The following is a 244,698-nucleotide window of genomic DNA, read 5'->3' on the forward strand; positions in this document are numbered from 1 at the left end:
CGCTGGGCCAATTGTGCACCCCGCCCTATGGCACTCCCAATCACGGGCCGGTTGTGATACAGCCTGGAATCGAACCACGGTCTGTAGTGACGCCTCTAGCACTGAGATGCAGCGCCTTAGACCGCTGCACCTCCTCGGGAGCCCAACATACACATGCATGGACATGTTCAAATACACACACACACACACTCATTCACACATATAACTGAGCATTCCTCTACTGCAGGTATGACAACAGGTGCAGACACCTCCGCCCAGATCAGGTAGAGGAGAAGCTGGATCAGAAGGTCCCCCATGTGATCAGGTTCAGACTGGAGTCTGGAGTAGAACCCTTTAACGACCTGGTCTTCGGATGGAATCGTCATGAGGTGGCCCAGGTAAATCGGCTGATACATAAATAAACACAAGCTGTACCTGCAAGCAGTGTGCAATTTCTATTGATTTATTCCGACGCCCCTGCAACAAGTAACCTCAGATTTGCAAGTGCTTTTCTTATTTCAAAACACATATAATTGAAACTCCACCTCCCATCCCAGGTTGAAGGAGACTCGTATTAATCTGACGGGTTCCCCACCTGGCAAATGTAGTAGATGGATAGATAACATGTATATCTACCCATTCCTCTCCTCAAAGGGATATTCAATGTCTGCTTTTCATTAAAAAAAATACCCATCTACCAATAGGTGCCCTTCTTTGCAAGGCATTGGATAACCTCCCTGGTCTTTGTGGTTGAATCTGTGTTTTGAAATTCACTAAAATACAGGTAATTGTATGTGTGGGGTACAGCGATGAGGTAGTCATTCAAAAATCATGTTAAACACTATTATTGTACACAGAGTGAGTCCATGCAACTTAATATGTGACTTGTTAAGTTTTACTCCTGAACTTATTTAGGCTTTCCATAACAAAGGGGTTGAATACTTTTTGACTGAAGACATTTCAGCTTCTCATTTATTTATTTTTTGTAAAAAAAAATCGAAAAACATAAGTCCAACTTTGACATTATGGGGTATTGTGTGTAGACCAGTGACAAAAAAATATCAATTTAATTTTAAATTCAGGCTGTAACAACAAAATGTGGAAAAAGTCAGTACTTTGTGCCCCTGCTGTAGGTTGAAGGAGACCCTGTAGTGATGAAAGCAGATGGTTTCCCCACCTATCACCTGGCTAACGTAGTAGACGACCACTTGATGAAGGTCAGCCACGTCCTGAGAGGATCAGAGTGGCTCATCTCTACCTCCAAACACCTGCTGCTGTACAGGTACACACACACCGGTGTGATTCCCACTAAGCACACCCATACAAAATTGTAGAATAATAATATTCGTAATAATAATAATAATACATTTTATTCACTCCTTTCAAGATACCCAAGGACACATACAGAGCAAAATAGAATAACATAGCAATTATGAGCATGACAATACCAGAAGCAATGTACTAAAAGCAATGTACAAAACGGTAGGTTGCTTTGTGTTATGTTATTGTTATTTCAGGTTTATGGGCTGGAAGACCCTGGTTATATTATTGTTATTTCAGGGTTATGGGCTGGAAGCCCCTGGTTATGTTATTGTTATTCCAGGGCTCTGGGCCAGAAGCCCCTGGTCATGTTATTGTTATTCCAGGGCTCTGGGCTGGAAGCCCCTGGTTATGTTATTGTTATTCCAGGGCTCTGGGCTGGAAGCCCTGGTTATGTTATTTTATTGTTATTCCAGGGCTGTGGGCTGGAAGCCCTGGTTATGTTATGTTATTGTTATTCCAGGGCTCTGGGCTGGAAGCCCTGGTTATGTTATTTTATTGTTATTCCAGGGCTCTGGGCTGGAAGCCCTGGTTATGTTATTTTATTGTTATTCCAGGGCTGTGGGCTGGAAGCCCTGGTTATGTTATTTTATTGTTATTCCAGGGCTGTGGGCTGGAAGCCCTGGTTATGTTATGTTATTGTTATTCCAGGGCTCTGGGCTGGAAGCCCTGGTTATGTTATTTTATTGTTATTCCAGGGCTGTGGGCTGGAAGCCCTGGTTATGTTATGTTATTGTTATTCCAGGGCTCTGGGCTGGAAGCCCCTGGTTATGTTATTGTTATTCCAGGGCTCTGGGCCGGAAGCCCCCGGTTATGTTATATTATTGTTATTCCAGGGCTCTGGGCCGGAAGCCCCTGGTTATGTTATTGTTATTCCAGGGCTCTGGGCCGGAAGCCCCTGGTTATGTTATTGTTATTCCAGGGCTCTGGGCCGGAAGCCCCTGGTTATGTTATTGTTATTCCAGGGCTCTGGGCTGGAAGCCCCTGGTTATGTTATTTTATTGTTATTCCAGGGCTCTGGGCTGGAAGCCCTGGTTATGTTATTTTATTGTTATTCCAGGGCTGTGGGCTGGAAGCCCTGGTTATGTTATGTTATTGTTATTCCAGGGCTCTGGGCTGGAAGCCCTGGTTATGTTATTTTATTGTTATTCCAGGGCTGTGGGCTGGAAGCCCTGGTTATGTTATGTTATTGTTATTCCAGGGCTCTGGGCTGGAAGCCCTGGTTATGTTATTTATTGTTATTCCAGGGCTCTGGGCTGGAAGCCCTGGTTATGTTATGTTATTGTTATTCCAGGGCTCTGGGCTGGAAGCCCCTGGTTATGTTATTGTTATTCCAGGGCTCTGGGCCGGAAGCCCCTGGTTATGTTAGGTTGTTATTCCAGGGCTCTAGGCTGGAAGCCCCTGGTTATGTTATGTTAGTTCCAGGGCTCTGGGCTGGAAGCCCCGGTGGTTATGTTATTCCAGGGCTCTGGGCTGGAAGCCCCTTGTTATGTTATGTTGTTGTTATTCCAGGGCTGTGGGCTGGAAGCCCCTGGTTATGTTATGTTATTGTTATTCCAGGGCTCTGGGCTGGAAGCCCCTGGTTATGTTATGTTATTGTTATTCCAGGGCTCTGGGCTGGAAGCCCCTGGTTATGTTATGTTATTGTTATTCCAGGGCTCTGGGCTGGAAGCCCCTGGTTATGTTATTGTTATTCCAGGGCTCTGGGCTGGAAGCCCCTGGTTATGTTATGTTATTGTTATTCCAGGGCTCTGGGCTGGAAGCCCCCGGTGTTCGGACACCTTCCTCTCCTCCTCAACAGAGATGGCAGTAAGCTCTCCAAGAGACAAGGAGATATCTACATACAGAGTTTCCAGAGGAGTGGAGCCCTACCTGAAGCACTACTGGATATCACCACACACTGTGGATCTGGCTTTAACAGTAAGAGAGGGAGAGAGACAGAGGCAGGGGGATATCTTTATACCGAGAAGTAGTGCACTATACAGGGAATAGGAGTCAGAAGTAGTGCACTATACAGGGAATAGGAGTCAGAAATAGTGCACTATTAAAGGGAATAGGAGTCAGAAGTAGTGCACTATACAGGGAATAGGAGTCAGAAATAGTGCACTATTAAAGGGAATAGGAGTCAGAAGTAGTGCACTATAAAGGGAATAGGAGTCAGAAGTAGTGCACTATAAAGGGAATAGGGGTCAGAAATAGTGGTAGGGTGCCATTTGAGACGTAGACTAAATGCATTTCCCCTGTCATCCTGCAGGTAACCGTGTGGGTCGTAAGATGGAGGAACTGATCGCTGAGTTTAACCCGTCTAAGATCACCACCCACTCTGCTCTGCTGGACCTGGACAAACTGGCTGAGTTTAACAAGTACACTACCTGTCTGTCTCTATGTATCCATCTCTCCCTCCCTCCACAAGTACACTACCTGTCTGTCTCTATGTATCCATCTCTCCCTTCCTCCACAAGTACTCTACCTGTCTGTCTCTCTCTATGTATCCATCTCTCCCTCCCTCCACAAGTGCACTACCTGTCTGTCTCTATGTATCCATCTCTCCCTTCCTCCACAAGTACTCTACCTGTCTGTCTGTCTCTATGTATCCATCTCTCCCTCCCTCCACAAGTACACTACCTGTCTGTCTGTCTCTATGTATCCATCTCTCTCTCCCTCCCTCCACAAGTTCTTTAGGCTGGCTGCTAATCTCAAGGTTGAGTATAGTTCAAGGGTAGAAGCCATAGTAGGTTTGTCCCTGTTGCTCTGTGGTTCTTAACTCAGCCACCAGGTAGTGTAGTCTGAGTACCAGTCTCTTTAGCTAACATTCCACTCCTTGTCATTGCCATAGAGACTGGCCTCTGGTAATCTCAACGTTCAATATGCAGCTGGTTTACGGCAGAGTTGCTCGTTGGTTGTTCGAAATAACACTAATATTTTCCATGACTAGCAACTTTTCACGTTGTCAACACACTGGTTTTATCTGGTTGAACCAAACAAAATGGTTGCTTAGCAACCGGATAGCAACACTTTCAGTGGAGAGAAAACAGTGATAGTTCCAATAGTTGTATAATCGTTGTGATTGGAGGATAGCTGTGAGGGGTCATCGAATCAGGATCAACTCCTCAGTTCTCCTAAAGCTCATTAATGATAGAATGTTCAGATTTGAAGATGGCAGAACGTCCGGTCTCTTTGGCACATGGTGTGGAATGTTAACTAAGAGACTGTTACCCAGGTGGTGCTGTTGCACTGTGTATTTCTGCCTATATATTATGTCTGCTGACCTGCCCCATTCAGTCATGATAAATGACTCCAATAATCACCTAATCATGATCTTCAGTTTAGAATGCAGTTTGATTAATCAGATGGAGAAAAGGTGTGACACCAATCAGGCCCCAGACTACTGAGCGGCATCGCCCACCTCCGGTTCTAGCACATAATGGTCTAGGAGCAGCTTTCTCAATTCTTCTCCTACCACCCTTATCTTAACAACCCAACTCACTCTAGACCAGTCCTTAGTAATCTCAGTAATCCACTCTGTGTTCTCCCAGGATCCACCTGCAGCAGCGTATCGATGACGCGGTGCAACGTGATTGGCTGGTGAGGGATCTGCAGGGGCGGATCCAGGAAGTGTACGGAACACAGGTCCAGGATCAGGATGTTCTGCAACCAGATTACATCACACGGGTTCTACACCTGCGCAAGGTAACTATGACCTCATCACATGGGTTCTACACCTACACAAGGTAACTATGACCTCATCACAGGGGTTCTACACCTGCGCAAGGTGACTATGACCTCATCACAGGGGTTCTACACCTGCGCAAGGTAACTATGACCTCATCACACACGTTCTACACCTGCGCACGGTAACTATGACCTCATCACACGGGTTCTACACCTGCGCACGGTAACTATGACCTCATCACAGGGGTTCTACACCTGCGCAAGGTGACTATGACCTCATCACAGGGGTTCTACACCTGCGCAAGGTAACTATGACCTCATCACACACGTTCTACACCTGCGCACGGTAACTATGACCTCATCACACGGGTTCTACACCTGCGCACGGTAACTATGACCTCATCACACGGGTTCTACACCTGCGCAAGGTAACTATGACCTCATCACACACGTTCTACACCTGCGCAAGGTAACTATGACCTCATCACACAGGTTCTACACCTGCGCACGGTAACTATGACCTCATCACACGGGTTCTACACCTGCGCAAGGTAACTATGACCTCATCACACAGGTTCTACACCTGGTCCAAGGTAACTATGGACGTAACCAAGGTAACAGGGCATCAGCTGTTGTGTCGGTCTTCACACCAGCTGAAAAACCATCACTTCATCCCTCTGGCGTTCCGACATTCCCAGTTTGAGAATATCACAGCCCAGTGCAGAATGTGGAGCCTGTCTGTCTGGAGGTCACCATCTCTCTCTCTTTCTGTCTCTCTCTCTCTTTCCGTCTCACTCACTCACATATCTCCACTCTGTCTGAGCTGGTAGCTCCAGAGTATTCCTACCTGTGGGTTCCACACTCCTTCTCTGTCTAATTCTTTCTCTCTCCTTTTCTCTCTCTCAGGGTCATATCTCCTCTGTGTCTGACCTGGTGTCCTCAGAGTATTCCTACCTTTGGGTTCGACCTTCTTTCTCTGACCAACAGATGGCAGCACTCAGCTCAGAGACACAACACATCGCTACTCTGGTCATACGGTATGTACCATAACTACTATAGACTAACAGGACTACTCTGGTCATACGGTATGTACCATAACTACTATAGACTAACAGGACTACTCTGGTCATACGGTATGTACCATAACTACTATAGACTGACAGGACTACTCTGGTCATACGGTATGTACCATAACTACTATAGACTAACAGGACTACTCTGGTCATACGGTATGTACCATAACTACTATAGACTAACAGGACTACTCTGGTCATACGGTATGTACCATAACTACTATAGACTAACAGGACTACTCTGGTTCATACCATAACTACTATAGACTAACAGGACTACTCTGGTCATACCATAACAACTATAGACTAACAGGACTACTCTGGTCATACGGTATGTACCATAACTACTATAGACTAACAGGACTACTCTGGTTTATACCATAACAACTATAGACTAACAGGACTACTCTGGTCATACGGTATGTACCATAACTACTATAGACTGACAGGACTACTCTGGTCATACCATAACAACTATAGACTAACAGGACTACTCTGGTCATACCATAACTACTATAGACTAACAGGACTACTCTGGTTCATACCATAACTACTATAGACTAACAGGACTACTCTGGTTCATACCATAACTACTATAGACTAACAGGACTACTCTGGTTCATACCATAACTACTTTAGACTAACAGGACTACTCTGGTTCATACCATAACTACTATAGACTAACAGGACTACTCTGGTTCATACCATAACTACTATAGACTAACAGGACTACTCTGGTTCATACCATAACTACTATAGACTAACAGGACTACTCTGGTTCATACCATAACAACTATAGACTAACAGGACTACTCTGGTTCATACCATAACTACTTTAGACTAACAGGACTACTCTGGTTCATACCATAACTACTATAGACTAACAGGACTACTCTGGTTCATACCATAACTACTATAGACTAACAGGACTACTCTGGTCATACCATAACTACTATAGACTAACAGGACTACTCTGGTTCATACCATAACTACTATAGACTAACAGGACTACTCTGGTCATACCATAACTACTATAGACTAACAGGACTACTCTGGTTCATACCATAACTACTTTAGACTAACAGGACTACTCTGGTTCATACCATAACTACTTTAGACTAACAGGACTACTCTGGTTCATACCATAACTACTTTAGACTAACAGGACTACTCTGGTTCATACCATAACTACTATAGACTAACAGGACTACTCTGGTTCATACTGTATCTATCAGAACTAACTGTTAACTAAAACTACTCCTATTTCCCTTTCAATGTAGTCAAGTTTGTTTGTCAGAAGTTAACTGACAGTGTCCTTTTTAATGAACTAAAGCGTTTCTGAAAATGACATGACTGTCAGTTATGTGTCTTTCATGTTTTAATGATAACCAAAATGTACTAGCGTGTACTATTAACATGTCTTGGTGTTAATGGCCTGTCCCATGTCTGTCTCTGTGTAGGTTGATGGAAGGTCTGAAAGGAGGTGAGGAACTGACAGTAGACCAGCTCAGTGTAGAACTGAAGACTCTGGCTAAGAAAACCAGCAACACTAAATACAGAGATGTTATGAAGATTATACGACTGGCCCTCAGCGGACTACAGGTAGGAGAGAGACTGGCCCTCAGACTACAGGTAGGAGTGTGACTGGCCCTCAGACTACAGGTAGGAGAGAGACTGACCCTCAGACTACAGGTAGGAGAGAGACTGACCCTCAGCGGACTACAGGTAGAAGAGAAACTGGCCCTCAGCGGGCTACAGGTAGGAGAGAGACTGGCCCTCAGCGGAGTACAGGTAGGAGAGAGACTGGCCCTCAGCGGACTACAGGTAGGAGAGAGACTGGCCCTCAGCGGACTACAGGTAGGAGAGAGACTGGCCCTCAGCGGACTACAGGTAGGAGAGAGACTGGCCCTCAGCGGACTACAGGTAGGAGAGAGACTGGCCCTCAGCGGACTACAGGTAGGAGAGAGACTGGCCCTCAGCGGACTACAGGTAGGAGAGAGACTGGCCCTCAGCGGACTACAGGTAGGAGAGAGACTGGCCCTCAGCGGACTACAGGTAGGAGAGAGACTGGCCCTCAGCGGACTACAGGTAGGAGAGAGACTGGCCCTCAGCGGACTACAGGTAGGAGAGAGACTGGCCCTCAGCGGACTACAGGTAGGAGAGAGACTGGCCCTCAGCGGACTACAGGTAGGAGAGAGACTGGCCCTCAGCGGACTACAGGTAGGAGAGAGACTGGCCCTCAGACTACAGGTAGGAGAGAGACTGGCCCACAGACTACAGGTAGGAGAGAGACTGGCCCTCAGACTACAGGTAGGAGTGAGACTGGCCCACAGACTACAGGTATGAGAGAGACTGGCCCTCAGACTACAGGTAGGAGAGAGACTGGCCCACAGACTACAGGTAGGAGAGAGACTGGCCCACAGACTACAGGTAGGAGAGAGACTGGCCCACAGACTACAGGTAGGAGAGAGACTGGCCCACAGACTACAGGTAGGAGAGAGACTGGCCCACAGACTACAGGTAGGAGTGAGACTGGCCCACAGACTACAGGTAGGAGAGAGACTGGCCCACAGACTACAGGTAGGAGAGAGACTGGCCCACAGACTACAGGTAGGAGAGAGACTGGCCCACAGACTACAGGTAGAAGAGAGACTGGCCCACAGACTACAGGTAGGAGAGAGACTGGCCCACAGACTACAGGTTGGAGAGAGACTGGCCCACAGACTACAGGTAGGAGAGAGACTGGCCCACAGACTACAGGTAGGAGAGAGACTGGCCCTCAGAGTACAGGTAGGAGAAAGACTGGCCCACAGACTACAGGTAGGAGAGAGACTGGCCCACAGACTACAGGTAGGAGAGAGACTGGCCCACAGACTACAGGTAGGAGAGAGACTGGCCCTCAGAGTACAGGTAGGAGAGAGACTGGCCCACAGACTACAGGTAGGAGAGAGACTGGCCCTCAGAGTACAGGTAGGAGAGAGACTGGCCCACAGAGTACAGGTAGGAGAGAGACTGGCCCACAGAGTACAGGTAGGAGAGAGACTGGCCCACAGAGTACAGGTAGGAGAGAGACTGGCCCACAGAGTACAGGTAGGAGAGAGACTGGCCCACAGACTACAGGTAGGAGAGAGACTGGCCCACAGACTACAGGTAGGAGAGAGGGAGGCAGAACGGAGAGTGACGGCGGAAAAAAAAGCACCACAATGACAGTGTGAAGAAAAAAAAAAGAGAAGTTGTTTGATTTCTGTCCTGTCAAATGATTGCAACATGATTGTCACAGCTCTTGAAAAAGGATGTTTCTTCTTCCTCATCCATCCATCTCTGTCTGTCTGTCTCTGTCTCTGTTTCTGTCTCTGTCTCTGCAGCAAGGCCCCAGTGTAGCAGAGATGATGGTATCATTGGGACCCAGTGAGATCACACATCGCTTCAACAGAGTTCTACAGCAGCTCTCACGGCAGCACTGAACATTGTGGCTGCATAGCACCCTATTCCCTATATAGTGCACTACTTTTGTCCAGGGCCCTATAGTGCAAAAGCAGTGCATTATTATACGGATGAGTCACAAAGGGCACCCTATTCCCTCTCGCAGCAACACCTGAAGACTAGGTTGTAATAATTTGTTACCAATCGAGAGAGAAAACAGACTGAAACCGGGAGGGACTACTTGAACTTGTCCAATAAGAAACGTTAATTTTCATATTCCGCCGCAAAAACGTTTTGCTATGTTGTGCCATAATGAATATGACCCTGGTTCATTATTCTAACTGGTTACCTGATTCTAACACAGCAACACTGAGAACTGGTTACCTGATTCTAACAATATTCCTGGACTGTATATGATCTCAATCACACTTGACTTGTAATGGACATTCAGTCAAGTTGAACTGGAAATGTTTGCAATAAAACAGTTTCTACTAATTATCTATGCTCTATGTCTTCAGTGGGAACTCTAAATGTATTCAACATTACATTGATTATGGTTGATTGTCCATTTTGGGGCGGCAGGTAGCCTAGTGGTTAGAGCGGTTGATTGTCCAGTAACCGAAAGGTTGCTAGATCAAATCCCTGAGCTGACAAAGTCAAAATATGTCGTTCTGCCCCTGAACAAGGCAGTTAACCCACTGTTCCCCGTTTGGCCGTTATTGTAAATAGGAATTTGTTCTTAACTGACTTGCCTAGTTAAATAAAGGTTAAAAATAAATTTAGAAAAAGATGGAATGAAAGTTATGTCTGGTATATGGTCAGTTGGTTTGCTCTCTGATGTCATGTTGCTGTGTTTTCATTTTATAAAGCATTTTTACAAAAAGTCTCACTGTACCTAACCTGTTTACCACACCCGGTCTCCGGGATGGTTCACTCTGGAAACTCCTTTTGGTCTCTACTGAGTTAGGTACATCAGCTTTTAGTTTTCTTGCACCTTATTTGTGGAACAATCTTCAAAATGTTTTAAATCTGTTTGTTCTGGTGTCTCTAGGTCCATTCTGAAAGCTGATTGGGGACATTATTACTGATGAATGTCTTTGTTCTGGTGTCTCTAGGTCCATTCAGAAAGCTGATTGGGGACATTATTACTGATGAATGTGTTTGTTCTGGTGTCTCTAGGTCCATTCTGAAAGCTGATTGGGGACATTATTACTGATGAATGTGTTTGTTCTGGTGTCTCTAGGTCCATTCTGAAAGCTGATTGGGGACATTATTACTGATGAATGTGTTTGTTCTGGTGTCTCTAGGTCCATTCTGAAAGCTGATTGGGGACATTATTACTGATGAATGTGTTTGTTCTGGTGTCTCTAGGTCCATTCTGAAAGCTGATTGAGGACATTATTACTGATGAATGTGTTTGTTCTGGTGTCTCTAGGTCCATTCTGAAAGCTGATTGGGGACATTATTACTGATGAATGTGTTTGTTCTGGTGTCTCTAGGTGCATTCTGAAAGCTGATTGAGGACATTATTACTGATGAATGTGTTTGTTCTGGTGTCTCTAGGTCCATTCTGAAAGCTGATTGGGGACATTATTACTGATGAATGTGTTTGTTCTGGTGTCTCTAGGTCCATTCTGAAAGCTGATTGGGGACATTATTACTGATGAATGTGTTTGTTCTGGTGTCTCTAGGTCCATTCTGAAAGCTGATTGGGGACATTATTACTGATGAATGTGTTTGTTCTGGTGTCTCTAGGTCCATTCTGAAAGCTGATTGGGGACATTATTACTGATGAATGTGTTTGTTCTGGTGTCTCTAGGTCCATTCTGAAAGCTGATTGGGGACATTATTACTGATGAATGTGTTTGTTCTGGTGTCTCTAGGTCCATTCAGAAAGCTGATTGGGGACATTATTACTGATGAATGTGTTTGTTCTGGTGTCTCTAGGTCCATTCAGAAAGCTGATTGGGGACATTATTACTGATGAATGTGTTTGTTCTGGTGTCTCTAGGTCCATTCTGAAAGCTGATTGGGGACATTATTACTGATGAATGTGTTTGTTCTGGTGTCTCTAGGTCCATTCTGAAAGCTGATTGGGGACATTATTACTGATGAATGTGTTTGTTCTGGTGTCTCTAGGTCCATTCTGAAAGCTGATTGGGGACATTATTACTGATGAATGTGTTTGTTCTGGTGTCTCTAGGTCCATTCTGAAAGCTGATTGAGGACATTATTACTGATGAATGTGTTTGTTCTGGTGTCTCTAGGTCCATTCTGAAAGCTGATTGGGGACATTATTACTGATGAATGTGTTTGTTCTGGTGTCTCTAGGTGCATTCTGAAAGCTGATTGAGGACATTATTACTGATGAATGTGTTTGTTCTGGTGTCTCTAGGTCCATTCTGAAAGCTGATTGGGGACATTATTACTGATGAATGTGTTTGTTCTGGTGTCTCTAGGTCCATTCTGAAAGCTGATTGGGGACATTATTACTGATGAATGTGTTTGTTCTGGTGTCTCTAGGTCCATTCTGAAAGCTGATTGGGGACATTATTACTGATGAATGTGTTTGTTCTGGTGTCTCTAGGTCCATTCTGAAAGCTGATTGGGGACATTATTACTGATGAATGTGTTTGTTCTGGTGTCTCTAGGTCCATTCTGAAAGCTGATTGGGGACATTATTACTGATGAATGTGTTTGTTCTGGTGTCTCTAGGTCCATTCAGAAAGCTGATTGGGGACATTATTACTGATGAATGTGTTTGTTCTGGTGTCTCTAGGTCCATTCTGAAAGCTGATTGGGGACATTATTACTGATGAATGTGTTTGTTCTGGTGTCTCTAGGTCCATTCTGAAAGCTGATTGGGGACATTATTACTGATGAATGTGTTTGTTCTGGTGTCTCTAGGTCCATTCTGAAAGCTGATTGGGGACATTATTACTGATGAATGTGTTTGTTCTGGTGTCTCTAGGTCCATTCTGAAAGCTGATTGGGGACATTATTACTGATGAATGTGTTTGTTCTGGTGTCTCTAGGTCCATTCAGAAAGCTGATTGGGGACATTATTACTGATGAATGTGTTTGTTCTGGTGTCTCTAGGTCCATTCTGAAAGCTGATTGGGGACATTATTACTGATGAATGTGTTTGTTCTGGTGTCTCTAGGTCCATTCTGAAAGCTGATTGGGGACATTATTACTGATGAATGTGTTTGTTCTGGTGTCTCTAGGTCCATTCTGAAAGCTGATTGGGGACATTATTACTGATGAATGTGTTTGTTCTGGTGTCTCTAGGTCCATTCTGAAAGCTGATTGGGGACATTATTACTGATGAATGTGTTTGTTCTGGTGTCTCTAGGTCCATTCTGAAAGCTGATTGGGGACATTATTACTGATGAATGTGTTTGTTCTGGTGTCTCTAGGTCCATTCAGAAAGCTGATTGGGGACATTATTACTGATGAATGTGTTTGTTCTGGTGTCTCTAGGTCCATTCTGAAAGCTGATTGGGGACATTATTACTGATGAATGTGTTTGTTCTGGTGTCTCTAGGTCCATTCTGAAAGCTGATTGGGGACATTATTACTGATGAATGTGTTTGTTCTGGTGTCTCTAGGTCCATTCTGAAAGCTGATTGGGGACATTATTACTGATGAATGTGTTTGTTCTGGTGTCTCTAGGTCCATTCTGAAAGCTGATTGGGGACATTATTACTGATGAATGTGTTTGTTCTGGTGTCTCTAGGTCCATTCTGAAAGCTGATTGGGGACATTATTACTGATGAATGTGTTTGTTCTGGTGTCTCTAGGTCCATTCTGAAAGCTGATTGGGGACATTATTACTGATGAATGTGTTTGTTCTGGTGTCTCTAGGTCCATTCTGAAAGCTGATTGGGGACATTATTACTGATGAATGTGTTTGTTCTGGTGTCTCTAGGTCCATTCTGAAAGCTGATTGGGGACATTATTACTGATGAATGTGTTTGTTCTGGTGTCTCTAGGTCCATTCTGAAAGCTGATTGGGGACATTATTACTGATGAATGTGTTTGTTCTGGTGTCTCTAGGTCCATTCAGAAAGCTGATTGAGGACATTATTACTGATGAATGTGTTTGTTCTGGTGTCTCTAGGTCCATTCTGAAAGCTGATTGGGGACATTATTACTGATGAATGTGTTTGTTCTGGTGTCTCTAGGTCCATTCTGAAAGCTGATTGGGGACATTATTACTGATGAATGTGTTTGTTCTGGTGTCTCTAGGTCCATTCTGAAAGCTGATTGGGGACATTATTACTGATGAATGTGTTTGTTCTGGTGTCTCTAGGTCCATTCTGAAAGCTGATTGGGGACATTATTACTGATGAATGTGTTTGTTCTGGTGTCTCTAGGTCCATTCTGAAAGCTGATTGGGGACATTATTACTGATGAATGTGTTTGTTCTGGTGTCTCTAGGTCCATTCTGAAAGCTGATTGGGGACATTATTACTGATGAATGTGTTTGTTCTGGTGTCTCTAGGTCCATTCTGAAAGCTGATTGGGGACATTATTACTGATGAATGTGTTTGTTCTGGTGTCTCTAGGTCCATTCTGAAAGCTGATTGGGGACATTATTACTGATGAATGTGTTTGTTCTGGTGTCTCTAGGTCCATTCTGAAAGCTGATTGGGGACATTATTACTGATGAATGTGTTTGTTCTGGTGTCTCTAGGTCCATTCTGAAAGCTGATTGGGGACATTATTACTGATGAATGTGTTTGTTCTGGTGTCTCTAGGTCCATTCTGAAAGCTGATTGAGGACATTATTACTGATGAATGTCTTTGTGTTTTATGACCGTGTTTATTCTTTCTGCTTGCATTTGGTATTGATATTGGTTTTCTGTAATTGATCTAATTCAAGGCTCATCTGTAAAAGAGACATTGCTCTCAGTATGACTCCCTGATAAAATAAAAGTTAAATAAAATAAATACATTTTGTATTATAGCTCAAACTCATAAACCACCGAGGAAAAGTTGTGACATCTTTTCAAAAACCTGCTGTGGAAGAAAATGGTTTCCATTGCATAGCCTAGGGACATGGCTCACCCGCGGAGAAGTTGTAATATAATTGGTCTGCGACTTACATTCCAAATTTCACCCCTTTCGTTTTATAGTCCACTATTTCTAACCACACGGATCTGGTTAAAATGAGTGTACTAGGAGTAGGGTACAATTTGGAACGTCATAACTTCTGACTAAGCACAACCCGAGTCACATGTCGCGGCTGTGGTCTCTTCAGACGAGTTGACAGTTCTTTCCGCCCGTTAACAGGACGGTGTGAAGTTTTGAGAAGACACCGAGTACCGGGGGAAGGCGACTGCAAAAGGCCATGGCGACCGGAGAGAGTGGCGGAGAGAGCCTAGAGTCGTGGTTGAGTAAGTTAAATGACACGGGGAATTCGTTTTTTTTTTCTAAAGAGAGTTTGTTAAATGTATTTCCTTTATAGTCGTGCGATTACATTTTGTCGTTTGACAATAACTTGGTTTCGTGGTTCACAGTTGGAAACGGTGCATCTTGAAGTTGTGCGTCACTGAAAGTCGAACCTTGCAGTGATCTCGCCAGTTTAATAAACAGGCTTTATATCACGTGATTTTCATGAGCGCTTGTAAATATGGCGAGCAATACTTTCAGCTACTAACTAGTTGAAACTGTCTTTCTGCTTTCGTTGTTGTCTCGCTACGTTGAAGTGGCGTTTTACATCTCATGTTTCCTTTGTAGCAAATTCCGCGGAGGGAATTACAGAATAAACAGTTACTAAGTTTGATTGCGAAGGGCAGTTTTATAATGTATTACCAATATGTTCTTTTAAACGCAACAAAATAGCTCTGAAAGAACAGGAAGTATGAGACAGGCTACATCTTGTCAGCCAGTCATGCGCTCATCCAGATGTTTTTTTTAAATCTTCTCCTTCCCTCGACTAACCTACACCCAGTGGTGGAAAAAGTACCCAACTTCTCATACTTGAGTAGTACCTTTATAGTCAAAGTGAAAGTCACCCAGTAAAATCATACATGAGTAAAAGTATTTGGTTTTAAATATAAGTATCAAATGTAAATGCTAAAATATGCTTAAGTATCAAAAGTAAAAGTGTAAATCATTTAAAATTCCTTATATTAAGCAAACCATACGGCACCATTTTTTAATATATTTTTTATTTACGGATAGCCAGGGACACACTCCAACACTCAAGACATAATTTACAAACGGAGCATGTGTTTAGTGAGTCCACCAGATCAGAGCCAGTAGGGATGACCAGGGATGTTCTCTGGTAAAGACCCCAAAAACTAGTAAAATAGTAGTACTTTAAAGTACACCACTGCCTACACCCACGGCACAGTGAGCTTCCGGTTCTAGTTCAATGTTACAACATCATCATTGTAGAATACACACTTGCAGGGACCTTCTTTTGATCAGAAGTGCAAACGTTTGTCTTTCTTCTTCTATATTTGTTTATATTTATATCCCAGGCAAGGTCACAGACCCATCTAATGCAAAGCTAGGCTAATTGATCTCTCTATCTCTCTCCTTTATCTCTCCTTTCTTTCTCTCTCTCACACTCTCAGACAAGGCCACAGACCCATCTAACTCAGAAGACCGGTGGGACTGTATCCAGGGCTTCTATGAACAGGTCAACCAGGAGGCTGATGGGTGAGTAGATACTATGGCTGTGTCCCCCAAATGGCAGCTTATGAACAGGTCAACCAGGGCAACCTATTCTCTATATAGTGAACTACTGATGACCAGGGCAACCTATTCTCTATATAGTACACTACTGATGACCAGGGCAACCTATTCTCTATATAGTACACTACTGATGACCAGGGCAACCTATTCTCTATATAGTACACTACTGATGACCAGGGCAACCTATTCTCTATATAGTACACTACTGATGACCAGGGCAACCTATTCTCTATATAGTACACTACTGATGACCAGGGCAACCTATTCTCTATATAGTGAACTACTGATGACCAGGGCAACCTATTCTCTATATAGTGAACTACTGATGACCAGGGCAACCTATTCTCTATTATAGTACACTACTGATGACCAGGGCAACCTATTCTCTATATAGTACACTACTGATGACCAGGGCAACCTATTCTCTATATATAGGGCACTACTGATGACCAGGGCAACCTATTCTCTATATATAGGGCACTACTGATGACCAGGGCAACCTATTCTCTATATATAGGGCACTACTGATGACCAGGGCAACCTATTCTCTATATATAGGGCACTACTGATGACCAGGGCAACCTATTCTCTATATATAGGGCACTACTGATGACCAGGGCAACCTATTCTCTATTATAGTACACTACTGATGACCAGGGCAACCTATTCTCTATATAGTACACTACTGATGACCAGGGCAACCTATTCTCTATATATAGGGCACTACTGATGGGCTCTGGTCAAAAGTAGACCTAGTGCACTAAGAGAAGGAGCCCAAATAGTACCCTTCCCTGTATAAAGCACTAGGGCCCATAGGTCTCTGGTCCAAAGTAGTGCACTATATAGGGAATAGGGTACCGTGTGGGACGTAACCTTGGACACAGCAGAGGCTAGACAAGATATTTCAAAAGCCAGGCTTTTTACACAGATAAGAAATGTTTTTCCAATACCACAAAGTTGTTATCATATTAGTTTGTCATCTCGATTCCACTATCATTCTGAGGAACCACTTGTTTGTTGTGTGGGACATCACTGAAAACCACTTCTCCCTTTTCTGTAATGTTATCTTCAAAATGAAGTGTTAGACGTCTCCCAGGAGACATAAAGAACCATTTATAGCAGTAGGCCACAGGGATTCTAAATGCCCTCAGATTGTTCTTACCAGATATCTTTTATGTTGTATATAATGCAGTGTTAGATAGTATTAGTTTTGAAAACACTGGAAGTTTATAAATCTACTCTCCTATTCCCAGTCCTCAGGTTGCCACTCGTCTCCTGGCCCACAAGATCCAGTCTCCACAGCAGAGAGAGGCTCTGCAGGCCCTCACAGTAAGACAACACACCATCATATTATTATACTATAGTAATAACTATACAATACTATAGTAAAATCAAAGTTTATTTGTCGCGTGCGCCGAATACAAGTGGTGTAGACCTTACAGTGAAATGCTTACTTACAGGCTCTAACCAATAGTGCAAAAAAGGTGTTAGGTGAACAATAGGTAGGTAAAGAAATAAAACAACAGTAGAAAGACAGGCTATATACAGACACCGGTTAGTCAGGCTGACTGAGGTAGCATGTAGATATGGTTAAAGTGACTATGCATATATGATAAACAGAGAGTAGCAGCAGCGTAAAAGAGGGGTTGAGGGAGGGGGGCACACAATGCAAATAGTCCGGGTAGCCATTTGATTACCTGTTCAGGAGTCTTATGGCTTGGGGGGTAAAAACTGTTGAGAAGCCTGTGTCCCCCAAACGGCAGCTTATGAACAGGTCAACCCCTCTATATAACAGAAGATCCAGTCTCCTCAGCAGAAAGACCCTCTTCCTGGAGATCTACTGTCCTGTAGGTTTTCAGTCCCTCTTCTTGGAGATCTACTGTCCTGTAGGTTTTCAGTCCCTCTTCCTGGAGATCTACTGTCCTGTAGGTTTTCAGTCCAACCCTCTTCCTGGAGATCTACTGTCCTGTGGGTTTTCAGTCCAACCCTCTTCCTGGAGATCTACTGTCCTGTAGGTTTTCAGTCCCTCTTCTTGGAGATCTACTGTCCTGTAGGTTTTCAGTCCAACCCTCTTCCTGGAGATCTACTGTCCTGTGGGTTTTCAGTCCAACCCTCTTCCTGGAGATCTACTGTCCTGTGGGTTTTCAGTCCAACCCTCTTCCTGGAGATCTACTGTCCTGTGGGTTTTCAGTCCAACCCTCTTCCTGGAGATCTACCGTCCTGTGGGATTTCAGTCCAACCCTCTTCCTGGAGATCTACCGTCCTGTAGGTTTTCAGTCCAACCTTCTACCTGGAGATCTACTGTCCTGTAGGTTTTCAGTCCAACCCTCTTCCTGGAGATCTACTGTCCTGTAGGTTTTCAGCCCAACCCTCTTCCTGGAGATCTACTGTCCTGTAGGTTTTCAGTCCAACCCTCTTCCTGGAGATCTACTGTCCTGTAGGTTTTCAGTCCAACCCTAATGTAGCATATCTGATTCAGCTAGTTAAGGTCTTGTTGAGCAGCTAATTAGTAGAATCAGGTGTGTTAAATTAGGGTTGGACTGAAACCCCACAGGATGGTAGATCTCCAGGAAGAGGGTTGGACTGAAAACCTACAGGACAGTAGATCTCCAGGAAGAGGGTTGGACTGAAATCCTACAGGACGGTAGATCTCCAGGAAGAGGGTTGGACAGCCCTGACATAGACTGACCAGGTGAATCCAGCTGAAAGCTATGATCCGTTATTGATGTCACTTGTTAAATCCACTTCATCAGAGTAGGTGAAGGGGAGGAAACAGGTTTTTAGCCTACAATTTCCTATCCCCAGCGGAAATCTAATTAACATTAATCCAACAATCCCCATCAATATCCATCTGTTTAAGTTAGAGATATGTATTTTTTGTTGTTGTTGCATGGGCTGCTTCTCAATCCGCCAGATATCACCCTTCCTCATCTGAGGTGAAAGGTGGCAGAGCTAGAGTGGTGTTTGTCAGACCAGGAGACATCCCACAAATCAGTCTGCTCAGGAAAACGTCAGTAGCGTCTGAATGGTTTGGCCTGAACACCAGTATTATGACCATTCTATTGAAAGATGAGACTCTCACCAAGGCGTTCTGCGTTTTGCTCCAGGACGCCCACAAGACTCACAAGCCTCGTCTGAAGGTCCCCCGGTACCAGTTGAACAAATGAATGGAAGGATATATGGAGATGGTTTAGTGCCTAAAATAAGGGGATAAATACATGTTAAATCATGAAAAATATCCTGATCTTTCTTATATATCTCAGATATAGGACAGACACTTCAGAACTAACTTCCTTTAGATTTTTTGGGGAGACTATCTGTTGTTCCATGGAATTAATCTGTTATTTAATGTGTTTCTATTGGCTAACAGCAGTAATGCCAAATTCAATGTTTCATCATATATATATATATATATAATTATTTTATTTTTTAATTTTGATACCTTAATGGGTCTTAAAATTCCAAATCAGATAGCTAAGTGATCCTTGGTATGACCATCATAAAACGATTCCATGTGTTAGCATGTGGTGACACAGGGCCGTCCTTTGTTACCTACCAAATGCACCCTATTCCCTATATAGTGCACTACTTTTGACCAGAGCCGGCAAAGGGTGACATTTGGGACAAAGGCATTGTTAATGTTTAGGGCTGTGGGGTCATGTGATGCCTGTTGATGGTTAACTAAGGTTGTTGAATCTAAACTGTATTTCCTGTGCTGTGCCTGGGATAAGATCCTAAAGGGATCTGTTTCAGTAGTTTCATTCAGTTCCATTCTCTGGGAGGAAAAAGATTTTCCATTTTGGCTCCTAGACAGTGTAGATACACTTCCTGTAGAACCTATAGAATTCTGACATCACTGTTTCCCACAGGTTCTAGAAGCCTGCATGAACAACTGTGGCAAGAGGTTCCACAGTGAGGCGGCAAAGTTCCGCTTCCTCAATGAACTCATCAAAGTCCTGTCTCCAAAGGTATGAATAACCCCAATGGTTTTGAAAGGAAAGTTTCTGTGGTCATCCCAAATGGCAGCCTATCTTGACTGGGGCCCTGGTCAAAAGTAATGTACTCGAAAGGGAATAGGGTGCCATTTGGGACCTAGAGTCTGTTAGGTTTCTGTGCAACAGAATCAGGAAGGAGTGATTTGTATTAAAGGAGAGTTATATTATTTGTGTCTCCAATGTAATCCAGTCAGTTATTGTATTAAAGGGGTGTTGTGTTAATAGTGTCTTCAGTGTAATCCAGTCAGTTATTGTATTAAAGGGGAGTTGTTAGTGTCTCCAGTGTAATCCAGTCAGTTATTGTATTAAAGGGGAGTTGTGTTATCAGTGTCTCCAGTGTAATCGAGTCAGTTATTGTATTAAAGGGGAGGTGTGTTATCAGTGTCTCCAGTGTAATCCAGTCAGTTATTGTATTAAAGGGGAGTTGTGTTATCAGTGTCTCCAGTGTAATCCAGTCAGTTATTGTATTAAAGGGGAGTTGTGTTATCAGTGTCTCCAGTGTAATCCAGTCAGTTATTGTATTAAAGGGGAGTTGTGTTATCAGTGTCTCCAGTGTAATCCAGTCAGTTATTGTATTAAAGGGGAGTTGTGTTATCAGTGTCTCCAGTGTAATCCAGTCAGTTATTGTATTAAAGGGGAGTTGTGTCTCCAGTGTAATCCAGTCAGTTATTGTATTAAAGGGGAGTTGTGTTATCAGTGTCTCCAGTGTAATCCAGTCAGTTATTGTATTAAAGGGGAGTTGTGTTATCAGTGTCTCCAGTGTAATCCAGTCAGTTATTGTATTAAAGGGGAGTTGTGTTATCAGTGTCTCCAGTGTAATCCAGTCAGTTATTGTATTAAAGGGGAGTTGTGTTATCAGTGTCTCCAGTGTAATCCAGTCATTTATTGTATGTAGGAACATTTAATCTTCATTTAAGGTGTGATAGAGACTGATGAATGATCAAAGGCTTTTTAATGGGGGCTGTCTATCTGAGATAACAGTTGATGAATTCATTCACTCACTCATTCACTCATCTATCCATCCCTCTTGTGCTTCTGCCTCCTCATTGCTTGCTCTTTGTGGTTTAGGCTGGGTTACTGTAGAGCTCTTTGTGGTTTAGGCTGGGTTACTGTAGTTTAGGCTGGGTTACTGTAGTTTAGGCTGGGTTACTGTAGTTTAGGCTGGGTTACTTTAGAGCTCTTTGTGACTGCTGCTGAAGTAAAAAGGGCTTTAGAAAATACATGTGAATGATTGATCTGCAGTTCCTGGGTCAGTGGTGCGGAGGTGAAGCTGAAACTGTGTGTGTGTGTGTGTGGTGTGTGTGTGTGTGTGTGTGTGTGTGTGTGTGTGTGTTTTTGTTAATAGTTCCTGGGTCAGTGGAGTGGTACGGAGGTGAAGCTGAAACTGTGTGTGTGTGTGTTTTAATAGTTCCTGGGTCAGTGGAGTGGTGCGGAGGTGAAGCTGAAACTGTGTGTGTGTGTGTGTGTTTTAATAGTTCCTGGGTCAGTGGAGTGGTGCGGAGGTGAAGCTGAAACTGTGTGTGTGTGTGTGTGTTTTAATAGTTCCTGGGTCAGTGGAGTGGTGCGGAGGTGAAGCTGAAACTGTGTGTGTGTGTGTGTGTTTTAATAGTTCCTGGGTCAGTGGAGTGGTGCGGAGGTGAAGCTGAAACTGTGTGTGTGTGTTTTTTAATAGTTCCTGGGTCAGTGGAGTGGTGCGGAGGTGAAGCTGAAACTGTGTGTGTGTGTGTGTGTGTGTGTGTGTGTGTGTGTGTGTGTGTGTGTGTGTGTGTGTGTGTGTGTGTGTGTGTGTGTGTGTGTGTGTGTTTTTTAATAGTTCCTTGGTCAGTGGAGTGGTGCGGAGGTGAAGCTGAGGGTGACGGAGGTTCTGTACAGCTGGACTTTGTGGCTCAAAGAAGAACCCAAGATTCAGGAGGCCTACCGCATGCTGAAGAAACAAGGTCCGTTACAACACCTCAGAACCTTTGAACCACTGCTCAGAACCGTTATACCTTAGAACTCTAGCACCTTAGAACCAGGAGGCCTATCGCTCAGGAAACAAGGTCTGTTACTGCTCAGAACTGTTATACCTTAGAACTCTAGTACCTTAGAACCAGGAGGTCTATCGCTACCTTAGAACTCTAGCACCTTAGAACTGTTACAGCTTAGTTTCAGGAGGCCCAGCGCATGTTTAAAAAAACCAGGTCCATTATGATACAGAACCGTTACAACCTGTGGGCCCAGGTCAAAGGTCGGGCTCTGTAAAGAGAACCGGGTGGCGTTTGGGGAAACAACCACTCATTGTCTCTCCGTGTCTGTTCTTCAGGCCTTGTGAAGAAGGACCCTAAACTCCCAGACACCATTGTGATGCCTCCTCCCTCACAGAGAGCTGAGGACTCTGTGTTCAACCAGGAGGACAAGGCCAAGGTGTGTGTGTGTGTGTGTGTGTGTGTGTGTGTGTGTGTGTGTGTGTGAGAGAAAGCCTTTTTTAGTTGATCTTCTTGTCTTATCTCTCTTAATGTGTGTGTGTTTACAGTTGTTAGCCACACTCCTGAAGAGCAGTAGTCCTGAAGATCTGCAGACAGCCAACAGACTGATCAAGAACACCATCAAAGAAGTGAGACCGTGTGTGTATGTGTGTGTGCATGTTGGTGATGGTTGACTGCTGTATTATTGTCTGTAGGAGCAGCAGAAAATGGAGCGTGTATCTAGACGTGTCTCTACCCTGGAGGAGGTCGCTAGCAGAACCAGACAGCTGAGAGAGTTACTACGGCAACACTGTCTCACTGGGCCCTCCACACACCACACTGACCACCTGAAGGTATGGGGCTGTTTCTCTCTGTCAACACTGTCTCACTGGGCCCTCCACACACCACACTGACCACCTGAAGGTATGGGGCTGTTTCTCTCTGTCAACACTGTCTCACTGGCCCTCCACACACCACACTGACCACCTGAAGGTATGGGGCTGTTTCTCTCTGTCAACACTGTCTCACTGGGCCCTCCACACACCACACTGACCACCTGAAGGTATGGGGCTGTTTCTCTCTGTCAACACTGTCTCACTGGGCCCTCCACACACCACACTGACCACCTGAAGGTATGGGGCTGTTTCTCTCTGTCAACACTGTCTCACTGGGCCCTCCACACACCACACTGACCACCTGAAGGTATGGGGCTGTTTCTCTCTGTCAACACTGTCTCACTGGGCCCTCCACACACCACACTGACCACCTGAAGGTATGGGGCTGTTTCTCTCTGTCAACACTGTCTCACTGGGCCCTCCACACACCACACTGACCACCTGTGTGTGTGTGTGTGTGTGTGTGTGTGTGTGTACACTAAACAGATACCGTGTGTGTGTGCTGTACACAGACGATACTAACACATGACTGTGTATCATGTCCTTCCTGTAGGCCCTCTACGAGAGCTGTGATAGGCTCAGACCCAACCTTTTCCGATTGGCCAGTGACACTGTCGACGATGACGAAGCTTTAGGTAATTTATCTACGTTGATCATTTAGTCTCTATGTATCCAGATCTACGTTGATCATTTACTCTCTATGTATCCAGATCTACGTTGATCATTTAGTCTCTAGAAAGGCAAGAACCTAGGAGAAACCTAGAGAGGAACCAGGCTCTGGGGGGTGGCCAGTCTTCTGGCTGTAGTGGGTGGAGATTTAATCTGTTCTAGTCCTTCTGTTCACGTCATGTCAAGTACCTCTAAATGTACTATTTTGTTCTTGTCATTTATGTCAGACGCAGTTTCCCAAATCCATAATGAACTATTTATGAGTCTAATCTGTTCCCTCGATTCTACTCTACTATGAACTATTTTTCATAATAAAAGTGAAATGTTTAATGTCCCATAGGCCGGATAGGTGCAGTGAAATGTGTTGTTTTACAGGGTCAGCCATAGTAGTACTGCACCCCTGGAGCAAATTGTGGTTAAGTGCCTTGCTCAAGGGCACATCGAATTGTCACCTTTTTCGACTTGGGTATTCGAACCAGCAGCCTTTCAGTTACTGACCCAATGCTGTAACTGCTAGCTAGGCTACCTGCTGGTTACTGGCCCAATGCTCTAACTGCTAGCTAGGCTACCTGCTGGTTACTGACCCAATGCTCTAACTGCTAGCTAGGCTACCTGCTGGTTACTGACCCAATGCTCTAACTGCTAGCTAGGCTACCTGCTGGTTACTGACCCAATGCTCTAACTGCTAGCTAGGTTATCTGCTGGTTACTGACCCACATGCTCTAACTGCTAGCTAGGTTACCTGCTGGTTACTGACCCAATGCTCTAACTGCTAGCTAGGCTACTGACCCAATGCTCTAGCTGCTAGCTAGGTTACCTGCTGGTTACTGACCCAATGCTCTAACTGCTAACTAGGCTACCTGCTGGTTACTGACCCAATGCTCTAACTGCTAGCTAGGTTACCTGCTGGTTACTGACCCAATGCTCTAACTGCTAGCTAGGTTACTGACCCAATGCTCTAACTGCTAGCTAGGTTACTGACCCAATGCTCTAACTGCTAGCTAGGTTACTGACCCAATGCTCTAACTGCTAGCTAGGCGACCTGCTAGTTACTGACCCAATGCTCTAACTGCTAGCTAGGTTACTGACCCAATGATCTAACTGTTAGCTAGGTTACTGACCCAATGCTCTAGCTGCTAGCTAGGTTACCTGCTGGTTACTGACCCAATGCTCTAACTGCTAACTAGGCTACCTGCTGGTTACTGACCCAATGCTCTAACTGCTAGCTAGGTTACCTGCTGGTTACTGACCCAATGCTCTAACTGCTAGCTAGGTTACCTGCTGGTTACTGACCCACATGCTCTAACTGCTAGCTAGCTTACCTGCTGGTTACTGACCCAATGCTCTAACTGCTAGCTAGGCTACTGACCCAATGCTCTAGCTGCTAGCTAGGTTACCTGCTGGTTACTGACCCAATGCTCTAACTGCTAACTAGGCTACCTGCTGGTTACTGACCCAATGCTCTAACTGCTAGCTAGGTTACCTGCTGGTTACTGACCCAATGCTCTAACTGCTAGCTAGGTTACTGACCCAATGCTCTAACTGCTAGCTAGGTTACTGACCCAATGCTCTAACTGCTAGCTAGGTTACTGACCCAATGCTCTAACTGCTAGCTAGGCGACCTGCTAGTTACTGACCCAATGCTCTAACTGCTAGCTAGGTTACTGACCCAATGCTCTAACTGTTAGCTAGGTTACTGACCCAATGCTCTAACTGTTAGCTAGGTTACTGACCCAATGCTCTAACTGTTAGCTAGGCTACCTGCTGGTTACTGACCCAATGCTCTAACTGCTAGCTAGGCTACCTGCTGGTTACTGACCCAATGCTCTAACTGCTAGCTAGGTTACCTGCTGGTTACTGACCCAATGCTCTAACTGCTAGCTAGGTTACCTGCTGGTTACTGACCCAATGCTCTAACTGCTAGCTAGGTTACCTGCTGGTTACTGACCCAATGCTCTACCTGTTAGCTAGGCTACCTGCTGGTTACTGGCCCAATGCTCTAACTGCTAGCTAGGCTACCTGCTGGTTACTGACCCAATGCTCTAACTGCTAGCTAGGTTATCTGCTGGTTACTGACCCACATGCTCTAACTGCTAGCTAGGTTACCTGCTGGTTACTGACCCAATGCTCTAACTGCTAGCTAGGCTACTGACCCAATGCTCTAGCTGCTAGCTAGGTTACCTGCTGGTTACTGACCCAATGCTCTAACTGCTAACTAGGCTACCTGCTGGTTACTGACCCAATGCTCTAACTGCTAGCTAGGTTAGCTGCTGGTTACTGACCCAATGCTCTAACTGCTAGCTAGGTTACTGACCCAATGCTCTAACTGCTAGCTAGGTTACTGACCCAATGCTCTAACTGCTAGCTAGGTTACTGACCCAATGCTCTAACTGCTAGCTAGGTTACTGACCCAATGCTCTAACTGCTAGCTAGGCGACCTGCTAGTTACTGACCCAATGCTCTAACTGCTAGCTAGGTTACTGACCCAATGCTCTAACTGTTAGCTAGGTTACTGACCCAATGCTCTAACTGTTAGCTAGGCTACCTGCTGGTTACTGACCCAATGCTCTAACTGCTAGCTAGGCTACCTGCTGGTTACTGACCCAATGCTCTAACTGCTAGCTAGGTTACCTGCTGGTTACTGACCCAATGCTCTAACTGCTAGCTAGGTTACCTGCTGGTTACTGACCCAATGCTCTAACTGCTAGCTAGGTTACCTGCTGGTTACTGACCCAATGCTCTACCTGTTAGCTAGGCTACCTGCTGGTTACTGACTCAATGCCCACTGACTGTGAGATCCCTGTGGCTCAGTTGGTAGAGCATGGTGTTTGCAACGCCAGCATGGTGTGTGCAACGCCAGGGTTGTGGGTTCGATTCCCACGGGGGGCCAGTACAAAAAAATAAAAATAATAATAAAAAGTATGAAATGTATGCATTCACTACTGTAAGTCGCTCTGGATAAGAGCCCATGCTCTAACTGCTAGCTAGGTTACTGACCCAATGCTCTAACTGCTAGCTAGGCTACTGACCCAATGCTCTAACTGCTAGCTAGGTTACTGACCCAATGCTCTAACTGTTAGCTAGGCTACCTGATGGTTACTGACCCAATGCTCTAACTGCTAGCTAGGCTACCTGATGGTTACTGACCCAATGCTCTAACTGCTAGCTAGGTTACCTGCTGGTTACTGATCCAATGCTCTAACTGTTAGCTAGGCTACCTGCTAGTTACTGACCCAATGCTCTAACTGCTAGCTAGGCTACCTGATGGTTACTGACCCAATGCTCTAACTGCTAGCTAGGTTACTGACCCAATGCTCTAACTGTTAGCTAGGCTACCTGCTGGTTACTGACCCAATGCTCTAACTGTTAGCAAGGCTACCTGATGGTTACTGACCCAATGCTCTAACTGCTAGCTAGGTTACTGACCCAATGCTCTAACTGCTAGCTAGGCTACTGACCCAATGCTCTAACTGCTAGCTAGGTTACTGACCCAATGCTCTAACTGCTAGCTAGGCTACCTGCTGGTTACTGACCCAATGCTCTAACTGCTAGCTAGGCTACCTGCTGGTTACTGACCCAATGCTCTAACTGCAAGCTAGGTTACCTGCTGCCCAATTTATTGTCTTTCATATTCTGTTCATTCTTGTCTTTCGTGTTGTGTTCCTTTGATTCCAGCTCAGATCCTGCAGGCCAATGATGAGCTGACCCTGGTGGTCAACATGTATAAAGATATGATGGGGGGGAGAGAGAGCAACATGATGAGAGGAGGAGGAGGAGAGGGCTCCATAAACAACGGTACATCTGTCTAGCTCTTCTCTACACCGCTCATACATTGTGGTTTTGTCTGTCAAGGTCTACTAACAGTGTGTGTTGTCTTGTGTTTGTTCCTCCCCCCTCCAAGGTTTTCAACTTGGCAGAGAACCGTGTGTGTGTTCTAGTGTTGTAGTGGTGTTTCAGTCTGAATGTCTCTGTGTTGTCATTTCAGTGGAGTGTTGTCTCTATCCCTAGGACAGAGTACCTTGTGTGTGTTCTGTTCTAGTGTTGTAGTGTGACTTCATAGAGGACGTGTTGTTTCAGTGTGAATCTCAGTAGTTGTATTTTCATATAGTCTCCATCCCCAGGTCCCAGCAGCCCCAGAGAGATAAAGAGTTACCATCTAATAGACCTGTCGGCCCTGGACTCTCCACAGACACATGGACCACCTTCTAAAGACATGTCTTCCTCCGTCTCACCTCCCCACCACGTCTCCTCCTTCCTGTCCTCCTCCCCCTCTACCTCCCAGCCTCGGCTTGGCACCCCTCCTCCCTCTTCCTCCCCTCCCTCCTCTCCTCTCTCCTGTCAACGGCTCAACAGTACTCTCCTATCTCTAATCGATCTGGACGTGACAGGTTCGTACAGGTTCTGTTTCTTTAGAACGTCCCCCCTTTCATGTGGATGTTTCTGCTGTGATGTCTTCATGATCCAGATGTGTTATGAAACAGTATTCACTTCCTGTATCTGGACTGTAATAATGTTTGTGTTGACATGTTCATGATGTGGTTCTGTGTCTAATGTTAACAGGGATACATGTGTTCTTTATTCAGGGCTGGATAAACCAGCATCGTCTCAAAGCCAGAGCAGCACGTACTACCATGAAGTACTCCAGGTACCAGTTACCTCTGTTTGTGCCCTAAATGGCTCCCTATTCCCTACATAGTGCACTACTTTGGACCAGAATGGCTCCCTATTCCCTACATAGTGCACTACTTTGGACCAGGGCCCATAGGGTCACAACAACACCAGATCATATTTACACTGATTTGTTCCTCTTCAACACAGATGCCTATTCTCCACCCCCCTTTATTTCAGATGAGAGGAGGAGAGGAGAACACAGGGAGAGACCATTCCCTGACCACGTGGGTGTGTGGAGGGAGAGACCACCCACTGGTAGCCCGGGGTTGCGGCACTGGCTCGTCAAATGGGACTGACTGGTGAGGGATGGATGGATTGAGAAAGAGAGCGAGAGACAGAGATGCCTTGAGACAGAGATGCCTTGATGACTCAATCTTTTCTTCTTCCTATCAGGGCGTTCCTTCAGAATCGTCCAATTGTGATGTCAGGATCACCATCAAACTCACAGAGTCAGCCAATGACAGAGTCAGGATCTCCAGTGAAATCAGAGAGCTTCAATCTCCCAGAATCCTTAGCAGAGATCCACGTCCCGCTGGAATCCATTAAACCAAGTAAGGTTGTGTCCTAAAATGGCACCCTATTCCCTATAGAGTGCACTGTTTTTAACCAGGGCTAACTGGTAAAAGGGTACCATTTGGAACAGTTTTTGTCTTTTTCTTAAGATCTTTTAACCACAGTAATACACAGAATAGGTGTGTGTCCCAAATTGCATCCTAATTCCTTTATAGTGCACTTCTTTTGACCAGAGCCCTATGGGTGCCCTATATAAGGAGCCATTTTGGATGCACACTAGGAGTTACAGTGTTGTCACTACAGTTATCTGTGGTCATTCATGTTAATGGATACCTCTGGTATTTTCTATTTCAAGTCATCTGTTCTATGTTGGCACGTCTGAGGTGTTCATTTCCTGAATGTCTCCGATAGGTCGATTGGAGCCGATCACAGTGTACGACCAGAATGGCGTCCATGTTTCCCTCCATTTTGCCAAAGACCCGCCCCTGGGACACCCTAACGTTGCTGTGGTTATCGTCTCCACGGTGAACACCTCCGCACTTCCTGTTAAAGACATCCTGTTTCAGGCTGCTGTTCCCAAGGTAACAGACAAACGCCCAAACATGGACAAGACATTTTTATACTCCTACATTCTTTAAGTCCTTCCAATGCTTGAAGGCTTTAACTTTAAACAGTCTCTCTCCTTGTCTAATGAAGCCTTCGTTTCCATAAATGACTGGTTGACTGAATGACTGATTGAATGACTGACTGTCAGGGTTCCCACGGGTCCTTGAATTTGAGGGAATTGGGCCTGGAAAGTCCTTGGAAAGTCCTTGAATTTGATGTTTAAGAAGGTGTGAGAACCCTGGACTGATTGATTGATTCATTGATCTTACTGAATGACTGTCTGGCTGACTGAATGGCTGGCTGAATGACTGGCTGGCTCAATGGCTAGCTGACTGATCTCCCTGTCTGTCCTCCAGACCATGACAGTGAAGCTCCAGCCGTCTTCAGGGAATGACCTCCCCTCCTACAACCCTCTGCTTCCCCCTGCTGCCCTCTCTCAGATACTGCTCCTCTCCAACCCACACAGGGTGAGTCTACTGCTCAACCTGACAAACTGGAAACACAGAGATTGTTTTGTTATCGTCAGACCTGTGACTTGGCCGGCATTCATTCATAGGCGCATCATCAACAAGTGAACTTCACTGTCAACAATGTGGCTTTTAAAGGCAATCTCCCTGACGTTCGTGGCAATCACATTCAGGGTAAAAGCTGTGGATGCTATCTCAAGGGTTTATTGATGGTTTGTGTGTTATCTCCCTCCAGCATCTGTTATCTCCCTCCAGCGTTAGGTGTGTTTGATTGGAATGGTGATGGTTTGTGTGTTATCTCCCTCCAGCGTTAGGTGTGTTTCATTAGAATGGTGATGGTTTGTGTGTTATCCTCCCTCCAGCGTTAGGTGTGTTTGATTAGAATGGTGATGGTTTGTGTGTTATCTCCCTCCCAGCATCAGGTGTGTTTGATGTGATGGTTTGTGTGTTATCCTCCCTTCAGTGTTAGGTGTGTTTGATTAGAATGGTGATGGTTTGTGTGTTATCTCCCTCCCAGCATCAGGTGTGTTTGATGTGATGGTTTGTGTGTTATCCTCCCTTCAGCGTTAGGTGTGTTTCATTAGAATGGTGATGGTTTGTGTATTATCTCCCTCCAGCGTAAGGTGTGTTTGATTAGAATGGTGATGGTTTGTGTGTATCTCCCTCCAGCGTAAGGTACGTCTGCGCTACAAGCTGACCCTGGTCCACGGTGATGGAGAGCAGAGCCTCAGTGAGATGGGAGAGGTGGAGGACTTCCCTGACTGGGTCTCCTGGATGGGCCTCTGATCTGAGAGAACCCTGCATGGAATTCTACAACCTGACCGAGAGAGATAGACATTCTAGAAACTGAGAGAGAGATAGACATTCTAGAAACTGAGAGAGAGAGACATTCTGGTACCTGATAGAGAAAGGTTCTGCGGCAGAATGTGGAACCCTCTGCGATCGCTGCCTTGACCGCTGCCATCCTTGGAGGTTCTTAAAAATAGATATTTATTTAGTATTTGAAGTAGGCTCTGGGAGACCAGTCTAGTGTTAGGTGTGGGTGTGTCCATGTGTGTGTTCTTCTGTTTGTCTGATTGACCCGGCTTTGCCAACTCCATGCCAAATGACCCACCTGGGTTACGTTTCTCCACCTTTTTATACCAAACTAGACCAGGTGAACCAGGTGCCTCTGCTACTGACATGTTGTTCACCTGGCTCCTGTGTGAGCTGCTTGTTGTGTTTTTGTTCAAAGTCTGATTTGATTGATTGATGCCTCAGATACTACACTCTGAAATCTGTGATCAATAAAACAAAGAATGCTGTTCTTATCTGGAAGTCTTCTGTGGTCATTCTTTGAGAAAAGGTAGATTTGAACCTGTAACCTTCTGGTTCCTATCCCAGTTCCTAGTCCACAAGATTAGAACCTGTAACCTTCTGGTTCCTATCCCAGTGCCTAGTCCACAAGATTAGAACCTGTAACCTTCTGGTTCCTATCCCAGTTCCTAGTCCACAAGATTAGAACCTGTAACCTTCTGGTTCCTATCCCAGTGCCTAGTCCACAAGATTAGAACCTGTAACCTGGTCCCTATCCCAGTTCCTAGTCCACAAGATTAGAACCTGTAACCTTCTGGTTCCTATCCCAGTGCCTAGTCCACAAGATTAGAACCTGTAACCTTCTGGTCCCTATCCCAGTTCCTAGTCCACAAGATTAGAACCTGTAACCTTCTGGTCCCTATCCCAGTTCCTAGTCCACAAGATTAGAACATGTAACCTTCTGGTCCCTATCCCAGTTCCTAGTCCATTGCACTAGCAGGGGGGAAAGCACCAGTCGACTCATTTAGAACGTCAGTAGATTAGAAAGGTGATTCGTTCAGGTTGGAAAACAAGTCACAACTGGGATTCAAACTGGCAACCATGTGGGTCACAACCCGTGTGTAATGCCCTCCATCTTACCACCCGTAAGGCCTTTTCTTATTTGACTCTCCCTGTAAACCCTGCACACTGGCCTGTCACTAAGCTCTGTCCACTGAGCTTTTTCATCCAAACAATTCATCCATGACTGTATTTGCCAATGGTCTCTCCTTCCTCCCAACGTGTTGCACTTGTTCATTTCCCTTCACTGATTTGAAAGGAAATGACTTGCCTCCACCAATACAATGCTTTGAGATTGGTGGGAAGTAGTGAACCAGTGTATGAGTGTACACTTAATATTGGTACACACCCCGGGAAGATCTGATCACAGTCAGTTATTTTATCTACATTTACATTTGACTCATTTAGCAGACATATTTATTGTTAAATATTTTATGCAGATATGCAGCAGGGTGGGTCCGTCTGATAAAGTGCCAAATACAGATTTACAAAACAACAACAGATGGGGTGGAAGACCCTGGCTGCGTCCCAAATTACACCCTATTCTCTATGCTCTGTAGTGCACTACTTTTGACCATATATAGGAAATCGGATGCCATTTGGGATGCAATCACTCTCTAACCCAACCCTGGTCTCACAGTGCATTGCTTTAGAGGAAAGTGGCAAACTTGAGCCCAGTGTAAAGGATGGACCATGACCTCAGGGTAAAGGATGGACCATGACCTCAGGGTAAAGGATGGACCATGACCTCAGGGTAAAGGATGGACCATGACCTCAGGGTAAAGGATGGACCATGACCTCAGGGTAAAGGATGGACCATGACCTCAGGGTAAAGGATGGGCTGTGACCTCAGGGTAAAGGATGGGCTGTGACCTCAGGGTAAAGGATGGGCCGTGACCTCAGGGTAAAGGATGGACAATGACCTCAGGGTAAAGGATGGACCATGACCTCAGGGTAAAGGATGGACCATGACCTCAGGGTAAAGGATGGACAATGACCTCAGGGTAAAGGATGGACCATGACCTCAGGGTAAAGGATGGACAGTGACCTCAGGGTAAAGGATGGACCGTGACCTCAGGGTAAAGGATGGGCTGTGACCTCAGGGTAAAGGATGGGCCGTGACCTCAGGGTAAAGGATGGACAGTGACCTCAGGGTAAAGGATGGACAATGACCTCAGGGTAAAGGATGGACAATGACCTCAGGGTAAAGGATGGACCATGAACTCAGGGTAAAGGATGGACCATGACCTCAGGGTAAAGGATGGGCCGTGACCTCAGGGTAAAGGATGGACCGTGACCTCAGGGTAAAGGATGGACCATGACCTCATGGTAAAGGATGGGCTATGACCTCAGGGTAAAGGATGGGCTGTGACCTCAGGGTAAAGGATGGACAGTGACCTCAGGGTAAAGGATGGACCATGACCTCAGGGTAAAGGATGGACAATGACCTCAGGGTAAAGGATGGACAATGACCTCAGGGTAAAGGATGGACAGTGACCTCAGGGTAAAGGATGGGCTGTGACCTCAGGGTAAAGGATGGACAATGACCTCAGGGTAAAGGATGGGCTGTGACCTCAGGGTAAAGGATGGGCTGTGACCTCAGGGTAAAGGATGGGCTGTGACCTCAGGGTAAAGGATGGGCTGTGACCTCAGGGTAAAGGATGGGCTGTGACCTCAGGGTAAAGGATGGACAGTGACCTCAGGGTAAAGGATGGGCTGTGACCTCAGGGTAAAAGATGGGCTGTGACCTCAGGGTAAAGGATGGGCTGTGACCTCAGGGTAAAGGATGGGCTGTGACCTCAGGGTAAAGGATGGGCTGTGACCTCAGGGTAAAGGATGGGCTGTGACCTCAGGGTAAAGGATGGGCTGTGACCTCATGAGGATGGGCTGTGACCTCATGAGGATGGGCTGTGACCTCATGGTAAAGGATGGGCTGTGACCTCAGGGTAAATGATGGGCTGTGACAACAGGGTAATGATGGGCTGTGACCTCAGGGTAAAGGATGGGCTGTGACATCAGGGTAAAGGATGGGCTGTGACCTCAGGGTAAAGGATGGGCTGTGACCTCAGGGTAAAGGATGGGCTGTGACCTCAGGGTAAAGGATGGGCTGTGACCTCAGGGTAAAGGATGGGCTGTGACCTCAGGGTAAAGGATGGGCTGTGACCTCAGGGTAAAGGATGGGCTGTGACCTCAGGGTAAAGGATGGGCTGTGACCTCAGGGTAAAGGATGGGCTGTGACCTCAGGGTAAAGGATGGGCTGTGACCTCAGGGTAAAGGATGGGCTGTGACCTCAGGGTAAAGGATGGGCTGTGACCTCAGGGTAAAGGATGGGCTGTGACCTCAGGGTAAAGGATGGACAATGACCTCAGGGTAAAGGATGGGCTGTGACCTCAGGGTAAAGGATAGGCTGTGACCTCAGGGTAAAGGATGGGCTGTGACCTCAGGGTAAAGGATGGGCTGTGACCTCAGGGTAAAGGATGGGCTGTGACATCAGGGTACATAAGGTTCCTCTCTTTTTGCATTTTCTTTTTCAATTCCGACAAAAATGGAAGAAAAATAGACCAGTTGAATGCAGCTCCAGACGAGTCTTGGGTTACAAATGTCTCTTAGATATGAAATATACATACACCAACACCTGTATGTCCATGTCTGAGTCCCAAATGGCACCCTATTCCTTATGTAGTGCCCTTCTTTTGACCAGAATGGCACCCTATTCTCTATGTAGTGAACTTCTTTTGACCAGGGCCCATTGGGAGACAGCCTATAAGTCCCATCAAGATAGATAGAAGACTATCTATCTATTTTAGTGTGCCCAAAAGCCTGTTTTAACATGGGCAGTAACATTGAGGACTTTCACCATTTTGAAGTAGTCAACTGGGTGGGACTTCCTGTGGGTTAAGGAAGGATCACATAATTCCATCGAGGTCATCAGCCAATGAATTATACTGGTGAGCAAACATTCCATAACTGCAGGTGGCAGTGAATTGCCAACCTTGGCTTTATACCTGTTTAAATAACACACTCCAGGTGGTAGTATGCACCCTTCCAGTTTGTTTACCAACTCATAGAAGTAGTAAAATAAGAAAATGAACTACTTCAAAATGGAGATGGCCACAGTGGTGGTGCCTGTGCGCTCACAGACGCCATAATGGGACAGATACAATGTTGTGATCTCTTAACATCTCTATGATGGTATGAATCAATGTGACCTTTGATCTCTATATTGGGTTATTTTCTTTCTTGATGCTCAGACTGTGGATCCAAATAAAGTATTCAAAGTGTTCCAGTGTGTTCTTGCTCCAGAATCCCCTAGGTACAGATCTAGGATCAGCTTCCCCCTCCCCCAATCCTAACCTTAACCATTAGTGGGGGACAATGTTAAACTGAATCAAGATCAGTTTCTAGGGGCAACTTCACCCTTCTCCATGTTTAATAGTCCAATGGAGTCCGAAAGAGCATTGTTTATTGTTTTGCATGTGCTGGCCGGTGGGTGACTGTGTGTTACAGTGTGTGTTACAGTCTTAATAGTCTGTAGTGCTACAAAAGAGCTGTTAAAAGAAGGTTCCCCCTGGTGGCAGTGGTCCATGTACAAAGGCTATAGGTCATGAAGACTGAACGACTGTATTCCAAATGGCAACCTATTCCCTATGTAGTGCACTACTTTTGACCAGAGCCCTTTGTACAGTATATAGGGAATAGGTTGCCATTTGGGACACAGCCCATGGCCTTGGTTGGGCGAGGCAGACACTGCCTCAGGTGTCAGGGCAAGTGACATCACTTTGTTCCACGGTGGGATAATGTTTACTAGCTAGCAACCTCACACCTGCAACACAAACCTCTGTTTGTCCCACAGTTCAGCCAGGTGCCCTGTTCTGTAATACAGTACTGTTGTACAGTAACCACCCTGTTCTGTTATACAGTACTGTTGTACAGTAACCACCCTGTTCTGTTATACAGTACTGTTGTACAGTAACCACCCTGTTCTGTTATACAGTACTGTTGTACAGTAACCACCCTGTTCTGTTATACAGTACTGTTGTACAGTAACCACCCTGTTCTGTAATACAGTACTGTTGTACAGTAACCACCCTGTTCTGTTATACAGTACTGTTGTACAGTAACCACCCTGTTCTGTAACAGGTAGAGCCTCTGCCAAGGGGTCCAGGTCTTAATGGCCCAGGAGGTAGTGCTCATAGCTTACCCTGTAAACACAGAGAACTGGAGGTGGAAGTGGAGGCGCTGTCATTATGAGTCCTTTCTAGTCCTCCTCTTCCTCCATCTCTGTCCATCCAGACCTTTACTGGGTCTATAGTCCACCTCTTCCTCCATCTCTCCTCCTCTTCCTCCACCTCTCTTCCTCCATCTCTCCTCCTCTTCCTCCATCTCTCCTCCTCTTCCCCCACCTCTCTTCCTCCATCTTTCCTCCTCCATCTCCTCCTCTTCCTACACCTCTCTTCCATCTCTCCACCTCTTCCTCCATCTCTCCTCCTCTTCCTCCATCTCTCCTCCTCTTCCTCCACCTCTCTTCCTCATCTTTCCTCCTCTTTCTCCATCTCTCCTCCATTGGGTCTGATTTAGCTTCTCTCCTCTCTTTTATCTATTCTTCTTTTTTTGATCTCCTCATTTCCAACTAACTTTCCTCTTTCTCATCTCCTTCCTCCTTTTCCTCTCTTTCATTCTCCTCCTTCTTTCTCCTCCTCCTCTTCTTTCTCCCCCTCCTCTCCTTCTTTCTCCTCATCCTCCTCTTCTTTCTCCTCATCCTCCTCTTCTTTCTCCCACTGCTCTCCTTTCTCCTCCTCCTCCTCCTCCTCCTCTTCTTTCTCCCCCTCCTCTCCTTCTTCCTCCCCCTGTTCCTCTCCTTCTTTCTCCTCCTCCTCGTCTTCACCTTCCTCCTCCCGTTTCTCTTCTCCTCTTCCTTCCTCCTCCCTCTCTTCTCCTTCCTCCTGCTCCTTCCCAACATAGTCTCGTTCTCCATTTTGGTTCTCCACATCTCCATTTTCTTTGACATCCTTCTCTCCTCTATCTTCTTCCTCCACCTCTTCAACATGGTCCTCCTCCTCCTCCCCTTCAACATGGTCCTCCTCCTCTTCAACATGGTCCTTCTCCTCCACATGGTCCTCCACCTCCACCTCTTCAACATGGTCCTTCTCCTCCACCTCTTCAACATGGTCCTCCTCCACCTCTTCAACATGGTCCTCCTCCTCTTCAACATGGTTCTCCTCCACCACTTCAACATGGTTCTCCTCCACCTCTTCAACATGGTCCTCCTCCTCTTCAACATGGTTCTCCTCCACCTCTTCAACATGGTCCTCCTCCTCCTCCTCCTCTTCAACATGGTCCTCCTCCTCCTCCCCTTCAACATGGTCCTCCTCCTCCCCTTCAACATGGTCCTCCTCCTTCTCCTCCACATGGTTCTCCTCCTCCTCCTCTTCAACATGGTTCTCCTCCACCTCTTCAACATGGTTCTCCTCCACCTCTTCAACATGGTCCTCCTCCTCTTCAACATGGTCCTCCTCCTCTTCAACATGGTTCTCCTCCACCTCTTCAACATGGTTCTCCTCCACCTCTTCAACATGGTCCTCCTCCTCCCCTTCAACATGGTCCTCCTCCACCTCTTCAACATGGTCCTCCACCTCTTCAACATGGTCCTCCTCCACCTCTTCAACGTGGTCCTCCTCCTCTTCAACATGGTCCTCCTCCACCTCTTCAACATGGTTCTCCTCCACCTCTTCAACATGGTTCTCCTCCACCTCTTCAACATGGTTCTCCTCCACCTCTTCAAAATGGTCCTCCTCCTCTTCAACATGGTCCTCCTCCTCCCCTTCAACATGGTTCTCCTCCACCTCTTCAACATGGTTCTCCTCCACCTCTTCAACATGGTTCTCCTCCACCTCTTCAACATGGTCCTCCTCCTCCCCTTCAACATGGTCCTCCTCCACCTCTTCAACATGGTCCTCCACCTCTTCAACATGGTCCTCCTCCACCTCTTCAACATGGTCCTCCTCCTCTTCAACATGGTCCTCCTCCACCTCTTCAACATGGTTCTCCTCCACCTCTTCAACATGGTTCTCCTCCACCTCTTCAACATGGTTCTCCTCCACCTCTTCAAAATGGTCCTCCTCCTCTTCAACATGGTCCTCCTCCTCCCCTTCAACATGGTTCTCCTCCACCTCTTCAAAATGGTCCTCCTCCTCTTCAACATGGTCCTCCTTTGAATGGTCTTGGTTTCCGTTCTCCTGTCTGACTATGTGGTTGGACCCGTTGGGTTGTTGTATGTGGTTGTGGTTGGGCTCCACATCTTCCAGTGCCAGCTCAAACTGGGAGAATAAAGAGAAGACAGTAGATTGATAGTTACTTATATAGATGGTCATTGATAAAGAGAAGACAGTAGATTGATAGTTAGTTATATAGATGGTCATTGATAAAGAGAAGACAGTAGATTGATAGTTACTTATATAGATGGTCATTGATAAAGAGAAGACAGTAGATTGATAGTTACTTATATAGATGGTCATTGATAAAGAGAAGACAGTAGATTGATAGTTACTTATATAGATGGTCATTGATAAAGAGAAGACAGTAGATTGATAGTTACTTATATAGATGGTCATTGATAAAGAGAAGACAGTAGATTGATAGTTAGTTATATAGATGGTCATTGATAAAGAGAAGACAGTAGATTGATAGTTAGTTATATAGATGGTCATTGATAAAGAGAAGACAGTAGATTGATAGTTACTTATATAGATGGTCATTGATAAAGAGAAGACAGTAGATTGATAGTTAGTTATATAGATGGTCATTGATAAAGAGAAGACAGTAGATTGATAGTTACTTATATAGATGGTCATTGATAAAGAGAAGACAGTAGATTGATAGTTAGTTATATAGATGGTCATTGATAAAGAGAAGACAGTAGATTGATAGTTACTTATATAGATGGTCATTGATAAAGAGAAGACAGTAGATTGATAGTTACTTATATAGATGGTCATTGATAAAGAGAAGACAGTAGATTGATAGTTACTTATATAGATGGTCATTGATAAAGAGAAGACAGTAGATTGATAGTTAGTTATATAGATGGTCATTGATAAAGAGAAGACAGTAGATTGATAGTTAGTTATATAGATGGTCATTGATAAAGAGAAGACAGTAGATTGATAGTTACTTATATAGATGGTCATTGATAAAGAGCACCACCAACTGGTTTTCTACAGTAATAGTTCATTAATAGATCATCCTTTGCGTGCGTGTGTATGTGTGTGTGTGTTACCTGGAAGCGGTCGGTGAGCAGGTGTTTGTCGTAGGGAGGAGAGGGGCTCTGAGGCATGGTGGACTGGTACCAGTCTCTGTTCTCCTCCAACGTGTCCAGCAGGTCCTGGGCATCAGGGTGGACCAGATCACCCCACGTCTCCCACAGAGGGTGGACTATGTAGTCTATGAAACCCACCTGGAGTCAGAGAGAGAAAGGGAGGGAGAGAGGGGGAGAGAAAGGGAGAGAGAGAGGGAGAAAGGGGAAGAGAGGGAGGGCGAGAAAGACAGAAAGAGAAGAAGGGAGAGAGAGCAAGGGGGAGAAAGGGAGAGAAGGAGACAGGGAAAGGGAGAGAAAGGGAGATGAAGAGAGAGAGAGGGAGAGAGGGAGGGAGAGAGAGGGAGAAAGGGAGAGAAGGAGGGAGAGAGAGAGGCACACTAACATATTTTCACCTTGTCTGCTTGAAGATTTGAACTAGTGACCTTTCAGTTATTGGCCCACCACTGTAATTGCCTAACTGCCTAACTGTCGCTCTAATCAGTGCTTTTGAAGAGGAAGAAGGAGATAGCGTGTTTGAAAATGTTATTCTGCGTGTGTGTGTTTGAAAGTGTGTATTCTGTGTGTGTGTGTGTGTGTGTGTTTGAAAGTGTGTATTCTGTGTGTGTGTGTGTGTGTTTGAAAGTGTGTATTCTGTGTGTGTGTGTTTGAAAGTGTGTATTCTGTGTGTGTGTGTGTGTGTGTGTGTGTGTGTGTTTGAAAGTGTGTATTCTGTGTGTGTGTGTGTGTGTGTTTGAAAGTGTGTATTCTGTGTGTGTGTGTGTTTGAAAGTGTGTATTCTGTGTGTGTGTGTGTGTGTGTGTGTGTGTGTGTGTGTGTGTGTGTGTGTGTGTGTGTGTGTGTGTGTGTGTGTGTGTGTTTGAAAGTGTGTATTCTGTGTGTGTGTGTGTTTGAAAGTGTGTATTCTGTGTGTGTGTGTGTGTGTGTTTGAAAGTGTGTATTCTCTGTGTGTGTGTGTGTGTGTGTGTGTGTGTGTGTGTGTGTGTGTTGTGTGTGTGTGTGTGTGTTTGAAAGTGTGTATTCTGTGTGTGTGTGTGTGTGTGTGTGTTTGAAAGTGTGTATTCTGTGTGTGTGTTTGAAAGTGTGTATTCTGTGTGTGTGTGTTTGAAAGTGTGTATTCTGCGTGTGTGTGTGTGTTTGAAAGTGTGTATTCTGTGTGTGTGTGTTTGAAAGTGTGTATTCTGTGTGTGTGTGTGTGTGTTTGAAAGAGTGTATTCTGTGTGTGTGTGTGTGTGTGTGTGTGTGTGTGTGTGTGTGTGTGTGTGTGTGTGTGTGTGTGTGTGTGTGTGTGTGGTGTGTGTGTGTGGTGTGTGTGTGTGTGTGTGTGTGTGTGTGTGTGTGTGTGTGAGAGACCTGGCTCTTCTCCACCGAGGCAGTGTGTTTGTCACACATGGGGCTGATCTCCAAGCCCTTGTCTCTCTCCTTGTCTCCCTGTCTGGAGAACTCTTCCATGATGCGTTCAGTCCACTGGCGATACACACCCAGTGGCTTGGTGGGGTTGCTGAGGTCTGCACAGTGAACCATGTTCCTCAGGACCTACAGAGAGGAAGAGACACCCCCCCCAGTGTTAAACATGTTGACGCTGTTTTAGATAGAGACACTGTCCTGGGTCTGAAGGGATTCAACACACAGCAGCCATGCTGCACTGTCCTGGGTCTGAAGGGATTCAACACAGCAGCCATGCTGCACTGTCCTGGGTCTGAAGGGATTCAACACAGCAGCCATGCTGCACTGTCCTGGGTCTGAAGGGATTCAACACAGCAGCCATGCTGCACTGTCCTGGGTCTGAAGGGATTCAACACACAGCAGCCATGCTGCACTGTCCTGGGTCTGAAGGGATTCAACACAGCAGCCATGCTGCACTGTCCTGGGTCTGAAGGGATTCAACACACAGCAGCCAGATGTCCTGGGTCTGAAGGGATTCAACACAGCAGCCATGCGGCACTGTCCTGGGTCTGAAGGAATTCAACACACAGCAACCATGCTGCACTGTCCTGGGTCTGAAGGGATTCAACACACAGCAGCCATGCTGCACTGTCCTGGGTCTGAAGGGATTCAACACACAGCAACCATTCTGCACTGTCCTGGGTCTAAAGGGATTCAACACACAGCAGCCATGCTGCACTGTCCTGGGTCTGAAGGGATTCAACACACAGCAACCATGCTGCACTGTCCTGGGTCTGAAGGGATTCAACACACAGCAGCAATGCTGCACTGTCCTGGGTCTGAAGGGATTCAACACACAGCAACCATGCTGCACTGTCCTGGGTCTGAAGGGATTCAACACACAGCAACCATGCTGCACTGTCCTGGGTCTGAAGGGATTCAACACACAGCAGCAATGCTGCACTGTCCTGGGTCTGAAGGGATTCAACACACAGCAACCATGCTGCACTGTCCTGGGTCTGAAGGGATTCAACACACAGCAGCCATGCTGCACTGTCCTGGGTCTGAAGGGATTCAACACACAGCAGCCATGCTGCACTGTCCTGGGTCTGAAGGGATTCAACACACAGCAGCCATGCTGCACTGTCCTGGGTCTGAAGGGATTCTGGTGAGGATGAGCATTGTTATTTCAATATAATGCAGTCAGAAGTTTTCCCCTGTATCTTCATGTATTTTCTGTAGGTGTTACCTGTATAGTCATGTATTTTCTGTAGGTGTTACCTGTATAGTCATGTATTTTCTGTAGGTGTTACCTGTATAGTCATGTATTTTCTGTAGGTGTTACCTGTATAGTCATGTATTTTCTGTAGGTGTTACCTGTATAGTCATGTATTTTCTGTAGGTGTTACCTGTATAGTCATGTATTTTCTGTAGGTGTTACCTGTATAGTCATGTATTTTCTGTAGGTGTTACCTGTATAGTCATGTATTTTCTGTAGGTGTTACCTGTATAGTCATGTATTTTCTGTAGGTGTTACCTGTATAGTCATGTATTTTCTGTAGGTGTTACCTGTATAGTCATGTATTTTCTGTAGGTGTTACCTGTATAGTCATGTATTTTCTGTAGGTGTTACCTGTATAGTCATGTATTTTCTGTAGGTGTTACCTGTATAGTCATGTATTTTCTGTAGGTGTTACCTGTATAGTCATGTATTTTCTGTAGGTGTTACCTGTATAGTCATGTATTTTCTGTAGGTGTTACCTGTATAGTCATGTATTTTCTGTAGGTGTTACCTGTATAGTCATGTATTTTCTGTAGGTGTTACCTGTATAGTCATGTATTTTCTGTAGGTGTTACCTGTATAGTCATGTATTTTCTGTAGGTGTTACCTGTATAGTCATGTATTTTCTGTAGGTGTTACCTGTATAGTCATGTATTTTCTGTAGGTGTTACCTGTATCTTCATGTATTTTCTGTAGGTGTTACCTGTATGCGTTCTGTATAGTGGTCCAACAGCAGCACTCCTGAACTGGTCACCTTCTTAGTCTCCACCATGGTCTTCAGATCAGCTAGTAGAGTCATGTGTTTGGACATGTCTGTAGCTAACACCTAGAGAGAGAGAGAGAGAGAGAGGGAGGAGGGAGAGCAGGAGAGAGGGAGGGAGAGGAGGAGAGGGAGAGGTAGGGAGGGAGGGAGGGAGAGGGAGAGAGAGGGAGGAGAGAGGGAGAGAGAGGGAGGGGAGAGGTAGGGAGGGAGGGAGGGAGGGAGGGAGGGAGGGAGGGAGGGAGGGAGGGAGGGAGGGAGGGAGGGAGGGAGGGAGGGAGGGAGGGAGGGAGGGAGGGAGGGAGAGCGGGAGGGAGGGAGGGAGGGAGGGAGGGAGGGAGAGCAGGAGAGAGGGAGGGAGGGAGGGAGGAGGGAGGGAGGGAGGGAGGGAGGGAGGGAGGGAGGGAGGGAGGGAGGGAGGGAGGGAGGGAGGGAGAGAGAGAGAGAGGGAGAGAGAGGAGAGAGGGAGGGAGGGAGGAGGGAGAGCAGGAGAGAGGGAGGGAGAGGTAGGGAGGGAGGGAGAGAGAGAGGAGGGAGAGGAGGAGAGGGAGAGGAGGAGGGAGGGAGAGGAGGAGGGAGGGAGAGAGGGAGGGAGAGGAGGAGAGGGAGAGGAGGAGGGAGGGAGGGAGGGAGAGGAGGAGAGCGAGGCAAGGAGGGGGATAGAGAGATGGAGGTGAGAGAGAAAGAAGGTGTGAGAGGAGAGAAGGGGAGAGAGAGGAGGAAGGGAGAGGAGCGAGAGATGAGACGATGGTGTAAATATAAAGAAACTTTGTTTATTCCATGTGTAACTCTGTGTTGTTGTATGTGTCGAACTGCTTTGCTTTATCTTGGCCAGGTCGCAGTTGTAAATGACAACTTGTTCTCAACTAGCCTACCTGGTTAAATAAAGGTGAAATAAAAATAAAAATGTATAAATAAAAAACTGTTTAGTTGCAAAAATCACAGAAACATTTACCTTTGACCCCTCCCACTCCTGCCCCTCCCACTCTTGTCTCCAAACCCTGCTGTGATTGGATGATGATGGATGCTGCCTGTGATGACAGGTCTCTCACCATATCGATGACCAGCTTGCGGAGGCTCTGGCGCTGTCTTTTGGTCAGGTTCTGGAAGATGTCACAGTTTTCCAGGTGGAGCAGCTTGAAGCCAACAGCCAAGTGATGGTTCTCTAACACTGACTCATCATTGTACATGAGAGCCAGCTCAGAGTCTGGGAGAGAGAGAGGGAGGAGAGAGTGATAGAGAGTGATGGAGAGAGAGGGAGGGAGAGAGAGACAGGGAGTAGAGAGAGAGGGAAGTAGGGAGAGAGAGGGAGGAGAGAGAGAGAGGGAGGGAGAGAGAGAGACAGGGAGTAGAGAGAGAGGGAGGTAGGTAGGGAGAGAGAGAGAGAGGGAGGAGAGAGTGATAGAGAGAGAGAGGGAGGAGAGAGAGAGAGGGAGTAGAGAGAGAGGGAGGTAGGGAGAGAGAGAGAGAGAGAGAGGGAGGAGAGAGTGATAGAGAGAGAGAGGGAGGAGAGAGAGAGAGGGAGGGAGGGAGAGAGACAGGGAGTAGAGAGAGAGGGAGGTAGGGAGAGAGAGAGAGAGAGAGAGAGGGAGGAGAGGGTGATAGAGAGAGAGAGGGAGGAGAGAGAGAGAGGGAGGGAGGGAGAGAGACAGGGAGTAGAGAGAGAGGGAGGTAGGGAGAGAGAGGGAGAGAGAGAGAGAGAGGGAGGGAGGGAGAGAGAGAGACAGGGAGTAGAGAGAGAGAGAGAGAGGGAGGGAGGAGAGAGAGAGATAGAGAGAGGGAGGGAGGAGGAGAGTGATAGAAACAGAGAGTAGAGAGAGATGGTGAGAGAGAGAGAGAGAGAGAGAGAGAGAGAGAGATAGAGAGAGGGAGGGAGGAGAGTGATAGAAACAGAGAGTAGAGAGAGATGGTGAGAGTGTGAGGATGAGCGGTTAGAAGGTCAGGAACATGGGGCATGGAGGAGACAAGAGACAGAGAGGTGTGTGTGTGCGTGCATGGATATGCGTGTGAGTGTGTGCATTTATGCACGCCTGTGTGTATGTGTGTGTGTGTGTGTGTACTGACTGGTGTTGATGAGGAACTGGTTAGACACTCCGGGGTGGTCCACATCATGGATGGCTGCAGCAAACAGAGCTGCTAGGATCTCCAGGTCTGTAAACACAGCCTGATGGAGAGACAGAGAGAGAGAGAGGGGAGGAGAGAGGGGGGGGAGAGACAGAGAGAAAGTTCAGTATTTTACAACTTGATGTTAGATGGTGGCAGGTAACCTAGCTAGCAGTTAGAGCATTGGGTCAGTAGCCTAGCTAGCAGTTAGAGCATTGGGTCTGCTAGCATTGGGTCAGTAACCAGCAGGTAGCCTAGCTAGCAGTTAGAGCATTGGGTCAGTAGCCTAGCTAGCAGTTAGAGCATTGGGTCAGTAACCTAGCTAGCAGTTAGAGCATTGGGTCAGTAACCTAGCTAACAGTTAGAGCATTTGGGTCAGTAACCAGCAGGTAACCTAGCTAGCAGGTAGAGCATTGGGTCAGTAACCTAGCTAGCAGTTAGAGCATTGGGTCAGTAACCAGCAAGTAGCCTAGCTAGCAGTTAGAGCATTGGGTCAGTAGCCTAGCCTACAGTTAGAGCATTGGGTCAGTAACCTAGCTAACAGTTAGAGCATTGGGTCAGTAACCTAGCTAGCAGTTAGAGCATTGGGTCAGTAACCTAGCTAACAGTTAGAGCATTGGGTCAGTAACCTCGCTAGCAGTTAGAGCATTGGGTCAGTAACCAGCAGGTAGCCTAGCTAACAATTAGAGCATTGGGTCAGTAGCCTAGCTAACAGTTAGAGCATTGGGTCAGTAACCTAGCTAGCAGTTAGAGCATTGGGTCAGTAACCAGCAGGTAACCTAGCAAGCAGTTAGAGCATTGGGTCAGTAACCAGCAGGTAACCTAGCTAGCAGTTAGAGCATTGGGTCAGTAACCAGCAGGTAACCTAGCAAGCAGTTAGAGCATTGGGTTAGTAACCAACAGGTAGCCTAGCTAAGCAGTTAGAGCATTGGGCGTCCGCAGGTAGCCAGCGCGGAGCAGGGGTAGCCTAGCTAACAGTTAGAGCATTGGGTCAGTAACCAGCAGGTAGCCTAGCTAACAGTTAGAGCATTGGGTCAGTAGCCTAGCTAACAGTTAGAGCATTGGGTCAGTAACTGAAAGGCAGCTGGTTTGAATACACGAGCTGACAAGGTGAAAGATCTGTCAGTGTGCTCTTGATCAAGGCACTTAACCTTAATTTGCTCCAGGGGCGCCGTACTACCATAGCTGACCCTGTAAAACAAGACATTTCACTGCACCTATCTGGTGTATGGGACAATACAACATATTATCCTCACCCTGAAAGAAGTTTAAAGGCCAGGAGACGCTGATGTACGGTTTGATTCTCTTTAAAGAGCCTCTACAAACTTCAGCTAATGGTGGAAGGGCCACTAGCTAACCACTAATGTGAGTGATGGTATTATGACGTACCACTAGCTAACCACTAATGTGAGTGATGGTATTATGAGGTGCCACTAGCTAACCAATAATGTGAGTGATGGTATTATGAGGGGCCACTAGCTAACCACTAATGTGAGTGATGGTATTATGAGGGGCCACTAGCTAACCACTAATGTGAGTGATGGTATTATGAGGGGCCACTAGCTAACCACTAATGGGAGTGATGGTATTATGAGGGGCCACTAGCTAACCACTAATGTGAGTGATGGTATTATGAGGGGCCACTAGCTCACCACTAATGTGAGTGATGGTATTATGAGGGGCCACTAGCTCACCACTAATGTGAGTGATGGTATTATGAGGGGCCACTAGCTAACCACTAATGTGAGTGATGGTATTATGAGGGGCCACTAGCTCACCACTAATGTGAGTGATGGTATTATGAGGGGCCACTAGCTAACCACTAATGGGAGTGATGGTATTATGAGGGGCCACTAGCTCACCACTAATGTGAGTGATGGTATTATGAGGGGCCACTAGCTAACCACTAATGTGAGTGATGGTATTATGAGGGGCCCACTAGCTCACCACTAATGGGAGTGATGGTATTATGAGGGGCCACTAGCTCACCACTAATGGGAGTGATGGTATTATGAGGGGCCACTAGCTCACCACTAATGTGAGTGATGGTATTATGAGGGGCCACTAGCTCACCACTAATGGGAGTGATGATTTGGCCTTCTTTTAACAGGCATAAAAGTGCCTTCGGAACGTATTCAGACCCCCTTGACTTTTCCACATTTTGTTACGTTACAGCCTTACTCTAAAATGGATAAAAAAAATAATAATCCTCAGCAATATACACACAACACCCCATAACGACAAAGCAAAAACTGGTTCTTAGAAATTTTTGCAAATGTATTAAAAATAGAAACAGAAATACCTTATTTACATAAGTATTCAGTCCCTTTGCTATGATACTTGGAAATTGAGCTCAGGTGCATCCTGTTTCCATTGATCATCCTTGAAATGTTTCTACAACTTGATTGGAGTCCACCTGTGGTAAATTCAATTGATTGGACATGATTTGGAAAGACACACACCTGTCTATGTAAGGTTCCAGTAGACAGTGCATGTCAGAGCAAAGACCAAGTCGTGAGGTCGAAGGAATTGTCCATTGAGCTCCGAGACACGATTGTGTCGATGCACAGATCAGGGGAAGGGTACCAAAAAATGTCTGTAGTATTGAAGGTCCCCAAGAACACAGTGGCCTCCATCATTCTTAAATGGAAGAAGTTTGGAACCACCAAGACTCTTCCTAGTGCTGACCCCCTGGCCAATCTGAAAAATCAGGTGAGAAGGGCCTTGGTCAGGGAAGTGACCAAGAACCCAATGGTCACTGACAGTGCGTCCAGAGTTCCTCTGTGGAGATGGGAGAACCTTCCAGAAGGAAAACCATCTCTGCAGCACTCCACCAATCAGGCCTTTATGGTAAAGTGGCCAGACAGAAGCCACTCCTCAGTAAAAGGGTCATGACATCCCACTTGGAGTTTGCCAAAAGAGAAACAAGATTCTCTGGTCTGATGAAACCAAGATTAAACTCTTTGGCCTGAATGCCAAGCGTCACGTCTTGGGGAAACCTGGCACAATCCCTACGGTGAAGCATGGTGGTGGCAGCATCATGCTGTGGGGATGTTTTTCAGCGGCAGGGACTGGGAGACTAGTCAGGATCAAGGCAAAGATGAACGGAGCAAAGTACAGAGAGATCCTTGATGAAAACTTGCTCCAGAGCGCTCAGGACCTCAGACTGGGGTGAAGGTTCACCTTCCAACAGGACAACAACCTTAAGCACACAGCCAAGATAACGCTGGAGTAGCTACGGGACAAGTCTCTGAATGTCCTTGAGTGGCCCAGCCAGAGACCGGACTTGAACACTATCGAACATCTCTGGAGAGACCTGAAAATAGATGTGCAGCGACGCTCCCCATCCAACCTGACAGATCTTGAGAGGATCTGCAGAGAAGAATGGGAGAAACTCCCCAAATACAGGTGTGCCAAGCTTGTAGCGTCATACCCAAGAAGACTCGATGCTGTAATCGATGCCAAAAGTGCTTCAACAAAGAACTGCGTCCAAAAATGACGCAGAAAAATTAATCCATGCTTTTGTTACTTCTAGGCTGGACTACTGCAATGCTCTACTTTCCGGCTACCCGGATAAAGCACTAAATAAACTTCAGTTAGTGCTAAATACGGCTGCTAGAATCCTGACTAGAACCAAAAAATTTGATCATATTACTCCAGTGTTAGCCTCCCTACACTGGCTTCCTGTTAAGGCAAGGGCTGATTTCAAGGTTTTACTGCTAACCTACAAAGCATTACATGGGCTTGCTCCTACCTATCTTTCCGATTTGGTCCTGCCGTACATACCTACACGTACGCTACGGTCACAAGACGCAGGCCTCCTAATTGTCCCTAGAATTTCTAAGCAAACGGCTGGAGGTAGGGCTTTCTCCTATAGAGCTCCATTTTTATGGAATGGTCTGCCTACCAATGTGAGAGACGCAGACTCAGTCTCAACCTTTAAGTCTTTACTGAAGACTTATCTCTTCAGTAGGTCCTATGATTAAGTATAGTCTGGCCCAGGAGTGTGAAGGTGAACGGAAAGGCTGGAGCAACGAACCGCCCTTGCTGTCTCTGCCTTGCCGGTTCCCCTCTTTCCACTGGGATTCTCTGCCTCTAACCCTTTTACAGAGGCTGAGTCACTGGCCTACTGGTGTTCTTCCATGCCGTCCATGGGAGGGGTGCGTCACTTGAGTGGGTTGAGTCACTGACGTGGTCTTCCTGTCTGGGTTGCCCCCCCCCCCTTGGGTTGTGCCATGGCGGAGATCGTTGTGGGCTATACTCGGCCTTGTCTTAGGACGGTAAGTTGGTGGTTGGAGACATCCCTCTAGTGGTGTGGGGGCTGTGCTTTGGCAAAGTGGGTGGGGTTATATCCTGCCTGTTTGGCCCTGTCCGGGGGTATCATCGGATGGGGCCACAGTGTCTTCTGATCCCTCCTGTCTCAGCCTCCAGTATTTATGCTGCAGTAGTTTATGTGTCGGGGGGCTAGGGTCAGTCTGTTACATCTGGAGTATTTCTCTTGTCTTATCCGGTGTCCTGTGTGTATTTAAATATGCTCTCTCTAATTCTCTCTTTCTCTCTTTCTGTCTTTCTCTCGGAGGACCTGAGCCCTAGGACCATGCCTCAGGACTACCTGGTATGATGACTCCTTGCTGTCCCCAGTCCACCTGGCCGTGCTGCTGCTCCAGTTTCAACTGTTCTGCCTGCGGCTATGGAACCCTGACCTGTTCACCGGACGTGCTTGTTGCACCCTCGACAACTACTATGATTATTATTATTTGACCATGCTGGTCATTTATGAACATTTTAACATTTTGACCATGTTCTGTTATAATATCCACCCTGCACAGCCAGAAGAGGACTGGCCACCCCTCATAGCCTGGTTCCTCTCTAGGTTTCTTCCTAGGTTTTTGGCCTTTCTAGGGAGTTTTTCCTAGGGAGTTTTTCCTAGCCACCGTGCTTCTTTCACATGCTTTGCTTGCTGTTTGGGGTTTTAGGCTGGGTTTCTGTACAGCACTTTGAGAATATCAGCTGATGTACGAAGGGCTATATAAAAATAAATTTGATTTGATTTGATTTGAACTGAGTAAAGGGTCTGAATACTTAATATTTTTTTTTAATAAATTAGCAAAAATGTCTAAAAAACAGGTTTTGCTTTGTCATTATGGGGTATTGTGTGTAGATTGATGTGGAAAAATGTTTTTTTTTTAAAAAGTGAAGGGGTCTGAATACTTTCTGGAGGCGCTGTATATATCACTGTATATATCGCTGTATATATTACTGTATCTATCACTGTATATATCGCTGTATATATTACTGTATCTATCACTGTATATATCGCTGTATATATTACTGTATATATCACTGTATATATTACTGTATATATATATATATATCTCTGTATATATTACTGTATATATATCACTGTCTATATATCACTGTATATATTACTGTATATATTACTGTATATATCATTGTATATATAACTAAATATATATCGCTGTATATATTACTGTATATATATCACTGTATATATTACTATATATATCACTGTATATATTACTGTATATATCACTGTATATATATATATATCACTGTATATATTACTGTATATATCACTGTATATATATCGCTGTATATATTACTGTATATATCGCTGTATATATCACTGTATATATCGCTGTATATATCACTGTATATATCACTACAGGTGGCTCACGTCTAGTGCGGGTGTGGAGAGGAGGACATGTGTGGACTGGCAGACGTCGGCGGCGTGCAGGCTGTTGTGGTAGGCCACGTTGCCATGGTAATGGTCTTCCAGGGTCATCACGTAGGTCACGAAGGTGTCGACGGGGATACGGAACGTCTTGAGGAGATCACGTTCCTACAGGGGGACATGAGGGGTTAATACACACTGACACACACATGCATGAACACACACACACACACACACACACACACACACACACACACACACACTTGCATGAACACACACACACACACACACTTGCATGAACACACACCCACATGCATGAACACACACACACACATACACACACTTGCATGAACACACACACTTGCATGAACACACACACACTTGGTCATTTCTTCAGCCAATCATCTTTATTTAATATTGATTAATTATTGCAATAATGAATCCGTCGACCCCACCAGTCTGGACTGTTGTGCCGAGAACCTAACCTTTACAGACCATGCTGTTCCTTATATACCTCAGACCAAGATTGCGCAGTCATAGCTGGTTCAACCCCCCCCCCCCCCCCCCCATATAGATTGGGGGGCACCATAAGCCCCTTTGGGCTCATCCTGTCTTTATCTGCCCCTGGCGTTATCTTAACCCCCGACCCCGGCCTAATTTCCCAGATGCCAGGATGTCTAAGGACCATTGAGGCCTTTGTTCTACTGCTCTCTATCCCAGCTAAAACACACCATATCTTGTCTATGGAATGCAGGCTCAATCAGACCGGAGACATATGTCTCACCTGCACCACTAATCATAGCCTGGAATGTGGCTGTTTGGTTTATCACCGTGACATCAGTCAATTATCAGCTTCAAGCCATCTCTAGTAAAACCCCTGTCCTCAACACCCAGACTACCTGCAGGGAGCTAGAGAGGACACCCAGACTAGCTGCAGGGAGCTAGAGAGGACACCCAGACTAGCTGCAGGAAGCTAGAGAGGACACTCAGACTAGCTGCAGGAAGCTAGAGAGGACACCCAGACTAGCTGCAGGAAGCTAGAGAGGACACCCAGACTAGCTGCAGGGAGCTAGAGAGGACATCCAGACTAGCTGCAGGGAGCTAGAGTAGACACCCAGACTAGCTGCAGGGAGCTAGAGTGGACACCCAGACTAGCTGCAGGGAGCTAGAGTAGACACCCAGACTAGCTGCAGGAAGCTAGAGTGGACACCCAGACTAGCTGCAGGGAGCTAGAGTGGACACCCAGACTAGCTGCAGGGAGCTAGAGTGGACACCCAGACTAGCTGCAGGGAGCTAGAGAGGACACCCAGACTAGCTGCAGGGAGCTAGAGAGGACACCCAGACTAGCTGCAGGGAGCTAGAGTGGACACCCAGACTAGCTGCAGGGAGCTAGAGTGGACACCATAAAACTCAGCGTTAGCAGGACAGAAATATCTTACTGTTTGTTAAGTAAATAATTCTTACATATCCAACAAATAAGGTGACTACATCATTTTTCTATCACACACACATGTCTGTTTGACTAGCCTTGTGGGGATCAAAATAACCTAACCTCAACCTTAACCCCAAACCTAACCCTGAAACTAAACCTAACCCTGAAACTAAACCTTAACCCTAAACCTAACCCTAAAACTAAACCTAACCCTAACCCTAAAACTAAAACTAAACCTAACCCTGAAACTAAACCTTAACCCTAAACCTAACCCTAAAACTAAACCTAACTCCTAAGCCTAAAATAGCCTTTTTCCTTGTGCGGACCGGCACAATGTCCCCACTTCTCGGAATTTTACTTGTTTCCCTATCTGGTCCCCAGAAGGATAGTAAACCAAAGCACACACACACAGCGTGTCTAACTCCATGTACCTGGAAGATGGCGTACATGATGCAGCTGAGAGGTCTGCTGTTGGAGAACTCTGACACTCTGAAGATGTTGAAACTCCACTTGTCCAGGTCCTCTAGCTCCTACACACACACACACACACACACACACACACACACACACACACACACACACACACACACACACACACACACCACACACACACACACACACACACACACACACACACACACACACACAGGCAGGCAGGCACACACATACACACACGCAGGCAAACACACATACCCACACGCAGACACACACACACACGCAGACACAGACAGACACACCCACACGCAAGCAAGCAGGCACACACAAAGAGAGAGTGTGAAGCCTTGAGTGAGGTAATGAGCTGAGTCTAGTAACCTTGACTGATTGACTGAGAAGGTATTTGTGTATGTACAGTCGTGGCCAAAAGTTTTGAGAATGACACAAATATTAATTTTCACAAAGTCTGCTGCCTCAGTTTGTATGATGGCAATTTGCAAACACTCCAGAATGTTATGAAGAGTGATCAGATGAATTGCAATTAATTGCAAAGTCCCTCTTTGCCATGCAAATGAACTGAATCCCCCAAAAACATTTCCACTAAATTTCAGCCCTGCCACAAAAGGACCAGCTGACATATCAGTGATTCTCTCGTTAACACAGGTGTGAGTATTGATGAGGACAAGGCTGGAGATCACTCTATCATGCTGATTGAGTTCAAATAACAGACTGGAAGCTTCAAAAGGAGGGTGGTGCTTGGAATCATTATTCTTCCTCTGTCAACCATGGTTACCTGCAAGAAAACACGTGCCATCATCATTGCTTTGCACAAAAAGGGCTTCACAGACAAGGATATTGCTGCCAGTAAGATTGCACCTAAATCAACCATTTATCAGATCATCAAGAACTTCAAGGAGAGCAGTTCAATTGTTGTGAAGAAGGCTTCAGGGCGCCCAAGAAAGTCCAGCAAGCGCCAGGACTGTCTCCTAAAGTTGATTCAGCTGCGGGATCGGGGCACCACCAATACAGAGCTTGCTCAGGAATGACAGCAGGCAGGTGTGAGTGTATCTGCATGCACAGTGAGGCGAAGACTTTTGGAGGATGGCCTGGTGTCAAGAAGGGCAGCAAACAATTGACTTCTCTCCATGAAAAACATCAGGGACAGACTGATATTCTGAAAAAGGTTCAGGGATTGGACTGCTGAGGACTGGGGTAAAGTCATTTTCTCTGATGAATCCCCTTTCCGATTGTTTGGGGCATCCGGAAAAAAGCTTGTCCTGAGAAGACAAGGTGAGCGCTACCATCAGTCCTGTGTCATGCCAACAGTAAAGCATCCTGAGACCATTCATGTGTGGGGTTGCTTCTCAGCCAACGAAGTGGGCTCACTCACAATTTTGCCTAAGCACACAGCCATGAATAAAGAATGGTACCAACACATCCTCCGAGAGCAACTTCTCCCAACCATCCAGGAACAGTTTGGTGACGAACAATGCCTTTTCCAGCATGATGGAGCACCTTGCCGTAAGGCAAAAATGATAACTAAGTGGCTCGGGGAACAAAACATCAATATTTTGGGTCCATGGCCATGAAACTCCCCAGACCTTAATCCCATTGAGACCTTGTGGTCAATCCTCAAGAGGCGGGTGGACTAACAAAAACCCACAAATTCTGACAAACTCCAAGCATTGATTATGGAAGAATGGGCTGCCATCAGTCAGGATGTGGCCCAGAAGTTAATTGACAGCATACCAGGGCAGATTGCAGAGGTCTTGAAAAAGAAGGGTCAACACTGCAAATATTGACTCTTTGCATCAACTTCATGTAATTGTCAATAAAAGCCTTTGACATTTATGAAATGCTTGTAATTATACTTCAGTATTCCATAGTAACATCTGACAAAAATATCTAAAGACACGGAAACAGCAAACTTTGTGGAAATGAATATTTGTGTCATTCTCAAAACTTTTGGTCACGACTGTATGTGTGTGTACGTACGTGTTATGGTGTGTGCCTTTGCCTTTGCGTGTGTGTGTGTGTGTGTGTGTGTGTGTGTGTGTGTGTGTGTGTGTGTGTGTGTGTGTGTGTGTGTGTGTGTGCGTGTGTGTGCATGCATGTCTATGCATATGAGCGAGCCTTGCATACTTTACCCTGGCTAGCTGGTCCTCCTGTTCAGTGTTGACTCCAAAGCGTGGGACAGAAGAGGAGGACAGAGTGGAGCTGTGGGACAGATTCCTCACTCCGCTAATCTGACTCATAGACTTCTCCTTTAGACTAGGGGACGGCAGCTCCACCTCGTTGGGCTGGTCTAGGGGTTACAGACACACATAGACTTCTCCTTTAGACTAGGGGACGGCAGCTCCACCTCGTTGGGCTGGTCTAGGGGTTAGAGACACACATAGACTTCTCCTTTAGACTAGGGGACGGCAGCTCCACCTCGTTGGGCTGGTCTAGGGGTTAGAGACACACATAGACTTCTCCTTTAGACTAGGGGACGGCAGCTCCACCTCGTTGGGCTGGTCTAGGGGTTAGAGACACACATAGACTTCTCCTTTAGACTAGGGGACGGCAGCTCCACCTCGTTGGGCTGGTCTAGGGGTTAGAGACACACATAGACTTCTCCTTTAGACTAGGGGACGGCAGCTCCACCTCGTTGGGCTGGTCTAGGGGTTAGAGACACACATAGACTTCTCCTTTAGACTAGGGGACGGCAGCTCCACCTCGTTGGGCTGGTCTAGGGGTTAGAGACACACATAGACTTCTCCTTTAGACTAGGGGACGGCAGCTCCACCTCGTTGGGCTGGTCTAGGGGTTAGAGACACACATAGACTTCTCCTTTAGACTAGGGGACGGCAGCTCCACCTCGTTGGGCTGGTCTAGGGGTTAGAGACACATAGACTTCTCCTTTAGACTAGGGGACGGCAGCTCCACCTCGTTGGGCTGGTCTAGGGGTTAGAGACACACATAGACTTCTCCTTTAGACTAGGGGACGGCAGCTCCACCTCGTTGGGCTGGTCTAGGGGTTAGAGACACACATAGACTTCTCCTTTAGACTAGGGGACGGCAGCTCCACCTCGTTGGGCTGGTCTAGGGGTTAGAGACACACATAGACTTCTCCTTTAGACTAGGGGACGGCAGCTCCACCTCGTTGGGCTGGTCTAGGGGTTAGAGACACACATAGACTTCTCCTTTAGACTAGGGGACGGCAGCTCCACCTCGTTGGGCTGGTCTAGGGGTTAGAGACACACATAGACTTCTCCTTTAGACTAGGGGACGGCAGCTCCACCTCGTTGGGCTGGTCTAGGGGTTAGAGACACACATAGACTTCTCCTTTAGACTAGGGGACGGCAGCTCCACCTCGTTGGGCTGGTCTAGGGGTTAGAGACACACATAGACTTCTCCTTTAGACTAGGGGACGGCAGCTCCACCTCGTTGGGCTGGTCTAGGGGTTAGAGACACACATAGACTTCTCCTTTAGACTAGGGGACGGCAGCTCCACCTCGTTGGGCTGGTCTAGGGGTTAGAGACACACATAGACTTCTCCTTTAGACTAGGGGACGGCAGCTCCACCTCGTTGGGCTGGTCTAGGGGTTAGAGACACACATAGACTTCTCCTTTAGACTAGGGGACGGCAGCTCCACCTCGTTGGGCTGGTCTAGGGGTTAGAGACACACATGTTATACACTCAAACACACACACAAAAACACACAAACACACACACTAGCGCAGGCAGATTGATATACCCAGGACACAGAAATGTACGGGCGGCCAAGTACAGGTAGACAGGTATAGTGATGTAGAACGGTATAGACAGGTATGAACAGATAGACAGGTATGAACAGACAGGTAAATACACAGACAGGTATTAACAGACAGACAGGTATGAACAGACAGGTAAATACACAGACAGGTATGAACAGACAGACAGGTATGAACAGATAGACAGGTATTAAAAGATAGGCAGGTATTAACAGATAGGCAGGTATTAACAGACAGACAGGTATGAACAGACAGGTAAATACACAGACAGGTATGAACAGACATACAGGTATGAACAGACAGGTTAATTCAGGTATGTACAGGTAACTACAGGCATATCCAGGTAGGTGTACTCACCCATGAAGGTGCTGGAGATGTACTCAGACACCTGGTTACCCGAACGACTCATCTCTGATAGGTGAGACAGCTCCCTGTTTAACATCCTCTTAAACTGAGGGAGGGAGGGAGGGAGGGAGGGAGGGAGGGAGGGAGGGAGGGAGGGAGGGAGGGAGGGAGGGAGGGAGGGAGGGAGGGAGGGAGGGAGGGAGGGAGAAAAAAAAGGGGGAGCAGTTTGAGGATGTTTTACTGTATGGTTAGTCAGTTCTACTGCTCATAAGTGTTGAAGCTGAGGTGAGATTATATTGTTGTGTTGTGGTTGTATCATGGTTGTGGTTATATCATGGTTGTGTTGTGGTTATATCATGGTTGTGTTGTGGTTATATCATGGTTGTGTTGTGGTTGTATCATGGTTGTGGTTATATCATGGTTGTGTTGTGGTTGTATCATGGTTGTGTTGTGGTTATATCATGGTTGTGGTTATATCATGGTTGTGTTGTGGTTATATCATGGTTGTGTTGTGGTTATATCATGGTTGTGTTGTGGTTATATCATGGTTGTGGTTATATCATGGTTGTGTTGTGGTTATTTCATGGTTGTGTTGTGGTTGTATAATGGTTGTGTTGTGGTTATTTCATGGTTGTGCTGTGGTTATATCATGGTTCTGTTGTGGTTATATCATGGTTGTGTTGTGGTTATATCATGGTTGTGGTTATATCATGGTAGTACCTTGTTGGAGGCCATATCGCTGACAGAGCGGTGAGTCTGGATGGTCTCGAGCTGGTCCAGACACCAGTCCAGCTCCTCCAGAGTGTCTGTAGCCAGCTGCTCATACTGTTGATCTGATAGAGCTGCTCTGGGGTTGTGGGGCGCTACACCGCCCAGTGGAGACCTCCTGTGGACAAGACAGGGAATTACACCAACCAGTTAGAACTCAAGGGGTTACAATAGCTTGACATTGTCTGGGAGTGAAGTTCAGACTGAGGGAGGCGGGAGAGAGAGAGGGGGGGAGTATTAAACATCGGTGTTGTTCGAGGCCCATTGAAAGGCCCATTGAAAGGCCCACTGAAAGGCCCATTGAAAAATGGTGAGTAAATGTGACCCATAACTATCATTATTGTTATTGGCTAGTCGAGGTAGACAGACAGCCAATTACATCGACGAGCTAAATGTCACATCAGTTATCAGTTACAAACCAGTTACATGCAAAACACACATTTTAATTGGCTAGCTATCTGGGTAAATGAGGTAGGAAACTCTCAATAACCAAATGGAAGCCCTATGGGGTCCTGGCCTAAAGTAGATCACTACATAGCAGCCCTTTGGGGTCCTGGTCTAAAGTAGATCACTATATAGCAGCCCTATGGGGTCCTGCTCTAAAGTAGATCACTACATAGCAGCCCTATGGGGTCCTGGTCTAAAGTAGATCACTATATAGCAGCCCTATGGGGTCCTGGTCTAAAGTAGATCACTACATAGCAGCCCTATGGGGTCCTGGTCTAAAGTAGATCACTACATAGCAGCCCTATGGGGTCCTGGTCTAAAGTAGATCACTACATAGCAGCCCTATGGGGTCCTGGTCTAAAGTAGATCACTACATAGCAGCCCTATGGGGTCCTGGTCTAAAGTAGATCACTACATAGCAGCCCTATGGGGTCCTGCTCTAAAGTAGATCACTATATAGCAGCCCTATGGGGTCCTGGTCTAAAGTAGATCACTATATAGCAGGCCTATGGGGTCCTGGCCTAAGGTAGATCACTATATAGCAGGCCTATGGGGTCCTGGTCTAAAGTAGATCACTATATAGCAGGCCTATGGGGTCCTGGTCTAAAGTAGATCACTATATAGCAGGCCTTTGGGGTCCTGGTCTAAAGTAGATCACTATATAGCAGGCCTATGGGGTCCTGGTCTAAAGTAGATCACTATATAGCAGGCCTATGGGGTCCTGGTCTAAAGTAGATCACTACATAGCAGCCCTATGGGGTCCTGCTCTAAAGTAGATCACTACATAGCAGCCCTATGGGGCCCTGGTCTAAAGTAGATCACTATATAGCAGGCCTATGGGGCCCTGGTCTAAAGTAGATCACTATATAGCAGGCCTATGGGGCCCTGGTCCAAAGTAGTGGACTATATAGCATTTGATTTGGGACGCAGACCAGCTGTTAGATGTTTTGATTGACAGGTGAGCACTGACTTGACGGTAGGCATGGAGACGTTGGCGAGGAGGGTGAAGTTGCTCCGTACCGAGCGCAGGCTGGCCAACACCTGAGCAAAGGGGGTAACAATGAAGTCTTCTCCTGCATGCCTGAAAGGGAGGGAGAGAGAGAGAGAGAGAGAGAGAGAGAGAGAGAGAGACAAAGTGAGAAAGAGAGAGTGTTAGAAACAGAGAGTGTTAGAAACAGAGAGAGAGAGAGAGAGTGTTAGAAACAGAGAGAGCGAGAGTTAGAGACAGAGAGTGTTAGAAACAGAGAGAGCGAGAGAGAGAGTGTTAAAGACAGAGAGAGAGATTAATAAAGACAGAGTGTATTAGGATATGTAGTCATGATAATGTCAATTGGTCAATGGTTTGACTCATACACACACTGACACCCCCCCTTCTCACCCTTCGCTGGCGATAGAATTGCGTGACACTGAGTTTTTGGGGGACATGTCGTAGTCAGAGTCTGACCGGTAGAGGAAGGACTCTCGTCGACCCCCCTGGGGGAAGGATGGGTGCAGGGTCAGGCTGGGACTCTGGGAGCCAAGAGGGGTATGGCCCGGAGACACCCCGTTCTCCAGCTCACTGAGAGGTTGGGGAAGAGAGAGACAGACACTATGATTATTATATTATGACAAACCATTCTCCACCTGGAAACTACTGAAGGGGGGGCGGAGAAAGGGTGACCACATTTAAAATACCCAAAAGCGGGACAACAGGATGATTTTATGGGACAGTGTCGCCAACATAAATACAACAGGACAGTAGATCTCCAGGAAGAGGGTTGGACTGAAAACCTACAGGACAGTAGATCTCCAGGAAGAGGGTTGGGCTGAAAACCTACAGGACAGTAGATCTCCAGGAAGAGGGTTGGACTGAAAACCTACAGGACAGTAGATCTCCAGGAAGAGGGTTGGACTGAAAACCCACAGGACAGTAGATCTCCAGGAAGAGGGACTGAAAACCTACAGGACAGTAGATCTCCAGGAAGAGGGTTGGACTGAAAACCTACAGGACAGTAGATCTCCAGGAAGAGGGACTGAAAACCTACAGGACGGTAGATCTCCAGGAAGAGGGTTGGACTGAAAACCTACAGGACAGTAGATCTCCAGGAAGAGGGACTGAAAACCTACAGGACAGTAGATCTCCAGGAAGAGGGTTGGACTGAAAACCCACAGGACAGTAGATCTCCAGGAAGAGGGTTGGACTGAAAACCTACAGGACAGTAGATCTCCAGGAAGAGGGTTGGACTGAAAACCTACAGGACAGTAGATCTCCAGGAAGAGGGTTGGGCAGCCCTGCTATAGAGCCTTCCTGTGTTATGTGTCAATCAAAGCACATTCTGCCTAGTGGCGCTGTTGAGGTTTGGCCATTGATAATTTTGTTATTGAACGATTCAGCTAACCATCCTAATATCTCATAAGAAATTACTTAAGTGGTGTTTTTGATGTAACAGTAACGTTGTACTATGCTATTATACTTGGTTCTGTTATTGTAGAATACTAATGAATCACCACTTCCAAGACAATGACTCAGCTACCGAGGTAAAATGAGTTTTACATTGGATAGGTTCCCCTCTCTCCACAAGGATTCTCTGCCTCTAACCCTATTACAGGGGCTGAGTCACTAGCTTACTGGTGCTCTTCCATGCCGTCCTTAGGAGGGGTGCATCACTTGAGTGGGTTGAGTCACTGACGTGGTCTTCCTGTCCTGGTTGGCGCCCCCCTCGGGTTCGTGCCCATGAGGGAGATCTTTGTGGGCTATACTCGGCCTTGTCTCAGGATGGTAAGTTGGTGGTTGAAGATATCCCTCTAGTGGTGTGGGGGCTGTGCTTTGGCAAAGTGGGTGGGGTTATATCCTGCCTGGTTGGCCCTGTCCGGGGGTATCATCGAATGGGGCCACAGTGTCTCCTGACCCCTCCTTTCTCAGCCTCCAGTATTTATGCTGCAGTAGTTTATGTGTCGGGGGGCTAGGGTCAGTCTGTTATATCTGGAGTATTTCTCCTGTCTTATCCGGTGTCCTGTGTGAATTTAAGTATGCTCTCTATAATTCTCTCTCTCTTTCTCTCTTTTTCTCTCTTTCTTTCTTTCTTTCTTTCTTTCTTTCTTTCTTTCTTTCTTTCTTTCTTTCTTTCTTTCTTTCTCTCGGAGGACCTAAGCCCTAGGACCATGCCTCAGGACTACCTGGCCTGATGACTCCTTGCTGTCCCCAGTCCACCTGGCCGTGCTGCTGCTCCAGTTTCAACTGTTCTGCCTGCGGCTATGGAACCCTGACCTGTTCACCAGACGTGCTACCTGTCCCAGACCTGCTGTTTTCAACTCTCTACAGACAGCAGGAGCGGTAGAGAACTCTGAATGATCGGCTATGAAAAGCCAATGGACATTTACTCCTGAGGTGCTGACCTGTTGCACCCTCGACAACCACTGTGATTATTATTATTTGACCCTGCTGGTCATCTATGAACATTTGAACATCTTGGCCATGTTCTGTTATAATCTCCACCCGGCACAGCCAGAAGAGGACTGGCCACCCCTCATAGCCTGGTTCCTCTCTAGGTTTCTTCCTAGGTTCTGGCCTTTCTAGGGAGTTTTTCCTAGCCACCGTGCTTCTACACCTGCATTGCTTGCTGTTTGGGGTTTTAGGCTGGGTTTCTGTACAGCACTTTGTGACATCGGCTGATGTAAGAAGGGCTTTATAAATACATTTGATTAATAGTCTGTGGATATTTGGGTTCTCTCTCCTCAATAGCTATTGAACCAAGCACGCCATGACTATGAAGAAGGTATGTTCTGAATTTGGGTTGGATGGAGAACAAATCACACCTTTTAAAATAAAATACCATTTTGGATTTCAATCTTCAATAGCTCTTACACAAAAACACGCCGACTATGATAATGATATATTCTGAACCGGGGGAAGGATGGACAAAATCCACAGCTTTTAGAGACAAAGGGACAAAATCCAGGGACATGTGTGGGAGTGGTAAGGGAAGAGAGAGAGGATGGTTTACAATGCTACTCAGGTCAACAACACTACATGGAAGTATAGTTGTATATCTGGGTGGTGTGTGTGTGTGTGTGTGTGTGTGTGTGTGTGTTACCTGTCTGCGTCTGCAGGTGTGATGGCAATGCGTGGTGGGATGCAGAGGGGCAGGGACGTGGGGCGTGGCATGTTACTCAGGATCTCAGGTGAGCGTGTCCTGTCTCGGGGGCGGAGCCAACACGGAACCTGAATGGACGATAGGATTGATTGATTAACCAGGTAACCAATAGGATAGATTTTATTAAACCAGGTAAGTCTCTTTTGCAATAATAGCCTGACAGGAACCACAATAACAAAAGTCTCTCTTTGATACACTCACATTTGACACAGTGGTTGTGATACAACTAATATAAGTTTGTCTGCACAAAAACGTTCACACCACCATTGTGCCATCTCTCCAAAACACTTGTGTAAATATCTTTGTGCAGAAAACTCTCAGTTGTATCACAAGTAACTGTTGTGTATCGCACTGCTGATGAAATCCAAAGCACATTTCTGCTGTAAAAACATAATATTCTTTCTACTGTTCTACCTGCAAACTGGAGGCCAGCCTCCTGCTCCTCCCCATGCGTAGCTCCGCCCCCAGAGTGGCTCCTGACGTATAGGAGCTGCTGTAGAGCCCTGACTCCGCCTTCTCAGCACAGCCTGACGAATCAGTGTCATTATCCTGGGGAAAGAAAGAGAGAGAGCGGGAAAGAGAAAGAGGATGAGATATTATATATTTTTCACAGGTTTTCACCATATTTGGGTGGCACACATCCAGAAGTCAATTTACTGATGGACAGGAAGCAAAGAGGGTAATCTACTGAATGACAGGAAGCAAAGAGGGTAATCTACTGAATGACAGGAAGCATAGAGGGTAATGTTACTGAATGACAGGAAGCATAGAGGGTAATGTTACTGAATGACAGGAAGCATCGAGGGTAATATTACTGAATGACAGGAAGCATAGAGGGTAATATTACTGAATGACAGGAAGCATAGAGGGTAATGTTACTGAATGACAGGAAGCATAGAGGGTAATGTTACTGAATGACAGGAAGCATTGAGGGTAATATTACTGAATGACAGGAAGCATAGAGGGTAATATTACTGAATGACAGGAAGCATAGAGGGTAATGTTACTGAATGACAGGAAGCATAGAGGGTAATATTACTGAATGACAGGAAGCATAGAGAGTAATATTACTGAATGACAGGAAGCATAGAGGGTAATGTACTGAATGACAGGAAGCATAGAGGGTAATATTACTGAATGACAGGAAGCATAGAGGGTAATATTACTGAATGACAGGAAGCATAGAATGGAATGTTATGTGAATGACAGGAAACAGAGGGTAATATTACTGAATGACAGGAAGCATAGAGGGTAATATTACTGAATGACAGGAAGCATAGAATGGAATGTTATGTGAATGACAGGAAGCATAGAATGGAATGTTATGTGAATGACAGGAAGCATAGAATGGAATGTTATGTGAATGACAGGAAACATAGAATGGAATGTTATGTGAATGACAGGAAACAGAATGGAATGTTATGTGTATCACAGGAAGCATAGAATGGAATGTTATGTGAATGACAGGAAGCATAGAGGGTAATATTATTATGTGAATGACAGGAAACATAGAATGGAATGTTATGTGAATGACAGGAAGCATAGAGGGTAATATTATTATGTGAGCTCACTAAATGGAGATTTAGAGAGGCTGCATGCTGGTCTATGGCACCCCATATCTGTGTGTGTCTGTGTGTGTGTTGTGTATAAGCCCTCTACAGAGAGAGTGTGATCTGCACTGCAGCAGCGTAGCAACAGAACACAGGGGGAATGGAAGGCAGGCTGCTAGTTGCTAGGCAACAGTGTTCCATGTTCTATGCCTAGTCTCTAGTTGTCCAAAGCTCCAGATGTAAAGAGATGCTTCACTGTTGTTATTGTAGAGGCTACACAGAACACACACACACACTGTCTACTACCACAGACTGCAGCCTTGAGGTCAGTGGATGGAAGGGAATCCATCCATTAAGAAGAGAAACTCCTGAGACTGTAGTCCAGGGACACCCCAGTCAATAGATCTCCACGCTGTGTGTTTACCCTACATACGTCTGTGTGTCTGTGTGTGTGTTCCTGTGTCCCTGTGTCCCTGTGTGTGTGTGTGTGTGTGTGTGTGTGTGTGTGTGTGTGTGTGTGTGTGTGTGTGTGTGTGTGTGTGTGTGTGTGTGTGTGTGTGTGTGTGTGCGCTACCTCCTCCTCTCCGGCCAGCGACAGACGCTGCACGCTGCGACTCTTCTTCATAGTGATTGGCTGATTGTTCTTTTTGGCCCCTCCCCCGGTGCGGACGGGACCAGAACCCAAGCAGCACAGCAGCTGGAGAGCCAGGACCAGAGGGGTCTGGGGTTACAGGTCAGGGGTTAGAGGTTAGGGGTCAGACCAGCCAGGGTCAGACCGGGCCACAACCACAGGTCACGCCCCCATCGGACTCAGCAGCCAATCACAACGCGCAACGTCTCAGTCCTCCCCAAGCTCTGATTGGCTGGAATCCTGGTTCCTCTAAAATTCCCAAATGTGTAATCCAGTGAGGTGGTGAGGTTAGTAATCCGCAGTCCGATTGGTTGCTTGGAAACAGCGATGAACCCTCGCCATCCTCCGAATTTGTTCTGGGACCAGCAATCCTGTATCTGATTGGTTCGTTGGATTCGGGTTCTGTAGGTTCTGTGGGATGCAAAGTGAGACACCTGCGGTTCATCTGTGCAACGGAACACCAAAATGTGTAGAATCCCAGCTCTGATTGGTGGAACAGTGCATCCCTGACATGACTGCCACTGTAACCCTGGTTTTGATTGGCCGGTGTATCAGACAACAGGTCAGTGTCCTGGACAAAGAGGAACACTGTAGACAGAGAGCAGAGCATGGCATTGGTAAAAACATCAATATTAAAAACACAGTCTGAATCGCAAATTACACCTTATCCTCCTTTTGACCAGGATGCTAGAGTACTCCTTTTGACCAGGATGCTAGAGTACTCCTTTTGACCAGGATGCTAGAGTACTCCTTTTGACCAGGATGCTAGAGTACTCCTTTTGACCAGGATGCCAGAGTACTCCTTTTGACCAGGATGCTAGAGTACTCCTTTTGACCAGGATGCTAGAGCACTCCTTTTGACCAGGATGCTAGAGTACTCCTTTTGACCAGAATGCTAGGGTACTCCTTTTGACTAGCATGCTTTTGACCAGGATGCTAGAGTACTCATTTTGACCAGGATGCTAGAGTACTCCTTTTGGCCAGGATGCTAGAGTACTCCTTTTGGCCAGGATGCTAGAGTACTCCTTTTGACCAGGATGCTAGAGTACTCATTTTACCAGGATGCTAGAGTACTCATTTTGACCAGGATGCTAGAGTACTCATTCTGACCAGGATGCTAGAGTACTCCTTTTGGCCAGGATGCTAGAGCACTCCTTTTGACCAGGACTCATACTAAACTACTGTAACACTACAGATCACAGGAAGTTGGTGGCACCTTAATTGGGGAGGACGGGCTCGTGGTAATGGCTGGAGCGGAATAAGTAGAATGGTATCAAATACATCAATCACATGGTTTCCATGGTTTCCATGTGTTTGATGCCATTCCATTTGCTCCATTCCAGCCATTATTATGAGCCCTCCTCCCCTCAGCAGCCTCCACTGCTACGGATGCCCTACCTTCAGGCTATGCCCAAACCCTACCCCAACCCCATCCCGAGCACGCCGTTCTACCACCTCTGGTCTTTTGGCCCTCCCATGCCTACGAGAGGGCAACTCCCACTCAGCCCAGTCAAAGCTCCTCTCTGTCCTGGCGCCCCAATAGTGGAACAAGCTTCTCCCTAACGTCAGGGCAGCGGAGTCCCTGGCCATCTTCCAAAAACGTCTGAAACCTCTTCAAGAGTATGTCAAAAAAGACAACTCAGTCTTCTCATCAAAAAAGAAACACACACTCTCTCTCTCTCTCTCTCTCTCTCTCTCTCTCTCTCTCTCTCTCTCTCTCTCTCTCTCACACACGTAAACACAGACACAAGGACATGAATCCAGAGAAGGCAGGCAGGGACATGCCCACACCATCCTGAGGCAGCTAACTACACACAGTACAACATCCCCATGTAGCTCGCCTCCACAATACAGCATCCCCATGTAGCTAGCCTCCACAATACAGCATCACCATGTAGCTAGCTAGCCTCCACAATACATCATCACCATGTAGCTAGCCTCCACAATACAGCATCACCATGTAGCTAGCCTCCACAATACAGCATCACCATGTAGCTAGCCTCCACAATACAGCATCACCATGTAGCTAGCTAGCCTCCACAATACAGCATCACCATGTAGCTAGCTAGCCTCTACAATACAGCATCACCATGTAGCTAGCCTCCACAATACAGCATCACCATGTAGCTAGCTAGCCTCCACAATACAGCATCACCATGTAGCTAGCCTCCACAATACAGCATCACCAAGTTGCGAGCCTCCACAATACAGCATCACCATGTAGATATCCTCCGCAATACTGCATCACCATGTAGCTAGCCTCCACAATACAGCATCACCATGTAGCTAGCTAGCCTCCACAATACAGCATCACCATGTAGCTGGCCTCCACAATACAGCATCACCATGTAGCTAGCTAGTCTCTACAATACAGCATCACCATGTAGCTAGCCTCCACAATACAGCATCACCATATAGCTAGCTAGCCTCCACAATACAGCATCACCATGTAGCTAGCCTCCACAATACAGCATCACCATGTAGCTAGCTAGCCTCTACAATACAGCATCACCATGTAGCTAGCCTCCACAATACAGCATCACCAAGTTGCGAGCCTCCACAATACAGCATCACCATGTAGATATCCTCCGCAATACTGCATCACCATGTAGCTAGCCTCCACAATACAGCATCACCATGTAGCTAGCTAGCCTCCACAATACAGCATCACCATGTAGCTGGCCTCCACAATACAGCATCACCATGTAGCTAGCTAGCCTCCACAATACAGCATCACCATATAGCCAGCCTCCACAATACAGCATCACCATGTAGCTAGCTCGCCTCCACAATACAGCATCACCATGTAGCTAGCTCCACAATACAGCATCACCATGTAGCTAGCTAGCCTCCACAATACAGCATCACCATGTAGCTGGCCTCCACAATACAGCATCACCATGTAGCTAGCTAGCCTCCACAATACAGCATCACCATATAGCCAGCCTCCACAATACAGCATCACCATGTAGCTAGCTCGCCTCCACAATACAGCATCACCATGTTGCTAGCTCGCCTCAACAATACAGCATCACCATGTAGCTAGCCTCCACAATACAGCATCACCATGTAGCTAGCTAGCCTCCACAATACAGCATCACCATGTAGCTAGCCTCCACAATACAGCATCACCATGTAGCTAGCTAGCCTCCACAATACAGCATCACCATGTAGCTAGCTAGCCTCTACAATACAGCATCATCATGTAGCTAGCCTCCACAATACAATATCACCATGTAGCTAGCTAGCCTCCACAATACAGCATCACCATGTAGCTATCCTCCACAATACAGCATCACCATGTAGCTATCCTCCACAATACAGCATCACCATGTAGCTAGCCTCCACGATACAGCATCAGCAGGTAGCTAGCTAGCCTCCATCCATTCTGCTATTATAGTCCCTCCTACACACAACATAGACACAACACACACCACATACACACACACACACACCCGACTGGCACGTTGATTTTACGTGGTCTTCCCTTTTAACGTCACATGTCATTCTACACACGCATTGCTAACGACATCTGTCAGACACACACGCACACGCACACACACTGCAGGGGGAGAAAACACCACTCACCTTGATCGGTTCAAGATCAATGGAGAGATGCGCTCAGCCTCCACTCTCTGTCTCGGTTTCCCTCGTCTCTCTGACGCTTTCTCTCCCTTGCTCTATATCTCTCTGTCTTCCTCTCTCCCTTCCTCTCTCTCTTGCTCTACTCTCTCTCTCTCTCCCTTGCTCTATATCTTTCTGTCTTCCTCTCTCACTCCCTTGCTCTATATCTCTCTGTCCTCCTCTCTCTCCCTTCCTCTCGCTCTCTCTCTCCCTTGCTCTATATCTCTCCCTCTCCCTCTCCCTCTCTCTCTCTCTCTCTCTGCAGAGTCCCAGTGTGCCACAGTGAAGAAAGATAAATGCCTGGCAGACTCATGAATAATACCCGCAGCTCCACCAGCTACCCCCTCCCACTTTCTACAGTGGTCTCCCCCAATACCCCCTCACCCCTTTCTCCCCCTCCCCCTTTCTACAGTGGTCTCCCTCAATACCCCCTCACACTTTTTTCCCCCTCCCACTTTCTACAGTGGTCTCCCCCAATACCCCCTCACCCCTTTCTCCCCCTCCCCCTTTCTACAGTGGTCTCCCCCAATACCCCCTCACCCCCAGCCTCCCCCCTACACAACACAGATTCCCCCCTACACCCCCCTGATGAGACACATCCCTCCCCTATTATAGTGATACACACACACACAGACATGCACACACACTTGAGCTCGATGCAGTACTGCCTGTTGGATGGGGAGAGGAAAAGTTCAACCCAAACCAGCCCCTTCTCACATCCTCTCTCTCACTCTCACTGATACATTCTCTCACACTCACTCTCTCTCACTCACTCTCACCATACACACGCATACATTCTCTCACACTCACTCTCTTTCACTCACACTCTCACTCATTCACTCTCTTTCTCACTCACTCACACTCACTCATTCACTCTCTCTCACTCACTCACACTCATTCACTCTCTCTCAGTCACTCTCACTCTCACATTCTCTCACTCACTCACACTCTCACTTATTCACTCTCTTTCTCACTCACTCATACTCACTCATACATTCTCTCTCACTCACAATCATACATTCTCTCACTCACTCACTCACTCACTCACTCACTCACTCACTCACTCACTCACTCACTCACTCACTCACTCACACTCTCACTCACTCATTCACTCTCTCTCACTCACTCACACTCATTCACTCTCTCTCAGTCACTCTCACTCTCACATTCTCTCTCACTCACTCACACTCTCACTCATTCACTCTCTTTCTCACTCACTCATACATTCTCTCTCACTCACAATCATACATTCTCTCACTGACTCTCTCTCTCTCACTCACTCATACATTCTCTCTCTCTCATTCTCACTCACACACTCACTCTTTCTCACACAGCTTAGTCTCTTTCTCTCTCTTACATACAGAGTGGACATATATACTAAACTGAACGAACAAAAAACTAAATGCTAAATGCAACTTATTTAATTGACTGAGTTACAGTTCATATAAGGAAATCAGTCAATTTATATACATTCAACATGTGTTAGGCCCTAGTCTATAGATTTCACATGACTGGAGGTACAGATATGCATCTGTTGATCACAGATACTTTGAAAAAAATGTAGCGGCATGGACCAGAAAACCAGTCATTATCTGGTGTGACCATCATTTTCCTCCTGCAGTGCAACACACCTCCTTCACATATAGTTGATCAGACTGTTGATTGTGGCCTGTGGAATGTTTTCCCACTCCTCTTCAATGGCTGTGTGAAGCTGTACACGTCGATCCAGAGCATCCCAAACATGGGTGACATGACATGTCAATGGGTGACATGTCTGGTGAGTATGCAGGCCACGGAAGAACGGAAGGACATTTTCAACTTCCAGCAATTGTGTACAGATCCTTGCGACATGGGCCCATGCATAATCATGCTGAAACATGAGGTGATGGCGGCGGATGAATGGCACGACAATGGGCCACAGAATTTCGTCACGGTATCTTTGTGCATTCAAATTGCCATCGATAAGATGCAATTGTGTTCGTTGTCTGTAGCTTATGCCTGCCCATACCATAACCCCACCACCACCATAGGGCACTCTGTTCACAATGTTGACATCAGCAAACCGCTCACCCTCACAACGCCATACACACTGTCTGCCATCTGCCCGGTACAGTTTAAACCGGGATTCATCCGTGAAGAGGATACTTCTCCAGCATACCAGGGGCCATCGAAGGTGAGCATTTGCCCACTAAAGTCGGTTACGACGCCAAACTGCAGTCAGGTCAAGACGACGAGCACGCACATGATCTTACCTTAGGCGGTTTCTGACAGTTTGTGCAGAAATTCTTCAGTGCAAACCCACAATTTCATCAGCTGTCCAGGTGGCTGGTCTCAGACGATCCCGCAAGTGAAGAACCCGGATGTGGTCCTGGGCTGGCGTGGTTACACGTGGTCTGCAGTTGTGAGGCAGGTTGGACATATTGCCAAATTCTCTAAAATAACGTTGGAGGCGGCTCATGGTAGAGAAATTAACATTCACTTTTCTGGCAACAGCTCTGGTGGACATTCCTGCAGTCAGCATGCCAATTGCACACTCTCTTAAAACTTGTGACATCTGTGGCATTGTGTTGTGTGACAAAACTGCACATTTTAGAGGGGCCTTTTATTGTCCCCAGCACAAGGTGCACCTGTGTAATGATCATGCTGTTTAATAAGCTTCTTGATATGCCACATCTGTCAGGTGGATAGATTATCTTGGCAAAGGAGAAATTCTCATTAACAGAGATGTAAACAAATTTGTGCACAAAATGAGAAAAGTAAGCTTTTTTGTGCGTACAAAACATTTCTGGGCTCTTTTATTTCAGCTCATGAAACATGGGACCAACACTTTACATGTTGCATTATATTTTTATTCAGTATGTTGTGGCATACAGCAGGTCAGCCACCAGGGGGAGACTCATCGAGGCCTGGTGACAGACAGAGTATACATCACGAGGCGCTGGCTCCATCTGCTGGACGTGCCAGGTCTCGACGGGCTCTCCAGCCAGGACTAATTGGGGCTGATTGGGAGCTGGTGAGTAATCAAGGGCTGATTGCTCACCAGCTGTGCAAGGCCCATAAAGCTGCCAGAAGGGCAGCACACAGGGAAGAAAGGACTCCTGTATAGTTGGGGAAGAAAGGACTCCTGTATAGTTGGGGAAGAAAGGACTCCTGTATAGTTGGGGAAGAAAGGACTCCTGTATAGTTGGGGAAGAAAGGACTCCCGTATAGTTGGGGAAGAAAGGACTCCCGTATAGTTGGGGAAGAAAGGACTCCCGTATAGTTGGGGAAGGAAGGACTCCCGTATAGTTGGGGAAGAAAGGACTCCCGTATAGTTGGGGAAGAAAGGACTCCCGTATAGTTGGGGAAGAAAGGACTCCCGTATAGTTGGGGAAGAAAGGACTCCCGTATAGTTGGGGAAGAAAGGACTCCCGTATAGTTGGGGAAGAAAGGACTCCCGTATAGTTGGGGAAGAAAGGACTCCCGTATAGTTGGGGAAGAAAGGACTCCCGTATAGTTGGGGAAGAAAGGACTCCCGTATAGTTGGGGAAGAAAGGACTCCCGTATAGTTGGGGAAGAAAGGACTCCTGTATAGTTGGGGAAGAAAGGACTCCTGTATAGTTGGGGAAGAAAGGACTCCTGTATAGTTGGGGAAGAAAGGACTCCTGTATAGTTGGGGAAGAAAGGACTCCTGTATAGTTGGGGAAGAAAGGACTCCTGTATAGTTGGGGAAGAAAGGACTCCTGTATAGTTGGGGAAGAAAGGACTCCTGTATAGTTGGGGAAGAAAGGACTCCTGTATAGTTGGGGATGGTGGCAGAGGTAACAGGAGTGAGTTCAGTTTTTGTGCCCCACAGGATACAGTAAGACCTGGAGCCCAGAAGATGGTATCCCAGAGAGGGTCTCATGGGGGAGACCTATCCTTTTCTTTTGATTTATTATTTAAATAAACACCCTTGAAACCGAGCTGATCCTACTCTGTCCGTGTCTGATCTGTGTAAACGTCTTGACCAAACCCCCTGGTCTGCCACAATATATACACACAAACCTGGTCTGCCACAATATATACACACAAACCTGGTCTGCCACAATATATAGACACAAACCTGGTCTGCCACAATATATAGACACAAACCTGGTCTGCCACAATATATACACACAAACCTGGTCTGCCACAATATATAGACACAAACCTGGTCTGCCACAATATATAGACACAAACCTGGTCTGCCACAATATATAGACACAAACCTGGTCTGCCACAATATATAGACACAAACCTGGTCTGCCACAATATATAGACACAAACCTGGTCTGCCACAATATATACACACAAACCTGGTCTGCCACAATATATACACACAAACCTGGTCTGCCACAATATATACACACAAACCTGGTCTGCCACAATATATAGACACAAACCTGGTCTGCCACAATATATACACACAAACCTGGTCTGCCACAATATATACACACAAACCTGGTCTGGAACCCTCCATTCAGATGTGACTGCTCAGAAGAATGAATGAATGAACAGATCCACTCAGCCCTCTTTGAGGAATGAATGAATGAATGAACAGCTCCACTCAGCTCTCTTTGAGGAATGAATGAATGAATGAACAGATCCACTCAGCTCTCTGAGGATGAATGAATGAACAGCTCCACTCAGCCCTCTTTGAGGAATGAATGAATGAACAGCTCCACTCAGCTCTCTTTGAGGATGAATGAATGAATGAACAGCTCCACTCAGCCCTATTTGAGGAATGAATGAATGAATGAACAGCTCCACTCAGCCCTCTTTGAGGATGAATGAATGAACAGCTCCACTCAGCCCTCTTTGAGGATGAATGAATGAACAGCTCCACTCAGCCCTCTTTGAGGAATGAATGAATGAATGAACAGCTCCACTCAGCTCTCTTTGAGGATGAATGAATGAACAGCTCCACTCAGCCCTCTTTGAGGAATGAATGAATGAACAGCTCCACTCAGCTCTCTTTGAGGAATGAATGAATGAACAGCTCCACTCAGCTCTCTTTGAGGATGAATGAATGAACAGCTCCACTCAGCCCTCTTTCTGACATGGTGCGTTGTGCTTCTGTATGGATGAGGCATGTCAACGTCTGATCTGTGATATTGATCTGGGGTGTACTCAGTTCCTAATCGAAAGCGGGTTTGTAATTTTGACCAATTACTGCACTGTTACCGTGGACATCTGTTCCTACCGGTGATGACACCAGTCTCCCGGACGCCTGTTCCTACCGGTGATGACACCAGTCTCCTGGACGCCTGTTACTACCGGTGATGACACCAGTCTCCTGGACGCCTGTTCCTACCGGTGATGACACCAGTCTCCTGGACGCCTGTTCCTACCGGTGATGACACCGGTCTCCCGGACGCCTGTTCCTACCGGTGATGACACCAGTCTCCTGGACGCCTGTTCCTACCGGTGATGACACCGGTCTCCCGGACGCCTGTTCCTACCGGTGATGACACCAGTCTCCCGGACGCCTGTTCCTACCGGTGATGACACCGGTCTCCTGGACGCCTGTTCCTACCGGTGATGACACCAGTCTCCTGGACATCTGTTCCTACCGGTGATGACACCGGTCTCCCGGACGCCTGTTCCTACCGGTGATGACACCAGTCTCCCGGACGCCTGTTCCTACCGGTGATGACACCGGTCTCCTGGACGCCTGTTCCTACCGGTGATGACACCAGTCTCCTGGACATCTGTTCCTACCGGTGATGACACCAGTCTCCTGGACATCTGTTCCTACCGGTGATGACACCAGTCTCCTGGACGCCTGTTCCTACCGGTGATGACACCGGTCTCCCGGACGCCTGTTCCTACCGGTGATGACACCAGTCTCCTGGACGCCTGTTCCTACCGGTGATGACACCGGTCTCCCGGACGCCTGTTCCTACCGGTGATGACACCAGTCTCCCGGACGCCTGTTCCTACCGGTGATGACACCGGTCTCCTGGACGCCTGTTCCTACCGGTGATGACACCAGTCTCCTGGACGCCTGTTCCTACCGGTGATGACACCAGTCTCCTGGACGCCAGTCTCCCGGACGTCTGTTACTACCGGTGATGACACCAGTCTCCCGGACGTCTGTTCCTACCGGTGATGACACCAGTCTCCCGGACGCCTGTTCCTACCGGTGATGACACCAGTCTCCCGGACGCCTGTTCCTACCGATGATGACACCAGTCTCCCGGACGCCTGTTCCTACCGATGATGACACCAGTCTCCCGGACGCCTGTTCCTACCGGTGATGACACCAGTCTCCTGGACGTCTGTTACTACCGGTGATGACACCGGTCTCCTGTTCCTACCGGTGATGACACCAGTCTCCTGGACGCCTGTTCCTACCGGTGATGACACCAGTCTCCTGGACACCTGTTCCTACCGGTGATGACACCAGTCTCCTGGACGCCTGTTCCTACCGGTGATGACACCAGTCTTCTGGTCATCACTGGACGGACCTGTTACGTAGGTACATTTCTACAGTATATTATCCCTCACTATCTACAGAATAGTTCAACTCCGTTCCCCCCATTCTACTGTACCTGCTGGATGCAGGATTCCTCTGATTTCCTGTAGAAAGTAACTGTCTCCCTCTTTTTTTCTCTTACTTATCAGTGGTCATTTCATGTGTGTTTCCATTGTCAGGTTGTCATATTATCTGGTGTCTTTACCATTGAAAGTGTTTTATTGGCCAGTACAACATGTTTTCATAAATCTATTGGTCAGCCTCAAACACCTGCTTACCAGTAATTGTCGTTGCATAAATCAAACAGGGAACGGATTCTGTCATCTTTCTACTGTAAAGTAGAAAGATGAGTCTGGCTTCTGATACACCGGGAGGGTGATGTCACCACATAGCAGGTATCTGGCAGTATCCAATGGCATTGATGAAACAATACAAAAGACCATTTACGGGGTTATATTTTCACCATGTTCACCGAAAGAGAGAGACAGAGACTGAATAAAAGAACAATGTACAAAGGACGAGGAGAAAGATATTGTTTTTGCAGCTCAACTTTACTAAGCAAGAGACACAACTGTAATAACGAAAGGGGTGGAGTCAACTGACAGACCACACCCGCTCTGTCCCAGCTGCAGCGAGGAGCTCCGATCAGAATTGCACTGGTTTTAACCTGTTTCATCTGGTTTAAAGTGGTTTGACCCATGCGGAGAGACAGAGACAGGCCTGAGAGATGGTTTGGTCCAGAGGGGATGGAGGTGAGATTGGAGGGTTTAAAACCGGGGTTGAGCAGTTCTGAATGAGTTTCTGTTGGGTAGCGGTTCTAAGATCAAGGTAACATTTCAAAAGACTGGTCTGAGTTCTAGGTGACTGGAAGGGGAGGGAGTGGAGAGTGGAACTACACCTATAAAACAAAACAAACAATTATGAATAACAAAATCAAACAGATCACGTGCTATTAAACCGGAAGTGAGGTGGGTAATATAAATATGGGACTATGGGCACTAGCGGTTCTGTGGAGGGGGGGGGGGGGGGGGCAGGGCCCCTGTGACAACAATTTTGGACCCCCTTGTGGACCCCCTAAATGTGGAGTATGAAATCATTTTTACATAACTAATTTTTGCTATCGTTCTTTTTACATCCGTTATTAGACAGTGACAACGCGGAACATGGTCTTTTGCCTGCAATGCAGTGAAGAAAATGATATGACAACAATAACGTCTAATGTAACTGGCCCCTCTAACAGTACAACTGGCCCCAGCTTGGCCCCGCCCCCCAGTTGAAATGGTCTAGAACCGCCACTGACTATGGGTAGAAGAGACAGCAGGGATAAGTGAGGTGGGGGGGTAAATATAAAGATGGGACTATGGGTAGAAGAGACAACAGGGATAAGTGAGGTGGGGGGGTAAATATAAAGATGGGACTATGGGTAGAAGAGACAGCAGGGATAAGAAGTGAGGTGGAGGTGGTAAATATAAACGTGGGGTCATGGAGAAAGGGACTATGGGTAGAAACGGAAGCAGGGTGAAGTTTAGCATTTTCCCCAAATGGTTAACGTCAGGATTGGGGGAGGGGAATCTGATCCTAGACCTGTACCTAGGGGAAACTTCACCCCACATTTTCATAAAGCGTCTCAGAATAGGAGTGCTGATCTAGGATCAGATCCCCTTGTACATGTGATGATGTTCAGATCAGATCCAATAGGAGTGATGATCTAGGATCAGGTCCCCTTGTACATGTGATGTTGTTCAGATCCAAGATCAGCAGTCCTACTCTGAGACTCTTTGTAAATACTGGCCCGATGCAGGTTTTCAATGGGTCAGGCTAATGCTGGCGATACTAGCCCAATTAACGCTAGGGAAGTTAGCATCTTCACAGCATGTTTTCAATAAGACAAGCTAATGTTAGTAAAGAGTATAGCTAGGTCTGAAAAGGTCAAAAGTCTAACGGAAGGGTTCAATTCATGACAGAGTCATTTCTCCTCCTCCGCCTCTCCCTCCTTCTCTGGTTCTTCCTCGTCCTCCTTTTCCTCTTCCTCGTCTTCTTCTTTGTCCTCTTCGTTGTCGGTATTGGCGTTGGGAACCCAGAGTCCTGAGTCAATACACCTCTTCATGTGGCCCTTTGCCTCCTGCGGAACCCCACAACACACACAGGTTAGTTAGAGTTAGAGAGAGAGTTAGTTAGAGTTAGAGACAGGAGACACTCACCACGGGATCCATCTTGCTTATAGCTTCCTGCAGCATTGAGATGTCTTTATCATCAAAACACTTCTTCATTTCCTGTGAAACAGGATGTGACATCACAAGTCAGAGGTCAAAAAAGGAGGCTGAGGTTGGCGACCACTTCCTCTGAATATGTGACCATAGGTTGCTGACTATTATGAAGATGTGTCTGTCTGTCTCTCTGCGTGTCTGCCTGCATGTCTCTCTGCGTGTCTTTCTGCCTGCATGTCTCTCTGCCTGCATGTCTGCCTGCGTGTGTCTCTCTGGGTATGACTGACTGACTGACTGTGTGTGTGTGTCTCACTGTGTGTGTCTCTGCGTGTGTCTGTCTCTCTCTGGGTATGACTGACTGACTGACTGACTGTGTGTGTGTGTTACCTCTGGCAGAGTGTCGTAGACTTCCACAGGGTCCAGTCCACCAGGCCCCAGTCTGTTCTGTCTCTCCTCCTCCTCATACTCCTCCATAGCCTTTAACAATGAGTTTATTATTTTCATTTTGAACCTCACCAATGCCTCATATTTAACTCTATGTACAGTTGAAGTCGGAAGTTTACATACACCTTAACCAAATACATTTAAACTCAGTTTTTCACAATTCCTGACATTTAATCCTAGTAAAAATTCCCTGTCTTAGGTCAGTTAAGATCACCACTTTATTTTAAGAATGTTAAATGTCAGAATAATAGTAGAGAGAATTATTTATTTTAGCTTTTATTTCTTTCATCACATTCCCAGTGGGTCAGAAGTTTACATACACTCAATTAGTATTCGGTAGCATTGCCTTGAATTTGTTTAACTTGGGTCAAACGATTTTGGGTAGCCTTCCACAAGCTTCCCACAATAAGTTGGGTGAATTTTGGCCCATTCCTCCTGACAGAGCTGGTGTAACAGTCAGGTTTGTAGGCCTCCTTGCTCACACACGCCTTTTCAGTTCTGCCCACAAATGTTCTATAGGATTGAGGTCAGGGCTTTGTGATGACCACTCCAATACCTTGACTCTGTTGTCCTTAAGCCATTTTGCCACAACTTTGGAAGTATGCTTGGGGTCATTGTTCATTTGGAAGACCCATTTGCGACCAAGCATTAACTTCCTGACTGATGTCTTGAAATGTTCCTTCAATATATCCACGTAATTTTCCTTCCATGTGATGCCATCTATTTTGTGAAGTGCACCAGTCCCTCCTTGCAGCAAAGCACCCCCACAACATGATGCTGCCACCCCTGTGCTTCACGGTTGGGATGGTGTTCTTCGGCTTGCAAGCCTCCCCCTTTTTCCTCAAACATAACAATGGTCATTATGACTGAACAATTTTTGTTTCATCAGACCAGAGGACATTTCTCCAAAAAGTACAATCTTTGTCACCATGTGCAGTTTCAAACCATAGTCTTGCTTTTTTTAATGGCGGTTTTGGAGCAGTGGCTTCTTCCTTGCTGAGCGGCCTTTCAGGTTATGTTGATATAGGCCTTGTTTTACTGTGGATATAGATACTTTTGTATCCATTTCCCCCAGAATCTTCACAAGGTCCTTTGCTGTTGTTCTGGGATTGAATAGCACTTTTCGCACCAAATCACGTTCATCTCTAGGAGACAGAACGCGTCTCCTTCCTGAGCGGTATGACGGCTGCGTCGTCCCATGGTGTTTATACTTGCGTACTATTATTGTTTGTACAGATGAACGTGGTACCTTCAGGTGTTTGGAATTTGCTCCCAAGGATGAACCAGACTTGTGGAGGTCTACAATTTTTTTTCTGAGGTCTTGGTTGATTTCCCCATGATGTCAAGCAAAGAAGCACTGAGTTTGAAGGTAGGCCTTGAAATACATCCACAAGTACACCTCCAGTTGACTCAAATAATGTCAGAAGCTTCTAAAGCCATGACATAATTTTCCAAGCTGTTTAAAGGCACAGTCAACTTAGTGTATGTAAACTTCTGACCCACTGGAATGGTGATACAGTGAATTATAAGTGAAATAATCCATCTGTAAACAATTGTTGGAAAAATTACTTGTGTCATGCATAAAGTACATGTCCTAACTGACTTGCCAAAACTATAGTTTGTTAACAAGAAATTTGTGGAGTGGTTGAAAAACGAGTTTTAATGACTCCAACCTAAGTGTATGTAAACTTCCGACTTCAACTGTATGTATGCATGTATGCATTTTAGTATTCTGTTCATCAGTCCACAGTTTTGATACAGTCCCAGAAAAATGTGAATGTCAGAATGTTTTTGGATGAAATATCGCTTTGAAATTCTCCCACTTCCATAAAAAATACTTTTAAACACCTGAAGGAAGAAAAAGAAATGGAGGGAAAATGACCTTTTGTATCCTGATCTTAGCCCTGCCTCGAACTCTCTCTTTAAATGACTCCAGCTCATCAGTAAAGGCCTCCTGGTAGGGCTGGTCTGCAGTCTGACAGAGAGACAGAGGTGTGACATACCGATATACGTGTACACAGTACATACACACGTGAAGTTAAAACATCAACCCATAAAGCCGGGATTCAATCAAAGGGGCGTTATCGACAAGAAAACAAGGCTTTTCATTTAAAGGTCATTTCCACTTGAGCCGATATCTGCAGCGTTTCTGTCTGTATGCAATAACGCGCCTCTGATTGAATACTGGCCTTTTCATGAACAAAGGCAACACACACACAAACCTTGATCTTTTGGAAGAACTCTCTGAAGCATCCTCGAGGGTCGATCTTCAGGCTCTTAGCCAACTCTAAGATGAACTGCATCACTATGGTCTGATGGGCTACCTGATCCATCAAACCATGTTTCTACACACACACACACACACACACACACACACACACACACACACACACACACACACACACACACACACACACACGTTAACATACACAAAGACACAGAAAGATGTAAACACACACACACAATATCTGTGAAACACACCCCCCCCTCACCTCCTCCACTTCCAGGTCGATACACATGATAACCAGGAAGTTAGCCGTCTCTTCACACACCAGGTAAGGGTGGTCAGACAGGTACTTCTGACTGTCCTCCCAACGCCGAAGCATCCCTACACACCACACACACAGGTTAGAAAGAGAGGAAGAGAGAAAGAGAGAGGGAGAAGAGTGTAGAATACAGACATTAAATGGTTTAGTTGTGAGGTGTTGAAACTCACCAAAGTGTTTGATCTCTTTCTTGTGTTTATCCACAAAAGTCTGGTGTTTCTCCTCCTTCTGTTCCTCTGTCTCCTCTGTCGCTTCCGGCTTGATGTTCAACATACTCTGGGGGAAGAAGGGATGGAGAGGAGGGGAGAGAGAGAAATATATTTTCAGTGGACAGGACAGTTGACAGTAGAGGAATAACATGTGACATCAATAGTTGTGATGACAGCCCATATCTTCATGATTTATCCTTCAACAAAGTAATGTATTGTCTTCCTATCTCACCTGGCTGAATCCCTCCTTGTTGAGGGAGTGGTGTATCTCTATCTCACCTGGCTGAATCCCTCCTTGTTGAGGGAGTGGTGTAATCTCTATCTCACCTGGCTGAAGCCCTCCTTGTTGAGGGAGTGGTGTAATCTCCATCTCACCTGGCTGAAGCCCTCCTTGTTGAGGGAGTGGTGTAATCTCCATCTCACCTGGCTGAAGCCCTCCTTGTTGAGGGAGTGGTGTAATCTCCATCTCACCTGGCTGAAGCCCTCCTTATTGAGGGAGTGGTGTATCTCTATCTCACCTGGCTGAAGCCCTCCTTGTTGAGGGTGTGGTGTATCTCTATCTCACCTGGCTGAAGCCCTCCTTGTTGAGGGAGTGGTGTATCTCTATCTCACCTGGCTGAAGCCCTCCTTGTTGAGGGTGTGGTGTATCTCTTGCTCACCTGGCTGAAGCCCTCCTTGTTGAGGGAGTGGTGTATCTCTTGCTCACCTGGCTGAAGCCCTCCTTGTTGAGGGAGTGGTGTATCTCTATCTCACCTGGCTGAAGCCCTCCTTGTTGAGGGAGTGGTGTATCTCTATCTCACCTGGCTGAAGCCCTCCTTGTTGAGGGAGTGGTGTATCTAAAATCAAATCTAATTGACTGGTCACATACATTACATTTACATTTTAGTCATTTAGCAGACGCTCTTATCCAGAGCGACTTACAAATTGGTGCATTCACCTATAATATCCAGTGGAACAACCACTTTACAATAGTGCATCTAAATCTTTTAAGGGGGGGGTTAGAAGGATTACTTTATCCTATCCCAGGTATTCCTTGAAGAGGTGGGGTTTCAGGTGTCTCCGGAAGGTGGTGATTGACTCCGCTGTCCTGGCGTCGTGAGGGAGCTTGTTCCACCATTGGGGTGCCAGAGCAGCGAACAGTTTTGACTGGGCTGAGCGGGAACTGGGCTTCCTCAGAGGTAGGGAGGCGAGCAGGCCAGAGGTGGACATACACATATTTAGCAGATGTTATTGCGAGTGTAGCGAAATGCTACAGCCTCAATATCTCACCTTGCTGAATCCCTCTTTGCTGAGCGTGTCAACGTTCCAAGGCATCTTTTTCTCCTCTCTCCGATGTTCCTCCATCTTCTTCTCCCACAAGCGTTGATCCTTTCTGTATTTCTTCTCCTCGGCCTGGGCCTTGCTCAGCGCCGTCTTCCTCTCCTCCTCCTCCTCTCCCTCCTTCTTTCCTTCCTCCTCTAACTCCTTCACTCTGTACTGCACCTCTTCCAGACGTCTCTTACACTCTGCCATGTTCCTCTCCAGCTCCTCTCCTTTCTCCTCGAAGGCCACCTGTTTCTCCACACGCGCCTAGGAGGGTGAGAAGAGGGGCGATGAGAGGAAGGGTGGAGGGTGAGAAGAGGAAGGGTGGAGGGAGAGAAGGGGGTGATGAGAGGGAGGGTGGAGGAGGGAGAAGAAAGGGGTGGGGGATAGTAACATTGTTGTTCTTTAAAATGTTACCTATTCGCTAGCTAACCAAACATCTTACAGAAACAGGACTAATGAAGATCATTTAATGTAGGTAGGCTGTGACTGGCCTCACACTCCAGTACAGTAGGTGGCAGCATATGCAACATAAAAGTTGGATGCAATCCGCCAACCAAATCCCAAAGAAGAAGAAAAATAATAATTATGTTCAAGGCAAGATATTGTACCTAGCACAATTCTGCTGGATTAGTTGATGTAGCTAGCCAAGGTTAAGGTGAATCACAGGCTGTGTGGAGAAACTCTTATTGAGCAAGAGAGACCGACAAGGAGAGAGAGCACGCTAGAGCTGTGGACAAACGTACTGAGCAAGAGAGACAGGAAGAGAGAGATAGAGAGAGACAGACCCGTGGACAAACTCTTATTGAGCAAGAGAGACAGGAAGGAAAGGCAGACACAGAGAGACAGAGCTGTGGACAAACTCCTATTGAGCAACTAGGCTACTACTGTAAAGCCCGAATGTTGAAAGCCTTGCCTAGTTAACACCCTGGACCAGAGCTAAGCCTAGCTAGCTAGCACTTTAGCCAGTTGGATTAACGTTAGTCACGTTAGTTGACCAGCTAACTAGATTAGCCGGTTGAGTACTGATTAAGAACTTAGCTAGTTAGTGTTTGCTGACATAGCTACTGTCGCTAGCTGCCTAACTAGTCACGTACGTGAGCTATTTCTGTATTAGTATTATTTTAGTGAAGACATATCGCCTGTTGTCATAGCTACCTGATGCCTCCATCGGAAGAGGCTCGGGGTGTCGATATTGGGGTGAGTCTCATCCTCGTCATCCGACACTTCGATGTGGTCCCACACACTGTAATCAATAGTCCTAGACGTCATCTTCTAGCTCTCTCTCCTTCTCTTCCGTGGGAAATCCACGCAACAACAGCACACTAAATGGAATGATGTGTAAAGAAAAAATGTCAACTTTGGTCCTGTTGAAAGAGAGAAAATGCGAGGTAAGCTTGCAGAGAACCCGCCGCCCTCTACTCGTTGCCTCAGCTCAGAAGTATTTTCTGGAAAGCTCTGTTGCTTCCGATCTGCGAGGTAGTGTGACGTAGAAATTGTGCGACAGAGATGGGTTTGGAGTCTTCGAGAAGCAGAGGGTCCTGAACTAATAATTCACTGTGAAAGTAAACCTTTATATTTTTAGACTTAGTTCATTTTAATCTCTGTGGAATGTTTCTTTATTTCTAGAGCAAAACGTTAAGGTACATTCTGTTTATAATCACATATGTAATCTATAGCGTCAGCCACAGGAGGGCGCACAAGGAGCAAAAAGCAGATTTGTTGTTGTTGAAATCACATCAAGTTAACACATTTACATTTTAGTCATTTAGCAGACGCTCTTATCCAGAGCGACTTACAGTAGTGAATGCATACATTTCATACGTTTTTTTTTTTTTTTCCTGTGCTGGCCCCCCGTGGGAATCGAACCCACAACCCTGGCGTTGCAAACACCATGCTCTACCAACTGAGCTACAGGGAAGGCAACACCTTCTGAGTACTTCCAAATGGTTCTTTATTGGGAAAATATATACAAAATAAATGCATTAATCTACACACCCATGTGCATACATATATAATAGTGCTTTCTTTGCACACATATCCTGTTATTTGGTACTTTATGATGACTGAGTGAATTAGACAATGCAATGCAAGTTAATAAATACTGAAATTAACATGATCTGCAATTGAAAAGTGTGGTATTTGATTTTGCACCGGTCTTCAAGTGTAACCAGATACACTACATGACCAAAAGTATATGGACACGAACATCTCATTCCAAAATCATGGGCATTAATATGGAGTTGGTCCCCACTTTGCTGCTATAACAGCCTCCAGTCTTCTGGGAAGGCTTTCCACTAGATGTTGGAACATTGCTGCGGGGACTTGCTTCCATTCAGCCACAAGAGCATTAGTTGGACGATTAGGCCTGGCTCGCAGTCAGCGTTCCAATTCATCCCAAAGGTCTTCGATGGAGTTGAGGTTTAGGGCTCTGTGCAGGCCGGTCAACTTCTTCCACACCACAGGAGATTGGTGGCACCTTAATTGGGGAGGACGGGCTCGCGGTAATGGCTGGAGAGTAATCAGTGGAATGGTATAAAATCTGTCAAACACATGGTTTGATGCCATTCCATTCGCTCCGTTCCAGACATTATTATGAGTTGTTCTCCCTCAGCAGCCTCCAATATTCTACAGCGATCTCGACAAACCCTTTCTGTATGGACCTCGCTTTGTGCACAGGGGTATTGTCACGCTGAAACAGGAAAGGGCCTTCCCCCAAACTGTTGCCAAAATGTTGGAAGCACAGAATTATCTAGAATGTCATTGTATGCCGTAGCGTTGAGATTTCCCTTCACTGGAACTAAGGGGCCTAGCCCGAACCATGAAAAACAGCCCCAGACCATTATTCTTCCTCACCAAACTTTACAGTTGGCACTATGCATTGGGGCAGGTAGCGTTTGCCTGGCGTCCGCCAAATCCAGATTCGTCCATCGGACTGCCAGATGGTGAAGAGTGATTCATCACTACAGAGAATGCGCTTCCACTGCTCCAGAGTCCAATGGCGGCGGGCTTTACACTACTTCAGCCGACGCTTGGCATTGTGCATGGTGATCTTAGGCTTGTGTATGGCTGCTCGGCCATGGAAACCCTTTTCATGAAGCTTCCGACAAACAGTTATTGTGCTGACGTTGCTTCCAGAAGCAGTTTGGAACTCGGTAATGGGTGTTGCAACTGAGGATAGGCAATTTTTGCGTGCTACGAGCTTCAGAACTCGGCGGTCCTGTTCTGTGATCTTGTGTGTCCTACCACTTCGCGGCTGAGCCGTTGTTGCTCCTAGATGTTTCCACTTCACAATAACAACACTTACATTTGACCAGGGAAGCTCTAGCAGGGCAGAAATTTGACAAACTGACTTGTTGGAAAGGTGGCATCCTATGACAGTGACACGTTGAAAGTCACTGAGCTCTTCAGTAAGGCCATTCTACCCGCAATGTTTGTCTGTGGAGATTGCATGGCGCTGTGCTCAATTTTATACACCTGTCAGTAACGGGTGTGGCTGAAATAGTCGAATACACTAATATTACATAGGCCTACATACACAGGCAATCCACATAGTGTATCCTACATTCAAATACAAACAAGTGCGCTAACATTGACTGGCTAGCTAGCAACTTCACTAGCAGTAAATGCTAGCTACGTTAGCATAAGCTGCTAGGAGTGCTAGCTAGCAACTTTAATAGCAGTAAATGCTAGCCAGCTAGCTAGTTAGCACAAGCCGCTAGGAGTGCTAGCTAGCAACCTTACTACCAGATGTCTGAGGTAAAATACATTAAAAAGATAGTGTAACTTAACTGCAGTTGTAAATGTTTCTTGTGAAACATTATGACTGATAGCTTTACAGTTAATGTTGTTTTGTAACCTTGTAGGTATTTTACACAGCATTGTGATGTCATATAGCTAGATAGCAAGCTACATTTTTAAGAGAGAACTTTTCAATTGGCATCTCTTCCCCCTGTTTTCAGTCACAGGCGGGGACTGGATTAGGTGTGAGCAGTGCAAGAGGTGGGCTCATGAGTTGTGCTCCAATTTTACTGGGGATAGCTTTATTTCAGACCTATGTCCAAATTAGAATTGTGCGACAGCAGAGCATAAGAGAGTTGCCACATCAATGTTACACTGAATTAATTAGTTAAGCTATTGTTATGAAATGTTAAATTCCAATGTTATTAAATGACATTGCTATTGGGTCCCGAGTGGCGCAGCGGTCTAAGGCACTGCATCTCAGTGCAAGAGGTGTCACTATAGTCCCTGGTTCAAAACCAGGCTACATCACATCTGGCCATGATTAGGAGTCCCATAGGGTGGAGCACAATTGACCCAGTGTTGGCCGGAGTAGGCTGTCAATGTAAATAAGAATTTGTTCTTAAGTGACTTGCCAAGTTAAATTAATAAAATATGTAATATTATATTCAATTAATGTTTTTTTCTGAATTAAAAACCTTTTGCTCTTGAATTTCATTTTAAAGATTGCTGAGATTTAAAATCTTGCACTATTCAAATAGCATTTTGTGCAATTGTACATTTCTAGATAAAACTGACTAAATGGATTTTAACACACTTGTGTGAAACCCTATGCCATAATCTTCTACAGGGGTAACTGGCACCCCCTGGGACAGTTACGGTCAGTTACCCTGGTACTTTAAAAACAGCTCCTTTTCGAAAAACAACATTTCATGAAATAACAAAAAAAAAAAGAAAAAAAAAAAGTGTAAACTGTAGCCATGTATCTCCCTTTATAGTTTATTCTGCCTAAACATGACCTGTTTCCACTTAATAATTTTTTCACCAAATGTTGCTTTTTTTTGTCAGCAATTAGACATTGTTCTTATGGGGGGCTAGATACCTCATAGTACCCTACAGGCTGTGACTTACTTAGAATTAAATATAAACTCGACGAAAAATGAGTTATTAGTGTCTTTAAATTCATTTTTAGAAACTGGAGTTTAGCCAGTCTGTGGCTTCAGGCTCATGCGATGGTGCCTTGAGAACAGGTGTTGTGCCGAATATCACCCCCATCCCTTCTATCTTGGGACTGCAAGGACTGGCACACTTCAGAATCATTTTGGTAGCTCATGTTGACCAGTAGTGTGTGCCACAGAAAGTATTTGACTCTCGACACAAAATTAAGGAATTTAGAAAGGGGGGGGGGGGGGGGGGGGATTTCGGCAGGCAGGAAAATGGCCTTGCTGAAATCTGCCCCCCCCCCCCCCCCTTCTAATTTCCTTAATTCTGTCACTAGAGTCAAATACTTTCTATAGAACAAACGTCACGTCAGGATAGGCAACCGAAATGAATAATGAATGTTTGTGTGTTATATTAAACACAGAGGAGGGAGAAAAATGTTGGCAAGCAATAAACATTTCAGAACAACTAATTGTCAAATAAGACATGGGAGAAATGACGAATTTTGGCAAAGATATGTATTTATAGCCTAATACCTTGAAACAAGTAGCCAAACCGACAACTGCAGACATTACTAGCGCCTCCCCCACGATCAAACCGCCATGAAAAAAATAAAATGAAACGCAGCCTAACGTGATCATTGACAGCTTCCTTCGATGGAAGGAAGATTCCACAATGATTCTTTAGTTGTGGATGTTTCATGTAGCCAGCGTGTAACAACTGCTTTATCCCAAGCATAAAACAATGACATCCGGTCTATAACCTAACAGTTTAACGCCATACCAGCAGCCTTACACATAACAGTGGACTGATTCTACGTTACCGCACTCCCTCTCTTGCTCTTGGTCCTCATCTTTGTAAGTCACCTTGATTTAGACCCTGTGTGCTTTATCAGCTTCTTTATGAAAATATTTAGCGAACTCCATGACAGTAGCTAAAGCAAGGGGCTATTATATATAGCAGCACACACATAGACTACAAATGCATGCTGGGCCGGGCATGCCCTGAACTCCTGAAGTGAGCGCTACTGGAGCAAAATTGGAGAAGATCGACGCTCCAGCCTTTGGGAATCTCACTCCACGATCCAGTCAAATTGGGCACGCTCTGCTCCGTTCCAGCTCCGCTTAAATACTCTGGTTCCTACCAGCTTACTGTGTTGCACTGGTAAATGCTTCACAATGTATTTCTTGTAGGCTATAGCCTGGAAATAATTAAATAATATGGCCTAAATAATTCATTTTCGTTCCTTAGGCTCCTGGCCAATTTAGTGTTTAATATGACATTTAACCTTATTTGAATTTATGTTCGCTCCCGAGTGGCGCAGCGGTCTGCATCTCAGTGCTAAAGGGCACTGCATCTCAGTGCTAGAAGTGTCACTACAGACCTGGTTCAATTCCAGTCTGTATCACAACCGGCCGTGATTGGGAGTCCCATAGGGCGGCGCACAATTGGCCCAGCGTCATCCGGGTTAGGGCTTGGCCGGGGTAGGCCCTCATTATAATTTACGAATTTGTTCTCAACTGACTTTCCTAGTTAACTAAAGGTTACATTTAAAATAAAAATGTTAAGTTCATCGTTTAATATCTATTCAAAAACTTTTCATTCAAAACCATATGGTTATGGTTTGGTTTCAATACTTAAAAACAATTGATTTGATAAATGGAGCTGTGTTTGTTGTTTTTTTCTGTGAGGGAGCAGTAGAAAAGGACGTGGAGAGCCACACCCACTCATCCGAATTTCCAACCATTCACCTCTGTTCACATGCTGTGACCCCTCCTCTACATAAAGGTCCATTCGGTTGTGGTGCACCACGTGTTTGTTCTTGTGTCGTCGTGGCAACATGTTATTCAGCTGTTAGTGGCCCATGCCTGAGTGTTTACAGTAAGAGGAGTAGATGAAACAGGAGACCACCAAGAGAATCACCACCGCAGCCAGCCCTGCAATGATGGGCAGGTAGTCCACTACAGAGCAGGAGAGTAGAAAGAGACGAGAGGCAGATGGGAGAGAGGGGCAGAGGGGAGGAGGAGAGAGAGAGGCAGATGAGGAGGAGAGGGAGAGAGGAGAGGAAGGGAGATACAGTGAATTTGGAATGTATTCAGATCCCTTGACTTTTTCCACATTTTGTTATGTTACAGCCTTATTCTAAAATGGATTAAATAAAAAAAATCCTCATCAATCTACACACAATACCCCATAATGACAAAGCGAGAAAAAAAAATAGATTACATTTATTTGTTATACTTATTAAAAATAAAAATCAGAAACAACTTATTTACATAAGTATTCAGTCCCTTTGCTATGAGACTCGAAATTGAGCTCAGGTGCATCCTGTTTCCATTGATCATCCTTCAGATGTTTCTACAACTTGATTGGAGTCCACCTGTGGTAAATTCAATTGATTGGACATGATTTGGAAAGACACACACCTGTCTATATAAGGTCCCACAGTTGACAGTGCATGTCAGAGCAAAGACCAAGTCATGAGGTCAAAGGAAATGTCCATTGAGCTCTGAGACGGGATTGTGTCGAGGCACAGATCTGGGGAAGGGTACCAAGAAATGTCTGCAGCATTGAAGGTCCTCAAGAGCAGTCATTCTTAAATGGAAGAATTTGAAACCACCAAGACTCTACCTAGAGCTGCCCGCCCGGCCAAACTGAGCAATCAGGGGAGAAGGGCCTTGGTCAGGGAGGTGACCAAGAACCCAATGATCACTCTGAAAACGCTCCAGAGTTCCTCTGTGGAGATGGGAGAACCTTCCAGAAAGACAACCATCTCTGCAACACTCCACCAATCAGGCCTTTATGGTAGAGTGGCCAGACGGAAACCACTCCTCAGTAGAAGTCACATGACAGCCCACTTGGAGTTTGCCAAAAGGCACCTAAAGACTCAGACCAATGCAAAACAAGATTCTCTGGTCTGATGAAACCAAGATTGAACTCTTTGACCTGAATGCCAAGCGTCACGTGTGGAGGAAACCTGGCAGCATCCCTTTTTTTAATATTTTTATTTAACTAGTCATTTAAGAACAAATTCTTATTTACAATGACGGCCTAGGAACAGTGGGTTAACTGCCTTGTTCAGGGGCAGAATGATTTTTACCTTGTCAGCTCGGGGATTTGACCTAGCAAATGTTTTGGTTACTGTCCCAACATTCTAACCACTAGGCTACCGGCCATCCCTGCGGTGAAGCATGGTGGTGGCAGCAGCATCATCATGCTATGGGGATGTTTTTCAGAAGCATGGACTGGGAGACTAGTCAGGATTGAGGGAAAGATGAATGGAGAAAAGTACAGAGAGAACCTGGAGAGACCGGAAAATGGCTGTGTAGCGACACTCCCCATCCAACCTGAGAGAGCTTGATAGGATCTGCAGAGAAGAATGGGAGAAACTCCCCACATGTTTAATATAACCTTTATTTAACTAGGCAAGTCAGTTAAGAGCAAATTCTTATTTACAATGACGACCTACCCCTGCCAAGCCCGAACAACGCTGGGCCAATTGTGCGCCGCCAAATGGGACTCCCAATCACAGCCGGATGTGATACAGCCTGGATTCGAACCAGGGACTGTAGTGACACCTCTTGCACTGAGATGTAGTGCCTTAGACCGCTGCACCACTCGTGAGCCCAAATACAGGTGTGCCAAGCTTGTAGTGTCATACCCAAGAAGACTTCAGGCTGTAAATGTGCTTCAACAAAGTACAGAGTAAAGGTTCTGAATTCTTATGTAAATGGGATAATTAAGTTTAGTATTTTTATACATTTGCAAAAATGTCTAAAAACCTGTTTTTGCTTTGTCATTATGGGGTGTTGTGTGTAGATTGAGGGGGAAAAAACGATTTAATACATTTTAGAATAAGGCTGTAACTTGACAAAATGTGAAAAATGTCAAGGGGTCTGAACATTTTCTCAATGCAACCAACCAATCATCCAATCGTATGAGGGGGCAGGGTTACCATTTGCACTACAGTTAAGTGATAAGGTGTCACCCTCTGTGACGCTCATGGAGAAACATCCAGGACTCATAGTGATCTGATGCTTGTCTGGAAGAGAAGGAGGGGGAGAGAGAGAGAAGGAGATAAAGAGAGATGAGAAACAAGTTGATTAATGAGAGAATATGAAGTGAAAACAACATCAGTCAATGTCCTGAATCGTCTGGTATCCAACTAACAGTTGTACTAAATGTGTGGAGACAGAGAACCAGATGGACTCACAGAGCACGTTGATGTTGAGGCGGTCTGATTCCATTACAGGAGGAGGTTGGGGTCCCTCTGGTCCCAGATCCAACATGGCTGAACACCACAACTGGGCCCCGTCATCATCTCTACTAGGGGTGAAGTCCAGAGTATAGGTCCCATTCTCTGGTGTCTTGATGTTGTCCTTGGATTTCTGTTGTGTGTCTAATTCTGTCTGTTCACCAGTGGTATTGACTTTGTAGAAGGTCACCCTGAGTCTCTCAATAGGAGCGATGTTCTGGACAAGACATTGTAGCTGGTAGTGATGCTTCTCAACCATCGGATCAGGGTACTTCCTATAGCTGATGGAGACGCTGTCTGGAAGCTCTGTGGAGGAATGGAAACACACAAAGTGATTTAACAGTGCAGAGCCATACTAAGAATACATTCAGAAACTCCAGAGAAGATAAGAGAGAGACATCACTCACTATAAACTGTGATGTCCAGCTGTTTCTGACACTGGCCTGCTTCTGTGAAGCATGTTGGGTTGTTATTCCAGTCAGTCACACTGTCATGAAATATTTAAAGTGCATTTAAAATAAATCAATGAAAAATAGAAGCCAGAACTGTCTAAAATACCAGTAAAACCATGAATTAAAGGCTATTGAAGCCTTTTTTAAACGAGTTTTAAAAGTCTCAGCTGTGTCTGCCTCGCTTACCTGTCCACCCTCCAGTGTAGGAACTTCACCTCCTTGTCTGTTAGATCCGTCCCTCCCTGGGTGGCTTCCCAGCCCATTTTTACAGGGGTATCTGAGCTGCAGTTAGAGGAGGCTGGGTCTCCATACTTCACCACCAGCCTGGCAGGACTGATCACCAGGCACTCAGCATCTGGAAGACCAAGGTCAAGTTAAAACTTTATTGTTCTGTTATTGTTGATTTTATTGTTCAAACCAAACAGGACGATATTATTGTCTAATGTTTATCTATCTGTATGTTAATCAACTACATGTTACACTCCATAACCCAGATGTTGCCACACACACACACACACACACCACACACACACAACATGCTACAGTACATCTTCCGTACTAGCAGACCCCATGCTTCTAATGACCTCTAGTTATCACTATGGCAACACAGACAACATCTGGACCCTCCTCTTCCTGCCATTGTGCTCTGTGATGCCACACACACACACACACACACACACACACACACACACACACACACACACACACACACACACACACACACACACACACACACACACATATACACAGAGAACCTGTTAAAGCAACCTCTGCCTAGTATTCACCAATCATACCATGTGAAATGAGTGATTAGCCTACATACACACGCACACACACACACTGACCTACAGCCAGATCCACTCAGAATCTTTGGACTCCAAATTCTATTTCACTCTGCCATAATAAGTACCACGAAACACACAGGCTTTCCAATTTATCAATTTCAGAATACTTCATATTAAATACATAAAGTACTAAAATATTAAAAAACGAAACAGAAAAACACCTAAGCCATTAGGAGTCGATTGCGTCAATCTAATTGATATAGTCATAAAATCCCCATCAAAATACGTCTGAAGCTTTTTTTGTATGGGCTCCGTCTCAATCTGCTGCATCCGCCTTTTGTCGTCATTCTGGATCTGCGGTGGAAAGTGGCAGAGCTACAGCGGAAAGATGAGACTCTCACGAATATCATAGTGTTCTCCGTTTTGCTCTACGACCCCCACAAGCCCCACGGGACTCGTCTGAAGTCGGTACCACCGATGTGCCAACTTCTGTCCGTAGCGTCCGAACCTTCTGGTATACAAACTAATATGACACCACTAAGGAAAGGGGAAACTCTCAGGTAAAAAGAAATACATGGCGGTAGTTTTCGTTTTAAATATTTTTGGGGGATACTTACAGAAATCCTAAAATCAAATTGCTAAATGATCAATGGTATGACCATCTTAAAACAATTCCATATGTTAGCTTAGTAGAATGTAATTTACCAAGCACCTGTATCACAACATTGTACTAGACCAGAAGTCTAATTTACCAAGCACCTGTATCACAACATTGTACTAGACCAGAAGTCTAATTTACCAAGCACCTGTATCACAACATTGTACTAGACCAGAAGTCTAACTTACCAAGCACCTGTTTCACAACATTGTACTAGACCAGAAGTCTAATTTACCAAGCACCTGTATCACAACATTGTACTAGACCAGAAGTCTAATTTACCAAGCACCTGTATCACAACATTGTACTAGACCAGAAGTCTAACTTACCAAGCACCTGTATCACAACATTGTACTAGACCAGAAGTCTAATTTACCAAGCACCTGTATCACAACATTGTACTAGACCAGAAGTCTAATTTACCAAGCACCTGTATCACAACATTGTACTAGACCAGAAGTCTAACTTACCAAGCACCTGTATCACAACATTGTACTAGACCAGAAGTCTAACTTACCAAGCACCTGTATCACAACATTGTACTAGACCAGAAGTCTAACTTACCAAGCACCTGTATCACAACATTGTACTAGACCAGAAGTCTAACTTACCAAGCACCTGTATCACAACATTGTACTAGACCAGAAGTCTAATTTACCAAGCACCTGTATCACAACATTGTACTAGACCAGAAGTCTAACTTACCAAGCACCTGTATCACAACATTGTACTAGAACAGAAGTCAAACTTACCGGTGAAGTCACAATACAGAGACAATAATGAAACAAGTATTACAATCTCCATTTCCCCGTAATAATCCCTGAGCGTCCCTCAGTGAAGGACACTGTATTCTGTTAGGGAGCTGAATCATTTTTACTGGAAACTCCCCAACGATCCGCCCCTTCTCTCTCTCTCTCTCTCTCTCTCCTCTCTCCTCTCTCTCTCTCTCTCTCTCTCTCTCTCTCTCTCTCTCTCTCCTCTCTCTCTCTCTCTCTCTCTCTCTCTCTCTCTCTCTCTCTCTCTCTCTCTCTCTCTCTCTCTCTCTCTCTCTCTCTCTCTCTCTCTCTCTCTCCTGCTTCTCTACGGGCAGTGAGGGGTGAGCCCTCCTCCTCTCTCTCTCTCTCGTGCTTCTCTAAGGGCAGTGAGGGGTGAGCCCTCCTCCTCTCTCTCTCTCTCTCTCTCCTGCTTCTCTAAGGGCAGTGAGGGGTGAGCCCTCCTCCTCCTCTCTCTCTCTCCTGCTTCTCTAAGGGCAGTGAGGGGTGATCCCTCCTCCTCCTCTCTCTCTCTCCTGCTTCTCTAAGGGCAGTGAGGGGTGAGCCCTCCTCCTCCTCTCTCTCTCTCCTGCTTCTCTAAGGGCAGTGAGGGGTGAGCCCTCCTCATCTCTCTCTCTCCTGCTTCTCTAAGGGCAGTGAGGGGGGAGCCCTCCTCCTCTCTCCTGCTTCTCTAAGGGCAGTGAGGGGTGAGCCCTCCTCCTCTCTCTCTCTCCTGCTTCTCTACGGGCAGTGAGGGGTGAGCCCTCCTCCTCCTCTCTCTCTCTCCTGCTTCTCTAAGGGCAGTGAGGGGTGAGCCCTCCTCATCTCTCTCTCTCCTGCTTCTCTAAGGGCAGTGAGGGGTGAGCCCTCCTCCTCCTCTCTCTCCTGCTTCTCTAAGGGCAGTGAGGGGTGAGCCCTCCTCCTCCTCTCTCTCCTGCTTCTCTAAGGGCAGTGAGGGGGGAGAGGACGAGGGGAAGTGTAGTAGGTTCCTGTCGGTGTCACTGGTTTGGAATTTCCCAAAAAGCTCAAGAAAAATGTTGTTCTGTTACTCCTCGTGACCAGAAACATAGTAATAATTCTGTATGACAGTACAGGCTAAAGAGAGGTGAGTGAGAGACAGAGAGAAATTGAGAGGGAGATGGGGGAGAGGGAGATGCCTTTATACCGACTACCCTTGGCCTGGGTACTGACTACCCTTAGTACTGACTACCATTGGCCTTGGTACTGACTACCCTTGGTACTGACTACCATTGGCCTTGGTACTGACTACCCTTGGTACTGACTGGCATTGGCCTTATTACCAAGGGTAGTCAGTACCAAGGCCAATGGCAGTCAGTACCAAGGGTAGTCAGTACTGACTGCCATTGCCCTTGGTACTGACTACCCTTGGTACTGACTACCCTTGGCACTGACTACCATTGGCATTGGTACTGAGTACCATTGGCATTGGCACCGGCTACCCTTGGCACTGACTACCCTTGGTACTGACAACCCTTGGCCTTGGTACTGACTACCCTTGGTACTGACTACCCTTTGCCTTGGTACTGACTACCCTTTGCCTTGGTACTGACTACCCTTTGCCTTGGTACTGACTACCCTTTGCCTAGTACCATTGGCATTGGCACTGACTACCCTTGGTACTGACAACCCTTGGCCTTGGTACTGACTACCCTTTGCCTTGGTACTGACTACCCTTTGCCTTGGTACTGACTACCCTTGGCACTGATTATCCTTGGCCTTGGTACTGACTACCCTTGGTACTGACTACCCTTTTCCTTCGTACTGACAACCCTTGGTACTGACTACTCTTTGCCTTGGTTCTGACTACCCTTGGTACTGACTACCCTTGGCCTTGGTTCTGAGTACCCTTGGTACTGACTACCCTTGGTACTGACTACCCTTTGCCTTGGTACTGACTACCCTTTGCCCTGGTACTGACAACCCTTGGCCTTGGTACTGACTACCCTTGGCATTGGTACTGACTACCCTTTGCCCTGGTACTGACAACCCTTGGCCTTGGTACTGACTACCCTTTGCCCTGGTACTGACAACCCTTGGCCTTGGTACTGACTACCCTTGGCATTGGTACAGAGCACCCATATGGAAAAGTCATATCTGGCCTTATACATATCAAAGAATACTACCGTTGTATCAACAAACAAAAAAGTTTGGGGTCACTTAGAAATGTCCTTGTTTTTAAAGATAATCACACTTTTTGTCCATTGAAATAACATAAAATTGATCAGAAATACAGTGTAGACATTGTTAATGTTGTAAATAGCTGTTAATGTTGTAGCTGGAAACGGCTCATTTTTAATATAATATCTACATAGGCGTTCAGAGACCCATTATCAGCAACCATCACTCCTGTGTTCCAATATCATGTTGTGTTAGCTAATCCAAGTTTATCATTTTAAAAAGGCTAATTGATCATTAGAAAACCTTTTTGCAATTATGTTAGCACAGCTGAAAACTGTTGCGCTAATTAAAGAAGCAATAAAACTGGCCTTCTTTAGACTAGTTGAGTATCTGTAGCATCAGCATTTGTGGGTTTGATTACAGGATCAAAATGGCCTGAAACAAAGAACTTTCTTCTGAAACTCGTCAGTCTATTCTTGTTTTGAGAAATGAAGGCTATTCCATGCGAGAAATTGCCAAGGAACTGAAGATCTCATACAACACTGTGTACTACTCCTTTCACAGAACAGAGCAAACTGGCACTAACCAGAATAGAAAGAGGAGTGGGAGGCCCCGGTGCACAACTGAGCAAGAGGACAAGTACATTAGAGTGTCTAGTTTGAGAAACAGACACCTCACAAGTCCTCAACTGGCAGCTTCATTAAATAGTACCTGCAAAACACCAGTCTCAACATCAACAGTGAAGAGGCGACTCCGTGATGCTGGCCTTCTAGGAAGAGTTGAAAAGAAAAAGCCATATCTCGGACTGGCCAATAAAAATAAAAGATTAAGAAGGGCAAAAGAACACAGACACTGGACAGAGGAACTCAAACTAAGTTTTTGCAAAGTAGTAGATACATTATTGTTATTTATTAAAACTGGATACAATACTCAGATAATAAAAGAGACAAAGATTTAAACAAAAAATCCTTACAATCAGACAATGTAATTTGTATATGAGCAAAGTAAATAGTCAATTGTATTTGATCTGACTCCATAAGATAATAAGGAAATGTAGAATGAAGTATTAAGTCATTGCTGACTAACATCAAGAATGGTCTGAGATCGTGAAATCAAATGCAGGCAATAACATTGTCAAATGAATGAAATCCATTATATATAAGGCAAAATTATAAAGTTACAAGGTAATATTATCAAAGTATTGTAGGCATGGTTATCAATCAAAGCTGCACTATGCGGAAATGGCTTCAGCCCTGGCAACCATCATTACCCACACCTTCTGTCACGCCCTGACCTGAGAGAGTCGTTTTTCTCTGTTTGGTTAGGTCAGGGTGTGACATGTGGTGGGCATTCTATGTGTTGTATGTCTATGTTGTTTTTGTATTTCTTTGTTTTGGGCCTAGTATGGTTCTTAATCAGAGGCAGCTGTCTATCGTTGTCTCTGATTAGGAATCATACTTAGGCAGCCTGTTCCCCACCTGTGTTTGTGGGTTATTGTTATTTTTGTGTTTGTACGGCACAGTGCGTTACGTTTCTTGCTGCGTAGCTGTTTATTGTTTTGGTTTCGGTTTCCTTCAATAAAGATGTGGAATTACCGGCACGCTGTGCCTTGGCTCCTATGTGACAGGGAATTTGAAGATTCAGAACATGACAGAATAACCCACCACAAGAAGGCCAGGCAGCGTGCGCTGACTGGGAGGACGAGCTGGACCGGGGAGAATCAACGACAGAAGCCCGAGAGGCAGCGGCAATTTTTTTTGGGGTGGGGGGGGGGCACACGGGGGGAACACGGGGAGATCGGCGAGGTCGGGTTTGAGACCTGAGCTAACTCCCCGTGCTTACCGTGGGGAGCGAGTGACCGAGCAAGCACCGTATTATGAGGTGATGCGCACTGTGTCGCTGGTGCGCACTCACAGCCCGGTGCGCTCGGTGCAAGCTCCTCACAGTTGCTGTGCTAGAGTTGGCCGTCAGCCAGGAAGAAGTGCGCCGGCTCAGCGTATCTGCTCTCCAGTGCGGCTCTACGGCCCAGGTTATCCTGCGCCTGTTCTACGCATGGTACCAGCGCAGCACAGTTCATCCTGTGCCAGCGTCCCGCCCTTGCTGGGCTACAGTGACCATCCAGCCAGGACGGGGTGTGCCAGCCCTGAGCTCCAGACCTCCGGTGTGCCTCCACGGCCCAGTGTGCCCTGTGCCTGCTCTGCGCACCCAGTCTCCTGTGCGTCTCCCCAGTCTGGTGAGACTGGTTCCAGCTCCCCGTAGGAAGCCTCCAGTGATGATCCATGGTGCGGAACCAGTAGTGATGATCCATGGCACGGAGCCTGCAGCGAAGGTCCCCAGTCCGGAACTTACAAAGACGCCCCCCAGTCCGGAGCCTCCAGCGACGCTCCTCAGCCCGGAGCCTCCAGCGACGCTCCTCAGCCCGGAGCCTCCAGCGACGCTCAGCAGCCCTTGAACCAGATTAAACATCTCTGGAGAGACCTGAAAATAGCTGTGCAGCTACGCTCCCCATCCAACCTGATAGAACTTGACAGGATCTGCAGAGAAGAATGGGAGAAACTCCCCAAATACAGGTGTGCCAAGTTTGTAGCGACATACCCCAAAAGACTCAAGGCTGTAATTGCTGCCATAGGTGCTTTAACAAAGTACTGAGTAAAGGGTCTGAATACTTATGTAAATGGAATATTTTAGTTTTTTATTATTAATGTTTTTGCAAAGAAAATCCCTAAATGATTTAATCCATTTTAGAATACGGCTGTTACGTAACAAAATGTTGAAAAAGTGAAGGCGTCTGAATACTTTCCGAATGCACTGTATATTATTTACTATACGTAAAGACATTCAATTGATCAGCTCAGTTCAGCCTAAATTCAACACACCTGGTCTTCCAGGTGGGTTTAAATCAAAAACATGAAGTGCCTGTGGCCCTCCAGAACCAGGGTTGCCAGTTACACTTTATTTGGATAATCCAGTTGGTCATAATATCAACAAACTATCCATTGATAACAGAAGCTTACTAAATTTACGGTTAAGGTTAGGTTTAGAATAAGGGTTAGGGTTAAGTTTAGGGTTAAGATGAGTGTTAAGGTGAGGGTTAGGGTTAGTAGATAGTTGACATGTTACTGATAGTCTGTAGAGCATCTACAGATGGTGTTACCGGGTTGCCTACCCCTGCCCTATATAGTGCACTGCATTTGACCATATAGGGAATAGGGTGCCATTTGGGATGCACACTTCCAGGAGTTGTCCAGTATAAAGTCTCTGGTAATGTTGATTTCAGTCAGATTCTCAGATGTATATCCCTCCCTCTGTCCTCTCTCTCTCACTCTGCCCTCTCTCCCTCCCCCTGCCCTCTCTCCCTCCCCCTGCCCTCTCTCCCTCCCTCTGCCCTCTCTCCCTCACTCTGCCCTCTCTCCCTCACTCTGCCCTCTCTCCCTCACTCTGCCCTCTCTCCCTCACTCTGCCCTCTCTCCCTCACTCTGCCCTCTCTCCCTCACTCTGCCCTCTCTCCCTCCCCCTGCCCTCTTTCCCTCACTCTGCCCTCTCTCCCTCACTCTGCCGTCTCTCGCTCACTCTCCCCTCTCTCCCTCACTCTGCCCTCTCTCCCTCACTCTGCCCTCTATCCCCCTCTCTCTCCCTCCGTCCAATCGTTCTGTCTCCCTCCCCCAATATTCCACACCACCCCACTCTGCCCTCTCACCCCCAGTCTTTTCTCTCCCTGCCTCACACAGACACACACACACACACACACACAGAGAGAGCAAAGACCGAGAGAGAGAGGGAGCAGAGGTCAGAGAGAGAAGAGGTCAGAGAGAGAAGAGGTCAGAGAGAGAAGAGAGCAGAGACAAAGAGAGATCAGAGACAGAGAGAGAGACAGAGAGCAGATAGACAACAGAGACAGACATCACCAGTCGAGTAACAGAGAAACAGATGGACTCACAGTGCACGGCGAGGTTGAAGGGCTCTGATTCCACTTCAGGAGGAGGTTGGGGTCCCAGTTCTCCTGGGCCCCATCATCACCTCTACTGGGGGACCACAGCAGGGGATATTCCCCACTAATAGGTTCCTTGGTGGTCTGCCTTGGTACATCTGGTGCATATAACAATGTCTTTGTCTTTCTACCGATGGCAGAGGCTTTGTAGAAGGACACATTGAGACTGTTACCTGGAGCGACCTTCTGGATGAGACACTTAAACTCGTACTCTTTCCCCTCAACCATCGGACCTGAGGGGCCTGTCATGGACACACTGTCTGGAAGCTCTGTGGAGGAATAGAAACACACACACACACAAAGTGATTTAACAGTGCAGAGCCATACTAGGAATACATTCAGAAACACCAGTGAAGATAAGAGAGAGAGATGTCACTCATTATAAACTGTGATGTTCAGCTGTTTCTGACACTGGCCTCCCTCTGTGATGCATGTTGGTTTGTTATTCCAGTCAGTCAAATCAAATGAAATATTTAAAGTGGCAATCCTTAGTTGAAACAATAAACAACTTGATTTAAAGTGCATTTCAAATAACAAATAAAGGCAATATCACAGTTTAAGTTCAAACATCAACAAAGTAGCCAGCTGCCACTGTTTGCCACTTTAAAGGCTAAGAAGGTGGGTTTTAAAAGTCTCAGCTGTGTCTGCCTCGCTTACCTGTCCACCCTCCAGTGTAGGAACTTCACCTCCTTGTCTGTTAGATCCGTCCCTCCCTGGGTGGCTTCCCAGCCCATTTGTACAGGGGTATCTGAGCTGCAGTTAGAGGAGGCTGGGTCTCCATACTTCACCACCAGCCTGGCAGGACTGATCACCAGGCACTCAGCATCTGGAAGACCAAGGTCAAGTTAAAACTTTATTGTTCTGTTATTGTTGATTTTATTGTTCAAACCAAACAGGACGATATTATTGTCTGTTTGTCTATCTGAATGTTAATCAACCACATGTTACACTCCATAACTCAGAAATATCCACACACACAAGATGAAGAACATACACACACACACACAGGAAGGGGGAAGATACATTCCTACAGAATTTGAAAGGAGGGAGGGAGGGAGGGGTAGAGGCCAGATCGACTCAGAACGTTTGACTCCAAATGATATTATATTTCGCTCTGTCCTATTAGAGGGTCCCCCGTGGTAGGGAGAAGAAAAACAAAGAGAAAAAAAAGATGTATGAAATGTATGCATTCACTACTGTAAGTCGCTCTGGATAAGAGCGTCTGCTAAATGACTAAAATGTAAAATGTAAATGTATTAAGTACCACGTAACACACAGGCTTTCCAATTCATTCATTTAAAAATACTTCATAGTAAATACATAAAATACTAAAATATAAAAACTGAACAGAAAATAAAATACCTAGGCACATGTATCACAACGTTGTACTAGACCAGAAGTCAAATTTACCGGTGAAGTCACAATACAGAGACAATAATGAAACAAGTATTACAATCTCCATTCCCTGTAATAATCCCTGAGCGTCCCTCAGTGAAGGACACTGTATTCTGTTAGGCGAGCGGCAGACGCTGTTTCTTCTCCGGTGACCGTTGAAAGTGAAAGTATTATTTACTGGAAAACCCTTAATGACCCTTCCTTCTCCTCTTATCTCTCTCACACACACACACACAGTGTTCTATCACTCCCTCTTCTCCTTCTCTAGGGGCAGTGAGAGGATGATGGGGAAAGGATAGAGGGAGGGGTAGGGGAGGAGTTCTGGTTCCAAATAAGGACATGACAGTAGGCTATATTAGTGTGTTTAGGTTTAGGGGTTACAACGGGATTCTGTCTTTTCTTTCTAACAGAAACAGAACTCCCTCTGTAAATCCCATTGTCTCACGTCTGCACTGATCTGTGTGATAACTCGCAGAACACTCATGAGTTATCTACAATAGGCTGTCCTGACGCTCTAAAATATTACCAAGGTGACATCGTCCCTTTCATCCTTAAAATAGTTAATCTTACCAAAAGCTATAATAAACCTGTAGCCAATATTGACTTTTTTTAATGAGCAAGTCTTCTCTACCTAATTCTACATCTAGCTAAGGTGTTTTGTGGTTGTAGAATCAGTATTTATGAAAATCGAAATGTGCACGAAAATGAGCAACCAAGTCAGTGTCTGCTTGCTGCATTCTGGCTGAACTGGTCTTAAATCAATCCATATATGAAACGAAAGGGATGCTAACAACGCCAGTTGTAGCTAGTGTAGTGAAATTCTAGCTAATAGCACGAATACGTTTTCATGATAAGGCAGTTCCTGTTCTGTTGTGATAAGTGCGCTGAGTTCTGCAGCACAGCTGACTGTTTCTAGCTGCGATGTTATCACGTTGGCCAACTGTTACAACGTCACCGGCTGTCACAATCAGATACATGCTGATTGCTTACAACAGTCCCAGAACTTTGGTGCCATACAGAGTGTTGCCAACTAACTTTCAGGGTAAGTTGCTAGAGGCAGGTTGATTTGTTGCCAGAAGTTGCTAAACGACGTTGTGATGTCATTGCGTGATAACGTAAAACTGCGTCATTACGTAGAATACACACTAACATTACTCAAATTGACTCCCATCTCGGCAAAAAATATGATTTGACATTTGTTCAGGTACAGACTCTTTTCTGTACTTCTGGCTGTACAATTTTGATTGACATGTTGATTGATGTTGTAAGTTCTGTTCAAGGTCAAACATTCGGGACCAACTATATTCATTGGGTTTGGCTCATCGAACCCGTTCTACTGCAGTCAGCCAACAATGATTTGCAATTTACTGAAATTGCTGCTGCTGCTGGCTGTACAATTTACTGAAATTGCTGCTGCTGCTGGCTGTACAATTTACTGAAATTGCTGCTGCTGCTGGCTGTACAATTTACTGAAATTGCTAAAAGTTCCAAATACGTTTTTAAAAGTAGCTACATTTGTTGCTAAGTGCTGTTTGAAAAAAAAAGTTGCCAGGGTAATCTGAAAAGTTGCTAAATCTAGCAACAAAATTGCTAAATTGGCATCACTGGCCATACAGCTTTATCAACCAGCTACCGCAATGACCATTCATTCAAACAAGCTAGCTGGAAAGATTGCTCAGCTGATCAAGCAAGGTTTACCATAGTAGCCGTGTTTCTAGTGGTCAGCCTGAGCAGCTTTATTTATTTTTATTTAACCTTTATTTAACTGGGCAAGTCAGTTAAGAACAAATTGTTATTTACAATGAAGGCCAACCCTAGTCAGTTGCACAACTGAACGCATTCAACCGAAATGTGTTTTTCCTATGAATCAGAGAGGTGAGGGGGGCTGCCTTAATCACATCCATGTCATCAGTGCCCGGGGAGTAGGTGCTGTTGGGGGACAAAATGCCTAGCTCAAGGGTAGAACAGTAGATATTTTTCACCTTGCCGGCTCAGGAATTCGAACCAACCACCTTTCCGTTACTGTCCCAACGCTCTTAACAGCTAAGCTACCAGCTAGTCATGTCATTGCTGAGATGCGGTGCGTTTTCTGTGCCCAGGAAATATCACTTTTTATTTAGTATAAAATGCGGATTTCAAAAGGCTTTAAATACAAGATCAGGTGTCTATTACCTTAAAAACGTAAAAATCTGGATCTTGAAAGAGAAATGTTATGCATTTAGAAAAAAAAATGTTTTTTTGGATGTAGGAGTTTTGTATCGCCGGGTGTTATTCATCAACTTCCACGAGAAATATAAGCCTTAAAATAATAGCATATTTAAAGTCTCTCTTCATCATTTTATATTTCTCGTTAAATTTTCTCTCATCAATGACATTTTATTTTCATGATTATTGTATTTATTATTTATTTTAAGATTTTCCGTGTCCCTGATATCACTTTCCTCTCTGTTAGTTTGTTGTTATTCTCCATTTAAGAAAACAACCCCTTCCTACAATGACACCACATTCAGGAAGTGTCATCATTTCTGTGGTGGGAAAACAACGGTGCAACGCCACATACATATAAACACTCCGTTTGATATATTTGTCCATGTTTCATGTTGTTAGTCCCCAAAAGAAAAATCAGCCCCGTCACAGTTAACGATGCCTTGCTCCCAGACAGACTAAACAACTTTTATGCTCGCTTTGAGGACAATACAGTGCCACTAACACGGCCCGCTACCAAAACCTGCGGGCTCTCCTTCACTGCAGCCAACGTGAGTAAAACATTTAAACGTGTTAACTCTCGCAGGGCTGCATGCCCAGACGGCATACCCCGGCCGCGTCCTCAGAGCATGCGCAGACCAGCTGGCTGGTGTGTTTACAGACATATTCAATCAATCCTTATCCCAGTCTGCTGTCCCCACATGCTTCAAGAGGGCCACCATTGTTCCTGTTCCCAAGAAAGCTAAGGTAACTGAGCTAAATGACTACCGCCCTGTAGCACTCACTTCCGTCATCATGAAGTGCTTTGAGAGACTAGTCAAGGACCATATCACCTCCACCCTACCTGACACCCTAGACCCACTCCAATTTGCTGCTCCGCCCATAACCGGAAGGCTCTCCAGAGGGTAGTGAGGTCTGCACAACGCATCACCGGGTGCAAACTACCTGCCCTCCAGGACACCTACACCACCCGATGTCACAGGAAGGCCAAAAAGATCATCAAGGACAGCAACCACCCGAGCCACTGCCTGTTCACCCTGTTAACATCCAGAAGGCGAGGTCAGTACAGGTGCATCAAAGCTGGAACCGAGAGACTGAAAAACAGCTTCTATCTCAAGGCCATCAGACTGTTAAACAGCCATCACTAACACAGAGAGGCTGCTGCCAACATACTGACTCAACTCAAGCCACTTTAATAATGGGAAAATTGATGTAATCAATTTATCACTTGCCACTTTATATTATTTATATTAGATCATGTTTACATAACCTACATTATTAATCTCATATGTATATACTGTACGCCATACCATCTACTGCATCTTGCCATCTTGATGTAATTAGATGTATCACTAGCCACTTTAAACAATGCCACTTTATATAATGTTTTCATAACCTGCATTACTCATCTCATATGTATATACTGTACTCTATACCATCTACTGCATCTTGCCATCCTGATGTAATGTATCACTAGCCACCTTAAACAATGCTGCTTTATATGTTTTCATACCCTACAATACTCATCTCATATGTATATACTGTACTCCATACCATCTACTGCATCTTGCCTATGCCGTTCGGCCATCACTCATTTATATATTTTTATGTACATATTCGTGTTCATACCTTTACACTTGTGTGTACAAGGTAGTTGTTGTGGAATTGGTAGATTACTTGTTAGATATTACTGCATGGTCGGAACTAGAAGCACAAGCATTTCACTACACTTGCATTAACACCTGCTAACCATGTGTATGTGACAAATACATTTGATTTGATTTGACTCATAAACTTCCACCCTGTTATGCAAAATTAACCACATTTTTTCATGTTAAAATATGTTTGATAGAGAAGTTAAAATCCTGTTCAAGTGTCTAATTTGGGCTCCAAATGTCCACCCTAGATTATGCACCTAACAGGTTGGACAATGCACCTAAAAAAAACAAGCTTGACCAATATGTTTTTATAACTCTGGACATGAAACAGCATCATTTTTACTTGAAACCTTTAAGGAGGCTATAAAGAAGGGAGAACTACCTGCCTCTCTGAAGCAAGGGGTTATTACTCTTATACCTAAACCACACAAGGATCTCTTAAATATTGATAATTGGGGTCCAATCACACTCCTAAATAACAACTACAAAATGATAGCCTTAATCTTGGTGAAAAGGTTAAAGTCTTGCTTGAATGATCTGATTGATGAATGTCAATCAGGGTTTATGAAAGGGTGCCATATATCTAATAATCTGAGGCTGGTGTTAGACTTGGTTGAGTATTGTGATCTATTGGATCACTTCCCTGTTTTCTTATTGTTGGATTTTCAGAAAGCATTTGATACCCTTAAGTCGCCAATTTTATCTTAGATTGTTTTAAGCATGTGAAGTTTGGTCATTTTTGTTGTTGATGCTATTAGAGCTCTGAACTCAAAGGAACACGATAAGGTTGTTCAATCTCACCTTTTTTATTTTTGTTAGTATCCCAAATCTTATGCTCATTAGTTCATCAAAGTCAATTTGAAGGCATTACATTCCAGTCCAGAGAGATCAAGATATCCTAACTGGCGGATGTCACAAGCTAGATTACCATTGGATATTGTGAAGCAGTTCTCTAAAATCTCAGGTTTGGTATTACATTTTTCCAAATGTGAGTTGTTTGTTTTGAAAGGAGCTGTCAATCCAGCAGATTGTAACATCTCTGAAAAAGATAATGTAACCTACCTCGGTGTAAAGATCACCAAAAATCTTAAGGCTGTGAATGATCTTAATTTGAATCCTGTAACTGAATCTGTCAACAACAAAAAATTATCCTCATGGTTAGGAAGGTATTTAAGTCTTCAAGGAAGGGTGCTTTTATCCAAAGTTGAGGGGCTATCTCGTGCATCCTATCTTTTTTAATCTATTGACATTCTCAAATCCACTTGCTGTACCTTAGATAGGTTGTTATTGTACAACTTCATATGGAAAAACAAGCCACAAAAGAGATGTTATCACCAACAGGGTTTGTGATGGCGGTCTAAATGTCTTAGATTTCACTCTTTTCAATCAGATATCAAAAGTCAACTGGGTTAAAAGGTACATAACAATAACTTCAGAAGTTCGAAGGGCTTAATTTTTTACTACAATGTCCGTATATTTTGGGTAAACTTCCTGTGAAATTGGCGGGTTTTCACAAGCAGGCTTTAATGTGCTGGGCTTTGCTGTATAAACACAACTTTTCACCTCATAAATGGAACAATGGGTCGATATTACATAGAAACAAGATGTTATTTTACCGTAACTGGTTCTCAAAAAACATTGTCCTTGTCAGCCAATTTGTTAGTATTAATGGGAATCTATTTACGCGGAGAGAATTTATTGAAAGATACAACTTTGAGGTTTCAAGCAAGGAATATGACACTGTTATAAAAGCTATACCTAGTGGGATAAAATCTTTACTTAAGAATAATGCATATTTTGGAATATCTCTTATTGTAAGCGATATCCAGATGAATGGCATAGGTTTACTAGATACGAAATTCAACAATCGTTTATTAACCTCTATGGGCTAGGTGGGACGCTTGCGTCCCACCTACTAACAGCCACTGGCAGCCTGTGGCGCGATTTTCAAAACGTTAAAAATCCTATTACTTCAATTTCTCAAACATATGACTATTTTACAGCTATTTAAAGACAAGACTCTCGTTAATCTAACCACACTGTCCGATTTCAAAAAGGCTTTACAACGAAAGCAAAACATTAGATTATGTCAGCAGAGTACCAAGCCAGAAATAATCAGACACCCATTTTTCAAGCCAGCATATAATGTCACCAAAACCCAGAAGACAGCTAAATGCAGCACTCACCTTTGATGATCTTCATCAGATGACAACCCTAGGACATTATGTTATACAATACATGCATGTTTTGTTCAATCAAGTTCATATTTATATCAAAAACCAGCTTTTTACATTAGCATGTGACGTTCAGAACTAGCATACCCCCCGCAAACTTCCGGGGAATTCGCTAACATTTTACTAAATTACTCACGATAAACGTTCACAAAAAGCATAACAATTATTTTAAGAATTATAGATACAGACCTCCTCTATGCACTCGATATGTCCGATTTTAAAATAGCTTTTTGGTGAAAGCACATTTTGCAATATTCTAAGTACATAGCCCAGGCATCACGGGCTCGCTATTTAGACACCCGGCAAGTTTAGCACTCACCATAATCATATTTACTATTATAAAAGTTTGATTACCTTTTGTTGTCTTCGTCAGAATGCACACCCAGGACTGCTACTTCAATAACAAATGTTGGTTTGGTCCAAAATAATCCATTGTTATATCCGAATAGCGGCGTTTTGTTCGTGCGTTCCAGACACTATCCGAAATAGTAAAGAAGTGTCGCGCGCATGGCGCAATTCGTGACAATAAAATTCTAAATATTCCATTACCGTACTTCGAAGCATGTCAACCGCTGTTTAAAATCAATTTTTACGAAATTTTTCTCGTAGAAAAGCGATAATATTCCGACAGGGAATCTCCTTTTCGGCAAACAGAGGAAAAAATCCCAAAGGCGGGGGCGGTCGGGGTCACGCGCATAAGCCCAGTGTCCCTTGATCGGCCACTTGAGAAAGGCGATAATGTGTTTCAGCCTGGGGCTGGAATGACGACATTCTGTTTTTTCCCGGGCTCTGAGCGCCTATGGACGACGTCGGAAGTGTCACGTTAGAGCAGAGATCCTTAGTAAATGATAGAGATGGAAAAGAAGTTCAAGAAATGGTCAGACAGGCCACTTCCTGTAAAGGAATCTCTCAGGTTTTGACCTGCCATTTGAGTTCTGTTATACTCACAGACACCATTCAAACAGTTTTAGAAAATTTAGGGTGTTTTCTATCCATATGTAATAAGTATATGCATATTCTAGTTACTGGGTAGGAGTGGTAACCAGATTAAATCGGGTATGTTTTTTATCCAGCCGTGTCAATACTGCCCCCTAGCCCTAATTAAGGGATATTTTCTACAGGAAGTCTATTACCTCTGCGATATTTTGTTGGGCTTCATCGTTTGATGTAAACTGGCGCCGTGCTTGGCTCACTCCACACAGATTTATGGTGACCAATAAAGTAAATGAGATCTCCTTTAAGATAATCCATAGATTATATCCGTGTAATAGCTTGATTTCTAAATATATACCTGATGTTACCAGTGAATGCACTTTTTGTGAACTAGAAACTGAATCTATTGAACACTTATTCTGTCATTGTTTATATAGTGAAGTGTTCTGGACTATATCTTGGCAACAAAATGCATACAACCATTGAATTATCTAAGTTTGACATTATTTTACTACACTGAATCCACAATTGAACGTGAGTATGTCATAAATGTCTTTATTTAATTAGGAAAAATGTTCATACACAAATCAACATTTGTGATGTTTCCTTAATTTTTTTAATCTGATCTGGGAAACTATTTAGAATCATTAAAACGTATACAGAACAAAATGTCTAAATAATGTATTCGCTACATGTCTGTATTTGAATTGATACAATGTGGATTTGTATTTTTTTTCTTCTCTTATTTCTTTGTGGAATCCCTCTGGCTGTTCTGTTTCTGTTTTGCATGTTATTGTTTAATAAAAATAAAAATAATAATACAAAATAAAAAACTTCAAGCTGTGTTGTCCCTCCTACCATTTCATTCGCTCTTCCGACTGTCCATCAAGTCCTGGCTGAACCCTACATCACAGCCATTGACAAAGCACATTTTCGATTCCGCTGGTTTGAGTAGTTATGCAGCGTTTAAAACACCTGGGAAAATACAAGGTAAAATCATGACTTCAATGATCTTCTGATCTGAAAGAGACCAGAGTTTCCGAGTTAGAATTCTGAGTTGGATGACCTTTCAAATTTGGAGTTGGCGATTTCCGAGTTCCCAGTTGCGAGCCCGCAGTTGTTTTGAACGCGGCACAAGCGCCGACTTGGGAAACACAGTTTCAGCTTGATCACCAAATTAATTGGGAAATAAATAAAAGCCTCAACAGCTAGCTTCCGATCAATTTTAGTTTCACTGTCTGATCATTAAAAAACGGGCACACTAATTGTTATTTTGACCTTTCCACAAACGTTCTGGCATGTGTTGCTTGATATGAGCACGTTAACACAAACGGTCTGGTGCAGTATGTGTTGCTTGACAAGTTAACACAAATGTATCACAGAATAGGTCATCAGTCCACGTTAGTTAATGGCTAGTGCCTGGCCAGTCATCTAGCTCGCTATATTTCAGTAATGCTGCATGACAGTGTCATAAACCGTATTTTCTACAAGTTATTTAAAATATGATGGATAAAAAAAAACATGACTGTAAAGAATTCATTACAACAACAAAACGATTTAAGAAGCAAACTTTCAATTGAAGGGAAAATTCTTGGCAGGAAGAAACCCTGCCATAACCAGACATAAAATAATACAATATTTGTCACAACAGGTGTAAATATATGGGTCATGACAGTGTTATGACCATATTATGACAAGTTGGGTGTGTTCGCAAATTTATTTTGGCTATCTACTCCTATTTCATAGCACTCTCGTCTGAGTGTGCCAAAGCGCAGAATAACTGATGAATTAACAAACGCTCAACACCCGTTGAATATGACCGGTGTCAGTAAACATTGGCAAAAAAAGTGTAATTAAATTGTTGCTAGCAGCACAGTTACAGTCACTAACGCTTTAAATAACATGAAAACAGTTTATCCAGTTCTGCCAGGGCGAGTAAAATGGTCAGAGTGAGGTGTTCCCTCATTTGTGTCTGGAAGTAGCTAGCAAGCTAGCCAACGTTAGCAAGTTAGCTTGTGTGCTTGACCGCGGTTGTGAGGTCAGAATGCTCGGATCAACCCTATTCCTCTGCCAGTGTGCACTCTGAACGATCTGAGATCGAAACACTCTGAATTTATGAAATTACAATCTGACAATGCTCTGAATTTTGCGAACGGCCCAGAGCGCAGTCTGAGACAACACTGGAGGCAATTAACGAAACACACCCAATTATGTCAACTGTTATGACATATTATGTCATGGTTATGATCAAATGTTTTCATATCATATTTGTAATGTGTACTTGAGTTTTTGTCCTCAAAAAGTGACTACACCTCAGCAATTTATTTAAAAAACACATTACCAGAAAGGTGAAATTTGAACCTTTCCTGGAGCCATACAGCATTACTAGTTATTGTTTAAATAATTACTTTTGATCGAATCCCCGAGCTGACAAAGTAAAAATCTGTCTTCTGCCCCTGAAAAAGGCAGTTAACCCACTGTTCCCCGGTAGGCCGTCATTGTAAATAAGAATTTGTTAATAACTAACTTGCCTAGTTAAATAAAGGTTATATTTAAAACATAAAACAATATGTAGAGTAAATTTTAGATTCCATGTACAGTCGTGGCCAAAAGTTTTGAGAATGACACAAATATTAATTTCCACAAAGTTTGCTGCTTCAGTGTCTTTAGATATTTTTGTCAGATGTTACTATGTAATACTGAAGTATAATTACAAGCATTTCATAAGTGTCAAAGACTTTTATTGACAATTACAAGAAGTTGATGCAAAGAATATTTGCAGTGTTGACCCTTCTTTTTCAAGACCTCTGCAATCCACCCTGGCATGCTGTCAATTAACTTCTGGGCCACATCCTGACTGATGGCAGCCCATTCTTGCATAATCAATGCTTGGAGTTTGTCAGAATTTGTGGGGTTTTGTTTGTCCACCTGCCTCTTGAGGATTGACCACAAGTTCTCAATGGGAATAAGGTCTGGGGAGTTTCATGGCCATGGACCCAAAATATCGATGTTTTGCTCCCCGAGCCACTTAGTTATGACTTTTGCCTTATGGCAAGGTGCTTCATCATGCTGGAAAAGGCATTGTTCGTCACCAAACTGTTCCTGGATGGTTGGGAGAAGTTGCTCTCGGAGGATGTGTTGGTACCACTCTTTATTCATGACTGTGTTCTTAGGCAAAATTGTGAGTGAGCCCACTTCGTTGGCTGAGAAGCAACCCCACATATGAATGGTCTCAGGATGCTTTACTGTTGGCATGACACAGGACTGATGGTAGCGCTCACCTTGTCTTCTCCGGACAAGCTTTTTTGCGGATGCCCCAAACAATCGAAAAGGGGATTCAGAAAAAATGACTTTACCCCAGTCCTCAGCAGTCCAATCTCTGAACCTTTTGCAGAATATCAGTCTGTCCCTGATGTTTTTCCTGGAGAGAAGTGGCTTCTTTGCTGCCCTTCTTGACACCAGGCCATCCTCCAAAAGTCTTTGCCTTACTGTGCGTGCAAATGCACTCACACCTGCCTGCTGCCATTCCTGAGCAAGCTCTGTACTGGTGTCGCCCCGATCCCGCAGCTGAATCAACTTTAGGAGACGTTCCTGGCGCTTGCTGGACTTTCTTTTGCGCCCTGAAGCCTTCTTCACAACAATTGAACCGCTCTCCTTGAGGTTCTTGATGATCCGATAAATGGTTGATTTAGGTGCAATCTTACTGGCAGCAATATCCTTGCCTGTGAAGCCCTTTTTGTGCAAAGCAATGATGACGGCACGTGTTTCCATGCAGGTAACCACGGTTGACAGAGGAAGAACAATGATTCCAAGCACCACCCTCCTTTTGAATCTTCCAGTCTGTTATTCGAACTCAATCAGCATGATAGAGTGATCTCCAGCCTTGTCCTCATCAACACTCACACCTGTATTAAAGAGAGAATCACTGACATGATGTCAGCTGGTCCTTTTGTGGCAGGGCTGAAATGCAGTGGAAATGTTTTTGGGGGATTCAGTCCATTTGCATGGCAAAGAGGGACTTTGCAATTAATTGCAATTCATCTGATCACTCTTCATAACATTCTGGAGTATATGCAAATTGCCATTGTACAAGCTGAGGCAGCAGACTTTGTGAAAGTTAATATTTGTGTCATTCTCAAAACTTTTGGCCACGACTGTAGTTACATTTAACAGGATAACTAATGTCTGGTGTATTACTACACCCTCACAACAGTGATGTACTATACTAGACACGCTAGCTCACCATCATGTCGCTAGCTTCACCATCATGTCGCTAGCTTCACCATCATGTCGCTATCTTCACCATCATGTCGCTAGCTTCACCATCATATCGGTCCCTTGCCCATTTCGCTTCCCTTCATTGAAAATGAATGGTGCTCCATTGTGTCATCTCCCCCAATGTGCTAGATGGTTTCTTATCAGAAGGGTAATACAGACACAGATTCACAGAGTTTCCATCCATCAGAAACAACAGGACTGCTGCTGCTGGGAGTGGAGAGGCAGGATGAGGCATGAAACAGACAAAGTTTAAGCTCTGGTTAAAAGTAGTATGTAGGGAATAGGGAGCCATTTGGTACTGAGTATTGAATAACCTTGGCTTTGGTATTGACCACCCTTGGCTTCGGTACTGAGCACCCTTGGCTTTGGTACTGAGCACCCTTGGCTTTGGCACTGACCACCCTTGGCTTTGGTACTGACCACCCTTGGCTATGTCCAAATCCTCTTGACTGGCTCCTTTTCTCTCTATAGTGCACTACCTTCCACCAGAGCACTATTGGCTAAAAACACATTGTGAATGTGACACAATAGCACCACCTACAGGACAATAAGGGAAACTACATTATTTCAAAAAAAGTTTTTACATGGATATAAAAAAGTGATTATATTTGTCCTGTTGAAAATGGCATATCCCAACTCTCTCTGAGACACCATCTGAGAGTAAGGTCATGGCAATTAGGCTGGGAAAGAGTGGAAAGATGAGACTCTCACAAAAAATATAAATAAATGGAGGTAGTTTTGTGCCAACAAAATAAAGGGGTTAAATATGTGTAAAAAAAAATAATTATATATATATATATATATATATATATATAGCCTTTTAAATAATTTCATTACAAAAATCCTAAAATCAAATTGCTAAATGATCAATGGTATGACCATCTTAAAACAATTCCATATGTTAGCTTAGTAGAATGTAATTTACCAAGCACCTGTATCACAACATTGTACTAGACCAGAAGTCTAACTTACCAAGCACCTGTATCACAACATTGTACTAGACCAGAAGTCTAACTTACCAAGCACCTGTATCACAACATTGTACTAGACCAGAAGTCTAATTTACCAAGCACCTGTATCACAACATTGTACTAGACCAGAAGTCTAACTTACCAAGCACCTGTATCACAACATTGTACTAGACCAGAAGTCTAACTTACCAAGCACCTGTATCACAACATTGTACTATACCAGAAGTCTAACTTACCAAGCACCTGTATCACAACATTGTACTAGACCAGAAGTCTAACTTACCAAGCACCTGTATCACAACATTGTACTAGACCAGAAGTCTAACTTACCAAGCACCTGTATCACAACATTGTACTAGACCAGAAGTCTAACTTACCAAGCACCTGTATCACAACATTGTACTAGACCAGAAGTCTAATTTACCAAGCACCTGTATCACAACATTGTACTAGACCAGAAGTCAAACTTACCGGTGAAGTCACAATACAGAGACAATAATGAAACAAGTATTACAATCTCCATTTCCCCATAATAATCCCTGAGAGTCCCTCAGTGAAGGACACTGTATTCTGTTAGGGAGCTGAATCTTTTTTACTGGAAACTCCCCAACGATCCACCCTCCTTCTCTCTCTCTCTATCTCCCTCCCTCTGCCCTCTCTCCCTCCCTCGTCCCTCTCTCCCTCCCTCTTCTCTCTCTCCCTCCCTTTGCCCTCTCTCCCTCCCTCTGCCCTCTCTCCCTCCCTCTGCCCTCTCTCCTCCTCTACCTTTTTCAATCTCACACACACACACACACACACACACACACACACACACACACACACACACACACACACACACACACACACAGAGAGAGTTTCTATCCATCAGCAACAACAGGACTACTGCTGCTGGGAGTGGAGAGGCAGAGTGAGGCATGAAACAGACAAAGTTAAAGCTCTGGTTAAAAGTAGTATGTAGGGAAAAGTGTGCCATTTGGGACATGATCACCCTTGGCCTTGATACTGACTACTCTTGGTACTGGCTACCCTTGGTACTGACTACCCTTGGTACTGGCTACCCTTGGTACTGACTACCATTAGCCTTGGTACTGACTACCCTTGGTACTGACTACCATTGGTCTTGGCACTGACTCCCCTTGGCACTGACTACCCTTGGTGCTGACTGCCCTTGGTACTGGCTATCCTTGTTACTGACTACCCTTGGTACTGGACTCCCTTGGTACTGAATACCCTTGGTACTGACTACAATTGGCCTTGGTACTGACTACCCTTGGTACTGACTACCATTGGTCCTGGCACTGACTACTCTTGGCACTGACTACCCTTGGTGCTGACTACCCTTGGTGCTGACTACCCTTGGCCTTGGTACTGATAACCCTTGGCCTTGGTTTTGACTACCATTGGCATTGGCACTAACTACCCTTGGTACTGACTACCCTTGGCCTTGGTACTGACTACCCTTGGCCTTGGTACTGACAAGTTAGGAACCAATATACACAGGCAGTTAGGAAAGCAAAGGCTAGCTTTTTCAAACAAAAATGTGCATCCTGTAGCACTAACTCCCAAAAGTTCTGGGACACTGTAAAGTCCATGGAGAATAAGAGCACCTCCTCCCAGCTGCCCACTGCTCTGAGGCTAGGAAACACTGTCACCACCGATAAATCCGCGATAATTGAAAATTTCAATAAGCATTTTTCTATGGCTGGCCATGCTTTCCACCTGGCTACCCCTACCCCTGTCAACAGCCCTGCACCCCTCACTGCAACTTGCCCAAGCCTCCCCCATTTCTCCTTCACCAAAATCCAGATAGTTGATGTTCTGAAAGAGCTGCAAAATCTGGACCCCTACAAATCAGCAGGGCTAGACAATCTGGACCCTCTCTTCCTAAAATTATCCGCCGAAATTGTTGCAACCCCTATTACTAGCTTGTTCAAACTTTATTTCGTATCGTCTGAGATCCCCAAAGATTGGAAAGCTGCTGCGGTCACCCCCCTCTTCAAAGGGGGAGACACTCTAGATCCAAACTGCTACAGACCTATATCTATCCTCCCCTGCCTTTCTAAGGTCTTCGAAAGCTAAGTTAACAAACAGATCACCGACCATTTGGAATACCACCGTACCGTCTCCACTATGCAATCTGGTTTCAGAGCTGGTCATGGGTGCACCTCAGCCATGCTTAAGGTCCTAAACGATATCATAACCGCCATCGATAAGAGACAATACTGTGCAGCTGTATTCATCGTCCTGGCCAAGGCATTCGACTCTGTCAATCACCACATTCTTATCGGCAGACTCAACAGCCTTGGTTTCTCAAATGACTGCCTCGCCTGGTTCACCAACTACTTCTCTGACAGAGTTCAGTGTGTCAAATCGAAGGGCCTGTTGTCCGGACCTCTGTCAGTCTCTATGGGGGTGCCACAGGGTTCAATCCTCGGGCCGACTCTTTTCTCTGTATACGTCAATGATGTCACTCTTGCTGCTGGTGATTCTCTGATCCACCTCTACGCAGATGACACCATTCTGTATACTTCTGGCCCTTCTTTGGACACTGTGTTAACTAACCTCCAGACGAGCTTCAATGCCATACAACTCTCCTACCGTGGCCTCCAACTGCTCTTAAATGCAAGCAAAACTAAATGTATGCTCTTCAACCGATCGCTGCCCACACCTACCCACCCATCCAGCATCACTACTCTGGACGGTTCTGACTTAGAATATGTGGACAACTACAAATACCTAGGTGTCTGGTTAGACTGTAAACTCTCCTTCCAGAGTCACATTAAGTATCTCCAATCCAAAATTAAATATAGAATCGGCTTCCTATTTCGCAACAAAGCATCCTGCACTCATGCTGCCAAACATACCCTAGTAAAACTGACTATCCTACCGATCCTTGACTTCAGCGATGTCACAGTCTATCACAGTGCCTACCGTTTTGTCACCGAAGCCCCATATACTACCCACCACTGCGACCTGTATGCTCTCATTGGCTGGCCCTCGCTTCATATCCGTTGCCAAACCCACTGGCTCCAGGGCATCTATAAGTCGTTGCTAGGTAAAGCCCCGCCTTATCTCAGCTCACTGGTCACCATAGCAGCACCCACCCACAGTACGCGCTCCAGCAGGTATATTTCACTGGTCACCCCCAAAGCCAATTCCTCCTTCAGCCGCCTTTCCTTCCAGTTCTGTGCTGCCAGTGACTGGAACGAACTGCAAAAATCACTGAAGCTGGAGACTCCTTCACTAACTTTAAGCACCAGCTGTCAGAGCAGCTCACAGATCACTGCAACGGTACATAGCCCAGCTGTAAATAGCCCATCCAAGTACCTCATCACCATATTGTTATTTATTTTATTTATTTTTGCTTCTTTGCACCCCAGTACCGCTACTTGCACACTCATCTTCTGCACATCTATCACCCCAGTGTTTAATTTGCCATACTGTAATAATTTCACCACTATGGCCTATTTATTGCCTCAACCCCCTTATCCTACCTCATTTGCACACACTGTATATAGACTTTCTCTATTGCATTATTGAATGTATGTTTGTTTATTCCATGTGTAACTGTGTTGTTGTTTGTGTCTTGGTACTGACTACCCTTGGTACTGACTACTCTTGGTACTGACTACCCTTGGTACTGACTACTCTTGTCCTTGATACTGACTACCCTTGGTACTGACTACCCTTGGTACTGATTACTCTTGGCCTTGGTACTGACTACACATGGTACTGACTACTTCTGGTACTGACTACCCTTGGTACTGACTACTCTTGGCCTTGGTACTGACTACCCTTGGTACTGACTACTCTTGGACTTGGTATTGATTACCCTTGGTACTGACTACACATGGTACCGACTACCCTTGGTACTGACTACACATGGTACTGATTACCCTTGGTACTGACTACACATGGTACTGACTACCCTTGAACTGACTACTCTTGGCCTTGGTACTGACTACACACGGTACTGACTACAATTTTTACTGACTACCCTTGGTACTGACTACTCTTGGTACTGACTACCCTTAGTACTGACTACTCTTGGTACTGACTACTCTTGGCCTTGGTACTGATTACACATGGTACTGACTACCCAGTCCAATATTATATTCCAATTCATATGTTTTTTCTGAATTAAAAACCTTTTGCTCTTGAATTTCATTTTAAAGACTGCTGGGATTTAAAATCTTGCACTATTCAAATAGCATTTAGTGCAATTGTACATAACGGATTGTATATGTGCAGGTGAGTTAAAAATAGGGACTTTACATCAAATCTCCTCATAATGCGGATATTAATGGTGACCTGTGCAACACCATTTCCCCCCCCATAGTTTATTTTTTGTTTGTAAGTATTACTTATTAAATAATTTCTAAATAAAACTGACTAAATGGATTTTAACACACTTGTGTGAAACCCTATGCCATAATCTTCTACAGGGGTAACTGGCCCTTCTACAGGGGTAACAACATTTCATGAAATAACAAAAAAAGTGTAAACTGTAGTCATTTATCTCCCTTTATAGTTTATTCGCCTAAGCATGACCTTTATCCACCATTTTTTCACCAATTGTTGCTTTTTTGTGTCAACAATTAGACATTGTTCTTGGGGGGGGGGGGGGGGGGGGGGCTAGATACCTCCTAGTACCCTACAGGCTGTGACTTACAGCTAGGCGAAATAGACAAAAAAAATAGTTATTAGTGCCTTTAAATTCATTTTTAGAAACAGGAGTTTAGCCAGTCTGTGGCTTCAGGCTCATGCGATGGTGCCTTGAGAACAGGTGTTGTGCCGAAAAATCTCTCCCCTGCCAGAATTCAACCCCCACCTTCAGCGACCGCCCCCGCTTGCGACAAGATGCCCATGTCGCCCGTACCTAAATCCGCTACTGATTTGTATTAGTCTATAAATAATCTCTTTGCCAAAATTCGTCATCTCTCCAATGTCTTATTCGACTAGTAGTTGTTTTGAAATGTTTATTGCTTGCCAACATTTTACTCCCTCCTCTGTGTTTAATATAACACACAAACATAAATTATTAATTTCGGTTGCCTATCCTGACGTGACGTTTGTTCTATAGAAAGTATTTGACTCTGATATGTGCCACATAAAGTATTTGACTCTATCCACAAATTAAGGAAATTAGAAGGGGGGGATAATTCTGGCAGGGGGGAGACTTTCGGCACAACACCAGTGAATATCCTCTCCATACTTGCAGAGCCATTGGCGATGCAAAACAACATTTTGGCTATGGAACGCAGTTCCGTCAAATATACAGGTCAAATAATATTTGACACGTTAAATAAGCTTTTAATTTAAACCCTGTTGCCCAAAGATAACGTTATAAGCAGCCAGCTAGTTTAATGAGGCTCGATCGGACCGGATTATGTGTTGTAAACCTAGACACAGTAAGGATTAGGAACAATATTTTTTTATTTGCGATTTGCTTTCAAAATAAAAGTACCTCTTTGGAAGTGATGCGGAAGGTTACAATTGGTGGAATCATGCCAAATGTAAACTAGATAATGTTAAACAAGGTTGGAATGTGAAGCAATGAAATGGGGTACCAGTCTACTCGGTGACACCCACAGAACACAACTGTGAAGAGTTTAGGCAAATATTAGCGTTGTAGCTCTTATTACCGGACTGTGACTGTGTGAAATCCCCTCCCCAGTCAGCCTGTTGTGGGTATTGACATTTATATTGCACTGTACAGGTTTACCTAATGATTGGGGATCAATGAGATGGGGTATCAGTCTACTCAATACCCAATATATTTCTCCCAACATCCTCCTCAGAGTTATCAGACTCCAAAACATCCACGCAGTATTGTTTTTCCTCAGGAATAGTGTTCAATACACATAGGTTGACAATAAATGTGGCTCAATTCACAGTCGTTTCAGAGTCCCGCAATAAGAGCTACGACACTAATGTTCTCTGGGTGTCACTGAGTAGACTGATACCCCTTGTCATTGATCCACAATCCATAGGTAAGGCTGTACAGTGAAATAAGTATGGCCCCCAATGCAATTCTAAAGTCTAATAGATCCACTAGGATTAAAACAGATTTTTGTCAAATTAACAAATGATTCCAACCTCATTTAGCATGATCTATTCAATTATGGCATAATTCTACTATTTGTATTCATTTGCATCAATGTCAATAACATACCTTTATTTTGAAGGCTAACCGCAAGGTCCACTCTTGTGGCTAATGTTTATTGTGGCTAGCTTCACATAGATGGGTGCGACCAACATTAATCAAATAAAAACTGTCTTATAAATTAGGGTTATTTTAGATGATGACAACTAGCTATATAGTTAGCTTGCTAACTACAGCTACTGAAACAGATTGTCGTTTTGCTATTTTTGGGTGGAAGAACATTGTTTGCATCCATGAGCTAGCTAGCTTTTTTATGACCATCACTGTAGGTGCGCGCGAGACAAGTTTACTAGCGTCATAGCATACCTATCGATTAATCGTTGTGACATATGAAATACGAGTGATGTAATCAATGTGTAATAACTACGTAAAAAAGTTATGAACGCGTTAAATGATCATGTGACGTGAAGTCATATCCAGGTCCTGATTGGTCAACAAGCTTATTTGAAACGTCAAATAGTGTTAATTGACACGTCAAATAGTGTTTATTGACATGTATATTTTTTGGCATGCAAAGACCCAAACGGCGTTTCATATATATGACCACTCCAGGCAGAGTTGTTACAAACACATCTATATGTAGGCCTAAAGCTTTTTAGGCAAAATAGCCCAATCAAAACGGAAAGCTCCTTGAACGTGGGAATATGCCAGGCCTATTGGGCCAAAATCAATTGTATAAATAATAGAAAGAAAATGAACGAAACGTTTAAGATCTCACATTGTTTATAAATACTTTGCTACCATGACACACTTAGTTATCTCCCCACCTCGTTTCCTTTCTTTTAGCATGTGCACATAGTAAGTACACCATCATACTTTTGGGATAAGTGTATTTTCAGATTCCACAATGATTCTTTAGTTGTGGATGTTTCATGTAGCCAGCGTGTAACAACTGCTTTATCCCAAGCATAAAACAATGACATCCGGTCTATAACCTAACAGTTTAACGCCATACCAGCAGCCTTACACATAACAGTGGACTGACTCTACGTTACCGCACTCTCTCTCTTGCTCTTGGTCCTCATCTTTGTAAGTCACCTTGATTTAGACCCTGTGTGCTTTATCAGCTTCTTTATGAAAATATTTAGCGAACTCCATGACAGTAGCTAAAGCAAGGGGCTATTATATATAGCAGCACACACGAGACTACAAATGCATGCTGGGCCGGGCATGCCCTGAGCTGAAGTGAGCGCTACTGGAGCGAAATTGGTGCCGGCGAGATGACCGACGCTCCAGCCTTTGGGAATCTCGCTCCACGATCCAGTCAAATTGGGCACGCTCTGCTCCGTTCCAGCTCCGCTCACGTACTCTGGTCCCTACCAGGCTACTGTGTTGCACTGGTAAATGCTTCACAATGTATTTCTTTGTAGGCTATAGCCTGGAAATAATTGAAATAATATAGCCTAAATAATTAATTTTAGTTCCTTCTCAGGCCCCTGACCAACTTAGTGTTTATATGCTGTTTAATATGACATGTAGCCTATTTGAAATTATGTTCGGTCTAAGGCACTGCATCTCAGTGCTAGAAGCGTCACTACAGATCTGGTTCGAATCCAGGCTGTATCACAACCGGCAGTGATTGGGAGTCCCATAGGGCAGGACACAATTGGCCCAGCGTCATCCGGGTTTGTAGTAAGAATTTGTTCTTAACTGACTTGACTAGTTAAATAAAGGTTACATTTACAATTACAAAAAAACATCCTATGTTCATCTTTTCATGTTTATTCAAATACGTTTCATTCAAATCCATATTGTTTGTTTTTCAATACTTAAAAACAATTGGTAGGTCCAGGTAGTCACATAAATAGATGGGTGTTTGTGAAATTGTGATTTTAATGAATGGAGTGAATTTGGAAAAGTGTTTTTTTCTGTGAGGGAGCAGTAGGAAAGGACAAGGAGAGCCACACCCACTCATCCGAATTTCCAACCGCTCACCTCTGTTCACATGCTCTGACCCCAACCCCTCCTCTACATAAAGGACTGGTCCATTCCGTTGTGGTGCACCACCTGTTTGTTCTTGTGTCGTCGTGGCAACCTGTCTTTCAGCTGGTAGTGGCCCATGCGTGTGTGTTTATAGTAAGAGGAGTAGATGAAACAGGAGAACAAGATGATCACCACCGCAGCTGCAGCCAGCTCTGCAATGATGAGCAGGTAGTTCACTACAGGGCAGGAGAGTAGAAAGAGAGGAGAGAGAGAGGCAGATGGGAGGAGGAGAGAGAGAGGGAGATACAGTGAATTTGGAAAGTATTCAGATCCCTTGATTTTTTCCACATGACGTTATGTTACAGCCTTATTCTAAAATGGATTCAATAAAAAAATCCTCATCAATCTACACACAATACCCCATAATGACAAAGTGAAAACAGTTTTTAAATACTTATTAAAAAATGAACAGCAGAAATACCTTATTTACATAAGTATTTGGACACTGCTATGAGACTCGAATTGAGCTCAGGTGCATCCTGTTTCCATTGATCATGCTTGAGATGTTTCTACAACTTGATTGGAGTCCACCTGTGGTAAATTCAATTGATTGGACATGATTTGGAAAGGCACACACCTGTCTATATAAGGTCCCACAGTTGACAGTGCATGTCAGAGCAAAAACCAAGTCATGAGTTGAAGGATTTGTCCATTGAGCTCCGAGACGTGATTGTGTCGAGGCACAGATCTGGGGAAGGGTACCAAAAAAATGTCTGCAGCATTGAAGGTCCCCAAGAACACAGTGGCCTCCATCATTCTTAAATGGAAGATGTTTGGCGCCACCAAGACTCTTCCTAGTGTCACGATCGTCGTAATGGATGGACCAAGGTGCAGCGGGTATGTGAATGCTCATTTTTATTAAACACGAAACAAAACAAGAAAACGATGAACGGACGACAAACAGTCTTGTAGGCTCACACAGCAATACAAAGAACAATCTCCCACAATCCCCAAAACAAACAAACTCCTAATTATAGGACCTTCAATCAGAGGCAACGATAACCAGCTGCCTCCAATTGAAGGCCCTAATCCCAAATACTAAACATAGAAATAAACACCCTAGAAACAGACATAGAACTGTACAACATAGAACTAAATCAAAAACCACGGAAACATAAATAAAACGCCCCTCTACATAAACACACACTCAAAACCATATAAAACAAATACCCCCTGCCACGTCCTGACCAAACTATAATAACAAATAACCCCTTTACTGGTCAGGACGTGACAACTAGAGCTGGTAGCCCAGCCAAACTGAGCAATCAGGGGAGAAGGGCCTTGGTTGGGGAGGTAACCAAGAACCCGATGGTCACTCTGAAAAAGCTCCAGAATTCCTCTGTTGAGATGGTTGTCCTTCTGGAAGGTTCTCCCATCTCTGCAGCACTCCACCGATCAGGTCCTTTATGGTAGTGGCCAGACGGAAGCCACTCCTCAGTAAAAGAAACATGACAGCCCACTTGGAGTTTGCTAAAAGGCATCTAAAGGACTCTCAGACCATGAGAAACAAGAATCTCTGGTCTGATGAAACCAAGATTGAACTCTTTGACCTGAATGCCAAGCGTCACATCTGGAGGAAACCTGGCCCAATCCCTGCGGGGGAGCATGGTGGCGGCAGCATCATGCTGTGTGGATGTTTTTCAGCGGCAGGGACAGGGAGACTAGTCAGGATCGAGGGAAAGATGAACGGAGCAAAGTACAGAGTGATCCTGGAGAGACCTGAAAATAGCTGTGTAGCGATGCTCCCCATAGAGAGCTTGACAGGATCTGCGGAGAAGAATGGGAGAAACTCCCCAAATTTTACATTTTAAATGTAACCTTTATTTAACTAGGCAAGTCCAGTTAAGAACAAATTCTTATTTACAATGACGACCTACCCCGGCCAAACCCGGACGACGCTGGTCCAATTGTGCACCACCCAAAGGAAATCCAAATCACGGCCGGATATGATACAGCCTGGATTCTGGGTTAAACTTGGAACATTGATATACTCAGAAGAATAGTATCTGAAGAGTGAAGGAGACTGGTTTTTACATCAGATGTTAATGGTTATCTGTCGGAGACAGATGGCTGTGGAATGTGTTGTGGGAGACGGGTGGAGATCATTGGATTAGACATCAAGGGGGTTGAGGTCAGGTCAGTTTCCCTTAAGGGAGAAACAATGGTTTATTATCCTATCACTTCGTCTTCCTGTCAGACCATAATAGATGTTTGGATTGGAGAGAAGGAGGAGTGGCCATATTGGAGTATATACTGTATACTTGTGATGTTGTAAACGTGCGTTGTCTGAATGCAGCTGTATTGACCCTCTGGGCAGAATAAAGTTGGTTGAACTTTCATAATAGTTCGTTGAGTTTTTCACTCTGAGAATTAGAACCTAACAATTCGAACCAGGGACTGCAGTGATACCTCTTGCACTGAGATGCTGTGCCTTGGACCGCTGCACCACTCGGGAGCCCAAATACAGGTGTGCCAATACAGGTGTGCCAAGCTTGTAGCTTGTAGACTTCAAGGCTGTAATCGCTGCCAAAGGTGCTTCAACAAAGTACTGAGTAAAGGTTCTGAATACTTATGTAAATGTGATAAAGTTTTGTATTTATTATAAATTTGCAAAAAATTCTAAAAACCTGTTTTTGCTTTGTCATTATGGGGTATTGTGTGTAGATTGAGGGGGGGAAAACAATTTAATCAATTTTAGAATATGGCTGTAACGTGACACAATTTGGAAAAAGTCAAGGGGTCTGAATACTTTCCAAACGCAACCAACCAATCATTCAATGAACCATCCAACCAATCATCCACCCAACCAATCATCCATCCATCTCACCTGTGACCTCCACGTTAACAGTACAGGTGCTGTTTCCCAGGGGGTTTCTGGCGATGCAGGTGTACTCTCCAGAGTGAGACTTGGCCATGTTGGTGATGGTCACTACGGATCTCTCTTCTGTGGTGTTGGGGGCGGGGGCGGATTGGGGGTGCAACCAATCGTAGGAGGGGGCAGGGTTACCCTTTGCACTACAGTTAAGTGATAAGGTGTCGCCCTCTGTGATGCTCATGGAGAAACATCCAGGACTCATAGTGATCTGAGGCTTGTCTGGGGGGGTATGAGAAACAAGTTGATTAATGAGAGAGAAAGAGAGATGAAACAAGTTGTTTAATGAGAGAATATGAAGTGAAAACAACATCAGTCAATGTCCTGAATCGTCTGGTATCCAACTAACAGTTGTACTAAATGTGTGGAGACAGAGAACCAGATGGACTCACAGAGCACGCTGATGTTGAGGCGGTCTGATTCCATTACAGGAGGAGGTTGGGGTCCCTCTGGTCCCAGATTTAACATGGCTGAACACCACAACTGGGCCCCGTCATCATCTCTACTAGGGGTGAAGTCCAGAGTATAGGCCCCATTCTCTGGTGTCTTGATGTTGTCCTTGGATTTCTGTTGTGTGTCTAATTCTGTCTGTTCACCAGTGGTATTGACTTTGTAGAAGGTCACCCTGAGTCTCTCAATAGGAGCGATGTTCTGGACAAGACATTGTAGCTGGTAGTGATGCTTCTCAACCATCGGATCAGGGTACTTCCTATAGCTGATGGAGACACTGTCTGGAAGCTCTGTGGAGGAATGGAAACACACAAAGTGATTTAACAGTGCAGAGCCATACTAAGAATACATTCAGAAACTCCAGAGAAGATAAGGGAGAGTCACTCACTATAAACTGTGATGTCCAGCTGTTTCTGACACTGGCCTGCTTCTGTGAAGCATGTTGGGTTGTTATTCCAGTCAGTCACACTGTTAAATCAAATGAAATATTTAAAGTGCATTTAAAATAAATCAATGAAAAATAGAAGCCAGAACTGTCTAAAATACCAGTAAAACCATGAATTAAAGGCTATTGAAGCCTTTTTTAAACGAGTTTTAAAAGTCTCAGCTGTGTCTGCCCCTCTTACCTGTCCACACTCCAGTTTAGGAACTTCACCTCCTTGTCTGTTAGACCCGTCCCTCCCTCGGTCGCTTCCCAGCCCAATTGCTTAGGCTGATCGGAGGTGCATTTGGCTGAAGCTGGGTCTCCATACTTCACCACCAGCCTGGCAGGACTGATCACCAGGCACTCGGCATCTGGAAGACCAAGGTCAAGTTAAAACTTTATTGTTCTGTTATTGTTGATTTTATTGTTCAAACCAAACAGGAAAATATTATTGTCTAATGTTTATCTATCTGTATGTTAATCAACTACATGTTACACTCCATAACCCAGAAGTTGCCACACACACACACACCACACACACACACCATGCTACCGTACATCTCCCGTACTAGCAGACCCCATGCTTCTAATGACCTCTAGTTATCACTATGGCAACACAGACAACATCTGGACCCTCCTCTTCCTGCCATTGTGCTCTGTGATGCCAAACACACACACACACACTTACATTTGAGTCATTTAGCAGACGCTCTTATCCAGAGCAACTTACAGTAGTGAATGCATACCCAAATCAATGGTATGACCATCTTAAAACAATTCCATATGTTAGCTTAGTAGAATGTAACTTACCAAGCACCTGTATCACAACATTGTACTAGACCAGAAGTCTAACTTACCAAGCACCTGTATCACAACATTGTACTAGACCAGAAGTCTAACTTACCAAGCACCTGTATCACAACATTGTACTAGACCAGAAGTCTAACTTACCAAGCACCTGTATCACAACATTGTACTAGACCAGAAGTCAAACTTACCGGTGAAGTCACAATACAGAGACAATAATGAAACAAGTATTACAATCTCCATTTCCCCGTAATAATCCCTGAGCGTCCCTCAGTGAAGGACACTGTATTCTGTTAGGGAGCTGAATCATTTTTATTGGAAACTCCCCAACAATCCTCTCTCTCTCTCTCTCTCTCTCTCTCTCTCTCTCTCCTCTCTCTCTCTCTCTCTCTCTCTCTCTCTCTCTCTCTCTCTCCTGCTTCTCTATGGGCAGTGAGGGGTGAGCCCTCCTCCTCTCTCCTGCTTCTCTAAGGGCAGTGAGGGGTGATCCCTCCTCCTCCTCTCTCTCTCTCTCTCCTGCTTCTCTAAGGGCAGTGAGGGGTGATCCCTCCTCCTCCTGCTTCTCTAAGGGCAGTGAGGGGTGATCCCTCCTTCTCCTCTCTCTCTCTCTCCTGCTTCTCTAAGGGCAGTGAGGGGTGAGCCCTCCTCCTCTCTCTCTCTCTCCTGCTTCTCTAAGGGCAGTGAGGGGTGATCCCTCCTCCTCATCTCTCTCTCTCCTGCTTCTCTAAGGGCAGTGAGGGGTGATCCCTCCTCCTCCTGCTTCTCTAAGGGCAGTGAGGGGTGATCCCTCCTCCTCCTCCTCTCTCTCTCTCCTGCTTCTCTAAGGGCAGTGAGGGGTGATCCCTCCTCCTCCTCCTCTCTCTCCTGCTTCTCTACGGGCAGTGAGGGGGGAGCCCTCCTCCTCTCTCTCTCTCTCTCTCTCTCTCTCTCTCTCTCTCTCTCTCTCTCTCTCTCCTGCTTCTCTAAGGGCAGTGAGGGGGGAGCCCTCCTCCTCTCTCTCTCTCTCTCCTGCTTCTCTACGGGCAGTGAGGGGGGAGCCCTCCTCCTCTCTCTCTCTCCTGCTTCTCTAAGGGCAGTGAGGGGGGAGCCCTCCTCCTCTCTCTCTCTCTCTCTCTCTCTCTCTCCTGCTTCTCTAAGGGCAGTGAGGGGTGAGCCCTCCTCCTCTCTCTCTCTCTCTCTCTCTCTCTCTCTCTCTCTCTCCTGCTTCTCTAAGGGCAGTGAGGGGGGAGCCCTCCTCCTCTCTCTCTCTCTCTCCTGCTTCTCTACGGGCAGTGAGGGGGGAGCCCTCCTCCTCTCTCTCTCTCTCTCTCTCTCTCTCTCTCCTGCTTCTCTAAGGGCAGTGAGGGGTGAGCCCTCCTCTCTCTCTCTCTCTCTCCTGCTTCTCTAAGGGCAGTGAGGGGGGAGCCCTCCTCCTCTCTCCTGCTTCTCTAAGGGCAGTGAGGGGGGAGCCCTCCTCCTCTCTCCTGCTTCTCTAAGGGCAGTGAGGGGGGAGCCCTCCTCCTCTCTCTCTCTCCTGCTTCTCTAAGGGCAGTGAGGGGGGAGCCCTCCTCCTCTCTCTCTCTCTCTCCTGCTTCTCTAAGGGCAGTGAGGGGGGAGCCCTCCTCCTCTCTCCTGCTTCTCTAAGGGCAGTGAGGGGGGAGCCCTCCTCCTCTCTCCTGCTTCTCTAAGGGCAGTGAGGGGGGAGCCCTCCTCCTCTCTCTCTCTCCTGCTTCTCTAAGGGCAGTGAGGGGGGAGCCCTCCTCCTCTCTCTCTCTCTCTCTCCTGCTTCTCTAAGGGCAGTGAGTGGTGAGCCCTGCTCCTCTCTCTCTCTCTCTCCTGCTTCTCTACGGGCAGTGAGGGGTGAGCCCTCCTCCTCCTCTCTCTCCTGCTTCTCTAAGGGCAGTGAGGGGGGAGAGGACGAGGGGAAGTGTAGTAGGTTCCTGTCGGTGTCACTGGTTTGGAATTTCCCAAAAAGCTAGAGAAAAACATTGTTCTGTTACTCCTCGTGACCAGAAACATAGTAATAATTCTGTGTGACAGTACAGGCTAAAGAGAGGTGAGTGAGAGACAGAGAGAGAAATGGAGAGGGAGATGGGGGAGAGAGAGGGAGGGAGATGGGCAGCGAGAGAGACCCAAATAAGGACAGTAGTGTATAATGGAGTATTGGAAATAGAGAACTGTCTGATTTATTCTCTGTGCCACCAGGTGTCTCTCACTCTCACCACAAACACACACTGTCTCATCTGGTGAGCCCATTCTATTGAAATGTAGTGGGTACACCCACATTACTTTAGTTTCTGTGTTTTTTTACCATAATTCTAAACTGAGTATACCAAAACCAAGCAGCGTTGCAGTTCTTGACACAAACCGCTGCGTCTGGCTCCTACTACCATACACTGTTCAAAAGCCACTTAAATATATTTGCCCATTCACCCTCTGAATGGCACAAATACACAATCCAAGTCTCAATTGTCTCAAGGCTTAAAAATCCTTCTTTAACCTGTCTCCTCCCCTTCATCTACACTAATTGAAGTGGATTTAACAAGTGACACCAATAAGGGATCATAGATTTCACCTGGTCAGTCAATGTCATGGAAAGAGCAGGTGTTCATAATGTTTTGTACACTCAGTGTATGTGTACAAAAGTATTGGGACAGTGACATATGTTTTGTTGTTTTGGCTCTGTACTTCAGCACTTTGGATTTTAAATGATACATTGACTACGAGGTTACACTGCAAACTGTCAGCTTTAATTTGGTGAACCGTTTAGAAATTACAGCACTTTTTGTACAAAGTCCCCCCATTTTATGGGACCAAAAGTATTGGGACAAATTCACTTATGTGTATTAAAGTAGTAAAAAGTTAAGAATTTGGTCCCATATTATTAGTACCAAATGATCACATAAAGCTTATCACTCTACAAACTTGTTGGATACATTTGCTGTTTGTTTTGGTTGTGTTTCAGATAATGTTGTGCCCAATAGAAGTGGTAAATAATGTGTTGTGACATTTTAGTCTCTTTTATTGTAAATAACAATAGAATATGTTTCTAAAAACTTCTACATTCATATGGATTTTACCATGATTGTGGATAGTCCTGAATTATGAATACTAATGAGTGAGAAAGTTACAGACCCACAAATATCATACCCCCAAGACATGCTAATCTCTCACCATTACAAGACAGGGGAGGTTAGCATTGTATACCATACCCCCAAGACACGCTAATCTCTCACCATTACAATAACAGGGGAGGTTAGCATTGTATATCATACCCCGAGACATGCTAATCTCTCACCAATACAATAACAGGGGAGGTTAGCATTGTTTATCATACCCCCACGACATGCTAACCTCTCACCATTACAAGACAGGGGAGGTTAGCATTATTGGGCGGTATAATATCTGTGCGCCAGAGAGCTAAACAGAACTGAGGAAGTTGATTAGATCTGAACACACACAACATTCCTGAACTACCTCTCTGTAATGTCAGCCCTCCTCCTCCTCCCATACTTATCCCAAATGGCACCCTATTCCTTATATAGTGCACCACGTTAGACCAGTCGCCTTGCACCACATAGGGAATAGGGTGCTGTTTCGGACTTATATTCCAGGAGTTTATAATGTCTCTGTTATTGTTGCATTCAAGTAGTGTTCAGTCAGATTCTCAGATGTACCTCTCCCTCCCTCTGCTCTCTCTATCTCCCTCTGCCCTCTCTCCGTCCCTCTCTCCCTCCCTCCCTCCCTCTGCCCTCCCTCCCTCTGCCTTTTCTCCTCTAACTTTTTCAAGCCCACTCTACCTCTTCCTTCTTTTTCACTCATCCAACTCCACCCTTCTCTGAGTGGTACGTGTTTACTCAGAGGAAGGGAAAGTTTCTTATCAGAAGGGAAATAAACACACACCCACCGAGTTTCTATCCATCAGAAAAAACAGGACAACTGTATATACTCTATTATTTATGTTTTTTGTATGCTATTTTAATATTTGAGAATAAACCAATGATATCAGGCAAAACCCGGCCATGATTACAGCACCTGTGTGTGTGTCTTTTGACACTATATAAACGAGTCACACCGCAGTTTTTGTCATTATACCCTGATGAAGACAGCTTGTCTGTCGAAACGTTGGACATAAATATTTTTGCATCTGAGGTTCCTAGAGTGTGCGGCTCTCCTTTATAGCCAGCACCTCGTCTAAATAGGTGTGCGTTTATTTCACCTCTAGATTGTTTTCTTGTTTACGTCTGTCTCCTACCCTGTTCCCTTTACTCTGCTCCTGTTCTCCAGGACCTAGGGGTTCTGCCCAACACCCAGATCCACCTGACGTCCTCCTTTACCAACCACCCTCCAACTTTTCATTACATCAGCTACTGTTATTGTCAAGTTGTCATTATCTGCTAAGTAAGAGCAGGACAACTATCATACTGGGCACATCATGTGAGCTGCACAGATTAGCTAAAAACACCAGCACTGCAAACACTCAGAACAAAGAGGGCAGCAGCGCCTGGACTTTGCAGTTTCCCTCTTCGAGTCCACTACCTGCTGAAAAACAAGTGACAGGCAGAACCTCCCATCGACACAATACCCACCTCTTCTCTATTCCACACACCAGAATTTTGTATTTCAGTCTGACTGCCATGTGAGTGTACAAACAAGCTGAAAGTAAATTGACACATGTACCAAATAAATATCAATGGTTATGTATTTAAGTCTAAAATATTGCTAGATTGTTTTCACAGCTGCTTCATAAGGTGTTCGTTATTGTAAATTGTAACTATCCCTTGATGGTATTTGTTAGTTCAACATTATTCATTGTATCACAAGACATGCTATATTATATATATATATTCAACCACAAGGGTGTACTAATGAGCTATGGTTTTTTTTATCATAATTGAGGACTAAAATGATTTCAGTGTAGATAAGGGAATGCCTGTTTAAAATGAAAACATGACAGCCAGACAAGCCAGTGTATGAATCAAATGTATTTTCATATGAATGGAGTGGAAATTAGCTCACTTTGTGATCTGTAAGGTAAGTAACAATGTGTGTGTGGAGGGCATTGAAATTATATTGTTTACACTGATGCCTGTTTATTTATAAGAAGCAGAAGATGGTAAATAACATCAATCGCAATGGTTAGCCTATGCAAATTAATAGGAATACATTTAGCCTAATTGGTAATAACATATGACGTGGGGGGAAAATCGGGATCCTAGTCAGGCTTTTGTTTGTCAATTCATGTGTATCAAATCTGTTGGCAATTGTGGGCTAAATCAATGACAAGCAGCTTAAATGTTCAGCCTTCATCATGGTCTGTGATCAAAACAGGCTGGGGTGTTTTCGGTTCCGTTTAGTGAGTGAGAACGCAACTGCACTGAAATGCATAGCCTGATTCAATGGGATTCTCCTGAATAATACATGTTTTTATCTGTTAAACTGCTTGGTCGATGCATAGACCCATACCTATTCTAACTTTTTGGTATTTTGCATTAGGCATAGCTCTACATTGCAGAGCATTTAATAAACCAACCACATTTCCTGTGATGTTTAGGATGCGCAAGACCTTCGATAGGCTAGTAGACTGCGGAAATAATCGTGGAGATTACCATTGTTATAGTCTAGATCGCTTATAAAATCTGGACCGTTGCTTTTCCTATAGCTAAGCAAACAAGTGGTAGCATATGCTTTTTAGACGTCTCTATAACAAGGCCAATATCCTCACATACCCCCTCAATTCGAACCCTGCTTTTAACCATAAAACATCACAGAAATGTATAGACGAAGGATTGCATGGTGACAGTGATTGTGTCTGTTAATCGGGTAAACTGGGAAGTGGGGGGAACGAGGTCAAATCATGACATCAGTAATTTTCAGGTCAGAGAACGCTGCCAGAGATTCCGAGATGGGATGAGCGCGTTTCTTTCATAGTTCCCAGTTGTCCGACTGAAGTCGGAAGTCAGAAATGAAAGGTGTCCAGGTGAGTCCAATGATGCGCTGCTGCGCGTGATGGTGACCGGTGATGAAGCGCAGGTGCGCGTAATGATGGCGACAGGTGTGCATGATGAAGGCAGTCTGGAGCCTCGAGCAGAGAGGGAGAGCGGGAGCAGGCGTGACAGTAGGTGTATATACACATATACAGTATTTGTGTATGTATTTTTTTATATACAGTATGTGTCATCGTATAAAAAAGCTAAATGTTTGCAAAGTAGTAAAAACTAGATTTTTATTTATTGAAACTGGATACAGTACTCAGTCAGATAATAAAAGAGAAAGAAGTAAACAAAAAAGTCCTCACCATAATCAGACAATGTAATTTGGATATGAACAAAGTAAATAGTCAATTGTATTTGATCTGACTCCATAAGATAATAAGGAAATGTAGAATGAAGTAATGAATGGGCATCAAGAATGGTCTGAGATCGTGAAATCAAATGCAAGTAATAACATTGTCAAATTAATGAACTCCATTATATGTATAAGGCAAAATTATAAAGGTACAAGGTAATACGATCAAAGTATTGTCGTCATGGTAATCAATCAAAGCTGCACTATGCAGAAATCACTCAGCAAAAAAATGAAACTTAAGGGGAGCATAGAAATACCGCATGTAGAACAGATCTACCGCTTCTTAGACTTGCTTTCAATGAGAATGACATATCTATAACTCACATTTCTATGTGGATATGGTCAGGTCACCAACTCGCTCCCTCTCTCCAGCACTCGACGTCGCCGGTCTACTAACCATCATAATACCTCCTCATCATTACCCACACCTGCTCCCCATCATTACCCACACCTGCGCCCCATCATTACCCACACATGCTCCCCATCATTACCCACACCTGCGTCCCATCACCTGGACTTCATCATCTTGACTACCTTCCCTTCATGTAGCCCTCGGTAGCTTCAGTCATCAGGCAGTAGAGGTTTGTTTTCATGTTCAGTACTCATCCCCTGTATTGTTCATTTAACTAGCATCATCGTTATCAAACTGTCCTACTGCACCTGACTCCCTGCATATACCTGACAATTATACATTTACATTTTACATTTTAGTCATTTAGCAGACGCTCTTATCCAGAGCGACTTACAGTAGTGAATGCATACATTTCATACATTTGATTTTCATCTCATTCATTTTTTTTTTTGTACTGGCCCCCCGTGGGAATCGAATCCACAACCCTGGCGTTGCAAACACCATGCTCTACCAACTGAGCCACAGGGAAGGCCATAAATCAATAGTTAGCAGAAAGTGGACAGACAGCCACAGTGGGAGGGGGTTGGAAAAGAATCACATGTATTCAGCCAATCAGTGGGTTCAGGAAGTGGTCTTACAGCCAATGAATGAGCTGGAGGAGAAACACCGCCACCATGGCACTTCCAGCAGCCTGACCGGAACATGCTGAGGAGGGAAACAGATGTTTAGGCTGTGATTACACAGGCAGCACAATTATGATCTTTTGCCAATATTTGACATGTTTGATACAGTGCATTCGGAAAATATTCAGACCCCTTCACGTTTCCACATGTTATGTTACAGGCTAATTCTAAAATGGATTACATTTTTTTTTTTTTATCCTCATCAATCTACACACAATACCCCATAATGACAAAGCGAAAACTGGCTTTTAGAAATGCTTGCAATTTTTTTTTTTTTTAAAGCATTCAGACCCTTTGCTAAGAGACTCAAAATTGAGCTCAGGTGCATCCTGTTTCCATTGATCATCCTTCAGATGTTTCTGCAACTTGATTGGAGTCCACCTGTGGTAAATTCAATTCATTGGACATGATTTGGAAAGGCACAAACCTTTCTACATAAGGTCCCACAGTTGATAGTGAATGTCAGAGCAAAAACCAAGCTATGAGGTCGAACGAATTGTCCATAGATCTCCGAGACGTGATTGAACGGAGCAAAGTACAGAGAGATCCTTGATGAAAACCTGCTCCAGGAAGCCACTCCTCAGTAAAAGGCACATGACATCTCGCTTGGAGTTTGCCAAAAGGCACCTAAAGGACTCTCAGACCACGAGAAACAAGATTCTCTGATCTGAAGAAACCAAGATTGAACTCTTTGGCCTGAAAGCCAAGCATCACGTCTGGAGGAAACCTGGCCCAATCCCTGCGGTGAAGCATGATAGTGGCAGCATCATGCTGTGGGAATATTTTTCAGCGGCAGGAACTAGGAGTCTAGTCAGGATCCAGGTAAAGATGAATGGTGCAAAGTACAGCGATATCCTTGATGAAAACCTGCTCCAGAGCACTCGGGACCTCAGACTGGGGTCGAAGGTTCACTTTCCAACAGGACAACGACCCTAAGCACACAGCCAAGACAATGCAGGAGTGGCTTTGGGACAAGTCTCTGAATATCCTTGAGTGGCCCAGCCACAGCCCGGACTTGAACCAGATTAAACATCTCTAGAGAGACCTGAAAATAGCTGTGCAGCTACGCTCCCCATCCAACCTGACAGAGCTTGAGAGGATCTGCAGAGAAGAATGGGAGAAACTCCCCAAATACACGTGAGCCAAGTTTGTACCGTCATACCAAAGAAGACTCGAGGCTGTAATCACTGCCAGGTGCTTTAACAAAGTACTGAGTAAAGGGTCTGAATACTTATGAAAATGTGATCAGTTTTTTATTAGAAATGTTTTTGCAAAAGAATACCAAAACCTGTTTTGCTTTGTCATTATGGGGTATTGTGTTGAGATTGATGAGGGGGAAAAAACTATTTAAGTCTGTTACGTAACAAAATGTTGAAAAAGTGAAGGCGTCTGAATACTTTCCGAATGCACTGTATATTATTTACTATACGTAAAGACATTCAATTGATCAGCTCAGTTCAGCCTAAATTCAACACACCTGGTCTTCCAGGTGGGTTTAAATCAAAAACATGAAGTGCCTGTGGCCCTCCAGAACCAGGGTTGCCAGTTACACTTTATTTGGATAATCCAGTTGGTCATAATATCAACAAACTATCCATTGATAAGCAGAAGCTTACTACATTTACGGTTAAGGTTAGGTTTAGAATAAGGGTTAAGGTTATGTTTAGGGTTAAGTTTAGGGTTAAGATAAGGGTTAAGTTGAGGGTTAAGATAAGGGTTAAGGTGAGGGTTAGGGTTAGTAGATAGTCTGTAGAGCATCTACAGATGGATAAAGTGTTACTGGGTTGCCTACCCCTGCCCTATATATTGCACTACATTTGACCATATGGGGAATACGGTGACATTAGGGATGTATGTTAGGGTAAAGTAGTGCACTACATAGGGAATAGGGTGCCATTAGGGATGTATCTCAGGGTAAAGTAGTGCACTATGTAGGGAATAGGGTGCCATTTGGGATGCAACCTTCCAGGAGTTTATAATGTCTCTGGTAATGTTGCATTCAAGTAGTGTTCAGTCAGATTCTCAGATGTCCATCCCTCCCTCTGCCCTCTCTCCCTCCACCTGCCCTCTCTCCCTCACTCTGCCCTCTCTCCCTCCCCCGCTGCCCTCTCTCCCTCCCCCGCTGCCCTTTCTCCCCTCCGTCCAATCGTTCTGTTTTCCTCCCCCCAATATTTCACACCAGCCCACTCTGGCCTCTCACCCCCAGTCATTTCTCTCTCTCTCACACACACACACACACACACACACACACACACACACACACACACACACGGAGAGACCGAGAGAGCAGAAAGACCAAGAGAGCAGAGAGAGCAGAAAGACCAAGAGAGCAGAAAGACCAAGAGAGCAGAGACCGAGAGTAAAGGAGAACAGTGCAGACAGACATCACCAGTCGAGTCACAGAGAAACAGATGGACTCACAGTGCACGGTGAGTTTGAAGGGCTCTGATTCCACTTCAGGAGGAGGTTGGGGTCCCAGTTCTCCCAGTCCTAACAGGGCTGAACACCAGAGCTGGGCCCCATCATCACCTCTACTGGGGGACCACAGCAGGGGATATTCCCCACTAATAGGTTCCTTGGTGGTCTGCCTTGGTACATCTGGTGCATATAACAATGTCTTTGTCTTTCTACCGATGGCAGAGGCTTTGTAGAAGGACACATTGAGACTGTTACCTGGAGCGACCTTCTGGATGAGACACTTAAACTCGTACTCTTTCCCCTCAACCATCGGACCTGAGGGGCCTGTCATGGACACACTGTCTGGAAGCTCTGTGGAGGAATGGAAACACACACAGTGATTTAACAGTGCAGAGCCATACTAAGAATACATTCAGAAACTCCAGAGAAGATAAGGGAGAGTCACTCACTATAAACTGTGATGTCCAGCTGTTTCTGACACTGGCCTCCTTCTGTGTAGCATGTTGGTTTGATATTCCAGTCAGTCACACTGTCAAATCACATTACATTTTATTTAAAGCAGCAATCCTTAGTTGAAACAATAACCAACTTGATTTAAATTGCATTTAAAATAACAAATAAAGGCAATATCACAGTTTAAGTTCAAACATCAAGAAAGTAGCCAGCTGCCACTGTTTGCCACTTTAAAGGCTAAGAAGGTGGGTTTTAAAAGTCTCAGCTGTGTCTGCCTCTCTTACCTGTCCACCCTCCAGTGTAGGAACTTCACCTCCTTGTCTGTTAGATCCGTCCCTCCCTGGGTGGCTTCCCAGCCCATTTGTACAGGGGTATCTGAGCTGCAGTTAGAGGAGGCTGGGTCTCCATACTTCACCACCAGCCTGGCAGGACTGATCACCAGGCACTCAGCATCTGGAAGACCAAGGTCAAGTTATAACTTTATTGTTCTGTTATTGTTGATTTTATTGTTCAAACTAAACAGGACAATATTATTGTCTAATGTTTGTCTATCTGAATGTTAATCAACCACATGTTACACTCCATAACCCAGAAATATCCACACACACAAGATGAAGAACATACACTCACACACACACACACACACAGAGAGAGAGAGAGAACCTGTTGAAGCAACCCCTCCCTAGTATTCACCAATCATACCATGTCAAATGAGTGACTAGTTTAACTCTAGGAAGGAAGGAAGGAAGGAAGGAAGGAAGGAAGGAAGGAAGATACATTCCTACAGAATTTGAAAGGAGGGAGAAGGGCGTAGAGGCCAGATCAACTCAGAACCTTTTGACTCCAAATTATATTCTATTTCACTCTGTACCACGTAACACACAGGCTTTCCAATTTTTTCATTTAAAATAGTAAATACATAAAGTACTAAAATATTAGATCGAAACAGAAAAAAAATACTTAGGCACATTCATCACAACATTGTACTAGACCAGAAGTCTAACTTACCAAGCACCTGTATCACAACATTGTACTAGACCAGAAGTCTAACTTACCAAGCACCTGTATCACAACATTGTACTAGACCAGAAGTCAAACTTACCGGTGAAGTCACAATACAGAGACAATAATGAAACAAGTATTACAATCTCCATTTCCCCGTAATAATCCCTGAGAGGCCCTCAGTGAAGGACACTGTATTCTGTTAGGCGAGCGGCAGACGCGGTTTCTTCTCCGGTGACCGTTGAAAGTGAAAGTATTATTTACTGGAAAACCCTTAACGACCCTTCCTTCTCCTCTTATCTCTCTCTCACACACACAGTGTTCTATCACTCCCTCTTCTCCTTCTCTAGGGGCAGTGAGAGGATGATGGGGAAAGGATAGAGGGAGGGGTCGGGGAGGAGTTCTGGTTCCAAATAAGGACATGACAGTAGGCTATGTTAGTGTGTTTAGGTTTGGGGGTTACAACGGGATTCTGGCTTTTCTTTCTAACAGAAACAGAGCTCCCTCTGTAAATCCCATTGTCTCACGTCTGCACTGATCTGTGCGATAACTCGCAAAACACTCAGTATTTATGAAAATCGAAATGTGCACGAAAATGAGCAACCTGGTCAGTGTCTGCTTGCTGCATACTGGCTGAACTGGTCTTAAATCAATCCATATATGAAACGAAAGGGATTCTAACAACGCCAGTTGTAGCTAGTGTAGTGAAATTCTAGCTAATAGCACGAATACGTTTTCATGATAAGGCAGTTTCTGTTCTGTTGTGATAAGTGCGCTGAGTTCTGCAGCACAGCTGACTGTTTCTAGCTGCGACGTTATCACGTTGGCCAACTGTTACAACGTCACCGGCTGTCAGAATCAGATACATGCTGATTGCTTACAACAGTCCCAGAACTTTGGTGCCGTTCAGCTTCACCAACCAGCTACCGCAATGGCCATTCATTCAAACAAGCTAACACAAAGCTGCTAGCTGGAGAAGGTTTGCTCAGCTGATCAAGCAAGGTTTACCATAGTAGCCGTGTTTCTAGTGGTCAGCCTGAGCAGCCATTACGTACCTTTGGGGAAAGGGAGTAGGTGGATACCCATTCAACCGAAATGTGTTTTTCCTCTGAATCAGGGACTGCCTTAATCCATTTCATTTCATCGGCGCCCGGGGAGTAGGTTCTGTTGGGGGACAAAATGCCTAGCTCAAGGGTAGATCAGTAGTTATTTTTCACCTTGTCGGCTCAGGAATTCGAACCAACCACCTTTCAGTTACTGTCCCAACGCTCTTAACAGCTAAGCTACCAGCTAGTCATGTCGTTGCTGAGATGCGGTGCGTTTTCTGTGCCCAGGAAATATCACTTTTTATTTAGTATAAAATGTGGATTTAAAAAGGCTTTAGATACAAGGTCAGGTGTCCATTATCTTAAACGCAAAAATATGGATCTTTAAAGGGAAATGTTATGTATTTAAAAAATGTTTTTGTGGATGTAGGAGTTTTGTATCGCCGGGTGTTATTCATCAACTTCCACGAGAAATATAAGCCTTAAAATAATAGCATATTTAAAGTCTCTCTTCATCATTTTATATTTCTCGTTAAATTTTCTCTCATCAATGACATTTTATTTTCATGATTATTGTATTTATTATTTATTTTAAGATTTTCCGTGTCCCTGATATCACTTTCCACTCTGTTAGTTTGTTGTTATTCTCCATTTAAGAAAACAACCCCTTCCTACAATGACACCACATTCAGGAAGTGTCATCATTTCTGTGGTGGGAAAACAACGGTGCAACGCCACATACCTATAAACACTCCATTTGATCTATTTTCCATGTTGTTACTCACAAACTTCCACCCGGTTATGCAAAATTAACCAAATGTTTTAATGTTAAAATATGTTTGATAGAGAAGTTAAAATCCAGTTCAAGTGTCTAATTTTGGTGGATCGAATCCTCGAGCGGACAAGGTAAAAATCTGTCATTCTGCCCCTGAACAAGGCAGTTAACTCACTGTTCCCCGGTAGGCCGTCATTGTAACTAAGAATATGTTCTTAACTGACTTGCCTAGTTAAATAAAGTGATAACTCAGAGGAGGGGAGAGTTACTGACTACTCTTGGCCTTTTTACTGAGCACCCTTGGCTTTAGTACTGAGCACCCTTGGCTTTGGTACTGAGCACCCTTGGCTTTGGTACTGACTACCCTTGGCCTTTTTACTGAGCACCCTTGGCTTTGGTACTGAGCACCCTTGGCTTTGGTACTGAGCACGCTTGGCTTTGGTACTGACCACCCTTGGCTTTGGTACTGAGCACCCTTGGCTTTGGTACTGACCACCCTTGGCTTTGTACTGAGCACCCTTGGATGTGTCCAAATCCTCTTGACTGGCTCCTTTTCTCTCTACAGTGCACTACCTTCCACCAGAGCACTATGGGCTAATAACACACTAAACTCCACTAACTGCATTGTGAATGTGACACAATATCACCACCTACAGGACAATAGGGGAAAATACATTATTAAAAAATACTTTTTTAAATAGATGAAAAAAAAGCCTATATTTGTCGTGTTGAAAATTGCATATCCAACTCTCCCTGAGACACCCTCTGAGAGCGAGGTCATGACCAGGGTCTGCCATTATCAACAGGCAATCCTGGAGCAATTAGTGTTAAGTGCCTTGCTCAAGGACACGTCGATTTTTCATCTTGTCGACTCGAGTATTCGAAATAGGAACATTTCAATTACTGGTCCGACGCTTTAACCACTAGGCTACCTGCCCCCCTAAATAGAAGGCAGAAGTACGAAATCCCATAGTAGGATACATTAGTTATTCAGATCCAATAAAGATAATTAAAAAGTCAACGGTGTTTACCAGGGAATGTGTTCATGAATGTGGTGCGGGACAAAAACTCACCTGGACCCATAATTAGACTGTCATTTACATATTGACAAAGTCTTGTTCATTGTATCTGACTCCATAAGATAATAAGGAAATGTATTATTATAAGTGTTAGCTGACTAAGATCAAGAATGGTCTGAGATAGTGAAATCAAATGCAAGTAATTAAAACCCTTTAACGCCTGACGTTAGTATCTTTAAACACCTGGTAAAGTTCCTGTAGCCGATCAAAACATAAAAAAACACCGTTCTCAGACGATAAACTAGAAATAAACAGTTTTGCCACCATCTAGAGGCCGATCTTTGTAAGAGATCGGCCACAGAAATCGTCAGTCTAAATTGAACGCCTTTGCAGGTTGTCAACAAGGCAGTTCTGCTTCTCCGAAACAGCCTCGTACGTGGTCAAAAAGGTGTTTAGAAATTCAATGCATGCAAAATGCTCATTAGATGTCCAGAGATGCCTGGGTACATTTTCTAAGAAAAATATACACTTTTGGCGAAGCATAGCCACTCAAAATTCATGTTGCTTATATTTAACACCAGGTGTTAAGTGATGCAAACCACACATTTTATGATTAAGCAATAAGGCCCGAGGGTGTGTGGTATATGGCCAATATACCACGGCTAAGGGCTGTTCTTAAGCATGACCCAACGCAGAGTGCCTGGATAAAATCAAATGTTATTTGTCACATGCCCCGAATACAACAGGTATATAGACTTACGGTGAAATGCTTACTTACAAGCCCTTAACCAACAATGCCTTTTTAAGAAAAATAAGTGCTAAGAAAATATTTACTAAAATAAACTGAAGTACATTTAAAAAAAAACATTTAAATAAATAAAAGAAGAAAATATAACACAGCCCGTAGCCGTGGTATATTGGCCATATATCACAAACCCTTGAGGTACCTTATTGTAAACTGGTTATCAACGTAATTAGGGCAGTAAAAATATTTTTTTTGTCATACCTGTGGTATACGGTCTGATATACCACAGCTGTCAGCCAATCAGCAATCAGGGCTTGAACCACCCAGTTTATAATGCTTTATATACAATAACATCGCAACACTAATAATAATATTATTTTATAACAACTGTGTTTTCCCGAATTGTATGGTTTACTACAGTTAACATATAATGCCAAGCATCCCCTTTTAACTGTGTGTCATAATCCGTGTTATGTAGGTGGCAGGGAAGTCAGGCGCAGGAGAAACCAAAGTGGTTAAAAAAATTGAGTATTTATAAAAGAACTAACTCCAAAACCAACGTAGAAAAATAATTTGGGTAAACAATAACCCGTCGCACACCGATACATCAACAACACGTACATAACAAACAATCACCAACAAGGATATGAGGGGAAACAGAGGGTTAAATACACAACATGTAATTACTGGGATAGGAAACAGGTGTGTAAGGAGACCAGACAAAACTAATGGAAAATGAATAACTGATCAATGCTGGCTAGAAGACCGGTGATGTCGATCGCCGAGCACCACCTTAACAAGGAGGGGCATCAACTTCGGTAGAAGTCGTGACACTGTGAATCTCCCTGATTTATTTTGCGGACGGAACACACAAATGAGCCTAATTGTAGCCTAAGACTTACCTACCAGTACATACTTGATGATACAATTCAAAATGTTGAAAAAGGGTGCAGTATGACAGCATTTTATTGTAAAGGATGACGCCAAAAAAGTGGAATGGGAACTCTTCAAACAGCGGCCTGCTTATCATAGATTGACAACGAATATGACACACCACTTGAAAACAGTTAGTTGGCCTACTTTGTTTTAATAGTTGCATGCTAAAACATTGATAGGTTTTACATGCTTGACACAGAGACGTGACAAACAGAGACGTGACAAACAGAGACGGGACAAACAGAGACGGGACAAACAGAGACGTGACAAACAGAGACGGGACAAACAGAGACGTGACAAACAGAGACGGGACAAACAGAGACGGGACAAACAGAGACGGTACAAACAGAGACGTGACAAACAGAGACGTGACAAACAGAGACGGTACAAACAGAGACGTGACAAACAGAGACGTGACAAACAGAGACGGGACAAACAGAGACGTGACAAACAGAGACGGGACAAACAGAGACGTGACAAACAGAGACGTGACAAACAGAGACGTGACAAACAGAGACGGGACAAACAGAGACGGGACAAACAGAGACGGGACAAACAGAGACGTGACAAACAGAGACGGTACAAACAGAGACGGTACAAACAGAGACGGGACAAACAGAGACGTGACAAACAGAGACGGGACAAACAGAGACGGGACAAACAGAGACGGGACAAACAGAGAAAGAATAGACACACTGTAAGAAGAAAGTCATAAAGCAGAGATACAGTACTGCTAATAGGAGAAAGACATGACATAAAGCAGAGCTACAGTACTGCTAACAGGAGAAAGACATGACATACAGTACTGCTAATAGCAGAAAGACATGACATACAGTACTGCTAATAGGAGAAAGACATGACATACAGTACTGCTAATAGGAGAAAGACATGACATAGAGCAGAGATACAGTACTGCTAATAGCAGAAAGACATGACATAAAGCAGAGCTACAGTACTGCTAACAGGAGAAAGACATGACATACAGTACTGCTAATAGCAGAAAGACATGACATACAGTACTGCTAATAGCAGAAAGACATGACATAAAGCAGAGCTACAGTACTGCTAATAGGAGAAAGACATGACATACAGCAGAGATACAGTACTGCTAATAGGAGAAAGACATGACATACAGCAGAGATACAGTACTGCTAATAGCAGAAAGACTTGACATACAGTACTGCTAATAGCAGAAAGACATGACATACAGTACTGCTAATAGCAGAAAGACATGACATACAGTACTGCTAATAGCAGAAAGACATGACATAAAGCAGAGCTACAGTACTGCTAATAGGAGAAAGACATGACATACAGCAGAGATACAGTACTGCTAATAGCAGAAAGACTTGACATACAGTACTGCTAATAGCAGAAAGACATGACATACAGTACTGCTAATAGCAGAAAGACATGACATACAGTACTGCTAATAGCAGAAAGACATGACATAAAGCAGAGCTACAGTACTGCTAATAGGAGAATATCAATAAAAGTAAAAAGGAAGTTGTGTTCTTTTGTAACATGTTTAATATAATATCATTGGCTAATCATTACCCATGAGACTGAGTTGATAGCCTATCAGTAATACCACATACATGGGCTTCATAACGATGTTTAACATGTTTGTTTCTGTTCCGAATTCCGACCCATTTCATTGAGGTGGATTTATGATAGTTCGTACTATTCTGGTAAGTATGACCTAACTGTTACTTCTGATTTCCTTTGTCACTGTTCCTCATCTCCCCCCCCCCCCACACACACACACACACACACACCACACACACACACACACACACACACACACACACACACACCACACACACACACAGTTTCTGCTGTAACATCCTGTCAATTCCGCCCGTCTCATTACACACACACAGTTTCTGCTGTTACATCCTGTGAACTCTGCCCTCATCTTTTTCCTCTCCTCCCCAGTTATGACCGAGCCTATGAACAACAGTGAGACTGACTAACACAGTCAGCAAGACTGGACAGCCATGCAGGCAAAGGGAACACAACACACAATTTCAGCTGTTATATCGTGGATCCTCTGTCCCTCTCATTACAGGCACAGAGTTTCAGCTGTTATATCGTGGATCCTCTGTCCCTCTCATTACAGGCACAGAGTTTCAGCTGTTATATCGTGGATCCTCTGTCCCTCTCATTACAGGCACAGAGTTTCAGCTGTTATATCGTGGATCCTCTGTCCCTCTCATTACAGGCACAGAGTTTCAGCTGTTATATCCTGGACCCTCTGATTACAGACAGAGTTTCTGCCATTAAATCCTCTCTCATCTCTCTCCTCTCCTCCCTAGTTTAGAATCTCTGTCCTCTCCTCCCCAGTTTAAGAATCTCTGTCCTCTCCTCCCCAGTTTAAGAATCTCTCTCCTCTCCTCCCCAGTTTAGAATCTCTGTCCTCTCCTCCCCAGTTTAGAATCTCTGTCCTCTCCTCCCCAGTTAAGAATCTCTGTCCTCTCCTCCCCAGTTTAGAATCTCTGTCCTCTCCTCCCCAGTTAAGAATCTCTGTCCTCTCCTCCCCAGTTTAGAATCTCTGTCCTCTCCTCCCCAGTTAAGAATCTCTGTCCTCTCCTCCCCAGTTAAGAATCTCTGTCCTCTCCTCCCCAGTTTAAGAATCTCTCTCCTCTCCTCCCCAGTTTAGAATCTCTGTCCTCTCCTCCCCAGTTTAGAATCTCTGTCCTCTCCTCCCCAGTTAAGAATCTCTGTCCTCTCCTCCCCAGTTTAGAATCTCTGTCCTCTCCTCCCCAGTTAAGAATCTCTGTCCTCTCCTCCCCAGTTTAGAATCTCTGTCCTCTCCTCCCCAGTTTAGAATCTCTGTCCTCTTCTCCCCAGTTTAGAATCTCTCTCCTCTCCTCCCCAGTTTAGAATCTCTGTCCTCTCCTCCCCAGTTTAGAATCTCTGTCCTCTCCTCCCCAGTTTAAGAATCTCTGTCCTCTCCTCCCCAGTTTAGAATCTCTGTCTTCTCCTCCCCAGTTTAGAATCTCTGTCCTCTCCTCCCCAGTTTAAGAATCTCTGTCCTCTCCTCCCCAGTTTAAGAATCTCTGTCCTCTCCTCCCCAGTTAAGAATCTCTCTCCTCTCCTCCCCAGTTAAGAATCTCTGTCCTCTCCTCCCCAGTTTAGAATCTCTGTCCTCTCCTCCCCAGTTAAGAATCTCTGTCCTCTCCTCCCCAGTTTAGAATCTCTGTCCTCTCCTCCCCAGTTTAGAATCTCTGTCCTCTCCTCCCCAGTTTAAGAATCTCTGTCCTCTCCTCCCCAGTTTAGAATCTCTGTCCTCTCCTCCCCAGTTTAGAATCTCTGTCCTCTCCTCCCCAGTTAAGAATCTCTGTCCTCTCCTCCCCAGTTAAGAATCTCTGTCCTCTCCTCCCCAGTTAAGAATCTCTGTCCTCTCCTCCCCAGTTAAGAATCTCTGTCCTCTCCTCCCCAGTTAAGAATCTCTGTCCTCTCCTCCCCAGTTAAGAATCTCTGTCCTCTCCTCCCCAGTTAAGGCCGAGTCTATGAACAACAGTGAGACTGACAGGCAGCAACACTGGACAGATTCTCCTAGGAATAATATTTTATATAGAGCTGAAGCTGAAATGGACCAATCAAACTCATCCTTTGTTGCGGCATTGAATAATAAAATTGCCATGCAGTCTGATATCTTGTGCTTTCTGTCCGTTCTTTTGAAAACATGTGTCTTGTCCTACAGTAAATTCTCTATGAAGGACGAGGAAGGGATCCGGCAAGTTGTCCTACAGGAAAATGGCCCTGAAAACCTTGTGGAATTACCTGCAGGAATCTTACCTACAGGATATCCCACAGGATTGTGGGGTCATTTTGCTGTAGGACGATTCCTGTAGGAATCCTGTAGTTAGTCATTATGGAAAAAATCTTGCAGGATTTATTTGAAGACTATCTGCAAGATTCCTGCAGAATTTTTCTCCTGAATGACTACCTGCAGCCCAGGATGTTGGCTAGTCCAAGGGAAAGCTGCCATGTCCTTGACATGATGTCTGTGCCCCAAATGCCACTATTTCCTACATAGTGCACTACTTTTGGTCAGAGCCCTGGTCGGAGCCCTGGCCAGAAGTAGTGCACTATGTAGGGTATTGTACATTACCAGAAACAGGAAGAGGAGTGACTCCATCCGTGTTAGCTCTGCAAACCCAAAACAAGTTACCAAACCACCATGAAGCGGTGTATTGCCAAGTAGATTAGAAAACAATAAAATGTTGATTATCTCTTTGGAAGTCTTGCAGTCATTAGTTTGGAATTTTTACCAAAAAAGTCAGAGAAAAACCTTTGTTACTCCCCCCGAGACCAGCAGCTGAAACATCTGCACTGTCACTACTGCCAGAACTGGATCCAGTTCCTCTCACGGCATGATTCATTCACTGTTTCACTGTTGGCGCTGTAAACATTCTAAAAAAGCGATCAGAGTTAAATCATGTTGCTTCCTCGTTATTTCTCCCGCCGCCCAGGTGGCGACGAAGTGCTCAGAGCAGGTACAATGCGGATGGAGGCTCAGTTCAAGAACAATCAAACGTATAACCCCTAGCTTTGTCATAGAAAATTCAGAGCTGGGCTGTACAACATGTTAAAACGGTAGGGAGTTTGGGGTCTAGGAAAGACTGGAGGGATTAAACTAACAGGAGAATGGGTGGAATGTACAGTACCACTAATGTCCACACAGATGCCTCCAGAAAAAAAGTGTTTTTTTTTGGAAAACTAAGGTAGGAACATATTTCTCCTTTACAAACTTGTTGTGTAGTGTGAAGTTAAGGTGAATGTGCTTCATATTATAACATATGGAGGCCTATATATCCTCATATGTCTGTTCTGCTGTAGCCTACATTGATGTATTTCATTTGAAGTTATATTCTGATATTGTGATATTTGTTCTACTGTTACATTGATGTGTTGTAAAGCCCCACAGCAGAATGTGTGTTACATTGAGGTGTTGTAAAGCCCCACAGCAGAATGTGTGTTACATTGAGGTGTTGTAAAGCCCCACAGCAGAATGTGTGTTACATTGATGTGTTATAAAGCCCCACAGCAGAGTGTGTGTTCATATGCATATGACCCCAATAATGGCTGAAATGGGACCAATGGAACACATTGTTTTACCGTTGAATCGATAAGAACTCTAAAGCTTCGCCACGGTCTCGACTCTTACATCACAAGATCATGTTAATGTTTTATGGAATTGAAAAAAGTTATAATTTAATACAGTTGAAATGTTTACAAATTAGACGCGCTGAAATGAAAGCAACTGCCTAAAATGAACACTCGGATTAGAATGATATCATGTCTGATCTCGCAAACAATGTAAAGTACGTTAAGTCGGTGTAATCTAGAGTCAAAGATGTCCTGCTATTGACACACTAGTGCAGAAAAAATCCTCACCTAGACCAACGTCATTTGTATATTAACAAAGTCTAGTTCATTGTATTTTATCTGACACCATAACTTAATAAGGAAATGTGAAATAAAGTATTATGTGTCATAGCTGACTAAGATCACGAATGGTCAGAGATAGTGAAATAAAATGCAGGCAATACAATTTGTAAAATAAATGAAATCCATATATATATATATATCGAAAGTTTGGACACACCTACTATTCCAGGGTTTTTCTTTATTTTTACTATTTTATACATTGGAGAATAATAGTGAAGACATCAAAACTATGAAATAACACATGGAATCATGTAGTAACCAAAAAGTGTTCAACAAATCAAAATATATTTTAGATTCTTTAAAGTAGACACCCTTTGCCTTGATGACAGCTGTGCACACTATCTACAATGTAGAAAATAGTACAAATAAAGGAAAAACCATTGAATGTGTAGGTGGGTCCAAACATTTGACTGGTTCTGTATATAAGGCAAAATCATAAAGTTACAAGGTAATATTATCAAAGTATTGTAGGCATGGTAACCAATCAACCAATCAATAAACGAATGAATCAATAGTCAGCAGAAAGTGGACAGACAGCCCCCACTCACAGCTGTAAAAAAAGAATCGCATGTATTCAGCCAATCAGTGGGTTCAGGAAGTGGTCTTACAGCCAATGAATGAGTTGGAGGAGCAGCACAGCCACCATGGCACTTCCAGCAGCCTGACAGGAAGCTCCTGAGGAGGGAAACAGACGTTTAGGCTGCGTATACACAGGCAGCCCAATTCTGATCTTCTGCCAATAATTTGGCATGTCTGATGTATATCTGATATTTTCCCCCAATGTGTAAACATCAAAAAAACTACATGAGTCCGACACGAGTCCTACCTTTTGAGTTTTGATTTATACCACATTCATATGTGGATCTCAGTAATGATACAATTCCCATCCTCCATATACAAGGACACTCAAATTAGATTTGTTTTACTCTGAAGTGTTTTGCACATGACCTACTGTTACCAAGACAACCACCCCAAAGTTTAAAGGAACAGAGAGAGGAAATGAGCATTGCATCCTTATGAGACTACATCAGTGTTCATACTGCCCTTTCAGAGACTACATAAGTGTTAATGCTGCCCTTTCAGAGACTACATCAGTGTTTATGCTGCCCTATCAGAGACTACATCAGTGTTTATGCTGCCCTATCAGAGGCTACATCAGTGTTTATGCTGCCCTATCAGAGACTACATCAGTGTTTATGCTGCCCTATCAGAGACTACATCAGTGTTTATGCTGCCCTATCAGAGACTACATCAGTGTTTATGCTGCCCTATCAGAGACTACATCAGTGTTTATGCTGCCCTATCAGAGACTACATCAGTGTTTATGCTGCCCTATCAAAGACAACATCAGTGTTTATGCTGCCCTATCAGAGACTACATCAGTGTTTATGCTGCCCTATCAGAGACTACATCAGTGTTAGTGCTGCCCTATCAGAGACTACATCAGTGTTAATGCTGCCCTTTCAGTGACTACATCAGTGTTTATGCTGCCCTATCAGAGGCTACATCAGTGTTTATGCTGCCCTATCAGAGACTACATCAGTGTTTATGCTGCCCTATCAGAGACTACATCAGTGTTTATGCTGCCCTATCAGAGACTACATCAGTGTTTATGCTGCCCTATCAGAGACTACATCAGTGTTTATGCTGCCCTATCAGAGACTACATCAGTGTTTATGCTGCCCTATCAAAGACAACATCAGTGTTTATGCTGCCCTATCAGAGACTACATCAGTGTTTATGCTGCCCTATCAGAGACTACATCAGTGTTAGTGCTGCCCTATCAGAGACTACATCAGTGTTAATGCTGCCCTTTCAGTGACTACATCAGTGTTTATGCTGCCCTATCAGAGGCTACATCAGTGTTTATGCTGCCCTATCAGAGACTACATCAGTGTTTATGCTGCCCTATCAGAGACTACATCAGTGTTTATGCTGCCCTATCAGAGACTACATCAGTGTTTATGCTGCCCTATCAGAGACTACATCAGTGTTTATGCTGCCCTATCAGAGACTACATCAGTGTTTATGCTGCCCTATCAAAGACTACATCAGTGTTTATGCTGCCCTATCAGAGACTACATCAGTGTTTATGCTGCCCTATCAGAGACTACATCAGTGTTAGTGCTGCCCTATCAGAGACTACATCAGTGTTTATGCTGCCCTATCAGAGACTACATCAGTGTTTATGCTGCCCTATCAGAGACTACATCAGTGTTTGTGCTGCCCTATCAGAGACTACATCAGTGTTTATGCTGCCCTATCAGAGACTACATCAGTGTTTATGCTGCCCTATCAGAGACTACATCAGTGTTAGTGCTGCCCTATCAGAGACTACATCAGTGTTAGTGCTGCCCTATCAGAGACTACATCAGTGTTTATGCTGCCCTATCAGAGACTACATCATTTTTTATGCTGCCCTATCAGAGATTACATCAGTGTTAGTGCTGCCCTTTCAGAGACTACATCAGTGTTAGTGCTGCCCTATCAGAGACTACATCAGTGTTTATGCTGCCCTATCAGAGACTACATCAGTGTTTATGCTGCCCTATCAGAGACTACATCAGTGTTTATGCTGCCCTATCAGAGACTACATCAGTGTTTATGCTGCCCTATCAGAGACTACATCAGTGTTTATGCTGCCCTATCAGAGACTACATCAGTGTTTATGCTACCCTATCAGAGACTACATCAGTGTTTATGCTGCCCTATCAAAGACTACATCAGTGTTTATGCTGCCCTGTCAGAGACTACATCAGTGTTTATGCTGCCCTATCAGAGACTACATCAGTGTTAGTGCTGCCCTATCAGAGACTACATCAGTGTTTATGCTGCCCTATCAGAGACTACATCATTGTTTATGCTGCCCTATCAGAGACTACATCAGTGTTTATGCTGCCCTATCAGAGACTACATCAGTGTTAGTGCTGCCCTATCAGAGACTACATCAGTGTTTATGCTGCCCTATCAGAGACTACATCAGTGTTTATGCTGCCCTATCAGAGACTACATCAGTGTTTGTGCTGCCCTATCAGAGACTACATCAGTGTTTATGCTGCCCTATCAGAGACTACATCAGTGTTTATGCTGCCCTATCAGAGACTACATCAGTGTTAGTGTTACCCTATCAGAGACTACATCAGTGTTAGTGCTGCCCTATCAGAGACTACATCAGTGTTAGTGCTGCCCTATCAGAGACTACATCAGTGTTTATGCTGCCCTATCAGAGACTACATCAGTGTTTATGCTGCCCTATCAGAGACTACATCAGTTTTTATGCTGCCCTATCAGAGACTACATCAGTGTTAGTGCTGCCCTTTCAGAGACTACATCAGTGTTTATGCTGCCCTATCAGAGACTACATCAGTGTTTATGCTGCCCTATCAGAGACTACATCAGTGTTTATGCTGCCCTATCAGAGACTACATCAGTGTTTATGCTGCCCTATCAGAGACTACATCAGTGTTAGTGCTGCCCTATCAGAGACTACATCAGTGTTTTTTTCTGTTTCATGTCTACTGAACAGAACTCCAGGTTAACAGGACCTTCTCTATTTTCCCTCTAGGTCTCTCCAACTCTGTTCCTGGAGAGCTACTGTCCTGTCGGTTTTCACTCCAACCCTAATCTAGCACACCTGATTCTAGTAATTAGCTGGTTGATAAGATGAATCAGGTTAGTTACAACTGGGCTTGAGTTAAAACCTACAGGAGGGTATCTCTCCAGGAACAGGGTCGGAGTATAAAACCTACAGGAGGGTAGCTCTCCAGGAACAGGGTTGGAGTATAAACCTACAGGAGGGTATCTCTCCAGGAACAGGGTCGGAGTATAAAACCTACAGGAGAGTATCTCTCCAGGAACAGGGTCGGAGTATAAAACCTACAGGAGGGTAGCTCTCCAGGAACAGGGTTGGAGTATAAACCTACAGGAGGGTAGCTCTCCAGGAACAGGGTTGGAGTATAAACCTACAGGAGGGTATCTCTCCAGGAACAGGGTTGGAGTATAAACCTACAGGAGGGTAGCTCTCCAGGAACAGGGTTGGAAATAAACCTACAGGACGGTAGCTCTCATGGAACAGAGTTGGAGAGCCCTGCTCTATGTTAGCAGTATGTGGGGGGGGGGGGAGAATTATTCACAATTCAACTATAGAATAGACACATCGTATAGTAATGAGCTGTGTTGGGTTTCAAGTAACATAAACACACCTGGAATGTCAAAATCACAACGCTTGTATTGAGTAACACCAATGATTATGTGAAAGTTGATATCACATTGGAGCTATGGGGCTTTTATTCGGCGTTAGTGTTTCCATGTTGGGATGCTCCTCTTCAATTCCAGAGATGAGGTTTTCATGACGAGGAGAGCACAGTCACACAGGGGAGATGTTTTCATGACGAGGAGAGCACGGTTACACAGGGGAGAGGTTTTCATGACGAGGAGAGCACGGTTACACAGGGGAGAGGTTTTCATGACGAGGAGAGCACGGTTACACAGGGGAGTAGTTTTCATGACGAGGTGAGCACGGTTACACAGGGGAGAGGTTTTCATTATACGAGGAGAGCACGGTTACACAGGGGAGAGGTTTTCATTATACGAGGAGAGCACGGTTACACAGGGGAGAGGTTTTCATTATACGAGGAGAGCACGGTTACACAGGGGAGAGGTTTTCATTATACGAGGAGAGCACGGTTACACAGGGGAGAGGTTTTCATTATACGAGGAGAGCACGATCACACAGGGGAGAGGTTTTCATTATACGAGGAGAGCACGATCACACAGGGGAGATGTTTTCATTATATGAGGAGAGCACGGTTACACAGGGGAGAGGTTTTCATGACGAGGAGAGCACGGTTACACAGGGGAGAGGTTTCCATTATACGAGGAGAGCACGGTTACACAGGGGAGAGGTTTTCATGACGAGGAGAGCACGGTTACACAGGGGAGAGGTTTTCATGACGAGGAGAGCACGGTTACACAGGGGAGAGGTTGTCATGACGAGGAGAGCACGGTTACACAGGGGAGAGGTTTTCATGACGAGGAGAGCACGGTTACACAGGGGAGAGGTTTTCATGACGAGGAGAGCACGGTTACACAGGGGAGAGGTTTTCATTATACGAGGAGAGCACGGTTACACAGGGGAGAGGTTTTCATTATACGAGGAGAGCACGGTTACACAGGGGAGAGGTTTTCATTATACGAGGAGAGCACGATCACACAGGGGAGAGGTTTTCATGACGAGGAGAGCACGGTTACACAGGGGAGAGGTTTTCATTATACGAGGAGAGCACGATCACACAGGGGAGATGTTTTCATTATACGAGGAGAGCACGGTTACACAGGGGAGAGGTTTTCATTATACGAGGAGAGCACGGTTACACAGGGGAGAGGTTTTGATTATACGAGGAGAGCACGGTTACACAGGGGAGAGGTTTTCATTATACGAGGAGAGCACGGTTACACAGGGGAGAGGTTTTCATTATACGAGGAGAGCACGATCACACAGGGTAGAGGTTTTCATTATACGAGGAGAGCACGATCACACAGGGGAGATGTTTTCATTATATGAGGAGAGCACGGTTACACAGGGGAGAGGTTTTCATGACGAGGAGAGCACGGTTACACAGGGGAGAGGTTTCCATTATACGAGGAGAGCACGGTTACACAGGGGAGAGGTTTTCATGACGAGGAGAGCACGGTTACACAGGGGAGAGGTTTTCATGACGAGGAGAGCACGGTTACACAGGGGAGAGGTTTTCATGACGAGGAGAGCACGGTTACACAGGGGAGAGGTTTTCATGACGAGGAGAGCACGGTTACACAGGGGAGAGGTTGTCATGACGAGGAGAGCACGGTTACACAGGGGAGAGGTTTTCATGACGAGGAGAGCACGGTTACACAGGGGAGAGGTTTTCATGACGAGGAGAGCACGGTTACACAGGGGAGAGGTTTTCATTATACGAGGAGAGCACGGTTACACAGGGGAGAGGTTTTCATTATACGAGGAGAGCACGGTTACACAGGGGAGAGGTTTTCATTATACGAGGAGAGCACGATCACACAGGGGAGAGGTTTTCATGACGAGGAGAGCACGGTTACACAGGGGAGAGGTTTTCATTATACGAGGAGAGCACGATCACACAGGGGAGATGTTTTCATTATACGAGGAGAGCACGGTTACACAGGGGAGAGGTTTTCATTATACGAGGAGAGCACGGTTACACAGGGGAGAGGTTTTGATTATACGAGGAGAGCACGGTTACACAGGGGAGAGGTTTTCATTATACGAGGAGAGCACGGTTACACAGGGGAGAGGTTTTCATTATACGAGGAGAGCACAATCACACAGGGTAGAGGTTTTCATTATACGAGGAGAGCACGATCACACAGGGGAGATGTTTTCATTATATGAGGAGAGCACGGTTACACAGGGGAGAGGTTTTCATGACGAGGAGAGCACGGTTACACAGGGGAGAGGTTTCCATTATACGAGGAGAGCACGGTTACACAGGGGAGAGGTTTTCATGACGAGGAGAGCACGGTTACACAGGGGAGAGGTTTTCATGACGAGGAGAGCACGGTTACACAGGGGAGAGGTTTTCATGACGAGGAGAGCACGGTTACACAGGGGAGAGGTTTTCATGACGAGGAGAGCACGGTTACACAGGGGAGAGGTTTCCATTATACGAGGAGAGCACGGTTACACAGGGGAGAGGTTTTCATGACGAGGAGAGCACGGTTACACAGGGGAGAGGTTTCCATTATACGAGGAGAGCACGGTTACACAGGGGAGAGGTTTCCATTATACGAGGAGAGCACGGTTACACAGGGGAGAGGTTTTCATGACGAGGAGAGCACGGTTACACAGGGGAGAGGTTTTCATGACGAGGAGAGCACGGTTACACAGGGGAGAGGTTTTCATGACGAGGAGAGCACGGTTACACAGGGGAGAGGTTTTCATGACGAGGAGAGCACGGTTACACAGGGGAGAGGTTTTCATGACGAGGAGAGCACGGTTACACAGGGGAGAGGTTTTCATGACGAGGAGAGCCCGGCCACCCAGGAGGTTTTCAATATACGAGGTGTGAATTCTATTGTTGAATTTTAAAAAATTGATCTTCTCGCCCAACTGACCCCGAACGACCCCCAAACGACCCTGAACTGCCCCCGACTGAGACCGACGGACGAATCTATTAACCTACCTGCCAACCAAACATCCAACCAATCATCCATCCATCTCACCTGTGACCTCCACGTTAACAGTACAGGTGCTGTTTCCCAGGGGGTTTCTGGCGATGCAGGTGTACTCTCCAGAGTGAGACTTGGCCATGTTGGTGATGGTCACTACGGATCTCTCTTCTGTGGTGTTGGGGGCGGGGGCGGATTGGGGGTGCAACCAATCGTAGGAGGGGGCAGGGTTACCCTTTGCACTACAGTTAAGTGATAAGGTGTCGCCCTCTGTGATGTTCTTGGAGAAACATCCAGGACTCATAGTGATCTGAGGCTTGTCTGGGGGGGTATGAGAAACAAGTTGATTAATGAGAGAGAAAGAGAGATGAAACAAGTTGTTTAATGAGAGAATATGAAGTGAAAACAACATCAGTCAATGTCCTGAATCGTCTGGTATCCAACTAACAGTTGTACTAAATGTGTGGAGACAGAGAACCAGATGGACTCACAGAGCACGTTGATGTTGAGGCGGTCTGATTCCATTACAGGAGGAGGTTGGGGTCCCTCTGGTCCCAGATTTAACATGGCTGAACACCACAACTGGGCCCCGTCATCATCTCTACTAGGGGTGAAGTCCAGAGTATAGGCCCCATTCTCTGGTGTCTTGATGTTGTCCTTGGATTTCTGTTGTGTGTCTAATTCTGTCTGTTCACCAGTGGTATTGACTTTGTAGAAGGTCACCCTGAGTCTCTCAATAGGAGCGATGTTCTGGACAAGACATTGTAGCTGGTAGTGATGCTTCTCAACCATCGGATCAGGGTACTTCCTATAGCTGATGGAGACACTGTCTGGAAGCTCTGTGGAGGAATGGAAACACACAAAGTGATTTAACAGTGCAGAGCCATACTAAGAATACATTCAGAAACTCCAGAGAAGATAAGGGAGAGTCACTCACTATAAACTGTGATGTCCAGCTGTTTCTGACACTGGCCTGCTTCTGTGAAGCATGTTGGGTTGTTATTCCAGTCAGTCACACTGTTAAATCAAATGAAATATTTAAAGTGCATTTAAAATAAATCAATGAAAAATAGAAGCCAGAACTGTCTAAAATACCAGTAAAACCATGAATTAAAGGCTATTGAAGCCTTTTTTAAACGAGTTTTAAAAGTCTCAGCTGTGTCTGCCTCTCTTACCTGTCCACACTCCAGTGTAGGAACTTCACCTCCTTGTCTGTTAGACCCGTCCCTCCCTCGGTCGCTTCCCAGCCCATTTGCTTAGGCTGATCGAAGGTGCATTTGGCTGAAGCTGGGTCTCCATACTTCACCACCAGCCTGGCAGGACTGATCACCAGGCACTCAGCATCTGGAAGACCAAGGTCAAGTTATAACTTTATTGTTCTGTTATTGTTGATTTTATTGTTCAAACCAAACAGGAAAATATTATTGTCTAATGTTTATCTATCTGTATGTTAATCAACTACATGTTACACTCCATAACCCAGAAGTTGCCACACACACACACACCACACACCACACACACACACCATGCTACCGTACATCTCCCGTACTAGCAGACCCCATGCTTCTAATGACCTCTAGTTATCACTATGGCAACACAGACAACATCTGGACCCTCCTCTTCCTGCCATTGTGCTCTGTGATGCCAAACACACACACACACACACTTACATTTGAGTCATTTAGCAGACGCTCTTATCCAGAGCAACTTACAGTAGTGAATGCATACCCAAATCAATGGTATGACCATCTTAAAACAATTCCATATGTTAGCTTAGTAGAATGTAACTTACCAAGCACCTGTATCACAACATTGTACTAGACCAGAAGTCTAACTTACCAAGCACCTGTATCACAACATTGTACTAGACCAGAAGTCTAACTTACCAAGCACCTGTTTCACAACATTGTACTAGACCAGAAGTCTAATTTACCAAGCACCTGTATCACAACATTGTACTAGACCAGAAGTCTAACTTACCAAGCACCTGTATCACAACATTGTACTAGACCAGAAGTCTAACTTACCAAGCACCTGTATCACAACATTGTACTAGACCAGAAGTCAAACTTACCGGTGAAGTCACAATACAGAGACAATAATGAAACAAGTATTACAATCTCCATTTCCCCGTAATAATCCCTGAGCGTCCCTCAGTGAAGGACACTGTATTCTGTTAGGGAGCTGAATCATTTTTATTGGAAACTCCCCAACAATCCTCTCTCTCTCTCTCTCTCTCTCTCTCTCTCTCTCTCTCTCCTGCTTCTCTAAGGGCAGTGAGGGGTGAGCCCTCCTCCTCTCTCTCTCTCCTGCTTCTCTAAGGGCAGTGAGGGGGGAGCCCTCCTCCTCTCCCTCTCTCTCTCCTGCTTCTCTAAGGGCAGTGAGGGGTAAGCCCTCCTCCTCTCTCTCTCTCTCTCTCTCTCTCTCTCTCTCTCTCCTGCTTCTCTAAGGGCAGTGAGGGGTGAGCCCTCCTCCTCTCTCTCTCTCTCTCCTGCTTCTCTAAGGGCAGTGAGGGGTGAGCCCTCCTCCTCTCTCTCTCTCTCTCCTGCTTCTCTAAGGGCAGTGAGGGGTGAGCCCTCCTCCTCTCCCTCTCTCTCTCCTGCTTCTCTAAGGGCAGTGAGGGGTAAGCCCTCCTCCTCTCTCTCTCTCTCTCTCTCTCTCTCTCTCTCTCTCTCTCTCCTGCTTCTCTAAGGGCAGTGAGGGGTGATCCCTCCTCCTCCTCTCTCTCTCTCTTTCCTGCTTCTCTACGGGCAGTGAGGGGTGAGCCCTCCTCCTCTCTCTCTCTCTCTCCTGCTTCTCTAAGGGCAGCGAGGGGGGAGCCCTCCTCCTCTCTCTCTCTCTCTCCTGCTTCTCTAAGGGCAGTTAGGGGTGAGCCCTCCTCCTCTCTCTCTCTCTCTCCTGCTTCTCTAAGGGCAGTGAGGGGGGAGCCCTCCTCCTCTCTCTCTCTCTCTCCTGCTTCTCTAAGGGCAGTTAGGGGTGATCCCTCCTCCTCCTCTCTCTCTCTCTTTCCTGCTTCTCTACGGGCAGTGAGGGGTGAGCCCTCCTCCTCTCTCTCTCTCTCTCCTGCTTCTCTAAGGGCAGTGAGGGGGGAGCCCTCCTCCTCTCTCTCTCTCTCTCCTGCTTCTCTAAGGGCAGTTAGGGGTGAGTCCTCCTCTCTCTCTCTCTCTCTCTCTCTCTCTCTCTCTCTCTCCTGCTTCTCTAAGGGCAGTGAGGGGGGAGCCCTCCTCCTCTCTCTCTCTCTCTCCTGCTTCTCTAAGGGCAGTGAGGGGTGAGCCCTGCTCCTCTCTCTCTCTCTCTCCTGCTTCTCTACGGGCAGTGAGGGGGGAGAGGACGAGGGGAAGTGTAGTAGGTTCCTGTCGATGTCACTGGTTTGGAATTTCCCAAAAAGCTAGAGAAAAACATTGTTCTGTTACTCCTCGTGACCAGAAACATAGTAATAATTCTGTGTGACAGTACAGGCTAAAGAGAGGTGAGTGAGAGACAGAGAGAGAAATGGAGAGGGAGATGGGGGAGAGAGAGGGAGGGAGATGGGCAGCGAGAGAGACCCAAATAAGGACAGTAGTGTATAATGGAGTATTGGAAATAGAGAACTGTCTGATTTATTCTCTGTGCCACCAGGTGTCTCTCACTCTCACCACAAACACACACTGTCTCATCTGGTGAGCCCATTCTATTGAAATGTAGTGGGTACACCCACATTACTTTAGTTTCTGTGTTTTTTTACCATAATTCTACACTGAGTATACCAAAACCAAGCAGCGTTGCAGTTCTTGACACAAACCGCTGCGTCTGGCTCCTACTACCATACACTGTTCAAAAGCCACTTAAATATATTTGCCCATTCACCCTCTGAATGGCAAAAATACACAATCCATGTCTCAATTGTCTCAAGGCTTAAAAATCCTTCTTTAACCTGTCTCCTCCCCTTCATCTACACTAATTGAAGTGGATTTAACAAGTGACACCAATAAGGGATCATAGATTTCACCTGGTCAGTCAATGTCATGGAAAGAGCAGGTGTTCATAATGTTTTGTACACTCAGTGTATGTGTACAAAAGTATTGGGACAGTGACATATGTTTTGTTGTTTTGGCTCTGTACTTCAGCACTTTGGATTTTAAATGATACATTGACTACGAGGTTACACTGCAAACTGTCAGCTTTAATTTGGTGAACCGTTTAGAAATTACAGCACTTTTTGTACAAAGTCCCCCCATTTTATGGGACCAAAAGTATTGGGACAAATTCACTTATGTGTATTAAAGTAGTAAAAAGTTAAGAATTTGGTCCCATATTATTAGTACCAAATGATCACATAAAGCTTATCACTCTACAAACTTGTTGGATACATTTGCTGTTTGTTTTGGTTGTGTTTCAGATAATGTTGTGCCCAATAGAAGTGGTAAATAATGTGTTGTGACATGTTAGTCTCTTTTATTGTAAATAACAATAGAATATGTTTCTAAAAACTTCTACATTCATATGGATTTTACCATGATTGTGGATAGTCCTGAATTATGAATACTAATGAGTGAGAAAGTTACAGACCCACAAATATCATACCCCCAAGACATGCTAATCTCTCACCATTACAAGACAGGGGAGGTTAGCATTGTATATCATACCCCCAAGACATGCTAATCTCTCACCATTACAAGACAGGGGAGGTTAGCATTGTATACCATACCCCCAAGACATGCTAATCTCTCACCATTACAATAACAGGGGAGGTTAGCATTGTATATCATACCCCGAGACATGCTAATCTCTCACCAATACAATAACAGGGGAGGTTAGCATTGTTTATCATACCCCCACGACATGCTAACCTCTCACCATTACAAGACAGGGGAGGTTAGCATTATTGGGCGGTATGATATCTGTGCGCCAGAGAGCTAAACAGAACTGAGGAAGTTGATTAGATCTGAACACACACAACATTCCTGAACTACCTCTCTGTAATGTCAGCCCTCCTCCCCCTCCCATACTTATCCCAAATGGCACCCTATTCCTTATATAGTGCACTACGTTAGACCAGTCGCCTTGCACCACATAGGGAATAGGGTGCTGTTTCGGACTTATATTTCAGGAGTTTATAATGTCTCTGTTATTGTTGCATTCAAGTAGTGTTCAGTCAGATTCTCAGATGTACCTCTCCCTCCCTCTGCTCTCTCTATCTCCCTCTGCCTTCTCTCCCTCCCTCTGCCCTCTCTCCGTCCCTCTCTCCCTCCCTCCCTCCCTCTGCCCTCCCTCCCTCTGCCTTTTCTCCTCTAACTTTTTCAAGCCCACTCTACCTCTTCCTTCTTTTTCACTCATCCAACTCCACCCTTCTCTGAGTGGTACGTGTTTACTCAGAGGAAGGGAAAGTTTCTTATCAGAAGGGAAATAAACACACACCCACCGAGTTTCTATCCATCAGAAAAAACAGGACAACTGTATATACTCTATTATTTATGTTTTTTGTATGCTATTTTAATATTTGAGAATAAACCAATGATATCAGGCAAAACCCGGCCATGATTACAGCACCTGTGTGTGTGTCTTTTGACACTATATAAACGAGTCACACCGCAGTTTTTGTCATTATACCCTGATGAAGACAGCTTGTCTGTCGAAACGTTGGACATAAATATTTTTGCATCTGAGGTTCCTAGAGTGTGCGGCTCTCCTTTATAGCCAGCACCTCGTCTAAATAGGTGTGCGTTTATTTCACCTCTAGATTGTTTTCTTGTTTACGTCTGTCTCCTACCCTGTTCCCTTTACTCTGCTCCTGTTCTCCAGGACCTAGGGGTTCTGCCCAACACCCAGATCCACCTGACGTCCTCCTTTACCAACCACCCTCCAACTTTTCATTACATCAGCTACTGTTATTGTCAAGTTGTCATTATCTGCTAAGTAAGAGCAGGACAACTATCATACTGGGCACATCATGTGAGCTGCACAGATTAGCTAAAAACACCAGCACTGCAAACACTCAGAACAAAGAGGGCAGCAGCGCCTGGACTTTGCAGTTTCCCTCTTCGAGTCCACTACTGTCGTGGAATATTGCTTCAAAAATATAACAACACTCTTACAAGAACTTTTGAATTCAATATAGGCTTTAATACAAAGTAACTGTAACGTTTGTCGTCGGATTTAGACCAAAATGCAGCGGGGAAATGTGCACTCATCTTCTTTATTATAAACGGACAAGAAGGAGAACCAAAACAAACACGTACACAAAGAAACCACAACGACTAATCACAGGCTGGTAAGGCACAAGGCTATACACAGAACAATCTCCCACAAAGTACTCAACAAACACATACCTATATATAGGACTCTCAATCAGAGGCAACTAGAAAACACCTGCCTCCAATTGAGAGTCCAACCCCAATTAACAAAACATAGAAATACAAAAGACTAGACAGAACATAGAAATACACTAACAAAGAACAGTGCCCAAAAACACCCAGAATACATAAATCAAATACCCTACTAAACAAACCACCACCCCGAACCACATAAAACAAATACCCTCTGCCACGTCCTGACCAAACTACAATAACAAATAACCCCTATTACTGGTCAAGACGTGACAGTACCCCCCCAAAAAGGTGCAAACCCCGGATGCACCTCACACAACAACTAAAAAATTACCCCAAAACAAACAAATCCCCTAAACTAAAGGGAGGGAAGGGAGGGTGGCTGCCGTCAACGACGGCACCTGTGCTACACCCCCCTCCCCAACCCACCTATACTGGCGGTGGCTCAGGTTCCGGTCTACAACCCCCACCCAACCTGTCCACCCCTGCAGCATACTCAGGGCAGTAGAGCGTCTCTGGGGGCTCCGGACTTTGGACCAACTCTGGAAGATCCAGACTGTAGGCAGACTCGCTTGGTTCCGGACCGTAAGCAGACCCATTCGGTTCCGGACCGCAGGCAGACTCACTCGGCTCCGGACCGCAGGCAGACTCACTCGGCTCCGGACCGCAGGCAGACTCACTCAGCCCCCTAGCTCTCTATCCGGTCATTGTACTCATTGTCCTTGCTACTTCCTGCTATTCAATTATGTTTTTTCAGCATAGCAGCTGCATCTAGTTTCTTTACATTAACTCCCACATAAATCCCTCCTCTGGGACTAATTAGTCCCACAAACCAAAGTAACAGTTAAAGGATGGAAGCAAAAAGATATCAACCATATACACACAAAATAAACTGGACCAAACATATCCAATCAATAACACAGATAGGAGTAAAAGATCCAGTAAAAAACGAAATAAAAACACTATCAATGAACCAATGTACTGTGAAGAGGTGTAACGCCCTGGCCATAGAGAGGGGTTTTTGTTCTTTATTTTGGTTAGGCCAGGGTGTTACATTGGGTGGGCGTTCTATGTTCATTTTTCTATGTTTTTGTATTTCTTTGTTTTGGGCCGTGTGTGTGTGGCTCCCAATCAGGCACAGCTGTAGTTCGTTGTTGCTGATTGGGAGTCACACATAAGTAGCCTGTTTTTCCTTTGGGGTTTTGTGGGTGATTGTTTTCCGTATAGCTTCTGTGCCTTATGGAATTGTTCGGTTGTTCTTTTATGTTGCTTGTCGTATTTTAGTGTTCAGTTTTCTCATTAAAATGACGGACACTTACCACGCTGCATTTTGGTCTGATTTCTCTTCCCTTTCATCTGAGGACGACGAAGACAGCCGTTACAGAATCACCCACCAGAAAAGGACCAAGCAGCGGAGGAAGGAGCAGCACCAGGAGAAGAGCGTTCAGGACTCGTGGACATGGGAGGAGATACTGGACGGTAAAGGACCATGGGCTCAACCTGGGGAGTATCGCCGCCCGCAGTGGGAGATCGAGGCAGCGAGAGCGGAGAGGCGCTGGTATGAGGCAAGGGAGCGCAACAGGCACGAGAGGCAGCCCCCAAAAAATGTTGGGGGGGCACACGGGGAGTGTGGCAGAGTCAGGTTGGAGACCTGAGCCAACTCCCTGTGCTTACAGGAGGCAGCGCAGTACTGGTCAGACACCGTGTTATGCGGTAAAGCGCACTGTGTCCCCAGTACGCGTTGATAGCCCAGAGCGCTACATGCCAGCCCCCCGCAAGTGGCATGCGAGAGTGGGCATTGAGCCAGGTCGGAGTGTTCCAGCTCAGCGCATCTGGTCTCCGGTGCGCCGTTTCGGTCCAGGGTATCCTGCGCCGGCTCTGCGCACTGTGTCTCCAGGGCGCTGGGAGGGCTCAGTTCGCCCAATGCCTGCTCTCTGCCCGTGCCGGGCCAAAGTGGGCATTCAGCCTGGAGTAAGGGTGTCAAGGCTAAGGACCAGAACTCCAGTGCTCCCCCACAGCTCGGTTTATCCTGTGCCTCCTCCTCGGACCAGGCCTCCAGTGGGTCTCCCCAGCCTGGTCTATCCTGTGCCTCCTCCCAGGACCAGGCCTCCAGTGAGTCTCCCCATCCTGGTCAGTCCTGTGCCTCCTCCACGGACCAGGCCTCCAGTGGGTCTCCCCAGCCTGGTGAATCCTGGGCCAGAGCCACCAGAGCCGCCCGCCAGTCCGGAGCCGCCAGAGCCGCCCGCCAGTCCGGAGCCGCCAGAGCCGCCCGCCTGTCCGGAGCCGCCTGTCCGGAGCCACCAGAGCCGCCCGCCTGTCTGGAGCCGTCCGCCTGTCCGGAGCCGCCAGAGCCGCCCTCCAGCCTGGTGAGTCCTGTGCCTGCGCCCAGGGCCAGGCCTCCTTCATGTCTCCCCAGCCTGGTGAGTCCTGTGCCTGTGCCCAGGGCCAGGCCTCCTTCATGTCTCCCCAGCCTGGTGAATCCTGGGTCAGAGCCGCCAGAGCCGCCCGCCAACCCAGAGCCGCCGGAGCTGCCCGCCAGCCCGGAGCAGCCGGGTGCAGCCAGGGTCGCCCGCCAGCCGGGCGCAGCCAGGGTCACCCGCCAGTCCTCCGGCGCGGCCAGGGGCGCCACCTAAGTGGGCGACGCCGAGGGTGGAGTGGAGACCACGTCGCGCACCTGAGCCGCCGCCGTAGGAAGGCCCACCCCAAAAACCCCTCCCCTTCAGAGGCCGGAGTCCGCACCTTTGGGGGGGTACTGTAACGCCCTGGCCATAGAGAGGGGTTTTTGTTCTTTATTTTGGTTAGGCCAGGGTGTTACATTGGGTGGGCGTTCTATGTTCATTTTTCTGTTTTTGTATTTCTTCGTTTTGGGCCGTGTGTGGCTCCCAATCAGGCACAGCTGCAGTTCGTTGTTGCTGATTGGGAGTCACACATAAGTAGCCTGTTTTTCCTTTGGGGTTTTGTGGGTGATTGTTTTCCTTCTGTGCCTTATGGAATTGTTCGGTTGTTCTTTTATGTTGCTTGTCGTATTTTAGTGTTCAGTTTTCTCATTAAAATGACGGACACTTACCACGCTGCATTTTGGTCTGATTTCTCTTCCCCTTCATCTGAGGACGACGAAGACAGCCGTTACAAGAGGCATGAGCATGTAGTACATAGCCTGAGGTTATCTCAGTTATGTACAATATACAGAGAATAAGAAAACCCTTATAATGTCATTCTAAACACGACATTTAAACAAGATCCTTCCTTACAGGCACCTCTAACAGTGAAATCACAAATGAAAACACCTGTTTATCGCTCTAACTAAAATATCTGTTCAGTCTTTTAGGAAGACATTCAAGAGTTTGTTCTGCCCACACATCCTGAAACTATCAGCTATACCTTTTTCCTGATTCTTTAACATTTCAAGAGATAATGCTACTTGAGTTATATTACCACATTTACCTTTGTGATTCACAATCATTCCTTTATCATCAAATTTACAAACTCCTGCAGTTTAACACCCAAATAATTTAACAATTAACTGTAGTGTTTCTCACATCTATCCCATTATCTCCAAAGCTGTAGAAACATTTATCTACTTTTTACAATAGTAAACCTATCATTATGAGGACCATTTAATTCAGTTCTTATGTCATATGTTGTACATTCATATTCTCCCAACATAGTTTCATTTAAGACACTTCTACCCCTGGTACTACCTAAGGCAATTCTACATTCTATGTTGCACAAAGGGATATAGTATTTTCTCTGAATACATTGAACATTTTCCACCTAACACATTATTCAAAAGATGCAAGTTCAGGTACTATTAAAATATCAGAATAAGGTGATTTGCTACACAAAATACAATTGTCCATCCTATGTTTAGTTGCTGCTTATTGAGCCCACTTAAACACGCCATTTGTTACTGCTTTTCTAAATTGTTGATCAATGTTTGATTCTGGGGTAGTTTCTTCATTGTAGCCACCCCAGTTGGTAACAGATGTCCAGATTTTCTGCATCAACCCACTTTCCTGTGGTTTTGCTATTGTCTTAGTTGATGTAATAATCTCTAGTGGGAGGTGATTTTACAATTTCTTCTAGGTTTGTCGCTGTTGCTGTCAAGACCATTCTACCATTCTTCATCTGTCCTGTTTCACTGTTAGAAAGACCATGTGAGGACAGATAAGTTGATGATAAGAAAGTCTCTTTTCCATTCTCCTGTCGTTGATTCTTTGTCCCCTTGGACAGCACCTCTGTCAGGGGTATCTGCCAGAGTAGGTATGTCATCAGAAGCAACAGGCATGTCACTCCTCCCCATCCCTGGACTCTCTGGATATTCAGGAGAGAGTGTCTGTTGGAAGTTGCTCCTTGATCCACCTCTTCTTCGGCTCCTGCCTGGCTCCTGCCCGGCTCCTGCCCATCTCCTGCCTGTTTCCTGCCCGTCTCCTGGATCTCCTCTGCTCCCGTTCCCTTTGGACACCCACCTGGTGTATCAGCATCCTCTTCGTCTTCATAGCCTGGTGGTTGTCTCCTCCTTTCCGACGGGACTTTGGTACAGTGGTTTAGATGGTACCACGTTTTTCTTCCTTTCACCTGGACAGCAGTTAACGTTGTTTGAGCCACCTTGTAGGGACCCTCCCTCCTTGGCTCATTCCTTTCTTCCGGAACACTCGGACCTGGTCACCTTGGATCACCAGACGTGGAACCTCTGGTCCTGGTTCAGGTTTCTGCCTTCTTTCTGTGAGGCATTCAAACTTAGACTTATGGCCTCTGTTCTATGATCACACCATACATCCACTTATTTCACTCATCACTCACCAACTAACATTCCAGCTGAAGCTGGCGACCCCTCTCCTTCTGGTTCCTAAGCATAAGACTTGGAAAGTGAAAAATAAAAACACAACAGTATCGACAATGTGATATGTCATGCATAAATATATTCATGAAAACCGAAATCTGAGACATGACAATTCCCACTCTCTCTTCACCTGACTCTATGCCTCCAGGATACTTTCCTGCTGGATTCCACAAAAATGAAAGCTCTAAAAAGCTTCCTCATGCTTTCACCCAGTCTGAGAGGTGTTCCCAAATCATGTCATTTTCACGTTGTTTCCCATCTGCTCCATTTCAACTGATAGGCATATCCCTAATCAACATGATATCTTCTTGAAGTAATTCAATACTGTATATGCTTTCACATTAATGCCTTCAACATGTTGTTCAAAGTACAATTACACTAACATCTATCCTCTTTCACATGATGCATTAACCAATCAAACAAGTAGCTCCCAAACCCAACAACTGTATGTCTACAGTGGAATCTAGTCTCTCGCTCTCGCTCTCTCTCTCTCTCTCTCTCGCTCTCTCGCTCTCTCTCTCCGCGTCCTCTGTCTTGGTGCTTTCAAGCTCACCCATTATTCAGCTGGACCTTACTTCTTGTGAGAATTATGCGCCCACCGAAGAGAGACATGACGATCTTTACCACTGCAGGTGCTATAAGAAGTATACCCCCAGCCTGGTGTATCTTGATGTACACTCAATCTCCAGAATTCAGCCCATGCCCTTGGTTATTTCTGGCTTCTTATGTGCTGCTTTTCTCCTGAGGACATACACACTAACACATGGGTTATTTCCTGACAACAGACTTTCTTCTCATGTCAAGATCACTACTTTGTAATATTTAAATAACAGCCCTATTTAAACATTCTGTTTCCTCTCCTTTTACCACAGATATTCTTATACATAATGATAGGCAAATTATGGTCCCTACAGCAACTGCTGTAAGAATAACATGTAATCAGTCAAGTGTCTTCCAGTTGGAAGAATATCCAACCTCTTAAAAATCCAAGTCATAACTTTCTTAAACTTTAACCATAGTGTTAAATGTCACCACTATCACTTTTACTCTTACCATAATCTAGGTGTGTGTAATGTTCAATTTACTCAGAATTTTCCCTATATTGTACATCCCTATATTTTACACAGCCAGCTGTCCTTTCTCTTCTGTGAGTTATCTTCCTCTAAAAGTATACATAGTCTCTAGAAATAACCCCCCTCTACTACCATAACCTTCATTTATGAGCCCCCTCAGATCCTCAATGTAGTCACAGTTCTTCTAACTTCTAACCCATAACACATCATTTCCTACTTCTAATTTCCTCCCACAGTTTGATACATATCAAAACATTCTCGAATCAATTTTAGTCAATTTATAACATTCCCTCCTCAGGAACAATAAACACACTTATGTTCCTTAAAACAAAAATAAATTGACCAGATAACAAAAGAGAAAAATAAATTCTAATAACTGCATGTTTGTAATAAGTGACCACTACTCATAATGTAACTAAACCACTACTCATAATGTAACTAAACCTGGGGAAAACGTCCATCCGTTACGTTCTATGACCACTACTCATAATGTAACTAAACCTGGGGAAAACGTCCATCTGTTACGTTCTATGCCCACTACTCATAATGTAACTAAACCTGGGGAAAACGTCCATCTGTTACGTTCTATGACCACTACTCATAATGTAACTAAACCTGGGGAAAACGTCCATCCGTTACGTTCTATGACCACTACTCATAATGTAACTAAACCTGGGGAAAACGTCCATCTGTTACGTTCTATGACCACTACTCATAATGTAACTAAACCTGGGGAAAACGTCCATCCGTTACGTTCTATGACCACTACTCATAATGTAACTAAACCTGGGGAAAACGTCCATCCGTTACGTTCTATGCCCAAGTTATGTTGGTCTCCTCCTTCATCCTTGTGTGTTATCGCAAAACAGACTATAAATCTTTTATGCAATTAATTATATCAACACAATTTAACATTAAAATTGCAATGAGATAATAAAACAAAAGAAACAAAAACCTTTAATCTTCTGTAAGTTCTGTCAACCTCCCTGTCTCAGGATTTAGTTTCCAGAGCTTCCCTAGGCCTAGTACATTTAAACAGTTCTATATCCAAATCATAACTAAAGCATTTATAAATTGTCCAACCCAAAAACAGAGTAACATAAATCCACTATCCTTACTGCAATCATTAAATGTTTGTTTCAATCCACCACCATGTTCATAAACTAACTCAAATATTTTAAAAGTTCATTTTAAATTTGGCAATCCCAATGCTGGCGCTTAACCCAATTACTTATTTAACTCAACAAACATTTCCTCACACTCTTGATTCCATTCTACAAGTGTTTTAGCACTTTCTGAGAATGACGGCATAATATGTCTGTAACAAAACTGAAAACTCCTTACGTGTTCCTGAGCATGCGCGGAGAGTTTAGCCATGTCTCAGAACGCACAGTTTATCTTGCCCTCAGAAAACCTCAAACATGTTACATTTTGCTTTGCCTGTTCCTCCACCTAATTTACTAACTTGGTGGTCTCTCATATAAGTTTATTTTCCGTCGTTCGACGCCAATAACAAATCATCCTTGTATTTTATCGCCGCAGAAACGATTGTTTCAATGCTAAATGATACCAAGTGGGACTATTTGTAAATCCCATCGGTTCTCTAAAAACAGTTAGGTAAAACGTGATCTAATACATCTTCCATCACATAGAAACTGTCATCTCTATGAACCACTCATTGATCGAACAGAGACCATACACGGCTTTCTGAAAGTTCCATTCTTACTAACCTCAAAACGATTAGTTGTTGCTCTTTTGAAAAGGATGCATACTCTCGTATAGCTGCTTCTCATTCTCTCAGATAATAATTCATTAGTCACAGCACTTAATACCTCCTATTAAAGCCCACTCTATACTGTCTGCAACTGTATACTGAACGCTACAGATGACTTAATTTCTTATCCCAGTACAGCACCTCAAATATCACTGTGCGTTTTTTCCATTCACAGATATCATTATTATTTCTTTTTTTACATAGGAATTGTCGCCCCTACGATCTCTGCTGGTGTCTTATTTATTTTATCAGTTTACATTACTTTAACTTTATTAATCCTATTTAACACATTTTTCTGTCTAATTCAGCTGTTTATAATATCTACACTTTATCTCTTTATAGTTATTCACTTATGATATGCTGTCTTATTGTTTATATTCCTAATTGATCCTATCTATTCTCTACACTTGTAGAGTCTCTCCAGACCCACTCTCTCCTAGATGCTGTAACTTCCTCAGGGTCCTGCAGCTCCAGTGTTATCCACTGATTTCCTCCTACCGTCCTTCTTCTTTATGTATTTGTTGTTACTATTTATTCTTAATAGCCTGAGTTTATTTTAACCATATAGTATAGCTTGTGTTTTATCTGTATGTTTTATCTTCTCACTTCACACACCGTATATACCATGTGTCTTGTTTAATACTTTTTACCACAAGTTCTATGCATTCCAGACTAGTTATTTAACACATTTATGTAAATGTTCTACCTTTTCATAGTTCCTTTTAATCAATACCCTTTGATTTCTTTTTCTTCCCAGTATGCTCTATGCGCATCCTTTTCCTATTACACTCGATCAACTGTCACAGAGGTATGCGCATTCCTTCCCCTTGACTAGTTGACACACACACACACACACACACACACACACACACACACACACACCAGTATACTATATTTAACTGCAGTCTTTAGCTTCTCTGATTCACTTCCGCAGACACAGAGAAGCTTTCATTCATTCATTCAGGTTTTTATGGTATGACGGAAGTCCTGCCTAATCGAGTCAGTTTCCCTTCCTATCCTATTTACGTTCATACACAATATGACGGAAATTCTGCCTAAACGGGTCAGTTTCCCTTTCATATCTCTCACCCCCTCCCTGCTATACTCTGTTCCTCAGAGCAGCAACGAGGAGTGGCCTACTGATTTACCGACTCCGTTAGCTAGACGGAGCGTTTTATCTGCAGGATCTGTTTTGCAGTTGAACCTCGCCTAATCGGGTCGACGTTTTCCTGCTCCCTAACTATTCACCCAGGCCGACCCTTTTTCTAATTTTAAAAGCGGTCTCGTGGGCTTTCTACCTACTTATTTATGCAGCCCTCTACTCTCTTAGAGCTGTATTCTTAAGCAATCTGTCCATTCAGTCCTTCTACTAATTTTATCGAAGCGTTATCACAGGATTTTCTATCTACTTATTTATTTGTTTTGACCATATGGGCAGGCAGCGGCAGCCCCATACCAGGCCAGGCCTACCGCTCACCACACATTTAGTCCTCACAGATGTACATATTTAATTTTATTTAACAACCCCCAAAATTCATGCATGCAAGCAGTTTCTATTGAATTCAAAAGCTCTTAGCATTACACGGTTTTTTTGGAATGTAAGGAGAGACCTACGTGACGTCTTTTTCCGCTGAGACAGAAACCCTGAAGCAATCTACACAAACATTTCAACTACGTAAGAACAAGTTTACCTGTATATAGTTGGGCGGCCACCCGTTTGTGAGATTGTCCCGAGAAACTGTCACCAGCCAAGAACGACACTGTCCGAGGTCCCTTCGATCTCCTGGCAAGCTCGCCATTTATGTCGTGGAATATTGCTTAAAAAATATAACACTCTTACAAGAACTTTTGAATTCAATATAGGCTTTAATACAAAGTAACAAAAGCCGACCCCTTCCATGAAAAAGACTACATTCTCATATTACAGAGTCCTTTTTTTTATATGATTCTGTCTTTGCATAATGTATAGAGTCTCCTCCCTCTATATGATAATAACTTCTCTAGACTGTTCTTCACCATTATCTCTCCATATCAGTTCTTGCTTGTTAACGCCTGATGACGAACACATCTGTTCCGGTTTGGACGACAATGGTGGCAGACCCCCTAGCTTACACAACAAAAATACATTTATTGTATATGGTTCACACGTCAGTCAATTTGCCACCATTCTTCTCCTGTTTCCTCCTGACAATAGTATGTTAGAAGGCGGAAATGTTATTATGTTCTCAGCTAATGCAATCTCTGTCATGACATCCTACTCAGAGATGGTATTTACATTACATGCCTCCACCTCTCTATCCGGTCATTGTACTCATTGTCCTTGCAACTTCCTGCTATTCAATTATGTTTTTTCAGCATAGCAGCTGCATCTAGTTTCTTAACATTAACTCCCTCACTACCTGTTGAAAAACAAGTGACAGGCAGAACCTCCCATCCACACAATACCCACCTCTTCTCTATTCCACACACCAGAATTTTGTATTTCAGTCTGACTGCCATGTGAGTGTACATACAATCTGAAAGTAAATTGACACACATGTACCAAATAAATATCAATGGTTATGTATTTAAGTCTAAAATATTGCTAGATTGGTTTTCACAGCTGGTTCATAAGGTGTTCGTTATTGTAAATTGTAACTATCCCTTGATGGTATTTGTTAGTTCAACATTATTCATTGTATCACAAGACATGCTATATTATATATATATATTCAACCACAAGGGTGTACTAATGAGCTATGATTTTTTGAATTCATAATTGAGGACTAAAATGATTTCAGTGTAGATAAGGGAATGCCTGTTTAAAATGAAAACATGACAGCCAGACAAGCCAGTGTATGAATCAAATGTATTTTCATATGAATGGAGTGGAAATTAGCTCACTTTGTGATCTGTAAGGTAAGTAACAATGTGTGTGTGGAGGGCATTGAAATTATATTGTTTACACTGATGCCTGTTTATTCATAAAAAGCAGAAGATGGTAAATAACATCAATCGCAATGGTTAGCCTATGCAAATGAATAGGAATACATTTAGCCTAATTGGTAAAAACATATGACGTGGGGGGAAAATCGGGATCCTAGTCAGGCTTTTGTTTGTCAATTCATGTGTATCAAATCTGTTGGCAATTGTGGGCTAAATCAATGACAAGCAGCTTAAATGTTCAGCCTTCATCATGGTCTGTGATCAAAACAGGCTGGGGTGTTTTCGGTTCCGTTTAGTGAGTGAGAACGCAACTGCACTGAAATGCATAGCCTGATTCAATGGGATTCTCCTGAATAATACATGTTTTTATCTGTTAAACTGCTTGGTCGATGCATAGACCCATACCTATTCTAACTTTTTGGTATTTTGCATTAGGCATAGCTCTACATTGCAGAGCATTTAATAAACCAACCACATTTCCTGTGATGTTTAGGATTGCCAAGACCTTCGATAGGCTAGTAGACTGCGGAAATAATCGTGGAGATTACCATTGTTATAGTCTAGATCGCTTATAAAATCTGGACCGTTGCTTTTCCTATAGCTAAGCAAACAAGTGGTAGCATATGCTTTTTAGACGTCTCTATAAGAAGGCCTATATCCTCACATACCCCCTCAATTCGAACCCTGCTTTTAACCATAAAACATCACAGAAATGTATAGACGAAGGATTGCATGGTGACAGTGAATGTGTCTGTTAATCGGGTAAACTGGAAAGTGGGGGGAACGAGGTCAAATCATGACATCAGTAATTTTCAGGTCAGAGAACGATGCCAGAGATTCCGAGATGGGATGAGCGCGTTTCTTTCATAGTTCCCAGTTGACCGACTGAAGTCGGAAGTCAGAAATGAAAGGTGTCCAGGTGAGTCCAATGATGCGCTGCTGCGCGTGATGGTGACCGGTGATGAAGCGCAGGTGCGCGTAATGATGGCGACAGGTGTGCATGATGAAGGCAGTCTGGAGCCTCGAGCAGAGAGCGGGAGCAGGCGTGACAGTAGGTGTATATACACATATACAGTATTTGTGTATGTATTTTTTTATATACAATATGTGTCATCGTATAAAAAAACTAAATGTTTGCAAAGTAGTAAAAACTAGATTTTTATTTATTGAAACTGGATACAGTACTCAGTCAGATAATAAAAGAGAAAGAAGTAAACAAAAAAGTCCTCACCATAATCAGACAATGTGATTTGGATATGAACAAAGTAAATAGTCAATTGTATTTGATCTGACTCCATAAGATAATAAGGAAATGTAGAATGAAGTAATGAATGGTCATCAAGAATGGTCTGAGATCGTGAAATCAAATGCAAGTAATAACATTGTCAAATGAATGAACTCCATTATATGTATAAGGCAAAATTATAAAGTTACAAGGTAATACTATCAAAGTATTGTTGTCATGGTAATCAATCAAAGCTGCACTATGCAGAAATCACTCAGCAAAAAAACGAAACTTAAGAATGTGAAGCATAGAAATACCGCATGTAGAACAGATCTACCGCTTCTTAGACTTGCTTTCAATGAGAATGACAGATCTATAACTCACATTTCTATGTGGATATGGTCAGGTCGCCAACTCGCTCCCTCTCTCCAGCACTCGACGTCGCCGGTCTAATAACCATCAGCCCTGTCAACCATCATTACACCATCTCCCCATCATTACCCACACCTGCTCTCCATCATTACCCACACCTGCTCACCACCATTACCCACACCTTCTCCCCATCATTACCAACACCTTTCCCCTTTATTACCCACACCCGCTCCCCATCATTACCCACACCCGCTCCGCATCATTACCCACACCCGCTCCCCATCATTATCCACACCCCATCATTACCCACACCTGCCCCCCATCATTACCCACACCTTCTTCCCATCATTACCCACACTATCTCCCCATCATTACCCACACCTGCCCCCATCATTACCCACACCATCTCCCCATCATTACCCACACCTGCCCCCCATCATTACCCACAGCATCTCCCCATCATTACCCACACCTGCCCCCATCATTACCCACACCCGCTCCCCGTCATTACCCACACCTTCTCCCCATCATTACCCACACCTGCTCCCCATCATAACCCACACCCGCTCCCCAATATTACCCACACCCGCTTCCCATCATTACCCACACCATCTCCCCATCATTACCCACACCTGCCCCCCATCATTACCCACACCATCTCCCCATCATTACCCACACCTGCTCCCCATCATAACCCACACCCTCTCCCCATCATTACCCACACCCGCTCCCCATCATTACCCACACCTTCTCTCCATCATTACCCACACCTGCTCACCATCATTACCCACACCTGCTCACCCTCATTACCCACACCTGCTCACCCTCATTACCCACATCTGCTCCCCATCATTACCCACACCTGCGTCCCATCACCTGGACTTCATCATCTTGACTACCTTCCCTTCATGTAGCCCTCGGTAGCTTCAGTCATCAGGCAGTAGAGGTTTGTTTTCATGTTCAGTACTCATCCCCTGTATTGTTCATTTAACTAGCACCATCGTTATCAAACTGTCCTTCTGCACCTGCTTCCTGACTCCCTGCATATACCTGACAATTATAAATCAATAGTTAGCAGAAAGTGGACAGACAGCCACAGTGGGAGGGGGTTGGAAAATAATCACATGTATTCAGCCAATCAGTGGGTTCAGGAAGTGGTCTTACAGCCAATGAATGAGCTGGAGGAGAAACACTGCCACCATGGCACTTCCAGCAGCCTGACCGGAACATGCTGAGGAGGGAAACAGATGTTTAGGCTGTGATTACACAGGCAGCACAATTATGATCTTTTGCCAATATTTGACATGTTTGATACAGTGCATTCGGAAAATATTCAGACCCCTTCACTTTTCCACATTTTGTTATGTTACAGGCTTATTCTAAAATGGATTAAATTAAATAAATTCCTCATCAATCTACACACAATACCCCATAATGACAAAGCGAAAACTGGCTTTTAGAAATGTTTGCTATTTTACAAAAATAAAAAAACGGTAATACACTGCTCAAAAAAATAAAGGGAACACTAAAATAACACATCCTAGATCTGAATGAATGAAATAATCTTATTAAATACTTTTTTCTTTACATAGTTGAATGTGCTGACAACAAAATCACACTAAAATAATCAATGGAAATCCAATTTATCAACCCATGGAGGTCTGGATTTGGAGTCACACTCAAAATTAAAGTGGATAACCACACTACAGGCTGATCCAACTTTGATGTAATGTCCTTAAAACAAGTCAAAATGAGGCTCAGTAGTGTGTGTGGCCTCCACGTGCCTGTATGACCTCCCTACAACGCCTGGGCATGCTCCTGATGAGGTGGCGGATGGTCTCCTGAGGGATCTCCTCCCAGACCTGGACTAAAGCATCCGCCAACTCCTGGACAGTCTGTGGTGCAACGTGGCGTTGGTGGATGGAGCGAGACATGATGTCACAGATGTGCTCAATTGGATTCAGGTCTGGGGAACGGGCGGGCCAGTCCAGAGCATCGATGCCTTCCTCTTGCAGGAACTGCTGACACACTCCAGCCACATGAGGTCTAGCATTGTCTTGCATTAGGAGGAACCCAGGGCCAACTGCACCAGCATATGGTCTCACAAGGGCTCTGAGGATCTCATCTCGGTACCTAATGGCAGTCAGGCTACCTCTGGCGAGCACATGGAGGGCTGTGCGGCCCCCCAAAGAAATGCCACCCTACACCATGACTGACCCACCGCCAAACTGGTCATGCTGGAGGATGTTGCAGGCAGCAGAACGTTCTCCACGGCGTCTCCAGACTCTGTCACGTCTGTCACGTGCTCAGTGTGAACCTGCTTTCATCTGTGAAGAGCACAGGGCGCCAGTGGCAAATTTGCCAATCTTGGTGTTCTCTGGCAAATGCCAAAAGTCCTGCACGGTGTTGGGCTGTAAGCACGACCCCCACCTGTGGACGTCGCGCCCTCATACCACCCTCATGGAGTCTGTTTCTGACCGTTTGAGCAGACGCATGCACATTTGTGGCCTGCTGGAGGTCATTTTGCAGGGCTCTGGCAGTGCTCCTCCTGCTCCTCCTTGCACAAAGGCGGAGGTAGCGGTCCTGCTGCTGGGTTGTTGCCCTCCTACGGCCTCCTCCACGTCTCCTGATGTACTGGCCTGTCTCCTGGTAGCGCCTCCATGCTCTGGACACTACGCTGACAGACACAGCAAACCTTCTTGCCACAGCTCGCATTGATGTGCCATCCTGGATGAGCTGCACTACCTGAGCCACTTGTGTGGGTTGTAGACTCCGTCTCATGCTACCACTAGAGTGAAAGCACCGCCAGCATTCAAAAGTGACCAAAACATCAGCCAGGAAGCATAAGAACTGAGAAGTGGTCTTTGGTCACCACCTGCAGAACCACTCCTTTATTGGGGGTGTCTTGCTAATTGCCTATAATTTCCACCTGTTGTCTATTCCATTTGCACAGCAGCATATGACATTTATTGTCAATCAGTGTTGCTTCCTAAGTGGACAGTTTGATTTCACAGAAGTGTGATTGACTTGGAGTTACATTGTGTTGTTTAACCTGTTAGGGCTAGGGTCAGCATTGACACGGCTGGATAAAAAACATACCCGATTTAATCTGGTTACCACTCCTACTCAGTAACTAGAATATGCATATACTTATTACATATGGATAGAAAACACCCTAAATTTTCTAAAACTGTTTGAATGGTGTCTGTGAGTATAACAGAACTCAAATGGCAGGTCAAAAAGGAATCTCTCAGGTTACAGGAAGTGGCCTGTCTGACCATTTGTTGAACTTCTTTTCCATCTCTATCATTTACTAAGGATCTCTGCTCTAACGTGACACTTCCCACGTCGTCCATAGGCGCTCAGAGCCCGGGAAAAAACAGAATGTCGTCATTCCAGCCCCAGGCTGAAACACATTATCGCCTTTCTCAAGTGGCCCATCAAGAGACACTAGCTTATGCGCGTGACCCCGACCGCCCCCGCCTTTGGGATTTTTTCCTCTGTTTGCCGAAAAGGAGATTCCCTGTCGGAATATTATCGCTTTTCTACGAGAAAAATGTCGTAAAAATTGATTTTAAACAGCGGTTGACATGCTTCGATGTACGGTAATGGAATACTTAGAATTTTATTGTCACGAATTGCGCCAAGCGCGTGACACTTCTTTACTATTTCGGATAGTGTCTGGAACGCACGAACAAAACGCCGCTATTCGGATATAACGATGGATTATTTTGGACCAAACCAACATTTGTTATTGAAGTAGCTGTCCTGGGTGTGTATTCTGACGAAGACAACAAAAGGTAATGAAATTTTTATAATAGTAAATATGATTATGGTGAGTGCTAAACTTGCCGGGTGTCTAAATAGCGAGCCCGTGATGCCTGGGCTATGTACTTAGAATATTGCAAAATGTGCTTTCACCAAAAAGCTATTTTAAAATCGGACATATCGAGTGCATAGAGGAGGTCTGTATCTATAATTCTTAAAATAATTGTTATGCTTTTTGTGAACGTTTATCGTGAGTAATTTAGTAAAATGTTAGCGAATTCCCCGGAAGTTTGGGGAATGTATTATGTCTTATACTTTATATGATCAAAAGGATCAATACTTTGTAGTTATGTATCTTTTGTAATGTTATTTCTTTATTATTATTGTGTTTACTTGATAGCTACCTACACAAATAGCTAGCTAGAACAAAGTGTTAATAAGATTAAAATTCATTAAAAAGATTTAAGAGCAATACAAATATGCTAGTTCTGAACGTCACATGCTAATGTAAAAAGCTGTTTTTTGATATAAATATGAACTTGATTGAACAAAACATGCATGTATTGTATAACATAATGTCCTAGGGTTGTCATCTGATGAAGATCATCAAAGGTGAGTGCTGCATTTAGCTGTCTTCTGGGTTTTGGTGACATTATATGCTGGCTTGAAAAATGGGTGTCTGATTATTTCTGGCTTGGTACTCTGCTGACATAATCTAATGTTTTGCTTTCGTTGTAAAGCCTTTTTGAAATCGGACAGTGTGGTTAGATTAACGAGAGTCTTATCTTTAAATGGCTGTAAAATAGTCATATGTTTGAGAAATTGAAGTAATAGGATTTTTAAGGTTTTGAAAATCGCGCCACAGGATAGCCGTGGCTGTTACGTAGGTGGGACGAATTCGTCCCGCCTAGCCTAGAGAGGTTAAGTGTTCCCTTTATTTTTTTGAGCAGTATACATTAACATATAGTATTCAGACCCTTTGCTAAGAGACTCAAAATTGAGCTCAGGTGTATCCTGTTTCCATTGATCATCCTTGAAATGTTTCTACAACTTGATTGGAGTCCACTTGTGGTACATTCAATTGATTGGACATGATTTGGAAAGCCACACACCTGTCTCCACAGTTGATAGTGCATGTCAGAGCAAAACCCAAGTCATGAGGTCGAACGAATTGTCTGTAGAGCTCCGAGACAGGATTGTGTCGAGGCACAGATCAGTGGAAGGGTACCAAAAAATGTCTACAGCATTGAAGGTCCCCAAGAACACAGTGGCCTCCATCATTCTTAAATGGAAGAAGTTTGGAACCACCAAGACTCTTTCTAGGGCTGTCCTCCCAGCCAAACTGAGAAATCGGGGAAGAAGGGTCTTGGTCAGTGAGGGGTCCAAGATGCCGATGGTCACTCTGACAGAGCTCCAGAGTTCCTCTGTCCAGAAGGTCAACCATCTCTGCAGCGCTCCACCAATCAGGCCTTTATGGTAGAGTGCCAGATGGAAGCCACTCCTCAGTAAAAGGCACATGACATCCCGCTTGGAGTTTGCCAAAAGGCACCTAAAGGACTCTCAGACCACGAGAAACAAGATTCTCTGATCTGAAGAAACCAAGATTGAACTCTTTGGCCTGAAAGCCAAGCATCACGTCTGGAGGAAACCTGGCCCAATCCCTGCAGTGAAGCATGATAGTGGCAGCATCATGCTGTGGGAATATTTTTCAGCGGCAGGAACTAGGAGTCTAGTCAGGATCCAGGTAAAGATGAATGGTGCAAAGTACAGCGATATCCTTGATGAAAACCTGCTCCAGAGCACTCGGGACCTCAGACTGGGGGCGAAGGTTCACCTTCCAACAGGACAACGACCCTAAGCACACAGCCAAGACAATGCAGGAGTGGCTTTCGGACAAGTCTCTGAATATCCTTGAGTGGCCCAGCCACAGCCCGGACTTGAACCAGATTAAACATCTCTGGAGAGACCTGAAAATAGCTGTGCAGCTACGCTCCCCATCCAACCTGATAGAACTTGACAGGATCTGCAGAGAAGAATGGGAGAAACTCCCCAAATACAGGTGTGCCAAGTTTGTAGCGACATACCCAAAAAGACTCAAGGCTGTAATTGCTGCCATAGGTGCTTTAACAAAGTACTGAGTAAAGGGTCTGAATACTTATGTAAATGGAATATTTTAGTTTTTTATTATTAATGTTTTTGCAAAAAAAATCCCTAAATGATTTAATCCATTTTAGAATACGTCTGTTACGTAACAAAATGTTGAAAAAGTGAAGGCGTCTGAATACTTTCGGAATGCACTGTATATTATTTACTATACGTAAAGACATTCAATTGATCAGCTCAGTTCAGCCTAAATTCAACACACCTGGTCTTCCAGGTGGGTTTAAATCAAAAACATGAAGTGCCTGTGGCCCTCCAGAACCAGGGTTGCCAGTTACACTTTATTTGGATAATCCAGTTGGTCATAATATCAACAAACTATCCATTGATAACAGAAGCTTACTACATTTACGGTTAAGGTTAGGTTTAGAATAAGGGTTAAGGTTATGTCTAGGGTTAAGTTCAGGGTTAAGATAAGGGTTAGGGTTATGTCTAGGGTTAAGTTTAGGGTTAAGATAAGGGTTAAGGTGAGGGTTAAGATAAAGGTTAGGGTTATGTCTATGGTTAAGTTTAGGGTTAAGATAAGGGTTAAGATGAGGGTTAGTGGATAGTCTGTAGAGCATCTACAGATGGATAAAGTGTTACCGGGTTGCCTGCTCCTGCCCTATATAGTGCACTACGTTTGACCATATAGGGTGCCATTAGGGATGTCTTAGGGTAAAGTAGTGCACTATGTAGGGAATAGTGTGCCATTACGGATATAGATTAGGGTAAAGGTGTGCACTACGTTTGACCATATAGGGTGCTATTAGGGATGTATCTTAGGGTAAAGTAGTGCACTACGTAGGGAATAGGGAGCCATTAGGGATGTATTTTAGGATAAAGTAGTGCACGATTTAGGGAATAGGGTGCCATTTGGGACACACCCTTCCAGGAGATTATAATGTATCTGGTAATGTTGCATTCAAGTAGTGTTCAGTCAGATTCTCAGATGTCTCTCCTCACTCTCCTCACTCTGCCCTTTATCTCTCCCTCCCTCTGCCCTTTATCTCTCCCTCACTCTGCCCTTTATCTCTCCCTCCCTCTGCCCTTTATCTCTCCCTCCCTCTGCCCTTTATCTCTCTCTCCCTCTGCCCTTTCTCTCCCTCCCTCTGCCCTTTATCTCTCCCTATCTCTGCCTCTCTCCCTCCCTCTGCCCTGTCTCCCTCCCTCTACCTATCCCTCCTTCTGCCCCCTCTCCCCTCTCTGTCCAATCGCTTTGTCTTCCTCCCCCAGCAGAGAGACAGAGAGAGCAGAGACAGCAGAGAGTAGACAGAGAGAGCAGAGAAAGAGAGTAGAGAGAGAGTAGAGAGTGAGTAGAGCGACAGAGAGAGTAGAGCGACAGAGAGACCGAGAGAGCAGAGACCGAGAGAGCAGTGATCATAGACAGAGAGCAGAGACACAGAGAGAGCAGCGATCATAGACAGAGAGCAGAGACACAGAGAGAGCAGCGATCATAGACAGAGAGCAGAGACACAGAGAGAGCAGAGAGAGCAGAGAGAGCAGAGACACAGAGAGAGCAGAGAGAGCAGAGACACAGAGAGAGCAGAGAGAGCAGAGACACAGAGAGAGCAGAGACACGAAGGAGAGAGCAGAGAGACAGAGAGACCACCTAGACAGACACCAGTCGAGTAACAGAGAAACAGATGGACTCACAGTGCACGGTGAGTTTGAAGGGCTCTGATTCCACTTCAGGAGGAGGTTGGGGTCCCAGTTCTCCCAGTCCTAACAGGGCTGAACACCAGAGCTGGGCCCCATCATCACCTCTACTGGGGGACCACAGCAGGGGATATTCCCCACTAATAGGTTCCTTGGTGGTCTGCCTTGGTACATCTGGTGCGTATAACAATGTCTTTGTCTTTCTACCGATGGCAGAGGCTTTGTAGAAGGCCACATTGAGACTGTTACCTGGAGCGACCTTCTGGATGAGACACTTAAACTCGTACTCTTTCCCCTCAACCATCGGACCTGAGGGGCCTGTCATGGACACACTGTCTGGAAGCTCTGTGGAGGAATGGAAACACACACAGTGATTTAACAGTGCAGAGCCACACTGAGAATACATTCAGAAACTCCAGAGAAGATAAGGGAGAGTCACTCACTATAAACTGTGATGTCCAGCTGTTTCTGACACTGGCCTGCTTCTGTGTAGCATGTTGGTTTGATATTCCAGTCAGTCACACTGTTAAATCAAATGAAATATTTAAAGTGCATTTAAAATAAATCAATGAAAATAACGTTAAAACAATTTTTTTTTTTACTAGTTTTAAAAGTCTCAGCGGTGTCTGCCTCTCTTACCTGTCCACCCTCCAGTTGAGGAACGTCCCCTCCATGTCTGTTAGACCCACCCCTCCCTCGGTCGCCTCCCAGCCCAATTGCTTAGGCTGATCGAAGGTGCATTTGGCTGAAGCTGGGTCTCCATACTTCACCACCAGCCTGGCAGGACTGATCACCAGGCACTCGGCATCTGGAAGACCAAGGTCAAGTTAAAGCTTTATTGTTATTTTATTGTTTTTCAAACAAAACAGGACAATATTATTGCCTAATGTTTATGTATCTGCATGTTTATCCACAGCATGTTACACTCCATAACCCAGAAATAGCCACACACAAGAAGAAGAACATGCACACGCATACCGCACACACACAAATGCATATGCACACAGGTGATGCGCGGGTTGACTCATAATCCGCACGGCAGGGTGGACGGGTTTAGGGTCCTTTAAATGTTGTGTGGCTGAAGGGCGGGTGAGTTGAATAAAGACAAACAACAGCTTAAAAAATCTATAAATGTGTATGTAATTCTTGAATTCAATTTATACAGGCTACAATGAGGTTTTTCTAACATTATTTTGGGCTATCTGGTATTAGTGCATAAGCCTAAACTGTAGAATTTAACTGCACGCGCGCCAAGTAACCTACACTGACAATCGACAAATAATGCTTTTGGGAACTGGCAGCAACTGTTAACGTCAATCCATGGAGGCAAAAAGGACATTGTCGAAGTTTAATTCAATAAGACAAAATGCTGCAAAAGGCAAGTTGAAAATAAAGAGAAGGGAGGGCCAGAAAAGTAATGTTTGGAAAAGAAGTGGTAAAGTGGTAAAAGAGAGTGCTGATTGGGAGGCGCTGTATAAATTCGACAGTCACAAGACAGGACTTCAAATAGGGCTATGGCATGCTAAGGGAACTGTAGCCTACTGTTTAGATGGGTTACATGGAAACGGAAATCTGTTGGTAGGTCTATAATTTCTCACTTAGCCTTAATATTAACTCTTGCAGAACTAAGCATTTCTTGCAGTAAAATTATACACCAAATGCAGACAAAATGTGGACTTGGGAACAGGTGTGGAGAAATATGATTTATTTAGTTCTGCATCTTGAGAGAATGCAATGCTCAGTTAGATACCATCTGGAGAGATGATATCTTTATCATTAAGCATAATCAAACCTGATAGTATTTCAACCACATAAAATATGTGGCATCGATCCCGAACAACAGTCTTATTAGAAACATATTGGATCAAGTCATTTAACCCACTGTCCCTAGGCTGTCATTGAAAAGAAGAATTTGTTCTTAACTGACTTGCCTAGTTAAATGAAGGTAAAATAAAAAAAAAATTAAATAAACATTTTCACAGCTTTATTTCACAGTATACAACCGGTCAAATTGTTGTCATTTGGACATTTTGCACAGAAAACCTTTCCCGTTTTATTATGTTATTGTATTTTCTCCCCGGTCCCTAAACATCTTTGCTCTGCAAAAGATGACAGAGAAAACTTTACAGATGTCAACTAGATGGAATGAAGCTTCATTCTATCGATCGATTAAATTATTATGTTGATCAAAGGTTTATTTAGTATTCTAGGTCAACAAATAATGACAAAAGTGATAAGAGAATTATCTAATAAAGGTAAATGAATCAATAAACCATGATGAATTATTAGTCATACAGCATGGTTAATGAATAATCAATGTAATGATCAATGTAGGGATCGATTAGTCTGATTAGTTCCGGAAAGTCCAGGAACCACTGGAGAGGGAAAGAAATGTGTGTATGCCATTAGGAGGGACAGCAGTAGACAGATGGTCAAGGGAGTAAAAGCTTCAAAGAGTTCTTAACCTTGAGGGAAAAGAACAGGCTGAGCTCTGGATAGTGATAAACAGTGTGAGAAGTTTATGGGGGATGCAGGTCACCAACGGATTGTGTGTAAATGCATGTGCGTAAGTAAGCAAGAACTATATAATGACTGTTTTGTTATCCTGACCTCAGAACGTTCTCTGAATAAAGCTACAGAAACCTTTTGCAGAAAGCTGAGTCCTTGCCTAATTATTTTAACCCATTGTCTTACAAACCTTGGGCATTAGTCAAGGCGAATTGATTATTGATTATTATCATAAAGATATACAATTCTTTTAACAATTGGTCCTTCGAGCCGGATTTCAAACTGCCGCTGTCGTTCCAAGGAGACACGGAAACCGTGCACGGGCGGATGAAATATCCGTAAATCAAAGACCTGGCCCTTTTCTGTGGGTTCTTTACAGGCCGGTGGCAAACTGGTACGCGACAGAGGTGGTGACGAGATTCAACGAACATTGAAAACCTCAGCTGCAAATTATAAGGTTAGTAGACTTTATTCATAGTTTTGGGGAATAGCACCTGTATGATTACATTAAATAAGGAATGAGTGGTACACCTGTAGGTCTGCATTACATGATGAAATGGGAAATACACCTGTATGTCTGCATTGCATGATGGAATAAGGGATACAATTGGGTGTTGGCATTTGATGAGAAAGCGATTGTGGTGAATGAAAGGCAAAAGCGATTGATAAGAGTGAAAGCTGCATTGCATAGTGAAATGAGTGATACACCTGTGTGTCTGCATTGTATGAAATACACCTGTATGTCGGCATTGTATGTTGAAATGGGAAATACACCTGTATGGCTGCATTGCATGATGGAATAAGGGACACAATTGGGTGTTGGCATTTGATGAGAAAACGATTGTTGTGAGTGAAAGACAAAAACGATTGTTGAGAGTGTAAGGCAAAAGCGATTGTTGTGAGTGAAAGGTACTCTACGCTGAGATTGATGAATGTTATAGCTGGTGACCGGGGCTCAGAAGTTCGTGTGGAGAAAAATCGGTTTTAAAGGGAATCAAGTATTCTGCGCGAATAGAAGACAGGAATCAGTTGTAAATTCAAAATCTCATTGATGTAGAGGTTTTTAATGTACTCTGGGTGTTAGACGCTGAAATCGATGAATGTTATAGCTGGTGACCTGGCTTCAGAAGTTCGCGTGGAGAAAAATCGGTTTTAAAGGAAATCAAGTATTCTGCGCGAATGGAAGTTAGTAATTAGTTGTAAATTCAGAAAGATACGAATTCGAAAGAGAGACAGGGTCCGAAATCGACCCTGGGCAACTGTGGCCACTGCATAAAACTAAACTAAGTCTTATGGTGAGAACCTGATAACGTAAAAGGGTTAAGAGTCCATAGGGGGATAGTCGGTACCTAAATACGGCTTTGGGTCTGATATCTATGGGTGAAGTGAGACCTAATATGGCGGAGTGAGAAACAGATATTATTGTCAAGAGTTACATGGAGCAACAGATAAATAGGCTGTTAACTAGGGCTTTACGACCGCTGGAAAATAGTTTATAGTTGCATACGTATGCGACCTAATGTCCGTTCAAGAGTCCCCTCTATAGATAAAGTTTCGAGAGAGATAGAGTGATTATGCTGGGATGAGTGATTGCATGTGAGGAGAATCCAGTCAACAATCGTGAGAAGAAAAACAGGCAGTAAAACCTAAAATAAAACATGTTTGCGGTGTTTGTATATCAGGATCGGTGTGGGGGATCAATCATTCTAGCAGAACATCTCTATATTGATAATTAAGGAAATTAATAGGTGTTGTTACACATAAACGATATATTGATAAAGTCAAGAGTCACAGGGAACGACAGGAAAATAAGAAGAACTTATAGTCGTATACGTGTGAGATATAAACAATATGTCAGGAAGCATGCGAATAATTATTCTAAAATTCTAGTATTGGGTCCAGAGTTGTATAAATTAATGTGAAAGATATATTGATAAAGTCAAGAGTCATAGGGAACGACAGGAAAATAAGAAGAACTTATAGTCGTATACGTGTGAGATATAAATAATATGTCAGGAAGCATGTGAATAATTATTCTCCAAATTCTAGGTTAATAACGGTAAAATAGCATACACATAAAGATTAACAACGAGTAGACACTGATCGTATTTGGTTCGGAGTTGTATAAATTTAAGCACATAGAATAAAAGATAGATTTGAATTAATAATATTTCTAAAACTCTAGATTGGGAGAAGAAGCTGAAGAAATACGAGTGTACTTTAACGACATGGGTAGTAAATCCTCTAAGGAGATCCCGGTATTGACGGGAGATGAACGTTTTATGCTGGGAAAAGATAAAAGGAACATTTTATTTTGGCCCGAAATGGAGGATGGATGTTTAAATGTTGAAAGATTGGAATTAAGGATAAAACAAATACATATACATAGGGTCTGTGGGGATAAGACAGAGAAGCAGCGCACAGAGGGCCTTGACACCGCTCGTGTTTGGCTGGCAGAAGCTAGGAAGAGAGCGGAGGGGGCCAGGGATAAGGGCGTTGCTAACAATGATTTGGGTAACAAGGGAGGTAGAGAGGAAGAGACACAGAAAAGAGAACAGGTTTTAACAAACTTATGTAGAAAGTGGATAGAACCCGAGGACAGAAAGTGCTACAACTGCAATATAACCGGCCACATGGCAGAGGATTGTAAGGCCCCACCAAGGAACCGTAGACAGAGACAGTTTAGGGATAGACAGAGAGGAGAACAGGATTTAGCAAACTTATTGAGAAAAGTGGATAGAGACACTGTAGACAGAAGGGGAAAAACAGGGAGACGCGCTGACAAAGACGGAGAGAGGATGTGTTTTAATTGTGATAGAACAGGACATTTCGCCAGAGACTGTAAAACACCCTGTAAACATTGTGACCGAGTAGGACACAACTACCGAAATTGTAAACATGAACAGTAGTGTTATATCTAGCCTAGCTGTAGAAGAACGCACGTCTGCACGGTTTCACATTGTACATCACTCTGTCGTTTAATGACATGTGCCACTCATCCTGACAACCCATTCATCCATAAAGCAGCACACTGTCGTAAACCATAACAACGTACAGTATGACGTACAGCACGTCGTACCATACATAACATTTCCCCCCCTTTCCAAAACCAGGGACTGGTACCATATATAAAATGTCCATAGGGCAAGAACCTAGAGTGATACCTGTAAGAAATAAAACATTAACCTTTAAACAGAAGGACTCTCCAAACTAACCAGTTCAGTCCATTAACCTGGAGGTTGACTAAGACACCTACCGGAGCCTAAGAATGAAAAGAGGTTAAGTAGTCCCCCAGATGAGCAGGGCGAGTTCGTGCCCGCATAGGCCTTTCTTCAACCGCCACCGCTTGTGGCTCTGGCCCTTGGGGAGCCCGTAGAGGCTGGGGCTCGGGTGGTAGTGGTGGGGGGAGGTCCATCTGGTGGCGTCTCTGGCCTGCATGTCTGTTCTGTGTGCATTCGTATTCCTTGAGGGGCAGGGACTTTTCTGAGTCGGCTGGCGTGCCAGCGTGATCCATTGCTCAACATGAATGTGGCGGGCCCCAGTTGTCGACTGACCTGCAGGGGGCCGACCAGAATGAGGCCATTTTGTTGCACCGCTGAGGCCGTCGGGCTCGGACCCAGTCAGACACTTGGATGATCGACTTCTTCACCCTGTGTGCCTTGTCAAAACGCTGTTTCATTTCTCTTTGGTGCCTGGTCACTGCCTGCTGTTCTTGGGTGCACCTAGTCGCCGGTTCTGCAACTCTCTGTGTTCTGAGTCTGTCCAGTGGCAGTTCCATCTCACGACCTAGCATGAGGGATGCCGGGGAGGCCTGTGTTGTTGTGTGTTTGCTTGCTCTGTAGTGCATTAGCGTTTGATTCAAAGCAGTTTGGAACGTGCACCCCTGGACCAGGTGCGCTCTGATGCCGTTCTTCAGCGTTTGGTTGAAGCGTTCCACCCCTCCGTTAGCTTGTGGGTTGTAGTAGGCCGTGCGGATGTGTTTGATTCCCTTGTTGCTGAGATATGAGGAGAACTCGGCAGAGATTAGCTGGGGCCCATTGTCCGTGGTAAGGGTGAGGGGCAGGCCCCACCTTGTGAACAGGCTGTCTAGGATGTCCACGATGGCCTGTGCTGTGACAGTTCCGACAGGAACCACTTCTGGCCACTTAGAGTGGAGGTCATACACCACCACCAGGAAGCGCTGATGGTGAGGGACTGCGTGACCATGGATCTCGCCACAGATGTCCAGTTGGATGTGCTCCCAGGGGCGGGACGGCCATGCGAGAGGCTGCAGGGGGGGTGGGGCGGACTGTCCTGTTTTCCCACTGAGGAGGCATGCAGCACAATCCCTGACCAGGGCTTCAATGTCGTGGTCGATGCCTGGCCACCACACAAGGTCTCGACATCGCTGTTTGACCTTCACTATGCCCAAGTGCCCCTCGTGCGCCATGGATAGAACACGCGCACGCAGACCACTTGGGACCACAGTGCAAAACCCTCGAGAGACACAGACTTCTTCCCAGCAAGACAGTTCGTGCTTCACCCTGGCGAAAGTCGCCAGCTCTTCCGGCACGTGTGCTGGCCATCCAGTGCGTATGTAGGTGCGCAGGGTAGACAGTGTGGGATCCTGTTCCGATGCTTGCTTCAGCTCCTCCAGTGAGACGACTGACTGAAGAGGAGCGTAAAGCATTTGTACGAGCTCTGTTTCGTTGTCGTCTGGCAAGACGGTCGGAGTAGGAGCGTCAAAGGAGCGTGAGAGGAGGTCTGCCACCACGTTATCCCTCCCTGGAGTGAACTTCAGCTGATAGTCGTACTGTCTGAGGCGGTCGGCCCATCTGTGCAGCCGAAGTGGCTTGTGGCCAGTTCCTGATGCCGACAGTAGCGTTGTGAGGGACTGGTGGTCGGTTCGGAGCGTGAACAGACGGCCATAGAGGTAGAGGTGCCACCTTTCGCACGCCCAGACACAGGCCAGTGCTTCTCGTTCGCCCACAGAGTACCGTTGTTCTGTGGGGCTCAGGGCCCTTGAGGCGAAGGCGATGGGCCTCTCAATGCCATTCTGCAGCTGTGAGAGGACAGCTCCTAGTGCTCCAGCTGAGGCGTCACATGTGACAATGGTGGGGCAGACGGGGTCAAAGTGAGCCAAGACTGGGGCTGTGGTGAGCTGGCTCTTCAGTGAGTGGACCGCGTCTGAGCAGGCTGCTGTCCAGGCCCATGGCTCATCCTTCTTGAGGAGCTGGCGAAGGGGCGCTGTGGTCTGGGAGTAGTGGGGCAGAAACCGGAGGTAGTAGGCTGTCATGCCCAAGAATGATGCCACCTGAGAGGCTGAGGTCGGTTCCGGGATCCTGTGGACGGCTTCAATGTTCGACATGAGTGGGGCAATGCCTTTGGCCGACAGGCGGAACCCCACAAACTCGACGGCTGGAGCTGCAAAGGTGCACTTTCCACCGTTAAGGGTCAGGTTGTTCTGCAGTAGAGCGCTGAATACTCTGTGGAGTCGATAATCATGGATGTGGAGGTCAGGACCGTGGACCACGATGTCATCCAGATAGACCGCCACCCCAGGTATTCCAGCGAGGATGGTGCTCATCACCTTCTGGAAGCAGCTGGGGGCGGAGTTAAGTCCAAAAGGCATGCGTGTATATCTGAACACGCCAGCATGTGTGACAAAGGTAGTGAGATCTCTGCTAGCTGCATGGAGGGGTACCTGAAGATAACCCTGACGAAGGTCAAGCTTCGTGAAGATCTTGGAGCCATGGAATTGTGCGGTCAGCTCCTCAGCTGTAGGCAACGGGTACTTATCCGGGACAACGGCCTTGTTCACAGCACGAAGATCCACGCAGGTCCGGATTCCACCTGACTTTTTGGTTGCAATGACTAAGTTTGAAATCCAGGGGGCAGCGTTGACTGGCTCAATGATGCCTGCATCCAACTGTGCCTGGAGATCTTTTGTGACGTCATCACGCAGTGCAAAGGGAATGCGCCGCAGGTGCTGCATGACTGGGGTCACTTCCGGATTCACTAGGGGCCTGTGAGTAAAGGCTGTGAGGCAGCCCAGTCCATCAAAAAGAGTTGGCCAGTTCTGTTGCCATGTGCAGGTAACCTGGTGGATAGCTGACCCACTGTCATCGCTCAGCGTGAATCCCAAGCCTGTGAAGAGGTCGAGGCCCAAGAGGTTGGCACCCCGCTTTGCAACATGAAATGTGAATGATGGCAGATGCTTGGTGCCGTAGTGTACTGGGACCTGGAGGGTGCCTACAATGTCTATCTTGGATCTACCGTACCCACACAGGGCAGTGGAGGGCTGTTGGAGTGGTAGGGGACTGAAAAACTTGTAGTAAGTGGCAAGGTTGAGCAATGACACCGCAGCGCCAGTATCCAGCAGCAAAGGCAAACCCACCTCACCCAGCTGCACAGTGCATGTCCTGAATGACACATGGTTGGTGGAGACAGTTCGAATTTCCGTGCGTTCATGTTGAGAGTGAGATGAAACTAAGGGCCTGTGCTGGGTGGAGCTAGTAGCTGGGGCAGAACGACACACTTTTGCAAAGTGATTGTATTTTGAACAGTTCTTGCATATTTTCCCACGGCTGGGCAGTTTGAAGCCCTTGAATTGTGAGAGCTATCCCCGCAGTTGCCACAGCTACTTCTGTTCGTTTGTCTGTGTGCCTGCTGCACGGGCATGCCGGTGTCTGTGTCCATGCAGCTATCAACGTGGGAGGCCATGCACAGCGCGTGATCGTTGTAGTGCGCCTGCTCGGGCTGAAGCTGCTGTGTGAGAATGGCTGGGGGCCGAGTGTATGCTGCAGATCTGTCTGTTAGCATAGTAGAGCATTCCAACGCCGCTTCAACCTGGAGTGCTATTTTAATAGCTCCATCTAGTTGTAAATTATCCGATTCCAAAAGCAGTTTCTCCCTTGTCTTTTCACATAACGTCCCCTCTATCAACTGATCCCTGATGATCTCGTCCTGAAGTGTCCCATAGTTACAAGAGCTAGCCAAATCCCTCAGATTAGCCACGTAGCTTTGAATGGACTCACCTGGCCGTTGGTGTCTCTTCCGTAGCCGGTAGCGTCGGAGGAGCACTCGCTCTTTCCCGGCGAAGTGGTTCCGTAGGAGGCTGACTGCAGCAGTGAATGTAGGAGCCGATCCAAGCGCTCTGAAAATCCTTTGTCCCTCTGTACCGAGGCAGTGACGGAGCAGTGCTGTCCTCCGCTTGTCGGAGATTGTAGAAAAGTCCATAGCTTCGATATAAGTGTTAAAGCTATCAAGCCAGTTATTCCACGGGACTGGAGGTTCGCCAGGCACGGCGAGGAATGGTGCCGGCGGTGGTAAACTGAATTCAGCCATCTTCGTTGCCAATGTTATATCTAGCCTAGCTGTAGAAGAACGCACGTCTGCACGGTTTCACATTGTACATCACTCTGTCGTTTAATGACATGTGCCACTCATCCTGACAACCCATTCATCCATAAAGCAGCACACTGTCGTAAACCATAACAACGTACAGTATGACGTACAGCACGTCGTACCATACATAACAAGTAGTGCTTCAGTGGTAGAATTCTTGCCTACCATGCAGGGGGCCCGGGTTCGGTTCCCAGCCCATGCACCATGGGACTAAAATGTAATTTAATTCTTGTTATGTTATGACTGGAACCATACGGTTGTTAGTGTTTGTTTAAGATAGAAACCGAACGTTTTGATAGCTTGTTTAGTTTAAATAGAAAGACAGAGTCGATAAAGTACGTTGTTTGTGGACTGAATGGCCTGTTTTAAGGATTTATAGAGAATGGGAGTTGTATTTGAATGACGGAATCATGGAAAAGGCAGTTACCTAAATCTAATGAATTATAAGGAGCGGAAATTAATAATTGCGACAGAATTGTGGTGATATACATTATATTTTTTTTAAACCCTTGGACATTTCATAAGACTATAAGCCAATACCTAGAGAGATTAAAGGACGTGTCCAACGCTAATAGTGGCTTAATAGAACCCCCGGTAGTGGATGGATTTGATGCCCCGTATTATCAGCAATTAAAAATTGCTTTCCTCAGTGGAATGCGTCCCGAGATAAATCGTGCCACCAAACAGAACCTCGTAGGGTGGGGGCTAGCAGATCTGAGGGAAGTAAGCAAGGCCAGAGAGGGAGTAGAGACAGATACAAAGAGAAGGACAGGCGCCCCCAGCCAGACTCAGAGGAGGAGGCATGACTAACTATGGAGAGCGGGGGAACAGACACTAGTGAGGGGAAGGACGATTTTCAGAATTTAGTTATAAACAGCGATTGTGAAGTTTTTGAATTGGCTACAATTGATTTGGCAGTACAACAAAAACAGAAACCCTATTTGACACTAACAGTAATGGGAGAGAGAATCACATTTCTGTGTGATACTGGGGCGTGTCTTGTTTTCAGAGTTTTAATAAACACATTAAATTCTTTTGATAGGGAATGTTCTGGGAAACCTGGGATACAAAATGTAGATGAAGTTCTAAGCCTTCATTTGTTTAATGTAGTAAGAAACATGGTTCTGAAAGGGTGGTATGACTTTTTGACCCCTCTGGTGACTTTTCCTGTGTGGTCTGATCAGCCACATTGAAAAGCCATTTGGATGGTGAATTTAAGGTCATTGGTGATATTATGATGGAGTTAAAGCTCTTAGACACAATTGATCATTTGAACCAATGATAGGACTAAAAGGGCAAAGCCTTAGACTAAGGGTAGGCTTCCTTAAGTCTATTTTCCTAGAACATTAAGGGTAAAATATTTTTTCTTGGTGGAGTAAATCAGATTAGTCATTTTGATCTGATTATGTTATTTGAAAATATTTTGACCAGTAGCAGGGGTATTTTTTACATGATCTAGATACGTTTATTTTCCCTTAGGAAGTCAGCTGTTGTTGAATTCAGTGTAAGAGATTTAACACAACAAGGCTGTGGAATTGATATACTAGTATTACTATATTTTGTTGTTAATAAGTTTAATAATGGTAGACTTATATCAACAGGACAGGGATATATGACATCTGTAGGTGATCCAGGATTATTGAGGGTATCGAGATAAATTTAAGTAGATATGCAATATCTAGACAGGTTGATTTTTCTAAAGTTCAGGAGTGCAACCAAGGAGACAATGAGACATTTAGTCAATATTTGGAAACAACCCAGATTTGATACTTTCTGTTATGACAAAAAGCTGGAGACAGATAGAAGGGCAGACGGAGAGATCCTCCCCGCACTGCTGAAACCTTGAGGGTTGGGGAGTAGCAGGAAGAAAGAAGGGGGACCAGCAGGAGTAGATAGGAAGAGAATTTGGTTCACTTAGCTTTAGGATATTAATTCATGGAGAGACTATCGGCTCCATTGGCAGGCATGTATTTTAGTTTTGATTTTAAGTTTTTGTTTGGCAAATTCACTAGGAGGAGATATGAAAGTTTAGTTGGTTTCAGGTGTTAGACACTGAACCATTGCCCAGACACTATTCTGCACAGTAGGCCGAAATAGTAGCATTGACTAGAACCGGTGAAATAAGAAAGGAGAGAAAAGTTACTATTTACACAGACAAGCACATAGACATTTAAAACCATACAAAGCAGCATAGATAAATCTTAAAGACGATAAGAAACTTGACAGAGGATTGTTAAATGATAGCCAAGGATGAAGGCCCCAGGGAGAATTGGACATGTGGAAAATGAAATGGGGCATCCTACAAGAGAAGGTCTGACAGAAGATAATTTACTGATCTTACCAAAGACATTGTATGGATACGCAGCAATATTGATACATAGGCTAAGCAATGTATCAAGGGGAGGGAAGTATAGTAGAGTAGTTAGGAAAGAGTGATGGCCTAGAGGATAATTACTTAAACAAATTTTTTTTTGTAAGAAGATCCATTCCAACATTTGGAATTGGACTTATTGAACTATTCCGAATTGAGGGGAAGACGGGGTGTTTAACAAGAATAGATAAGTATAGCAAATGGGTAGAAGCGTTCCCAACTTACTTGGTGGACATGATTATGGTAGCTAAAATATTAAGTCCAGATATTATCCCTAGAGTTGGTTTACTAGGAGCCATCTCTTTAAATGATGGATGACAGTTTAGCTAATCAGGTAGAGCCTACAGAATGCCAGAGTTAGAGATACCAGAACAGGTAGACATGGAAATTGAAGAAATACTAGCAGAGCACATGAGAAGACTGTTTGTTAACCAAACCCGTATGTCCAAGATTTTGTGTTCAACAGGTGAATTACAGGAGAAGGTGATTCACTCAATCCAACCAGGAGACTGGGTGTGGATCCAGTCCCTGAGGAGAAAAGACTGGTAGCAGTCCCGTGGGGAAGGCCAATACCAGGTTCTGTTAAACCACTGCCTTTGCCATTAGAAAAGCTGAAAGAGTCACTTGGGTCCACATTACCCACTGCAAGGAGGTATGTACACATATGAACCCTGCTGATCACACACAGAGTTAGGAGAAGAACCGATACCAACAGGGTCCGGGGGTTACCTCCTTAACGAAGATTTCCTATACCGACCGTTCATCACTGTGTGTGCTCCTAGAGGTGTGAGTATGGGGTGGTACCTAGCAGAGAGACTAAGGGCAGGAGAGGGTTGGCGGTTTTTGGGAAGAGTAGAGACTCTGAGCTGCATCATAGTTTGGTAACCTTTCTGATACATTCAGATCCACCACCTTCCGGTACTAATCATAGGATACCGTTGTCATTGAGAAGAAGTAGAAGATAAACTATATAATACACTGATGAGTGACATACAGAATAAGGAATCAATCAGACACTATCCGAAATGGTAAAGAAGGGTCGCGCGCATGGCGCAATTCGTGACAAAAAAATTCTAAATATTCCATTACCGTACTTCGAAGCATGTCAACCGCTGTTTAAAATCAATTTTTATGCCATTTTTCTCGTAGAAAAGCGATAATATTCCGACCGGGAATCTCCTTTTCGGCAAACAGAGGAAAAAATCACAAAGACGGGGGCGGTCAGGTCACGCGCCTAAGCCCAGAGTCCCTTGATCGGCCACTTGAGAAAGGCGATAATGTGTTTCAGCCTGGGGCTGGGATGACGACATTCAGGTTTTTCCCGGGCTCTGAGCGCCTATGGACGACGTAGGAAGTGTCACGTTAGAGCAGAGATCCTTAGTAAAAGATAGAGATGGCAAAGAAGTTCCAGAAATGGTCAGACAGGCCACTTCCTGTAAAGGAATCTCTCAGGTTTTGACCTGCCATTTGAGTTCTGTTATACTCACAGACACCATTCAAACAGTTTTAGAAACTTTAGGGTGTTTTCTATCCATATGTAATAAGTATATGCATATTCTAGTTACTGGGTAGGAGTGGTAACCAGATTAAATCGGGTACATTTTTTATCCAGCCGTGTCAATACTGCCCCCTAGCCCTAACAGGTTTTAACCTCACAGCACCTATAACTGATGAAGGGTGGGCTAGTACCAGTAAAGGACGCATACGACAGAAATTACCACAAAGGGTGGTTAGAAACTTGCGCCCTGGGGTTATTGGTCCAACCAGTTCGAGTTAGTCATCAGAGGCCAGTTATAGGAGGCTAAAGTAGGGACAGGAGGAGTTTTGACCAGGATGGGAGTAGCTTTGTCTAGATGGATGCTATTGGCATCTTCAGGGAAGTTCCAGATGAATACAAAGCTATGAATCAAATATGTGAAGGCATTAACACTACATTATTTTGGTGGTTGACAATAAATAGAAATGTGGATTGGATTAATGACATTTTTTTATAATCAACAGAGATTCATGAATGAAAACGGGGATGCAGTAAAGAGGTTCTCTGACCAATTATCCGCCACCTCCCTCATGACCTGGTAAAATAGACTGACTCTCGATATGTTACTGGCAGAAGAGGGCAGTGTAGGTAGAATGATTAGGTTCATTGCTGCACGTACATTCCTGATAACACATCCCATGTTTGGGAAATGGAAAAGTGTTGTAAGAACTGTATTATGGGCTGCTTTCACCTGTATGAGTGTGTTTGTGTTGTGTGGATGTTGTCTCGTCCCATGTATGAGAGGTTTAATCACCAGGACTCTAGAGAGATCGATGACGCAGCAGATGGTGAGATATAGACCGATTCTGAGCTCCGATCAGTGGGATGGCGAATGCGGGCCTCCAGGCCAGGAAGATGGCTCCGTTTCTTTTAATCACGAGGAGTCAATGTTTGATGAAACAATTTTCAAATGTTTGATTGAATTTTCAACGTTTTGATAGACTGTTCCTTTAATGAAAATTATGATGAAAATCCTGAATCGAAGTGTCATAATTGGAAATAGGCCTAGGACTGTCATTGATGGGTATAGGAGGAATAATTATGTATTAGTCTTGTTTAATCATTGTATCACAATTAAATCCCATATAGCGTGTGATTTCATGATTATTGTATTTCCATATAGCGTATGATTATGTGTAATTCCATATAGTGGGTGATTATTGTATTTCCATATAGTGTGTGATTATTAGTGATTACTTATAGCATGTGATCATCATGGTGAATTATTGAATCATTTAAGGGTGGAATTGATAAGAGAATTATCTAATAAAGGTAAATGAATCAATAAACCATGATGAAATATTAGTCATACAGCAGGTTTAATGAATAATCAATGTAATGATCAATGTAGGGATCGATTAGTCTGATTAATTCAAGAAAGTCCAGGAACCACTGGAGAGGGAAAGAAATGTGTGTATGCCATTAGGAGGGACAGCAGGAGACAGATGGTCAAGGGAGTAAAAGCTTCAAAGAGTTCTTAACCTTGAGGGAAAAGAACAGGCTGAGCTCTGGATAGTGATAAACAGTGTGGGAAGTTTATGGGGGATGCAGGTCACCAACAGTTTGTGTGTAAATGCATGTGCGTAAGTAAGCAAGAACTATATAATGACTGTTTTGTTATCCTGACCTCAGAACGTTCTCTGAATAAAGCTACAGAAACCTTTTGCAGAAAGCTGAGTCCTTGCCTAATTATTTTAACCCATTGTCTTACAAACCTTGGGCATTAGTCAAGGCGAATTGATTGTTGATTATTATCATAAAGATATAAAATTATTTTAACAAAAAGAGAAGCTACATTCATCTAATTATTGATTAGTTGACTAACAAATAGCCTACCAAAATGTCGGAAATTATCATTTATATCTAAATCAGGTTTAAAAAAATCCTACTCCCCCTGTCAAAACATCGTTCCGCGTCTTTGACTGTAGCCTATAGCATATTTTCTATATTTGCGGGTTAGGGTTGGGTGCTGCCCTCAGACTTTCACTTTATCACATATAGTCGGGTTGCTGTGGACGGGTTATTAGCTATTGCGGGCGGGTGCGGGTGAACAAACAGCTGACCCGCGCACCACTAACAGGTACACACACATGGAATTTAGTACGTCATTGAACAATGGTGGGAAGAATTCAACCATTCACTGTCAGCCATTAGTTATCTAAAATACTTGAAATCAAATGCACAGTACTAAAATATATTTAAGGTAACAAAACAGAAAAATACCTAAACTATTAAACTCAACTTAATTCCGCACTTGTCCTTTGCACCCCAGTATTTCTACTTTGCAAACTCATCTACTGTCAAATCTGCCATTCCAGTGTTTTAATTGCTATATTGTATTTACTTCGCCACCATGGCCTATTTATTGTCTTTACCTCCCTTATCTCACCTCATTTGCTCATATTGTATATAGACTTATTTTTCTACTGTATTATTGACTGTATGTTTGTTTTACTCCATGTGTAACTCTGTGTTGTTATATGTGTCGAACTGCTTTGCTTTATCTTGGCCAGGTCGCAATTGTAAATGAGAACTTGTTCTCAACTTGCCTACCTGGTTAAATAAAGGTGAAATAAAAATAAATACATAAACAGAGTTGTGGAATTAGACAGTTGTCTAACTTACCGGTGAAGTCACAATACAGAGACAATGATGAAAGAAGTAGACCAATTACAATCTCCATTTTCCATCTAACTATCAACGAACGTCCCTCGGTGAAGTATTCCACTATTCTGTTAGACGAGTTGAAGAAGAAATGCGCTCGCACTTCTGTTTTTCAGAAAACCGTTGAAAGTGAAAGTATTCTTTACTGGAAAACACCCCAACGACCCCTCCTCTTCCTCCTCTCTCTCAGAGTCTTCTATTATCTACTGCAGTGGTATTCATAGTCGGGGTCACAAACTCGAGGGAGAACTGCAGTGCACTCGCCCAAAGCATAAATAAGAGTATAGATTGTATGGGACAAGGTTTTATATCAAGGTTTTACTGCTAACCGACAAAGCATTACATGGGCTTGCTCCTACCTATCTTTCCGATTTGGTCCGGCCGTACATACCTACACGTACGCTACGGTCACAAGACGCAGGCCTCCTAACTGTCCCTAGAATTTCTAAGCAAACAGCTGGAGGCAGGGCTTTTTCCTATAGAACTCCATTTTTATGGAATGGTCTGCCTACCCATGTGAGAGACGCAGACTCAGTCTCAACCTTTAAGTCTTTACTGAAGACTTATCTCTTCAGTAGGTCCTATGATTAAGTATAGTCTGGCCCAGGAGTGTGAAGGTGAACGGAAAGGCTGGAGCAACGAACCGCCCTTGCTGTCTCTGCCTTGCCGGTTCCCCTCTCTCCACTGGGATTCTCTGCCTCTAACCCTATTACAGGGGCTGAGTCACTAGCTTACTGGTGTTCTTCCATGCCGTCCATGGGAGGGGTGCGTCACTTGAGTGGGCTGAGTCACTGACGTGGTCTTCCTGTCTGGGTTGGCGCCCCCCCCCCCCCCCCCCTTGGGTTGTGCCGTGGCGGAGATCTTTGTGGGCTATACTCGGCCTTGTCTTAGGACGGTAAGTTGGTGGTTGGAGACATCCCTCTAGTGGTGTGGGGGCTGTGCTTTGGCAAAGTGGGTGGGGTTATATCCTGCCTGTTTGGCCCTGTCCGGGGGTTTCATCGGATGGGGCCACAGTGTCTCCTGATCCCTCCTGTCTCAGCCTCCAGTATTTATGCTGCAGTAGTTTATGTGTCGGGGGGCTAGGGTCAGTCTGTTACATCTGGAGTATTTCTCTTGTCTTATCCGGTGTCCTGTGTGAATTTAAATATGCTCTCTCTAATTCTCTCTTTCTCTCTTTCTTTCTTTCTCTCGGAGGACCTGAGCCCTAGGACCATGCCTCAGGACTACCTGGCATGATGACTCCTTGCTGTCCCCAGTCCACCTGGCCGTGCTGCTGCTCCAGTTTCAACTGTTCTGCCTGCGGCTATGGAACCCTGACCTGTTCACCGGACGTGCTTGTTGCACCCTCGACAACTACTATGATTGTTATTATTTGACCATGCTGGTCATTTATGAACATTTTAACATCTTGACCATGTTCTGTTATAATATCCACCCGGCACAGCCAGAAGAGGACTGGCCACCCCTCATAGCCTGGGTCCTCTCTAGGTTTCTTCCTAGGTTTTTGGCCTTTCTAGGGAGTTTTTCCTAGGGAGTTTTTCCTAGCCACCGTGGGTTTTAGGCTGGGTTTCTGTACAGCACTTTGAGATATCAGCTGATGTACGAAGGGCTATATAAATACATTTGATTTGATTTGATGATTTTGATGATTTGATTTGATTTGATTTGACAATAGGAGAGGATAGAGAGCGGGGGTGGAGAGGAAGAGGGTATAGGGTATAGGCGGGAGGCCAGATATATCAACCAGTCAACCAACATCTACATTGTCATAAACATAATTCTATTATTGACACTGGTGCCCAATCTATCTGAGAGATAGATAACACACACAGAGAGAGAGAGAGAGAGAGAGAGAGAGAGAGAGAGAGAGAGAGAGAGAGAGAGAGAGAGAGAGAGAGAGAGAGAGAGAGAGAGAGAAATAAGGACAGTAGTCTATAATCAAATGTTGTTTAGGTTAGAGGTGTCACTTTAATCAATCAAAACCAGAATGAAAGTATCATTGGTGCTTCTCACTCTGAAACCCTGAAAAGCACATTCTATTGATATATTCTCATATACCCTGATCAATTAAGTTCACAGTGTCTCCATGGTAACGGGCATGTTTGTCCGGTCGCTGGGTCGCTAAACAGAGGCAGTGAATCTGCAGGGCAGGAAGTTGATTAGATCTGACAGAGAGAAAAAAAACATACAGTCTTCCTGACAGCCTTACACGAGGCTAAACGTCACAGTCACAGGCCCTCTCGTGGCTTTGAGCAAGAAATTGAACATGCCCTAACCAAGGTGCATTTAGTGGCAGCAAGCACTGTAGACAAAGCTAAAGAGTACATCCAGCTTATAGTTAACACTCAAAATGAAGTCTTTCAAACAGACTTACTAAGAGTATAAATGTCACAGCCACAATAAATTGACTGTCAGGAGTTAAATGGACTTGACATGGGGAAAGTCATTGTGGGAGGTTTAGAAAACTAAGACAGGAACACAATTCTGTACTGTGAAGTTAAGGTGAATGTGCTTCATATTTTAACATATGGAGGCCTATATATCCTCATATGTCTGTTCTGCTGTAGCCTACATTGATGTATTTCATTTGAAGTTATATTCTGATATTGTGATATTTTGTTCTACTGTTACATTGATTTCTTGGTCCACAGCAGAGTATGTGTTCATATGCATATGGCCCGTGGTCTGCAGTGACGTCTAAACATGTTTCTGTACATTGATGTCTCAAAAATTAGGCTATAAGAAATTCGGACTTGTGTAAACTATACTAGAGTAGGTTGGGATACTACAGGCCCCTCAAACTAAACTCTGGATCTTGAAGCCAGTTCCACTGTACTTTTTTTCATTGTTCCCCTCTAATCAGGGACTGCTTTACACCTGGGACACCTGGTGTGTGCAATCAGTTATTAGAACAGAAAACCAGCAGGCTCCGGACCTCGTAGGGTAAGAGTTGAATACCCCTCGTATAGGCTATGCATATGACGGGTGTTCAGCAGTGACGTCTATAATGGTTTGAAGGAATCAGCACCTTGAAGAGCGCTGTCCATTTCACCACCATATATAGTAGGCTACTTGGGTGTTTACTCTGTTGCGCTGCTACGTTGTGATTGACACTTTGTTTCTCATGCGTTCAGGTACCTCAAGCCCCCCGGATATCCTCCAGTAAGCTACTGTAAGAGAGATAAAAAGTAAGAGAGAAAGGATAGAGAGTAAGAGAGATAAAGAGTAAGAGAGATTAAGGATAAAGAGTAAGAGAGATAAAGAGTAAGAGAGAAAGGATAGAGAGAGAAAGAGTAAGAGAGATAAAGGAAAGAGAGTAAGAGCGATAAAGAGTAAGAGAGATAAAGGATAGAGAGTAAGAGACACAGAGTAAGAGAGAAAGGATAGAGTAAGAGATAAAGGATAGAGATAAAGGATAGAGAGTAAGAGAGAAAGGATAGAGAGAAAGGATAGAGAGTAAGAGAGAGAAAGAGTAAGTACATCTAATTCTGCCATTCATTTGTGTCACAATATCGTGATGAAATGCTCACTGTCTTGAAAATAGAACCCTTACAATCTATTTGGTATCACATGATTTTATGTCAGTCTCATTAAGACTACAGAACTGGCAGCGTTTAATCTTTATTGTCAACATACCAGACGATCTGGCATGACACTTCCTCCCACTGGTGTCCACACAGAGCGATTTTAAGGCCACACCTCCAACCAGTCACACCTCCAAACATTATATCATATCGGTTAGCAAACAAAAACAGGCGACTTCTGCGCCCTTGGGTGCTGCCATAGTTACATAGTTACATTCAAACTCAGCTGTATGAAGGAAATGTAGGGATATAACGTCTCAGGTGCTCATCAACCACTAAACAATGAAATGAGGCCATCCGTTGAAATAAAGCAAGCTGGAAAAGTAGATTCAGCTGTGGTTGGTGGTGGATGGAAGCAGTGGATAACATGTTTTGAGGAAGCTATACGACCTGGCTTGTTATTAATGTTTGATGTCAGACTGTTATACCCCATGGAACTGGAACTATACAATAGATGAAGCGTGATGGTAACTTTATAAACTGTGTTGCTTTATTCTTAAGATGAGCATGTTGGTAACAGGCAGGACCAGAGCGTTTTTTTGCTTTGTACCGATACTCGAACAGCGTAGAAGTATTGTAGACCCATGCTGAATTTGACTTAGGGAGGTAGCCTATAAGCTGATCATAACCAAATATTATCTTTGATTTGTCATAAACCAAACGTTGTAACGTTTGAGTGTGAAGTGGTTTCGATGCATAATAGCTTTTTTTAATTGTGTTTGAACACCAGAACTGGGCTCATCATCAGCACTACTAAGGAAGAAGTCTTCCAGAAACAGCTGCCATCACTATAAACTGTAATGTCCAGCTGTTTCTGACACTGGCCTCCCTCTGTGAAGAACGAAGGTTTGATCTTCCTGTCAGTCACAATCAAATCATCACCACAACTAGGGAAGAAGTCCTCAGAAAAAGCTGTCACCCCCCCAAATAAAATGGCTGTTGTGTGAATAGTTGTCTGTTCAACACTCTTGGAGCCTGTAGAAGGTCACAGTGATGCTGTCAATGGGAGCAGTACCATGTTCACCACACTGTAGCTGGTCCTGATCCCCCTCATCCATTAGACCAGAGGGTGGAGGCTGCAGCCAATAGCTGATGGACACACTGTAGCTGGTCCTGATCCCCCTCATCCATTAGACCAGAGGGTGGAGGCTGCAGCCAATAGCTGATGGACACACTGTAGCTGGTCCTGATCCCCCTCATCCATTAGACCAGAGGGTGGAGGCTGCAGCCAATAGCTGATGGACACACTGTAGCTGGTACTGATGCTTCTCAACCATCGGATCAGGGTACTTCCTATAGCTGATGGACACACTCTCTGGAAGGTCTGTGGAGGAATGGAAACACACACACAATGATTAAACAGTGCAGAGTCATACTGCAGTATACTGTACATTCAGAAACACCAGTGAAGGGGCCTCCCGAGTGGCACAGTGGTCTAAGACACTGCATCGCAGTGCTAGCTGTGCCACTAAAGATCCTGGGTTCGAGTCCAGGCTCTGTCGCAGCCGGCCGCGACTGGGAGACCCATGGCGCGGCGCACAATTGGCTCAGCGTCGTCCAGGTTAGGGGAGGGTTTGGCCGGCAGGGATGTTCTTGTCCCATCATGCACTAGCGACTCCTGTGGTGGCCCGGGCGCAGTGCACGCTAACACAGTCAGGTGCACAGTGTTTCCTCCGACACATTGGTGCGGCTGGCTTCCAGGTTAAGTGGGCATTGTGTCAAGAAGCAGTGCGGCTTGGCAGGGTCGTGTTTCGGAGGACGCACGGCTCTCAACCTTCACCTCTCCCGAGTCAGTACGGGAGTTACAGCGATGGGACAGACTGTAACTACCAATTAGATATCACGAAATTGGGGAGAAAAAGGGAGAGAAAAAATGATAAAGAAACACCAGTGAAGACGAGAGACGTCACTCACTATAAACTGATGTTCAGCTGTTTCTGACACTGGCCTCCCTCTGTGTAGCATGTTGGTTTGTTATTCCAGTCAGTCACACTGTCAAATCACATCACACGAACACACACAACCTTCCTGAACTACCTCTCTGTAAACTCAGCCCTACTCCTCCTTCTATACTTGTCCCAAATGGCACCCTATTCCCTATATAGTGCACTACGTTTGGTACTGACTACCCTTGGTACTGACTACCCTTGGCCTTGGTACTGACTATGCTTGGTACTGACTACCCTTGGCCTTGGCACTTACTCTCCTTGGCCTTGGTACTGACTACCTTTGGTACTTACTACCCATGGCCTTGGCACTTACTACCCTTGGCCTTGGTATTTACTACCCTTGGCCTTGGGACTGACTACCCTTGGCATTGGTACAGAGCACCCATATGGAAAAGTCATAGCTGGCCTTATACATATAAACGAACGTGACATATGTTAAAATATATCATAATATATTTAAAACCCATATATAAACGTGACATATGTTAAAATATATTATATATTTAAAACCCATATATAAATGTGAACACATGATCATATATTTTAATAACATATCAATCACCTCTCATACAAAACATAATATGGATATGTATTTTCATCATGCTAAATGTACTCAGATAAAACCAAATCTATTGCATTTATTGCTCTGAAAAGTATTCCCGAAAATATGTTTGTTGCATGGAATATATACAGTACCAGTCAAAAGTTTGGACACGCCTACTCATTCAAGTGTTTTTCTTTATTTAAAAAATAATAATAATTCTACATTGTAGAATAATAGTGAAGACATCAAAACCACACTTAACCAAAAAAACTAAAAAGCATTAAACAAATCAAAATATATTCTAGATTCTTCAAAGTAGCCACCCTTTGCCTTGATGACAGCATGTGTGTGTGTGTAACTATATATATATATTTATATATGCTATCATTTATGTTTTTTGTATGCTTTTTCACTCATCCAATGCTTTTTCACTCATCCAACTCCACCCTTCTCTGAGTGGTACGTGTTTACTCGGAGGAAGGGAAAGTTTCTTATCAGAAGGGAAATAAACACACACCCACCGAGTTTCTATCCATCAGAAAAAACAGGACAACTGTATATACTCTATCATTTATGTTTTTTGTATGCTATTTTAATATTTGAGAATTAACCAATGATATCAGGCAAAACCCGGCCATGATTACAGCACCTGTGTGTGTGTCTTTTGACACTATATAAACGAGTCACCCGGGAGTGTTTGTCATTATACCCTGATGAAGACAGCTTGTCTGTCGAAACGTTGGACATAAATATTTTTGCATCTGAGGTTCCTAGAGTGTGCGGCTCTCCTTTATAGCCAGCACCTCGTCTAAATAGGTGTGCGTTTATTTCACCTCCAGATTGTTTTCTTGTTTACGTCTGTCTCCTACCCTGTTCCCTTTACTCTGCTCCTGTTCTCCAGGACCTAGGGGTTCTGCCCAACACCCAGATCCACCTGACGTCCTCCTTTACCAACCACCCTCCAACTTTTCATTACATCAGCTACTGTTATTGTCAAGTTGTCATTATCTGCTAAGTAAGAGCAGGACAACTATCATACTGGGCACATCATGTGAGCTGCACAGATTAGCTAAAAACACCAGCACTGCAAACACTCAGAACAAAGAGGGCAGCAGCGCCTGGACTTTGCAGTTTCCCTCTTCGAGTCCACTACCTGCTGAAAAACAAGTGACAGGCAGAACCTCCCATCCACACAATACCCACCTCTTCTCTATTCCACACACCAGAATTTTGTATTTCAGTCTGACTGCCATGTGAGTGTACAAACAAGCTGAAAGTAAATTGACACACATGTACCAAATAAATATCAATGGTTATGTATTTAAGTCTAAAATGTTGCTAGATTGGTTTTCACAGCTGGTTCATAAGGTGTTCGTTATTGTAAATTGTAACTATCCCTTGATGGTATTTGTTAGTTCAACATTATTCATTGTATCACAAGACATGCTATATTATATATATATATTCAACCACAAGGGTGTACTAATGAGCTATGTTTTTTTTATCATAATTGAGGACTAAAATGATTTCTGTGTAGATAAGGGAATGCCTGTTTAAAATGAAAACATGACAGCCAGACAAGCCAGTGTATGAATCAAATGTATTTTCATATGAATGGAGTGGAAATTAGCTCACTTTGTGATCTGTAAGGTAAGTAACAATGTGTGTGTGGAGGGCATTGAAATTATATTGTTTACACTGATGCCTGTTTATTTATAAGAAGCAGAAGATGGTAAATAACATCAATCGCAATGGTTAGCCTATGCAAATGAATAGGAATACATTTAGCCTAATTGGTAAAAACATATGACGTGGGGGGAAAATCGGAATCCTAGTCAGGCTTTTGTTTGTCAATTCATGTGTATCAAATCTGTTGGCAATTGTGGGCTAAATCAATGACAAGCAGCTTAAATGTTCAGCCTTCATCATGGTCTGTGATCAAAACAGGCTGGGGTGTTTTCGGTTCCGTTTAGTGAGTGAGAACGCAACTGCACTGAAATGCATAGCCTGATTCAATGGGATTCTCCTGAATAATACATGTTTTTATCTGTTAAACTGCTTGGTCGATGCATAGACCCATACCTATTCTAACTTTTTGGTATTTTGCATTAGGCATAGCTCTACATTGCAGAGCATTTAATAAACCAACCACATTTCCTGTGATGTTTAGGATGCGCAAGACCTTCGATAGGCTAGTAGACTGCGGAAATAATCGTGGAGATTACCATTGTTATAGTCTAGATCGCTTATAAAATCTGGACCGTTGCTTTTCCTATAGCTAAGCAAACAAGTGGTAGCATATGCTTTTTAGACGTCTCTATAACAAGGCCTATATCCTCACATACCCCCTCAATTCGAACCCTGCTTTTAACCATAAATCATCACAGAAATGTATAGACGAAGGATTGCATGGTGACAGTGATTGTGTCTGTTAATCGGGTAAACTGGGAAGTGGGGGGAACGAGGTCAAATCATGACATCAGTAATTTTCAGGTCAGAGAACGCTGCCAGAGATTCCGAGATGGGATGAGCGCGTTTCTTTCATAGTTCCCAGTTGTCCGACTGAAGTCGGAAGTCAGAAATGAAAGGTGTCCAGGTGAGTCCAATGATGCGCTGCTGCGCGTGATGGTGACCGGTGATGAAGCGCAGGTGCGCGTAATGATGGCGACAGGTGTGCATGATGAAGGCAGTCTGGAGCCTCGAGCAGAGAGGGAGAGCGGGAGCAGGCGTGACAGTAGGTGTATATACACATATACAGTATTTGTGTATGTATTTTTTTATATACAGTATGTGTCATCGTATAAAAAAACTAAATGTTTGCAAAGTAGTAAAAACTAGATTTTTATTTATTGAAACTGGATACAGTACTCAGTCAGATAATAAAAGAGAAAGAAGTAAACAAAAAAGTCCTCACCATAATCAGACAATGTAATTTGGATATGAACAAAGTAAATAGTCAATTGTATTTGATCTGACTCCATAAGATAATAAGGAAATGTAGAATGAAGTAATGAATGGGCATCAAGAATGGTCTGAGATCGTGAAATCAAATGCAAGTAATAACATTGTCAAATTAATGAACTCCATTATATGTATAAGGCAAAATTATAAAGGTACAAGGTAATACGATCAAAGTATTGTCGTCATGGTAATCAATCAAAGCTGCACTATGCAGAAATCACTCAGCAAAAAAATGAAACTTAAGGGGAGCATAGAAATACCGCATGTAGAACAGATCTACCGCTTCTTAGACTTGCTTTCAATGAGAATTACATATCTATAACTCACATTTCTATGTGGATATGGTCAGGTCACCAACTCGCTCCCTCTCTCCAGCACTCGACGTCGCCGGTCTACTAACCATCATAATACCTCCTCATCATTACCCACACCTGCTCCCCATCATTACCCACACCTGCGCCCCATCATTACCCACACATGCTCCCCATCATTACCCACACCTGCGTCCCATCACCTGGACTTCATCATCTTGACTACCTTCCCTTCATGTAGCCCTCGGTAGCTTCAGTCATCAGGCAGTAGAGGTTTGTTTTCATGTTCAGTACTCATCCCCTGTATTGTTCATTTAACTAGCATCATCGTTATCAAACTGTCCTACTGCACCTGACTCCCTGCATATACCTGACAATTATACATTTACATTTTACATTTTAGTCATTTAGCAGACGCTCTTATCCAGAGCGACTTACAGTAGTGAATGCATACATTTCATACATTTGATTTTCATCTCATTCATTTTTTTTTTTGTACTGGCCCCCCGTGGGAATCGAATCCACAACCCTGGCGTTGCAAACACCATGCTCTACCAACTGAGCCACAGGGAAGGCCATAAATCAATAGTTAGCAGAAAGTGGACAGACAGCCACAGTGGGAGGGGGTTGGAAAAGAATCACATGTATTCAGCCAATCAGTGGGTTCAGGAAGTGGTCTTACAGCCAATGAATGAGCTGGAGGAGCAACACCGCCACCATGGCACTTCCAGCAGCCTGACCGGAACATGCTGAGGAGGGAAACAGATGTTTAGGCTGTGATTACACAGGCAGCACAATTATGATATTTTGCCAATATTTGACATGTTTGATACAGTGCATTCGGAAAATATTCAGACCCCTTCACTTTTCCACATGTTATGTTACAGGCTAATTCTAAAATGGATTACATTTTTTTTTTTTTATCCTCATCAATCTACACACAATACCCCATAATGACAAAGCGAAAACTGGCTTTTAGAAATGCTTGCAATTTTTTTTTTTTTTAAAGCATTCAGACCCTTTGCTAAGAGACTCAAAATTGAGCTCAGGTGCATCCTGTTTCCATTGATCATCCTTCAGATGTTTCTGCAACTTGATTGGAGTCCACCTGTGGTAAATTCAATTCATTGGACATGATTTGGAAAGGCACAAACCTTTCTACATAAGGTCCCACAGTTGATAGTGAATGTCAGAGCAAAAACCAAGCTATGAGGTCGAACGAATTGTCCATAGATCTCCGAGACGTGATTGAACGGAGCAAAGTACAGAGAGATCCTTGATGAAAACCTGCTCCAGGAAGCCACTCCTCAGTAAAAGGCACATGACATCTCGCTTGGAGTTTGCCAAAAGGCACCTAAAGGACTCTCAGACCACGAGAAACAAGATTCTCTGATCTGAAGAAACCAAGATTGAACTCTTTGGCCTGAAAGCCAAGCATCACGTCTGGAGGAAACCTGGCCCAATCCCTGCGGTGAAGCATGATAGTGGCAGCATCATGCTGTGGGAATATTTTTCAGCGGCAGGAACTAGGAGTCTAGTCAGGATCCAGGTAAAGATGAATGGTGCAAAGTACAGCGATATCCTTGATGAAAACCTGCTCCAGAGCACTCGGGACCTCAGACTGGGGTCGAAGGTTCACTTTCCAACAGGACAACGACCCTAAGCACACAGCCAAGACAATGCAGGAGTGGCTTTGGGACAAGTCTCTGAATATCCTTGAGTGGCCCAGCCACAGCCCGGACTTGAACCAGATTAAACATCTCTAGAGAGACCTGAAAATAGCTGTGCAGCTACGCTCCCCATCCAACCTGACAGAGCTTGAGAGGATCTGCAGAGAAGAATGGGAGAAACTCCCCAAATACACGTGAGCCAAGTTTGTACCGTCATACCAAAGAAGACTCGAGGCTGTAATCACTGCCAGGTGCTTTAACAAAGTACTGAGTAAAGGGTCTGAATACTTATGAAAATGTGATCAGTTTTTTATTAGAAATGTTTTTGCAAAAGAATACCAAAACCTGTTTTGCTTTGTCATTATGGGGTATTGTGTTGAGATTGAGGGGGAAAAAACTATTTAAGTCTGTTACGTAACAAAATGTTGAAAAAGTGAAGGCGTCTGAATACTTTCCGAATGCACTGTATATTATTTACTATACGTAAAGACATTCAATTGATCAGCTCAGTTCAGCCTAAATTCAACACACCTGGTCTTCCACAAAAACATGAAGTGCCTGTGGCCCTCCAGAACCAGGGTTGCCAGTTACACTTTATTTGGATAATCCAGTTGGTCATAATATCAACAAACTATCCATTGATAAGCAGAAGCTTACTACATTTACGGTTAAGGTTAGGTTTAGAATAAGGGTTAAGGTTATGTTTAGGGTTAAGTTTAGGGTTAAGATAAGGGTTAAGTTGAGGGTTAAGATAAGGGTTAAGGTGAGGGTTAGGGTTAGTAGATAGTCTGTAGAGCATCTACAGATGGATAAAGTGTTACTGGGTTGCCTACCCCTGCCCTATATATTGCACTACATTTGACCATATGGGGAATACGGTGACATTAGGGATGTATGTTAGGGTAAAGTAGTGCACTACATAGGGAATAGGGTGCCATTAGGGATGTATCTCAGGGTAAAGTAGTGCACTATGTAGGGAATAGGGTGCCATTTGGGATGCAACCTTCCAGGAGTTTATAATGTCTCTGGTAATGTTGCATTCAAGTAGTGTTCAGTCAGATTCTCAGATGTCTATCCCTCCCTCTGCCCTCTCTCCCTCCACCTGCCCTCTCTCCCTCACTCTGCCCTCTCTCCCTCCCCCGCTGCCCTCTCTCCCTCCCCCGCTGCCCTCTCTCCCCTCCGTCCAATCGTTCTGTTTTCCTCCCCCCAATATTTCACACCAGCCCACTCTGGCCTCTCACCCCCAGTCATTTCTCTCTCTCACACACACACACACACACACACACACACACACACACACACACACACACACACACACACACACAGAGAGACCGAGAGAGCAGAAAGACCAAGAGAGCAGAGAGAGCAGAAAGACCAAGAGAGCAGAGAGAGCAGAAAGACCAAGAGAGCAGAGAGAGCAGAAAGACCAAGAGAGCAGAGAGAGCAGAAAGACCAAGAGAGCAGAAAGACCAAGAGAGCAGAGACCGAGAGTAAAGGAGAACAGTGCAGACAGACATCACCAGTCGAGTCACAGAGAAACAGATGGACTCACAGTGCACGGTGAGTTTGAAGGGCTCTGATTCCACTTCAGGAGGAGGTTGGGGTCCCAGTTCTCCCAGTCCTAACAGGGCTGAACACCAGAGCTGGGCCCCATCATCACCTCTACTGGGGGACCACAGCAGGGGATATTCCCCACTAATAGGTTCCTTGGTGGTCTGCCTTGGTACATCTGGTGCGTATAACAATGTCTTTGTCTTTCTACCGATGGCAGAGGCTTTGTAGAAGGACACATTGAGACTGTTACCTGGAGCGACCTTCTGGATGAGACACTTAAACTCGTACTCTTTCCCCTCAACCATCGGACCTGAGGGGCCTGTCATGGACACACTGTCTGGAAGCTCTGTGGAGGAATGGAAACACACACAGTGATTTAACAGTGCAGAGCCATACTAAGAATACATTCAGAAACTCCAGAGAAGATAAGGGAGAGTCACTCACTATAAACTGTGATGTCCAGCTGTTTCTGACACTGGCCTCCTTCTGTGTAGCATGTTGGTTTGATATTCCAGTCAGTCACACTGTCAAATCACATTACATTTTATTTAAAGCAGCAATCCTTAGTTGAAACAATAACCAACTTGATTTAAATTGCATTTAAAATAACAAATAAAGGCAATATCACAGTTTAAGTTCAAACATCAACAAAGTAGCCAGCTGCCACTGTTTGCCACTTTAAAGGCTAAGAAGGTGGGTTTTAAAAGTCTCAGCTGTGTCTGCCTCGCTTACCTGTCCACCCTCCAGTGTAGGAACTTCACCTCCTTGTCTGTTAGATCCGTCCCTCCCTGGGTGGCTTCCCAGCCCATTTTTACAGGGGTATCTGAGCTGCAGTTAGAGGAGGCTGGGTCTCCATACTTCACCACCAGCCTGGCAGGACTGATCACCAGGCACTCAGCATCTGGAAGACCAAGGTCAAGTTATAACTTTATTGTTCTGTTATTGTTGATTTTATTGTTCAAACTAAACAGGACAATATTATTGTCTAATGTTTGTCTATCTGAATGTTAATCAACCACATGTTACACTCCATAACCCAGAAATATCCACACACACAAGATGAAGAACATACACTCACACACACACACACACAGAGAGAGAGAGAGAACCTGTTGAAGCAACCCCTCCCTAGTATTCACCAATCATACCATGTCAAATGAGTGACTAGTTTAACTCTAGGAAGGAAGGAAGGAAGGAAGGAAGATACATTCCTACAGAATTTGAAAGGAGGGAGAAGGGCGTAGAGGCCAGATCAACTCAGAACCTTTTGACTCCAAATTATATTCTATTTCACTCTGTACCACGTAACACACAGGCTTTCCAATTTTTTCATTTAAAATAGTAAATACATAAAGTACTAAAATATTAGATCGAAACAGAAAAAAAATACTTAGGCACATTCATCACAACATTGTACTAGACCAGAAGTCTAACTTACCAAGCACCTGTATCACAACATTGTACTAGACCAGAAGTCTAACTTACCAAGCACCTGTATCACAACATTGTACTAGACCAGAAGTCAAACTTACCGGTGAAGTCACAATACAGAGACAATAATGAAACAAGTATTACAATCTCCATTTCCCCGTAATAATCCCTGAGAGTCCCTCAGTGAAGGACACTGTATTCTGTTAGGCGAGCGGCAGACGCGGTTTCTTCTCCGGTGACCGTTGAAAGTGAAAGTATTATTTACTGGAAAACCCTTAACGACCCTTCCTTCTCCTCTTATCTCTCTCTCACACACACAGTGTTCTATCACTCCCTCTTCTCCTTCTCTAGGGGCAGTGAGAGGATGATGGGGAAAGGATAGAGGGAGGGGTCGGGGAGGAGTTCTGGTTCCAAATAAGGACATGACAGTAGGCTATGTTAGTGTGTTTAGGTTTGGGGGTTACAACGGGATTCTGGCTTTTCTTTCTAACAGAAACAGAGCTCCCTCTGTAAACCCCATTGTCTCACGTCTGCACTGATCTGTGCGATAACTCGCAAAACACTCAGTATTTATGAAAATCGAAATGTGCACGAAAATGAGCAACCAAGTCAGTGTCTGCTTGCTGCATTCTGGCTGAACTGGTCTTAAATCAATCCATATATGAAACGAAAGGGATTCTAACAACGCCAGTTGTAGCTAGTGTAGTGAAATTCTAGCTAATAGCACGAATACGTTTTCATGATAAGGCAGTTTCTGTTCTGTTGTGATAAGTGCGCTGAGTTCTGCAGCACAGCTGACTGTTTCTAGCTGCGACGTTATCACGTTGGCCAACTGTTACAACGTCACCGGCTGTCAGAATCAGATACATGCTGATTGCTTACAACAGTCCCAGAACTTTGGTGCCGTTCAGCTTCACCAACCAGCTACCGCAATGGCCATTCATTCAAACAAGCTAACACAAAGCTGCTAGCTGGAGAAGGTTTGCTCAGCTGATCAAGCAAGGTTTACCATAGTAGCCGTGTTTCTAGTGGTCAGCCTGAGCAGCCATTACGTACCTTTGGGGAAAGGGAGTAGGTGGATACCCATTCAACCGAAATGTGTTTTTCCTCTGAATCAGGGACTGCCTTAATCCATTTCATTTCATCGGCGCCCGGGGAGTAGGTTCTGTTGGGGGACAAAATGCCTAGCTCAAGGGTAGATCAGTAGTTATTTTTCACCTTGTCGGCTCAGGAATTCGAACCAACCACCTTTCAGTTACTGTCCCAACGCTCTTAACAGCTAAGCTACCAGCTAGTCATGTCGTTGCTGAGATGCGGTGCGTTTTCTGTGCCCAGGAAATATCACTTTTTATTTAGTATAAAATGTGGATTTAAAAAGGCTTTAGATACAAGGTCAGGTGTCCATTATCTTAAACGCAAAAATATGGATCTTTAAAGGGAAATGTTATGTATTTAAAAAATGTTTTTGTGGATGTAGGAGTTTTGTATCGCCGGGTGTTATTCATCAACTTCCACGAGAAATATAAGCCTTAAAATAATAGCATATTTAAAGTCTCTCTTCATCATTTTATATTTCTCGTTACATTTTCTCTCATCAATGACATTTTATTTTCATGATTATTGTATTTATTATTTATTTTAAGATTTTCCGTGTCCCTGATATCACTTTCCACTCTGTTAGTTTGTTGTTATTCTCCATTTAAGAAAACAACCCCTTCCTACAATGACACCACATTCAGGAAGTGTCATCATTTCTGTGGTGGGAAAACAACGGTGCAACGCCACATACCTATAAACACTCCATTTGATCTATTTTCCATGTTGTTACTCACAAACTTCCACCCGGTTATGCAAAATTAACCAAATGTTTTAATGTTAAAATATGTTTGATAGAGAAGTTAAAATCCAGTTCAAGTGTCTAATTTTGGTGGATCGAATCCTCGAGCGGACAAGGTAAAAATCTGTCATTCTGCCCCTGAACAAGGCAGTTAACTCACTGTTCCCCGGTAGACCGTCATTGTAACTAAGAATATGTTCTTAACTGACTTGCCTAGTTAAATAAAGTGATAACTCAGAGGAGGGGAGAGTTACTGACTACTCTTGGCCTTTTTACTGAGCACCCTTGGCTTTAGTACTGAGCACCCTTGGCTTTGGTACTGAGCACCCTTGGCTTTGGTACTGACTACCCTTGGCTTTGGTACTGAGCACCCTTGGCTTTGGTACTGACCACCCTTGGCTTTGGTACTGACCACCCTTGGCTTTGTACTGAGCACCCTTGGATGTGTCCAAATCCTCTTGACTGGCTCCTTTTCTCTCTACAGTGCACTACCTTCCACCAGAGCACTATGGGCTAATAACACACTAAACTCCACTAACTGCATTGTGAATGTGACACAATATCACCACCTACAGGACAATAGGGGAAAATACATTATTAAAAAATACTTTTTTAAATAGATGAAAAAAAAGCTTATATTTGTCGTGTTGAAAATTGCATATCCAACTCTCCCTGAGACACCCTCTGAGAGTGAGGTCATGACCAGGGTCTGCCATTATCAACAGGCAATCCTGGAGCAATTAGTGTATAGTGCCTTGCTCAAGGACACGTCGATTTTTCATCTTGTCGACTCGAGTATTCGAAATAGGAACATTTCAATTACTGGTCCGACGCTTTAACCACTAGGCTACCTGCCCCCCTAAATAGAAGGCAGAAGTACGAAATCCCATAGTAGGATACATTAGTTATTCAGATCCAATAAAGATAATTAAAAAGTCAACGGTGTTTACCAGGGAATGTGTTCATGAAAGTGGTGCGGGACAAAAACTCACCTGGACCCATAATTAGACTGTCATTTACATATTGACAAAGTCTTGTTCATTGTATCTGACTCCATAAGATAATAAGGAAATGTATTATTATAAGTGTTAGCTGACTAAGATCAAGAATGGTCTGAGATAGTGAAATCAAATGCAAGTAATTAAAACCCTTTAACGCCTGACGTTAGTATCTTTAAACACCTGGTAAAGTTCCTGTAGCCGATCAAAACATAAAAAAACACCGTTCTCAGACGATAAACTAGAAATAAACAGTTTTGCCACCATCTAGAGGCCGATCTTTGTAAGAGATCGGCCACAGAAATCGTCAGTCTAAATTGAACGCCTTTGCAGGTTGTCAACAAGGCAGTTCTGCTTCTCCGAAACAGCCTCGTACGTGGTCAAAAAGGTGTTTAGAAATTCAATGCATGCAAAATGCTCATTAGATGTCCAGAGATGCCTGGGTACATTTTCTAAGAAAAATATACACTTTTGGCGAAGCATAGCCACTCAAAATTCATGTTGCTTATATTTAACACCAGGTGTTAAGTGATGCAAACCACACATTTTATGATTAAGCAATAAGGCCCGAGGGTGTGTGGTATATGGCCAATATACCACGGCTAAGGGCTGTTCTTAAGCATGACCCAACGCAGAGTGCCTGGATAAAATCAAATGTTATGTCACATGCCCCGAATACAACGGTGAAATGCTTACTTACAAGCCCTTAACCAACAATGCCTTTTTAAGAAAAATAAGTGCTAAGAAAATATTTACTAAAATAAACTGAAGTACATTTAAAAAAAAACATTTAAATAAATAAAAGAAGAAAATAGAACACAGCCCGTAGCCGTGGTATATTGGCCATATATCACAAACCCTTGAGGTACCTTATTGTAAACTGGTTATCAACGTAATTAGGGCAGTAAAAATAATTTTTTTGTCATACCTGTGGTATACCACAGCTGTCAGCCAATCAGCAATCAGGGCTTGAACCACCCAGTTTATAATGCTTTATATACAATAACATCGCAACACTAATAATAATATTATTTTATAACAACTGTGTTTTCCGAATTGTATGGTTTACTACAGTTAACATATAATGCCAAGCATCCCCTTTTAACTGTGTGTCATAATCCGTGTATGTAGGTGGCAGGGAAGTCAGGCGCAGGAGAAACCAAAGTGGTTAAAAAAATTGAGTATTTATTAAAAGAACTAACTCCAAAACCAACGTAGAAAAATAATTCGGGTAAACAATAACCCGTCGCACACCGATACATCAACAACACGTGCATAACAAACAATCACCAACAAGGATATGAGGGGAAACAGAGGGTTAAATACACAACATGTAATTACTGGGATAGGAAACAGGTGTGTAAGGAGACCAGACAAAACTAATGGAAAATGAATAACTGATCAATGCTGGCTAGAAGACCGGTGATGTCGATCGCCGAGCACCACCTTAACAAGGAGGGGCATCAACTTCGGTAGAAGTCGTGACACTGTGAATCTCCCTGATTTATTTTGCGGACGGAACACACAAATGAGCCTAATTGTAGCCTAAGACTTACCTACCAGTACATACTTGATGATACAATTCAAAATGTTGAAAAAGGGTGCAGTATGACAGCATTTTATTGTAAAGGATGACGCCAAAAAAGTGGAATGGGAACTCTTCAAACAGCGGCCTGCTTATCATAGATTGACAACGAATATGACACACCACTTGAAAACAGTTAGTTGGCCTACTTTGTTTTAATAGTTGCATGCTAAAACATTGATAGGTTTTACATGCTTGACACAGAGACGTGACAAACAGAGACGTGACAAACAGAGACGGGACAAACAGAGACGGGACAAACAGAGACGTGACAAACAGAGACAGGACAAACAGAGACGTGACAAACAGAGACGGGACAAACAGAGACGGGACAAACAGAGACGGGACAAACAGAGACGGTACAAACAGAGACGTGACAAACAGAGACGGTACAAACAGAGACGGTACAAACAGAGACGGTACAAACAGAGACGTGACAAACAGAGACGGGACAAACAGAGACGGGACAAACAGAGACGTGACAAACAGAGACGTGACAAACAGAGACGTGACAAACAGAGACGGGACAAACAGAGACGGGACAAACAGAGACGGGACAAACAGAGACGTGACAAACAGAGACGTGACAAACAGAGACGTGACAAACAGAGACGGGACAAACAGAGACGGGACAAACAGAGACGGGACAAACAGAGACGGGACAAACAGAGACGTGACAAACAGAGACAGGACAAACAGAGACGTGACAAACAGAGACGGGACAAACAGAGACGGGACAAACAGAGACGGGACAAACAGAGACGGTACAAACAGAGACGTGACAAACAGAGACGGTACAAACAGAGACGGTACAAACAGAGACGTGACAAACAGAGACGTGACAAACAGAGACGGGACAAACAGAGACGGGACAAACAGAGACGTGACAAACAGAGACGGGACAAACAGAGACGGGACAAACAGAGACGGGACAAACAGAGACGTGACAAACAGAGACGTGACAAACAGAGACGTGACAAACAGAGACGGGACAAACAGAGACGGGACAAACAGAGACGGGACAAACAGAGACGGGACAAACAGAGACGGGACAAACAGAGACGGGACAAACAGAGACGTGACAAACAGAGACAGGACAAACAGAGACGTGACAAACAGAGACGGGACAAACAGAGACGGGACAAACAGAGACGGGACAAACAGAGACGGTACAAACAGAGACGTGACAAACAGAGACGTGACAAACAGAGACGGTACAAACAGAGACGGTGACAAACAGAGACGTGACAAACAGAGACGGGACAAACAGAGACGGGACAAACAGAGACGGGACAAACAGAGACGTGACAAACAGAGACGTGACAAACAGAGACGTGACAAACAGAGACGTGACAAACAGAGACGGGACAAACAGAGACGGGACAAACAGAGACGGGACAAACAGAGACGTGACAAACAGAGACGTGACAAACAGAGACGTGACAAACAGAGACGTGACAAACAGAGACGGGACAAACAGAGACGGGACAAACAGAGACGGGACAAACAGAGACGTGACAAACAGAGACGGGACAAACAGAGACGGGACAAACAGAGAAAGAATAGACACACTGTAAGAAGAAAGTCATAGAGCAGAGCTACAGTACTGCTAATAGGAGAAAGACATGACATAAAGCAGAGCTACAGTACTGCTAACAGGAGAAAGACATGACATACAGTACTGCTAACAGGAGAAAGACATGACATACAGTACTGCTAATAGCAGAAAGACATGACATACAGTACTGCTAATAGGAGAAAGACATGACATAGAGCAGAGATACAGTACTGCTAATAGCAGAAAGACATGACATAAAGCAGAGCTACAGTACTGCTAACAGGAGAAAGACATGACATACAGTACTGCTAATAGCAGAAAGACATGACATACAGTACTGCTAATAGCAGAAAGACATGACATAAAGCAGAGCTACAGTACTGCTAATAGGAGAAAGACATGACATACAGCAGAGATACAGTACTGCTAATAGCAGAAAGACATGACATACAGTACTGCTAATAGCAGAAAGACATGACATACAGTACTGCTAATAGCAGAAAGACATGACATACAGTACTGCTAATAGCAGAAAGACATGACATAAAGCAGAGCTACAGTACTGCTAATAGGGGAAAGACATGACATACAGCAGAGATACAGTACTGCTAATAGCAGAAAGACATGACATACAGTACTGCTAATAGCAGAAAGACATGACATACAGTACTGCTAATAGCAGAAAGACATGACATAAAGCAGAGCTACAGTACTGCTAATAGCAGAAAGACATGACATACAGTACTGCTAATAGCAGAAAGACATGACATACAGTACTGCTAATAGCAGAAAGACATGACATACAGTACTGCTAATAGCAGAAAGACATGACATAAAGCAGAGCTACAGTACTGCTAATAGGAGAATATCAATAAAAGTAAAAAGGAAGTTGTGTTCTTTTGTAACATGTTTAATATAATATCATTGGCTAATCATTACCCATGAGACTGAGTTGATAGCCTATCAGTAATACCACATACATGGGCTTCATAACGATGTTTAACATGTTTGTTTCTGTTCCGAATTCCGACCCATTTCATTGAGGTGGATTTATGATAGTTCGTACTATTCTGGTAAGTATGACCTAACTGTTACTTCTGATTTCCTTTGTCACTGTTCCTCATCTCACACACACACACACACACACACACACACACACACACACACACACACACACACACACACACACACACACACACACACACACACACACACACAGTTTCTGCTGTAACATCCTGTCAATTCCGCCCGTCTCATTACACACACACAGTTTCTGCTGTTACATCCTGTGAACTCTGCCCTCATCTTTTTCCTCTCCTCCCCAGTTATGACCGAGCCTATGAACAACAGTGAGACTGACTAACACAGTCAGCAACACTGGACAGCCATGCAGGCAAAGGGAACACAACACACAATTTCAGCTGTTATATCGTGGATCCTCTGTCCCTCTCATTACAGGCACAGAGTTTCAGCTGTTATATCGTGGATCCTCTGTCCCTCTCATTACAGGCACAGAGTTTCAGCTGTTATATCGTGGATCCTCTGTCCCTCTCATTACAGGCACAGAGTTTCAGCTGTTATATCGTGGATCCTCTGTCCCTCTCATTACAGGCACAGAGTTTCAGCTGTTATATCCTGGACCCTCTGATTACAGACAGAGTTTCTGCCATTAAATCCTCTCTCATCTCTCTCCTCTCCTCCCTAGTTTAGAATCTCTGTCCTCTCCTCCCCAGTTTAAGAATCTCTGTCCTCTCCTCCCCAGTTAAGAATCTCTCTCCTCTCCTCCCCAGTTTAGAATCTCTGTCCTCTCCTCCCCAGTTTAGAATCTCTGTCCTCTCCTCCCCAGTTAAGAATCTCTGTCCTCTCCTCCCCAGTTTAGAATCTCTGTCCTCTCCTCCCCAGTTAAGAATCTCTGTCCTCTCCTCCCCAGTTTAGAATCTCTGTCCTCTCCTCCCCAGTTTAGAATCTCTGTCCTCTCCTCCCCAGTTTAGAATCTCTCTCCTCTCCTCCCCAGTTTAGAATCTCTGTCCTCTCCTCCCCAGTTTAGAATCTCTGTCCTCTCCTCCCCAGTTTAAGAATCTCTGTCCTCTCCTCCCCAGTTAAGAATCTCTCTCCTCTCCTCCCCAGTTTAGAATCTCTGTCCTCTCCTCCCCAGTTTAGAATCTCTGTCCTCTCCTCCCCAGTTAAGAATCTCTGTCATCTCCTCCCCAGTTAAGAATCTCTGTCCTCTCCTCCCCAGTTTAGAATCTCTGTCCTCTCCTCCCCAGTTAAGAATCTCTGTCCTCTCCTCCCCAGTTAAGAATCTCTGTCCTCTCCTCCCCAGTTAAGAATCTCTGTCCTCTCCTCCCCAGTTAAGAATCTCTGTCCTCTCCTCCCCAGTTAAGGCCGAGTCTATGTACAACAGTGAGACTGACAGGCAGCAACACTGGACAGATTCTCCTAGGAATAATATTTTATATACAGCTGAAGCTGAAATGGACCAATCAAACTCATCCTTTGTTGCGGCATTGAATAATAAAATTGCCATGCAGTCTGATATCTTGTGCTTTCTGTCCGTTCTTTTGAAAACATGTGTCTTGTCCTACAGTAAATTCTCTATGAAGGACGAGGAAGGGATCCGGCAAGTTGTCCTACAGGAAAATGGCCCTGAAAACCTTGTGGAATTACCTGCAGGAATCTTACCTACAGGATATCCCACAGGATTGTGGGGTCATTTTGCTGTAGGACGATTCCTGTAGGAATCCTGTAGTTAGTCATTATGGAAAAAATCTTGCAGGATTTATTTGAAGACTATCTGCAAGATTCCTGCAGAATTTTTCTCCTGAATGACTACCTGCAGCCCAGGATGTTGGCTAGTCCAAGGGAAAGCTGCCATGTCCTTGACATGATGTCTGTGCCCCAAATGCCACTATTTCCTACATAGTGCACTACTTTTGGTCAGAGCCCTGGTCGGAGCCCTGGCCAGAAGTAGTGCACTATGTAGGGTATTGTACATTACCAGAAACAGGAAGAGGAGTGACTCCATCCGTGTTAGCTCTGCAAACCCAAAACAAGTTACCAAACCACCATGAAGCGGTGTATTGCCAAGTAGATTAGAAAACAATAAAATGTTGATTATCTCTTTGGAAGTCTTGCAGTCATTAGTTTGGAATTTTTACCAAAAAAGTCAGAGAAAAACCTTTGTTACTCCCCCCGAGACCAGCAGCTGAAACATCTGCACTGTCACTACTGCCAGAACTGGATCCAGTTCCTCTCACGGCATGATTCATTCACTGTTTCACTGTTGGCGCTGTAAACATTCTAAAAAAGCGATCAGAGTTAAATCATGTTGCTTCCTCGTTATTTCTCCCGCCGCCCAGGTGGCGACGAAGTGCTCAGAGCAGGTACAATGCGGATGGAGGCTCAGTTCAAGAACAATCAAACGTATAACCCCTAGCTTTGTCATAGAAAATTCAGAGCTGGGCTGTACAACATGTTAAAACGGTAGGGAGTTTGGGGTCTAGGAAAGACTGGAGGGATTAAACTAACAGGAGAATGGGTGGAATGTACAGTACCACTAATGTCCACACAGATGCCTCCAGAAAAAAGTGTTTTTTTTGGAAAACTAAGGTAGGAACATATTTCTCCTTTACAAACTTGTTGTGTAGTGTGAAGTTAAGGTGAATGTGCTTCATATTATAACATATGGAGGCCTATATATCCTCATATGTCTGTTCTGCTGTAGCCTACATTGATGTATTTCATTTGAAGTTATATTCTGATATTGTGATATTTGTTCTACTGTTACATTGATGTGTTGTAAAGCCCCACAGCAGAATGTGTGTTACATTGAGGTGTTGTAAAGCCCCACAGCAGAATGTGTGTTACATTGAGGTGTTGTAAAGCCCCACAGCAGAATGTGTGTTACATTGATGTGTTATAAAGCCCCACAGCAGAGTGTGTGTTCATATGCATATGACCCCAATAATGGCTGAAATGGGACCAATGGAACACATTGTTTTACCGTTGAATCGATAAGAACTCTAAAGCTTCGCCACGGTCTCGACTCTTACATCACAAGATCATGTTAATGTTTTATGGAATTGAAAAAAGTTATAATTTAATACAGTTGAAATGTTTACAAATTAGACGCGCTGAAATGAAAGCAACTGCCTAAAATGAACACTCGTATTAGAATGATATCATGTCTGATCTCGCAAACAATGTAAAGTACGTTAAGTCGGTGTAATCTAGAGTCAAAGATGTCCTGCTATTGACACACTAGTGCAGAAAAAATCCTCACCTAGACCAACGTCATTTGTATATTAACAAAGTCTAGTTCATTGTATTTTATCTGACACCATAACTTAATAAGGAAATGTGAAATAAAGTATTATGTGTCATAGCTGACTAAGATCACGAATGGTCAGAGATAGTGAAATAAAATGCAGGCAATACAATTTGTAAAATGAATGAAATCCATTATATATATATATATCGAAAGTTTGGACACACCTACTATTCCAGGGTTTTTCTTTATTTTTACTATTTTATACATTGGAGAATAATAGTGAAGACATCAAAACTATGAAATAACACATGGAATCATGTAGTAACCAAAAAGTGTTCAACAAATCAAAATATATTTTAGATTCTTTAAAGTAGACACCCTTTGCCTTGATGACAGCTGTGCACACTATCTACAATGTAGAAAATAGTACAAATAAAGGAAAAACCATTGAATGTGTAGGTGGGTCCAAACATTTGACTGGTTCTGTATATAAGGCAAAATCATAAAGTTACAAGGTAATATTATCAAAGTATTGTAGGCATGGTAACCAATCAACCAATCAATAAACGAATGAATCAATAGTCAGCAGAAAGTGGACAGACAGCCCCCACTCACAGCTGTAAAAAAAGAATCGCATGTATTCAGCCAATCAGTGGGTTCAGGAAGTGGTCTTACAGCCAATGAATGAGTTGGAGGAGCAGCACAGCCACCATGGCACTTCCAGCAGCCTGACAGGAAGCTCCTGAGGAGGGAAACAGACGTTTAGGCTGCGTATACACAGGCAGCCCAATTCTGATCTTCTGCCAATAATTTGGCATGTCTGATGTATATCTGATATTTTCCCCCAATGTGTAAACATCAAAAAAACTACATGAGTCCGACACGAGTCCTACCTTTTAAGTTTTGATTTATACCACATTCATATGTGGATCTCAGTAATGATACAATTCCCATCCTCCATATACAAGGACACTCAAATTAGATTTGTTTTACTCTGAAGTGTTTTGCACATGACCTACTGTTACCAAGACAACCACCCCAAAGTTTAAAGGAACAGAGAGAGGAAATGAGCATTGCATCCTTATGAGACTACATCAGTGTTCATACTGCCCTTTCAGAGACTACATAAGTGTTAATGCTGCCCTTTCAGAGACTACATCAGTGTTTATGCTGCCCTATCAGAGACTACATCAGTGTTTATGCTGCCCTATCAGAGGCTACATCAGTGTTTATGCTGCCCTATCAGAGACTACATCAGTGTTTATGCTGCCCTATCAGAGACTACATCAGTGTTTATGCTGCCCTATCAGAGACTACATCAGTGTTTATGCTGCCCTATCAGAGACTACATCAGTGTTTATGCTGCCCTATCAGAGACTACATCAGTGTTTATGCTGCCCTATCAAAGACAACATCAGTGTTTATGCTGCCCTATCAGAGACTACATCAGTGTTTATGCTGCCCTATCAGAGACTACATCAGTGTTAGTGCTGCCCTATCAGAGACTACATCAGTGTTAATGCTGCCCTTTCAGTGACTACATCAGTGTTTATGCTGCCCTATCAGAGGCTACATCAGTGTTTATGCTGCCCTATCAGAGACTACATCAGTGTTTATGCTGCCCTATCAGAGACTACATCAGTGTTTATGCTGCCCTATCAGAGACTACATCAGTGTTTATGCTGCCCTATCAGAGACTACATCAGTGTTTATGCTGCCCTATCAGAGACTACATCAGTGTTTATGCTGCCCTATCAGAGACTACATCAGTGTTTATGCTGCCCTATCAGAGACTACATCAGTGTTTATGCTGCCCTATCAAAGACAACATCTGTGTTTATGCTGCCCTATCAGAGACTACATCAGTGTTTATGCTGCCCTATCAGAGACTACATCAGTGTTAGTGCTGCCCTATCAGAGACTACATCAGTGTTAATGCTGCCCTTTCAGTGACTACATCAGTGTTTATGCTGCCCTATCAGAGGCTACATCAGTGTTTATGCTGCCCTATCAGAGACTACATCAGTGTTTATGCTGCCCTATCAGAGACTACATCAGTGTTTATGCTGCCCTATCAGAGACTACATCAGTGTTTATGCTGCCCTATCAGAGACTACATCAGTGTTTATGCTGCCCTATCAGAGACTACATCAGTGTTTATGCTGCCCTATCAAAGACTACATCAGTGTTTATGCTGCCCTATCAGAGACTACATCAGTGTTTATGCTGCCCTATCAGAGACTACATCAGTGTTAGTGCTGCCCTATCAGAGACTACATCAGTGTTTATGCTGCCCTATCAGAGACTACATCAGTGTTTATGCTGCCCTATCAGAGACTACATCAGTGTTTGTGCTGCCCTATCAGAGACTACATCAGTGTTTATGCTGCCCTATCAGAGACTACATCAGTGTTTATGCTGCCCTATCAGAGACTACATCAGTGTTAGTGCTGCCCTATCAGAGACTACATCAGTGTTAGTGCTGCCCTATCAGAGACTACATCAGTGTTTATGCTGCCCTATCAGAGACTACATCAGTGTTTATGCTGCCCTATCAGAGACTACATCAGTTTTTATGCTGCCCTATCAGAGACTACATCAGTGTTAGTGCTGCCCTTTCAGAGACTACATCAGTGTTAGTGCTGCCCTATCAGAGACTACATCAGTGTTTATGCTGCCCTATCAGAGACTACATCAGTGTTTATGCTGCCCTATCAGAGACTACATCAGTGTTTATGCTGCCCTATCAGAGACTACATCAGTGTTTATGCTGCCCTATCAGAGACTACATCAGTGTTAGTGCTGCCCTATCAGAGACTACATCAGTGTTTATGCTGCCCTATCAGAGACTACATCAGTGTTTATGCTGCCCTATCAGAGACTACATCAGTGTTTGTGCTGCCCTATCAGAGACTACATCAGTGTTTATGCTGCCCTATCAGAGACTACATCAGTTTTTATGCTGCCCTATCAGAGACTACATCAGTGTTAGTGCTGCCCTTTCAGAGACTACATCAGTGTTAGTGCTGCCCTATCAGAGACTACATCAGTGTTTATGCTGCCCTATCAGAGACTACATCAGTGTTTATGCTGCCCTATCAGAGACTACATCAGTGTTTATGCTGCCCTATCAGAGACTACATCAGTGTTTATGCTGCCCTATCAGAGACTACATCAGTGTTTATGCTGCCCTATCAGAGACTACATCAGTGTTTATGCTACCCTATCAGAGACTACATCAGTGTTTATGCTGCCCTATCAAAGACTACATCAGTGTTTATGCTGCCCTGTCAGAGACTACATCAGTGTTTATGCTGCCCTATCAGAGACTACATCAGTGTTAGTGCTGCCCTATCAGAGACTACATCAGTGTTTATGCTGCCCTATCAGAGACTACATCAGTTTTTATGCTGCCCTATCAGAGACTACATCAGTGTTAGTGCTGCCCTTTCAGAGACTACATCAGTGTTAGTGCTGCCCTATCAGAGACTACATCAGTGTTTATGCTGCCCTATCAGAGACTACATCAGTGTTTATGCTGCCCTATCAGAGACTACATCAGTGTTTATGCTGCCCTATCAGAGACTACATCAGTGTTTATGCTGCCCTATCAGAGACTACATCAGTGTTAGTGCTGCCCTATCAGAGACTACATCAGTGTTTTTTTCTGTTTCATGTCTACTGAACAGAACTCCAGGTTAACAGGACCTTCTCTATTTTCCCTCTAGGTCTCTCCAACTCTGTTCCTGGAGAGCTACTGTCCTGTCGGTTTTCACTCCAACCCTAATCTAGCACACCTGATTCTAGTAATTAGCTGGTTGATAAGATGAATCAGGTTAGTTACAACTGGGCTTGAGTTAAAACCTACAGGAGGGTATCTCTCCAGGAACAGGGTCGGAGTATAAAACCTACAGGAGGGTAGCTCTCCAGGAACAGGGTTGGAGTATAAACCTACAGGAGGGTAGCTCTCCAGGAACAGGGTTGGAGTATAAACCTACAGGAGGGTATCTCTCCAGGAACAGGGTTGGAGTATAAACCTACAGGAGGGTAGCTCTCCAGGAACAGGGTTGGAGTATAAACCTACAGGAGGGTAGCTCTCCAGGAACAGGGTCGGAGTATAAACCTACAGGAGGGTATCTCTCCAGGAACAGGGTTGGAGTATAAACCTACAGGAGGGTATCTCTCCAGGAACAGGGTTGGAGTATAAACCTACAGGAGGGTAGCTCTCCAGGAACAGGGTTGGAGTATAAACCTACAGGAGGGTAGCTCTCCAGGAACAGGGTTGGAGTATAAACCTACAGGACGGTAGCTCTCCTGGAACAGAGTTGGAGAGCCCTGCTCTATGTTAGCAGTATGTGGGGGGGGGGGGGGAGAATTATTCACAATTCAACTATAGAATAGACACATCGTATAGTAATGAGCTGTGTTGGGTTTCAAGTAACATAAACACACCTGGAATGTCAAAATCACAACGCTTGTATTGAGTAACACCAATGATTATGTGAAAGTTGATATCACATTGGAGCTATGGGGCTTTTATTCGGCGTTAGTGTTTCCATGTTGGGATGCTCCTCTTCAATTCCAGAGATGAGGTTTTCATGACGAGGAGAGCACAGTCACACAGGGGAGATGTTTTCATGACGAGGAGAGCACGGTTACACAGGGGAGAGGTTTTCATGACGAGGAGAGCACGGTTACACAGGGGAGAGGTTTTCATGACGAGGAGAGCACGGTTACACAGGGGAGTAGTTTTCATGACGAGGTGAGCACGGTTACACAGGGGAGAGGTTTTCATGACGAGGAGAGCACGATCACACAGGGGAGATGTTTTCATTATACGAGGAGAGCACGGTTACACAGGGGAGAGGTTTTCATGACGAGGAGAGCACGGTTACACAGGGGAGAGGTTTTCATGACGAGGAGAGCACGGTTACACAGGGGAGTAGTTTTCATGACGAGGTGAGCACGGTTACACAGGGGAGAGGTTTTCATGACGAGGAGAGCACGATCACACAGGGGAGATGTTTTCATTATACGAGGAGAGCACGGTTACACAGGGGAGAGGTTTTCATTATACAAGGAGAGCACGATCACACAGGGGAGATGTTTTCATTATACGAGGAGAGCACGGTTACACAGGGGAGAGGTTTTCATGACGAGGAGAGCACGGCTACACAGGGGAGAGGTTTTCATTATACGAGGAGAGCACGATCACACAGGGGAGAGGTTTTCATTATACGAGGAGAGCACGATCACACAGGGGAGATGTTTTCATTATACGAGGAGAGCACGGTTACACAGGGGAGAGGTTTTCATTATACGAGGAGAGCACGGTTACACAGGGGAGAGGTTTTCATTATACGAGGAGAGCACGGTTACACAGGGGAGAGGTTTTCATTATACGAGGAGAGCACGATCACACAGGGGAGAGGTTTTCATTATACGAGGAGAGCACGATCACACAGGGGAGATGTTTTCATTATATGAGGAGAGCACGGTTACACAGGGGAGAGGTTTTCATGACGAGGAGAGCACGGTTACACAGGGGAGAGGTTTCCATTATACGAGGAGAGCACGGTTACACAGGGGAGAGGTTTTCATGACGAGGAGAGCACGGTTACACAGGGGAGAGGTTTTCATGACGAGGAGAGCACGGTTACACAGGGGAGAGGTTGTCATGACGAGGAGAGCACGGTTACACAGGGGAGAGGTTTTCATGACGAGGAGAGCACGGTTACACAGGGGAGAGGTTTTCATGACGAGGAGAGCACGGTTACACAGGGGAGAGGTTTTCATTATACGAGGAGAGCACGGTTACACAGGGGAGAGGTTTTCATTATACGAGGAGAGCACGGTTACACAGGGGAGAGGTATTCATTATACGAGGAGAGCACGATCACACAGGGGAGAGGTTTTCATGACGAGGAGAGCACGGTTACACAGGGGAGAGGTTTTCATTATACGAGGAGAGCACGATCACACAGGGGAGATGTTTTCATTATACGAGGAGAGCACGGTTACACAGGGGAGAGGTTTTCATTATACGAGGAGAGCACGGTTACACAGGGGAGAGGTTTTCATTATACGAGGAGAGCACGGTTACACAGGGGAGAGGTTTTCATTATACGAGGAGAGCACGGTTACACAGGGGAGAGGTTTTCATTATACGAGGAGAGCACGATCACACAGGGGAGAGGTTTTCATTATACGAGGAGAGCACGATCACACAGGGGAGATGTTTTCATTATACGAGGAGAGCACGGTTACACAGGGGAGAGGTTTTCATTATACGAGGAGAGCACGGTTACACAGGGGAGAGGTTTTCATTATACGAGGAGAGCACGATCACACAGGGGAGAGGTTTTCATTATACGAGGAGAGCACGATCACACAGGGGAGATGTTTTCATTATACGAGGAGAGCACGGTTACACAGGGGAGAGGTTTTCATGACGAGGAGAGCACGGTTACACAGGGGAGAGGTTTCCATTATACGAGGAGAGCACGGTTACACAGGGGAGAGGTTTTCATGACGAGGAGAGCACGGTTACACAGGGGAGAGGTTTTCATGACGAGGAGAGCACGGTTACACAGGGGAGAGGTTTTCATTATACGAGGAGAGCACGGTTACACAGGGGAGAGGTTTTCATTATACGAGGAGAGCACGGTTACACAGGGGAGAGGTTGTCATGACGAGGAGAGCACGGTTACACAGGGGAGAGGTTTTCATTATACGAGGAGAGCACGGTTACACAGGGGAGAGGTTGTCATGACGAGGAGAGCACGGTTACACAGGGGAGAGGTTTTCATGACGAGGAGAGCACGGTTACACAGGGGAGAGGTTTTCATGACGAGGAGAGCACGGTTACACAGGGGAGAGGTTTCCATTATACGAGGAGAGCACGGTTACACAGGGGAGAGGTTTTCATGACGAGGAGAGCACGGTTACACAGGGGAGAGGTTTTCATGACGAGGAGAGCACGGTTACACAGGGGAGAGGTTTTCATGACGAGGAGAGCACGGTTACACAGGGGAGAGGTTTTCATTATACGAGGTGAGCACGGTTACACAGGGGAGAGGTTTTCATTATACGAGGAGAGCACGGTTACACAGGGGAGAGGTTTTCATGACGAGGAGAGCACGGTTACACAGGGGAGAGGTTTTCATGACGAGGAGAGCACGGTTACACAGGGGAGAGGTTTTCATGACGAGGAGAGCACGGTTACACAGGGGAGAGGTTTTCATGACGAGGAGAGCACGGTTACACAGGGGAGAGGTTTTCATGACGAGGAGAGCACGGTTACACAGGGGAGAGGTTTTCATGACGAGGAGAGCACGGTTACACAGGGGAGAGGTTTTCATGACGAGGAGAGCACGGTTACACAGGGGAGAGGTTTTCATGACGAGGAGAGCCCGGCCACCCAGGAGGTTTTCAATATACGAGGTGTGAATTCTATTGTTGAATTTTAAAAAATTGATCTTCTCGCCCAACTGACCCCCAAACGACCCTGAACTGCCCCCGACTGAGACCGACGGACGAATCTATTAACCTACCTGCTAACCAAACATCCAACCAATCATCCATCCATCTCACCTGTGACCTCCACGTTAACAGTACAGGTGCTGTTTCCCAGGGGGTTTCTGGCGATGCAGGTGTACTCTCCAGAGTGAGACTTGGCCATGTTGGTGATGGTCACTACGGATCTCTCTTCTGTGGTGTTGGGGGCGGGGGCGGATTGGGGGTGCAACCAATCGTAGGAGGGGGCAGGGTTACCCTTTGCACTACAGTTAAGTGATAAGCTGTCGCCCTCTGTGATGCTCATGGAGAAACATCCAGGACTCATAGTGATCTGAGGCTTGTCTAGAAGAGACGGCGGGAGAAAGATAGGGCGGGAGAGAGAGAGGGCGGGAGAGAGAGAGGGCGGGAGAGAGAGAGGGCGGGAGAGAGAGAGGGCGGGAGAGAGAGAGGGCGGGAGAGAGAGAGAGAGTGAGACGGAGAGAGAAGGAGAGGGAGGGAGAGGGAATGATAGTGAGAAAGAGAACGAGAGAGAGAGGTTGAGAGGGGGAGGGAGAGAGAACGAGAGAGAGAATGAGGGAGAAAGATTCATGGGAGATAGAGAAAGAGATGATAAACAAGTTGATTAGTAAGAGAATATGAAGTGAAAACAACATCAGTCAATGTCCTGAATCGTCTGGTATCCAACTAACAGTTGTACTAAATGTGTGGAGACAGAGAACCAGATGGACTCACAGAGCACGCTGATGTTGAGGCGGTCTGATTCCATTACAGGAGGAGGTTGGGGTCCCTCTGGTCCCAGATTTAACATGGCTGAACACCACAACTGGGCCCCGTCATCATCTCTACTAGGGGTGAAGTCCAGAGTATAGGTCCCATTCTCTGGTGTCTTGATGTTGTCCTTGGATTTCTGTTGTGTGTCTAATTCTGTCTGTTCACCAGTGGTATTGACTTTGTAGAAGGTCACCCTGAGTCTCTCAATAGGAGCGATGTTCTGGACAAGACACTGTAGCTGGTACTGATGCTTCTCAACCATCGGATAAGGGTACTTCCTATAGCTGATGGAGACACTGTCTGGAAGCTCTGTGGAGGAATGGAAACACACAAAGTGATTTAACAGTGCAGAGCCATACTAAGAATACATTCAGAAACACCAGAGAAGATAAGAGAGAGACGTCACTCATTATAAACTGTGATGTCCAGCTGTTTCTGACAGTGGCCTCCTTCTGTGAAGCATGTTGGTTTGTTATTCCAGTCAGTCACACTGTTAAATCAAATGAAACATTTAAAGCGCATTTAAAATAAATCAATGAAAATAAAAAACAGAAGAGATGAATAAATGTCTAAAATAACAGTAACACCATTCATTGACTTCTTCGGGATCGGTGTCCCGTCCACGGGACGGTTGAGCTAACGTAGGCTAATGCGATTAGCACGAGGTTGTAAGTAACAAGAACATTTCCCAGGACATAGACATATTTGATATTGGCAGAAAGCTTAAATTCTTGTTAATCTAACTGCACTGTCCAATTTACAGTAGCTATTACTGTGAAAGAATACCATGCTATTGTTTGAGGAGAGTGCCCAATTTTGAACATGAAAAGTTATTAATAAACAAATTAGGCACATTTGGGTAGTCTTGATACAACATTTGTAACAGAAATGCAATTGTTCATTGGATCAGTCTAAAACGTTGCACATACACTGCTGCCATCTAGTGGCCAAAATCTAAATTGCACCTGGGCTGGAATAATACATTATGGCCATTCTCTTGCATTTTAACAATGATGGTACAAAAAAATACAAAAGAACGGTTGGTTTTTTCTTTGTATTATCTTTTGTGATAATCTATTATGTTATTCTCCTACATTCCTTTCACATTTCCACAAATTTCAAAGTGTTTCCTTTTCAAATAATATCAAGAATATGCATATCCCTGCTTCAGGTCCTGAGCTACAGGCAGTTCGATTTGGGTATGTCGTTATAGGTGGAAATTGAAAAAAGGGGACGGATCCTTATTTAGGCCATTTAAGCTACATAACAGTAAAGTCAAACAATAAAGGTGTTTTAAAAGTCTCAGCTGTGTCTGCCCCTCTTACCTGTCCACACTCCAGTTTAGGAACTTCACCTTCTTGTCTGTTAGACCCGTCCCTCCCTCGGTCGCTTCCCAGCCCAATTGCTTAGGCTGATCGGAGGTGCATTTGGCTGAAGCTGGGTCTCCATACTTCACCACCAGCCTGGCAGGACTGATCACCAGGCACTCGGCATCTGGAAGACCAAGGTCAAGTTAAAATGTGTATTGTTTTTCAAACAAAACAGCACGATATTATTGTCTAACGTTCATGTATCTGCATGTTGATCAAGCACGTTACACTCCATACACTCCATTCAGCCCTCAACGCTTCATTGATTGCCCACTAAATCACACTCCCATGGAGTCACAGGAGTAGAGCCAGCCAATCAAAACTATGCAAGGGCTGAACACCACATGTACAAAGGTCTATAGGGACAGCAGGGTAAAGCGGAGTCAGTACTAATTCCTTTTTATTGGCCAATGAAATGAAACCACTTCACCTGCGTTACTGTAGATATTGCTCCGGTAAAAAAACAAAAAAACATTTGTATTGCCTTTTACTATTGAATTTGTTTGCTGTTTTGTATGTATTTGTTAAGTTGCAAATGAATGTGTGGTGTTAGTGTTAGTTAGTGTGGTGTTAGTGTTAGTTAGCCAGCTACATAGTTGTCTGTGCTGTCTCTGTATCTAAGATAATTGTGTAGTTTGAGTTTGAGTATTATCGAGGTGTGCTAGCCAGCCGCGACGCGGCGCCAGACTTACTCAACACACCTAGTCATCATTAACCCACTGCCAGATAGCCATCCGTTACCGACTAGCAGCGCTGTAGTTACTAATACTTCACAACGGAACGATTTGACTAGTGCAGTGTTACCTAGCGAGCTACCTAGTTGTCTTTGTCATAGCTTGATAATTGTTAATTGATAATTGTTAGCTAGCCAGCCATCGAGGTTAGCTAGCCAGCTATTTCCGTCCCCCGCGACGCCATTTTTCCTAACCTAGCCAACTATTACCGACGAGCAGCATTGTTGAAACTAAATACACTACAAGGAACGTCTTGATTAGTGTTATGTTAGCTAGCTAGCTACAAAGTTGCTTTGTATCATGACAAGGTGTAGTACTGAAACTACCGAGGTTACCTAGCCAGCTACACGTTCAAAGTCAACAACGCAGCCACTGCTAGCTAGCCTACTCCACCAGCCAGCAGTACTGTATCATTTTAGTCAATAACATTTTTGCAACGTAAGCTTAACTTCCTGAACATTCGAGACGTGTAGTCCACTTGTCACTCCAATCTCATTTGCATTAGCGTAGCCTCTTCTGTAGCTTGTCTACTATGTGTCTGCCTATCCCTGTTCTCTCTCCTCTGCACAGGCCATACAAACGCTCCACACCGCGTGGCCGCTGCCGCTCTAACCTGGTGGTCCCAGCGCGCACGACCCACGTGGAGTTCCAGGTCTCCGGCAGCCTCTGGAACTGCCGGTCTGCGGCCAACAAGGCTGAGTTCATCTCAGCCTATGCTACCCTCCAGTCCCTAGACTTCCTGGCGCTGACGGAAACATGGATCACCACAGATAACACTGCTACTCCTACTGCTCTCTCCTCGTCTGACTACGTGTTCTCGCATACCCCTAGAGCATCGAGCCAGCGGGGTGGTGGCACTGGAATCCTCATCTCTCCCAAGTGGACATTCTCTCTTTCTCCCCTGACCCATCTGTCTATCTCCTCATTTGAATTCCATGCTGTCACAGTTACCAGCCCTTTCAAGCTTAACATCCTTATCATTTATCGCCCTCCAGGTTCCCTTGGAGAGTTCATCAATGAGCTTGACGCCTTGATAAGTTCCTTTCCTGAGGATGGCTCACCTCTCACAGTTCTGGGTGACTTTAACCTCCCCACGTCTACCTTCGACTCATTCCTCTCTGCCTCCTTCTTTCCACTCCTCTCCTCTTTCGACCTCACCCTCTCACCTTCCCCCCTACTCATAAGGCAGGCAATACGCTTGACCTCATCTTTACTAGATGCTGTTCTTCCACTAATCTCATTGCAACTCCCCTCCAAGTCTCCGACCACTACCTTGTATCCTTTTCCCTCTCGCTCTCATCCAACACTTCTCACTCTCCCCCTACTCGGATGGTATTGCGCCGTCCCAACCTTCGCTCTCTCTCTCCCGCTACTCTCTCCTCTTCCATCCTATCATCTCTTCCCTCTGCTCAAACCTTCTCCAACCTATCTCCTGATTCTGCCTCCTCAACCCTCCTCTCCTCCCTCTCTGCATCCTTTGATTTCCTCTGTCCCCTATCCTCCAGGCCGGCTCGGTCCTCCCCTCCTGCTCCGTGGCTCGACGACTCACTGCGAGCTCACAGAACAGGGCTCCGGGCAGCCGAGCGGAAATGGAGGAAAATTCGCCTCCCTGCGGACCTGGCATCCTTTCACTCCCTCCTCTCTACATTTTCCTCTTCTGTCTCTGCTGCTAAAGCCACTTTCTACCACTCTAAACTCCAAGCATCTGCCTCTAACCCTAGGAAGCTCTTTGCTACCTTCTCCTCCCTCCTGAATCCTCCTCCCCCTCCCCCCCCCTCCTCCCTCTCTGCGGATGACTTCGTCAACCATTTTGAAAAGAAGGTTGACGACATCCGATCCTCGTTTGCTAAGTCAAACGACACTGCTGGTCCTGCTCACACTGCCCTACCCTGTGCTTTGACCTCTTTCTCCCCTCTCTCTCCAGATGAACTCTCGCGTCTTGTGACGGCCGGCCGCCCAACAACCTGCCCACTTGACCCTATCCCCTCCTCTCTTCTCCAGACCATTTCCGGAGACCTTCTCCCCTACCTCACCTCGCTCATCAACGCATCCTTGACCGCTGGCTACGTCCCTTCCGTCTTCAAGAGAGCGAGAGTTGCACCCCTTCTGAAAAAACCTACACTCGATCCATCCGATGTCAACATATACAGGCCAGTATCCCTTCTTTCCTTTCTCTCCAAAACTCTTGAACGCGCCGTGCTTGGCCAGCTCTCTTGCTATCTCTCTCAGAATGACCTTCTTGATCCTAATCAGTCAGGTTTCAAGACTGGGCATTCAACTGAGACTGCTCTTCTCTGTGTCACGGAGGCTCTCCGCACTGCTAAAGCTAACTCTCTCTCCTCTGCTCTCATCCTTCTAGACCTATCTGCTGCCTTTGATACCGTGAACCATCAGATCCTCCTCTCCACCCTCTCCGAGCTGGGCATCTCCGGCACCGTGCACGCTTGGATTGCGTCCTACCTGACAGGTCGCTCCTACCAGGTGGCGTGGCGAGAATCTGTCTCCGCACCACGTGCTCTCACCACTGGTGTCCCCCAGGGCTCTGTTCTTGGCCAACTCCTATTCTCGCTATACACCAAGTCACTTGGCTCTGTCATATCCTCACATGGTCTCTCATATCATTGCTATGCAGATGACACACAATTAATCTTCTCCTTTCCCCCTTCTGACAACCAGGTGGCGAATCGCATCTCTGCATGTCTGGCAGACATATCAGTGTGGATGACGGATCACCACCTCAAGCTGAACCTCGGCAAGACGGAGCTGCTCTTCCTCCCGGGGAAGGACTGCCCGTTCCATGATCTCGCCATCACGGTTGACAACTCCCTTGTGTCCTCCTCCCAGAGTGCTAAGAGCCTTGGCGTGACCCTGGACAACACCCTGTCGTTCTCCACCAACATCAAGGCGGTGACCCGATCCTGTAGGTTCATGCTCTACAACATTCGCAGAGCACGACCCTGCCTCACACAGGAAGCGGCGCAGGTCCTAATCCAGGCACTTGTCATCTCCCGTCTGGATTACTGCAACTCGCTGTTGGCTGGGCTCCCTGCCTGTGCCATTAAACCCCTACAACTCATCCAGAACGCCGCAGCCCGTCTGGTGTTCAACCTTCCAAAGTTCTCTCACGTCACCCCGCTCCTCCGCTCTCTCCACTGGCTTCCAGTCGAAGCTCGCATCCGCTACAAGACCATGGTGCTTGCCTACGGAGCTGTGAGGGGAACGGCACCTCCGTACCTTCAGGCTCTGATCAGGCCCTACACCCAAACAAGGGCACTCCGTTCATCCACCTCTGGCCTGCTCGCCTCCCTACCTCTGAGGAAGCACAGTTCCCGCTCAGCCCAGTCAAAACTGTTCGCTGCTCTGGCACCCCAATGGTGGAACAAGCTCCCTCACGACGCCAGGTCAGCGGAGTCAATCACCACCTTCCGGAGACACCTGAAACCCCACCTCTTCAAGGAATACCTGCGATAGGATAAAGTAATCCTTCTAACCCCCCCCTTAAAAGATTTAGATGCACTATTGTAAAGTGGTTGTTCCACTGGATATTATAGGTGAATGCACCAATTTGTAAGTTGCTCTGGATAAGAGCGTCTGCTAAATGACTAAAATGTAAAAAATGTAATACACCAGAAATAGCCACACACACACGCACAAGAAGAACATGCATATCCTGTTAGGGCTAGGGGGCAGTATTTACACCGCCGAATAAAAAACGTACCCGATTTAATCTGGTTACCACTCCTACCCAGTAACTAGAATATGCATATACTTATTACATATGGATAGAAAACACCCTAAAGTTTCTAAAACTGTTTGAATGGTGTCTGTGAGAATAACAGAACTCATTTGGCAGGCAAAAACCTGATAAGGTTTCATGCAGGAAGTGGCCTGTCTGACAAGGTGTTGTTCTTCTTGTCTCTGTTTATTGAAGAGTGAGGATCTTAGCTGTCCCGTGACACTTCCTACGGCTGCCATAGGCTCTCAGAAGGCGGCAAAACGCAGAATCGTGGCTTTGCAGGCTCTGGCTGAAAAAAAAAGCGCGTTTGGGTAGTGGCTGGTTACAGTACTGTGAGACTCAGGCTCGTGCCCGCGTCGACCGAAAGCTGTGTTTTCTTTCCTCTGTTTAGCTAAATGGACATTCCCGGTCGGAATATTATCGCTTTTTTACGAGAAAAATGGCATAAAAATGGATTTTAAACAGCGGTTGACATGCTTCGAAGTACGGTAATGGAATATTTAGATTTTTTTTGTCACGAATTGCGCCATGCGCACGACCCTGATTTACCATTTCAGATAGTGTCTGGGACGCACGAACAAAACGCCGCTATTCGGATATAACGATGGATTATTTTGGACCAAACCAACATTTGTTATTGAAGTAGCAGTCCTGGGAGTGCATTCTGACGAAGACAACAAAAGGTAATCAAACTTTTATAATAGTAAATCTGATATTGGTGAGTGCTAAACTTGGTCGGTGTCTAAATAGCTAGCCCGTGATGCCTGGGCTATGTACTTAGAATATTGCAAAATGTGCTTTCACCAAAAAGCTATTTTAAAATCGGACATATCGAGTGCATAGAGGAGTTCTGTATCTATAATTCTTAAAATAATTGTTATGCTTTTTGTGAACGTTTATCGTGAGTAATTTAGTAAATTGTTAGCGAATTCCCCGGAAGTTTGCGGGGGTATGCTAGTTCTGAACGTCACATGCTAATGTAAAAAGCTGGTTTTTGATATAAATATGAACTTGATTGAACAAAACATGCATGTATTGTTAAACATAATGTCCTAGGGTTGTCATCTGATGAAGATCATCAAAGGTTAGTGCTGCATTTAGCTGTCTTCTGGGTTTTTGTGACATTATATGCTAGCTTGAAAAATGGGTGTCTGATTATTTCTGGCTTGGTACTCTGCTGACATAATCTAATGTTCTGCTTTCGTTGTAAAGCCTTTTTGAAATCGGACAGTGTGGTTAGATTAACGAGAGTCTTGTCTTTAAATAGCTGTAAAATAGTCATATGTTTGAGAAATTGAAGTAATAGCATTTCAAAGGTTTTGAAAATCGCGCCACAGGATTCAACTGGCTGTTACGTAGGTGGGACGAATTCGTCCCGCCTAGCCCAGAGAGGATATGCACACACTAGTGATGCGCGGGTTGACTCATAACCCGCAGCACCGGACAGACGGCATTGGGGTCATTAAATATTGTGTGGCTGAAGGGCGGGTGGGTTGAATAAAGAGAAACAATAGCTTTAAAAAAATCAATGAATGTATATTTATTGTGCAATTTATATAGGCTACATTGAGGTTTTTCTTTCATTATTTTAGGCTACCTAGTATTAGTGTATAAATCTAAACTGCAGGGCTAAACTGTTCGCGCGCCAAATAGCCTACACTGGCAGAACAAGTTATTAACGTCAATCCACAGAAGCAAAAAGGACATTGTCAAAATTGAATTCAATAAGACAAAATGCTGCAAAAGGCAAGTTGAAAATAAAGAGAAGGGAGGGCCAGAAAAGTAATGTTTGGAAAAGAAGTGGTAAAGTGGTAAAAGAGAGTGCTGATTGGGAGGCGCTGTATAAATTCGACAGTCACAAGACAGGACTTCAAATAGGGCTATGGCATGCTAAGGGAACTGTAGCCTACTGTTTAGATGGGTTACATGGAAACGGAAATCTGTTGGTAGGTCTATAATTTCTCACTTAGCCTTAATATTAACTCTTGCAGAACTAAGCATTTCTTGCAGTAAAATGATACACCAAATGCAGACAAAATGTGGACTTGGGAACAGGTGTGGAGAAATAGGATTTCTTTATTTCTACATCTTGAGAGAATACAATGCTCAGTTAGATACCATCTGTAGAGGTGATATCTTTATCATTAAACATCATAAAACCTGATAGTATTTCAACCACATAAAATATGCATCGAAGCCGAACTGCAATCTTGTTAGAAACACATTGGGTTTAATTTTCACAGCTTTCTTTCTCCTTTACAACCGGTCAAACTGATGTCATTTGGACATTTTGCACTGAAAATCTTTCCCCCCCTTTTTTTTGTTGCGTTATTGTATTTTCTCCCCGGTCCCTAAACGTCTTCGCTCTGCGAAAGAAGACAGAGAAAACTTTACAGATGTCAACTAGATTGAAGCTTCATTCTATCGATCTATTACATTATTATGTTGATCAAGGGTTTATTTAGTATTCTAGGTCAACATATAATGACAAAAGAGAAGCTACATTCATCTAATTATAGATTAGTTGACTAACAAATAGCCTACCAAAATGTCGGAAATTATAATTTATATCTAAATCAGGTTTAAAAAAAATCCTACTCCCCCTGTCAAAACATCGTTCCGCCGTCTTTGACTGTAGCCTATAGCATATTTTCTATATTTGCGGGTTAGGGTTGGGTGCGGCCCTCAGACTTTCACTTTATCACATATAGTCGGGTTGCTGTGGACGGGTTATTAGCTATTGCGGGCTGGTGCGGGTGAACAAACAGCTGACCCGCGCACCACTAACACGTACACACACATGGAATTTAGTACGTCATTGAACAATGGTGGGAAGAATTCAACCATTCACTGTCAGCCATTAGTTATCTAAAATACTTTAAATCAAATGCACAGTACTAAAATATATTTAAGGTAACAAAACAGAAAAATACCTAAACTATTAAACTCAACTTAATTCCGCACTTGTCACGGAGTTGTGGAATTAGACAGTTGTCTAACTTACCGGTGAAGTCACAATACAGAGACAATGATGAAAGAAGTAGACCAATTACAATCTCCATTTTCCATCTAACTATCAACGAACGTCCCTCGGTGAAGTATTCCACTACTCTGTTAGACTAGTTGAAGAAGAAATGCGCTCGCACTTCTGTTTTTCAGAAGACCGTTGAAAGTGAAAGTATTCTTTACTGGAAAACACCCCAACGACCCCTCCTCTTCCGCCTCTCTCTCAGTCTTCTATTATCTACAGCAGTGGTATTCATAGTCGGGGTCACAAACTCGAGGGAGAACTGCAGTGCACTCGCCCAAAGCATAAATAAGATGGGACAATAGGAGAGGATAGAAGGGGGTGGAGAGGAAGAGGCTATAGGCGGGAGGCCAGATATATCAACCAGTCAACCAACATCTGCATTGTCATAAACATAATTCTATTATTGACACTGGTGCCCAATCTATCTGAGAGATAGATAACACACACAGAGAGAGAGAGAGAGAGAGAGAGAGAGAGAGAGAGAGAAATAAGGACAGTAGTCTATAATCAAGTGTTGTTTAGGTTAGAGGTGTCACTTTAATCAATCAAAACCAGAATGAAAGTATCATTGGTGCTTCTCACTCTGAAACCCTGAAAAGCACATTCTATTGATATATTCTCATATTCCCTGATCAATTAAGTTCACAGTGTCTCCATGGTAACGGGCATGTTCGTCCGGTCGCTGGGTCGCTAAACAGAGGCAGTGAATCTGCAGGGCAGGAAGTTGATTAGATCTGACAGAGAGAGAAAAACATACAGTCTTCCTGACAGCCTTACAAGAGGCTAAACGTCACAGTCACACGCCCTCTCATGGCTTTGAGCAAGAAATTGAACATGCCCTAACCAAGGTGCATTTAGTGGCAGCAAGCACTGTAGACAAAGCTAAAGAGTACATCCAGCTTATAGTTAACACTCAAAATGAAGTTTTTCAAACAGACTTACAAAGAGGATAAATGTCACAGCCACAGTTTGCCAATGAACATCTGAATGACTCAGAGGACAACTGGTGAAAGTGTTGTGGTCAGATGAGACCAAAATGGAGCTCTTTGACATCAACTCAACTCGCCGTGTTTGGAGGAGGAGAAATGCTGCCTATGACCCCAATAACACCATCTCCACCGTCAAACATGGAGGTGGAAACATTATGCTTTGGGGGTGTTTTTCTGCTAAGGGGACAGGACAACGTCACCGCATCAAAGGGACGATGGACGGGGCCATGTACCGTCAAATCTTGGGTGAGAACCTCCTTCCCTCAGCCAGGGCATTGAAAATGGGTCGTGGATGGGTATTCCAGCATGACAATTACCCAAAACACACGGCCAAGGCAACAAAGGAGTGGCTCAAGAAGAAGCACATTAAGGTCCTGGAGTGGCCTAGCCAGTCTCCAGACCTTAATCCCATAGAACATCTGTGGAGGGAGCTGAAGGTTCGTGTTGCCAAACGTTAGCCTCGAAACCTTAATGACTTGGAGAAGATCTTCAAAGAGGAGTGGGACAAAATCCCTCCTGAGATGTGTGCAAACCTGGTGGCCAACTACAAGAAACGTCTGACCTCTGTGATTGCCAACAAGGGTTTTGCCACCAAGTACTAAGTCATGTTTTGCAGAGGGGTCAAATACTTATTTCCTTCATTAAAATGCAAATAATTTTATAACATTTTTTACGTGTTTTTCTGGATTTTTTGTTGTTGTTATTCTGTCTCTCACTGTTCAAATAAACCTACCATTAAAATTATAGACTGGTCATTTCTTTGTCAGTGGGCAAACGTACAAAATCAGCAGGGGATCAAATACTTTTTCCCCCCACTGTATAGTAGGCTGCTTGGCTGTTTACTCTGCTGCGCTGCTACTTTGTGATTGACACTTTTTTTCTCATGCGTTCCGGTACCTCAAGCCCCCCGGATATCCTCCCTGTAAGCTACTGTAAGAGAGATAAAAAGTAAGAGAGAAAGGATAGAGAGTAAGAGAGATAAAGTGTACGAGAGATAAAGGATAGATAGTAAGAGAGAGAAAGAGTAAGTACATCTAATTCTGCCATTCATTGTCTTTGGTATCACATGATTTTATGTCAGTCTCATTAAGACTGTAGAACTGGCAGCGTTTAATCTTTATTGTCAACATACCAGACGATCTGGCATGACACTTCCTCCCACTGGTGTCCACACAGAGCGATTTTAAGGCCACGCCTCCAACAAGTCACATCTCCAAACATTATATCATATCAGTTAGCAAACAAAAACAGGCGACTTCTGCGCCCTTGGGTGCTGCCATAGTTACACAGTTACATTGGCTGTGCCCGTCCAATCAGTCTTGAGGTCATCAGCCACTGATACATCGACGTATTTTCTCCGGTTACTTTGATTGGACTGATGTGCGTTCATTTCATTGTTTACCACGTCTTCTAGCTAGCTGAAAAGTTATCATGAATCATGTCGACTATATCTAATCATTTTCAAACTCAGCTGTATGAAGGAAATGTAGGGATAGAACGTCTCAGGTGCTCATCAACCACTAAACAATGAAATGAGGCCATCCGTTGAAATAAAGCAAGCTGGAAAAGTAGATTCAGCTGTGGTTGGTGGTGGATGGAAGCAGTGGATAACATGTTTTGAGGAAGCTATACGACCTGGCTTGTTATTAATGTTTCATGTCAGACTGTTATACCCCATGGAACTGGAACTATACAATAGATGAAGCGTGATGGTAACTTTATAAACTGTGTTGCTTTATTCTTAAGAGGAGCATGTTGGTAACAGGCAGGACCAGAGCGTTTTTTTGCTTTGTACCGATACTCGAACAGCGTAGAGGTATTGTAGACCCATGCTGAATTTGACTTAGGGAAGTAGCCTATAAGCTGATCATAACCAAATATTATCTTTGATTTGTCATAAACCAAACGTTGTAACGTTTGAGTGTGAAGTGGTTTCGATGCATAATAGCTTTTTTTAATTGTGTTTGAACACCAGAACTGGGCTCATCATCAGCACTACTAAGGAAGAAGTCTTCCAGAAACAGCTGCCATCACTATAAACTGTAATGTCCAGCTGTTTCTGACACTGGCCTCCCTCTGTGAAGCACGAAGGTTTGATATTCCTGTCAGTCACAATCAAATCATCACCACAACTAGGGAAGAAGTCCTCAGAAAAAGCTGTCACCCCCCCAAATAAAATGGCTGTTGTGTGAATAGTTGTCTGTTCAACACTCTTGGAGCCTGTAGAAGGTCACAGTGATGCTGTCAATGGGAGCAGTACCATGTTCACCACACTGTAGCTGGTCCTGATCCCCCTCATCCATTAGACCAGAGGGTGGAGGCTGCAGCCAATAGCTGATGGACACACTGTAGCTGGTCCTGATCCCCCTCATCCATTAGACCAGAGGGTGGAGGCTGCAGCCAATAGCTGATGGACACACTGTAGCTGGTACTGATGCTTCTCAACCATCGGATCAGGGTACTTCCTATAGCTGATGGACACACTCTCTGGAAGGTCTGTGGAGGAATGGAAACACACACACAATGATTAAACAGTGCAGAGTCATACTGCAGTATACTGTACATTCAGAAACACCAGTGAAGGGGCCTCCCGAGTGGCACAGTGGTCTAAGGCACTGCATCGCAGTGCTAGCTGTGCCACTAAAGATTCTGGGTTCGAGTCCAGGCTCTGTCGCAGCCGGCCGCGACTGGGAGACCCATGGCGCGGCGCACAATTGGCTCAACGTCGTCCAGGTTAGGGGAGGGTTTGGCCGGCAGGGATGTTCTTGTCCCATCATGCACTAGCGACTCCTGTGGTGGCCCGGGCGCAGTGCACGCTAACACAGTCAGGTGCACAGTGTTTCCTCCGACACATTGGTGCGGCTGGCTTCCAGGTTAAGTGGGCATTGTGTCAAGAAGCAGTGCGGCTTGGCAGGGTCGTGTTTCGGAGGACGCACGGCTCTCAACCTTCACCTCTCCCGAGTCAGTACGGGAGTTACAGCGATGGGACAGACTGTAACTACCAATTAGATATCACGAAATTGGGGAGAAAAAGGGAGAGAAAAAATGATAAAGAAACACCAGTGAAGACGAGAGACGTCACTCACTATAAACTGATGTTCAGCTGTTTCTGACACTGGCCTCCCTCTGTGTAGCATGTTGGTTTGTTATTCCAGTCAGTCACACTGTCAAATCACATCACACGAACACACACAACCTTCCTGAACTACCTCTCTGTAAACTCAGCCCTACTCCTCCTTCTATACTTGTCCCAAATGGCACCCTATTCCCTATATAGTGCACTACGTTTGACCAGTGGCCTTGCACCACATAGGGAATAAGGTGCTGTCTGGGACTCATCTTCCAGGAGTTTATAACGTTGCATTCATGTAGTGTTCAGTCAGATTCTCAGATGTACCGCTCCCTCCCTCTGCTCTCTCTATCTCCCTCCCTCTGCTCTCTCTCTCCCTCTGCCCTCTCTCCTCTCTATCTCCCTCCGCCCTCTCTCCCTCCATCCTCTAACTTTTTCAACCTCACTCACTACCCCTTCCTTCTTTTTCACTCATCCAGCTCCCGCCTTCTCTGAGTGGTACGTGTTTACTCAGAGGAAGAGAGAGTTTCTTATCAGAAGTTAAATACAAACACACACCCACCGAGTTTCTATCCATCAGAAACAGCAGGACTACTGCTTCTGGAAGTGGAGAGGAAGGGTGAGGCATGAAACAGAAAAAGTTAAAGCTCTAGTTAAAAGTAGTATGTAGGGAATAGTGTGCCATTTGGGACATGAACAGCCTTGGCCATGATACTGACTACCCTTGGTACTGACTACCCTTGGTACTGACTACCCTTGGTACAGACTACCATTGGCCTTGGTACTGACTACCCTTGGTACAGACTACCATTGGCCTTGGTACTGACTACCCTTGGTACTGACTACCATTGGCTTTGGTACTGACTACGCTTGGTACAGACTACCATTAGCCATGGTACTGACTACCCTTGGTACTGACTACCCTTGGCCTTGGTACTCACTACCCTTGGCCTTGGTACTGACTACCCTTGGCCTTGGTACTGACTACGCTTGGTACTCACTACCCTTGGCCTTGGTACTGACTACCCTTGGCCTTGGTACTGACTACGCTTGGTACTGACTACCCTTGGCCTTGGCACTTACTTCCCTTGGCCTTGGTACTGACTACCCTTGGTACTGACTACCCTTGGCCTTGGCACTTACTACCCTTGGCCTTGGCACTTACTACCCTTGGCCTTGGTACTGACTACCCTTGGCCTTGGTACTGACTACCCTTGGCATTGGTACAGAGCACCCATATGGAAAAGTCATAGCTGGCCTTATACATATAAACGAACGTGACATATGTTAAAATATATTATAATATATTTAAAACCCATATATAAACGTGACATATGTTAAAATATATTATAATATATTTAAAACCCATGTATAAATGTGAACACATGATCATATATTTTAATAACATATCAATCACCTCTCATACAAAACATAATATGGATATGTATTTTCATCATGCTAAATGTACTCAGATAAAACCAAATCTATTGCATTTATTGCTCTGAAAAGTATTCCCGAAAATATGTTTTGTTGCATGGAATATATACAGTACCAGTCAAAAGTTTGGACACGCCTACTCATTCAAGTGTTTTTCTTTATTTAAAAAATAATAATAATTCTACATTGTAGAATAATAGTGAAGACATCAAAACCACACTTAACCAAAAAAACTAAAAAGCATTAAACAAATCAAAATATATTCTAGATTCTTCAAAGTAGCCACCCTTTGCCTTGATGACAGCATGTGTGTGTGTGTGTGTGTATCTATATATATATATTTATATATGCTATCATTTATGTTTTTTGTATGCTATTTTAATATTTGAGAATTAACCAATGATATCAGGCAAAACCCGGCCATGATTACAGCACCTGTGTGTGTGTGTCTTTTGACACTATATAAACGAGTCACCCCGCAGTGTTTGTCATTATACCCTGATGAAGACAGCTTGTCTGTCGAAACGTTGGACATAAATATTTTTGCATCTGAGGTTCCTAGAGTGTGCGGCTCTCCTTTATAGCCAGCACCTCGTCTAAATAGGTGTGCGTTTATTTCACCTCTAGATTGTTTTCTTGTTTACGTCTGTCTCCTACCCTGTTCCCTTTACTCTGCTCCTGTTCTCCAGGACCTAGGGGTTCTGCCCAACACCCAGATCCACCTGACGTCCTCCTTTACCAACCACCCTCCAACTTTTCATTACATCAGCTACTGTTATTGTCAAGTTGTCATTATCTGCTAAGTAAGAGCAGGACAACTATCATACTGGGCACATCATGTGAGCTGCACAGATTAGCTAAAAACACCAGCACTGCAAACACTCAGAACAAAGAGGGCAGCAGCGCCTGGACTTTGCAGTTTCCCTCTTCGAGTCCACTACCTGCTGAAAAACAAGTGACAGGCAGAACCTCCCATCCACACAATACCCACCTCTTCTCTATTCCACACACCAGAATTTTGTATTTCAGTCTGACTGCCATGTGAGTGTACAAACAATCTGAAAGTAAATTGACACACATGTACCAAATAAATATAAATGGTTATGTATTTAAGTCTAAAATGTTGCTAGATTGTTTTCACAGCTGGTTCATAAGGTGTTCGTTATTGTAAATTGTAACTATCCCTTGATGGTATTTGTTAGTTCAACATTATTCATTGTATCACAAGACATGCTATATTATATATATATATTCAACCACAAGGGTGTACTAATGAGCTATGGTTTTTTTTAATCATAATTGAGGACTAAAATGATTTCAGTGTAGATAAGGGAATGCCTGTTTAAAATGAAAACATGACAGCCAGACAAGCCAGTGTATGAATCAAATGTATTTTCATATGAATGGAGTGGAAATTAGCTCACTTTGTGATCTGTAAGGTAAGTAACAATGTGTGTGTGGAGGGCATTGAAATTATATTGTTTACACTGATGCCTGTTTATTTATAAAAAGCAGAAGATGGTAAATAACATCAATCGCAATGGTTAGCCTATGCAAATGAATAGGAATACATTTAGCCTAATTGGTAAAAACATATGACGTGGGGGGAAAATCGGGATCCTAGTCAGGCTTTTGTTTGTCAATTCATGTGTATCAAATCTTTTGGCAATTGTGGGCTAAATCAATGACAAGCAGCTTAAATGTTCAGCCTTCATCATGGTCTGTGATCAAAACAGGCTGGGGTGTTTTCGGTTCCGTTTAGTGAGTGAGAACGCAACTGCACTGAAATGCATAGCCTGATTCAATGGGATTCTCCTGAATAATACATGTTTTTATCTGTTAAACTGTTTGGTCGATGCATAGACCCATACCTATTCTAACTTTTTGGTATTTTGCATT

General features: G+C 44.6%; 10 protein-coding genes and 1 long non-coding RNA gene across 16 annotated transcripts in view; 3 read left to right on the plus strand and 8 right to left on the minus strand.

Moving 5' to 3' along the window:
• The window catches only part of LOC106585204 (nondiscriminating glutamyl-tRNA synthetase EARS2, mitochondrial), a 13,501-nt gene extending 3,536 nt beyond the window's left edge, over positions 1–9,965 (plus strand). Inside the window, exons 4-11 of one of the 2 annotated variants that reach the window (XM_082967541.1) lie at positions 227–377; positions 1,113–1,261; positions 3,047–3,219; positions 3,554–3,662; positions 4,836–4,989; positions 5,878–6,008; positions 7,505–7,646; positions 9,410–9,965. In XM_082967541.1, coding sequence (XP_082823667.1) covers positions 227–377; positions 1,113–1,261; positions 3,047–3,219; positions 3,554–3,662; positions 4,836–4,989; positions 5,878–6,008; positions 7,505–7,646; positions 9,410–9,508 — 1,108 coding nt within the window. In that variant the 3' untranslated portion in view covers positions 9,509–9,965. The remainder of the gene's footprint in view (positions 1–226; positions 378–1,112; positions 1,262–3,046; positions 3,220–3,553; positions 3,663–4,835; positions 4,990–5,877; positions 6,009–7,504; positions 7,647–9,409) is intronic. The other variant, XM_082967549.1, reaches the window with a different exon arrangement.
• Positions 9,966–14,584: 4,619 nt separating this feature from the next.
• On the plus strand, positions 14,585–31,248 carry LOC106564061 (ADP-ribosylation factor-binding protein GGA2). The gene is made up of 17 exons (XM_045710857.2): positions 14,585–14,869; positions 16,058–16,142; positions 17,432–17,507; positions 20,048–20,146; positions 21,987–22,110; positions 22,476–22,576; positions 22,686–22,766; positions 22,833–22,970; positions 23,566–23,647; positions 27,357–27,476; positions 27,803–28,069; positions 28,265–28,326; positions 28,530–28,651; positions 28,746–28,903; positions 29,277–29,446; positions 29,828–29,938; positions 30,608–31,248. The coding sequence occupies exons 1-17, from the start codon at positions 14,824–14,826 to the stop codon at positions 30,722–30,724; spliced, it is 1,959 nt and encodes a 652-aa protein (XP_045566813.1). The 5' UTR covers positions 14,585–14,823; the 3' UTR covers positions 30,725–31,248.
• Positions 31,249–32,192: 944 nt separating this feature from the next.
• On the minus strand, positions 32,193–67,699 carry LOC106593952 (3',5'-cyclic-AMP phosphodiesterase 4B). The gene is made up of 17 exons (XM_082967561.1): positions 67,416–67,699; positions 63,771–64,415; positions 62,061–62,195; positions 61,587–61,714; positions 58,892–59,071; positions 58,484–58,594; positions 57,019–57,184; positions 56,311–56,404; positions 54,345–54,502; positions 52,194–52,292; positions 50,334–50,498; positions 44,597–44,696; positions 43,585–43,739; positions 42,476–42,598; positions 40,458–40,640; positions 39,069–39,245; positions 32,193–38,109 (listed from the first exon to the last, which is right to left on the minus strand). Exons 2-17 carry the CDS (start codon positions 63,819–63,821, stop codon positions 36,466–36,468), a joined length of 3,669 nt encoding a protein of 1,222 aa, XP_082823687.1. The 5' UTR covers positions 63,822–64,415; positions 67,416–67,699; the 3' UTR covers positions 32,193–36,465.
• Positions 67,700–74,461: 6,762 nt separating this feature from the next.
• On the minus strand, positions 74,462–82,111 carry LOC106595578 (hsp90 co-chaperone Cdc37). Its single transcript, XM_014186946.3, has 9 exons — positions 81,796–82,111; positions 80,605–80,904; positions 79,297–79,402; positions 79,073–79,188; positions 78,803–78,925; positions 78,463–78,555; positions 76,524–76,613; positions 76,131–76,202; positions 74,462–76,051 (listed from the first exon to the last, which is right to left on the minus strand). Exons 1-9 carry the CDS (start codon positions 81,907–81,909, stop codon positions 75,896–75,898), a joined length of 1,170 nt encoding a protein of 389 aa, XP_014042421.1. The 5' UTR covers positions 81,910–82,111; the 3' UTR covers positions 74,462–75,895.
• A 3,931-nt stretch (positions 82,112–86,042) lies between these two features.
• On the minus strand, positions 86,043–100,195 carry LOC123723956 (intercellular adhesion molecule 2). Of its 3 annotated transcripts, XM_082967575.1 has the most exons (8): positions 99,979–100,195; positions 99,226–99,394; positions 98,518–98,837; positions 90,433–90,601; positions 90,202–90,281; positions 89,753–90,100; positions 89,495–89,581; positions 86,043–87,500 (listed from the first exon to the last, which is right to left on the minus strand). In XM_082967575.1, exons 4-8 carry the CDS (start codon positions 90,507–90,509, stop codon positions 87,394–87,396), a joined length of 699 nt encoding a protein of 232 aa, XP_082823701.1. In that variant the 5' UTR covers positions 90,510–90,601; positions 98,518–98,837; positions 99,226–99,394; positions 99,979–100,195; the 3' UTR covers positions 86,043–87,393. The 3 variants fall into 3 exon arrangements, with proteins under 3 accessions (XP_082823701.1, XP_082823700.1, XP_082823698.1); XM_082967574.1 differs by lacking the exons at positions 98,518–98,837; positions 99,226–99,394; positions 99,979–100,195 and adding an exon at positions 95,292–95,400; XM_082967572.1 differs by lacking the exons at positions 98,518–98,837; positions 99,226–99,394; positions 99,979–100,195 and adding an exon at positions 92,442–92,590.
• Positions 100,196–120,114: 19,919 nt separating this feature from the next.
• LOC106595580 (vascular cell adhesion protein 1) lies at positions 120,115–136,528 on the minus strand. Of its 2 annotated transcripts, none has more exons than XM_045710884.2 (6): positions 136,280–136,528; positions 135,462–135,630; positions 124,102–124,181; positions 123,656–124,003; positions 123,219–123,485; positions 120,115–120,567 (listed from the first exon to the last, which is right to left on the minus strand). In XM_045710884.2, the coding sequence occupies exons 1-6, from the start codon at positions 136,329–136,331 to the stop codon at positions 120,377–120,379; spliced, it is 1,107 nt and encodes a 368-aa protein (XP_045566840.2). In that variant the 5' UTR covers positions 136,332–136,528; the 3' UTR covers positions 120,115–120,376. The 2 variants fall into 2 exon arrangements, with proteins under 2 accessions (XP_045566840.2, XP_082823696.1); XM_082967570.1 differs by lacking the exons at positions 135,462–135,630; positions 136,280–136,528 and adding exons at positions 124,340–124,508; positions 125,136–125,314.
• Positions 136,529–146,318: 9,790 nt separating this feature from the next.
• Positions 146,319–155,587, minus strand: LOC106591100 (vascular cell adhesion protein 1). Its single transcript, XM_082967577.1, has 6 exons — positions 155,417–155,587; positions 154,518–154,686; positions 154,280–154,359; positions 153,834–154,181; positions 153,397–153,663; positions 146,319–146,835 (listed from the first exon to the last, which is right to left on the minus strand). The coding sequence occupies exons 1-6, from the start codon at positions 155,466–155,468 to the stop codon at positions 146,765–146,767; spliced, it is 987 nt and encodes a 328-aa protein (XP_082823703.1). The 5' UTR covers positions 155,469–155,587; the 3' UTR covers positions 146,319–146,764.
• A 15,808-nt stretch (positions 155,588–171,395) lies between these two features.
• On the minus strand, positions 171,396–196,270 carry LOC123731554 (uncharacterized). The gene is made up of 5 exons (XM_045710919.2): positions 195,853–196,270; positions 180,065–180,233; positions 179,869–179,948; positions 179,423–179,770; positions 171,396–173,090 (listed from the first exon to the last, which is right to left on the minus strand). Exons 1-5 carry the CDS (start codon positions 195,908–195,910, stop codon positions 173,020–173,022), a joined length of 726 nt encoding a protein of 241 aa, XP_045566875.1. The 5' UTR covers positions 195,911–196,270; the 3' UTR covers positions 171,396–173,019.
• An 8,514-nt stretch (positions 196,271–204,784) lies between these two features.
• On the minus strand, positions 204,785–237,407 carry LOC106591099 (uncharacterized). 2 transcript variants are annotated; one of them, XM_082967585.1, is made up of 5 exons: positions 237,277–237,407; positions 229,758–229,926; positions 208,909–208,988; positions 208,463–208,810; positions 204,785–205,989 (listed from the first exon to the last, which is right to left on the minus strand). In XM_082967585.1, exons 1-5 carry the CDS (start codon positions 237,332–237,334, stop codon positions 205,919–205,921), a joined length of 726 nt encoding a protein of 241 aa, XP_082823711.1. In that variant the 5' UTR covers positions 237,335–237,407; the 3' UTR covers positions 204,785–205,918. The 2 variants fall into 2 exon arrangements, with proteins under 2 accessions (XP_082823711.1, XP_082823712.1); XM_082967586.1 differs by lacking the exons at positions 229,758–229,926; positions 237,277–237,407 and adding exons at positions 209,197–209,365; positions 209,997–210,218.
• On the minus strand, positions 216,763–228,739 carry LOC145862636 (V-set and immunoglobulin domain-containing protein 2-like). Its single transcript, XM_082967583.1, has 3 exons — positions 228,394–228,739; positions 227,737–228,003; positions 216,763–220,885 (listed from the first exon to the last, which is right to left on the minus strand). The coding sequence occupies exons 1-3, from the start codon at positions 228,692–228,694 to the stop codon at positions 220,815–220,817; spliced, it is 639 nt and encodes a 212-aa protein (XP_082823709.1). The 5' UTR covers positions 228,695–228,739; the 3' UTR covers positions 216,763–220,814.
• LOC145864344 (uncharacterized) lies at positions 231,120–232,663 on the plus strand. The gene is made up of 3 exons (XR_014382914.1): positions 231,120–231,415; positions 231,532–231,612; positions 232,538–232,663. It is a non-coding gene; the product is annotated as an uncharacterized LOC145864344 (long non-coding RNA).
• Positions 237,408–244,698: the final 7,291 nt, after the last annotated feature.

Source organism: Salmo salar, chromosome 02 (assembly GCF_965601325.2).
Source record: "Salmo salar chromosome 02, fSalSal1, whole genome shotgun sequence".
Classification (NCBI taxonomy): Eukaryota; Metazoa; Chordata; class Actinopteri; order Salmoniformes; family Salmonidae; genus Salmo; species Salmo salar.

What these genes read in the sequence shown, in the direction of transcription:
- LOC106595580 (XM_045710884.2), bottom strand. Translation starts at nt 136,331, where the DNA reads ATGGAGATTGTAATACTTGTTTCATTATTGTCTCTGTATTGTGACTTC. An exon ending in TCTGTATTGTGACTTCACCG is followed by an intron (nt 135,631 to 136,279) that starts GTAAGTTTGACT and finishes TTGGTCTTCCAG; the next exon opens with ATGCTGAGTGCCTGGTGATC. An exon ending in CTACACTGGAGGGTGGACAG is followed by an intron (nt 124,182 to 135,461) that starts GTAAGAGAGGCA and finishes TTGATTTAACAG; the next exon opens with TGTGACTGACTGGAATAACA.
- LOC106591100 (XM_082967577.1), bottom strand. Translation starts at nt 155,468, where the DNA reads ATGGAGATTGTAATACTTGTTTCATTATTGTCTCTGTATTGTGACTTC. An exon ending in TCTGTATTGTGACTTCACCG is followed by an intron (nt 154,687 to 155,416) that starts GTAAGTTTGACT and finishes TTGGTCTTCCAG; the next exon opens with ATGCTGAGTGCCTGGTGATC. An exon ending in TGTTAACGTGGAGGTCACAG is followed by an intron (nt 146,836 to 153,396) that starts GTGAGATGGATG and finishes TTCCCTCCTCAG; the next exon opens with GAGCTTCCTGTCAGGCTGCT.
- LOC123723956 (XM_082967572.1), bottom strand. Translation starts at nt 92,493, where the DNA reads ATGGAGATTGTAATACTTGTTTCATTATTGTCTCTGTATTGTGACTTC. An exon ending in TCTGTATTGTGACTTCACCG is followed by an intron (nt 90,602 to 92,441) that starts GTAAGTTTGACT and finishes TTGGTCTTCCAG; the next exon opens with ATGCTGAGTGCCTGGTGATC. An exon ending in ACTTAACTGTAGTGCAAATG is followed by an intron (nt 87,501 to 89,494) that starts GTAACCCTGCCC and finishes CCTGCTCTGTAG; the next exon opens with TGGACTACCTGCCCATCATT.
- LOC106564061 (XM_045710857.2), top strand. Translation starts at nt 14,824, where the DNA reads ATGGCGACCGGAGAGAGTGGCGGAGAGAGCCTAGAGTCGTGGTTGA. An exon ending in ACCACACTGACCACCTGAAG is followed by an intron (nt 22,971 to 23,565) that starts GTATGGGGCTGT and finishes TCCTTCCTGTAG; the next exon opens with GCCCTCTACGAGAGCTGTGA. An exon ending in TCCTCTCCAACCCACACAGG is followed by an intron (nt 29,939 to 30,607) that starts GTGAGTCTACTG and finishes ATCTCCCTCCAG; the next exon opens with CGTAAGGTACGTCTGCGCTA.
- LOC145862636 (XM_082967583.1), bottom strand. Translation starts at nt 228,694, where the DNA reads ATGGTTGAGAAGCATCAGTACCAGCTACAGTGTCTTGTCCAGAACATC. An exon ending in CCTCAACATCAGCGTGCTCT is followed by an intron (nt 228,004 to 228,393) that starts GTGAGTCCATCT and finishes CGTCTCTTCTAG; the next exon opens with ACAAGCCTCAGATCACTATG. An exon ending in TGTTAACGTGGAGGTCACAG is followed by an intron (nt 220,886 to 227,736) that starts GTGAGATGGATG and finishes TTCCCTCCTCAG; the next exon opens with GAGCTTCCTGTCAGGCTGCT.
- LOC123731554 (XM_045710919.2), bottom strand. Translation starts at nt 195,910, where the DNA reads ATGGAGATTGTAATTGGTCTACTTCTTTCATCATTGTCTCTGTATTGT. An exon ending in CTCAACTGGAGGGTGGACAG is followed by an intron (nt 179,949 to 180,064) that starts GTAAGAGAGGCA and finishes TTGATTTAACAG; the next exon opens with TGTGACTGACTGGAATATCA. An exon ending in CTTCAAACTCACCGTGCACT is followed by an intron (nt 173,091 to 179,422) that starts GTGAGTCCATCT and finishes TTCCCTCCTCAG; the next exon opens with CATGTTCCGGTCAGGCTGCT.
- LOC106595578 (XM_014186946.3), bottom strand. Translation starts at nt 81,909, where the DNA reads ATGACGTCTAGGACTATTGATTACAGTGTGTGGGACCACATCGAAGTG. An exon ending in TCGACCTGGAAGTGGAGGAG is followed by an intron (nt 78,926 to 79,072) that starts GTGAGGGGGGGG and finishes GTGTGTGTGTAG; the next exon opens with AAACATGGTTTGATGGATCA. An exon ending in AGTTCTTCCAAAAGATCAAG is followed by an intron (nt 78,556 to 78,802) that starts GTTTGTGTGTGT and finishes TCTCTCTGTCAG; the next exon opens with ACTGCAGACCAGCCCTACCA.
- LOC106593952 (XM_082967561.1), bottom strand. Translation starts at nt 63,821, where the DNA reads ATGAAGAAGAGTCGCAGCGTGCAGCGTCTGTCGCTGGCCGGAGAGGAG. An exon ending in AATTCTATCGCCAGCGAAGG is followed by an intron (nt 58,595 to 58,891) that starts GTGAGAAGGGGG and finishes CCTCCCTTTCAG; the next exon opens with GCATGCAGGAGAAGACTTCA. An exon ending in GCAAGCTGGTCATCGATATG is followed by an intron (nt 42,599 to 43,584) that starts GTGAGAGACCTG and finishes CTCTCTCTCTAG; the next exon opens with GTGTTAGCTACAGACATGTC.
- LOC106591099 (XM_082967585.1), bottom strand. Translation starts at nt 237,334, where the DNA reads ATGGAGATTGTAATTGGTCTACTTCTTTCATCATTGTCTCTGTATTGT. An exon ending in TCTGTATTGTGACTTCACCG is followed by an intron (nt 229,927 to 237,276) that starts GTAAGTTAGACA and finishes TTGGTCTTCCAG; the next exon opens with ATGCCGAGTGCCTGGTGATC. An exon ending in GCTGGACATCACAGTTTATA is followed by an intron (nt 208,811 to 208,908) that starts GTGAGTGACTCT and finishes ATTCCTCCACAG; the next exon opens with AGCTTCCAGACAGTGTGTCC.